The 239,397-nt window shown below is 42.8% G+C and overlaps 13 protein-coding genes, 1 long non-coding RNA gene and 1 pseudogene across 27 annotated transcripts; 9 read left to right on the top strand and 6 right to left on the bottom strand.

Moving 5' to 3' along the window:
- The first annotated feature begins 1,289 nt into the window (after nucleotides 1–1,289).
- Nucleotides 1,290–20,268, top strand: stox1 (storkhead box 1). 2 transcript variants are annotated; one of them, XM_047603997.1, is made up of 4 exons: nucleotides 1,290–1,957; nucleotides 15,818–15,970; nucleotides 16,623–19,173; nucleotides 19,725–19,860. In XM_047603997.1, exons 1-4 carry the CDS (start codon nucleotides 1,627–1,629, stop codon nucleotides 19,726–19,728), a joined length of 3,039 nt encoding a protein of 1,012 aa, XP_047459953.1. In that variant the 5' UTR covers nucleotides 1,290–1,626; the 3' UTR covers nucleotides 19,729–19,860. The 2 variants fall into 2 exon arrangements, with proteins under 2 accessions (XP_047459953.1, XP_047459952.1); XM_047603996.1 differs by having other exon boundaries at nucleotides 1,295–1,957; nucleotides 19,783–20,268.
- A 731-nt stretch (nucleotides 20,269–20,999) lies between these two features.
- On the bottom strand, nucleotides 21,000–27,315 carry si:ch211-198a12.6 (uncharacterized protein LOC563253 homolog). 5 transcript variants are annotated; one of them, XM_047602777.1, is made up of 2 exons: nucleotides 27,108–27,315; nucleotides 21,000–24,589 (listed from the first exon to the last, which is right to left on the bottom strand). In XM_047602777.1, the coding sequence occupies exon 2, from the start codon at nucleotides 24,466–24,468 to the stop codon at nucleotides 22,801–22,803; it is 1,668 nt and encodes a 555-aa protein (XP_047458733.1). In that variant the 5' UTR covers nucleotides 24,469–24,589; nucleotides 27,108–27,315; the 3' UTR covers nucleotides 21,000–22,800. The 5 variants fall into 5 exon arrangements, with proteins under 5 accessions (XP_047458733.1, XP_047458737.1, XP_047458736.1 ...); XM_047602781.1 differs by lacking the exon at nucleotides 27,108–27,315 and adding an exon at nucleotides 26,969–27,095; XM_047602780.1 differs by lacking the exon at nucleotides 27,108–27,315 and adding an exon at nucleotides 26,355–26,867.
- A 1,233-nt stretch (nucleotides 27,316–28,548) lies between these two features.
- On the top strand, nucleotides 28,549–31,645 carry ftr14l (finTRIM family, member 14-like). The gene is made up of 7 exons (XM_047602336.1): nucleotides 28,549–29,149; nucleotides 29,245–29,340; nucleotides 29,461–29,694; nucleotides 29,802–29,961; nucleotides 30,096–30,224; nucleotides 30,762–30,898; nucleotides 30,989–31,645. The coding sequence occupies exons 1-7, from the start codon at nucleotides 28,754–28,756 to the stop codon at nucleotides 31,370–31,372; spliced, it is 1,536 nt and encodes a 511-aa protein (XP_047458292.1). The 5' UTR covers nucleotides 28,549–28,753; the 3' UTR covers nucleotides 31,373–31,645.
- A 1,277-nt stretch (nucleotides 31,646–32,922) lies between these two features.
- On the top strand, nucleotides 32,923–54,293 carry zgc:154058 (Transmembrane protein 150A-like). Its single transcript, XM_047602345.1, has 8 exons — nucleotides 32,923–33,181; nucleotides 33,510–33,746; nucleotides 38,005–38,052; nucleotides 38,374–38,460; nucleotides 39,310–39,377; nucleotides 44,892–45,019; nucleotides 50,240–50,417; nucleotides 51,414–54,293. The coding sequence occupies exons 2-8, from the start codon at nucleotides 33,682–33,684 to the stop codon at nucleotides 51,674–51,676; spliced, it is 837 nt and encodes a 278-aa protein (XP_047458301.1). The 5' UTR covers nucleotides 32,923–33,181; nucleotides 33,510–33,681; the 3' UTR covers nucleotides 51,677–54,293.
- Nucleotide 54,294: 1 nt separating this feature from the next.
- Nucleotides 54,295–61,636, bottom strand: mat1a (methionine adenosyltransferase I, alpha). Its single transcript, XM_047602337.1, has 10 exons — nucleotides 61,409–61,636; nucleotides 59,542–59,619; nucleotides 59,108–59,230; nucleotides 58,904–59,016; nucleotides 58,182–58,325; nucleotides 57,671–57,796; nucleotides 57,490–57,582; nucleotides 57,217–57,399; nucleotides 56,985–57,118; nucleotides 54,295–55,850 (listed from the first exon to the last, which is right to left on the bottom strand). Exons 1-10 carry the CDS (start codon nucleotides 61,473–61,475, stop codon nucleotides 55,748–55,750), a joined length of 1,164 nt encoding a protein of 387 aa, XP_047458293.1. The 5' UTR covers nucleotides 61,476–61,636; the 3' UTR covers nucleotides 54,295–55,747.
- Nucleotides 61,637–68,376: 6,740 nt separating this feature from the next.
- On the top strand, nucleotides 68,377–70,728 carry LOC125018444 (annotated as a pseudogene).
- A 71-nt stretch (nucleotides 70,729–70,799) lies between these two features.
- Nucleotides 70,800–75,655, top strand: LOC125018442 (peroxiredoxin-like 2A). Of its 4 annotated transcripts, none has more exons than XM_047602341.1 (7): nucleotides 70,800–70,890; nucleotides 72,526–72,762; nucleotides 73,514–73,699; nucleotides 74,111–74,202; nucleotides 74,290–74,430; nucleotides 74,586–74,750; nucleotides 74,843–75,655. In XM_047602341.1, the coding sequence occupies exons 2-7, from the start codon at nucleotides 72,567–72,569 to the stop codon at nucleotides 74,936–74,938; spliced, it is 876 nt and encodes a 291-aa protein (XP_047458297.1). In that variant the 5' UTR covers nucleotides 70,800–70,890; nucleotides 72,526–72,566; the 3' UTR covers nucleotides 74,939–75,655. The 4 variants fall into 4 exon arrangements, with proteins under 4 accessions (XP_047458297.1, XP_047458300.1, XP_047458298.1 ...); XM_047602342.1 differs by lacking the exon at nucleotides 70,800–70,890 and adding an exon at nucleotides 71,965–72,068; XM_047602344.1 differs by lacking the exon at nucleotides 72,526–72,762 and having other exon boundaries at nucleotides 70,838–70,890.
- Nucleotides 75,656–76,163: 508 nt separating this feature from the next.
- sfxn3 (sideroflexin 3) lies at nucleotides 76,164–84,528 on the bottom strand. 2 transcript variants are annotated; one of them, XM_047602338.1, is made up of 11 exons: nucleotides 84,413–84,528; nucleotides 82,848–83,012; nucleotides 82,538–82,708; nucleotides 81,030–81,128; nucleotides 80,423–80,498; nucleotides 80,246–80,331; nucleotides 80,021–80,148; nucleotides 79,536–79,585; nucleotides 79,288–79,337; nucleotides 79,146–79,193; nucleotides 76,164–79,062 (listed from the first exon to the last, which is right to left on the bottom strand). In XM_047602338.1, exons 1-11 carry the CDS (start codon nucleotides 84,526–84,528, stop codon nucleotides 78,966–78,968), a joined length of 1,086 nt encoding a protein of 361 aa, XP_047458294.1. In that variant the 3' UTR covers nucleotides 76,164–78,965. The 2 variants fall into 2 exon arrangements, with proteins under 2 accessions (XP_047458294.1, XP_047458295.1); XM_047602339.1 differs by having other exon boundaries at nucleotides 82,848–83,017; nucleotides 84,413–84,500.
- A 419-nt stretch (nucleotides 84,529–84,947) lies between these two features.
- pdzd7a (PDZ domain containing 7a) lies at nucleotides 84,948–104,751 on the top strand. 2 transcript variants are annotated; one of them, XM_047602333.1, is made up of 17 exons: nucleotides 84,948–85,816; nucleotides 86,268–86,605; nucleotides 86,727–86,977; nucleotides 87,676–87,813; nucleotides 87,966–88,140; nucleotides 88,514–88,690; nucleotides 89,155–89,302; nucleotides 91,123–91,183; nucleotides 91,784–92,311; nucleotides 94,330–94,485; nucleotides 95,065–95,225; nucleotides 96,100–96,191; nucleotides 96,278–96,369; nucleotides 96,521–96,589; nucleotides 98,585–99,250; nucleotides 99,431–99,531; nucleotides 102,350–104,751. In XM_047602333.1, exons 3-17 carry the CDS (start codon nucleotides 86,785–86,787, stop codon nucleotides 102,512–102,514), a joined length of 2,922 nt encoding a protein of 973 aa, XP_047458289.1. In that variant the 5' UTR covers nucleotides 84,948–85,816; nucleotides 86,268–86,605; nucleotides 86,727–86,784; the 3' UTR covers nucleotides 102,515–104,751. The 2 variants fall into 2 exon arrangements, with proteins under 2 accessions (XP_047458289.1, XP_047458288.1); XM_047602332.1 differs by having other exon boundaries at nucleotides 86,268–86,977.
- On the bottom strand, nucleotides 103,604–139,253 carry lzts2a (leucine zipper, putative tumor suppressor 2a). 2 transcript variants are annotated; one of them, XM_047602334.1, is made up of 9 exons: nucleotides 138,943–139,253; nucleotides 123,438–123,548; nucleotides 109,728–110,384; nucleotides 108,129–108,791; nucleotides 107,903–108,025; nucleotides 107,545–107,691; nucleotides 106,950–107,459; nucleotides 106,638–106,742; nucleotides 103,604–106,519 (listed from the first exon to the last, which is right to left on the bottom strand). In XM_047602334.1, exons 3-9 carry the CDS (start codon nucleotides 110,349–110,351, stop codon nucleotides 106,337–106,339), a joined length of 2,355 nt encoding a protein of 784 aa, XP_047458290.1. In that variant the 5' UTR covers nucleotides 110,352–110,384; nucleotides 123,438–123,548; nucleotides 138,943–139,253; the 3' UTR covers nucleotides 103,604–106,336. The 2 variants fall into 2 exon arrangements, with proteins under 2 accessions (XP_047458290.1, XP_047458291.1); XM_047602335.1 differs by lacking the exons at nucleotides 123,438–123,548; nucleotides 138,943–139,253 and adding an exon at nucleotides 119,901–120,320.
- Nucleotides 139,254–158,679: 19,426 nt separating this feature from the next.
- LOC125018996 (semaphorin-4G-like) lies at nucleotides 158,680–182,387 on the bottom strand. The gene is made up of 16 exons (XM_047603495.1): nucleotides 182,021–182,387; nucleotides 177,231–177,503; nucleotides 172,374–172,522; nucleotides 171,205–171,267; nucleotides 171,001–171,099; nucleotides 170,681–170,774; nucleotides 170,484–170,597; nucleotides 168,949–169,103; nucleotides 167,548–167,723; nucleotides 166,212–166,356; nucleotides 165,258–165,480; nucleotides 164,136–164,251; nucleotides 163,897–164,051; nucleotides 163,470–163,528; nucleotides 160,639–162,996; nucleotides 158,680–159,570 (listed from the first exon to the last, which is right to left on the bottom strand). The coding sequence occupies exons 2-15, from the start codon at nucleotides 177,400–177,402 to the stop codon at nucleotides 162,005–162,007; spliced, it is 2,712 nt and encodes a 903-aa protein (XP_047459451.1). The 5' UTR covers nucleotides 177,403–177,503; nucleotides 182,021–182,387; the 3' UTR covers nucleotides 158,680–159,570; nucleotides 160,639–162,004.
- Nucleotides 182,388–188,380: 5,993 nt separating this feature from the next.
- Nucleotides 188,381–215,880, bottom strand: tp53bp2a (tumor protein p53 binding protein, 2a). 3 transcript variants are annotated; one of them, XM_047603156.1, is made up of 20 exons: nucleotides 215,753–215,880; nucleotides 215,294–215,451; nucleotides 204,989–205,136; nucleotides 203,754–203,867; nucleotides 202,331–202,401; nucleotides 201,920–202,021; nucleotides 200,645–200,819; nucleotides 200,338–200,519; nucleotides 200,096–200,260; nucleotides 198,330–198,377; nucleotides 197,151–197,334; nucleotides 193,867–193,989; nucleotides 193,557–193,663; nucleotides 193,011–193,419; nucleotides 191,480–192,327; nucleotides 190,552–190,689; nucleotides 190,252–190,385; nucleotides 189,939–190,105; nucleotides 189,646–189,845; nucleotides 188,381–189,546 (listed from the first exon to the last, which is right to left on the bottom strand). In XM_047603156.1, exons 2-20 carry the CDS (start codon nucleotides 215,318–215,320, stop codon nucleotides 189,505–189,507), a joined length of 3,384 nt encoding a protein of 1,127 aa, XP_047459112.1. In that variant the 5' UTR covers nucleotides 215,321–215,451; nucleotides 215,753–215,880; the 3' UTR covers nucleotides 188,381–189,504. The 3 variants fall into 3 exon arrangements, with proteins under 3 accessions (XP_047459112.1, XP_047459110.1, XP_047459113.1); XM_047603154.1 differs by having other exon boundaries at nucleotides 193,542–193,663; XM_047603157.1 differs by lacking the exon at nucleotides 198,330–198,377 and having other exon boundaries at nucleotides 193,542–193,663.
- A 2,035-nt stretch (nucleotides 215,881–217,915) lies between these two features.
- Nucleotides 217,916–231,856, top strand: LOC125019215 (exportin-5). Its single transcript, XM_047603791.1, has 33 exons — nucleotides 217,916–218,162; nucleotides 218,699–218,820; nucleotides 218,897–218,969; nucleotides 219,074–219,211; nucleotides 219,514–219,696; nucleotides 219,780–219,806; nucleotides 219,921–220,106; nucleotides 220,454–220,530; nucleotides 220,622–220,666; nucleotides 220,766–220,856; nucleotides 220,996–221,079; nucleotides 221,204–221,329; nucleotides 221,409–221,499; nucleotides 221,584–221,712; nucleotides 221,939–222,054; nucleotides 222,152–222,307; nucleotides 223,594–223,635; nucleotides 223,739–223,828; nucleotides 223,968–224,167; nucleotides 224,255–224,363; nucleotides 224,694–224,875; nucleotides 224,974–225,074; nucleotides 225,166–225,262; nucleotides 225,377–225,513; nucleotides 225,634–225,731; nucleotides 225,851–225,897; nucleotides 226,035–226,144; nucleotides 227,692–227,751; nucleotides 227,850–227,944; nucleotides 228,041–228,148; nucleotides 229,046–229,183; nucleotides 229,504–229,680; nucleotides 229,949–231,856. The coding sequence occupies exons 1-33, from the start codon at nucleotides 218,061–218,063 to the stop codon at nucleotides 230,093–230,095; spliced, it is 3,684 nt and encodes a 1,227-aa protein (XP_047459747.1). The 5' UTR covers nucleotides 217,916–218,060; the 3' UTR covers nucleotides 230,096–231,856.
- An 896-nt stretch (nucleotides 231,857–232,752) lies between these two features.
- LOC125019089 lies at nucleotides 232,753–235,441 on the top strand. The gene is made up of 3 exons (XR_007114016.1): nucleotides 232,753–232,809; nucleotides 234,049–234,108; nucleotides 234,352–235,441. It is a non-coding gene; the product is annotated as an uncharacterized LOC125019089 (long non-coding RNA).
- Nucleotides 235,442–235,569: 128 nt separating this feature from the next.
- LOC125019126 (cystatin-like) lies at nucleotides 235,570–236,291 on the top strand. The gene is made up of 3 exons (XM_047603654.1): nucleotides 235,570–235,903; nucleotides 235,976–236,083; nucleotides 236,183–236,291. The coding sequence occupies exons 1-3, from the start codon at nucleotides 235,691–235,693 to the stop codon at nucleotides 236,270–236,272; spliced, it is 411 nt and encodes a 136-aa protein (XP_047459610.1). The 5' UTR covers nucleotides 235,570–235,690; the 3' UTR covers nucleotides 236,273–236,291.
- Nucleotides 236,292–239,397: the final 3,106 nt, after the last annotated feature.

Genomic DNA, 239,397 nt, shown 5'->3' on the forward strand with positions numbered 1-239,397 from the left:
AAAAATACCATTTACTAAAGCAATTATTTTGCTCTCTGAGTGTAAAATTAACAATAAAAGCAGCCCAGCCCCCGCAGCTACTTTTTTAAAGTTTAATTAACTGGGTTAAAAAACTAATTTAGACAGATTTTGAAGGGAAGATTTTCCAGAAGCATATTTGGTATCAGGTGGCAGACCGAATGGCAAATGTCGTGACACTGGTTTCTTTGAGTATCCTCTAAAGATGCTTGTGGATTTTTCATGTAAATAAATACAAGTTTTGTTTGCCTCTCCGCAACAAACATGCAGATTACAGTTCATTTGTCTCCCTTCCTTCCTTTTCTTTTCATCATGTTTAAATTATTACTGGGACTTAGTAGCTGCTTACCAATTTCCTAACCAACACTGTTCAATGCCCCAGTTAGGGTTTCACTGGGAATCATCTGAACCAAAGACTTCCTGTTTTCATGGCTTTCCCCTGTAGCATTTAAATAGATGTTTAATGTGTTTTGAAATTACTATCAAACCTTCTTCACTTAAACCTCACACACAATCGCTTATTGTCTCGCCCACCCTCCTGTTTCACTACCCCTGCTTCTCCTGTGCCGACTGCACATCGTTCACACCGCGCAGGCCGAGGGGATGTGTTCTTTTCATGTACAGAGGAAGCGTAATATCCTGTTCCTGCCTGAGCTCTAATACCACACCGAGGCGGGCTGGCCCCGAAGGCCTTTCAGGGGCCTGGCCGCTCTTGACTCTGAAGCCACGGGCCCTCTGAGGTCGTGATATATGAGGTGTCTGGGCTGCAGACTCTGCCTGCTCCAGCGTCACTGAAAACCAGGCCTAATGGGCTCCCTCTTTTTGAGAGCACAGGAGGGACTGGTTCTCATTTCAGTGGCAGCGTGAGCTTTTATTGAGCATTTTCTTTCGTTAAGTCGCTGTTGTGAAATGAGAATGTTATCATTTTTCTCTTGAGATCACTCTTTGCCACATACACACACACCAGTCTAAAAATGATTTATGTGTAAGTCTTACTTGCCATGAGGATAGATATGGATATTACTGGAAAGGATTTCTGTTGTAACTATTCTAATATTTTATTTGACTATTTTATGTAAATCTTACATTTTATTTGATGACATTTGACCAAATGTGTTTCGAAATTGCCCCCGAGCAAAGTACCACCATCATAAATCGTGTTCAGTATGGCAGACGCTCATGTTTGATGTCTTTAAAGGAGTGCAAGAAAAAAAATAGACAGTAGACATGTTCCTCTTTGAACCTTCAGAGCATCCTGTCAAACTCCGATTCACTTTCAATGACGAAACACAAGCACACACCTGTGAATAGTGTGGTGGTGGTGGGAGGTCCACCTGTGTGTCCCGGCAGCAGCAGCAGACTGATGAGCCCTCCTCCTCCTCCGCTTTGCCACCGTCACTCGTCGTTTCCCTGGAAGCCGAGAGGAACCAGTCTACTGCGCCTCCGGCTCACTCGCTGCACGATTCAGACGCGCACTGGAGGAATGCGTGGCAAACCCCTGCTTCTGCTCGGAGATTTAGATGGAAGACTCGTCTTTTAACAAGTGAACGTTTTTTTTTTATTACTAGCATGACAATTCCCCCTTGGAGCCAACAAAAGGCGTAAGAAATGTCTCAGCAGCAGCGGCTCGTCCAACTCTCCGCGGCTTCGCTCGCCGTAGTCTTTGGCCCGGATGAGGAGAGTTTACGCGCCGGCGGAGGGAAACTCAACGCCAACACTGCAAGTGGCCAGGAGATTTTTGCGGACTTCAAAGCGCAAAACTTGCGCAGTTTCTGGAATAAGAGGCTCGTCAAGGCCATCGCCGAGGTGTACTTCCAGGGATGGATGGAGAACATGGTGCTTTTCATTCAAGGGAACGCGAACAACCTGGAGGTGGTGAGAGAAGCGTGGATGCGCAGGGCTCTGAGGTCTCCAAAGGGATTTACCATCAAGGCTGTCGGTATGTAGCTTTAATTTCATCAATGAGCTGTCACCGGAGATGTTAGAAACTCATATGAAGCAACTTTCTTTCTAAATACGCCTCAAGCTGGTCATAGCAGTGTGCAGCGTGATGTTTGCAATTCAAATAAGCTTTGACTACAGCCATGTAACAGCACAAAGTGTTGTTGTTGTTTCTTTTTTTTTTCTTTTGGGGGACACTATAGCGTAGTCAGCATTTGTTAGCAACACTGGGAGAAGTGTGTGAAAGCCATAAAACTTTAAAGACTTCAGCGCCCCTCTCCCCTCTCTTCCATCGGGCTGCCAACAAACTTGAGTTTAATCAGATTTCTTGAGTAATGAACAGTAGTTGCATTTTAGTAACCTGCTGCTCAAAACAGAAGCTTTTTTTTTTTTGCAGAAGAGCAAAGGTCTGACAAAGTGATATCTTTTCACATAACTAAACGCCTGGCAGGATTTTCCATGTGCACAGCCTGTCTCAACAGCTGGCACAATCTGTGAAGAAAGTGTGTTGCCGACTCTGTTTAGATGGCTTAATGTTTGTGAGGACTGCTCGACCAATCAGCCTCCCTTTGTTGCATACACACTGATATGTTTGCCTATGTTTGTTACCAAAGCTCCCAGTAATTACTTCTAATTGCTCCCCGTCTCTGGCTGCGTTTTTTTTTTAAAGCAGCACATGTGAAGCTGTGCAGGAACAATAGGGATGAAATGGCAGCCTTTTATTCAGCCTCCTATATCATGATCTCATGGGCTGTAAATGTCTGACTGCACCGGCTGCTGGGGAAAATGACAACCTTGTGTGGGCTTTGGACCTAATGACAGTATTCTTAAGGGATGCGACACATTATTCACATTTTTTCTTACTCTAAATCTGTGCTTTGTTTTAATTACAGCGCACAGTTCAGCCCAGAAACTACAGACTACATGAGTTTAAGATGTGTTTTTTTTTCTTCTCCCCAATCGTGAAGTAGCAGGTTGTTGTTTTTGCTGTTCAAACAATATCCCAGCGACACATACTTTGGCTCAGAGTTGCCATTTGGTGCGGCAGCCTTGCCTCTGTTTTGGCGGTGTCTTTCCAGCAGTTTGTTTTTGTCTGGATGCGCGCCTTGCCGACGTCTACCTGCTGTCTTTGTGTGAGTCCGTCGGCTCTGCCAGATTGAGCAGCAGCGCACAGACGAGTAAATGGAGGAATGTGGAGGAGAGGAAGAGACCACACAGAGGGAGACCCCAGGAGGGCGTGGAGTGACAGAGGTGGGTGGGTGGGGGAGGAGGTGGAGGCTGACACACCATCCTGCCGAGACAGTTTCTGGCCCTGAGCTCCCGACTCGGCGCACAAACGTACAGCATATGGGCCAAAGGTGATGCGGAGCTCGTTATTATGCATGGCGTCGGCCCGAAGGTGCACGCAGACACGTACGAGCTCACACTCGGATGCATGGGGGCCTTCAGTGTCGCAACAGACTCCTTGTGTTTGAGCTTCACACCAGAAACTTGTAAGCAAACACGTCCATATGTGGACATGTCACCTCCTTCTCCTCCTTAACAAATCCTTCACCTCTCACGGCAGCAATTTGTATGGAAATCAGCTCTGGCAGGCTGTCAGAGCCTGGTTTACTGCCTTCTCGCTGAGAACTGGTCAGCAGTGAATCACCGAGCCACTGGCTGCCGGCCGCAGACGCTTTTCTGCTTCCAGGATTAATGGCCCCCCCGTTTCACGGCCAGCGTGGGACTGAGCGAGTCAGACTCCAGGATTGATGTCAGGCGTGAGGACTTAAGGCCTTGACATTGTCCTGATGTAAAAGTGTCATCTAGAAAACAGAAATGTTATGAGTTATGGGTTACAGTGGATTTCAAACAGACCTATTTCCTTTCGCAGGTCAGAGCAAGGTTGGCTTTACTGCCGTGAGCAGTTTTTTTAAAAGAGAGTTTAAGGGCTAATTTAGTAATAGCTGAGACTAACCAGATGCGGCTAAAGTAAGTTAACAGTGTTTAATAACTGAAGAGCATTTCGTAGATGTCATAACAAAGCGTCCGCGCAAACACATTCAGCCACTTTGGTTCATTTGTGCTAACTCGTCATGACTGGGAATCGGCGCTAACAGTCTGAAGACGGATTGGTCTTGTGGGCCCGTCAGCGGTCGGAGATATGCGGGGCCGGGGGTGAGCAGGAGGCGGCTGATGGAGGAAGGGGATTGTGGTGAGGTTAGGCCGACGTAAACAGACGGAGTGAGAAGTTAATATGAACAGGCTCCGCTGTTATCATTGTGGGAATGGGCCCCTAATGGTACTGGGGCTGACCCCTGTGCTTCAACCCCTAAATGTCAGCTGGATATTTCTCATTCTTCTTCTTCTTCTACTCTGAAATTGTCTCTTCATTCGGTTGCTCTTGATTGTTTACTGTGAAACACGTCCAACCAGGACATCCTGCAGGAAGTGCAAAATGTGAGAATAAAATTGTAGTGTTTTGCTTAAATAAACGTAAGTTTCACCATTGTTAATGGTGCTGCTGTTTGCTCATAGACGCCGTACATTATATAGGCACGGACGCACCAAGCTGACATCAAAGAAGTACCAGCAACGACTGTGGTGTCGCTTCACGTAGTCTGCATCTAGGCCAAAAAGTTGCTCGTGAACACACCACTAAGACTACAATAAATAACTCTGCACAGCAGGTGGCATTAGTCTGAATTCATTATTGAAAATGGGAAACAGAGAGAGCGTCTATTAGCTGAGAGTGTACCCTTTAAACTTTTTTATTTTGTTTACTCTCGTTACTAAGCCGTTGGTAGGTGCCATCAGCTCGGGACACATCACCACTACCAGGGCCACAGACGCAGGAAAACAACCAACTGTGGGCTTGGTGTGTCACGGCCCTATCAGCTCTTTAAACTCCACGTGCAGACCTAAAACATCAATTAATCTACATGACAGACAACTAATCCTATCCTTTCAAATGGGCCAAATTTATTTCAGTTTTGTTTTACCGTTGCTGAACGGTCGACTTGCAGTAATCAGTGTGTCGTCCAAAACGAATGGGAAAGTTGTTTTATGCACTTGCTAGGTAAGAGTTAGATGATAAGATTTATACTACTCCCATGCCTCTGCGTGGAATACGTTGAACTTAGATCTGAAGAAAGACTTAAAGCAGGTCCGAATAACTCTGTCCAGAATAAACAAACAAATTTAGAGAGAAAGTTGTAAGCGTCTATATGTATTTTTTTTTTTTAAATGGGCAAGCTCACGCTAGCACCTCCTCGCTCTTCCTCCTTTTTCAGTAGACATCAAGTCTTTCTCATCTAACTCTCTACCAAAAACTGATTTCCTTTATGTGTTTCTAAATTATTTTGTATATGAAAACTGAAAAAAAGCCTCAGAATTACCTCAAATGTTGCAGAACAACCACCTATAGGCTCTTCTTTTGAAACCAGCGGCTTCATAATGACCGTTAGCTGGTTGTGCATTATTGAGTGTCACCATTGTCTCTGCAACAGGATGAGCACGCAGCAACGAGTTGAAACATTTATACGTAGCCCGCCACTGGTGTAATGAGGTGTCCCGTATCCTCCCTGCAATCGACCCCTGTAAACTGTCCTTGTCTTTTTTGAACATGGATGTGAATGAGACTCCTCACTTTCGCCATGAAAAGCACCTCTCCGGCAAACTGCGAGCCTTCGTCCGTGGGGAGCACCAGGGCATGGCTACGCTGCACTCCCTTTTAAATGGTATGTTTCATTTAGCTCGCCATACCATGAGGTGGTGAGGCATTCCTGAAATGCTTCATTTACTCTTGAGATCATTTCCTGAGCTCGCAGCGCAGCGAGCCCGCGTTTCTGCTCTTTACTCCTCACTTTGAAAGTGTCGTATTTTCACACAGGGGGTGTCTCCTTTCATGAGGGTATTTAGTCAAAGTCTCAAAGCGCTCCACTAATGGTCATAACTCTTCCAGATGTTAGCTTATTAACCGTGACACCCCCTTGCCGGGCCCTACCGGGTTTAAATGGCCCACCCTGTCCTAACTAAGCAGCGCGGGTCAAAGGTTACAACCTCCTCGCTAACAAGCCACCTTGAGGTCGTTTAGCTTCAGAGGGTTTTTAGGAGGCAAACAGGGAAACATACATCAATACAGTATCCAGGTGTTCTTCGTTCACCGGGTTTATGTTTACAAGGCTTCTTTGGTCACGTTTGCATCCAAGCTGCTCCTACTGCTACTGTTTATTCAATGCATTTTGCACTTTTAACTGTTTACTTGTGGCTGGCGACCTCAGCTGTTTTCTGTTACTTGAAGCCGTTTTTTTTATTTAAAAATGCATTATTACTTTTTGCAAACATAACTGCTAGCTGGGAAATCACTAAAGCATATTTAATTTCTGTTTAAATCTTTAAAACTTCATATTTTTGTTAAGTTAGGTCGGCTTTCCACAGCTCCTGCAGTACAACGACATGCACGCGTCTTTATGGGGGACATACGCTTGTGATTTGTGGCAGTTTTTGTCTTTAATTTATTTCTGGTTAAACAAAATGCGAAAAGGGGGGAACAGTCATAGAGGACCATTTGTGTGAGATTATCTGAGCTGCCCTCAAACAATAGGAAAAACGATGCTTCAGCTCCCTTGACATTTAGCTTTTACTCAAAATATGTGGGGTTGTTTCTCCAAGCTCTGTATCATGTCTGTGATTGTGTGTCACAAAAACAGGGGAGGAATGTTATTTAAGGGAAACTATATACTAATCGGCTCGTGCCCGGCAGTGTGGAGGTCCCCGTGTCTGACTTCAGTGTTGGTTTGGTAGATTAAAGAACCTGAATTCATTTATTTCTATAAATATACACTTGAGTGCACATTAATTAAATTGGAACATGAAAGTTTTTACTTATGGAAAGGAAAGCAGCCTCTGTGATTTATGTGCAGCTTTAGGATGTTGTCGGTATAAGATAATTAGGTTACAGTCTTATATAAGTGTCCTTAGTATCTTCTACTGTCTCAGTGCCAGGATTGAGTCTCCGCTTTTATCAGTCTTTTTTTTTTTATATCCTGTGCCTTTTAAAAAAACATCTTAACACACGGTTCAGATATGACAAAACCCTGACCCTTATTCTTGGATGTGACCCCAGACTGTGCGTGTGTGCGTGCAAGCCTCATTTGTTAGACACATCCTTTCCCATTGAGCAGGAAGCTCACCCCTGGTGTGAATCAGGCGTATCGGCCTCTGTATCGACCCAAACATTGGGCTCACACATAGCGGTGGAGTGGGCCAGCGCCAACAATAACAGTTGAGGAGTTTCCTCTTTATCCCCCAGCTTATACACCATGTCAGCGGCCTCTTGTGTTTCTCTCATGAGACTTTGTAATTCACTCTCGGACAAATGGGTTGACACAGACTTCAGACTAAATTGCATTAAATTTGGTATTACTATTACTCATTTTCCTGACAGGATGTTTTCTTTATTGCATTTAGCACTGGTAAATGCAGTTGCATGCTAATGTCGGTTCTGTGATAGCATATTTTTGTGTTATTTCAAGAGTAAAAGAGTCTTTCAAGAACCACAGCACAGCTGTATGCTGACCAGTTGTAGGGTATTAAAAAGGGATTCATCACCACGTAGCAGAGACTGGCAGGAGATCTGCGCTAAATACCCGGATAATAAACACAGGGAATCTGCTTCACCTTGAGCTCAGTTACACAGGAGGAAATGGGTTTAATCTGTAGCCATCAACTGCTATCATTCTTGATTAATGGGTGCGGATGTTAGATTGTTTTTACAGTATATATATCTTTTGCCAGTGGGGTGTCAGTGGGGGAAATGCCACATGGATGGAGAGAGATGCATGATCTTCCAACAAAGGAACTAGACTCGAGCACCTTTTTTGAACTCTGTGGTTAAAATGTTGTAGTTTCATTGTCGCTGAATGCGTGCAAAAGTGTCGTAAAGATGCACCGAAATGTTCTGTGCAAGTGTTCAAAGATGACTAGTTAAATTGAATACGTTAAATGTGACGGGCCTAAGGTTGAACCTTGGGGAACACCGTTTGCTACATATGGAAGAGAGGACACTGTTGGAAGTCAGAAAAGTAGTTGTGAAACCAACATCCATGGCTTTTTGACTGGATCAGCTGCTAGTGAAGGATTAACAAACAGAGCAGCATTATGTTGTCGTTTTTTTTTTTGCTCAACACAGACACCATATCATAAGTTAGATCCCGTATTAGTGCTTTGCTTATTTTGATCCAAATCTGATGACTGACTGACTGATTAGAGAGTAAATAGGGAACGCAAGGATCACTCACAGTACTCATGACTGTAGGAATTTTACTGGACAAAATTTTTTTGGAGACATGCCGAAGGCCTATCTGTAGGAAAACAGAGGATTTCCTGTTTTTTCTTTTTTTTTTCCAGTGGGAGAACATTTGCAGACATCCGCGTCTTTCAGTGCTGCTATAAATAATAAATAATATTATTTAATGAACTGCCATTTTACTTCCTTGTTTTATGGCCATTGATTCAGCAGACGTTTCACATTTACCGGGCTGGTATCAAGCTGAGATGAACGTGTCAAGGACTAGTTTCTATACAGTGCAGGGATTCTACTTGAAATGTTAAAAATAATTGTGATCATTAAAGAACAAAAATACCTCGGAGCATAAAATGGCACTGGCAGATTCTGGGATAGTGTTCGTGTCCATGAAAGCCGATGAGAACCAGATATGTTGGGGTGTGGTCCATTAAGTCTGAAGAAGTATGACGTAAGGAGTTAACCGATGGGAAAATGAAGTGTAGGTAGGTACATTTGCGTTTTGAATATGTCTCCTGGCATAACCATTATGTTACACTGTGGATGTCTTTGCTATGAAATTCTGTCCTGTCCACCTTCACATCGTTAGGGGCCATCTGTTGAACACCTGACCAGGTGTGTTTCCTATATCATGTTCAGTGCCAGGTCATTTAAAGACGATTAGATCACATTTTAAATTGTTTTTACAATGAATCAGATGCTAAAAACATTTAATGCCGTTTCAGCCGCTGGGTTTTGCAGCCAAGGTCTGTAGTGACCAACTATGAGAGTGTGGATGGTTTAAAGTCTGAGAAGCTTAGTCACAGTCTGTTTATGCTTTCTTGCCAACATACATTAAATGTCAAAGGGCTCTTTTTGGCAGAGCCAGTCTCAAGGCCATAGCTGGATTATAGATACCCATACTACACTTCTGGGGCTGTTTCTTCTTTTTCTTTGGCTTTGTATTGCATGTGGCAGGTCATTGCCACAGCAAAGGTTTCTATGGCGATGTGGGTCAACACAAACCCAGCCTGTGTTTCTCGTCACTGCCCACAGTTTTAGCTCATGAATGGTCTTTAGTCTCTGTGTTGTGACTTTTTGTCTCTATCGCTCTGTACTTTTGGATGCAGCATTCAAACGTCAGAGACATTTGGTTCAAATTCACATGTTGAGCTGCCAGCAAACAAATTCTGAATTGCAAAGAGGACACAGTCCAAATTTTACTCTTTTGCTCCCACCTCAACGCCTCACTTAATATTTAACACCTGCACTCTGAGATGCTGAGCCATCGGTGGGCCAGATTAAATATTTACCTGTAATGGCCAAGGTTTGGACTAAAACGCTGGTTTTATTGTTGAGAATCAGTCAATAAAGCAGTGAAAAAGACCAGATGCTCAGCTTCTGCGTTTTATTGCTTATTGACGTATTTTTAATTGGGACGACATTTTGCCAGCTACACCAAGTTGTGTTCACTAAATCTAAACTAGTCTTTGTACAAAAAGATGCTCCTTGCAAACATTTTTTCTTAATGTCATTGTTTCAGGGTACGTTTAAGGACAGGGGAGTATGGTGTGGGTCCACCGGGTAAGGATTTGTCCCTGAGACAGTTGGGCTGTGATTGCTCTGTGAAGGGATCTTTTCACTCAGTTTATTGGGCCATTTAACTGCAACGCCCACGTCGGAGTGTTCTATGGGAGTGGAAGACGCACACACATAAAGCGCCTTTAAAAGGGAGACGCGCACACAAACACACACAGGCATATACGAAGGGGAGGGCGGGGTCGTGTGAGCCACTTACAATATAAATTACAGCTGGCATCTCTTCCCATTGCACTAAATCTGACTGTATGAATGTTTGACATTGTCTCACCAGACACTTAAATCGTGCATGTACAGCCTGCAGATGCACTGAAGCGTGTCCTTCGCAAGGTCTCAGCCGTCGGGAGGCGGGGGAGGGACTTTGCAGTTTGGGCAGGCCTCAAGTTCATGTTGAATGCCATGCAGTGTGTCCTTAATGAGGGAGAGAGAAGATTAGCCTGTTTGCTCACTGGAGCCCGGAAGATTAGGCGATAGCAGGATGAGATAAAATGTGTCCGTGAGCATGGGCTTCGAGAGGGGCATGAGGGGGGTGATGTTTGGGTCAGATCTTACCTGCAATGGCATGAAGTGGAACGACACAAGTTGCGCGGCTTCCCTCATATGTTTGGTTACTGGTGTGTTCAAATGTATAAATGATGACGTGGCCTGTACGTGGTGGAATCAGTTTAGGATGACTGGTTCACAGTCTTACTGCAAGGCAGAGCACTGAGCTAACAATACTAACATGCAAACGTTTTACAGGTATCTTATATATAGTTTACAATTTATAGCTTTGGTTGGTTGGTTGTAATAGTGTAGTACTACAGCAACATTTGTTGCGGTTTAGGGAATTTAATGCAAAATATAGTTATTTATAAATTTTACTAAAAGTTTAAAATATCAGGGGACGCTTGAGGACCTGTAGGTTTTCATCTCAAATCTAATTACAATCTGCTCATGAGTTGAGAAATTGTGTGGCCCACAGCGCTGATCTAATAAACATTCCCATCTCCAGTGCCCCCACCCTCCAAACGGTGAGACTAATAAGCATGCAGCACAACAGACAACAATTTAAATTAATGTGCAGTGTGGTAAAACTTACAGGAAATTTGCTGTAATCTTTAACACACCAAATTAAGACCTGTTTTTTGTGTCACATGTTTTCTTCTATCGGCTGCTGGTAATGATTATGGATTATTGCCCTCGTGCGGAACTTGTTTGCTAAAAAACGAAAATGTTAAGAAATGCCAGCTAAATGGTTGAAATGCAAGATGATATACAAGCGCGCCTGAATACGTGTGTGGTCGCTCGTCTGAGGGCATGTTTGTGATCAGAGCAAAGCCTCGTCTCATTTATTATATACAGAACAACATATACGACGTGTTCGAACACGAGGACAAGGTCAAGTGTCGTAAAGGTTAACGGGTACGTCTGGCCTTTAAATGGCTAATGTTAGTTTAACATTATGTCCTATCCAATTAAGTCATAAAAATAGTTCCGGTCTTTGTGAAATTGCAGGAGTTAAAAAAAGAACATCTTTTTTTTTTGTTTGTGTTCAGGAAAAATCATTAAGATATAGAAAAATAGTCAGATCAGGCGGAGAAGTAAATTGATCATCTGCTGGGAAACCTTTGGACCTGACATCCGTGTGGATGTTGCTTAGACATGTACCACCCACCTAGACCAGACGAGACACCCCCACCCCATAGCGATGACACTCCTTGGTGGCAGCAGCCATCCCCAGCATGATGCAGCCTGACACAAACACGCACACACACAAAAATGATTTAGGAACAACTCAAAAAACATGGAAAAACAGCACAATGTGTCGACCTGGCCTCCAAAGCCACTAGATCCCAAACTGATCAAGTATCTGTGGGATGAACTGTAACAAGCCAGATCCACAGAGGCCCCTCCCCTCAACCCGTAGGACCCAAAGACCTCAACTAACAACATCCTGTTACCAGACACCCCCAGAAGGCCCACGTCCATCCTCTGATGAGCCACAATATTAAACAGGTGGTCATAATGTTATGCCAGAACGATGTATAGTGGTTCAACAGTCCTGTATGGTGTCATTGGTGTCAGTGACAGTTTCTTCCAGGAGACTGAAGGTAATGAAATCATGTATGAAATGGGACTCATGCGGCTCTGAGGCTTTGCTAACAACACAGCCATGTGAATACATGTGGCATTGATCAGTGTCAGCAGGCAACAGCATCTCAGAGGAGACGGAGGAGAGAAGGTCCCTGTCAGTCATCTCCGCAGTGTGAATACTCAGGCTCAGACATTTTTCATTTTATCCTCCAGGCAGCCGTTTATTCTCACATGGAAACTTTATGACACGGGAAGAAACGTGTGTTTTTTAGTTCTGCGCCGGGCGCGAAGCAAAGCATGGGCTTCACACTGTATTTAAGTGCTGTGGTGAACACTACTAAAATAATAAGATTTAGGTCATTGCTTTGCTTTATTGTTATACTTCCATATTATTCGTGGTATGCGAGAAGAAATGTGTGCAGCAGATGTGGTGATATCATGACTTTTATTCCCCGGAGCAATAAAACACTGAATCTGACACTGGCCGTAATGAAACTCAATATTATATACAGCTCAGTCTTTTGTAAAAAAAAAAAAAAAAAAAAAAAAGTTTGGGTAGGATGCGCCTTTATTTCAGAAGTCATTGCACTTAAGTGGAACTAACCTCTGTTATTCACTACAGCCTTTTTTATTGGCTTGTGTTGAACTGCTTCTCCCTCCAACTTGCCTCAACACAAGTCTCGTCTCCCGTTTGACTCTCAAGCTGCCATTTCCCTCCCCTCGTCCTTGTGGCACAGGGTTCGGTTGCCATGGCACCCAGCTGGGTATTCATGCTGTGTATGACAAAGGGTGTAATGTCGGTGGCCCGGTCTTGGATTACAGGAACACAGAGGTGCGTTTCCCTCTGGAGAGAGACCTCTGTGAGACGGTAACAACGGTGAAGCTCTCCGACGGTCACGCCTGCTAATGTTAGACTCAATAAGCACTAATCCTCACATTACACCCAAGTTTTTTCCCACAAATAAACCGCTACAGGTGTATTTTTTTTCCTTGTCTCACACCTACATTGTTAGACAGTGCCGCCGTCCAACAACAAAATTTAACCGCATGACGTGAGGGAGACGTGTTCTTGCTTGGACCTATTCATGTTTTTTTAGAGGACAGATCATGTGTCTGACAGGATATCCTGCTCTGAACCAGGACAGGGTTGGAGGATGTCGCTCGGCCTAACGAAATTACCCCCGTGCACAGGGAATCACTAGTTTATTGATTCCCAGTGCTAAATTATTTGTCTTCAGCTATATCCATGCTGACCTTTTGACTGTTGTCTGTGGTTTTAAGTGGTTGCTATGTGGCCAGCCCACCAGGCATTCCTATAGGAAGTCGACAACAATGGGGAGTTAAGTCGACGGCACTAATTCACTGCCCAGGGAGACAGCCGCTGAGATATGCACTCAGAGGTTCAGTCAGATTAACGTCTTGTCTCGACTGGGGAAAGGCAGATGTTTCATTTAAAGAAGGAATCAGCTTCCACTCACCTGACTGCAACGATAATCGTTATTTGTTCTGACGTTGCTTGACGTATAAGAATATTTACAGTTTACAGTTGCAGCTAAAGTGCAGAAAGTTACAGAATAGCAATAAACATCTTTGAGGCAACTTTTCATTTATTAGGATGAGAAAAAGGTATTTTTTTTGCAACTTTTTGTTCCATTTGAACCATTTCCAGCAATCAGACTCTGAAAGTTTGGGGTTTATTCCAGTAAATTTGTCTCTTCTTCTCTTTTTTGATCAGTCTGATCAAAATTGCCAGTTCTCTGTACATTGCACTCAACATTTTTCCACTATTTTAATCATTATCCGGTTGTGAAACAAAAGACTGAAATTCACACCTGTTGTGAAGACGTGAAACTACATTTTATATCTGTGTGCATTAATACGTTTGGACTATGCATATTTCAAACTCTGATTGGGCTGATTTTTATCAGTCAAATCTGGCAGCGCTATCCGAGGTCGCGATGCACATGTGCAGAACCAAAAAAAAAAAAAAAACGTGAGTAATTACATGTTTCTTATCAAACCCGTCCCAAACTTGCCTGGATCTGTCAGCGTGCGTGTGTGTTCTGTCATGCTTCACGCTGGCAGGTATTTGATTAGTTGTTTATTTTCCCCACCTCTGACACGAGTGGTTCAAGTGTGAGGGTTGTAAATGTTTAGTTTGCGTCGAGTGTGAGCTTGGCAGCGTTTTCGCCGAGTGCCCTCGAGCTGACGGGAGAACCACTCGCAGGCGCGCACACACGCCACATGTTCAAGCTTAAGTCTGCATTCACGGATTCATGCAGCAACTGTTGCTGTCAGCACAACTGGGAACTTGAAATCGTGTGTGTGCGGGAAAAGGGTTTCAGACTGTATCTGAATGTAATTACACGTGTATGTGTGGCAGTTTTGCGCAAGTTTGTACTCAGGTCTCGTTTCGTGATGTGTTTTTTTGTGATCTCTTCCCTTTTTTTTTTCACTCGGTACACGTCGTTGATTAATGTGGTGTAGCTGATTAACTAAAACCAATTTTCCAGCTCTGTGCGTAAGGTTGTGTTCATGCCCTTGTGTCGGCTGTTCATGGGAGTGGGGGAGTGGGGGGGTGGGGGGTGGTTGTGTTTGTGGTAACCCAGCCCAGATGCTAATCATTCATCAGCAGTGGAATCTCAGTCGTAAATGTCACTCTTTGTGCTCTTTACACGAGTGTATTCTTTTGAAGAATTAATCCAGAAAGCAGACTGTATTGTTAGTATGTCACTTTATGAGATGACCTTTGTTAAAAGTTTCTTTTAATACTCAAGGGTTCTCCGCACAGCAACAAAACCCACAATCCTTTCCTAAACTAGGCCTGACTCCAACTATCATATATATGAACTTAAATGTTTAAGCTTGAAATCAACGATCTAAAGTTCTGTGTTTGTTTTAAAATAAACATTTCCACTAATGTTGTCCATAAACACAGCCATCGGATTGTGTGGCTCCTGCCTCAGTACTCAACATTTTATATCTTTCAGTAGAGAAGAGAGGAGACATCTTTATTGAAAATTTTGCTTCTTTCCTTCCAGGGACTCTGGTTATATTGATGCTATAAATTGTCTCTTGTCTCTTGAACACATTGATCAAATTAGAGACTTTCATGTCACCCAGTGAGGTCATCAGCTATTCTGTATCCCAGTCTGCAATCAGTTTTGAAGTCCTCTTCTATTATTGTTCTTCACTATAGGCTTTGCCCCAAAAAAAAATCTGTTTGCCTGAAAGGAACTTAACCGCCGCATGTTGCTTCAATTAGGTCTCCCATGTGTGAAACTCGTGATTGTTTTTGATACTGAACTGAAATGTTTCTAAAATGTCTGGTGAGCTTAAAAAGCCGCTTCGTTTTATGATTTAAAAGCTCTGCGGCTTCTGTCTAATGGGCTCCTACAGTTTGTTTGTGTGTCAGAGGAAGACTGTCAGTCGGCGGAGTCCTGAGGATCCGTGGGACTGTCTTGCGGGGTACACGTGTACAGAATGAGATTCATGCTGTTTCTCACAGAGACAAATGTTTCCAAGAGTGTCTCTGTCCTTTATCATGGTCTCTCTCACTTTCAGTAACGTGTTTGTCTAAGGGCAGCTCTTAGACGTGTAGTGGTGTGTGATATGGGGGGCAGGATATCTGATCTGCCCAGCAGGCAGACCTGTGGTCATTTCTGTGGGAGTAATGGAATTCGGTGGTCTGTCCCTGCGCTGATGGAATTTCAAAAGCAGTCAGGCATGGTTCATATAACTCATATAAATAGACCACTTTGGTCATGATTTAGAAGGCGGTCTGGACAGGAATGTCAGCTCTACTACTATGAGATGTTTTTGTTGGCAGCATAAGTCAGGAAGAGACCTCCCTGACCCAGGTGTGTTTATATCTCCCACCTGTTTCACCCTGTCATCTTCTGCTGTGTGTTTCAGGTGACCTGTCCCCGGTGCAGATGTCCCCAGTTCCTCAGTCCCAGTTCATTCCCTTGGCTGAGGTGTTGTGCTCAGTCATCTCGGACATGAACTCCTCCCAAATCACTGTCAGCCAGGAAGCGCTTGTCAACCAAATGAGCAAAGCCCATCCAGGTAATCCATAAAATATGGCCTCGGGCTGCTTGTTAAAGGAATACCGTGACGTTTTGGCGAATGTGCTTATTGCGTTCTGGTGAGAGACTAAGTCGAAGAAGATTGATAACACTCTCACATCTGTCTGTTAAATATTAAAGGTATAGCCATCAGAAAGTTGGCTTAGCTTAGCAAAAATGGCTGGAAAACAGCTGCCCTGGCTCTATTTAAGCAATAAAATCTGCCTACCAGCACCTCTAAACCTCATTAGTTGACTTAATGTATCTCATTTGTTTAATTTGTTTAAAAACTGACATTTATTGGCCAGGCTAATTTTTGGCCAAATGCAGTAACTTCCATGAAATTCTCGGTAATATACGTACAATAATCCTCTGTAAAACTGCAAGTTCTCATTCTGAAGACTTCTTTTCCAAATTAAACAAACAAGCATGAGAAATTGTGCTATTAGGGAGGTGCTCGTTGTGGAGAGCAAGGAAAGCCGTTTCCAGTATTTGTTCTAGATCAAGCTGCTGGTAGCAGCTCCACATATGATGAGAGTTGGGGGTCTTCTTAAGTCCACAAGTCCCCATCAGAACGGAATAAGCATGTTTCCCAAAACATCCCTTTCTTTCACATTGTCTTTAACATAATTTCCCTTTTTTCTGTGCCTCAGGGATAACCATCCCCACCCAGGACATCCTTTACAATGCTCTAGGCACTCTGATCAAGGAGCGCAAGATTTACCACACAGGCGAGGGCTACTTCATCGTCACACCTCAGACCTATTTCATCACCAACAACATGGTCCGAGAGAAGAACTGGTGGGCGTCTGGTTCAGGAGATGACCCTCCTTTGCCTCCTCCCGTTACTTACCTGCTGAGCAACGACATCTGCGCCGAGACCCCTCAAACTCTCCCAGTGGCCCACTGCAAGTCGTGCAGCTGTTTCGGCCCTGTTCAAATTTCCTCCAATATCGCCTCCACCACTGCAACAGGCACCGTCCCTCCCTCCACTGTCCCAGACCAGCATTCAGTATCCGTGTCATTGAGCGAATGTACAGGAAAGAGCTTAAAGTGGCCGCGACCCTTGGACCACAAACCGACAGTGCAGCATCAGTCCACCTCTACAGCGGCGGACTGTCAGGCGAGCGAAATCAGCAAAACAACAGCCACTACGACCGCCACCGGTCGTAAAGAGAGCAAGCCAGGGAGGAAATTTGGTCTCAGTCTGTTTCGCCGGAATGCAGGTAAAAAGGAGAAGCCAAAGAAGGAGTACGTGTCATTTTCAGGCCAGTTTCCACCAGAAGAGTGGCCCGTCAGAGACGAGGACGACCTGAACAACTTGCCCCGGGATCTGGAGCACGCCATCATCAAACGCATCAACCCCGAACTGACTGTGGACAACTTGACACGGCACACCGTCCTAATGAAGAAGCTGGAGGAGAGAAAGGAAAGTAGGATAGAAAGAGTGCTGGACAAGGGTCTGGATAAAGACGATAAGGGTGTTGACAAGGGAATGTCTACTGAGATCCTAGCCTTCTCAAAACCCAGGCACCATCACTCGTCTAAGGCGATGGCCGGGAAAAAGTCTGCGCAGAAGACCTCTCGCAGCAAGCGGAGGGCCCACTCTTCCAGGGAGAAGCAGAAGGAAAGGGACAGGGTTAAGAGTAAGGCTCCCATATGTGCTGACAATTATCCAGAGGGGGAGGATTTGATCCCTACCCGGCTCAGAGGGGAAATCCCTGTTGATGAACCGGATCAAGTGGAAGAAGGTGGAACTGTTGAGGGAAAATCTCTTTATAAGAAACGCATTGAAAACCCTTTCCAGACTCATCCAATCAAAGAGGCCGAGAGCGTAATTCCCGGCACACGAGAGCATAGAAGGCGGGAGGTGAAAGAGGGCAAAGCTTCGGGGCCCGGGAGGAAGGAACGAACGAGTCACCGCTCGAAATCCTGGGACCCGCATCGAGCCAAAGTGTTGGCAGCAGATGGGGAGAATGCGGTGAAATTCCCCACATCTGAGGACAGGTATGACTGTGGCCAAGAGAGGGACTTCACTGCTGAGCATCTGCCCCAATCTGACATGAAGCCCAACAGAGAACTTCCACTGGACTACGGCTCAGCCTATCCGCAGAGCAGCACGCTCCGGATAGATGACAAGATCCGACATCAGAGGGAAGGGAAAGACGAGTACAGTGGTGTCCCGGGCCACAGTCAGAATACAGACGACAGTGCTGCTAATATCCAGCAATACTCCAATACTAATCCCATTATCTCTACTCATCCATACGAGCCTGTCATAAACAACTCAAATCTGCCCTGGCACAAGGCGCCTTTACAGCGGAAACACTCCCTCAGACTCTCTAACCCTCAAAGAGATGATGTTCAGAGGTCTGAGGACCTCTCTGACAGCACAGCCACCCTAGACCAACCGGAGAAGAGAGTTGTCACTACTAGTAACAGAGAGAAAAGGGTCACGAGGCAGGGAGAAAGGCTGGATCTGACACCCGACGGCCCTCCCTTAATAACAGACACTGACGGCTTTATAGAGGACGACTACAGGCTCTATCAGAGAGCAGCTGAGCACGAGGATGACGACGCCTGCAGCTCATTGTGCCTGAACGAGGATGAGATTATCGATGCTGCGAATGACTACCGCACAGGTGTGGCCGACTATCATTTGCACTATCAGGAGCCCCACAGCCACTACTACAAACCCAACTTTCACCAACCGCAAGTCGACTTAGTTCAAGACTCAGCGGGAAGCACTTTCAAAGATTTGAACGCCCCAGCAAACCAGAGGGAGGCGTCCGTCAGCCCCATCAAAGGAGAGACCGGCTGGAGGCTCCATCATCCCCATCCGAGCACCCAAAGTGAATCCAGCCCCAGACGAGGCACGTTGTTTCAGGGGGAGAGGCTGCGCGAGGCCAACCTCGACTGTGAAGTCGCAGACAGCAGCATCTTCGACTACTGTCAGGCCAGCGAGATAGACTCGGACACGGAGACCGTCCGGAAGTCGGCCGACGAGGGTGATGGTGAGTCCGCTCACTGGGCGGCGGAGGCGGAGGAAGCGCGAGGGGAAGAGTTCGATGGGAAGAGCGTCCCTCAGACCCACAGAGCCGTTCTGAGCATGCCCAGTGGAGGCAGAGGGGCAGAGACGGGGGAGACGGTGGAAATAGGAGAGAACCAGAGCATCACGGGAGACAGTGGCATAGATTCACCTCGGTGAGTGACTCTTGTAATCTGATTTAGAAACTGTGATATTCTGTTTTATCTTCACACACTGAGACGGCTGGTTTCTTCTCATTGCTGCTGAAGTTACTGACAGAGCTGACAGGCTAAAACAGACGAATATCTTTTATGCAGATTAAAGATGAAAGCTTGTTATCACTCAGCCGAGCTGCACTTCTTCTTACAGTCAGTGTTTTTACCAATTTACACATCTCAAGCTCATGTCTCAGCCCACACCAGACTGTTTCACCCACATATCTGGAGGGAACATAAACACTGCACTGAGGTTAGTTAACCTCTGGGTTTCATGCCTGCGGTTGGCCTTACTCCCAAGTTGTGTTTTTTTCCTTTAAGGTAAATTGCAATAAAGCTGAACAAACACCTTGTGGCCAATTATAGCATCCAGTATTTGGACAGCAGGGAGTCATTGCTAATAATTACGTGTAATTGCCGCGCAGCACTTAAGCCCTCATATTATAATCAAAGAGGAAGAAAAGACTTATTTTCTGACATTGAACTCGATGTGCACCCCGGTGTGTGTGCAGGTAAGAAGATGGAGCGAACCAACGTGTCATTCAAACGGTGTGTTTTGCCCCCCCGCAGGACCCGCGTCAGCCTGGCCTCCAGCAACACCGTCATACTGGAAGGTCTCAAGAGAAGAGGCTTTTTGCAAAACCTGGAGAAGCTGCATTCGAAGAGCAATGCCATTCGACCACAGAGCTCACTGCTGCAGCTCACTCCTGTCATGAACGTATAGCAGGCCCAGAGCTTTCTGTTGGGAGATCCAGTAATGGTTGCTTACCTCCTCATATTACAACAGGGGTCTGTGTACAGATGTACAGTGTATATTTTTCTTTTTGTAAATAAATTTAAAAGCAATATGTTGTGATTTATCCATTCATAGGTAACATTAGGTGTGTGCTGTTAAATGGTGCATGGTGTATTGACTGCCTTTTATGTGTCCATGTACAGTTTTCTTTTACTACACTAGTCAAAATGTTAATAACAGCAGTATTGCTGTATGCGATTGCATTTTTTTTCCTGTCGTGTAGCAGCTTCTACAAATAAAAGCATATGTTACCAAAGTGCCTTTCACGTCTCCGTATTGCTCTTTACAAAAGAAGCCAAAAAAAAGGACCATTTTTATCAAGAGGTACATTTATCTTCATTCTTTATCTGAGCATATTAATCAAACCAAACTCTAGGTTTCAACAAAAATATAAGCTTTTCCAGATGGGGGGGGGGGGGTTGTCTTGGTGTGAAGAACAGCCCAGTGTAAATATCAGTGATTTAAACCAGAGCTCCTCTCTGCACCAGGACGGCTGATAACCTCTTTATTTCTGAAGGTTACAGTGACAGCGGATGCCAGCCTTGAACGTCTGCCTCTACTAAATTCGACCTCCAGCTGTGGAGAAATGTAAACCGTACGCGGGGGAGACCTTATGTTGATGGTTTTGTGCAGGTCGTGGGCCATTCCCAGGAGTTTTCCCTCTTCTAGATTTAATTACAGTTTTAACGGTGCTGCTCCTACTCCTGCAGACTCGGTCAGTTTTGGTGAAGTCTAAAATGTTCCAGCTGTAGAAAGGATAAGACTCCTATTAAAACTGCAGGTAAACGCCGGAGGTAGGCAGCAGCTCCACATCGGAAATCTCCATACCTTCTTTGGTCAATGGTAGGGTGACACCATGTGGACGAACTGTGGAAGTACATGCACCAGAGATCTCACCCATCATACACCAGTCTCAAAGAATAGATCATCCTAATAAAAGTATAGGCATATCTGTGAGGTTGACTGCTTCTTCATTGACTGAACACCACAAGAGAGTCAACAACCTTTATTTATCCATATACGTGCCACTCAGAAATTGGGAAGGTGTTACAGGATTCGCCCTTAAGAGAAGTCTATATGGATCTTTTACAATTTTTCTCTCTACAATGAGGCCATTGACAAAAATAATGAAGGGGAAAAAAATAGACAATATGGTCGTAACAGTGTAAACACATGGTAATATACACGAAAGCAAAACGAAAAAAGCAACAGGAATCAGTGACATCAAATTAAAACGTAGGGTAAGTTAGTATGAATATGAACAAAAGACTCCTGAAAACCCTAACTTTTTTTTTTTCTCAAATAACAGCTCGGCATACATCTCTACATAGCATGCAATAAGGCACCTATCTAACACAAGGAAGAAACCTATGCTACAGTCTGAAGCACAATTGTTATCAAAGAAAAAGGAAAAATATTGCTCACCAAAAATGTTCACTCTCATAAAAGCTGTATCTCTCATTCCCTTTCATATAACCCAAGCCATATCTAAAAAAATACATCAGTTTGTAAAAGATATTTTACACATAACAGTAAATAGAACGCAATCCATTAGACTTCGGAAATATCTTGTAAAAGTGAGATTTCCTCATGTAGTTTTGTTTTAGTATACACAACCTTTTTTTTTTTTATTTTTAGTCCAAATTGTTTGCAGATCAAAATGAGTTACCTATATTCTATACACAGGTAATTAGTCTCCAAAGTAATAGTGTGATGTTGCATCTCGTGTACGTTTGGGTACAGAGGCGACAGCTCAGTAAATAATTAGGACACGGGTCATGTTGTAATATGCTACCCAAGTAGGTTTTTATTTCCGGTTATGCACTTCTTTATGGCTAACTTGCATGTCATAATAACCTCAGGGTGTCAGCCAGTATTGCTCTCTGTACAGTCTATGCAGCAGTACTAACCCATCGCAAGACATACAAAAGAAGAAACAACCTCAGAAATTTACAAGACAACTCATGAGTGACCGAGCCCAATTTCAAACTGCATGAGTACACCTGCAACATGTTTTTATCTCCAACACTTAAAACAAATTAAATTCAAAAGGGGGGGAGGAGGAAAATAAAAAGGTGGAGACAAAGTGGATCTTACTATCAAAAATGTAATCTTTTGGAACAGCACACTAGTCACCTATACATATATATAAAAGAAAATCAATTATTTACATTGGATTTTTTTTTTAATATTCGCTTCACATGGGTCTTGTGAGTGATAAGAAAAATAACTACAAGTTTTTGTTCACCAGTTGTGTTGGTAGCATTGAATAAAGTTGAAGCTGAAAAGCGCTTGTGCCAACCTGAAGGTACATTAACTGAATTCTTCTATCAAAAACACTAACCAGAGGGCGTAGCATATTTATCCCTCCCCAGGTAACAATTTTAGCATGTAGATCTTTAAATCACATTTTCTTTTTTTCCTTTAAAAATGTTCAAAACAGGTCCTGGAGCATGTGAAGTACAATCACAAACAAGAATAGAGACTCCTTCACAATGTATTATTAAACCCTCTTTAAACCGAGCTCTGAGTTGAACTCCGAATTATAGGTTTCACTGTCCTTCAGGCCAAGCCACTTCCTTTTTTGAAGACTTGTGTGTTACTGTCCATTCCTTCTCAGCTGCTCCGCTTCAACATGGCAAACGTCCTGACCTCTTTCCTATAGAAGCTGGCCTCATGTTTCCTGTGGTGTGGCGATATCGATGAAGGGACCGCTGATAGAACAGAAACGAGGGGGGAGCGGAGATGTGTGCGCTTGTGTGGGACCCCATGTGAGGGCGAGAGAGGGTTGCTCACTGATCCACGTGGATCCTGTGATGTCTGGAGAGGGACGACGAATGGTTAAAGCCTTTGCCGCATTGGGAGCACCTGTAGGGTTTTTCAACGGACAGGATGCGCTGTTTTGGGAAGGCGTTGTTGGGGAATCCCTTCCCTGTGGGGATGGTGGTGTACTGCTGCGGTTGCGGCTGTGGCGGCGACGACGGCTGCTGCTGCTGCTCTTGCTGCTGTTTGTTCTCCAAGTGGACTCTCTGGTGCCGGGCGAGCGAGGAGGAGTGATTGAATCGTTTGCCACAGTGGCCGCAGGTGTAGCTCTTTCCCTCCGAGTGGACTCTTTGGTGCCGCGACAGGGAAGAGGAATGATTGAAGCCCTTGTCGCAGTGGTGGCACATGTAGGGCTTGTCTCCCTGCTGGTGCACCCTCTGTTTTGGAGGAGAGCCGTAGGACAAGGTTTTCCCAGGCTGCGGTGGAGAAAACACCGGGTTCTGCAGGTGGGTCTTGTGGTGGCGGGAAAGAGAAGAGGAGTGATTGAAGCCCTTGTTGCAATGTCTGCAGGTGTAGGGCTTCCCGCCGGCGTGGACCTGCTGGTGCTTCTTCAGGTGGCGTTTGCGGACGAAGCTCTTCCTGCACATGTTGCACTTGTACGGCTTTTCGCCCGAGTGGATCCTCTGGTGTTCTCTCAGGGTGGCGGCGGCCGCAAAACACTTTCCGCACTGTGCGCATCGGTGGGGTTTGTCTCCGAGCACAACGGCAGCGTGGGTCTTCTGGTGCTGCTTCAGGTTGGAAGTTGTAGCAAAGCCTTTGCCACACTGGCCGCAGGTATATGGCTTCTCTCGTGCGTGCACCTCCTGATGCTTTTTCAGATGCCTTCTGCGGACGAAGCTCTTCCTACACTGGGTGCACTTGTAGGGCTTGTCCTCTGAATGCATCTTCATGTGTTCTCTAAGGGTGATGGCTGCTGCAAAGCTCTTGCCGCACTCCGAGCATCGGTGGGGCTTATCTGACAAATGGATCATCTGATGAGACTTAAGGCTGAAGGCATCAATAACATCTTTGCCCATGATCTCAACTCCAGGGGGAACATAGGGCTTTTCTTTCATGTGAATTTTCATGTGCTGCTTGAGACTGGCTTCTACAGCGAAGCTTTCTCCACAGTGAACGCAGATGTATGGGTTGAGGTCCTTGTGGATCTCAAAGTGTTGATGAAGATCTGCTATGCTGCCAAAAATCTCCCCGCACTCATTGCACTGCAGACCATGGGCTTCATGTATGATTACACCATTCTCAGACTCCACTGTCAACTCTCCACCGTGGTCAGACTCCACTTTAACCACGTGCTCGCTTTCCGTCTTAAGCAACACTTCTCCCAGCAGAGTCTCGGTCCCAGTCGTCTTGATTTCTGCTCCCGTGAAACAGTGCATCTCGCCGTGTTCCACCTTAATGTAATCATGGTCTGTCTCGGCTACAATCGCATCAACGCAGGCGACGGCTCCAAGCTCTGTTCCCAGTCCCTGGATCTTTAAGTCTGAGCCATGGATCTCCAGCTCTAATCCACGCTTTTCCTCTGTCATGATCTCCGTTTCTGCTCCATAGTGAAGGTCGACATGGCTGTGGGCTATGACACACTCCGACCCAAGTGTGTCAAGGCCGGGTGTGTCACATTCAGTCTCTGACTCGGCCATGAGCACACACTCCAGCCCCACGACCTCCGTTTTCTGGCCGGACGAGTACTTAATAAAGAATCGGGGTTATCGGGCTTTGTTTTGTGCGGCGTCGCGCTGGTGCTTTTGTCAGCAAGCAGACCTGCAAAAGACAGAAAGAAATTACCCTCGGCACCATATCTCATTTATTATTGTTGTGGGACAATGCCACTTAATGAATAAAGTGCAGACGCCATCCTCTTATGAATCTAATAAAATTTGATGCGAACACCTACGGCGAGTTTTGTTTTTACTACTCATTTTGTTAAGTCACACATTTTCACAGCACAACCCAGAGGTACCCGGTCATACATTACGATTCATTACCCCAGAACATAGCCAGACTTGCAAATTTCTACTGAAGCAGGCAAATAAGACAACTTTTCTATGCAGCATGTAATGATGTTGTTAGTCAAATGTCATCTGAGCAAATATTTATTACAACAATAAAGCTTGTTCAACTCAAGTTAGCCAGTGTCCCAGGAATAAATAATAATACATTTTATTTATAGGTGCATTTCAGGACATTTAAGGTCACTGTACAAAATTGTTAAAATAAAACAATTAAAATTACACACACACATATATATTATACATATAGAAAACATACAGGACAATAATCTATAATCTCCACCAACTACAAAAAGCACATGGTTGGTCTCCTATTAGTTTATTTCAACAGATTATGAGTGAAACAAAGGCAGCCCTTAATATTAGATTAGATTTAAGTTACTCTGCACACACAGACGTGTATTCATAATATCTTACACCAGTTTGCTTACACGTGTTTGCATATGCTAAGTATTCATTATTCACACCAAATAAAGTGGGACCGGGGTGACAAAGTGAACTCCTCATAACTGAACTCCATCTCTCAACATGTTTCCAGTATTACCTAGCAAGCTAAATGATCAATTTGTTAGCCAGGTTAGCACACAAGAGGAGCTTCGCTGGCTAACACGATTGATAAAATCAAAGTGAAACTCGTCCTAATCAAGCTCCCAACTCTGGCTTAATCCGCAAGTCAACCCGGGACAGGCCTACACGACTACCTCATCCGCGCACTTCGACGTATAATTATTAAACACGCATTAACGTGACTTGAGGCATTAAAGCAGCATGGTTTTGTTATTAAAACACCGCAGCGTTGATTGCTAGCCCTCCATAACAGCTACAAATAGCCGCTAGTTAGCTGGCTATGGTCGATGGGGACTGGTTAACGACAAACAGCATTGTGTTAGCCGCTAATGTGTTCACCATTTAGCCAGCTAACTAGCTTCACGGGAAAAGCAACGCCACAGTAATCGCAGTGAGGGCTTAAATCCTGTTTAGATACTTACAGCAACACCAATGGTCGAAATAAGTAATTTGGCGCAGTTTGAGACAACGACCGACGCGGAAATTGTCCTTGTGCGAGTATTAACAGGCCATCTTGTTGTGCCACACCAGCACCTCCAGCTAGCAGAGATTACGCTCTCGCCTAAGATGGCTGCCGCTGGCTAGTGTTAGCCACGTTAGCTTCCGCCATTCAAAACATGTTGAATTAAGAGCTACACCCGGAGCCACGGCCCTGTGCTCACGAAGCGTGGTCCGGTGTGCATGCGAACCCGTGGAGATGACCGTAAATTTCGCTTTAGCGCGCAGCAACGATGTCCCGCAAAACGGTGTTGCAGGCTAGCGACAGGTTTGTTAGCAAGCTAAGAGCCACATCGATACTCCCCACCAGGAGTTGGCTAGCCTGAACAAAGATGGCTAACCACGAAAGCGACGATCGCTATGCGAAAAGCCCGGGAAAGGACGCGTTTTACTCACACGGGAACACACCCAAGACACAGATCCCACTGCAGATGCTGGTTTGAATACACTACCAGAGCACAGAGATGAGTAATCGAGTTATTTATGTGCTATCTGAGAGGGCAGGACGACTGCTGGCTACAGACACAGAGCCCTCCTTTACTGCGGCAGCTCCCGACGAACCACACACACTCGACTCCAATGGCGGCCTTGCTGATGTTAGCAGCTACTCAGCCTGGACCGTATCAGCTACATAGCCACGGTGCCAAGCTAACAAGCCAGCTAATCCAGTTTGCTAGCACGGCTACAGCCAGCTCCCCAGTTTAGTAGGAGGCTGTAGATTGTAAAACATTGGAGCGGAAGCTTCCCTAAACCGCCCATCCGACCATGTTAAGACTGGTCTCGCATGCAAAGACAAACTAGATGCAAGAAACGCGGATGAGTCGATTCTACATCAAACATGATCAAAAAAAATACAAATAAACAGATATATCGCACGGATGAGTTTCAAGGCGGAGAAATACAATTTTAGTAGTGTGCTCCTGTGCTTTACTGTTTCTCCAACAGAACATAATGTGTGTGCGAGTTAGGGCCTGTATTTTTTCTCCACAAAGTTCCGAACTGAGGACACCAAATAGGAAACCCACACCACTACTGTTACAATAATAATAACTAAGATTATAGTCACCTGAACACAGACGTCCCTCTGCCTCACCGCTGCTACTATTCATGATAGAGTAAGTTGAATTTAAACGATCAAATTAATCACCGGGAGTAAAAGATCACGTCGGCTGTAAACGTATCAAACCTCGCATGCACACACCCACCTTTATGTCCTTTTACTTTTTGAAAGCTGAAGGGAGAGAGAAAGAAGAAAAAAAAGAGAGATGGTCGTTTGTATGCTTTTAAACTCCGGGTCGAGAAGGGCTTTGCAAGCTGTAGTGAGCCTCGTCAAGCTGCTGAGTGTGTCTTCCTCCCTCACTGCCTGTGTGTAGCTGGCGCCACAGCTCATCTGGCGCCAACGTTGGACGACCGACGCACTTTAGCGAAAGCAACCATTGTCATTTCAATGCAGCGCGGAAACCACTATCTCCCCCTGGAGGCTCGGAGTGAACACCGCACCACAGACACAGAAGGCCTATTGATTATGTGCACGAGTGGAAAAAAACAATGTACGCTAATGTAAGAGTCATGCACGAAAAACCCACGTCATCAGTGTTCATTTTATGTTTAAACAACGTCAAAAGCTGGTCATGGCGTGGCATGGCACGGTCACTTTGAAGGATGCTCGTGGTTCCGTTAAACTATATTGAATTAAACTAAAGTGTGTTTTTACTAAGCTTTGTCCACTGACAAGAATGGGGTTGTCAAAATAACTGTAATACCCATAAACATGGGTCTGTACACCATAATACAATTCAATAACATGATAAACCAGAACCTCATAATAAGGACTGTTATATTAGCATATTGTTGCTTTTACTAGTGTACCCAATGAACTGGCAGTTGAGTTTATTTCCGTTGTTGTCTTTGTAGTCTGCAGCCAAAATCAGTCAGTCAAATTGTGACACACTGCAAATAATTACTCAACAAAACCGTTTATTTATATCACCCACTCAAACAGGATGAATACAAATGAAGGAAAAATAAACATTCACTGTAAGTCACAATGAGCCATCAAACCCGATCCAAGGGGATTATCGGCAGGAAGATCATTCAAGGATGAATTCATTATGTTTTTAAAAACTGAATTTAAAAATGGTGCTGGTTATTTATTTATTTTTTCTCAGAATTGTATGATTACTAAAGTAGATCTGATAGTGTTCAATTAATATGAATCAGGAATCATAGCATTTATAGGTTTAGCAACTATAGCTATAAGGTGAGTTAGCAGTTTGATCCTCTGCAGTTCTTAAATATTTGAATGACAGATACAGACTTTGCAGATGGCGTAGTATTTTGTGCAGTAATGGCTTAGTCCCACAAGATGATGCTGTTTTCCAACTGTTGGTCCAGGTTAATGTCTGTCTTTCTAATGTGTGGGCAACAAATACTGTTATTTGATATGGCTAGTAAATATAGCTAGTAATACATTTGAAACTTTTGGTTATGGGCACCTTTTTTTTTTGTGGTAGTTCTGTAACCTTTTACCTTTGTTCCCACCCTCTTTGTTTCCGGCACTCACACCCATCCCTTTACTATTAAATGTCCAACCAGCAATACTGGTTCTACAGTGAGAGAGCACCACATAGCAAACATTTTGTCACACACAACGTCAGTCACACAGTTTCGCTGAAGCTGTTAACTTCAGGAACTCATTTTCTCTGTCGATCCTTCATCCTGACGATTTTAGATAAGACTTTTGTTCTCGACATATTTTACTGAGGAGTTGACACATTGACTAATAGCAGTTTTGGATTTTAATTTCGCCATTATTTCTGCTGGATATATTTTTTAATCTCCCGATAACACAATGTCCCACGCTGCCACGTTGGATTTAGACAGATACAGCACCTTGGAAAAATCTCGTCGGTCCACCAGTCGTAGCCAGCCCAGGACCCAGGCCAAGCAAGGAGAAGTCTTGTGTGACTTCTGTACAACGAAGCAGAAAGCTGAGAAGTCCTGCTTGGTATGCCTGGCATCGTACTGTGACGCTCACCTCCAGTCTCACTATGAGTACCCTGCCCTGATGAAGCACAAACTGGTCAAGGCGACGGGCCAGATGAGGGAGAAGCTCTGTGCACAGCACGACAAGCTGCTGGAGGCTTTCTGTCGCACCGATGACACACCCGTGTGTGTTTTGTGCATGATGGACGAACACAAGCACCATGACATCGTCCCAGCTGGAACGGAAAGGACAGAGAAACAAGTGAGTGGTTAAAACAATCCTTCAGTACTTTGAATATAGCAAACAACTTATCCGCAGGGTTATTAATTATAATAATGTCAACATGTCCTCTACAGAAACAACTTGGTGCTACTCTACACAAATCCCAATACAGGATTGACCAAAGAATTAAAAAGTGGCAAGATCTCCGACAAGCTGTTGAAGCAGTTAAAGTAAGTGTAAAACTCTCAAGTCACACTACAACGTAAAACATAGCTAAAGACAAGGAACTGAACCTATTTTGTGGTAGTGACTGCTTTCATTTGAACAAACTCTCTTCTTCATATCACCAGCACTCTTCTCAGACGGTCCTAGAGGAGAACGAGCGGCTCTTCACTGAGCTTCTGCGCTCCATAGAGAGGAAGTACACTGAAGTCAAGGAGATGGTTCTCTCCCATGAAAAGATGACCGTGACCCGGGCCGAGATACTCTTAGACCGCCTGGAGGAAGAGATCACGCTCCTGAGGAAGAGACACACTGACCTGGAGAAGCTCTCACGCACCGATGATCACATACACTTCCTACAGGTGAGACTGAACTACACTGAGTACCCACCATACGAGACCACGTATGGTGTAAAAGTCAAAGGTCTTCATGGGAATTTCTCTCATATTCATTTTCTTGTTTTCACCAGAGCTGGCAGTCTCTGTCAGGGCCCTCGGGATATGAAGACCTCAACAACATCAGCGTCGCTCCCTATCACTCCTTCGATTCCACCAAGAGGGCCATTGCTGCACTGAAATTACAAGTAGAAGAAATCAGCAAGATAGAAATGAGCAAAATCTCAGGAGCAGGTGAACAAATTTTTCTTTCTTCCTCTGAGGTAGCACTGAGGTCTCTCTCGCAGAGGGAGTCCTTTCAGAAATGTGTGTTTTTGTGGACTGCTGTTGCTCATGCTGCCACGTTTTTTTTGTTGTTGTTTTTATAGTGAAGGAAGTGTACATCACACAAGAAGAGACAAAGGCAAAGAGAGAATCGATTTTGAGGGAAGAGCCGAGGGTGAGAGAAGAGCCGAGGATGCGAGAAGAGCCGAGAACAAGAGAGGATTTCTTGAAATGTGAGTTATTAGACAAATTTTTCCATTAGGCACCAGCCTGGTAGAGTTATGTGGTAACAGACATTACTCATAGTCCATCCAGTAATATCAAGGCTTCAGAAGTGCAAGTCATAGGCTCACATGCAAATGACATCTCTGTGGTTAACAATGGAATGACAGTGTAGTGAAATGGCTGAAACTCACACTGAAATTATTGTTTGGCACTTGCAGAACTGGTTTGGTGAAATGTACGAAACAAACTTTTACAGTCCAGTGCTACTTAAACAAACATAGTTGTTGCTAATTTTACTTCAGTTTCAATAAGCACAATGACAAATCAAGTTTCTCTGGAGAGCTAATTTAGTAGTGCTGAGTGACTTATGTGTAAGATAATAGTGAAGAGCTTAGTTGATCAAAAAACACCTCAGCCTTGTCGAAACAGCTTATCTCATACTAGGCAAATGATGTGACAATGTTGAATTATGTAAGTAATAGATTTTAGATATTCAAATAGCACGCAGAGGGGGCATGTTTATTATTTTTTCCTGTTCTATTCAGATGCAGCCCAGTTGATTTTGGATGTCAATACTGTCCACCCCAACCTTCATCTCTCTGAGGGTAACAGAACAGCCACAATGAAGAACGACCCTAAGAACTACCCTGAACACCCAGACCGGTTTGACCACTGGCAACAGGTAAGATCTTGGAGACTTGGAGAGAGTGCATTAGTTTATGAATCACATTACTTAAACGAGCTTTGTCTTTTTGTCCCCACCCACTACCAGATACTGTGCAGGGACAGTGTGGTTGGGAGTCGCTGTTACTGGGAGGTGGAATGGAAAGGAACAGAGGTAGATGTGGGTGTTACCTACAGGGGAATCCGGCGTAAAGGAAACAGCAACGAGTGCAGCCTGGGCTGGAATGACAAGTCCTGGAGTTTGTACTGCTCTGACTCGAAATTCTCCTTCGTGCACAATAACAAAAGCAAAGACATCCCAGCTCCGCCGTCACCTCGCATTGGCGTCTACTTGGATCATGCAGCAGGAACACTTGCATTTTACAGTGTCTCTGAGGGTATGCGTCTCCTGCACAGAGTCCAAACTACTTTTACAGAGCCCCTCTACCCCGCATTCAGCGTGTGGGGCTTTGGTACGAATATAAAACTGTAGCAGAGATGCCACAGTGCTAGTGATTTGCTTCATTGGAAAACAATGCGATCAATGCTCGTTTCTTTTTTATTTTCCTACATCGTGTCCTTTTTCTTAATAAATGAAAAGTTGTATGATTCTTTTGATTACTGATTAAACTTTTGGGGTAAATTAATCTACAGTAATATAAGTCCTTTGTAAGTAATTATTAGCTTTTTTTTTAAATTACGATGTCAAAGCATGCGATATTTACATTAACACAAAGTTATGTGTAAAATAAAAGTTTCAAAAACACCCACGTTGTTGCTGATATGTTTGATATTTTTACATATGAATTTGCAAGATAGTTACTTCTAAAGTGAGTCATTGTTGTTCATAATGACATTAGTTTATTAGTCAGTTAATACTGCTTTGATCCAATATATTTTGTTTTAGTTATAAACATAACTCAGTGGTATACCGCTGCCGTATTTGTCTTTATATATTTTTATTCATATCATATCATTCATTGTGTTTTTAATATTTATACTAAGCATCTGCAGAGCTGAAAACGAAATATTGTTGCACTACAATCTATTCTATTCTATTCTATTCTATTCTATTCTATTCTATTCTATTCTATTCTATTCTATTCTATTCTATTCTATTGTAGATCTACACTTATTTCCCAGTTCATTAGTTTAATGAATGACTGCATAGTCATTTAACAGACCTAATTCCCCCTCAGGACTGTTTTAATGATCCATTTATGCTGATACAGCGTAAGAAATGTTGTAGTTCCATTTTATGTCGTTTGCAGTGCTGAAAAACTGCATTTTGTAGTAAACACTATATTGTTTCTGTTATTTAGCCTAGACCACTGACTAAACTGGGCTTAACATGTGTCTGTGTCTATAGTGCTATGAACCACAGCAACATTAAAGAAAACATAGTTTAAATCAGCACCTCTCTCATTTTTTATAATTCCCATATTAAGGAAGATTTAGTTGTGGGCTATATTAGTTTGCATTCATTTTCACTAGTGTACCTAATGAACTAGCAAGTGAGCATATATGATAAAGCAATTGGATATCATGTCTTCAAGGATGACAAACAATAATAGATGACAACTGCAGAGGGCAGCAGAAACAAGTTTAATTCTTATTACTCTCCCTCTCTCTGTCACTCACAGGCATGTATCCCTTCCCATTCACTAGAATGTGCTCAGTGTGTTTACCAAATCTTACGACACACAGTGGCAGAAGAAAACGATCATCGTGATCTCCTGAAAGAAGAAAGAATCACCGGAAGTAGTTTCAGTAACTCAAGAGTGGGCTGCTTTTCATGTTGACATTAATTAGTTGCTAGGAAACAACTACGTTTTACTGATGAGGTTCCCACATTAATAGACGTAAAAGGCGGGCTGTTTTAAAAATCTGCAACCTGTTGACCGCTTATTGTGTTTTAAACTGCAAACGTAGTTGTTTTTAATCATAAATACACGTATATTAATAAAAATACAAATCTGAGAGTAAAATGAACCCTCCCTCCGCTCCGCCCACTCTCAGAATGGGGGCGGGGCCCAACAGCTGGATACTGTTGAGTGTCTCGTGGCGGCGGATGCATGGATTCAGACCTCTGTTGGAGAAAACCTCCCCCCACTCAATTCACAGCGTCTCCAGCTAACCTGGACCACGACAGCGTTGGGGAAAAAATAATAATAATAGGAATGGTTATAGAAGTACGCGGTAGTTAACCTGAGTTGTGGAGGGACACGTCGGCGTACTCAAAGTTTCCACCAAAAAAAAAAAAAAACTGGGAAAAACTTGCTCGCTAACAGAGAGGCAGAAGGTGAGTAGACACAGATTTGCTTTTGATGCTCGTCGGTATTGCTAGCTAGAAACGTAAAGGTGAGAAGAAAAACCTGACCTACTAGTAAACTAGGAGGCAATAATTCATCTCCGCTATAATAAAATTAATTATTATCAGTCCAGTGCAGGAAAACGGCTCCAGCCTGTAGAAAAACATTAACATCAAACATTAAAGCTTAACAACACACCACAAAGTGATAGGTATGCATGATTTTATTTTCAGAGTCGCCTGAACATCCCGGAATACAGTTTGCTTTAACTGTACATGATCTTGATAATGATTACTTCCTCTCCTCCCCATTCACCAGATAAAAGGACACATCTGTCCTGTCCACGGGTCCTTCGTCTTCAAGAAAATGAATCAGTCGGTGGCAATGCATATGTCACCCACACTCAGTTAAATGTTAGTGCTACTTGAGCGGATATCGCTCGGCTGGCGAAGAGGAAGAAGAAGAAAGGGGCTGCTCAAGGTGCTGGAAGATGTCTCTGTGGATGATACTGCCCGTTAGCCTCCCAGTCCTGACCATCACTGGGATATGGGTTGTGTAAGTGAGCCTCTTCTCCTTTGACAGCAAAGACACTGTAAGATACACGGAGTAGCGCTGTATGATGTAAAATCAGACATGTCTTGAAGTCAACTCTGAAAGGTTGAAATTGTAAAATTGTGGGCAGCTTCAGCAGTGAGTTGTGATGTTCAATTTCATTGAGACGTTTATTTGGTCATTTGCAATTTTAAACATATTGCAATCATTTTCCCACGTAGAATTCATTCCATACAAAGCAGAACTGTTCTACAACAAGCTATGCAAAGCAGAACTGAAACAATATGAGATATACTCACTCGAATTAGATACACAAGGTACAACAGATGCATTATGATAAACAGTGAGGCACTAAATATGAGCTTCATGAAGATTATGGTGTTCATTAGTTTTAAAAAAACACGGAGAGCTGTAGTACTATTCATTTGTATTGTGCTGTACCAACACATGCTTCTGTTATTTGTACAGCCCCATTTTAGTCTGCAGGTTAGGCTAAAAACAGAAACACCTTGATGTTAAATCAAGTTTAATACGGTCGAATTACTGCCGTTGTTTTCAGCATTAACTGAACATTGTGACAGCCACGAAGGCAGATTTGGTGCACGACTGTTACATACACCTAATGAACCGGCAAGTTAGCGCGTGTTCTACTTGCAAAGCCACATAATCTTATTTTCAGGTGCGCTCCGTGTCGAGTGGATTTTTGCATGTTTTCTTCCAAGTTACATTTTTTTAAGTGTCTCCTAGAATACAGTCCTCGGAGTGATATTTAAACTGCATTCTAACAAACTGCAAATCCGAAAGCAAAACCCTCGGATACGTCAGGTTCTCCGGCTTTCAGTAGAGTAACGCTGCATATTTATCCTGAATTCTTGGGAGCCATGGCAATTGCATGTGGATTAACGCTCGCCAGAAAGGATCCGAAATGATCACTCCGCTCTCATGAGTGAGACATGCAGGGCAGCTTAATTACGGACAGGGCAGTATCTAAGCGGAGCAGATGTACTGTTGAGAAAAGAATGAGTTCCTCCTGGTTGTAGTTTGGTTGACAGCTCTCTTCCTTGTTCTGTTATTACTTTGGGAGGAGGAATGCAAACCCCAAGGGAAGAGAGAGACAGATGGCCCCATTTCAAATTGTCGTGTCTTGTATATAGGCTGCGTGCTACATCACTGATGAGTTCTGTGGGGACTAACCAGTCTAATCAGATGCCAAAGCTGAGACCCTGTATGCCAATTAGTGTCTGCGAACATGGCTGCTGCACAGTCCAATCAGGCGTGTTTATCCAGGTGCACAGGTTTAAAACTAGTACGGACGTATACTGATTTATACTAGTCCGAGGGAGGCACATTTCTTTGCAGTGTTGGCATTTGTTCCTGAGGTGGAAAGTTGATCTTGAGTTAGGATGCCAAACTTTGTTGACTGGAAGTCCCTTTAAACACATTTCCTTCCCGTTACCTTGACAAGGGTGCCTTGTTTCTAAGAGCAGTCAAGGGTCTTTTTCCACACCAGAAGAATGTCGAAGGATGTTCCATGTTGCATAACTCCTCCTTTCAGTGCGGGTGACTGGGTGGGACGAAGGTAAATATTGGAAGGGGCAGTAAGCAGAATTTTTCACTAAGCATCTGGTTTCCATTTACAGTGCACGATGGTTGGTGGAGCTGGACTTGTGCCCACCCGTGAGTCTTGGCTTAGGTTCTTTTCCTGGCGTTTTACGAGTTAAATGAAATATCTCTATGATACCCAGTTCTTTGTGGGTTCGTTTAGATGCGAAATAGTTTTTTAAGAACATATTTTGCTTTGAGTGCACAAATAAAACTAATTTATGTGCCTCCGTAACTACCCAGCAACTGGAGCCGAGCCCACAATGCCCAAATTCATCCAGAGCTATCGCATCTCGCCTGTGGTGGGGCTATTTTTACACAGCTGGGAATTTTTACTGTACAAACCAGGTTTTTCCATGGAAGTCTTTCCCGAACGTTCCCTGTTCATTCCTAAATTAAAGAACAAAACAAAACAACAGGGTCTGTTCCACATATACTTTGCTCATAGGCATGCTATTAAAGTTTACAGCTGCTGCCGAGCTATAGGAGGCTAATTATATAAAGAAACTTATTATTACTTAGCCTCCTCCGAAACACATAATCAACACTGGTTTAGTTTCACATGCAGCTAAAACAGTCGACTTTATTTTGAAACGTCCCAGAGCTGCACTGATTCTATTTTCGCATTGGAAGCCGACCAAATCTGCAGAACGCGCCTTAGAAGTTATGAAAATTCAACTTCGCTTAACTATTATTTCTTACCCAATGTATTTCAAAACGAGTACCTGCGGTATTACTCTGTATTTTGTGCAATATTATTTAGTTTTTGCCTTGTTGGCGTCATTTTACTAGTGTTAAAGCGTTGAAAGCTGGAGCTCTGTCAGTTTTCTACCTGAGAGTCTATTCTACTCACACCATTGGGTTTCGTCACGGCAATATGCAAGAGAGCGGCCGTCTTTACAGCAACTCAGGTGCCATCTGACTTATATGACATTCAGTGTTTGCTTATTCACAGAGCATTATCTTTGCCTTTAGTCACTGAACCAAGTGTTGTACATCATACCAATCATATATATGGTAGAAAGCCAACATAGATTTTAGTGTTAGGTGGAGAGGTTATTGTCGTAATCTTGATCGTCGTTGAGTTTGATATCCTGCGTGTAGGCATTAGTGACTGACTGTACAGCACAAACAGATGAAACAGCAAGTAACATTGTGTGGCTTCTGGGAACCAGGTGTGTGTCTTTGTGATTTACCTCTGTCCTTTTTAAAGATCAGTTTATAAGTAGGATACCGTCGGCCCTGGAAACGCACTTAATTGGTGCTTAACCTCTGACTGAACTGTAACTGTGCTCTCAGAAATTAGGACAAATAGTCTCAGGATCCGACTCTGACTGTCTTATCACGTTTGCGTTGCAGGTGTAGCGTTTTGTCACTGTGTGAATAACATGGTTATAATGTGACAAATTGAATCCCGCACGTCCCTGTTACCCTCTTGCAGTGACTGGGATGATCATGCAAAATTGAACATGCTGATTACAGTTGACTTGAGTAACATGTGTGGCTGTGGCTTTCGCTTTCGTCTACCTCATAGACTGTCAGAGTGTCACAACATTTTTTTTCCTCTGCCTTCCATCTCGAGCAGCACAGCCGACACTCAGAGTTGCAAGTGTCAGCATATTTGGCTGACTTTTGTTCATTTTTGTGTGTTGCTCTATGAGACTCTGATGTGTGTGAACAGAGCAGACGCTGTGGAGCTGCTCATGTTGATGGTGAGGAAGTGACCAAGGGCCCCACATTTACGCCCCAAGACAGAAATACCTAGAAGTGAGCTATTGACTGATGCTTCATCAGCCCAAACAACCCACTTGGTGGAAGAAGCAAATCTGTCTGTTCAGTGCAGCCACTGTATTACTGAGTTAATGAAAATTGCCTGTTTGGTTAATTGAGACATGTTTGTGGACTAGTGATCTTTGTAGCCTTATTGTAAAGTTGATGGTCTATCTCAGACAAATGACACACCTAGAGCTTTTATTTTTGTTCAGTGTTGAGTGTTTAGTTTGTTTAGTTATGTTCTCTGAAAGACCTGTCAATTAAGAGCCTGTTGAAACGAGCCTTGTGAGTCTTGGGTTTGCGGAGTGTATTCTCTATTTTTGATCATGTGGTCGTCGACCTCTCTTACATTGTGGCTGGTCAGTGACCTGACTAAATAAACTCTGCAAATACAGTCCAGTAGTAGTCATGCGAGTTACACTGATACACACACACAGCGGCATTTTCTTTTTTTGACCCTCTGAGTTCCTGAGTGATAAGAAAAGGTTAAATGATCAGATCAGTCGGTGCCACCGGTTTAACAGGCTCGGACCAGCGGGCAGACTGTCAGGATTTTATTGTGGTGGAGGTCAATGTTGACGTTTGACTCCTGGGAACAAATTCTGACGTTTTGGTTGTAAAGTTACACTTGAAGTCTTGGCGGCTGATTCTAAGCCATCACAGCACAAAAGCAGCTACACTGCAAATATAGATAATTACCATTATGCAAGACGTGATAGATAATTCTCTGCTTACGCTTGTTTTGCTTTCTTCTGTTCATGGTTGTACAGCCACAGCCAACACAGCCCCTCTTACGTGACAGCTCTGAGGTCACAGTAATATCAGGATACTGCATACCTAAACTGTTGCATTTCATTTTGGCTAATCGTACTGTGTCCATTTTTAGGTACGCCATGGCCCTCTATAACCAGCACGTCTGCCCTGTGGATAACTGGTATGTTGCTTAATATGTCCTGTAGATTTGCTTTGTCATCACACCTCTGCTAGATCTCTTAATCATTTTTTCCCACAAGCACATACAGTTACCTCTTTCACTACATCAGTTCATGGAATTTTTTTCCTTGTGAATGTAAACGAGCATCACTTACGTCAAAAAAATAAAACTTTTCTAGTTAATGTGCTGTTTATAGTGGCTGACTGTAAACAAACAAAAGAAAGTCTGGTTGTGATAAAGAACAGTGAATAAATGTGATTTTGCTCCATTACTGTATTTTTTTTAACATTTATCTTTTGCGCTGCCATGTTTGTGTGTTAGGCTCTACAACCAGTCGTGTGAAGAAGAGCTGTATCTGCAGAGCGGGCCGTCCCTGTGCTGCACGCTAGACAATGTACCTCTCATCAGGTCAGTAGCGAGAATCCCGCCCTGAACCACCCAATCCTATCTCTCCTCTGCCTCTCTGTGTCTGCCGATTTAAAAACAGGAACAGTGTCCCATTGTTTTTACGTGGCCCCTGTCGGCGCATTGTTGATAAAAAAGCGAGCGAGCGAGCTTGAAGGAGACGGCTCTCCTGCGCGCGCGCGCGTCTCCGTGCGCGGTGCGCACATTCTGAAAATAACTTGTGGCTGAAATATCCTGCCTGCCACGGTGGCAGCTCAGATCCAAAACACAACTCAAACCATGTAAACACACACACAGAGAGGAGTCGGTTTACATTTGGGAGGAAGTCAAAACACTCCTGCGTCTTTGTTTAGCTTTGCGGCCCACTGAGCTTTCAACATCAATGGCCAGTTGTCGCACATAAATACTGTTAATAGGCGGCAACAAATTCAGATACTTTGTCTGTCTTTTGCAAAAGGTAATCATAATTAATGTAGCCCCGGTAGAGCAGTTAAATCTGTTGTATATAACGAAGAACTTCAAAGTTTCATCTTTGTACTGAAGAATGCGTGTGTGACTGCAGTCAGCTGAGTAGGCAATATATGCAGGAGGAACTCGGGCACAGACAGCCAGTGTTGACTGTCTCCTGGCTTCCCCTCCTACAAACATTTCTCATTCCTAGAAGAGAGGCACTACGCAGTAGGTGAAAAGTCAACAGGACAGGATGTGAGGAGGCATCGTCCTACCACGCCTGTATTCCAAGACCAGAAACGTATCAATATTTCTGAGTGTAAAGAGTGGGAGTGGAGTTATTGGTATTGTTTTGTGTGTCCTTGATTTCTCTGGTTTATTTCTGTGTATTTCTTCTTGCAGTAAATGTGGGACTTTTCCTCCCGAGAGCTGCTTCTTCAGCCTTATCTGCAGCACGGGCTCATTCATGGGTAAGGTATCGTATGCACACACGGAGATGAAGACACACTCATCCATCACTTCGGTGGACATTACACTGACTCACACGAACACCTGTTTAGATCATACTTATCCAACCCTACTAAAAGCGCCCGTTTTACTTTATGGCCTTCATGGGAGGGTCAGAGAGGGTAATATGACTGCATATTTCTGTCCCCATAATAAGTAATACCAGTACAGTGCAGCCACATCGAATGAGACTTGGTGAAAACCCTGCATGTGGTCATTTTGGAGGGAAATAAACATCAGAGCATCGGAGTGTTCTCACACGCAGAATTATGGACGAATGTAAAGGAAAACATATGTGATATAGAAGAATAGAACGAGCTCCCATTTGCTGGTCTGCATGTCCTTTGTGAGTCTACACGTGCTGTTGCCTTGCATTCACTGGTGGTTCTGAATACCCTGATCAAGTTAATGTTTCCCAGCTGCGGGTTTAGTCTGTGGGTTGCCATGTGTGTATGTGTATGTGTGTGCACATGAAGAAAAAGGGAAAAAAGGGGGAGGTCGTTTTTTTTACCCATGCACCCACCAGCTATTTAAACTTTCCCAAATAACTTTTTTTTTTTTATTTTGCCTGTGACAAGAGTAGAAAAGTCTTTCTGCATTGTTTTAGCTGGAGAGCGATACTACACATGGTGCACTGTGCTTGAGGGTGGAAACCAGACTGTTGCATCGCGGTGTGAAGTCTGCTCAGGCGGCAGTGAAAGTCCAGCGTGTTTGACCAGCTCTGCTAACCAACCATGACCTCTGAACCGCAGTGGGTCAGTGTGTCGACACTTTGTAGGTGGAAGGGAAAGAGGGGAAGGCTGAGCGCTGGACTTTGATTTGTACTTTTAATTAAAATGCAGAACAATGCCAGCTGGCCCGTGGCTGGAAGGTTGCCCTGGGGTCACTCATTATGCTCAGGCAAAGATCTGATGGGCCAATCAGATCGTTTGGCCGGCTTTCATGTGGTGAAGCATTATCCAGTTGTGTTTTTCTTCTCCGTATTGGTTGAATCAGTTAAAAATCCAGTTTAAAAAAAAAAAAAAAAAAAAATCAGTTCAGTTATGTAGCAACCAAACAATGTAGCAACTACATTACGGGTATCACATCCTGGACGTCTCTACCACTGAATCTGTTGCTCAACTGTTTTGACTGTTTGTGTAATCCTGTTGTAACTCTCTAGTGCTAGTTGTGTTTACCTACAAAGACAACAACTCATCACACAGTTGAGTATGAAACACAGTAAAATGGTGACGTCTGGTTTAGGGTTTTGTGGCGGGACCCTTCCCTGCCTCCGTGGGGTAACTCCAGATGCTCCAGCTTTCTTGCATGTTAAGTTAATTGGTGATTCTTAATTGCACACATGTGTGCAGGTGAGTGTGAATGGTTATTAGTCTCTCTGTGATGTCCCGGTGGTGGACTGGTGACGTGTGCAGGCTGGGATAGATACTGGTAGGCAGCTATAAGCAGGTAGAAATTAATTTTCCCTCATGGCAGATGTAGTCACTTTTTGTTTGAAAGTCCAATAGTTGATGAATTTCTTTGGTCTTTTTAGATTTGCTGACTTACAGTAATTTGAATGGGAATATGTGCAACTTTAAATTTTTCGCTACTTTCAATTCATAGGCCACATAAGCCAGCGCCATATTAATCAAAAATATGTAATTATTAGCTCATCCTACAGTAAATCTTCCTATTAGATCCCCTATTTTTAAATTGTGACTTTTAGTGACAGGTGAAAAATCTACATCTCCGGTCCTCTTGGTTGGACAAATTGTGCTACAACGTCACTGTTGCGAAATTGCATTAAAGTGAAATAACTGCATCATATTTAGTGACATCCAAACCGCTTTCTGCGGCTGCAGCGCTAATCTTACTGACTTGTGTGTTTTATCCTTCACCATCCACTCAGTCTGAGCCCGTATGTGTTAATACTGGCTGTAATAAGAGCTATTATGCCTCTACAAAAGTAGGTTAAGTTGATGTGGTATGTAGCTGTACAACAGACTATTGTAAATAATCCGCGCTTAGCTTGTTAGCCTATTGATTCGTGTCTTACTTGGAAGATTGTGCCAGCTACAGTTGGCTCAGGGTGTCACTACTGACTGGGATAACATGGACTCAGTGAACTGTATATTGCCTCAGATTTCGTCTCTCTCTCTTTTTATCCCCGTCCCCACTTTTCTGCCAGTGTACACACACACTGTTTTAAAGACAACGCACATAGTCTTTCCCCGCATGCCTGCTGTGGGAGAACGTGCAGCCCCGTTGTTTGCGTTGAAACGTGTCCCCTTGTGAGGACGGCGGGGTTTGTTTTACTGGGAGGTGTGGTGCGGCTGGTGTGACTTGTTGCGGGAGTACACGCTGTTGATCCGGATCCGTTTGTGTGAATTCAAGAGCGTGCCCGCGCTTGAGGCAACAGGGTCATACGTGAATTACAGCTCGTCCACGTTGCTGCAACGTGACTTGACGGAGGAGAGTGGCTGTGGTGTGTATGCAACAGTGTGTGTGTCAACACTGTACTTCCTCCCCTGGGCTTCCTGACTTCAGGGGAAAAAAGGAGTAAAAGCTGGAAAGGGCAGCGGCGTAGAGGGCGACTGCAGCTGGGGCCGTGTTACAGACCGTGGAATGGCATGTTCATCTGAAATTATTGCTATTGTTGAGCTGTGCTGTCACACCGCAGCCCGTCCTAACCTTCAGAGGCCAGGTGGAGGTTGGCCACGCTGCTTACTCATCAACCATGATTTTGCATAACACTGCTCGCTCAGAGAAGGATGCCAGAAAATAGCCTACGTGATGCTCCATTGTGCTCAGAATGAAAGATGTGGACAAAACACAGAGAAAAAAATGTCTTTAACCTTCAGGCTTAGCTTTCATCCGTTTACGCTAACCCCTAAATGCCAGCAGGTTTAAACATGCTCGTTCTTTATGATGAAATAGTCATTTTGTCGAAACATTAAAGACGGTCACAGCCAGCCAGTCTGCAGCCGGGAGACTGGGATGCTGTAATCTAATGAAATAAACGGACAGTTCACGGTCTTGTCCCTTCATCAGCACAGTTTGTTCTCTGTTTTAAAAAGGAGCCGTAAGAAAACAACGACACGATTGTTTCCAAGCCTGGAGACACCGCTGTTAGTTTTTCCATGACTCTAACTGTAATGACTTTGCCAAGATAATTTTTTTGTGCTGAGGAAAGCAAAGGAAGTTCACACAAATACACACCCACAAGGTAGGGCCAGGGGATTTACAACTTTTTTTTTTTTTTAACATTACATTACATAATTAGAAGCTTCAACTAACTACACCCTGCATGCATGAGTGTTTCTCAGACAAAATGGATTCAGATTTCAGTTGATTCTAATATTTCCAAAAATCATATTCAGCATTAAAAAAAAAAAAAAAAAAAAATGACACATTGTGTGTCTCAAACGTATAAACTAATACCAGAGAATATTAACTCTAGGCCGATGCTGACAGAAGAAGAGCTGTGAGCTCTGTTTTCTTTACATAACGATTAGGACGGGATTAGCATTCCGGAAGAGCGGTTCTGAACTGTCGGCTAATCTGAAAACTGTGAAGAGGGGAAGAGGTGGCGTGTGAGTGGAAATGAGGCGGGCGGGCGAGTGGAAATGAGGCGGGCGGGCGGGCAACGCCTAGCAGACAGCTAGCAACCTGTGAGAGCACCTTAAATTATCAGAATCAGAAACAACTTTATTTAAAAAATAAAGAGCAAGAGAATAAAATCACAGAAGTGAGTGGGAAAAAGCAGCATATTGTGTAACAGAAGAGTGAGATGAATGGTGGTAAATATGAAATAATATAAAAAACAACAATATGTAAAAACTGTATAATAGTAGATTTGGTACGGCAATAAATAATGTGAAGCGTAAATTAAGTGAGATGTTATATTTAAATTTAAATTTAAAGGGGCAAGTTATATAAAAATATAGTTTTCGTTAATAGAGAAATTAGCTGTAGAGACCTTGTTATGTACCGGACTGTATCAATCACTTTTGTACCCAGTCTCAAGTGGTCTCAGGAACTCTGTTGAGGAACACATAAACCGATCAGGCATAACATTATGACCACCTTCCTAATACTGTGCATGTTTCTCTTGTGCCTCCAAAACAGTTGTGACTCATCAGAGAATGGACATGTGTCTTCTGAGGGTGTCCTGTGGTGTCTGGTAACAGGATGTTGTTAGTGGGGGTCTTTGGGTCCTATGGGTGGATCATCCCACAGATACTTGATCAGTTTGGGATCGAGTAAATTTGGGGGCCAGGTCAAAACCATGTGCTGTTTTTCCTAAACCGTTTTTGTGTGTTTCTGTGTCAGGCTGCATCCTGCTGGGGATGGCTGCTGCCATGAAGGAGTGTCATTGTTATATTGTGGGGCGGGAGCGCCTGGTCTGGTCTGGTGTGGCCCAAGTAATGTCCACATGAATGCCAGGTCCAAACATTTCTCTTATTATTGACATTATTTTTGTCAAATGTTGCTAGATATACATTTTGTGGAAGATATTTCCAGTTTAATATTGTTAAGATTTTGCAATTGCACTGTTGAACTTTAACTTGTTGACCTTGTGTTGTGGTGATTTATCCCAACATGGTGACATTTCCCTCTAAATTTATTATTTAGTCTTAATGTAGCTCCAGCTTATCTCAACTAATAACATTAAACCAAAGGCCTGAAGTGTTTCTATGAAAACGAGAACGTTCCTAGAGAAAAGTAACAGTTATTGCGTCGCGTTGAAGTTGTGAAACTCGGCCGTCATTGAGACGCAGACCACAGCATGCGGTCCTTGAGTGGCAGCAATGCTTTACATTGTTACATTTGTCCTTCCTCTATGTGTTTTCATTCTCATCTGGCAGCACCGAGCCTCTTACACGGAGATTAACACAACCGTTTATACTCCGAGACACTATCTGAGCTTCAGGTCGAGCCACGAGGAGCTCCTTGTCCCCTCCAATTCTCTCAGCCTCCTCTTTTCCACTCACCCCCAGTGCCTGGCTTTCACCAAACCCAGTCAACCTTCATCAAGCAGCAGCCGAGGGGAGCGAACAAAGAGAAACCAGGCGGGGGTCAGCTCCTCAGCGCATTGACAATGCACCCAGTCAGAGCCCATTAGCACATCAGCCCTCGTCTGTCTCATATACTGTACTTTGTTTCCCTTCCTTTTAATCTTATGCGAGGCCTGGACCAACCCCCACTTTCGTGTATCGTTCTCACTTTCCCGCCAGTTCCTGCCTCTCGCATGGGCACTTGTTAGAAAATCTGGGAGTTCCTGTAATTCTCAATCACCTTCCAAGACTTTCTTGTGTTTCTTGGCCAAGTGAGGCGTGTGAGTGAATCCAGGCACAGTGCGTGGTTTTCTTCCAGAGCAAGCGAAATTAAACCTCTCGCTCTTTCTTATGGCGCCCTACTGTTCCACTGGTACACTTATCATAACACAATGTTTACCTGACTAACTAACTTTCTCTCCGTCTGTTTTTCTGTAGTTATGGCGATTGTGCTGCTCCGCTACGCCCACGTCATTGAGAAGCATCAAAACTGTGTCCTCAACACGGCGAGTCTTTCCACGGGCTGGATCTGTGCCGCTGGACTCATCATGGTGGGCAACTTCCAGGTACGGTGTTTTGACTTTACTCGCTCCGGAAAGCAAACACAGTGACGGCTTATTGCATATGAGAGAGGGAGAGACCCTGACCGTGACAGTAAACCATCATTATGAACTATAAAGCTGAACTACAAAAAAGAAAAGAAAAAATTGAAAAAATCTGATTGTATTGTAGAAGAGTTTTTTTTTTTTTTTTTTTTTTTGCTTTTTATGGTCTTAAAACATATGAAGTAGAATATTTCTTGCATTTGAAAGATCTAATCTGTTTAGTAAACGAAACCTTTAATACACAGATGTATTGGTAGTGAAAGTAACTGTTAGATATGGTGCTGACTTCTGTTTTTTTTTTTTTTGCTTCTGCTTTAGTCTTCCTATAATGTCACATTTTCCTCGTACGCCTCATATTTCAGAGTAAATATACCTTGAAGTTCTCCATTCACAGACACAGTGGCGGTCAAATACAGAACCCAGCTTGAAATACTTATCTGCAGATATTTGTGCTTGAAGTTTAAATATTTGGATCTCTGGACGGACGCCTACACCGTGTGTGTGTTCAACTTGCATAACCCATGTTATGGGAATATAAATCTTTCAACACAGGCGAATTGTTGGGACCCACTTCCCATTTTGGGAAACAAAACGAGTGCCTATTTTTAGTTATTACATTTTAGTTTATCGTTAGGGGGTTGGGTTTTCCAAGCAGCGATTAGTGTACTTCTCAGGGAAATGAATGTAAGTCGTTTGCGATGTCGTCCGAGCTGATGTCTGTGTTTCTTCTTTGTTAAACTGGATACAATAGAGAGAGACAGAGTGCAGTCACAGGTCGCTTTCATGAGACGTGCTTGAGATGTTTCTAGAGAAGAAGAAGTTAGGGAGGCGGGTGATGAAAGGCTGAACACGTCTGTGAAATCCGGCAGCCGATGTGGTTTTGACCTTTCTCTTTGGAAAGACTTAGAAATAGCTGAGTGTTGGTGGGAGATAATAAAAACTCCTGAGGAAAATACTCTTTGATTCCAAGAAGAATGCCTTGGAAAAGGTTTCTATTTAGTATGAAAACATGCTTTGATATAAAGAGAACTAATGTTTCTTTGAGTCTTTCTGTTAGAGGTTCTTGGCATGAAACAGTGCAGTGGTTTTCATTAAAGCTTTAAGTATTTGGCTGGATTTTGTTTCATGTAAACATTATGGCACAATGTTTCTTCCTCTGGCCGCTGACGTTTCTCTTGTTTGCTTGTGATACATTTGTTAAAGATGTCCAAAGAAACAGGATGACCAGGAACCTTCAAAGACCTTTGTTAAAGATGTGTTGTACATCAGGATGAAGTGACTGCAGATATATTCACGGTTATATACACTAATCAGCCACAACATTAAAACCACAAATATGTGAAGTGAATACATTTTCATCACATTTCATTCATGTATGTGTTGATGTTACTTTGATATGCACCACCACCTGAACATTGTTGTAGAATAAACCCTAAACCACGGCAGCTCATCCTCCATTCCTCAGATAAGCATGGCCTTCCACATCACGTAAAAGAAAACAGGAAAAGATGAACGTGGCCTGCAACAATACTTTGTGTCAGTGTAACATTCACATGACTTGCAGAACCCAAGGTTTCCCATCAGAGCAGTGCCAGTAGCAACACCTCGTCTCCACCCTTGTCTTTCCTTCTTCCCAGAGTCAGTGAACCTTTGCAACCAAGGTTCATTTCTGTAAATGTTGACTTTCTACAGAAAGAGCTGCAGTTTTGGAGAAGTTCTAACCCAGTCATCTCGCCATCTCTATTCGTCCCTTTTCCAAAATCGCTTAAATCCTTCAACTCGCCCATTTTGTTTTTCCTCCTTCTAACAAAACATTCACTTTCTAGCTAATATATCCCACCCACTGATAGTGGCCATGATAACCAGATAATGAGTGGCTGTGACCAGGTAGTCATAATGTTGTGGCTGATCAGGAGAAGCAGTTGCTAAATGCTCTCCTTCGCGTGAGAGTGACTCAGTGTTTCAGGTGTGGTAGAGATGAGAGGGATTCTTAGCTAAACGTTGGCAGTGTGACATCTTGACTAAACTACGTATGCCTGAAGGTCACTGTGATAAATAAAGGAGAATGTGTGTGTGTGTGTGTGTGGGGGGGGGGGGGGGGATGTGGCAGTTATTGTAAGAGTGCACAAGAAGGTCGTCTTTACCCAAAGATTTAGCTCTGCAGAACTGAACTGGGAGGAATTTTACGGGAAGCGCCAGGGGGAAGTGAGTCATCAAGTCTGGCCATGCATGGAGAGGAGCCGGGCAGACAGGGTGTGTGTGGCTGAGGCCCCATCTATAACCAATCATGAGCCCGATCCCTGCAGACTGCCGTCTCTTAAAGTCGGGGAAATTCCACTGGGATGCAAAGCGGAGAAGGCGCTGTGGAGGCGACATGAAATAACGAGAAAGGAAAAAAAAAAAAAATACATGTACTCAAGATCCTCAAACTCCACGAACAAAAGCAGGAATCTGCAGGAACAGACAACGTCTGAAAAGATACACACTCATCAGCTTTAACAGCTTCAGTTCATAGTTTATAGTGTGTTACATAAGGCATTGGCAGCACAGCTGTGGCCACTGGGGCTTTTCCTGTCAGGCGGTCTGATGGTTTGGGCAGAGAAGCACATAAATAGATGATGGAGACACACGTTGCTGCTGCTCTCGGAGTATTTCACCGAAAAACTGCCTTCAGGAAGAAGACGGGAAAGACAAGAACTATCTTCTTGCTGAGTGACAGATGAGAAGATCGAGCAGAGCCCAACACAAACACTGGAAGTTAGCCAGACTCTGTTTAAAAGTAATACATATTACTTTTATTACTCCGTCTAAAAGCAATAAAGCAGCTGAAAATCTCACTAATTAAAGCGCTTCATCTAGTTTGGTTAAGCTTTGTTTAATCAGGTTTTCAGACCTTGCTGAAAGTCTGATTAAAGGGATCTTCTTGTAATTGGTTGTGGTGACGCATTGCATTACATATTTTGTCTGGTATTTTTTTTGTACAGGTGTGTTGTAATAGTTGAAATTCATGAGAGTTTCACTTTATCTCCTTTAGTGGCGCTTATACTAAATGAAAACTGAAGCTGCCAAAAAAGCTGATCGGCCTGACTTGTTGCAGCATGTACATCCTCACGGGCACATTGTGTTTCACTGGAGTATGCATCATCATTCAAATACAAAAGTAAAACTATTTATTTCACGTGGTGTACCGTCATCGTTCTGCTGTTCTCAGCATTAACACTCCGAATTATTGCCTGTGCACGTCAACACGTTACTCCGACTAAAATCAGAGTTCTCCTTAACTGATTAAGAAACCAAGATAATGCAGCTGGAAATTGCAGAAGAAGAAGAAGGTGAATAGAGGGTAAATAGAGCCAGTAGAAGAACCGTCTGAGGGATAGCGCCACCTTATCTGCACCAAAAGTAGCGCACACATTACGTACGAGATTAAAAAAGCTGAACTATTATCCATCTGGTTTTTGTTTGAAATGCCGGTCTGCTGCATGAAAGACTCTTGTTTATCATAGATATATAAGAAAGAGGGCTGTATTAACATGGTATTATCCTGCTGAAAAGACGCATATCGCCACCTAGTGTGTAGGAGGAGGACATGTTCCCATCAGTTATTTGATTTTCTCTGCTGTATGTAAACTGGGACAAGGACCGCATTCAGAAAGTCGAATTTCAACCATCACCCGATTAAGCTGTGCATGTAAACACACCGACTGAAAAGCTGAAACGAGGTGATGTTTCCTATTTTTATTTATCAGAATTAGGGCTGTCAAAGTTGACGTACTAATGCACACAGGTACAGATACGCACGTTCTTTTAAATGTGCAATTAACACACGCATGCCCGTTCTGTAATAAGGATCCTCTTCCCGACCCGTATTGTGGATGGTCGTGAATCCGTGCGGCTTCAGCAGCGTGACAAACCTCCTTGAGCAGAAATGGATACTGCCAGGTGGTTCTCTCGGCCAGACGAGTCATTTGCATTTGCTGTCGATTTGAATTGAATTACCATCTGAGTATGTTGGGTCTCAAATACCACTCTCTGATACACAGAGCTCTGCTCCCTCCAGACCAAAGGCACCAACATTCAGTACCTACAAGGTTAATCTATCAGAATAGTCAAAACATTAATTGGTTACCTGTTACATCTCTAAAAGAGAAGCTGCTCCAGGTAGAACAAAATTGAAAAACATGCCAGGAGGAGCGTGTGGTTTGTTGTTGGTTGCGCATTTGTGTGTTTTATTATTACGGACTCTAGTGAGTAACAGATTGGCAGCGCTCAGAACCCCTACTGTTCCAATATGGTGCAGTAACTACAAACAGAGGGGTGATGCAGTAAAAGAAACGGGATGTTATAACATTGTGTTTACTGTGTAAGGTTCTCACTCTAAACAAAACAGCCCCCCTTTTTTTTTTTTTTTTAATGAATACCAGGAAAATCGTGTAAGACAAAGCTTTGATTCTTTTCATGCAGCTCAGCAGATATCACATGATGATCTGAGCTGCATGTACATCTAGTTTTGAGTCTTCTAGAAATGTTACTTTGTCACTTTGAGGATTAGTCCACTGCTCAAGAATGTTCAGTATGTGCTCGGCTTAGAAGCCAAAACTAAATAACTTCTGGGCTATTGCTCTAATGATCCCTGAGAATTATGTGGAGCAGAGGGACGTTGTTGCTCTAAACAGGCTTCAACAGTTTAGCATTAGCCAGGAAACGCAACTCTTTTTCATCTGCCCAAATGAGTCTAGTCGTTAGATGTGTTTCTAGCTTCAGTTAATGCACCATTGAATGTCTTATCTGTTCAGATCAGTACATCTGAGCTGTGTGTGTGTGTGTGTGTTTGTGTTTGTGTGTCAGTGTGGACCTTTCAGTGGGAGCTCTAGTCACATGCTCCTGAGCAGCTCTTTTGTGTATTGTTTCTTCTTGTGACCAGCAGGGGAAAGGAGGCCTTTTGTTGTGTTGCCTGCTGTTGTCTCCTCTTCCCTCACTTATTCATCTTTTTTTCCTTCTTATCTAAAGAAGAGGCTTCAAACAGCGTTACACAACATTAAATGATCCAACCCAATACCTGGTTGATGGTGCCCCCTTCTGATCGTTCCCACATGGTGTCGTCCTTTTCAGTATGTGTCCCTTTGTTTCCTTCACACGTTTTAATGTTGCCCCTGTTTTTCTCCCTCTCCTCTGTGACAGGTGGATAATGCCAAAGTCCTCCACTATGTCGGAGCAGGCATCGCCTTCCCCACCAGTATGCTGTTCGTGTGTCTGCAGTCGGCGCTGACCTACCGACTGGCCAAGACCCAGGGGGAGTACTACTTGGCCCATCTCCGGCTCTTCATGACCCTGATGGCCTTGGTAGCCTTGGTGCTCAGTATCCTCTCCAGCCACTAACAGATGGCAGCCTTCGAGGCCGTCAAGTGCTTTAGACAGTGTGTTGTAATGTCAGCTTGAATAAGGGCAGAGACACACAGGAGCTATTTCTCTCCGGTGTTCAATGTCACATCTTTTCTTTTGTTTTCATAGGACTTTTTTTTTTTTAAAGCTGTACATGCTCTCAGACACTAAGATCTGTTTTACATCACTCAGTGCCGTGAAGCCTCTGATAGACACGGTTTAAAGGGTTAGTTTGACATTTGGGTCTAATGTTTAATTTTTTACGTCATTAACATTGAGGCTGAACGATATTGACACAAAAGTAGCTTTCCGCCAGATGCTGATCGCGCAACTAAAAATGAATTCATTTCCAGCTCTTTGACTAATATCTGACCTGAAAGACAAGCGTGTCAAATCTTAAAATCAGGCGACAATTTTATCTCAGTTAGATAATTATAGGTGACAAAAACCGCTGCTACATCCTGGACGCCTCCTTTCACATCACACGACGCCTTAGCAACGTGTTTCTGACCTTGACTAAAGGCCTCGAAGGATTCTTCTGCACATGACGGTGAAACAAAATATCAGACTCCTGGTATTTGACAGAAAGTTCAATTCCACTCGGTTAAGCTTCAGTCTGTTACTAGTTAACTTAGCATCAGGACTGAAAGTAGTTGGAAATAATTACACTGCGAAAAAGGAATTTCAAGAAAGCAAAAAAAATCCTTGTATGGAAGAAATACATCACCTACTAATACCTCAAACTCTCACTGATAAAAATATATGACGCTTTAGTTTACATGAGAAAAATGAGTAAGAACAAAGAAAGTATCGCAGTTTAGTGGATGTTTAATTATATCTATCTTCAGATGTTTTATCACTCAGTTCCTTTTTGTCCTTAAAATAACTGAGTTCATGTTTGAATTTTTCTTATCTATTAGTCGTGTATAGTCAGCTTGAAGTGTCGCACTGTTTTCCTTAACCCCGTTTCCAGGTGGTGTGTTTTTCTGTCAGGAGAGCTTCGTACTACAGCACGCCTCCGCCATCTTTGAATGGGTGTTCTGCGTCATCATCATGCTGTTTTACGGGACGTTTGCCTTCGAGTTTGCCAGCATGTCGGGAGACACCATGGTGGTGCTGGCCAGAGGAGGGTCCCTGGGATCCGCTGGGAGGGAGCACAAGGTGGACTCTCTGGGAACTCTGGGAGCGCTGGGAGGCTCCGGTTCACACCAACACGAAAACATGTCCCCACTGTAGCCTGCTGGTGTGTCTCGACGCCACACACGTTGCCTTGTTTATTCCTTTTCAAACTCTGGCTGTCGAACGAGTTCATTTTCAGCCACACTCGTCTGGCGATTTGAAATGATCCGGGGCCAGATCTCTCTGAGGAGAGCGGGCGTACTTTAGATCGGCTGCCACAGAGGAGAGCTCGGTTTGTGTTGTGCTCCAAAGAACTTGTTTGCATTTTGCACATCTCACGAACCCTCAGTCCTGTCGCCAGCAACCAGCGAGTGTTTTATTAATCAGATCGAGAAAATGTAGCGTCGGAGGTCCTGTGACCTGCCTCAGTGTGTGTGTGTGTGTGGCCTTGGACTGTTTCCTCTTAGGTGGCTGCCACGATGCTTTCAGTGTACGTACGGAAGAGAAGGCTGCTGGACAGCCCTGCTGACAGTATGCAGCGGTCAGGAAAGACGGAGACAAGTGTCAGAGTGGGACTAAGGTCACACCAGTGGCTCGTTTCCCACCGTCTGTCAAATAGAAATGTATAAGACAGAGCGGGGGGGAAAAAAATCTGCATTTTACAATCATTTAAACCTCCATTAAGCAACATTTCTGTTATCATAAGCTCACAAGAGACTCTGCTCTATATACGTTTCAGCTGCTTTTATCTGTTTTACTACTTAGTCTACATTCTCGACTCTTTATCACTTCCCGGCCAAAGATAAAAAAGAAAGCTGAAGACCCAGAGTTGACTGACCAGAGCTAAAACAACACAGTAGATACTTTCAGGTGGGCATTAAGAGGATACTACGTCCTGCTGTAGTCTGGGGTTAGTTTTAACAGCCTCTGTCAGTATGATTTGTGGTCAAAGACGGCTTAATACAGCTTTAAAATGTGCCACAAACCTGAGTCTGACACTGTTTTTAGAGTATCTCACAGACACACAGTCTCCTGTGTCAGGCTACTTTAGGTGATGTGTCATGTCTTTATTTTAAGCAGAACATACAGTAAACCTCATTAATTCAAATTTTATAGTGATGATTCTGGAAAATGAAAGTTTCACGTTGTCGGGCGATGTACTGAAGCTAAAGAATACGAATGAGAGGCGATGGTGCCCAGAGGCCCGACCAGCTAATGCAAGCCAGAGCTCCGGTTTATTGAGTTTAGTGACGAGGCATCGCACATGTTTTCAGGTTCTTCGGACGGAGGTCTGCGTCTTATTATTCACCATCAGTGAAGAGGAGAATGAGCTCTTGTTTCTTTTTCTCCAAAGCTCAGATCTCTACATAATGGGTGTTTTATTTTTTTGTTTTTTTGTTTTTTTTCCAGCATGTCTAGCTGCTGTTGTAGCGGGATAAAGGGAAAAGGAGGGATTTGTAATGTAAGACACGGCTGACGGACACAAAGCTCTGTCCCGTCTCCGTTACTGTACAGTATGTGCCAAATGTTAGTTAGCCTGTGACATCGGTGCTAAAAACACAAAAGGCCTTATCCTCTCGCTTTCCTCTTTTAGCTGTGATTATGACGACGTGTCATAAATGAAAGCAATAACGTGAGACATGGGGGGTCAATCACTGAGCAAGCAGACGGGTTACAACCCCACACACCACAGCCGGCTACGTGTCCGGCTGGGGGGGTTTTCTTGGTGCCAGTATTCCGGGTAAAAGTGTTTTTAATTAACAATCTGCTCCAAATGGACTGAAACGTGTCTCTATCGGACTGAATGTATACTTTTAACAAGACTGACCAGGAGAAGACTGTGGAGCGAGCTGTGAACAACACCAGCCTCACCACTGATCACTTGCTCCTCTCTGCTGGTCAGACAGCTTACTGCATCACAGCTGTGGCATTCAACTCACACACGAACATGTTTTTATTACTTGATACTTGACCAGTAATGTTCAGCTTAAGGTCAAATCTGCATTTGTTTTACTTCAAATGTTAAGCGATTTCAGTTCTACATGTACACTTCTTTTACAACACGCACTCCATACGCCGGTTGCTTGTCATGCAACAAACTAATTTCACTAAAAAAAATAATCCGTTTCCAGGTGAACACTATAAGATATTTTTTAAGTTGCCTTTTAGACATCCCTCTCTTCGATTCCCCCTCTTTCTCGTTTCTGGATCTGTCTGATCTTTGCACTCAGGAAATTGTTAAACCAGCTGCATTATTTGATTCAACGCAGACCGTTTGCTTCTGCCTCCTGTTGTCTTTGTCCCAGTGGAGTTTATATTGAGGATTTGTTGTGTATATTGGGTTTTGTGTGTAGCGTAGGCCGCATTTGCGAGTTAGCTGTGATATAAGAGAGTATTTTTGTTAATCACTTCAAAACTTAAGAACAAGCATTCCCGCGGCGTCAGCTTGTGAGAATGCTTGTGCCGTGGTTAAGTATCCGCGAGAAGATTCGAGCTCATCCATGCAATCAGTAGATCGTTGGCGAGAGCGTTCTGTCAACCAGCGCCTGGAAACCTGACGATGCCCCATTCTCAGCCGAACGGCCAAAAGAAGCTCGCTGTGCCTTATGTATTATTTTGATAAAGAAAAACCAAAGAGGTTTCGGTTGTAAATTCTATTTTGATGAAAAGTCAAATGATTGTATACATATATGCCTTAATGTACAATAAATAAAAACTGTACAAAAAAAAAAAACTTTTTTGTTTTTTAAATTGTTTAATTATTTACATCATCCAGTTTCTCTGCCAACAAAGCTGACAGAAGAAGACACCGATAGATAACAAATAGAGCAAAACCTCTATCACAAAAACATCGTCGGCTGTAGGTGAACAGCACCGGTGGCGACCACTGACCACAGGAGTCCTGAACCTCTACGGGCATCATGTTTTAACCGGTAATACTCTCTCAATCCCGTCACAAGTGTTTCAGGAAGATAAAAATTAAATACTCTGTGATTAAACCTGACGTAGAATTCAATTTTCTAAACGCCCCATGTGTATATATTTTAATAAACACTCCCTTTTTTTTTTAACTCTAAATCCATGTTTTGAAGAGTCCAAAAGATAGAGCTACAGCGTAACTAGACAATGGTCTTGAGATATTTTAATCTTTCATTTCGCGCCGGGTCAAAAAAATTAACAAATTATCTCAAAGATATAGAAAGAGCAGACTATAAAATGAGAGGAAACTAGCATCTGCAACAAGGTAGATCAGAACATGTTGATGAAACGTTGCAACTTTTAAGACATCTGTGATCCATTGAGTGCGTCTTCACTATAAGCCGAGTTTCAGATTCCTGTATTATTTGATGAACCGAGTCACATTTACAGCAGCAGGCCTGCAGGTTGAAGAAACTTAATATGTAATGAAAGGATGACAGAAAAGAAGAGCAGTATGAACACGTGAACCTGCAGGGAGTTTTACATCTGACTGTAACATTTTTTTTTTTTTGTGCCTCGTAGATCAGAACTCTCCCCGCGTTTAATGACCTGTTTTGTTTTACAATGGTGACCGTAACAGTGCAAACAGCTTCCTGTAGCACACGTTACTGAATAAGACTCGGGGGAGGAGAGGGGAGGAAAAAATGCATTTTTACAGTCATGATGAAAAGATCTCCTGAAGCCAAACCTTTTGGTTGAGTAGTAATTGTACTCCTCACATTAATAAGATGGTGAAATACTTACTGCTATCAGTAGCACTTTTACTAAATGAAGCGCTGACGTTGTTTCACGTAAAGCTACGTTAACAGCTTCGAGGTAAAACACTCCTCTCAGAGTATTTGACATGTTGTGGTGTTCCTTTTCATTACTGGTAAAGATCTTTGATTAATGTATGTACATTTTTTATAGCACCAATAATTGGACCTTTTGTGGACTGGAAAAAAAAAAAAGATTAAATACTGAGATGTCCTCTCTGCGATGTCTCTCTTCTCATTGGGACAATGTCCCGTCATATGTCCGCTGGATACAACCACTCTTGCTTATAATTATCTTGTCACCTCTTTAAAGCTGACTTATCTCTCCCTGACTTTGGCTTTAGTTCTTCCTATTAAGAATGTCCTATCAGTGGATGGAGCTGGCAGTTATTGCCCGTGAAGCGGCGTCTTGTTCGGCCTCCGGGCGGGGGTCAGGACAGGCGGGTGGGAGTATTTAGACAACAAGCTTTTTGGGGATCTCCCAAGTAAACTCTGGTCGACCGAAGTGGCCATAAGAGGCTGTCTGCTGGTAGATCGGCCTCTTCAGGTTCAGTTCCCTGAGGAGGAAACAGAAGAAATTCAACATCAGACTGGTTGTCCCTTTTTATTTGTGCACTTAGGACAGGTGTCTTCAATGTCAAGACCCCCAAACTGATGGAGAGATTAAGTAGGGACCCCCTATCTACTATATGTGTTCTATATTAAAATCGGCCTGGTGCTATTCATGAATATACATCATTATTATGATCACTTTGCATTCAGCATTGAGCTATTCAAATAATACACAGGTCCAAATATTAATTGTCTTATTCCCCTGTTGAAGACCTATGATTTAGGATATTTACATAACTGCAGAACTTAATTCTACGAACATTTATGAGCAAAAAGCACAGTTGGCATCGTCAACCAACAACAGGAAGGCTGGAGGTGGATGACACTAAATTTGTGCATGTGAATAGTTGGTGTCCATTTGTATCAGACTGACTGAAAACCTCACTTCTTTCTTGCGAGCAAAGCACAAGATTAACAGGTTTATGTATCATTCTCTTTTGACTCGATCGTTGGACCCTCCATCTTTTTTTCTCTTAGGAGACAAACTCGTGCGTGGCTCTGGTTCGTGTGATATCCCAATACGATATGTAATAGTTGATAGATGCAGTAGGTGGGACAGCATATTAAGACAATTTAATACAGGACAGCAGCGCACGTGCTCTGTAAAGAGAAGTCTGGACAGTTACACCAAAGCAGAATGGCTTGAACATGCATTATTTATAATGGCCAGCAGAGGGCGACTCCACTGATCACGTGAAGAAGTCGGTGAGAAAATATCCTTTCTTCTCACTTAGTTTATCATCTCACGTTTTCCTGGTCTCTATTGCTGGTTCTTTCAAACAGAAACACGTTCCACTTGTAAATGATGGTCCAGGTTCAGAGGTTCATAGATTCAGAGCCACCACACGGCCCCCTCCAGCGCCAACTTTTGACATGTGCTCACAACCAAGATAGCGACGGGCAAAATGCCCAAACCAGTTGGTCACATCAGTGTCGGTACATTCACTTCTTTAATGCGGTGCTTTAATGTGTTTTGCACTATTTGTCTTCTTAATCTATTTTATTAGTTTTAAGGTAACATTTTAGTTATTTTTAAACGTCCATCTGTTTCTTCACACGCATCAGATTCGTGTGTTTACCTGACAATGACTCCTGGCCGCAGATCAAAGTTCTTGTTGACAATCTGGAGCAGCTCTGACTCTGTTTTCTTTGAGGAACCATAGGTGAACAAGGAGATGGACAGAGGATAGGCCACTCCAATAGCATAAGACACCTGCAACACATCCAGACGTGGAGACCACGTGTCACCTGTGCCCACATTTAGACCATCCACACGGTTTCACAGGTTAACGCGTGAACCTAGATGCTCACCTGAACCAGAACTCTTCTGCACAGCTTAGCTTTGACCAGAGACTTGGCGACCCAGCGAGCAGCGTAGGCAGCAGAGCGGTCGACCTTTGAGAAGTCTTTGCCGGAGAAAGCTCCACCGCCGTGAGCTCCCCAACCTCCGTATGTGTCTACAATGATCTTCCTGCCCGTCACACCGGCATCACCCTGTTGGGCAAAAAAAGAGGAGAAGATGAGCAAAAAAATATATATGTTTTTTCGTCTAAATAAGGTAGCAGTTTGTTTATGACGGTTCACCTGGGGTCCTCCAATGACGAAGCGACCACTTGGCTGGAGGTGGTAGACGGTTTTGTCGTCCAGATATTTGGCCGGAACCACGGTGTCAATCACCTGATGGACAGAATTCAGCATTAACACCAAACGTCTGACTTTATTTCCCAAACAACAAGTCGGGTTGGGTGCGTTTGTGAGGCTGTACCTTCTCCTTAAGGACCTTCTGCTGCTCATCCAGAGTGATATAGTCATCGTGCTGGACAGAGATCACAATGGTGTGGACTCTCTTGGGGATCACAGCTCCATCCTTCTGCTCATAATGCACTGTCACCTGTGGGACAAACGATTCTCACTTATCACACTCTTGAACAACTTTTGGCCTCACATCTTCATGACATCTTAGAAAAAGGTGGTTGTATCTTGTGATCTATGAAGCTACTGTTGGCCGACTCTGATCTTCTCTCTCTAACAACCCAAATTTGACCCGAATCACAAAGGCATCAGGCACTTTGTATCAAAGAGCTGCATTTAGCAGCTAACTGCCTCCAAATCAGTCAAAAGTCTATTATTTCTGTTCAGACAGATTTATTTTAGCCACTGTTGATCCGATTTCGTGTGCTTGCACCGAAATAATCTCCTGGAAGACATCCAGTGTGGAAACAATCAGCTAATTCACGGGAACACTCCTGTGTGGTTCCTGTTTCGGAAATGCGCACCTGTGTTTTAGAGTCAGGACGCAGCCAGGGGATGACGCCGGTGCGTCTGAGCTCGGCCATCTTCGCGTTGAGTTTGTGAGCCAAGACGATGGTGAGAGGCATGCACTCCTCGGTCTCATCGGTGGCGTAGCCGAACATCAGACCCTGCGGAGGAAAGAGACAGAGTCAGAGAACAAGAACGTCAACGGCCGGAAAAAAGGTTTAAGTAAAACAACATCATTATTTGACGTTAGATTTAAGAAGATAGGTCCAAATCCACCAAGTGTTGTTTGATATATTAATGTTTTCATGGTGCTATTGACTGAAATGCAATGCACTTTAGTAGTCAGTCTTAAAAAATGCTATTTTCAAGATATCTTTGAGTTGTTAGCAGTCCCATCAAGGAAGGGTTTCACTTCTAAATGTCTAAAGCTCAAATATATAAAATCATTGCTGTCATCCGTTAAGGTGAATGAACCAGAGGTTGGGAACCACTGGACCAAACTAAATGCATATAAAGCAAATAAAATTTGCTCCACTTCAACAGAGCACTAACATCGATCTGATCCAATAAAGACGTGTATATTTAGTATTAACATTTATGTGAAACTGCTACGTATGATTCCAACAGTTGTTGTCTTCAGATGCTTGTTAACGTGGTCGTATTGAGTCACGCTAACTCTGGTATTTGATCTTTGTCAGTTTCGCTCAAAGGACACATTTTCCTGTTGCAAAAGACCTACCTGGTCTCCCGCTCCGATGTCCTCCTCCTGTCTGTCAACATGGACCCCCTGAGCAATGTCCGGACTCTGCTGCTCCAGAGCCACCAGCACGTTACACGTCTTGTAGTCAAAACCTGCGGGATCACGATGAAGGAGAGTCAGTAATAAGCCATGGGGGCGCATACAACCTCTGTTTCTGCTGCTCTCTGTGTGTTATGTCCTGACCTTTGTCAGAGTTGTCGTAGCCAATGTGTTTGATGGTGTCCCTCACCACCTTCTGATAGTCCACATTGGCCCGAGACGTGATCTCTCCACAGAGCAGCACCATGCCAGTCTTACACACCGTCTCTGTGAGTGAAACCCGCACATTACATTAGACGTTACGTTTCCAGTTCAATCACTAGAAAACAAGTGTTGCAAGGCCAGGATAAGGCCTGTGTGCTGTCGTCAGCCATCTCACCGGTGGTCATCTTGCGACAATCAGAAATCAATACTGTTTGTTTACACTCTTAACTAAACTGACCTCACGTTGCACTTTGTCTTACGTAATACGTTAAAAAAAAAAGAGAGAGAGAAACTGCAGATAAACTTCTTCTTCTCTGTTTCTCTGTGACTCAATAAATAAATAAATGACATGATCTGGATTCCAGTTTGCTCACCACAGGCCACTTTGGCATCAGGGTCCTGCTTCAGATGTGCGTCCAGGACGGCATCACTGATCTGGTCACAAATCTTGTCTGTGGAGAAGCAAAAGCTTTAGATTCAGAACAGAGTGGTGCATTTCCAGGATTGTTCAATAGGTAGAAATTAGCTTTTGAAGCAGTAATTCCAGTGTTTCAGTCACAGAAAAACGTTTTATGTTCCTGCTGTTTTCATAAGGGTGTTGTTTTGGGTGTCCCTGCTTCCATATGTATCTGTGAAAAGTTTCCAAGCTTACATTTTCAGCCAGAAGAATAATGGACTTAGTTCTGTACATTTGAGTGGAGCAGCAGGACAATGCCTCACAAACCACCCCATTCATCTTTCTCTGGCATACCGCCGAAGCAATGCAATACACAGGTTACATCAGACACAGCATCATCATCTGGATGCATGGAGGAGCTCACAACACTGCTGCATGGTCGAAAATAAAAAGTTTTTTAATCTGCAGCTGTAGATTAATGTATCCTGGGCACATGTCTGACTGGCAGCAAAAACTGTCCACAATCAGTGGGAACAGCCCAGACCTCGATGTGTGTTATCAAATCGAAAGGTGTGTGCTGCTGCATTCTGCCAAGGCCACAGTCACCTAAGTGGATGTGCAAAAAAGAGTGAGTACAGTTTCAGTCGAGTTGAAAACCTGGCTTCACATAGGCTGCACACGCAAATAAATAAATGGATAAACACAGGGAAACAGTGACGTGGGGAAAAAGCATCTGGAAATCACACGCCGTCGGTCATAAACAAATAAGGTGAAAGATCAAGCCGTCAGCATGGCTCTTCTCCAATGAAGTAGGAGGACACGTGTTGACAGCCGTTTGAAATGATCGTACGGGTGAGCGTCCGGATTCAGAGTGCTCCCCGCCTTTTATTATGAATGTAATTAGGAGACTTTTTAAGACGTTTTTAGTTGTCCCGATCATATGTTCCACAGAAGAAAAAAATTAAAAAAAAATACACCAAAAAAATTAAAAATCTTAAAGAAAAAAAAACTTTAATGGAAACAACAACAAGCAACATGCAAAAAGATTTAAATTCAGTTTTGCTTTTTTTTTAATAACTGAGATCATGTTCTGCCACTATCTGCGAGGCTTCACAGCCCACTCCGCTGCATTTACTGATTATCGATTCAGCGCGGGGACTTTGTAACGTTACATATTTGTGAAAGGATTGCAACACACTGACAGGGGCGGAGGGTCAAAAGGCAGCAGGGTACAGGATAGAGTACACTTTAACTTTTACCATTCGGTTACAGTTAGACAAGATTCTTCAGGTGTGTGTGCACAGAACATCTGATGCCTAGTTGCCAGTCATTTATTTTAAATAAATACAAAGATTTTATGAATGCCTTATTACATGTTATAACATAACTGCACAGTTGATAATTTAAGTGTATGTCTTAAGTTTTATTCATTCAGTATTGTATCCTATCAGCATGTCCCTATTCGAACACAAAAGCCAAAATGTTTCCCAGAAACAGCATGTCACTCTGCCCCCTCTTTTCCTTCAGAGCGCAACCTTATACCAGTCTTACACCAGCCTGTCACACACACACACACACACACTAACCTCCTGCTGTCCATAAATGAGAGTGAGGGGCAGTAAACACATGTTGCTGTGAATGGAATACCAACCACGCTCGGAGAGTAAATATGCAGCTCTGTGGAGTTATTTTTGATGTATAGTCGAACTTTCAGGCTGATTACTTGTATGCATGTTTTGTATATAGTAAGAAAAAGGTTGAATAAAGTTTAGTCATTATGTTATTTGCACATTTTTACACTTTTCAGTGTGCACACGTGTAGCTACAGTTGACTGAGGACTCACCTGGATGTCCCTCTCCCACAGACTCCGAGGTGAACATGAAAGAGCCATCCTTCAGCGTATCACTCATTTTGTCTACAGGGTCAGTTTCCTCAATTCCCAACAACAGACAGTCCAGGCAGATCTGGTGGCGGCTTTATATTCCGGCCGGTTCTTTCAGCAGGGAAATGAAGAAAGCGAGGCCAAGTGCCCTGCAAAGTCGGTCCTGCAAAACTCCACGTCTGTGTCCACATGGCTCAATATATATGGCTAAGGGAACACACACACACGCGCGCGCACACACACACACACACACACACACACACACACACACACACGTCATGTGAATCCATGGGACAGTCCATTCCAGCGGGGAGTGGATGATGGGTGGGCATTTCAGCTCCTAGAAACTGATTGTTAACCCCTTGTGTACAGCGTGATGCTTGAGTGTGTGTTTATGGTTGTCACCTGCTTTGAGCGCTCTGCTTTACGGTGTGATGTTTCCTGGGTGAGAAGTACGAGTGTGTGAAACAGGGGCTTCCCCTGCCCCCGTCACACTGGTGGGACAGCTCTGCCCGCTTGGACGGGGACAGGTTGTGGCAACCTATGAACAGAGAAAAAGAGGAAGAGGTGGTTGTTGTGAAAGGCAAAATGATGCAATTACTATTGTGGTGAAGGAAAACACAATGGCTTCAAAACAATTACAACTTGTGGTTAAATATGTAGATTTGCAACAATACTTTTTTAATTGATTAAAGGGAAATTAATCTTCACTTATTGATGAATGAACTCAAATAGTTTTTGAAGAAAAAATGCCAAACATTCGATTGTTCCAGGTTCTTTATTGTTTTTTTCTGAAGTAACCTAGTACATTTACACTAGTACAGTATTAAAGCTTAAAGTTAAATATTACGGGGCTCTAAAACTTTGGTAATCTTTTCTCTACTGGGTACTGTGATTCATTTAAGACTGTTCCCTAATGTTTCTAAATTAGATGGTTGCAGATGATTTTTTTAACAGATAATGAAAATAATGTTTAATTGCAGACCTAAGAATGTTCAGGGTAAGTGCAGATATGACATAGAAAAAAGAAAAACACCTTAACACCTCACTGGTGTCCAGTAAGTCGTCTCATGAGGGTTTTCATTGGCCATGACTGAATACATGAATCACAAAATAACTGGGCATCTCACTGTTTAATATCTGCAATTGTGTATCATGAGAGAAGCATTAGTATCCAAGTAAAACAAGTAAAAACAAATAACTTTTTTTGTTTTATGATTAGCTGATTTTAACCACGTTCTGCTTTGCAAACAGAAATTAATGTTGTAGAGAAACAGCATTTGCCTTTAGAAAATGAGACGACTTAAATTGGCAATGCATGGGAAAAAGACATTAAAATATTTCAAAGTTGTACTTCAGTACAGTTCAATATAATTAGCTACTTTGACTCTCGGCCAATAATTAAGTTTAGAGCAGACAGTCATCTGTTGTCTGAATGCTGCCTTCCATCCAAGTCCCAGCCCGAGGGTCTTGTCCCTGAACGCAACTGCAGAAAATTTCAAGCCATTTCCTGGGACAAGATCAAATAATGAAGATCTGCCTGTCAGATATCTGATGGCTTTTCAGGTGAGTCACTGTGCCTGTGTTTGTGCAGAAAATCTGGGTCTGCATAGGACTATTTGTGCAAGTGTTGGTCACAAACATAATGCACGTGCATGCGCAAACACACTCCTGGAGTAACAATGGGACAGTCAACAACACAGACACAGATCCCGTACCTTTTCATGGGTACACAAGCCCACAAGCTCTTTACTGGAGCATAAATGGTGCAGAGGGACAACCCCTTTCTCTCAATCTTTCCCTCATCTGGCTCTAATTCCAGTTGGTGTTGAGTTGGCCCCGTGAAATGAGATGAGAATTTTAACTAGTTCTCTGTAGTAAATAAAACTACTCTCTTTAAGACTGATTTAAGGTCCACTTAAAGCAGGTTTGACCAGAAGAACTAAAAGCTACATCATAGCAGTAATTGTATAACTGATTTGACTCATACCACGTTCATTTTTCCTTCTGTAGTACCTGTTAAACTACAGTTACATCTCTTTTGAGCTCAAAGTAAAATTCTGCTGTTAAAAATATACAAAAGTAATAGACTGTTGTTAGTTACGCTGAAATAATTATCCGAAGCACAAAAATGTCAAATAATGCTGAAGTTTGAAAGATAAAAGTAACCAATTGAAACAACTTGGAAAATATAATCCAGGGAAACAGTAGAAGTGAGTAATCAGTTGACATAATACTAGCTATTACTGTCAACTTCTGAAAGGCAAATACACAAATTAGTTAAAGATAGGATTTGAAACAATGCTAGCTAAAAGTACGCCCTTGAGCTAACTTTAGGGTTAAACTTTAACATTTAAACCATAGGTCTTTAACAGGGGGTCTGCGGAGGTACTACTTTAAATATAATAGATTAAAAGTTGAAATAATTATAGAAAAAAGTAACCAGTTGATAGAATGGCCACCACTAAGGTGGCAATAAGCCAAAAATAAAAATAGCATGAGATAATGGATAAACTGCTGAAATAATGCTAGCTAGGTTACAGTAACAATTTTAAATAATGTTAATTAGCTAATGATAACAAAGAGATGAAATGATGCTAGATGAAAGTAACAAGTTGACATTAAAGCTACCACTATTACCCCAAAATAATTAATTAGATTAAGATAATGGACAGCTACAGAGTTGAAACAATGCTAGCTGAAAAATAATCATATGTCCCTGCACTAACTAGCTAAAAGTAAATTACTTAAATAATGCTAGCTAGGTTAAACGACTTGAAAGGATGCTAATAAGCCAAAAGTAAGTATAAGTAATAGAATAATGCTTCCAAAAAGTAACCAATTTATTTAATAGCTTTTAGCATTAGCGGCTAGCTGAAATGAGTGCCAACCAACTACAGGTAACAACTTGAAATAATGCTGATTAAATGAAAGTAAATATAAACAATTAGCTAAGGGAAATAGTAGAAAAAATACATGTTAAAAGCAACTAGTTAACCTTATTGATGCTAACTAAAAGTAAACTATTGAATTAATATTAGCTAGATTAAAGGAATAACTTGAAATTATGCAAATTAGCTAAAAGTAAACATAAACATACACACACGTGCACATGCACACTCTTCAGACTCTTGATTCATGATTCTTGATACAAAGGTAAACTGTCAAGATAATGTATGCAGGCTAAATGTTACAGTTTGAATAAAGTCAATTCCAAGTAAACATAAATAATTAGCTAAGAACAATAAACTGTTGAAATAGATCATCTTTTAACAGATAGATGGTCCTTTAATTTTTCCCACAGTCACAGTGTTACAGCAGCAGAAAAAGTAATCATTAAATAAATAGAAAAATAGCAAAAAAATTAAAAATATTACAGTAGTTTGTGGTCTACTGGGAGCCGGCTTGGCTGTACGGCCTCGCAGCAGCTCAGTGCCATTATAGTACCATACAGAAATAATTAACCAAAAGTAATTGATTAACAGTAATAAACAGATAAAATAAGTGAATAAACTGTTTTCATTTTGTTTCTCCTCCCTTTCTTTTCCTTCATTCTGAGATGGTGACAGCACATTCGAAACACTTGAAAATCTGGCATTTATACGGAAAAGAGGCACAGGTGTCTGCAGGGAGAGAGACGGAAGAGCTTCGAGATGGTTCAATGTAACAAACATATACTAGCTTCAACTAGAGAAGGCATGAAATTCCTGCCTGATGCCAAATAGAGAGCACGGATCCAGTCTCCCGTCTGACACAGGAGGCGACCTCTGAATGTTTGTTTTGGCTTGACCAGTTTGCTGTGGTTGAAACACTTACAGGCACCGCATTTGCACACGTGAACTATGAGTTTGGCCGGTTTGCCTCTAAGCACTTGTTAATGACTGACTGGAAAAATATTTTTCAGCCCCAACGAGATTGTCCTGGTACATGTTGAAAGATAACTGCTATCGGAGATTTTGGCAGCACGTCAGCTTGAAACATGTGTTATGTTGTGTTTATATAAGAAACCCATACAAAAACATTTATATCCCAGCTTGATTAGCATCTTTCTGTGTTTAGGCAGAACATTTTTGTTTGCCGATGTAGGTCTCCTCTGTCTCTGCACCTGCTAGAAATGTGCATAGGATCCCATTGAAGAAAAGAATGCTCAGACACGATTAACAGCATCACTTTGTGATCTGTTCCCTGGGTTTCAAGCCTGACTCCAAATAAACTGCAATAAACCCGTCTAATTTACTGTTTTTTTTTTTGGGGTGAACAACACAGATTTTCTTCTAATGTGTCGAGGTCAAAACTCAACTGAAGACAGGGCTCTGTACGTCCCTTACAAGTCAGGCAGCAATAACTGAAGGAGAATAAAGAAACATGACCAATCCCAAATCAGTTTAACAAAAGCGAGCCACCTCACAGCGTATCCTCCTTCTATCTGATTGGCTGCATGAAATGTGTGTCACGCTGAATCCCCAGTGAGCTTCAATTTAAAAGTCGCGTTGAGGGTTTCTGGGTCGCTTTTAGGGTCAGTCAGACTCAAACTTGACAGAACAGGATGAGATAAATGAAGTCTGGTGGCCCCAGCGCCTGTTAACACCTGTTTGCCGTTCCCCAAGTTCAAGGACACACAGTTTACCTGTGTAGCTTTCCTCTCTGATGTCTGAGCTCGTCCGGTTTCCAACCAGTTTCATCTGGATGACAGGCAGAATTAGTTGGATCTTGCCAGACATGAACTTTTATTGCACAGCTGAAAGAGTGCGGGACGATTAGAGTGTACAACTTGTTATGTAATGAGTTACATGTCAATAAACAGTGCATAATAAATCCAGCCTGTCACCAGAAATAGTTTTATATACGTTCAAAGATATGCAGTCTTATCAGTGTTGTTCTATTGTTTTACAGTTGACTTTTACAGCCTTTGCTGTTTTCTTCTTGTTTGTATTTATCTGAATCTTAGGTCTGAAAACTGTTTGCCTCATTGTCAGGTCATTTATTTTCACAGCACTATGTTCACTCCACACAGAATCTGTGCCATCACTCTGGCATGCTTGAAACAGGTTCAACAGCAGCCCCCTCTTCTCAGATTAACCCGGTCAGTAATCACTGTCCCACTCCCTGTCCTTCTACTAATGCCCTCTTCGCTGTCTGATTGACTTCATTCGCACAATGAGAATTTGACATGTCAACCAATGTCTGTGAGCGGGAACACTACTCAGGAGGTGGGGTGAAAATCTCCAGCTGTGATTGGCTGACGGTCTCACACACTCCCCACTGGAGCAGCGTCGGTCTAAGACGAGATGGTTCTGCATTTGTGTTTGCATGTGTGCCTGTTTGCATATGAGAACACGAGCAGGAAAACAACCCCAAACCTCCACAAATATACGTTCTGTGTAATGACGCAGCGTATACTTTTGCTACGGGTGGCCACATATAAAATCCATGAATCATCTTTTATATTTCAGAGAAGAAGACTTGTAATGAACAAAGTCAAGCATCCAGGCAGGGAAGCAACCCAGCACATGGCTGAGCAGAGCAGCCAGAGGGAGAGCAGCAGCTGGGCTCGTGGAGTGTCATCTATCCCGTCTCTATTCGGGCTCATTTTGGACCCTCAGCACATTCCTCTGCGAAGCTGCCACCAATGTGTGAAATATTACCACTACATCTCCCCAGCACTGCTGTTTCCTCATGGATATTATGCAGGACCAGGACAATGACTTGCCTATTTTGTTAATGATGGGTGGGGAAAAAATATATATTAATTAAGGAACGATAAAAATCTGACAAGGAGTCTAAGGGGTAATGGACCTTTAGCTCCTGCACAAACACTCCAAATACCTTGATCCCCATTTACAGCACCAGACTGTGGTAAAGTCTGTTTTTATCAATGGCCCCTCCGATAAATCTTGCTATCTCCAATACCGGTGGTTGTAAAAATCGTCATAAAATTGAGACACAACGTTTTTTTTTTTGTTTTGTTTGTTTGTTTTTAATAAATGCTGTGACCCTAAAAAAAAAAAAAATCATACCATGACCTGGATGAATCTTCACATAATGCTACAATCTAATTTCTTTTATGCAGTCCTAATGGGGTCTTTAGAAGACTGTACAAAAAAAAAAAAAAAAAAGCATCCTGAGAGTAAAAGGTTTGAAAAAAGTAACACAACAATTCAATTAAAACATCCAATGACTAACTACACAATGGCCTTGATACCACAAAATTCAATCTCAACATAACCACACAGGTGTCAAAAAAGTAGGACTTATTTTAGGGCTGTTGCATTATTCAGTAAGAATTTAAACTGAAAACTCTCTGTGGACTGTAACACCGGGAAAGCTGTTAATGGAAACGCTGTCTTGAAGTTGTGTCACACACACTGGTTTTACTATCAGTTTCATATTATGTATTGAAAGGATTAGAAAGAAATTGATCAGCTCAAATGAATAAAATAATAAATGTGATTTTATATACAGTTACTTGCAGCCTGGAGGCCACTGTGACAACTTGGTTTGTTCTCTAATGTCACTAACCTCCTGCAGGGGTCAGTCTTGCTCTGAGCCGTGACAGCTGGAACATGATCTGAGGTCTCTTCATCTACTTTGAGGTCGTTCCTTGTCCTGCTAGCAAACAAAAAGCAACATCTTAGAAAGACACATTTATTATGAACTCCGCTGCACATTCCAGCAATTAGTATGAGATATTACAAAAGCTAGAATCAAGTTCATTACAAAGATTAGGAGAGAAAAACGTTATATGTTGATATCCATTGAGATACTATTCCTTATATTAATGGAGCTTGAATGTATTTAAGGCAACATAACTGATTAAAGAAATATCCAAGGGTGCTATTAAATAGCTGAGGTTGGGCTGCTGTTTGATGAGGAGCCGAGTCTGTACCATGCTGGACCAGGCACGGAGAATTCAGCTCAAAATGAGCCTTGTTTCTCAGCAGTCTTTGAAAAATTCCTGACATGTTTTGTTCACATAAGCAAGGCTTTCCCTGTGACTGGGCTGGCCTGAGTTTAGAGGGCTTAAAGGGCTGCTTGAAAACATCTGATTCCTCCACATTAAGCAGCGAGGCTGGTCTGGTGAGTAGGGTGTTTTTTTGTTGAGTTAAATATTGAGCCACAAAACAACAAAGTGATTTGCTTGGTATTTTCCTTTTGTTAATATGTAGAATGAATGCATGCTGTTAATCCGATCATCCTAAATAGAGAAAGAGGTCACGTGGAAGAGCGCATTCTTATGTTCTGGACATGATATAACGTTTTTATATAACATTAATGTCATATATCTTGATAATTCTGATCAGTATGCATGCAGTGTAAAAATAAACGTATAAGTTAAGGTAATGTCATGCTAACAGGAAAGATAAAAGCATCTTAATCCGGCTAAGGGCTATTTGAAACTTTATGTGTGTGCATGTTTTCTCTGGAGTTGGCCTGAGGCCTGACCATGACAACTGTGACCACGGTCCTGAAGGCAGTGAGCCTGTTTGTTGCAGAGCTCATCAGCTCCATCACAGACTGGTTCCAGACCAAACCAGCATGGGCCAACCCAGATGTGCTGGGGGAAACGGAGCTGAAGACGACTGGAGGTGGTGAGTCAGAAAACTGAAACAATCTGAACCAGTTAACTTGCAGCACGACTTTTAACCATGACGTTCTCTGGTTTGTGTTACTATGCAGCATATGAACACAGAAACACCCAAAAAGGGTGAAGTTTTTACAAAACAAACAAAAAAAAAGACTGTGACTGATTAACTCTGGGACAGATTTTTCATAGAACAATGACTGCATTTTTTGCCCACCACTTTTTGGAAGTGTATCAGGAGGAGATCTCTTAACGGCCAGAAGGAACAGGGAGAATGATTATTGAAAAATTGCAAAGTTATCCTCTAATCCATCTAAACCTCTTATAATTAAGTGAGATCAACACATAACTTTGGTTTTAACACATAACAAGCTTTAAGTGTCTGAGAGTATGTCTGACAGCACACAACTCACTTCAAACATCCAGCGTTAAATGAAGCATTTAGATAAAAGAACAGGAAACTTTTAGATTGAGTAACGCTCCACTATCGCTTCTAGTCCATGAGCAACACAAGGCCAAAACTCTGTGGGAGAAGACTGGCGCCGTGGTCATGGTTGTACGGCGACCTGGATGATTATTGTGCAGAGAGGTATGAAGTGCCATTGTGCGTGTGCTGAGAACTGTTAAACTTTTTATCCGCGCTATTTAATTTTGTGTCGTTCTTTCTATAGGAGGCCGCTGAGCTCTCCTCTCTGAAGTCCCAGCTGCAGGACCTTGAAGTGCCTCTCTTTGCAGTGGTGAAAGAAAACCTCGGCAAGGAGCTGGACGGCTTCAAGAAGTACTTCTCTGGGAAGATCTACGTGGATCAGCAGGTCCGATTTTGCAAAACTGTCCCCGACACAAGTCACTGACTGAAACACTGAGGGTTACACACAGTTCAAGCCAATTAGCTTCTTTTATGTTACAATTACAGAAAAAATTCTACGGCCCTCAACAGAGGTGGATGTTTCTCTCCATGTTTTTGCGTATCGGTGTGTGGAGGAACATTTGGAGGGCCTACCGGAGGGGCTTCGGGGGGAATATAAGAGGTGAAGGTTTTGTCCTGGGAGGAGTCTTTGTCATTGGCCCAGGAGATAAGGTAGGGTGCAAATGACAGTGTAAGTACTGTATGAAAAGCGTGTCTGGATGTTTCCATGTGTCACAGCTGAGTGTGATTTTCCACCAGGGTATTCTACTGGAACATCGTGAGATGGAGTTTGGAGATAAAGTGAATCTGTTGGCAGTACTCAGAGCAGCACGCAAAATGCGAGAAGACAGAGGAAGATAGATCCTGAAGATGAATGAAAGGGCTCCTCTTGTGTGGCCTTATGTAACAGTGGTTGCAGCATGTTTCTACGTGCATGTCTGTGGTCTATAAGCCAGGGTCCCCTCCAACATGTTACGCTCTACTCACGTTGCAACTGCATGAATTTAATTTAATTTCGGCTGCATCCACAATTTGCTTATATATGTTATGAAATATGGTTAAGATATCAACTGTTCATTGTCCTTCTGCGTGCATGTTTGTGCGATGGTTACGTTGTGTGCTTTCATGACGAATTGTTTCTAAACTCTGCTGAGAGGACAGCTCTGACGCTACACAGCACACAGATCCTAACTTTCCTAACTCTGGCATGACACGACGAAGGAGAATAAATTGTTAAAGTACTGAAACGCATTTATCGTCCATTTGCTGCTAACAATAAACCCATAAACCAGTTTTTCTTGTTTTTACCTGGCTGTGAATCTTGCTCCTTATATATTTCAGGGTAATAAGTTAAAATCAGTCTTGCTCGATTAGTTTTCCTGCGCTCGGAATCTAGTACGCATGCGCAAAACATTGACGATTTAGTTTTTTTAGTCGGAGGCGTCATTGATTGTGGTAAGTCATATTTCATTGCAAAAAGACTCTTTTTTTAAGGTACTGATCTCAGCGACCACGTCGACAACGTGAACACGTATTAAGGGTCGCTGGCTTTAGCGGTAGACTCACTAAACCAAACGTAATCTCATATACTAGGCTAATAAATGCTAATAAAACGGACTGTTTTTACGACGCAGACGTCCGTGCGGGACAAGCCACCGCAACTTTGGAGTCAACATTGAAAGTATGAGTCCATTATGTAGTTTATTATCTTATCTACAATCCTCCTAAAACTAGCTCTCAAAATTACACATCACATAATTTTTTTATGAATAGTACCAAGGTCATCATTCGTGTAATTTGCTATCACGGCTATTTGCCACCTCACCATTTGTTTCATAAATAGGTTAAATGTCAGCACAACGTTCACTTCGGTGGCAAGTGCAAAAAGGGTTGGGTATGGAAGATAATGCTTAGAAACAACAATGAGAAATGAACAGAATATGTATTATTGTAATCATCCAGTATATTTCTGCTGTATATTACAATGCAGATCGCATCCAGTTGCATGCAGCATTTCACTGTTGTAGATGGACAGACTCATTTTTACTACTTAATATTATATATCTGCATTTGTTTTGTGTCCTAATTGCGAAAGACTGTTTACTGTCAAGTAAATGTAGTGAGGCGCAAAATGTAAAGCACTAACCTCTAAAATTTAAGGTAGCTTGAAAATAAAATAAATAAATAAATACATTACACTGAAATGTACATACATTATTGATTGTAACACAACTAACTAAACGCAGTAATAATAGCAGTTAAATGAAATGATTTTGGAAATAAGTACTAAGTAACATAATTAATTAAATTCATTAAATATTGCTTTGTTGTTTGCATTTTTCGTTTGCGAGTATTGAGCAACACTACATCACATCTGATGGCTCGTTGTTGACGGCTCATGTCAGATCTTGCTTAGATGCAAGAGTCCAGACTCTTCCTGTGCTGCAGGCGTGTGTGTCAGTCTCTATTGGCTGCAGCTGTTTTCGTAGTTTTTCTTTTTCCTTTTTTTTCTGTCTTTTGTTGAGTTATAAGTTCTTGAAACGCAAAAGTGTGTGGGTGAGTCATTGTTTGAAAGCGGATGAGCTAAATCACAGGAGAGAAAGCATTTATTCACACTCGGCCGACAAAGACAAGTTAGTATATGACATTTTTACTTTGAAGGGGTGAACACAGATAAGCTAGACTACCGCGGCTTATTGTAAACTGACACATTTCTTATGTAACTTTTCAAGTTGATGTTATTATTACATACCAGAGAGCAGAAAGCACAACGATAGGAAGTGTATTTGTAAATGGGGAACAGCTGCATAGTCAGAGTAGTAAAATAAGGACCTTCTTTATTTTTATGCGTTTTTAGTTTTGATGAGCCTCACTTTCCAGTTTGCAGCATGGGAATTTTTGGGTGTAATTGTAAAACTTGGTTAACTGGTTTAACTGTAGATATAACGCTTTATTTAGAAAATGGTAAAACCAGAATCCCTGTGAAATTTTGCAGCAGAAGTGCATCGCCTTGTATTTTAACACTCGGTGGCATGGCATGGCGGCATACTTTAACGTGCTTAGAAGAGACCTGTGTTTTGTGTCTTCCAGTGAAATCTTGAGGTGTAGTCAGAGGCTGAAACTTTACTCCGATGCTGGCTGTATCTAGATGTTCGACAGCTTTGAGCTGGAGAGTTCCCCTGCGCTGCTGTGCCCTCTCTCAGGGGAGCTCTACCACGAGCAGCCAGCCCTCCACCACAGCCAAGCCACAGTTTCTAAGAACGCAGACTGCTCATTTTCACCAAAGTAAAGCCCAGTCCAGTCCGTACCCAAACAAGATCACTTCAGGCAAGGACTTAGATGACTATCTGCACGGTTAGCTGTTCCCTGTCACAACTGTTGGCAACTGTGAAATTTGTTTTGGTAACATTGTTTTGACTACCCGGTTTGTTTCTGCCCTCCGCTTGAATGACCCAGGTCTTCAGGGCATTGAGAAGAGTTATGAGATTAGAGCTCTCAATAAAGTTAGCAGCTATGTTTTAAAAATAAATCGCACAATAAATAAATTAATTAATTAATAAATAAAATAAAAAACTAAATTAGCTTTTCATGTTGGGAAATGTAGTTCTTCTACCTTTTTGGACAAATGTCCGATCAGTAAGAGAAATCAAAACATATCTTGTAACATTTTATCATCCACACAAGTAAAGAAAAGAATCACCAGATGAAATGAACAATAGTTGTTCATTTTTACTGTTAAATGATTTTCTGAAACGGAAGATAATAGAAAACACAGTAAACTATACAAACGGTAATTAACTGTCCTCATCAAGAAACGTGGCAGCTGGTCTCAGGATTAACTGACATATGTTTTTATGTGATGTATTTAATCCCATGAGTGAGGCTCATGTTAGAGTAAAGTGGGAGACTATGTTGGCAAAAAGTGGTACGCTCAAACAGTGCAAACTTAAAATGGGCATGCTGGATCCTGTTGCCCGAGATAGAGAGATGTAGTTTACTTTGAAACATGCTAACAGAATTTGCCTTTGGGTTATGTGAATGCTGTGACACTTCACGCTTTTGTGTTGTTGTGCTGCAGTGCTGTCCGCCGGGTCCGGGCTGGACGGGGAGCTGTTTGGTATGGGTTTGTGGTCCCTGGGTCTGGGGGCAGTCGGAGCTGCGCTGGCGGGGATTTTCTTGGCCAACACTGACCTGTGTCTTACTAAATCTGCCAGTGCATCGCTGGAATACCTTGAAGATGCCGACCTGCGCTCCACTACAGGAGGTAATTAGGCTCTAATAATGTCACCTGTTCATTTTAACACCAGCAACTTTTTAACACATGGAGAAAAAAATAAAGATGCATCGCCGTCAGAATCAGCCGTGGTAGCTTTTTTTTACTGATGCGTGTTTGCGTGCATTGTACACGCAGTGAATGAAATTTTGTGTAGTGTTTAAGGAAAAGCAGCTTTTGAAAATCTGCTTGAATCACAGATTATATCACTGTAAAGGGACTGAAGGTGAACTGATTTTATACAAATGTTCCACGTGACCATCAGAATCTTCAGTTTGACGGCTGTACCTTTTATCTTTCACACTTTATGTAACTCAAAAAATGTCTGCGGCTTTTATTTTATCACTTACATTTCGGTGCGGAGACTTCCTGTAGTGAGTTTTCTCCTTGTTTTGTCTGCAGACGACAAGGCCATCAAAGCAAAGAGCCTGTGGGACAAGAATGGGGCTGTGGTCATGGCCGTACGACGGCCCGGATGATTTTTGTGCAGAGAGGTGATAACAAAAATCCCTGAATATATACCTCTTAGTGCGTGTGAGTTACATTTTTTTCACTGGTGATATAATTTCCTCTCTGTGTAGGAGGCCTCTGAGCTGTCCTCTCTGAAGCCCCAGCTGGAAGAGCTCGGGGTCCCTCTGTTCGCGGTGGTGAAAGAAGACATCGGCACAGAGATCAGGGACTTCAGACCGCACTTCCATGGGGACATCTATGTAGATGAGCAGGTTAGCAGCTGTAGATTAGCATCAGATCTACCAGTGCTGCAGCTACAGCAGTGTATTAAAAAAAAAAAAAAAAACAAAGAAATATGACAGAGGTAATAATTAGGTGATACATTTCCCTTGATATGGCAGACTAAAACTAAATTGTGTGGTTGTAGAAACGCTTCTACGGCCCGATGCAGAGGAAGATGGGGGGTCTGGGCTTCATTCGCCTCGGAGTGTGGCAGAACTTCATGCGGGCCTGGAGGTCCGGGTACCAGGGCAACATGAACGGAGAGGGCTTCATCCTCGGGGGGGTGTATGTCATCGGACCAGGGGAGCAGGTAACCCAGCAAATACCGGAGTGGCACCACAAGCGCATGTGGTCCGGGGGTGGCTTTATGACACGTGTCTGATTTCTTGTTTTGTTTTGCAGGGCATTCTCCTGGAACACCGCGAGAAGGAGTTCGGCGATAAGGTGGCGACAGCTGATGTCCTCGAGGCCATTAAGAAAATCGTACCAGTGAAATAATTTTTCGTAGCATGAGACAAAAAGCAGGTACACTGTATGAGTTCAGAACTTGACACCTTGAATTGCAGTCTGTTAATGAAAAATAGCTAATATATAGATGTTTGTTTAATATCATAATATACCTCTGTCTTTTTGCACGTTACTTATTTGCTGTTAGTTATGACAGTTGAGCTGAGTTAATGTTTTTAGAGAGCATTCGTCTTGAATTATTCCTCTTTACCTCTGCAGACACCAGCCAGGTAGATATTTGACACGGGTACGAAAAAGTAAGGGACTTAAAAAGGCAGCATTTTCGTTCAGGTACATCAGCCTTTAAGCGTAGTTTCACTTGAAATGTGTCCACTAGAAAATCACGCATGTCTTCTAAAGGCTGGTTCTGACATTTGATTCCAATTATGTAGAAATATCTGTCTGTTAGAGGTACATTTTTAATAGTGTTCCATTTGCTTCAGCCACCTTGACCGGGCCTCCGACATGACAGACGAGAGTCCGCGGTCTGCATGTGTGATAATGACAACTTGACTCTAAACTCAGCGCTGAGAGGAGCAGGTTAGATGAACAAACACACGCGGCCTGGACTCCCGTCGTCACGCTGAGGCGCGTTTGCGGGTCCTCGATGCAGGTGTTGCTTGAATTTGTGTGTGTGATAGAAACTTGAATGTACCTGCGTTTCAGCTCATTAGCTGCAGATGAACAAATAAAGACCTCGTCACTATATACTCGGCCGTGCCGTCGCGTGTATTTGTCAATCCTTATCTTGGTGCTTTGAGACGAATACTAATGGAGAGTGCGAACTCATTTTAGCACCTAGAAGTGAAACCAAACGTGTTAGATGCAGATAAATTGCGTGAAAGACAGCCTGCGTTACCGCAAGTCATAGTATCAGATGACAGTAGTTTTTTTTAACATGGTAATATTTTTTTAATATAGCACCTCACATGTTATAACTGACAGAACTTATCATAGTGCATTATTATGGTCCAGATAATCACATTGTTCATCAGATGGATGGTCGGGTGCATGTATGTCACATATGGCACCAGGAAGAAAAGAACTTGGTTGTTCTTGGTCTGTAACAATGTTTGTAACATCCGACTCTTTACACAGAAATGAGATCGTCAATGTCAATCAGTTCACAGGTGGCTGGTTTTAATGTTATGGCTGATTGGTGTATATTAAATTTGGTGATAATATATAATAGTGTTTAATATTAATGCATTGAACGGACAGGAAACAGACATTTTATTCTATTGCTCTGTGTATAATACATTTCACATCGAGGAAATATATTTCAAAACAGAGGGAGAAAACACCAATACTGACAGGTCTACATGTATGTAAGTTGTATGTACATGAAATAACCAAAACATTCATGGAGTGTAACAGTAACACAGATTTGTATGCATTAGAAGAACGTCAGTACAATTCATGGCATTTAGACGAAATGTGCGTTACGATAAATGTAAAATTTTGGTGTAAAGGAGAGTGTTTAACGGAGAAGGTCGAGGACCACTTAAAAAAAAAAAAAAAAAACTAACATGTTTTTGCACGACTTAAGTCTCGCAAAGAAAAGGTCCACGCGCTAAAGCTGCAGCAAAAACAAAAAGGCTCTTTCATGTTCTCTTCAATCTTTAACATCTCTTGTCTCCCGTCTCATCTTTGGCTAGGATCTGTGTGTGCGACGCGTTGCGGTGGTACAGCACAGTCACAGGCTGCGAGTTTTGTTCGAGACGTTTCAGAGCCACAACCCCAAGAGTAGAAAAAAAATATTTTTTTAAAAAAATAAAAGAAGCGGCTTGGTTATGAATGATGACAGCTGCAGATACGTGAATGAATTGCTAAAAGAATCGCAAACAAGACACACTTAAAGCAACACAAATCAAACTAGCTCCTACAGCAGCACGGCAAAGGTTAAATAGTGCAGTTTCACCCTCACAAAGGAAAACACTCCAAACACAATAAGTATCATCAGCACAAATAATCTCTTCACTGACCACTGCAAGCACTTCATACACTGGTACACGGCAGAGACACTGTCCTGCAGTGAATGAGATCACACGTCGGGATCTGATAACGTGACTGAGACGTACAGGGGTTAAATCTCTTTATAATAAGACGGAGTGAAGGAGCAGGCGAAGGTAAAGAAATCCACATTCTTATGTACTTCAGGTGGTGATATTTTCCAAACGTCCTCTTGAATGAAACCAACAGAATTTAGGACCACGCACAGTCATCGTGTACTTCTGTCTGTGCAGACTCATTCATGAAAACGCGCCACGCTCCCTTAGATCCCACGGTCGGTTCACTTAAAATGCATTAACGCACGTATCACTGTCGCCTATACAATCTTACTGTGGAGTATTAACCAGCGAACACAAAACATCACTTCACACAAACACTGAGTCTTTGTCGGTGAATCTGCCCTCTGCGTGGAGATAGGTCTGACTAAAGGAGCACGCCTTTATTCTGGGGAACTTATTAGCCCTGAGGCAAGAGGAGCACTTACTCTTTTGCAATAAATCACACTCCCGCAACACGGGCGGCTTTTCCTGTGCATATATGGGGCCATCTGGTGGAATCACACACACCGAGGCACAAACTAAAATATTTAAAATCCCTCATGCATATGTGCTCCATATAATATATATATATATATATAAATATATGCAAGAAAAATATACTTGCTTTTACATGATTCTGACAGATGACATGAGATAAATGTAACCGATACTTCCTCACTGTCCAACCACACTGGACAGTTTAGAGAGCGCGGTCGACAATGTGAATTTATTTGATCAGCGGTGCTCACACTATCCATCTTAACAAAGCAGCAACGACCATGATCTACACACACCTGAACTGTACACCTATAGTATTTGGACTTTGTTGCACGACATGTAAAATCAAAGGCTCGAGCACTTTTTTTTTTTTTTGCAACTGAACACCCTGTATCTCCAACTCTAAGGAACAGAAAGCAGACAATCCCACTTTGTTTTGACCATCCAGCAGTTCACTCAGATCAGAATTTAACATCAGATAACAGCGTTTGTTTTCCTCGCCTCCCTCCTCTTAGCAACACACAACATGTCCCTCTCCACCAGACGCAGCCACCAAACGACCACCTAAAACCACTGAACAGTCGATTAAAAGCAAGATGCCACACTACATTTGTGCCGATTAGTGTTCACTCACTCACTTATTAACAATGTGCTTTTTCAGTATAGTTTAAACACACGTATTCCTCCTATTGTCCCTAGCACCTTTTTAGCTGGTCTAAGAATACGAAGGGGCACTTAAAGGAGAGTCGAAGAGAGTAAGAAGCTGCACCGCATGAGAAGAGTACAACAAAACGGGAACTTATTCATCACAAGTTATGCTATTTAGAGCTACTTAACATCCTTTTTTTTTTTTTTTTTGGTGTAACTGCATGGTAGATGAATGTTAAGTGGTGGCAATAGTTTTAATGTGACTGAGCTGACTAAGCGGGAGAGAAAGAGCAAAAAAAAACAAAACAGATTAAATAACATTCAGAAGAATTCACGCCCATTTACAAGCGCTCGTTTTGAACTGGAACAGCAAATACTTTGTCGGGATGTGAATGCAACAAGAAATGTAAGGTCGAACACAAATCAGTAACTTTCCTGAACTGTTTGAAGACGCAGCGTCGACCGGTGGAAGACATAAAATACACCACAACACAATAATAATCATAAAACTAGTAGTAGTCAGTTTTCCTTCGCTAAGTTGTGTCATCTATGTAGAGAGAGAGACCTGCCAGTTATCTTCCTTCAAAGTGAATCCTCTTTTCAAATAATCTCCAGCTTCGTCCAGTCAAATTCCAGATAACTATCACAGCAGTGCCCCCCCCCCCCCCCCGAAAAAAAAATAAAATAATAATAAATGCATAAATATATTCCACTTTTACCTTCCCACTTGTGCCCACAGGATAACAAACCTGTGTGTTTATATGTATGTGTGTGTCTGTGCGAGTGTTTTGTGCGCAGCCATGGAGACGTGTCGGCCGCTCCTACAGGCCCTTGTTGAAGTAAACGGTGGTGGTGTGAGGACTGCTCTGTCGTATCCTCTCCTGCAGATCCGCCTCCAGCCCGCTCACACTCATTGAGCTGCAGAGAGATGGTTGAGCATGACTGAAAGGCTGTTATGTAACACTCGCTGCATAATGCATGGTTCAGGTGAAAGCTTGTACCTTTTCTGAGGGAACAGGGCACAGCACAGGGGAGTGGCAAACACCAGGCTGGAAACAAGACATTTGTTTAGGTTAGGCGCTTGTTTTTTTTTTTAACGTGCTCAGTAGAATTTCACAAACCGTGACATTGTGCTTCGCTTACCACAGGCCGACGAGTCCCACCTGGACCGGAGCGTTTAGAATCGGGAACCGCTACAGCGCAAAAAAAAGAAAAAAAGAAAAAAAGAAAGTCAGATAAGACACAACTACAATGACGGTTACACAAACAGCATGTCTATACAAACAATGAATGCAATTATGGAATGCGGCAGGTCTTCTCAGACTCCACACCCAGTGAGGATGAGGACTGATGGGGAAAACAAGCGCTCCTGAATGCAGCAGTCTGCCTACCTTCATAAAAGCTCTTTTCTCCAGAGCGTTCATTATAACAGGGGGGATGGCTGTAGAAAAAAAAAAAAAGACAAGTCAGAGGAGGTCTTCTACTTCATTAGCAACAAAAAAAAAAATGGTTCACACTTCAGAGGTGAGAGATAAGCAGTGGAGAATTTATCTCGTCTTTCGTACCATCACCATCACGAGATGAGTCAGAATCGTTCTTTCATTTAGGTGCTGATGGTAAACCTGTTTTTACCCTATGCCAATTTCTAAGAAAGACTGTTTCAGGTGTTAAATACTGCATTACGTTTCAGAGTAAGTCGCTAACAGACTGAACCAGCAGCTCAACCTGCCTATAAGGCTTCATAAAGCTGAGAGGAGCTGCAGGTTTAGGTGAAAAATCGCTGTAGGTTAATCACCACTCTTTCTTTATATATATATAAAAAAAATTTAATAAGCGATTAGCATTAATAAAGCAGCAGATACAAAGCTGACTTTACCCATTGCAGGCACGGCCATGCCGATCCTGGACACCACCACCTGCACGATGGCCTGTTTGGCAGCACTGACAGACTCTCCTAACCTGTTTCCATTCTCATCCGTCACAGGGATGCCGTACTTGAGCTCCCTGGCAGAATGAAAGACAAAAAGTCGTGTGAGGAATCCGTGGCTGTTGCCAGTGTTTTTAAAAGCACCCGAGTGCTAAATATTACAGTGGCCCAGACCTCTGCCTCATGAAGGGAATGTTGATACAGTTGGCAGCAGCCACAGCAGCGAAGGGGACAAACCGGCTGACGATGGGAGGGAGACGCTGCAAAGACACATTCAGAGAGCATTGGCGGCGAGTCTCAGATTAGTGTGTCTGCAGTGTTCAGAGTTCTGTACGAGCCGCGGGTATTTACCGAAGCTAGAGACTTGAGTCCCAGCGCGGTGACTACGGCTCCAGTAGTAGCACTAACGTAGGCTGCACCCAGCTGGCTGTAGGGGAAGACAGATGTTTTAGACACATATCACATATTTACCCACTTCCCTTTTCAGCATTTCCTCCATTTAAAAATACAGATGAGACGTGAAGACTGCAGCAGAGAGTCTATCAGACAGAATAAGATGAAAAACAAGTTGCACAGGTTAACACTGTGTTATGAATGAATATGCGCAAAAGGATCATCCTCACAAATAATAAAAAATAAAGCAGAAGAAGAGGCTGTAACAAGCAGATCTGGAATGCAATCCTTCCTTCCCTCATAAATGCATGCATGTGGTGCATTTCTGCAGCATCTCAAAGATGCATTTTGTGACACGATCAAAACGAATGCATGTCGACCTGATATTAACTGGGAGCATAGAATCTGTGTCAGCATGAGTTCATGGTGACGTGAGGCCGAACGTGCTTAAAAGTGGAATGTAATACCGCTGCGAGGGAGAGGGGAGCCGCTCCTTACAGACACTAGTTTAGAGGGAGGACAGGAATGATCTAGAGAGGAGGTGGAAGTGAGAAGTCTTCCCTACTTCACGGTCATGGGGGCGTCTCCGCTGCGGTTGGTGTAGTTGACCACAGCGTTGAAGGACTGGTTAACCCACTGCCAGAACACGACTGCCGGAGTAGTCCTGCAAACATGAAGGAACAGCGACAGTGGGTTTTTGAGGAAGTGAGGTCTCACGTTGTGTACGCTGCACTATTCGTAACACAGCAAAAGAGTCTAATGATAACGCAGACACAGCTACAGCAAACCATTTCTAGAAATACCGACGGGTGCATTCGCTCAAAACTGTGCACAGATTGGACGTTTATGTGCACTTTGCCTGTACCTTCAAATCACTTAATGCGGCCACCAATGATTTACATAACCAGTCACCCCATCCGTTCAGTTCTGATTAAAGTTCACACGCGTAAGATAAAAAAAAGAGACATCTGTGTGACTCATCAGTTATACTTAACCAGTCAATTGTAACACTTTTAATACAGGATGTTGAGTACACAGGTATTAGACGTATTATCTGCACACCCGCGACATTCTTTCATTAAATAAATCCTCTGACATCTAATCTAATCTACGTTCACTGAGGCGGTTTAAATCGACGAGTTTGAAATTTCAGACTTTGATGCCATCAAGTGGTGGTGTTAAAAAAAAAAAAAAATAAATGAATAAAACGTCACTGTGATGGATCGTCCACTGTAATAAAATACGATGCTAAATACAGACAAATAAGAGTTAAATATTAAATAAAAGAATTATGAAGTAATGCACAAATGTACAAACAGATATATGCATAAATATCCCACAGACTAATGCATCCTTGCTGATGATACACTAGGTCCTAGATTTTATTTTACAATCTCTTTTAGTCAGTTGATATGCATGTGCTGTTCATATAGCTTCAAACGTATCTTCATTTTGTAAATTGAATTTATTTATTTTATAATTCATTAATGGACCTTATCTGAATTAAAAGTGAAATAAAAGTGCAATATATAGTTCTGTCATTTCACCCTGATTATTTATGGAGCAACAACTGCAGGTCACTTTCATTTAATTTAGTTTTATTTCAGATTGCATATCTCATAGTTCCGCTTTTCATCATGTGACTGGCTGTTACAAAATGAAAGAGACTGAGTCATTTCTTAATTATTCATTTACCAAATTCTACTTAAAATCTGTGACCTTGTTTTAATATCAGATAAAATGTAAATTCAATCAGTTTACCTTTTTGGTGCTGATCAATTTGCTTATTCATAAGCTTCTCAAACGGTCACAGTATAGTGATTTATCAGTATCCAGCAGAGAGAGTGACGTTTTTTTTTATTTTTTAAGAGGATTTTCACTCTGCAGGGATTAAATGTTCTATTTTTACACAGGGCTGCATTAAGGCTGACTTTATAGCCACATAGAAACTGCATCAAACTCATTCATCACTTTGTCAGATCACATATTTATATTTCATCTATTTCATTTTGAAATGTTGTTAATTGTGCTGTTTAGAAAGACGTGAATCATGTTTTCAAACCTCCGCTGTACCTGTAGAAGGTGAGCATGCAGCCTGTGATGGACATGTTCATTGGCACCTGAGCAGACATCCGACCAATCACAAACATCTTCTCCCCGGTGTCGGGGTGGAAGGCAGAGTCGTAGACGTACTTCGCCCTCCAGAGCTCATCCTCCGTCAGGCCTGGTTTCACAACCCCAGCTCTGAAACAGTCAGATAGGCAGACACGTGTTGTATTTAAGAATCACAGGGCAAACTGAACACCTGTCCACATCATCGATGCCAATTTCTATTCATGCTTGGTTGTTATGATAATTTATATCCCTACTTCATCCACTCTACCTGTAGTTCTCTACGGTTACTCTGGCCTCCTCTAGAGTCTCCGACGACAGCAGGACATTCCTGGGATCTGTGACCATGAAGAAGTGCTGGGCGCGTCCCATGAACGTGCCTTGGTCCCATCTTGGCTCCTTGATATTTATGCTGAGGGGCAGCTCTCCAGACATCCTGGCCTTTCAGTAGTTTCAATAGGAAAGTTTATGGTTAGTACACACCGAGAAATACGTAGACAGAAGAGAAACAATGACACAGAATGTTTTTAGTACTCTTTTCTATTTACATGAAGGAGATGTTCAGATTCCCAGATATAGAGGTAAAACCACTATATTAAAACCATTAAAGCCACGTGGTGAGGACCCAGTCTACCTGGTACAACCAGTGCAACGGCACCGTTTGACCAGGTTTAGATCCTGCTCCGCCTTACTTCTAAAACTACGATGACTCAGGTTATATTTTGTAATAGTCCGAGTGGGTTTTCCCGCCAGACCAAATCGTGTTTTCGGTCCAAGAAAACAGATGCCACATGTCAGAACATCAAGATAAAGTAAAATAAAACTGTCCGACCAGTCTCTGTGGTGCCATAACAGTTACATGCACCAGTATTTTGGGGCTAAAATTGAAGATGATGTTAACAAACAATTCATCTGCCAAATATTCTGTTTAGTGAGTATGACTACAAATGTGGAAATTGTTACATCACAGATTCCCAATAACTACAGTGTCTTAAACGTTCAGTTGTGCAAGACTGTTATCGTCAAACCTGTTTTATAATGGTCACGTAATTAATTATCAACTAATAGTTTGTGTTTTAATGCGTCATTCCCATAATGTTTGCTGGGATACGTCCTCCAGTGACTTAGGCCATAAATAAATGAAACCGCGTGGAAGCACAACAGTGTACAGACCAATGTCTTTGTCGCTGGGCCAAGGTCGTAACGGTCTCTGGTAAAATATGAATGCTGCAAATAGATAAAGAAAATAACTCCAGTGCCTACAACATCGAGATAACAGCTGATATCGTAGATTCAAGGACACACCTTGGATACTTGGCTAAACACATGCACATGGTAGCTGCTGTAATGTCGCTGTAACGCGAGAGGCAAAGTGTCTAATTAGACAGGAAACATGAGTCACTTTTTAAGTAGATGATGAGAAATAGCGTGGCAGTGGCAGATGGGGCGGGATGTGGTAGTCACGACACGCTGCCACCAAGCAGGTGGCTAGCCGATGTAGCCAATGAGCTAGCCAGCAAGTTAGCCGATAACAGCATTGGGACTCGCACAATGAAGTTTAGAGATGGTCACACATAACTTTAAACGCAACCCAATTTCTCGGGAATGCAATTGTTAACACTGACAATATCATAATCAGTGTTTGCGTTATGTAAACAAACCACCTTGTAAACTATCGTCAGTCAGTCGGCTAGCCAGGTAGTTTAGAAGCTAACGATGATGCTAGCGCCTCTGTTAGCGATGCAAGGGAACAAACAAAACGGAGCAAACCAAAACTTTGTCGGGTCGTGATTTAAATAAAGGAAACGAGAGAGATCACTCGGAACCAAAACGTACCTGCTCTGATTTCTGTGTTTTTGGAAAATGTATGACCTCTCAATATCACAGCGCCACCGGGTGGAACTAATGCTGCCTTCTCGTGGTCTTTGGAGTGTCGTAAAATACAACTTCATGGTATTTCAAATAGAAAGGAAATGAGAATCACTTTCTCGTATATGCTATTATAAAAAATCAGAGTGGATTACTAAAACATAAAATAATTCATTAAACAATTCTCTGCCAAACGATGTGATGAGTCGATTACAAATACGGTCAAATCGGTGGCAATAATGTTGGGGGAAAAATAACGGAGCTCTTGGAGGTCTGTGAAAGCAGCACCGTCATAGAGACCATGCATTCATCTGAAAAGCCTTGGGCGGTGGAGTCTCGCTGCACATGATTGGTTAAGAAACAGCTGACTTTCTCAAATATGCTTTGTGTTTTTAAGCACTTCTACGTTATAAAGTAGTTCAGCAGTTCTAATAACTAATAAAAGTTTTGATGAATATTTGTAGTTTGGGTTTAAAGTTTACATGGACTAAAAAATATTATCGTTGTATGTAAGTAGCTAATACATTCTGAAGTGTGTTTATGCAAATATGCAGCAGTCATTAAAGATGTTAGAAGAACCAGAAATAACCCAGCTTTGCAGCAATTTAATTTCATTTACCTATTTTCTGTACTATTTTTTAACTATTGATTGCACTTATATTACCTTGCATTAATTAATAATAATAATAAAGTTGTCATAAATAATCTGAAAACTGTAATACATACAGTGCTGTACAGCGTTCAGTACACAGTATGACAGACTGATATTTTCTGCCTGCTGACATGCCCTCAACCTGACACAGGGAAGACAATATATAGTCCTATACTCGAACAAAATTCAAACCCCTCGGCTAAGACAAAATCCAAGGAAAACATGCAGCAAAGCTACTGCACAAATAAGGTCACTGGTTCCTGTTCAGCTGCAGTGTGTTGACTGTGATTAATATGACTGATCAATAGGGATTAAGTCAGATCTGCATGAACGCTGTGATGTGACGACTCTGGCCACCGGGTGGGGTTATTTACCCATCTCACCGGCTCAGTGAATGCAGGCAGGCAGATCCGCGCTTCAGTTTTTTGGCCATCTTCGCAGCTTAACCTGAGAAATATGGATTTTATTAACTCATTAATAACAATGTTTACGCTAGGATGATGTACAAAACACTCGGGCGACTCTTACCTAACGTTTGTGTAATTAGTGTGCTTAATCATTAGTAATGGATGCACAGCTGCGGGGGCTTATGTAAAAGGCTTAAGACAATAGTGGTCACCTGGAGAACAAATGAGGTGGCACTAATACTCCGGATGTGTCCGTTAATGCGTCAGCGAGGTGGACTGGTGAGCTCATCCAGCACAACATGGACACAGCAGGTAATTCTTTGTTATTTTAAACACAATGCCACGATGATACAATTACCTGAGGGCAACACGTCAGGGAATCAACAGGTATAAGTTTAGATTAAGTTCACGGGAAAACTGCTATACTTGCAAATGTCGCTGTTATTTATAGCAAGGTAATGAAAAAAAAATAGTCAAAAAGTTTAGTTTGTGAGGAATTGAATGGAATATAACGTATACCCGGAATTAATTAGAGCAAATGCTTGTGTACAGAACACGATCTTATTGTCGCTGTCCATGGTGCTGTTTAATAGAAAAACACTGACCTTCAATGAGCGACGTATGTTTACACAAGTCAAAGTGAGATACGTGTTTTGTTGTATTTTAATCCGATGCTGTGGAGCAGTTTTTTTTTTTTTTATCATCTTTCATCTGCGGACTCTGAGTCCACATTACTCATCACAGCATATTCTTCCCAAAACAGATATCCGTTTAATTAAACATGACCCGAGGGGAATCACCATGCACTGCTGACTTCTCGGCAGACAGACACAGCCTCTCAGTTGAAGCAGGAGAAAACAGGCGCCATGGACTCCATCAACGTGGATTCAGAGGCTGCGGGGGAAGTCACTGGATTACATCAATTTCTTTAACCTACACATTTTTTTGGATCATGGGACCATGGCAGTTAGAAAATCTGCTATACAGTCATGGAGCACTATTTTTGTCACATTTTGTTAATGAGTAGTTATTTATCTGTGTGGCTCCAGCTTACAAAGTATAGGGATGCTACTGTAACAGCGGTGTAACTTGACTGTTCCGGTGAGGACTAACATCAGTATTTTGTCATGCAGTTTGGGCGAGCGAAGCTAAAATAGTCTGGTCCTCCACCATACTTTCAACTCTCCCCAAATCCCCTGCTGCTCCTCTTCCACCCTGACAGCCGACTCCAGATATCCTCCTGCCTGGATGACTGTGGGAAGAGTTTCCAGACACACACCATGGCTCACTCCTCTCACTCCCTTGCCTGGAGGGAGATGACAAATGGAGGAGGGCACCCCCACTTTAACAGCGGAGGCCATAATGGGGGTTCCCACAGCACCACGCGCTACATGCTGAAGAAACAGCAGCGCCACAGACGCAGGTCCTCATCACCAATGGGGAGGGTCATTCTCATCAATGCACCCGTTGATGGTGAGGACTGGACACAATGACAGTACTATGTTACTATGGTAACGGAGACAGTTTTTCTTTTCACAGCATAGCCAAAAATATAGTCACTTGTTTTAGTTTGGGCAATAGATGTTTTTTTTATTTTCTCCTCTGATAATAAACTCAATATAATTTAAGTTCCATTGATCACAGACAAACAAAGGGAAGATGTCTCTCTCTCTGTCTCTCTTGACTGGGGCCGTGTCATTTTCTGTGTTTTTTTTCTCTCGACATTTTATGCACTAAACAGTTCATTAATATACTGATATAATATTCAGCAGATCAGTCAAAACTAAAAAACAAAACAAAAAACACCATCATATAGTTTATGCTTATGTGACGCATTATGTTTCATTGTTTTTACTCAAGGTGTGGAATAGTTTGGGAACCAATTACATACAGTTTGAAGAAATAGATTAGATTTCAAATTTTGAAAAGGTGTTGTGTTGTTGGCTGTGTTTATTAGATATTTGTGCAAAATATCTGAAAACCCACTAATGTTTCAGTGCGTAACTGAAATAAGGACATATGTTGTACATATGTTTCTTAATTTGGTTTTAATTCAGGTTTGAATTTCCAAACCAAAGTATTTTCTTGTGCACGCTGCAACCCTTGTCAACAGTTGGCTGTCAGACTGTGCCGACCTTTCATGTCACAGAGTTGTGTGGTCGTGTTTGCAGGAGGAGATGACTGTGAAGACATTCACACAGTGACTGTAGATAAGAGTCCGGATGGGCGTTTGGGTTTCAGTGTGCGCGGGGGCTCTGAACACGGCCTCGGTATCTTCGTCAGCAAGGTGGAAGATGACAGCTCTGCAGGTTAGGAGGAAGTGTTTGTGTTTCGTCATCCTGTCTATAATTTTTTTTTTTTTTTAATTTATTTTAATATGCTTAAATCTGGGCATGTGGTCTTTTGTCTGCATGTGATATTGACGCTTGTTTACTGTGCTGAGTTCCACCTGTGTCTGCAGCGCAGGCTGGGCTGACTGTGGGCGATAAGGTGGTGGAGGTGAATGGTGTCAGCCTGGAGAGCATCACCATGAGCAGTGCTGTGAAGGTCCTGACAGGCAACAACAGGCTGAGGATGGTGGTGAGAAGGGTGGGCAAGATTCCTGGCATCCGCTACTCCAAGGAGAAGACCACATGGTGAGACCAATCAACTAAATGAAGCTGAAATATAACCAAAATTATATCCCATATCTGTAGTTAAATATTGATACTCTATATTAACTCCATAGTTAATTAAACACCTTTACCTTTAACTGTGTAGTTTACTATGACCATTTCTATGTAAAATAGAAACTATAACATTGTTATCACCCACTGACCTTTGTATGACTGTCTTTCTTTTGGGATATACTGTGTCTTGGTTTCATGTGGCAGCAGTGGATGGATTACCGCTATGACCTTTATTGCTATTTGATTAAAAGATACTGACAGGCTTGACTTCTGCAGGGAAAGTGAAAGCATTGTGCATTCACTTCTGTATGTGTTGCCTCTTTTGTCCATGTGTGAGAAGGGTGGATCTGATTCACCGGCGGATGGTCGTGGAGGAGAGCGGTCGCACACCGTCAGAGGCCAGTTCAGACAGCGCTCTCCGCAGGATTGTACATCTCTTCACAACATCTGATGACTACTGTCTGGGATTCAACATCAGAGGAGGCAAAGAGTTCGGACTGGGGATTTATGTTTCTAAGTATGAACGCGAAACTTGAGATTGAAACACATTTAGTTAATGCTTGTTTTGGCCCAAAGAGACCATCAGCTCACATAAACAATCTTATTTAGGTTTTGTAAACTAATTTGAGCAGCAGTGTGCTGTAGTTTGTGCTTTCAATAGAACCCGATATTAACAGACTCTGCTAAAGTGTCCTTGTGCTAGAAAGAGGTAGCGATACCACATTAATTAAACATCTCATCATAATCTCATTTCAAGTTATATTTTTTTCTGTTTCTGTATTAGATCAAAGCAGCCAGGCCTTAATTAAACAACTCTGTTGTTGTGATTTCAGTGGGAATAAGACAAACATGGAAACAATTAAAACATACACAATAATGAGTTTGACACAAGTACCAATAAAAGAATTCAGGCATAACCTTAAGCTGTGAAAGTGACCTGAGTTTGCTCATTCACACCTCTGAGTTTGCATTTGTCTCTAGGCTGGACCCAGGTGGGCTTGCCGAACAGCATGGCATCAAAATGGGCGATCAGATCCTCGCTGCCAACGGGGTGAGCTTTGATGACATCACCCATAGCAACGCGGTCGAGGTACTGAAGAGCCACACCCACATCATGCTGACCATCAGGGTGAGAGACACGTTTTACGTTACCTGATTTCATCGTTTTTATGACCAGCAATTTTAGTTTTCAACAAAAAAAAAGTTTAGCGGCTAAGGAGACAAAAATTTCCTTTAGTAGTTGGATGAGAACAAATCAGAGCTAAAAACAGTGTTCGTTTTGGGCTTTTTTGAGAAAGAAATCACCTCCAAATAAATTCTGGCACTGCTCAATGTCTTCTGGGAGGCTAAATCTAAACACAGCGTGTTGTATAACTAGAAATTAGTTACTTATGGTTGGATTTCAAAAAAGATTCCCTTATTCCGTTGTGCATTTGAAGTGGCGTTTTTAGCTTTTGTGCAGCGTTACATGTAACAGCTGATTTGAGCTTCAGGTGCTGACAAAACAACACCAGCTCTTCTGGCAGCTGCCTTTCAGCCCTTGAATTTCTCATGTCTATCCATGTGTGCATACATGTGTACAAGGCTGCAGCCACTTAATCTGTCGTTTTTCTAAAGGAATAGTGTGTATGTGCGTATGAATGGGAGCGTGTGTGTCATGGCGTACCCGAGTGGGCATATGTGCGCTCTCTTAGTTCGCCAGCTTTGCTGCATGCTCATTTTACTCCTCTGATCTCAGGTTCCACGTGTGAAAAACCGCCAGGGACGACGTTCATTATTCAAAGGCAGTCTGGGATCAGGTTATAATCAACAGAAAGCCCAATTTCATGCCTTCCTTCTGTCCTGTATTAGACCCAGTTATGGATCAGAGACTCACATAGTGGAGCGAGGATTAATATTAGTTCTTAAACAGACATCTGGGAATCAAAGGCTTTTGTGGAACTAAATCTTGAGTCTTATCCCTTTGACCTCAAGCTGTGTGTCAGTGAGACAATATCTTAGTGATTTCTCCCTTATGACTTTTCTAAACCTTTGTAAACCATCGGCAGTGTTGCTACAGTTACCTTGAAAAAGTAATCTGATTACTGATTACCCTTAGTTACTTTACTGATTACTTGATTTTAAAAGTAAAAAAAGTTAGATTAAAAGTTGCTTTAAGAAAATAAATAAAATACATGTTTTTATAAAAGAGGTAGCATTTCTTCAACAACTTATTGGTTTTGCGCCCGGGAGCAAACTGGTGAGGCGAACCTGTGACCCTTTGGACTCCAAGCTGCACCTCCAATAGTGGTGGTATTTCCAGTTGTGTGCAATCGTTGCGTGGTATTACATGTGGGCTGTCCTCATGCTGGGAACATGACTTCTCGTATAGTGACGTCACTCCCCGAGAGAAGAAGAAAGAAAAAATATTTTTTTTTCGTCAGGAAAATGGGAAAAATAGTAACACACAGTCACTTGGATAAGTAACTTTAATCTGGTTACTGGTTTGGAAAGTGTAACACATTAGATTCCTTAGAGTTAGATTAGAGTAATGCGTTACCAGCATCACTGACCATAGTAAAACAATAGAGGCTGGACAGTCCTGATTTAAATCTCTCTCTCTGATTATTGCAAGTATTGTGATTCACTTGGAATATTTCCCAGAAAATAAATCGTAAAGAAGTTTAGGACTTAAATAAAATTTAAACCACAGATTCAGTCACCCTGTAGGTAACCGACACATTTCCACTACACAACCAGTTCCTCTTGCAACTCACGTCTCCATTTTACTAGTTTGTTTTCACCGGTTCAGGACATGCCCACTCATGACACTGATTTTGTCAAAGGTGCTCTCTTTGTCAAAAAGACCCTTTACATGATACCCTTGTTTGGAGGAAATGATCTCAAATGAGTATTAATCATTGTCATGTCAAAAGTCAATACGGTGAATATTTTTCTGCACTTCAACAGGAAGCTGGAAGATACCCCGCTTTTAAGGAGATGGTGGCAGAATATGGTTGGCTGGACAAACGTAAGTTGATTCCATGATCAAATAAAGAAAGAAATAATGATGAGTTGATCTGTTCATTTGTCTCATCTCCGTTTTTCTAAAGCCACATGTTGGACGTTACTTGGAAACCTTCAAAAAGTGGATTATCGGGCATGTGTAGTCTGCTCACAGTAAATCCCCGTCATTCAGTTTCTAAGCAGAACTCCAATTCTCTGTTTTTTTTCCAGTTTGATATGTGTACTTTTGAAATCAGCCAGGGATTAATTCAGCTCAAAGGGAGCTCAGTCGTCTGGAAGAGAGCATGACCTGACATCTGGGTCAAGATGCAGAGTTATTTTGGAGTTTCTTTAGAAAAACAGAAACAGAAGAACTCCTGCTTCATGTTCGGTCTCTCTAATGCTTATAGGATTATTAGGATCTGAGGGCAGACGAGTTTTCATGGAAACAAAGCAGACTGTGGAAAATAAGGAATTGAAGCTTCCCATGCAAATGTTATTCACAGTGTAGGAAAGCACATGTGCGTGTTGTGATTATATATATCACAGTTGGAACCTTGCATGAGGTGCTGCACCTTGAGAGTACTGATTTAAACGTTCACTAATTATACATTGTTTTCTACAGTAGCAAACGGGATCCCTGCACCATCCTCACAGGGTTCGGACTCCAACTCCTCTGCCTCCTCGTTGTCCTCCAGCACCCCTCTCAGCTCCCTCAGTGGCCTCTCCCAGGTCCTTTTCCCTCCTGTCTTCGGCTCTGAGATGGTGGACATCGCCATCTCCACAGAGGACCTCTCCCGACGTCCAAGAAGCTCTGAGAGAACCGCTGACACGGCCATGCAGACTGACCCGCAAGCACCTAACTATCAAGACCACCCGTCACCTAACGCGTCACACCCTGAGAGGCAGGTGACCGCAGAGACCAGCCGGACTTTTGGTGCCACAGTGCTGCTGAAGGACACAGTCATACACGGGAAAGGGGAAGGGCAGAGGGAGATGGGGGGAGCCAGAGAGGGAGGACGCGGGCGGACGAGGACACTGTCATCTGGAGAACAGGAAGTGGAGAAACACTCACCTAAGACGGCGGCACTTATGGCCCTGAGCAAACCACGCAAGCCAATCAGACGTTCCCAGAGCCACATCACTGTGTCAGGTGAGATCTGCCCCGATGAGTTAAACTATAGATTTAAGGCATAATGTCCAGGAAATATTACATTTATTTTTAATTCATATTTTTAATTAGATTTTAAATCACATGTAAGTAGCATATAAGGGAACAAAAAATAGCCTGAGAGAGTTAAGAAATCACATTTTTTGATATTTATTCCTGAACTAGTGAGAGTTCGCTACATCTGTTTTCAGTTCTGTACAGTCTAAACATAACAAGTGAGGCTGGAAACATATGGTCCAAAAAAGATAGATGAATCTATCTAGTTTGATGAATAAAGAAACGCTCCTCGGTCAGCCTCTGTTTTGTTGAATCTATTTATTCTGGGCCCAGGAAACAGACATCAAATAACAGACAGAATACATTCTCCTCCACTATTCCCTCTTCTATCAGCCGGTTTGCTCAGGAAAATTGCAACGAGGACAAGGTCATGGTTAATATCATCTATCTGAATCATACATTTCAGTAACAGCTTACAAAAAAAGCATATTAGACACAAACACAACAATCCTACCGACTGGAGTGCAGCATATAGTTAAATTATTTAACTATATGCAAATATACACTGATCAACCACAATATTATGACCCCCTTCCTAATATTGTGCAGGTCTCCCATGTGCCTCCAAAACTGTTGTGACTCATCAAAGAATGGATAGGGGCCTTCTTAGGGTGTCCTATGGCGTCTGGAAACCGGATGTTGCTAGTGGGGGGTCTTTGGGTCCCATGGGTTGAGTTGAGGGGACTCTGTGGATCAGGCTTGTTCCAGTGCATCCGACAGATACTTAATCAGTTTGAGAAATATGGAAGTTGGAGGCCAGGTCAACACCTCGTGCTGTTTTTCATGTTTCTTGAGTTGTTCCCAAGGCGTTTTCATATGTGTATCTGTGTCAGGCTGCATCCTGCTGTGGATGGCTGCTGCCATCAAGTAGTGTCAGGTCCAAAAGTTTCCCAGCAGAACACTGAATTGTCACAAGATGGTCAATGTTATTCACTTCTCCTGTCAGTGGTCATAATGTTAAGGCTGATCAGTGTACAGACCAGATATATCACAACCAGTTGTTGTATCAGTATCAAATTCAAAACTGGCCTCATAAATCCGGTGGGGCTGTACTCTGTATTGTGGTTGTTGATCATAGTGTCAGTATCATCCGTCTCAGTGGAGGAATCAACCTTTCCAAAATCATGACACGGTTAGTAGCATGGCAACAATCAGGCGGTGACCTCACTGTAATGAGATCCACTCTCAAACCTCTCCAGGGCTCTTTCTGCAGGGGATGCTTCATTTTAATGACCCCCTCATCTCTCTATCAGTCTAGGAGGCAAACAGGAACATCCACACGGCTGACTTAAGCTCCAGACAGAATTTGTGCACAAGCACAACATTGACACAGACTCATGATTAATTACTGCCCTTTACTTTCCACTTGTTGCACCTCTGTGGGAAATGAATCAGAACAAGCATATGGAGAAATATCCATCCGAGCTTTGCCTCCACTATTGAGTTATTATCCTCTCCTTTCCAATTTGTCCAGATCACTCATTCCTCCAGGAGCCGGCAGGGGTGCTCGGGGCAAAGCTTAGGGCTGATTGGACATTTGTTATATAAGCAAGGACACTTCAGTGTAATGCTCTCAATTGATGGGGGTGTGTTCAGGATGGTGTAGCTGCAATTCATCAGTACTACTGGGTTACTTTCCACCGTGGCAGATTTACTGCGGTGAACAGAGGAGCTGACTGGAAGAGAAATGAGCAGTCTGTGCTCATAGCGAGGAGTGTGTATCACACAGTGTCATTGGTTAATAGTTAAACATGGGGCAGAACAAAGGCTAATGAATCAGGGTTTCAACACCACGCGGAGACGTTTCAGCACGACTTGTGAAAGATTTTTGCACAAACAAGAAGTAACTGCTGCAAACATTACACGCCACTGCTTCTTTGTTGGTGAGCTCTGATTAAAGTAATTGAGAGAGATCATTTTCCCCCCTCTCCTTTCATCTTTAGAGGACAGACAGAAGAAGAAGAGGCAACAGAGTGAGAAGAGATCGTCGGAGGGAAAAAACAACCTGCAGCGCTCCAAAACCTTTGTTAACCTGTTGTTTAGGAAAGACCGTAAAGAGAAGAGCCGCTCCAAGTCAGAATCCCGCCATGCTGACAAAGGTGAGGGTCACAGAAACAGGATGTAGCCTACAGGCTGTGACCACACGTTGTTTCACCCCATGTAATGATGATGAATCTGAGATTTACATAAATACTTGATATACACATTGTCCTGTTTTTAGATTATACTTGTGGTGAAGTTGTGAAAGAATTTGCTCTTCTCTGGGGATTCATACGTTGGTTTGTTTATGAATGGCAATACTAAATAGGGTCTGGTTAAATAGCAGACAGCTATGTGAGAGGATTCAGCTTTGGCACAAAGACTATGAGAAATATTGCTCAGACATCAATGGCTTAGTGCGGTGATCTATGTCCCATTTTATTTCACAAAACAGGATAAACTAACAGCTAAATAAACAGTAAATCCTAATTCATTACCCTCACAGGCCTCTCAACAGTGATTATTAAAAACCTTGGCTGCAGAAAGAGATTTTCTTTTTCATAGATTTTGTAATAAAAGGCGACAGGCGACACTTCACCTCTCCTAAGCACATGTACACAACAAACTAACTACACTAATTTCAAAAACTCATCTGCACGTTTTCTTCTTCATATTTTCACTTTTCTGTCACTCCCCAGATAAAGAGAGGGGTCGTCCGTTCCAGCTCTTGACCTCCCCGAAGGAGTCCCGCGCTGGCGGCCCACTGCCCCGACTCGAGGCCCTGCAGCATGTGGAGGACATGGCGAAGAGACTCCTCAGCCAGGACGAGGTGGCAGCCGTGATGAGACACTGTCGGCGGGTGAGTCCTTTGATCTGAAAAGACTTTAAGCAGCACCTCAGACGCGCTTTGTTGAGGTGCAGGCTTAAGTGCACAGTATTGCTCCCCGTGTCCCTTTGTGATAGATGTGTCTGGCAGCAGCTGTGACAAAAGACGGATTTGGCCTGTCATTTACGATTAGGGTCAAATATCAGCCGTTGTCTCATCCGTTGGTCTGACTTGGTCCATGTTACAGTCAGACGATTCCCTGCCCTTTGTCTCACTCCTGTGGATTTTGGAGTTAACCTAGAGCACAGTGTGACTTACTCGTTAATACAGTAATTAAACACCAAGGACAGACAGACTGGAGTGGATAAGTGAATAATTAATATAAATGCAGCGTATCAAGGACCCAAGTCCCATTCTTGGAAGTCTTCATCTTCTGGAAGACATTTACTCATAGCTACAAAATATTAAATCCTGCACTTCCCTCAGTGTGTCCGCATGCTGTCTTTTGTTAGATTGAGTTCCTTTAACTATAAATGCTCACTTCTGCAATCAAAAACTTTAAAACTCACCCCAGTAATGTCATAAATAACATTATTATTTTTCCGTATGAGAATCAGAATCAGAAAAAACTTTATTTATCCCTGAAGGGCAATTAGGAGGGCGAAGAGCAGCGCATAAAATTAAAGAGCGTGAGAAGAAACACACAAAGGTGGGTGGGCAAAAGCAGCATATTGTGTTTAATGGCAGGCCTGCTGCCAGTAACAGAAAGAGTTGAGATGAATCGTGGTAAATATGAAATGGATGATACTGCACAGGAGAGAGTGGCAAGTAAATGGTCCTTCATGTGTAAAATAAGGAGAAATATCCTTCTCTTCTCATTTGTGCACCTGTCAAATCTCTCCCTCAGTTTTTATCTGACACTGGCGTTGAGGATTTAGTGCGTCCCCTTCTGGCAATCTTGGACAGGCCAGAGAAACTGCTACTTCTCAGAGAAATAAGGTGAGAAAGATAGATTACAATTCTGTTTTTTTGTGCATATGACCATTTGGATGTGAGAAGATCTGCCTGATTACATCCCTCTACAGGATGCTGATACCTACCACCGAGCTGGCCCGCTTTGACAGCATGGTAATGCCTTTTGAGCTGGAGGCGTATGATATTCTCAAGAGTCGCTCTAGTAAGTGGAGGGCTGGATCCCTTTTTAAGAATTCTTATTCTATTCATCTTTGCATAAGTACGCTTTACAAGTATGGCAGCGTAAAAAGATGCTTGGAAAAGTGGGAAAGATAATGTTTAGCAAATTGTTTTTTTTTGTTTTTTTTTTTCAGTGCGTTCTCCAGCTCTGCGTTCCCCTCGCAGTGGAACGCCCCGACGTCACCTCATCACCCCCATCCCTGGTACATGGATCCTTTTATGACTTTTCTTTTATTTCACTGTACTATTAAACGTTCCACTTTCCTTCCCCCACCTCATATTTCATATCTATAATGTCAAAATGAAACACACAGCACGCACTCGCCATATCCTGTCCTTGGCCTACCATTCACACACGCCAGCTCACCGCCCACCCTCATCTAAAGCACACACACGGTCACACACACACACACACTACCGTGCACAAAATGTCTCAGGTTTCCTGCGCCTGTGCTGAAGCAGAAGTTTGAGTTACGTCTCTGGGGCGTACAGAAAAGACTGAGACGTGTGTGACACTCAGACAATATGAAGCCGCTTTGGGCATTGGCCTCATTCAAGACTCATCGAGACACGATCAATACAGTCTCACTTCAGACGTCTCACTTTCTGAGGTGACGGGTCAAGGGGTCAAAGGGTCAATGTTATGAAAGCAGAAGGAAGCTGACAGGCCATCACTCAAGGCTGCTGCTGCATGAACAGATCCAAATCTCTGACAAACTCGAGGATAGTAAAGGTTTTGATATATGGAATAAAACCAGTGTAACATTGCAATAATAAGGCACATCTAAACTGGTGGAGGACCCCTCATATCACTGCATTTACTCTATACAGTGGGGGAAATAAGTATTTGATCCCCTGCTGAATTTGTAAGTTTGCCCACTTCCATAGAAATGATCAGACTCTGGTTTTTATGGTTGTTTACTGGTTATGGGTATAGACAGAATATCAATCGAAAATGCATAAAAAACACACAATCTAAAAGTTATAAATTGTTATGTATTCTATTAAGGGAAATAAGTATTTGATCCCCAACAATTCACTTAGAATTCAGGCTCCTACAGATTGGCTGGTGCGCATGTGGCACACAGCTGTGCTCAGTCAACTAATTACCAATACTCCTGATCTTAACTCGTCATGTATATAAAGCACACCTGCTCTAAGAATCAGTTTCTTACATTCCAACTTCTACAGCACCATGGGCAAGACCAAAGAGCTGTCAAAAGATGTCAGGGACAAGATTGTAGACCTGCACAAGGCTGGTATAGGTTACAAAACCATCAGCAAAAGGCTTGGTGAGAAGGTGACAACTATTGGTGCCATTATTCGCAAGTGGAAGACCCATAAAAGGACCATCAACTGTCCTCGGTCTGGAGCTCCCCGCAAAATCTCGCCTCATGGAGTGAGGATGATGATAGGGTACACCGTACCCACGGTTAAGCATGGAGGTGGAAACATCATGTTTTGGGGCTGTTTTTCAGCAAAGGGTACAGGGCAACTTCACCGCATTATGGGGCCAATGAATGCAGCCATGTACTGTAACATCTTGGACAAAAACCTTCTTTCCTCAGCAAGAACACTGAAGATGCCTCGTGGGTGGGTTTTCCAACATGACAATGACCCAAAACATACTGCCAGGACAACAAAGGAGTGGCTCAAGAAGAAGCATATTAAGGTCATGGAGTGGCCTAGTCAGTCTCCAGACCTTAACCCGATCGAAAACCTGTGGAGGGAGCTGAAGCTCCGAGTTTCCAAGAGGCAGCCAAGAAACTTGAAGGATTTAGAGACTGCCTGTAAAGATGAATGGGCCAAAATCCCTCCTGCGCTGTGTGCAAACCTGGTGACCAACTACAAGAAACGTCTCATCGCTGTGCTTGCCAACAAAGGTTTCTCTACAAAGTACTGACTTGTGTTGTGCTTGGGGATCAAATACTTATTTCCCTTAATAAAATACATAACAATTTATAACTTTTAGATTGTGTGTTTTTTATGCATTTTCGACTGATATTCTGTCTATACCCATAACCAGTAAACAACCATAAAAACCAGAGTCTGATCATTTCTATGGAAGTGGGCAAACTTACAAATTCAGCAGGGGATCAAATACTTATTTCCCCCACTGTATATAATGAAACTAGTACTTTTATTACCTGTAACCTGCAGGGTTAAAGCTAAACTTTTTATCTCTGTACTCTGTCTAGACTACAGGGGCGGATTCCACCTCCAGCCGGTCAACGACACAATGCGCGAGCATCAATTGATTGAGGAGTTGTACAGACTCCGTGTGTCCGGCCACCAGTCAGGCCATCTGCCGCCATCCCGTGCCTTCACCCCTCTCCTGGATGTACCCGTGGACAACTACGCCTCCTCCGCTGTGCGCTCCCGTTCTCCAAGCCCCTCGCCCACACACAGCTTCCTCCTCACAGAATCCCCACACAGCACCCAGCGTGGGCGCCAACCACATCGCTCCCCGAACGCCAGGGAGAACAGCGCGCCTCGTTATGACGAGGTCTCTCTGTTGTCTGTGTCTGACCGAGGGGATGCAGCTCCTGAGCGAGGGAGGTCGCCCGTGAGGAACGGCCACGGGAGAGGAAGAAGGGAGGGGAGCCCTGACAGCGTCTACAGCAGACCGAGCAGGAAAGAGGGCTACACAGAGGTCAGCGTACGTGTTCCTTCACAGCGGAGAGGGAGAACACCTCTGGCTGATGTTTTTGACCCTCAAAAGGAGAGGAGCCCGTCAACAGGTAGAGGGAGGAGTCAGCACGTCAATGGACATTCACAAAATGAAGTGAGAAGAAAAGAAACTCTGCCACCTGAGGAGTATGAAATCACCACGTTGACCATCTCCAAGGCCAAGCAGTCGCTAGGTAAACCTTCCCACTTAGTGCCTCAATTGAAATACTTTTTATTTTTTCTTACTAGTAGAAAGCAAACTTCTCACTGACTATTGTAAAGTGGTCCACCAGTAGAGGTCAGGGCATCACTTAAACTAAAAACCAGTTGAACGCTCTCGTGTTAAAATGTGTTATTTCCCTCTGCGTCTACAGGTATTAGTATCTCTGGAGGTATGGAGTCAAGGGTTCAGCCCATGATAAAAATTGAGAAAATCTTCCCAGGAGGAGCTGCATCTACAAATGAGGCTCTGAAGGTGAGCACCCAAAAACACATCAATGTTTTAGCGGGCATAAAAAAAAAAAAGTCTGAGAAAAAGAACAAACATCAGTCAATCATAAATACGGAGGAGGAACTTTATCATGCCCCGATTCTAAAGCAGACGTCCATCATGTCTGTATTGTAAGTACCTGTCAGGCCGCTGTCCTGTGCTTATGAGTTGTTGTTGCTATTAGTGAGCGTGTCTGTGACGGAGAGTTTGAAGCTGTGCAGCGAGGAGTGGAGAAGAGATGAGTGGAGAGCCATCTCAAGTAGCTCATCCCCTCCATTATTGATGAGGTACATGGGTGCTGGTCTGCTAATGTATTGCTAATATATTACACAGGACCTTAACAGTCGGTCTGCGGCCCGGTCCACTTAAACTCACATGATACACAGAGTCATTCACTAGCGTCAACCACAGGCTAATTCCAGTAACACCACTCACATTAGGACAAATGAATAGAAGTCTGCGTGTTAGCCAGAAGCTGAAAGTTAAGGAAGATGGACATATATAAAACATACGCGCAACAGTTGGTTTCTAATTGATAAGTGTGTGTTAGTGGGACAGTTTGTGTTTCCCAATGGTGAGATATCAACTGACAATACTAGTACTACTACGTTCCCTCCTTGTGTACAGGTTTACAGAGATATTAGCAGCTCTGTGAAGCTACACTCTGGCTGTACCCTGATAATAAAAATGCTGACACGTGGGTCTATGTTAGTCTGCTGATAAATTAGCAAAACAGAAAGTGTAAGTCTTTATTTTGGACAAATTAAGGATCAGACCTAATGGTGGTGACAAAAATATGACGATCATCAAAATACAAATTAAATGTTTCAGGATGAGTAAAGCTTATTGAGACAATTTGTGTCATTATTGACGGTATATAAATAAAATTAAATAAAAGTTTAATGAGATTTCATGGCAATCCATGCAAAAGATGTGAAGACATTTTTACTAAAAATCATAAATATCAACCACATGGAGGTGCTAGAAGAAAAGCCAGGGGATCACCAAAGTTTGGAGGATTTTTCTTCACGGATCCATGTGTGACACATCTGATCTTCTACTACTGCCGCTTATCCATGCTAGGGTCACGGGGGTTGCTGGAGCCTATCCCAGCTGACATCGGGCAAGAGGCGGGGTACACCCTGGACGATATCTCCAGGCTCACACATAGACAAAAAAATCTAGGGTCACACCTAGGGTCAACTTAGGGTCACCAATTAGTCTAACGAGCGTCTTTGGAGGTGGGAGATAACTAGAGATCCTGGAGAAAAGAAATATTTCAGCATGGAGCAGCTCAGTGACACTGCCATTCCTTTTCGTGCTGTTGCTGTGCATCCTTCTGAACAGTTGGCTCAGACATAGATATATGAATACTTGCTTGCACCTTAGTGCTATCTGTTGTTTCTACCTCACAGCTGACAACCAGGCATGTCAGCTTTCCCATATCAGCTCCATAGCTCAGTGCTATCTCTCCGCTACTACTCAGCAGAGGGAAGTGATACCAGGGCAGCTCAACATGCATCCTGTGTCCTTAGGCCCACATGATAACTACTGAGGAATGTGGCTTTGTGTGTATGTCACGTTTGTAGGTCATGCGTACAGATAGTTTGTCAGAGCCTGTTTGCGTTTAACTGGCTGTCTAGCTGGGCAAAGTAAATATGCGTGACGGCTTAATTAATAAGGATATTCACTTCAGCTGTATTTCATGATTAGTGCTAATTAGCAAAAGTTAACACATTAACAGAGCACAGAGCAGAACAACTCATCTTGTTGGGACGCTGATGGTTTAAATGAGCATGCATGTTTTATAATAACTAACAGAGGGGCAGTAGCTCTCTCTCCATCTGCTACATTCTGCCTGGATTTATTTGGCCACACATCCTCCCATGCAAGCGGTACTAATCTTTACAGGCCATGTTAATTTTGGGCCATGATGTCCACTGGAGAGAGAAGAGGGAACCTTGTAAACGCTCTCCATAAATGGCTGTGAAGAGGATGGGACAGATTAGGGTGCGATCTATTTAATTCAGATAAATTACTTTTGGAAAATGAAAAGCAGTTTTTAATCTCCTCTTTGGTTAAATGGATCTAAATCTTTTGATACTGTTCGCACGGAAGGCTTTAAGGTCACCGGTGAATATCACTGACTGTTTAGTGAGCCATAGGAAAACCTAAGAGGACATATGCTACATAGGTTGGTAAAGAATGAAGGGGAACATAGTCTATTTGTGTCGAATGACTGGAAAGGAAAAGGGATAGGGGAAAAAAAGACGCGGTAGGTGGAGATACAACAATGGCCCATCGGCCTTGTGCATTTCTGTGTTATGTGTTTCTAACCTTCGCTGAGGCTGAGCACATTAGGCAGGTGCATCCTCAGCGAATGCACATGACATCAGAGGAAGTTCCTCTCCTCGGGGCTCCAAAGATTTGCCACTCTCTTGTTCGCATCCTGCAGGAAACGGCAAGCAAACGGCCCTAGCTGTGTGTGTATGCGGTTGTTTCGGTGCATGTTCTATTTTTTTTTCAGTAACCTTGCGCTGAAGGGGAAACTTTACATGTGCACCAGTGACAGCCTTCCGTGTTAATATAATAAAGTAATGGGAGAGCCCCAATTTAATGTGGCATAAATTATGTTCTCACTAAAGGACACCATCACTGCAGATTTATGGGAACTGTCTGTACTAACTGCTACAGAGGGATGAAAACATGCGAAAACAAAAAAATATCATTCAATATAAACAATATTAAATCTTAGTCTGTGGGTTTTTGTGTTCATATTACCCATTTACATGTGTCTTTGCAGGCAGGATATGAACTGTTGTCCGTCGACGGAGAATCTCTGCACGGAGTGACTCATCTACACGCCGTGGACGTGATTCGCCGCGCGTTCAGCAACAAAGCCAAAGACCCGATGGTTTTTGTGGTCAAGGTCCCCAAGGTCCCCTCCACCTCCACCAGCCCCAACTGAACCGCTGACTAAACTTTGTGTGCCTCACAGCAAGATCGCTGCTCGGGCATGAAGGACAACGAAACCTCCCGTGGGGCTGAATAAACTACAGGATTCACCCAAGAAGAAGAAACATGGGACAGGAAGAGCTCCATTCATAGGAGAGAGGAGATTTATGATTAAATGCGTCCGACACTTTTTTTTTTAGACGTTCACTATCAGTCAAAAGTTTGGACACACATGAGAAGCCGTGTCCAAACTTTTTAGTGTATATATTTTACTATTATGAATACTCTTATAAATCTCTTTTGCTACAGTGAAATGTAGGATGAAGCCCAGACATTCCAAGTGTATAACTTTTATAACATTCTCGTTTTATTTATGAACACGTTGCACATTAACTCCACAAAAAAAACATTGTTTTCTAAAAGGTGTTTTATGATGAGATTATATGCTTCATGAACTTGGTTAAAATTGTGCCACTGTTTCAACACGTGGCAACCTCACAGTGACCTGCGATCACTGCCCGACAGTGGTCCGCACATTTTACTTGGAGCATCCCGGCCCCACAGCCCCACCAGAGGGAGATTACCCCAGCCCGCGCTATGAGGTTTATAGATTTATACCCAGATTAAACCCCTGTATTATGTCAAAACTGATAGTTTGGGTTTAGAGGATGTCAGCAGGGATTATTACAATTTGCTGGTCAGTATTTTTGTGCTGTGTTTTTCTGGCAGAAGTGCTTGTGCTCTGGAGCAATCCGCCACTTTAGAGGCTTAATTACACCATGCTATAGACGGAGCTTATGCAGACATGTGGAGGAGCTGGAAAAACATGTCAGTGAGCAACGCGGGACATGGATGCCAGTGGCACAGTTTGAATCAAAGCAGGGCAGGGGAGATATATGGAGGAAGTAGCGTGCATAGTGCCTTACTTCTGCAGACCACGATGAAATGTTACTAAATCGTGGTTTAACAAGCACTAAAAAAGCTCAAGGTGAATAGTTTCCTGGCATGCTATTAAATTTTAAAGATGAAAGGGAATGAGTGCATGCCTCTGGTATTACCAACGACTTCAGACACATGACTCAGGTAAACACTCAACAGCCACTTTAAGGTGTGACAACTTGTTCTTTAATTAAAAACACAGTAATTTGTACAAGAAATGTACACATACAAATATACACGGACAACTACATACAACATGAGTTAATGAAGACACAACGTAAACAAACAAAAAGGATGAAAAAAAGAATGCCACAAAAAAAAAACAAGAAATGTGCTACGTTGCTTTGGTCTAGTCACAGTGGCTACATTTGAAATAGATATTTTTTGTCTAAATAAAAGACAATGTCACTCTGTTATACTATTTAGTGTTTTACATATTTACAAAGAAAACGGTTATGTAACAATGAAGAGAACTGAGATATGACAAGAGTAATGGAAGTCCAAGATGCACACCATCGGTGAGAGAGTTGGTTTGTTTCGCAAGACCTGTGCTTGTGGTTAATATGTGGTGAGTAAGTAACAGTCTATGTCTGGTTAGCAGAGTGAGTGTTCCACTTCAAGTCCCTTCCCGTGGCTTTACTGTAACAGTCGATGCACATTTCAAACTTTCATTATCTCACAAACCACAGCTAATGTGGTGCTGTCACACAAAATATTGCTCCATCCAGCTCGGCTGAGTTTTCCAAGTATGGGAAACGTAACACTTTCTTGGCTTGCAACAAATCTCTCAAATTGGTATATATCTCATGCATTTATAAATGAAAGGCAAAACCCAACGATGACGACATGAATCGGTGTGATAGTATGATACTGACAATCAAGTGAAAGATCAATTGAAATGGAGAGACAACAGGTCGAAACTGAGGCCAAAATAAAAAAAACATAATAAAAAAACGCTTCCCTTCAGTATTCATCACCTGCAAAGTTTGGTCATTAGAACGTTTTCCACACACAGATTATATGTAAACATTAAATTTTTCATGCATTACAGTATTAGGTGCACTCCTTCTAAGCTGCTGCCTCCATTTGTAATTGATCCATCATTTGAAATATATCGGTATGCGATAACACATTAACTCACAGTTATACCAGTACTACCACAAAATATCTTCGGGTGCTATATATAGAAAAATATACAACATCTCCTCCTTTATATAGATTTCCATTTGACTATTATTCCTCGATATAGACTCTTTTGCAAAATAAAAGTTCTCAGCAGCCCATTACCGCCATGCTCAGTGTCATACACAGCCCTGCATATGCCGTTAAGAAAACCCCACGGCTTCAAATGTTGACATGCTCCTCACTGGTTTATATTTGGTGCCTCGACCTGCCCCAGAGGACACTCAGTGCAGGAGCTACTGCATCTTCTCATCTCACCGTTACCTGAACCAGCTCATTCTGAAATCTCATTCAACACAGACATGCAGACATGCCAGTCACACTACCTGTAAAGCAGTCAGTGAAGGTTAAAGTCTCTGTGGGAGGGGGGATATGGGGTGGGAGGGGGGCTAGGAAGACTTTGAAAGTGTTATTTGGCTTTGGTTTGCCAAGAGCTACAAAAAGAGTGGGAGTGGGGGGAATAAACGGAAACTCTGAACAAGCATGCCTACAGTTCAAACACTGGCTTAAATCTCCAAAACAAACTGTAATACTGAAAATATGTTCTATTTTTAGTTGACCAACCGCTGAGGTGCTATAAAAATAGTTGAGTAAGAAGCAGAAAGAAAGCAGAAAGAGGGGGAATCAGCAGTCTCCTGGTAATATCTGCCATGCTACAGTCCGCTACCTAGTGCTAAATAATATAAATGTTTATGTCAGAGCCCGCCACATTGTCTGAGCGATTTGACACAATGATCGAGTGAAATGGCGGGGCTGTTGGTGGTCTGGAAAACATGAGCGGAGTTCAAATAAAGCATTTCCTTTAGAGCGATTGGTTTCTGTGTGTGTCCTCCGCAGCCCGGGAAACGGCAGAGTAGGATGTCCACATGTAGGCAAGCCAAGAATCAAAATGAGTCTGTGTGAGATTAATGATTTAAAAAAAAAAAGAAAACTGCTGTGTCCAAGACAAAAAACAGATCGAAAAGTTGTGCAAAAATTATTCCATGTTTCCCACGGCGAGCAGATTCTTTCGTTGCCATTTATACTGCATGTCTGTGGAGTGACTTCTCACAATACATTCCTCTGCACGCCGCTGAGACCTCTGCAATGAAGCCTCGACAATCTGAACTATAAAACAGCAGATGTTAATAGTGATATTTGGAGATGGAGGAGCGCTCCAGTGGTTTGTTTGAGTCGCCAATGAACAGAGTCCGGATGAGGGTCGAGGTCAATATTAACAGCCAGTGTTGGTGATGATCAATTAGTCTGCTGTCTTGCTGGTGGCTGGGTGTTTAACCTTGTGTGCTACCAATAAAAAGTTGTGACTGTGATTTTACCAGATTGCTCTGCATGTGATAAAGATTTTTTTTTGCATTAAGTTCCAATCGATTTTCAATACCCTGATTTCAGTGTGGTCTGAGAAGGAAACACTTTTTCTTGCTGCTTTTGCTTCTGCAAAAGAAGAGAAGTCTTTGTGCTGGCTTTGTGGTGGAATAAGTCCCATTAAGGATGCCATGGGAGACATCTTTTAAGGATTTATTGGAGTACATCTCTGTTAACAGGAAGTAACATTGCACCTTTGGGAGATCTCCTCTTTTGACAGTGACGAGTGAGTGCTTGCTCCGTGGTCCAGGTAAAGCCATTTTTGAAGATAGTGCAGTATTTGGCCCGCAGTTCAAAGTTTGGTTTCTGTTTTTTCGTGTTTGTGTGCACGTGATTATTGTTGCGTGTGTGTTTAGATTTCCGTGGCAGTGATTTCCTCAAAGTGGATGTCATTGCTGCCACTGTGGACCTCGTAGTCCTCCATGTCCCTGTTCTCCAGCTCCAGACTCAGCTCCCTCATGACTCGCTCCAAATCGCGGTTGCGTCTGTACATCAGGATGTAGTTCTGCTGCAGCTGCTTCTGGTAGCGGATTACCTGAGTTGAGGGTAGAACGGTATGGAATTAATTAGGAAGGATAATCAGAATAAGTTTTCAAACACATCTCAGCAATGAATGAAACCAATGAAAAGTCAGTCGCCAAGATGGTTTTTACCTTCTCCTTCTCCTCCTGCCACACCATCCGCTCATCCTCGAACCGTGACAGTTGCTCCTCACTAGTCCTCCTCTCGTACATGAGCTCAGCCTTCAGCCTATCCACCTAAGAAAAAGAGAAATTGTACCAGTTAAGTTGTAAAAGATGTCTTGCAAACATACTCCACTGAACAACCTCCGTTAACGGACCAGTGTGTAGAATTTAGAGGGATGTGTTATCAGGAACCTTACCACTAGATGTCACTAAATTCTGCACATTGGTCCTTTAAAGCGTTTTAAAACAACAAAAGACAACGTAAGAAAAACTTTGTACCTGTTGTCTAAGTCCCAACAATGTTTCTGCATTCTGCCTCTGCGCCTTAGCTTCGTCGCTCTCTCCCCCCCAGACCAGGTGAGTCTCCTCTCCATCGCGGTACATGGAGGGGCTGGGGCCGCCCCTTACTGCCACACCTCTCCCCTGCTGGATGGCAAGGCTCATGCATTGCCCCTTCATGGTTGAATTCAGAGAGGATCCGCTGTGATTGGAAAGAGTGTCACGGAGCCGAGAGGACTCCTCTTCCAAGCGGCCCATTTTCTCCCGAAGCAGCTCGGCTTCACTTTTGCGCCTCTGAAGTTCGTTCTCGCAGACTTCCAGCTCCAGAGATCGCGTGCGCAGGGCAGTCTGGGCCTCCTGGGATCGCACCTGGCTCGCTTGCAGCTCAGAGCGTGCTTCTCTCAGCTGTGCCTTCAAGACTACAATGTCTCCTGCTTTCTGGCTGAGCTCTGACTGGAGCTCCTTCAGCTGCTGCTTCAGGAGGGAGATTTCTCCTGACTTCTGACACACCTGAAGGACAAAAGACATTGAGTTACAGTCAGTACACATAATCATTACACTGCACTCTAACCTTCAAAGCTTAACTCTCACTTACCTCCCACTTTGTCTCTTCCAGACGTGGCCCCAGCTGAGTCTGCTCCCTCTGGATGGTGGCACACCTCCTTTCCAGTGTCTCTCTGTCCTGCAGCAGGGAGGCGAAGTCCTCCTGCAGCTTCTTCTTCTCTTGCTGTAGTTGAAATACCTGATAACACGCAGAGATGCCATGACTTATTTTACGTACTAAAAGAGATATGTCAATCTAAAATAAGACACAGATGCTTAAAGAGAGAACTGGTAGACACATTAATAGCAAGTGGAACAAAAAGGAGTGTTCGTTTTATATGTTACCTTGAAATTTGGAATATAATATGGCATTACGGAACAACACTTGCTTTCCTAAATATGTTGCATACCTGTAACTGTAGCACTTGCTGTGCTCTTTGAGCTTTCTGAGAAGTCTGCTTCATCTTCGTGGCACAGCTCTGTCTCAGCTCCTCCATCTCTCGTTCACAGCGACGCTGCTTTTCTTCGTACACCTTTCAAACCACATGCGAGAGGTTAATCCTTCATCTCTATTAACGTCACACACAAAGTTGTTTATTTGGCATTTCGTCTGTGTGATGGGTTGACCTCTCTCACCTGGCAGATGGCAGCTTCGTTCTCATCCAGATTTTCTCTGAGCTGCTGGAGCTCGAGGTCTCGTTCCCTCAGCTTCTCCTCCAGCTCCCTCACCACAGTTTCGTAGCCCTCCACAGGTGGCGGCGAATGGCCACAGGACCCGCTGTCCGACAGGGGCTGCCCGCGCCCGCTTATCGACCCCGAGCCTGTGCTCTTGCTGGATGAGGATCGGCCACTGTCTGAGTTACTGTGACCGTGGCTCCCACTTACACCGGTGGTGGATCGACCCAGGCCTGACACAGGCTCCAGCTGGCCCCCGGAACCAGACCCAGAGCTGGAGCCCTCACTGGGGGCTAAACTGTAGCCCGTGCTGCTATGAGTAGGGAGGCTGGAGAGGGAGTTCCTCCCTGAATCTGACATGGAGCAGGACTGACTGCTCCGGGCGTTTCGACCACTGCTGTAGGAGTTGCGCTTCACTTCAGAGCCAGAACTGCTGCATCCACCGTTAACGTTTGTGCCGTTAGCACAATTGGATCCTCCAAGAGGCAGCAGGAGGTTAAGGCTGGCCTGGCTCTCTGACAGGCCACCGCCCCCTGGCCGTGGCGACAGGTACTGCACAGAGTGGCGGTTCTTGGGCACAACAGGTTTGAACGCCGTAGGACGGATCAGCACTTTCTCCATGTTCTGAAAGTACAAAATAATAATTAAAAAAAGTCAAGCTGTGCTAATTAAGAACTGCTGGATAAAACTCATTAGGCAGGGGTGAGTGAAATGCTGGCCGGTCACCCCACAAGGCTGTGATAAATCTGATTTGGTTTAATTGATATTCATGGGCTTCATTAAGCAATTTTTTTAATGATGCTCCTATTGTATAAGACAGACAGGCAAGAGAAGGAAGGTGACAGAGGAGAGGACAGAAAATCTGATTAAGGGCACAAAAACAAAGAGGAGAGAGGAGAGTGGAGGAGGAGACAAAGACATGGGAGGGTGAAAGCTACTTTTGTACTGTAAGCACTTTGTTAATGATCTTCCTCATGGTTCACTAAATACGTCACTGGACGTAAGTGAGCACTGACACTGATCATGATGTGCCTGCAAGGTGAGAAGGCGTCAAATGATCCATCCGAGCCTGTCAGGCCAGTGATTAAGCTTCCCTCTGGATCGATGGAAATAAATACCCAATTAGACAGCTCAGATAATCTGCGGTAAAAAAAACGTAACACACAGGTCGCAGAAAAGCTTCGGTATGTATCCAAGGGAGAGCAGAAAAAAAGTTTGAATAAAGATATGTAATCTAATCTTTAAGCTGTAAATGTAGAGGGAATTATACTATAATATATATACAGAGCCGGGAGGGATTCTGTGGCATGCTGAAAGATTTCCAGTGAGGTAGTATTTCTGCTTTCATCAACACATTGCATGTCATGTACAAAATATTAAAATAAAATGAATCATAATCAAGATCCAAAGCTCTCAGGTAAAACAATCACAATGAATTCAAAGAAAGTTCAAGGATAGAACTTTGCTGTAAACACATTTTTGGCATTTAGCACAAGCCAGTTTTCTGCAAACATAATATCTGCACCAAACTTTTTTAAACCTCTGTACTCTTCTCCTTACCTTCTCTAACTGTCCGGACACTGGGACCAGTTTGGGAGGAGGCCCACCGATGTTTCCGTTCTGAGTCCTGTTGTCCCTTTGCTCCTCCGAGTCACTGCAGGGACTTGCAGCTGTCAGCACCAGGTTGTCGTTCCAGTCTCCGACCACCAGCTCATCACTCACATACCCAAGGTTCCCATTAGCGGCGCCGCCTGCTGCCCCGGCAGCCGATCCACACCCAGCTGTTCCAGACGACTTTCCAGGCCGGGGTTGCTTCTTGGTGGGCAGTGGTGGAGGCAGAACTTGGGCCTGAGGCTGCGTTTGGTTGCTGATAACCAGCAGCTGCTCAAGGGAGCTCCCACTGCGGAGGGTATTATCCTGGAGCCGGAAGCAGCTGGTGGCTGGCGTGGAGCGCCGTGGCTTGGTGGTGTATTCGCTGGCAGCCTTGCAGTGTCTCTCCTGGTAGGTCCGACCCGATATGAGGCTGCTGACTGAACCCATGGCTGTGTCAGAGCTACAGGGCCCGCAGGGGAGAGAGCAAGGAGCGGAGGGCGAGTGGGATGATAGCGGTCGGCACTGCTGGACGTCGAGACCTGGGTTGGTGTGGTCACTCACGGTCACAGGTAGTGCCTGAACCAAAGCCATGGCAGCCTGACGGCGTCAGACACACCACACACTCTGATGAGAGAGGAAATAAAGACAAAATTATTAATTCATACTCTAGATGTGACTAGTTCTATTGGAGAGTTGTATACAAGGATTTTCATTCAACATTCAAGACACAGTATATTAGGAATCCTCCGAGCTGCCGATGACACTACCATAAAAAATACAGTAGAAAAAAATAACTTATTGCGCTTTATAACGAAATACACTTAGCATGAAATCCCACGATGCTCCGAGCCAGCTGGCACTGGAACACAACAAAAACTGACGCATTGAGTTGCACTGTAGGGAAACCAATGAAACTACAGCAGGATGGACTGAAGCCACACAGACGCACATAAAGAGGCGATATGATGGAAACTGACAACCTCTGGAAAGTAAATTCTAAACATCTTAAATATTACATGGAGAGAAGTCACTTGACTGAAACGTCGGGGGATCGACTTGGAGATCAAAACCCGGAAGTGTGCACATTCTGAGCAGAACTGGTATTTCCCTCCGTTGTTAGAAAGGATATTCTGTTTAATTATTTCGGGAGGGGGATACAGCCTGGACAGTGAGCAAAGTGAGATGCTTCAGTAGGTCCTGGTTAGTATTTTTGGTTAATATTTTAACATAAGTGCTTTTTGTAAAGATGGTGCGTTTCTGTACTTTCCCTCTGTTTCAAAATATCTGCTGCTTTAAAATTAAGCTTTAACTAAGTAGCAGTGACTGCAGTAATTCAGAATAATTTAAATATAAATGGTAAGTAGAGGGATTGGTTCAGTTTACTTTACTTTATTGCTTGTCATTTGTTAATAATGTAGACTATCCACTATCCTCAAATTTACATACAAACGTATTAAGATTAATCCTCTTTTCAACTATGAAGCCAAATAAATAAATAGGACAAATAAGGTTTTAGGTCTGGTGTCATTCACAAAGCTTTATAAGCCTCATACAGTTTACAGTATATCTCTCTGTTGATCAGTGATGTCATAAACAAAACAAGAAGAGGAAAAAAAAAAAGAGGATGGATTTAGTCAAGACTGAGGACATTACAGACAAAGGGAGAGGGGTTGAGTCACAGTCATCGCCATCTGCAGCCGGAGCGATTTTCCCGAACGTCCTCGTTTGAACCTGTAAACCCCTCGTTACTTCTCCAGGGGTTTGAACAGTAGGCGTTTTTCTGGTTCCTCGTCACAGCGCTCACACCTATTAAAACGCCTCACTCGGTGGCTGCACTATTTTTAGGCAGAGAACCGTATTATTAACACCATACGTGGCAGCAGATTAAGTCTCCCGTTTGCAGATAGTATTATCAGTGTTAGCTGCTCAGGGGACACGGAGGGGACACGTATCCTCAGCCTGTCGTGCCAGACTCAAACCCGTCTGGCCAAGTCGAATAATCCTGCGGTGCTGCGGCGGACACAGTCTGCCAGGACTAACACAATCATGCAGACTGACAATCACAGACATGTGGGGCCTCTGCTCAAACCTAAATTCACACAAAATGGATGCATCATGGTGCACATCAGTACTTTTTTTTTATTTTGCTGGAGTCCTCTAAAATACATCTCCAAAGCAAACGCTTTAGATATTAAAACAGAACTTTAAAGGGCCTTTTCTGAAACGGGAATGATTTCAGGGGAGGATGTTTCGCATGCTGTCTGACAATATGACAAGCAGTTTGTTTGTTTGAAGAAGGCTGACTCATGGTCTCCTTAAAAATAATAATAACAATCCAGCGACCAATGAGAGATATTTTTTATGCCTTTAAAGGAGACTGCAGTTTGCACGCATGCATGGGATGTACGGGTCAAAATGAATCTCTACGTGCCCCAGCTACATCCAGACTGATAATCATGAGCCGCCTGGAGCGATTAGACGTCACGCGCTGATATATTACGAACCGTATCTTGTTCGAGACAATTATTTGTTAATGATCAGTCAGGAGGGTGAATCACTTTCTACAGTGAGTTCTTTCCACACTGACTAAACTGTGAACTTGTCTGCAGGGAGTGACGGGGAGTGAACGAAAGGAGACAGACTTTGTGAGTACACATGAGTCAAGGAGATGAAGATATGCGTGGTATGCGATCACTTCCCAAGCCAAAATAATCACGCCTCACAACCTCCTTTCACCTTTTATCCGGCCACCCCCTTCCCCCTCCTCCTCCTCCTCCTCCTCGCCCCCCAGCCCTGACAAGGACCTCTCAGGCAGGGATAATAGAATTAACAACCCTCTGCGACCATCAACCGTGACCCCCCAAGCCCTTACCCTGCGACCCCCTGATGAGTGGAGGGGAGCAGGTCTGATTCTATCCTCCCACCCCTGTGACCTCTGAGGGAGGGGTTTTGTTCTGGCTACTCAGGCAACAAATCTCAAAAGCTAATTTCCTCCTCTGATGTTGCTCGCCGGCTGTTTCGAAAAAGGCACCGAGGCCCTCTTCAGCTCCTCTTCTTGATTGCATTCCTCCGAGGAAAGTGAAAATAGTTCTAGTATCCCTCCACGCGCCCTCACCGCTTCCTCCACCTTCCTCATTACACGCATCCTCCTCTGCTGTCAGCAGCACAAGACAGGCAGAGAAAAAACAAAACAAAAAAAACAGTCGTCGCCACTAAAAATAGAAAACATCTCAAGTGCCTGAAATCATTCTGATAGTCTTTCATGAGGCGTTTCTCTCGGTGAGGCTTTTGATTCGATGTTCAAAAATAAACTGCAATAGTGTTGTTGCCAGCTATTATGGGGTCAACACGGGGGCACTTCACACCGCATCCTGGCACTCGAAAACTATTAAATGATGCTGAATAGCTTAAAGGCAGCTTCACTGCTTCCGACGGGGACTGGAAACGCAGCCGAGTGGTTTTGAGAGTTTACCCTTCACACGGTACCGACTGCCCCGAGATGAGCAAGAACAAGACTGACAGAAGAAAGAAGTTCCCAGGTAGCTTTCTAACAAGATCCAGACGTGGGTTCGGTGACTGGGAAATAATCCCGTTATGATAAGTCTGTTAAAAGCGCCTGTGTTACCCAGGAGAGGAAGCCCATTATTCTGCAGCAGCAAGTCGTCCCTCGCAATCACACGCAACCTCTGAGCTGTTCCGGAGACTCTGCTGGGCTCAGGGCAGAAAAGTGAGAGCAAGGAAGAAAAGAAGCGGGTTTAGGGGGCGAAGAGACAAAGGCAGGCAGAGGTGGGGGTGAAAGACTGGGTTTTAGGGGATTTTCCAATAACAGGTAGGGCAAAAAGAGGCGACAACGAGGCCTGAGCTCTGGGTAAAACCAAGCATCTATAATCCTGTTTGACCATTATTTGGCAAGCACAGACACATAGAGGCCCCTATAGATATCATAACCACATCAAATGCCAGCTTAAAGGAGTTTTTCTCTTACATATTTATGTCTCTTTAAAAGATAAAGGATATGACTTAAATGAAGTGAAATCTGCACACTGACCATTTGACTATGGTTGCATTTGCAGGAGTTTTGGTTGATGTGAGATATCGTGGTGAAAACGAACCAAGCTGTGCGCTAACCAGGTTAGTATATGGGTGCATGTTGTTGGCAAAAAGGCAAAAAGACAAAAATGTAATTTATATTGACTGTGATTTAATCAACCTGATGGACTTCTCCTGAAGAACATAGACGACACATTCCTTATTCAGCTCCCTTTACCCTCGACCCCACCAACTACTGAGCTAAATATTTGCTAAACTCTAAACTAGTTTCTCCAGCTGGTCATTAAATTGATCTGTCTGCTGTGAGCTCTTTCACTGATGACAGCTGTGGTGTGACAAGAAGTTTAATCTGTTGTTAATGAAAAAAAAAACAAAAAAACAAACAAAACAGAAACGACTGTTAAACCGCTGGTAAATATGGCACCTCCCTATTTCCTGGTCTTCCACCTCCTTCCTCTACTTTCATCCTCTTTCCCGTTCCTCCTCATCCTTTTCCCTCCCCATATCCTCCTTTCCTCCTTTCCTGTGTTGGATCCCCCCCCCGCCACTGCTCTCCTGTCACTCTTTCTTTGCCACCCTCCCCCTTTCATTCAACCTGCTGCTAGTCGGCCTACGCGTCTAGATTTTCCTCTGCCCGCTACTTAAGAGCGACACCACAGCGTGACTAACCAAAAGCAAAGCCAGTGTGAAGATGGGAGCAACAGGTGGAAAGAATAAAACTGTACAGACGAGGGCAGAAGTATCAGTATGCAAGTGGTAATAAGAACCATTCCTAAAAATGCCTCTGTATAATGTTTCCTCTGCTTTGATGGGTGGTCACTGCACAGTGGAGTTTCGGCAAATACTTTCTGAAATACTGAAGAGTATAACGTTAAGAGCTTGTCCAAACCCGTGGAAAATGTGCCACTTTCGTATACACAGCCTGGGTGGCCGCAATTAATCCCGAAACGAGTGATCCAGAGTGGATGGAGAGTAAATCAACAGGCAAGGTGAGTCATAATAATCCTCGATGGCTGCTAACAAAAGCGAATCCGCAAGTACGGACAAGGCAGCAACACACTGACAGCGAGGCAATCGGTCCACACCTAATCTACTCACACGTTTATTTGTCACGCATCCACTCAGAGAAACTCTGCAATAAAACTTCAAACAGCCACGAAAATGGTATTGTAATGAAGTCAGCCGACTCCACTGTAAAATGAGAGCAGTCTTTTAATGTTTTGCCAGAAGACCTGAGGGTTATTTTCTGCCTCCATTCCTGCACAATGACTGTCTGTCTGAGTGGTCGCTCACTGTCACCTTCCCCCACATGGCTTGGCTTTAACGTCTTTCAGTGTGTGTTGGAGATTGCTGAAAGCATGCAAACGTTCTCGGCTCTCATTAACCCATTGCCTCGGTGCCAAATCTCTTTTCACTCAAGCCAGGGAGATATTGTCCTCTTTGGCAAAGCAACATGGTTGACATTGTATCTTTGGACAGGCTGCTGCAGAGCTCTGACTTCATTAAATCAGTTTTTTTTTTTTGTTTTTTTTTTTCATGTGGTGAAACAAACGGAGAAATAAAGTTTCTAAAAAATGTCTGTGCAGGAGTAATTGGCAACAGGTCCTTCCTTAATCCAGTTTTTTCCCTTTTCTCTTCTTTTACAACCAACTTGTTGCTGTTGCAGACTTTCGCCTCTCCCTCTGTTTGGAGGCGTTTCCATGGCAGCGGAGGCCCACATTTTTCATGCGCGGGGCAAAATGAGACAGAAAGACAGGAGGAGTGGGCAAAGGAGGGAAGAAAGAGGGGGAGTGAAAAGGTGAATGAGCCGGTGTGTGTGTGTGTGTGTGTGTGTGTGTGTGTGTGTGTGTGTGTGTGTGTGTGTGTGTGTGTGTGTGTGTGTGTGTGTGGGTGTGACAGTCTGACAGCGGACAGGTTGGCTCTTTAGCATCTCAAAGCATCTGGCATCAATTCGGAACGTGAGAGTCTGAAGTCCAGATGCTAACAAAACTTTAGTTTTGTCAAAGTAGACCTAACAAAATGTCGAGCTTCGCCACAGTGTCTGACTAAATAACTGCATACATTAAAAGTAAAGCTGGCACATGAATGCTCTTTGGTGTTACACTTGATGACAAAACAAACTTTTTGCTACTTTACTTTCCAAGTAAGTTAACCCTTTGACTTCCACACTAAGAAATACGATTAAATATCATTAATTTATAATCTATGTTAACAGCATGCACTGAAAACTGAGTATTTTGACATATCATAATTAAGATGTTTATATTTTCATGCTATGTTCGTCTGTTCAAAAGTGTTACATCTCAAAAAGTTTAAAAGCCACAGCTTAGATATTTGTATATATAATGTGTTCACACATGGGCAAATTTGTGTATCTTACAAACTGAATGACTAGCAATGGTTAGAAAACGGGTATAAAATGAGAAATTAAGCATTTTATTGTCTACTACTACACAAAAGATCAAACATGAGGTTACAACGCCAGTGTTAAATCAACAGACTTCTCATTGTGAACAAAAGTGGCCAAATTTCTGAAACACAGACACAACAGAATTTAAAGGAAGCTGTGAATTATGTAGAGAAGAAAAGGTCTAAGAACAAGTTTGATTGTCTGACTGCCAGCAGAGGGTTGGGGTTAGCTTAGCTTAGCTTAGCATAATGACAGGAAATAGATAGAAACATCTCTGTGCTACTGTTCATTCCTCATAACTAAATAAATAATAAATTCACACACTATAACCACTAAGCTTTACTACTATTAATTCTGTGAATCATGGCTCTATCTATAAGCAGTCTCTTGTGCATCATGCAACACCAAGTAGTTTGCATCATGTTTATATGCAGCATGTGTGCTTTACATGGATGCGCGTGTACATTCGTTCACTTCCTCCACTCCTCCAGTCTCTTATCTCTCTTTTTCTGACTAATTATTCAGTCCACCAGCACTTCTATGACAGTTTCCGGTTACGTCAGGAGCAAACACTACGTCAATGAATTCCTCGTGCTGTCGGCTGTATGGACACGTTTCAGTTGGCATCAAAAACCACTGAGGAGCCTTTAACAGCGCTGCAGTCAGCTGGCACTGGAGGAAACTGAGGTATGTGAGAAAAAGGCAAAGATGGCTCCAATTGTTGAATTTTCCAGGAGGTTTTCCAGCCACTGAAAGTTATCCAGCAGTGGTCAGTGGTCAGATTCACAGACACTGGAAATACCAAGAATGCCGGCGGTAGAGACAGAGGGATTAGTCTGGCCAGTGGACTACTGTTTGTCAGGATCAATGACAGGATCAGGCTTAACTCTCTTACTTGGAATTAAAATAGAACTCGGTGGATTTCTTATTCAACTATTATGTTTAATTGTGCACATTTTGGGTAAATCCTAGAGCTACGACTGCTCTGACATCTCATTGTCCCAACAGAAGAGAGAAGAGTTAAGTTTTCCCTCCTAAACTTTCCTTCCTTCCCCTCCTGCTGCTTTGGCTGTATGAACAGCGGAGGGCCATTGTTTCAGTTTAACAGAGGGCAGAGAGCAGAGAGAAAAGGCCTGTTATCTTGAGCTGAAAGCAGCCGCACTTTAACTGACAATGTGACCCTTCATGTGAGGCAGAGTCAAGACGGAGCAGTGACTTTTTAACTGAAGAAGAGCGGTTTAGGTACCGACATCGGAGGAAAAAGTAAGGACGCAACACCTGGAATTGCTCACCTGCTTTTTAACAAAGTTGTCACAGCTTTTGTGTGTCAGAATGATGATGGCTGAAGCGGAATAGAAAATGCACACATTTCAGCCTCTACACACGCACACTGTGCTACTAAAACCATCCAGGCAAATGAGTTCCACAGCAGCTATTACATAAGCAGCAACGCCTCAGTTTCACTGTGCCAGCCTCAATGGAGAACTCACTTCCACTCATCTGAGAAAATATCTGACATGGCAAAGAAGCACATGTGCAGACGTATTCAGACAGAGTGTCCGTGCCGCTGTAAACTCAAGAAAGATGGAAGGGGGAGGTGGGGGGACAGACTGGCGTGGAAAATACCCATTCAGCAAACTGAAGAGAAGCCAGGCCGACTTCTAATCTCTCGCCGTCTCTCTGCTTTTCCTGCGTTTCTGTCTTTCGCAGCCTCCCTTCTTCACAGTTCCACCATTCTGCTAAACTAGAGGCTTTACGTAAACACCTGGAATGAGATTCAGCTCAACGAGGCAGCGGGAAAAGAATGGGATTGAGGATAGGCGGCAGGAATGCATATCTGAATCTGAATTTGGGAGTCTTTATCTAATCTTTTTTGATGGAGATGCTACCACCGTCGGCCAATCACTCGGCATCACACCTACACCGCTGAGACTTTCACCACATATTCTGTCACACTGCTGCAAGGGAAAACAACCGCTCACTGGAGGGCTCTGCTACAGCTGCAGAAATAAAAATAGCACGTTGGAAATAATATTAATTCTGCTGTCATTCAGGAAACATCTATGGTAGATTGTTCCCCATGCACAATGCGCCCAATCCTTTCATAGCACTGCTGCAGGTCACAGAATTGCAGAACAAGTTGCCACCTCTATTTTTAGTCAAGTTAATGGTTGTATCGGGTTTTGACTGAAGAGACTACCCTAGAGTTTGTGAATGATGAATTAGCCACGTTGTTCTAAGCGTTTTATCAAACTGAAACTGGATCCAGAAGAAAACAACTATCTGAATCTGAAATGTGATAGAAAGAAGATCAAAAAAAGACATGCCGTCACCCTTCCTACCTTTTGACACAGAATGTACACACACAGGAAGCATGAGTCAACACCGCTGGAAAGGGTTACGTATGTAACCTGCAACATGTGACACACATTTACCTCATTTGTTTTGTTCAGAGCAGATGAGGTAACCCCATCTCCTCCATCCCTCTCCCCCCACTCTCACTCCCCTCTCCTCCTCACTATTCACGCTAAACGTCAACGTTTGTGCATTTATAGAGTGAAACGTCACTCGACCAAACGCTGCCAAAATCCAGCCTGGGTAATTACAGCCTTCTCCTGCGTGCTCTCAAATGAAACCCTAACTTGACGTGGTCAAACAGACAGATACTACAAAGAGTAGAGTGAACAGACGGCCCTTTGAGTGCTGTCTATAAACATATCTGCTGACACATCACTCTCGGGCCAAAACAAACTTGATGAGAAACTACAATATGTGGCCCCGGGTGCACAAGCAGACTTGTAATTACATGCGCAGGGAAGACGTAAGAGGAACATGATCAGCCTCTGTTTCCCGGAGTGCTTCATCATCAAAAGAAACACAAAGATTCCCTCGGAGTTCACTGGAAAGAAACGTGTTTTGTGCGGGTCACGCTTCTGAGATGCAGCCTTATTGTGTGCTTTGGTAGGAGCCTATACGCAGTCTTTCTTATCTTCTGTGTGTGTTCAGACAGATTGAATAACACCCTCCTCCTCCTCCTCCTTCCTTTTCCAACTGTCCTGAGGGTGGAACAGCTTTTCTAAAGGCTGAAATTTCAAATCAATACCCCAACAGTCTTTAATGAGCAGATTACTCGGGGTCGGGATTAGGAAATCTGGGCTCAGACACCACCAGAAACTCATCATCATCCCACCTCAACAAATCCAGACTACTGGTTCCATTTCCCTGGTACAGATGACTTTTAGAGCAGCTAACAAAACAAACCCAGGCTAGTGCCAGTCAGCTGACTCTGAATCCCCCAGTTGCCTTAAATCGTCCTTTGTGACTGAGGTGCTAGAAGTCATCATCAACTTTTGTTTTACTAAACTACTTTCCAGTCGCGTGAACGTCAGCGTTTCTGCGTGAATGAGCCAGCCAAGCAACTTTTAAAAGTAATTTCCTCAATTGACACCCCTCATAAATGTTTTCAGACTGACTCAAGGTGCTCTCGCATACAAGGTTTTTCCTCCTCAAAGCAAATTTGCATACATGTAAACAAAGCCAAGCTGGAAGAGAAAGCGGGGTAGAAAAAAAAAAAAGGCTGAGTTTGAAAAATTTAAGACAAACGCGCATTCATGTTTCACACATACTTGTGCAGACACATGCAGCAGCACACGCTCTCCTCCTTCTCCCTCCACACTCACCCCAACGAGAGCCCTGCATCGCTGCCTCCACTTGTCTCTTGTGGAAAAAAGAAATTTGTAAAAAAAAAAAAAGAGAAAGAAATCACTCCGCTCTGTGTCGGCTCAGGTTGTCCTTTTTTCTCCGGCTTCTTCCCGTTGTCTACCTCTTCTCTCTAGTGCTTCCTTCTGCTCTGCTACAGGACTTCATATCCTGACAAGAGGATTTTCAAATGAAAGTCCCCCTATTTTCCTGTCCTGTCCTGTCCTCCTCTCTCTTCTCACTTCCCTCCACTGTTCCTCTTCTCGGCTTTCCTTCCCCGCTGCCTGCCTTAGCACCGCCTCCTCCTCCTCCTCATTCCTCCCTCCCTTCTCCCACTTTTGTCTGCCAGCCCCTCTGCCTCTAGTTTCCCTCTTTTAACACACGCACACACACGCACGCACACACACACTCCTCTCCTCCCCCTTCTCTGTTTTAGCCTGAGCTCCATCCACCCCTTCCCCTTCACACATACTCTTCTGCATCAACAAAATCCTGCATCAGATGAACGTTTTTAGGAAACACTATCCGGTGGATGTGCAAGCAGAATGACCCACAAGCATCAAAGGGAACGGCTCGGGTTTCGGGCATCAGACCCCGGCTAAGTAACAATGCAGTTACACACAATTGTGCAATTATCAGACAGCACTGACTACATCAAGGGCAGCTGCTACAGAGAGGGAGGAACTCAGATGGGGTAAATTACATAACATGTTTCTGCACATCAGTGTGGTGGCACACTCGTCACGATCTATTGTGCACATGAAAGCCAGCGTGGGTATTATTCTGCAGGTAATATAAAGGAGGGGGGGTATGGGGAGCGGAAAGTCACATGGGATAAGTGATGTTTTTGGAGGTGAGGGGATGGTGGGTGGTGGAAAAACCAGCAAATGAGGATTATTTTTTAACATGCATGAACCTGCTGGTTATGTGATGGATATAGATATAATCCAGAGATGGTCAAACCTTCGGACTCATCATCTCGAGGCGAAATTTCATGAGAGGTTTTAGCTAATTAACATGCCAAACTAAGGTGGCGACCGCGATGACTTGTCACACTTGAGTGTGTCAGCGTGTTGACGCCATCATCGGTAAATAAGTCAAGCATCACTAGCGTCTGTGAGAAATTAATCGATCACGACAGTTCATTAGTTACATTATATTTCCATCAACTCATAATTAAACAGATCAATAATTCTGTTTCAGCGCTTAATTTGCTTACAGCTCACACAAACTGCTCTATTGTGTGGTACACAGCACTTACAGCACTCGGTTTATTGTTATGTGCTGCCATGGAAAAGCAGTAGGAGGACTGAGTAATGCTGGATAGTCTTTGTGTGCGTGTTTGTGTCCTCCCTCTCTCTTTACTGGAACTTCCCTGTGCCTCCCTATGAGTCCCACGGTGGTTTAACAAGAGAGGGGAGAGTTCACTTCTGCTCTCTGACTTGGTGCTTTACTGCCATTAACGCGGCCCACCTCTCCCGGCTGAAAATACAACACCAGAAAGCTTTTCGGTCGTGTGAGTCAGCAGGGTTTTCCGTTTCGCCCTCTGAACAGGTAATAATAATAACCTGCGGACGGAGTGCATCGACATGTCAGACCTCTGTGAGTCTGCACAGAGACGGGGGCCCTTGGGTAATCTAAGAAAGGCTGAAACTACAAAATAATTTTAGCTACTAAAAATACCTGCCTATTTATGCTTTAACTACCAATCACTGCCAGTACAGACATGATATTTAACTCACGGCTTTAAAAGAGAAAAGGTGTTTAACTTAAATAACTGTTAAGTCATTATCCAACACTGTAAGGGTAGGATTAAATAAGCATTGCATCATCCTTTTCAAGCTTTGAGTCATTTGTTTTGTTGATGAATTGTGCGTGATTATTTTGTGAATCATGATTGAAATAAACTTCTCTAATCTCTGAATGAGTTAACGCAATGATCACCGAGCCTGTTGCCAAGTGATGTAATATTTAGATATTTGCATTGCTATGAACTTATATTTAAACCCAATATATATCTGAAAACGTTAAATCATCATCAGACAGTACAGTAATTCCTTCTGCTGCATTAAATGCATTTAAAAGGCTAAACAAGTTTGATTACGACGTACTAACAGGAAAAACGACATGATGTCAGTGAGCTTAACACTTACCACTACCGTTAGTCAAAAATGCTTCTGCCTTTTTTGGCATTTCTTTTAACAGCAGATCAGTTTGAAACACTGCAAGGATTAATGCAAAGAGAGCGGCGGGCAACAGGCTGCACACGTCCAACTTCTCCCGGTCCCTTTCGTGGTGCCCTGCTGTTCACAGGCTCTCATGACCAGCGCGGCACAAAATCAGATCACGGTTGCTCACAGAATGATGGAAAAGGCCAATTATTACCCTGCTCCTGTAATAAAAAACAACAACAACAGCAGCTTGTGCTTATTTTCCGTGCTCACAAATCTGTGAGCTGTTACCACCGGTAACCACAGATGTTGCCAGATCAACCAGAACTGAAATGTTTGAGTCTGAAACTTTTAAAACGAAACAAATGGAATGAAAATGAACGTTTATTACATCGATTACATCGACTCATTCGTTTCGATTAAGATGCAGATTAGTGCAGCTTTAACTTGTGCAAAAACTTATAACAAAAACGCTGTAGTTTGAAAGTGACCTTCTGACACAGGTGGTGAGTATCATTGCGGGACAGATAATGAAGGAAGGGGACAGCTGGGCAGGGACGGACAAAGCTGGACTGGAGGAAAGACAGAAAGGCAGCAGATCTGTAATGGATCCGGTGGAAAGAGGAGAGGAAGACAGCTGCTGCTATGTTGACCACACATTATTATCACAGCACATATCTTACCAACACTGCCCTTTACTGCGAGGCCTTGAGCCGATGGTAAAGATAAGGTGTTCTTGTCAGGATTCAGTGTTATGTGACCGCACTTGGCCGGAAAATAACACAAACAAAAAAAGGATGCAGACTTGTGTAACAGACTTTTGCATATTTGCATTTAAGAGTGTAAAAATAAATAAAAACGTGCAGCGTGACGAAAATTGTGTTTGCTGGGTAAGAAAATCTAATTTAAAATCCAACAGACTCATCTTTCCTGCCTTATGCGAAGCACTCAGCCGCCGTATGGAACAACAACGACGCAAATTTCTGACCCCTCGACCCCTGGCCCCCTCCCCCAGTTACGCCTCACACTCCAACTGCTATCCATCTCCAAAACTAATCCCTAACCGGACGCTTCAAAGAGGCTGAGAGCCCCGTTTCCATAAATGTGCGCATGTCTGTGTGACAAAGTGGTCACAGCAGGTCAGTCTAAACTGAGCCCACACCAAGTCAGTCCATTGATCAGCGGCGCAGGATGCGAGGGAGGGTGAGGAAGAGAGAAGGAACGAGGAGCGGTAGGAGGAGTGGGGGGGGGGTTGCCTGAGTCAGCAAATATTGAAGGTCAGCGTCATCAGAGAAGGGTTTTGTCTGCAGAGAGGGGTTTTATTTTGTTCTTTGTGCGCTTCTTTACCTCAGTGTGTTGCCCAGTGTACTCCTCCTGGAGGCCTGGGGGAGACAGGGAAGTGGCCTCTCATCCCAGGACCTCGCTCCTCTCAGAGATTTTTGTTCCTTGCGCGTCGGCCTGAGGGAAAACACACAAGCATTAAGCAGTTCAGCGTAAATTCCACCAGTTTTAAAGCACTTATATTTGCCATCATTTGCAATGAAGGGCTATAAACCAGTCACCAACTGCGACACTCCACCATCTGAGGCTTGTGCTCGGTGGGTCTTTCTTCAGCTCAGCACCGGCATGCTGCTGGAGACGTCACGATAAGAGTGATGAGACTGAACTGAAGCACTAAAGTTAAACTGTGAGCTGAAACCTGCTATAAAGCCCTTTGGAGTCCAAGCATCGGGATTTGTGCTCCGTTCTGAATTCACCCAGTAAAATATCCTCGTAAAAGGCTGAATTCTCCCAAAAAGGCCCTTTCCTCTCTAACAGAGGGAAATGCAGCTGAGTGATTTGGTATGGATACTTGATGAGTTCTCCTTAATACAGTCAAGACTGCAGGCTTGTGCATGTGTGGGATACATAATCTAAAGGCTAATTATCACATTATTACAGAGGTCTTTGAATAAAAACTGCCTCTGAACAAGAATTCATGTGCAAACTAAACAAAAACTATGAAATGAAACAATGAAGTGTTTGATACAAACTCTAATCTGAAGGAAATGAACACATACGAACAGGAGATTGTGTTTTTGTGCTCACTGCTTTGAAATAAGGTTAAAATTGTGCAGAATAAACAACTTCACTGCAGCTCATAAAACCAAGGCAAGAGAAAGCGAGTAAATTATATTAAAAGAAAAAAAACAGATCCTTGCAACATATTGGTTTTAGTACTTTATCAAAACTTATTTGACTTATTCAGGTGGGTGAAGTAAGCAGTCAATGCCTCCATGCGTTTTCTGCACATTCTGTAAATACTGTGGTCCCAAAAGATTTGGTGAAGACTTGGTTGCATCTGTACTGCCTCCCCCTGGTGTCCAATAACAAAACCATCAGCTCTATTGTTTGCCCACTGGGCGGTTTTATCATCCTTTCGCAAACTGTTAATACATTTCCCATAACTTCCTTTCCTTTGTGCTTTTTAAATCTTGCGATCCAGCTCCTTCTTTATCTTAGATTCCTCTCTTCCACTCAGACGCAGCCGGCCGATGAGGTAATCAGCCAGTTAGTTACAGCCTGATAAGTGATACGATACAGCTATTGATTTTGGCCCCTGTGTCCCAGTGCAGAGGTCAGTCCTGCCACATCACCCGGCTGCCAGGCTGAGCTCCAGAGCTGCTTTCAGGAACCAGAAACTGATGCTGACCGTGCTCTTTCACAGCGATTGTCGCGAATGGACGGACTGTAAGAATGCGGTTGGTGAAACCGACGGATTGTCCTACTTTTAACAAAGTACATTGTGTCAGCTGGAGTTTTACACTGATCAGCCACTGACAGGAGAAGTAAATGACATTGACCATCTTGTGACAGTTCAATGTTCTACTGGGAAACAGCCCACTTAGACCAGACCAGACCAGACCAGACACCGCCACCCCAGAGTTGTGACAATTCTTCTTTGTGGCAGCAGCCGTCCCCAGCAGGATGCAGCAACAACTAAAAATAAACAAACATGAAAAACAGCACAAGGTGTTGACCTGGCCTCCAAATTCCCTAGATCCCAAACTGATCAAGTATCTGTGGGATGAACTGGAACAACCCTGACCCCCAGAGGCCCCTCCCCTTAACCCATAGGACCCGAAGACCCCCCTACTAACAATAGACACCACAGGACTGTTTGGAGACCTACACAATATTAGATTGATCATATTGATCATAATGCTATGCCTGATCAGTTTACATTTTTTGTAGGGGACGAAGAAAATCAACTATTGTATTTGGATCAACAATGTAAGAAAATTTCAGTTTTAACCTTCTAAATCAACATGATAATCTCACAAAAACTAAAGAATTAAAATAAGTATTGATGAACGTTTAAGTTTCTTTATGGCCCGATGCAGCTGAAGCTCCAACAGCATCAGCACCGTGGGACAAACATGAAATGAATGGATTTTCATGCAACCTGGAGGTCAGTTAGGCTTTGGGCAGAGAGGTACGGCTGATTAAAGTGCCAATCAGGATGTGGGATTTTTGCCATCAGATGATTACTGTGCCGTTTGAGTCCTGCTTTGATGGCCACGTGCCCTGCGGCTGTTACTATGAGCACCGCGGAGAATAAAGTGGGTGGGGGGGCTGCGGGGGAGCAGGGAGGTCTGTCCTAACAGGGAGTCAAGGCCTTCCCAGAGGGACACAAAGGTCAGGCTGGGGGGTGAAATTGGTCAGATAACAGGGCGGAGGTTATGTTTATTCAGATGCTCCACCCGCTGCTTCTTTTTCTTGCAGACATGTACGTCACAGATGTGAAAGATATGGAGGTTAACATACGACGATGATGGCTAACGTAGCTAGCGTGTCTAAAATAACAGGGAAGGAGTTAATGCATGTGTACTGGACCCTATGTACATCAGAATCTGACCCAGCCCGACTTTTAATTTCCATAAAACCTAATGCAAAGCGAACATGCACAAAGTCCCACATGCAGAAACACACATACATCAAGCCTCCCCTCCATGCACTCTTTAATCAGGAGATGAGATCTCACGATGGGCTGATGGAGACCCATGGGTGCAGATTAAATAGAGATTATAAAACCTTTAGATCACTGGTAGATAGATTACACTGGAATAGCAGCATATGCCCTCACTGCAGGGAAGACACATTATGTCAGGACAATGACACTATGATTCAGGGTTGAAGTCCCAAAGGGTGCCGCCGTATTAGGTCCAGCTGAGGGTGTTATTAAGGCTATGCAGCTTGTGTTTCTGGGTGCTCTGGGCTCATTTCGTTAATCACAGGGCTTTTAACGTCGCATTTATTGGGTTACTTCGGGTCTCTGCCGTGCCTCCTCATTTAGGAGAGCTGTGCCGCTGAAGGGAAAGTAAAGGAGGGTGCAGGGAGAAGAAGGTGCCATCACACTAAATCTGTACCAAGGTGACTCTCGTAGAACAGAACACGGATGTGAAGCGTTGAACTCAGTCCTCAAACACACACTTTAAACATATGTTCGGGCGGCAATGGAGACCAAACTTCAGAAGTATCAAAGTATAAGAAAAGTTAGTTGTTATGTTGCAGTACCAACACTACAGCTGTAAAGTTTTTGATCTGATTTTTTTCACCAACTTATTTATTGAAAGTGAAGAAGCACACGTCACATTAATCATGTCGCCAACTTCATCACACTGATGCAAACGCTCATTAAATGCAAATCCAACATAATGCAAGTACTTTTCCAAAAAAGCATGAACCAAGTCATTAATCAACATAAATGAAAATATTTCTTGAAACTAACTGAAATAATTGTGACCAGAGGTTCAGGTTTGTACCAGGAAAATAATTTCTGATAAGGTGTATATGCCTCAAAACATAAATTGAGGTAGGACTTTGTTGAGGTGTGCACAACCCTAACGCTAACCCTGAATCTGGGAAGTTTTTTTCCCCCCAACTTTATTGACAACTAAAGTTAGAAGAACACGTATGAGATAGAAAATACATTTTTAACGGCGCTATCCGCCTCATTCTAGCTTTGTTCATATTTTCAAACACATTATTTTTGCCATTTTCATACTTCTGTGCTTTCTGGAAACATCCTACTAACTATCAAAGGTTTACACCACCCCTCTCAATCATAAAAGGACCAAAATGCCTCAGATTTATGTCATTACATGAGCCATTTCTTTTATTTTAATGGGATACTAGTATCCCTGTAAACGCAGCCAATAATAGCCAGACGAGAAAGAAAATAAACAATAGTTACAGCCCTTGTCTGATGTAATAAAAAACATTTAAAATGTAGTCCTGCTTTGATAAGGCCTGAAAAGTGCTGTCATATTAATCACACTCCAGTGTTTGCATTAAATAATGGAGGTGACAAGTCAACAGCAGAGTTTCTACACCAGAATAGAATCAATGAGAATAATAAATCACTTCCCAGGAATAAAGCAGTCAGTGAATGCAATTTCTATGTATCCGTCTTTCTATTTTCTCCATCATTAGCCAGACGCTCGTATCATAGTCTGCGCCCGGCACGTTGGCGGCTGCCACTTTCGTTTTTCCGAGAAAGTGGAAAGCTGCTTTGTTACCATAATATGCCCTGTGTGGTGCTTGGCCCACTTTCTAGCCTCCTTTCATTGTGTAAGCACACATACATAAAACATGATTTGCTGCTTCAATTTCTGACTTTTATTCAGCTGGGATTTGGTGGCAGACAACATCAGAGCCACGAAAAAAGCCGAGCAGAGCAGCGACGAAATGCAACCCTCCCTCTCTGATCCTCTGAGTGAGGGAGGAGAAGAGAGAGGGAGAGAGCTGGCTTCGTTACAGAGAACAAGGTTTAATCACTGACCTCTAGACTTACAACTGAAGACAAATGGCCATGATTAATGAGGGACATTCATCTTATAGGTTAAGAAAAAAAACAATTGGGACTGTGCTCGCTCGTTCTGATGTGATAGATCTATCTGCTGCATATATTAAACTCCAGTCCTGTTAGTTTTCACTTCTGAGCAGGGAGTTCAGGCAGACCCAGTGTAGAGCTGATACTGTCCACTAGAGGGCAGCCTCTGGAAACATGGCTTTTCTCCTTGAAACTCTGAAGACTGCAGAGAAACACCTGCACCAAACCGGGACCTCTCTACTTTGTCTTACGTAATTCAATCATCAGATTCTCCTTCATCCAACCATGGACGCCTTGAAGAAAAAAAAAAAAAAAAAGAAAACCAGGAGACAGCTGTGGAAGAACTACAGAAAACTTATGGTACATATACCTGATTTTCCCCAGAAGAATGTATAGTGAGATTACCTCATTTATTATTATTATTAGTAGTAGTAGAGGTGGTTTTAAAGGCCAAATATGTCAGGTTGCAAGATGATAAAGAAAACTCAAAAATCTTCTTAACACCTTTATTAATTCTTTGGCCCGTTCTCCGATATTTGCTGCTACTCTGGAAAAATGTACAGTTAATCACTTTTGCAAACCATGTCCAGACTCTTCAACTAGTCACCGTTTTTAAAGCACCAATTCTTGTAAAGTTCACGAGCCAAAACAGTTAGAAAGCAACATCAGAATTTATCAGCGTTTTTTAAATTTTACTCTGAAAAGTAACTATGAGGTCAGTAAATGTACAATTACTTCTGAAATGTAAGGGAGTAGAAGAACAAAATGTTCCAAATACCTCAGAATAATTATATTATTTTGACAATAGTGCTTATTCAGTTTCCAGAGAAGAGTGACTTCATCAAGTCCTCCCTGAACTGAAACAGCTGACCGATGCTCTCTCACTATTTTTCTCAATCTCTCTCTAAAAGGCTGTGATGTTCCTCTATAAGATCCGTGCTCCTCTGTGGCTGGACTAGATTAGATGACATGTGATTAGTAGATGTGAAAGAATGAAGTGGAATCTCTGTAACGGACCTAAGAGCAGCAGCTGACGCTCGGGCCACAGCAGCACGCAATCAACCTCTGCTATGAAAATCTTATGTCGAAAAAATGGTGAGCTTGCATGTCCGCAGACAGCTGGTGACTAATGAGGGTCTTCAGCGGGGAAACAGTGGGACGTGAGCGGGAGGAGCAAAAGGTGACTACACAGAGGAAATAAAGTGAGCGTGGGGAAAATTAACAAAGAATGCAGGAACAATTCCCTTTTCGGCGCTTAAACCTCGGCCGGAGTCAAAAGCTTTGTCTTGGCTTTTGTCTGTTTCCAGGTCTATCAGCGTGCCGCGGCTGCTGCAACAATTTGTCTGTCTGGAGGATGTGGATCATCTCTTTCATTCACATACTTTGTCTCCTCTCCTATTATCCTCGGCCTCCTTGTCTCTGGCTTTCCTGGCGTTATTTCAGACACATATCTCTGCTCAGATTTCCTCCTCCTTACAGCTCAAAGCAGGGGAAACATAAGGAGCATGCTAAAGCTGCTGCTGCTGAGGGGAGGGGGTGCAGACAGGAGATCTGCACATATTTCTCAGAAACACACTCAAGCACCTGTCAGCGTCTGACTGCACTTTAACCGTGGCTTGAACTGAAACGCAGAGTCTGCTGAAATGCAAATAGCACAACTGCTAAGGCTGTCAGGCTTCAAGTCATCTACAGGAGTCTGATAGATATTAATCTCTGTAATGTTTGACTATCTGTCCGTTACTGAACAAAAATACATTTCCAAGGAAAAGATAATATTTGGCACAGTCGCTACCGTGCGCAGAAGGAGCGAAAGTGCAAGAGTGACGCCGTGTTCACATGTTGTGAATGCGTGCATTTATGTGAGTCCACTGCCACGGTAAGTGTGTTATTGTTGCGTGGGAAACCAGGCGCAGACGCAGCAGAAACAAACGAGGTCCTGTGCAACCCAGAGACTGTCTTATGATTCATCAAGGAGCTTATACAGTAGTCGGCCAGTTCTAGTTGACCTAATGTTGGAAAATAAATCTTGTTTGGTGGAGCAGAGCGGATTCATCAAAATGAATCCAGCACTGAGTCCGCAAATAAAGTTGTATTTGCAGAGACACTGGACGTCTATATATAGTTTACATCTAAATACTGGAAGGCTGCGAGTCATGTAAATGTGAGCTTGTGTGTGCATTTGCCGGCAGCTGGTACAACAAACAAGTGCGCTGGTGTTGTTCGAGTCAGCCAGAAGGGGAACCCACGGTTAGACGGAGGTGAGCGAACCTGCTTCTCTGTGAAACAAATGCATCGTTTCACCTGCACATGTGGCTGCAGCTGCACGTATGAGGGAGGGTGAAAGAAGGAAGCGGCACACAGTTTTTAACCCTTTATGTTTACGTAAGATACCTCGATCACCTCAAACGCACACACGGCAAGATCTGTCTTTGTGTGTAATTTTCTTTTACTCTTGGTCCAGTGGCAAAGGTCGTGTGTGTGTGTGTATGGAGCTAATGGAAACTGACATGAGGACTGACATGGATGCTGAGCTGTGCTGCACAGGGCCAGCCGATCTAACCCAACAGCAGGGATAAACTATAAATAGACCATCTCATCCACCCCCCCATCCTTTTTTTTTCTCCCCTCCTATTTCCTATTTTTTTTCTTTTGATTTATCTGCAGGCCTTTATTACCACAGATGCTTTTTTTTCCTTTTCCATTTTCCTTTATTCCTCTCTTCATCATCTCCCCACCTTGTGACCTCACTATTTTCATCTTCCTTCTGTCTCCATTTTTTTGTCTTGATGAGACAAAAAAAAAAAAAAAAAAATCAATTGAATAACAAATAGGCCAACACCACTCTTGTGATCTCAGAATAGAGGGGGGAGTAGGGGGGAGATAGGCTAGTTAAGAGGGAGATGGGGGAGACTGAGTTATGTAAGTGAGGCTAATCCCCTCCCAACCCTGCATAGTAAATGAGACAGGATGACACTGGCCTCATTTCATCCGTTCATCCCTGCATCTGCCGCCGCTCCCCGTCCAAACCGCCCCGTCTCCACCTTAATCTACCCGTTTGATCTTTGATAGCGAAGCCGAGCTCCATTTTAAACTCCACACACCAGCGAATCCCGGCTATATGCTGACAATGAGTATGAGTTTGAGACACAGACGATAAGCTGTTATATGATTCATGGTTTAACTGCGGAGATGCTACCAGAAAAAAAAAAAAACTCCTCATTCCTCCCTCCTCCTTTATTAATAACCCATAACAGTGATAACATCAAATTTTCAAAACCTCTCACATGATATAGTTCATGACAATAACTGGAAACATTAAAGATGCCAGAAACGTGCATCTTAAGGCCTAAAGCTCTCCTCTCCAGCTTAACTCTACCCCAACCTTCTGACCTTTCCTCAGCCACCCAGACACCCTAATCTGTAGAGGTATGCTTCGCTCACAAGCACAGTCAGCTTATTAATGCCAGACTTCACATCAGTAATAAAGCACATAAATCAGACACAAGGAAATATAAGTTTAACTTTACATTAATGGCTTCAGTACTATACGCTGTGCACTGCACACAGCTTCTCATTGAGCTGAATGAATGAGTGGGCAGTGCTGTGCAGCACATTAAACCTCCCGGTGTGACAAATGAACTAGAGCTCTCTGCTGCTAGTACTATTTTGACAGAATGTTTTTGAACATTTACAACCCCTACCTCACACAGAGAAACTGTGCATCGCATTGCATTTTTTTACAGTGCACTAGCTACTGTTTGCTTTAGTGTTAGAAAATGTCTTTCTTTATCCGTACCTCTTCACCGTGGGATGGAAGGATCGTTTTGCACGTCTGATACATGTGAAGAAATTGACAATAAAGCTGACTTTGACTTTTGACTCTGACTGTGATCCACCTATTTTAGGAGTTAGGTGGGATGAGGCACCGGAAAGATGGCGATGACTGGGGGCACCACACTGAGCTTTGGAAAAATAATCAGGAAAATATGCAAATATGTCCAGCTTTGCATCTTCATTTATATGCTTTCTTGATTATTTTTTTCCCACACCTAGCAGTCCGGTCCAAGTTGGTGTAAGTAGTGAAGCTGCAACTTTTTTTTTTGTTTTGATACTAAACAGAGAGGCCCTCAGTCTGCAGGAAGGAGGTCCTTGGTACCAGCAGTGGCCTTTAACCCCCCTCTACCTCCCCAATCCATGCTCAGACAGGACGCTCCACTAAACTTTGACCTACTTCTGTCCGCCATCAGTCTGGGACGTGGGACGGACGGAGGGAGGGGGAGTCACCGAGACCCCAAACACAGCGAGCTCCACACTGATCCAGCCTGTTAATAATAATAATATGAATATCAAAGGCTCACTTGAACAATACATCTTTTGAATGTCAGATCGCAGAGGGAAGCCGAGGGAGGCTTGAGGACGCGTGCACATGAAAGACAGAAAGACTGGACTCATTGTTTCATACACTACGTTTAAAATTCAACTTGACACACACACACACACACACACACACACACACACACACACGCCGAGGACTTGGCTTTTACTTCATTGCTGATCAGCCACAAGAAAAACCCCGTCCTTATTCTTCTTTTTTTTTTCTTTTTTTTATCCGTCTCGTTTCCAAGAAATCTCATTTAGCAGATGGACACAATCCTCCATAACCAACGCTCAGCAGGATAATGAAGAGCGGACAAAGACGCCGTGACACAAAGGCAGGCGACACCACCAGGTTTCAGCTCAGCCCGGCCGTGATGAAACTGATCCGGAACAAACCAACGGCATCGCTCCACGGACCCCGAGTATGTTTAAAACCTGCCAAACGTTTCATAAGTGCCGGAGAACTTCCAGGCCAGCTGAGTCCTGGCAATTCACTTGTGGCGGGACAGCTTCATAAACTGAGGGATGAGCGCTGGCTCCGACCGGAGGGCGGTGGGAGTTGTGTTACTGAGATTTGGGACAACGTCCCAGAGGTTCCCGGAAGAATTGTGGGAACACGAGGGCTCAACGTGTGAGAAAGAAAGAGATGGAAGCCTGGGGGAGAGACAGCTGTCACCAATTAATACAAAGAGGCATTGATCCCAAGGCTACACCGAAGAGATACAGTATGTACTCTGGGGTCATGGCACTCTTCTCATGGTTAATACTTCCCAGCCACCCCCCTCAACTTCCTCTCCACTCCAATGCAACGAGACAAGCCAACCACAGTTTACTCGATCTACTCAGCTGATGCAGGCAGGGGGTGGGGTGCAGAGAGGGAGGGGGGTCATCTGGCAGATGCATCCTCCAAGCTGGCTTCACTCTGCCGAGCAAAAACACAAACACACAGGGGGGAGAAGCTGGCCAAGAGCTTGGGAGGAAATCTAATCTATAAATCCAACACATGTCCAAACAACTGGGTGTCAACGGATCTCCGCTTATGTTATTAGCTCAGAGGTGTCTCGCTGTAACGCAATCAAAAGCACAATGATTCAGTTCGACAGAAACGGTTCTGAGGGAAGGGAACATGGTGCAGTGTTTGCAATGACAAAAATCACATCATCGTCTAAAACTCATACAGCTGAACCGCACCTGCAGGGACTGATGAGCCTTTATTCCAGATCAATAATTCATTGTTGCACTTGCTTGCACAAATCAGCTTTCCAATAGAGGCAAATTAACCGACGGCTTAATCAATGGCCTCGGACTTGTAAAGTCGTGGACCTTTGTTAGTCACGTAAGCAGCTCAGCACTGACAGAGGGATTTCTTTAGTGGCTTCAAGACAGAAGACATCTTTTGACTCGACAACTTTAAGTAACCAGAATGTGTTGTCTCACAGACACGAGATTGCTACCAATAAAAACATGTAATTGTCGCAGGTGGAGGTCATCACCTCCCAGCTACCGAAATCTGCCACCGGGCAACGAGCCTCCGCTCTGGACCTAATACTTGTGTCATCCATCAATCCTGTGTTTGTGTGTTTCTCTGCGTCTGTGTGTGTGTGTGGTCTGCTGTTTCAGCACTGGCCATTTTGGGCCTCATGCATCAACCTCCTGACAGCAGTGAAGTGACACCTCAAGACGTATGAGGCCACTTTGCCTTTTCTTCGGAAAGAGAGAGGGAGAGCGTTGTGCTCAGTGTGTTCCAGTGTGTGATGATGGCACGCAGGACAGCCGCCGCATTTACGCTTGATATCAACAGAGACTTTTCGTGCGCTGCAACATAATGAGGACATCAAACTGAAAATTCAGTGACTAACAGAGGCATCTTCACCGCGTCTTCGGAGCGGTTTGAACATAGACATGAGTGTTGAGCAAACACAGTTTGATTGGTCTGCTAATGGATGTTTGGGTCACTTGGCAGACTTCAGCACTCCCGGTTCTAATGTGATCTGTGCCAGAGCTCTGCCCTCTAATGTCCATTACACCCAGACTTACTCCACTACACATTGATTCCGTCTCTCCTTACAGACTGCGAGGGCTTTCAGAGCCCATCTCCGCTTGGCATCTCGGATTCCAATTTAATTGAACGGCAATCTACTTACACACAAAAAACACATTTTGGGTCTCCTTCCACGCCGAAAACGTTTCTTTACGAGCATGATAATAGACGGGCGGTGTGCAAGTTTTTGGGGGCATTTCATGGTAACTTCTGGGTAAGGTAATGACGAGCTGAGGCCGAGGGCTGTTTGACAATGACAGGGCCACAGCGGGAGTGGTCCATCCCAGCCTGTGAAAGCCACAGATGTCTCTGCGAGCTCCCGCAACTCCTCAGTTGACGCAACCATATTCTCAAACTTAAAGTGGCGAAAGGTCAGTTTACTCATTCACTGCGCTTGTGGAAACATTTGTCTTCTGCCGAAGGGAGCGCTCTCTGGTCCACAAAAATAACCTGAGTAATGTCATCACGGTTATCTCGAACTGGGCCCGAGCGCGTGGCCTTTACTAGGCAGAAAGGGTCTAATTAAATGACACCTGCAAAAGCAGGAAGGAGGAGGGGAGTTCAAGGATCTACTGTTTCTGTACGTGACCTATACCAGAGACTATACGTCAGCATAAGACTGCCGCTTCAGTTTTCACCATTATCTTTTGTAAACAAGCCCCACGGTGTTAGAAGGGCGTCAGATACTTGAAGTTAATTATTATTACACAGAGCTTCATAACACTAAATCGCCTGTTCACCCTGCCTGCTGCAGCTTCGATGAATAAGGCGTCTGCAAATACTCATGATAAATGTCAGCTATGTGGAGCTAGAGGAGACGAGTTTAAGAAAAGACTCATGTGTACACACGTTTTTCTTTTTATTTTTCGCTTTATTAAATCCTTTCTTCCAGCATCCTTGCTTATTGACTTCCATCCTTTTTTTCTTTGTCTAGTATATCTGAGTCAGATTGCACTGAATAGATCTAGTAATTATACTTAATAATGGCCTCTGACGCAATCACTCACCTAATGAAACGTTCTCTGTTCATAATTATATAGTCTGAAAAGCGTTAAGTGGGGGAAAAAAAGGAACAGAAAACTGCAGTATGCATAGGAGATGCAAAGATCTGCTTCCTTTCTTTGTCATCATATACATGCTTAGAAATGCAAAAGCTCCTCTATTCATTTATTTTAAGGCTGAGTTTGTTTTTGCACCAAAAGACAAAAAAATAAAAAAAATAGCTAAAACATGAACGGATTTGCAGAAAGAGGGATTAAAAGGCTGAGAATCTCTGCACTGTTTACATGAAACAGCCACCACATGATTTTCTGATCCAAAGTCAGTTGTTAAAACATTTCACAGTGCACTGCTACTGTAAGGATTAATGTTTGACTGGGACTGAACTCAAAAGTTCCCAAAACCAAATTAAACAGCGAGGAGAAAAAAAAAAAAATACTCAGATGTGCTTAAATATTTAATGAGGAAATGGAATTATATTATGGATTTATAGTTGGCCATTTATTTATTTATTTAAAAAAAAAAAAAAAAAAATCTGCACTTGATATGTGATGCAACAAGGAGAACAAACTCAAATGAAGACACGACGCCAGGACTAAAACAGCATCACTGAAAAGTACTTAAGATTAAATTAAAAATAAATGTGGTTTAATTACAGATTCCCGGCTTATGAAGTGTATAAAACAGTACAGTGTTTATGATCAATGGTGCCTGTGCTCTGCAAAATCTGTTTTGGACAAAGAAGAAACTATGAAGCGCTAAAATCTGAAAGCAGTCTGCATGACACAGATGATTGATCGCTGGAAATAAACTTGAAGAAGCCTCTCCTCCTCTCGTCTCAGTGTTTTCTACATGAGGAATCTTCCATGCTGCTTTGCTTATTTCTGACCACAGTAAAATCTCTGGAATGCAAGTTGGTGAGAGGCATTTACAAACGGACCACATGAGCGCTTCATTTCAAACGACCCTTGAGAACTCCTTTCGTTTTCCAGCTTCTCGTTTTTTTTTTTTTGTGTGTGAGTCCACTACATCCACAACAAGGACTTCAAAATGTTGCAAATAATTAACCTGATGATCAAGATCTCAGGAAGTGATTTTAAAAGTGCATGAGCAGTCTGTGTAAGCAGAGCCATTACTGATGTTGCTGCACTTACAGTCCCGAATAGACCTTTCAAAGCAGAAAGGAAAGGTCACTGCAGACCCAGGCAGCTACTAATTACACTTTCACACAAGGGCAGTCTTTGTGTTCGTGCATGCGGTGTTGTGTGTATCTGCGAGTCTGACTGACAGCTTGTCCGTCCCCTGCTGTGCTCCCGCTCCCGTCTCGTTTTAATGGGCTGACAGTGAGAAACTATGGCGGAAAAAATCTCAACGACGCTGCTGGCACGTCACAGCTGAGAGGAATCAGGATCTTTGAGACAACATTACTCCCGCAAACCAAACTGAGAAAACAAAACGACACGCACTAGGCTCTGAACTACAGTGTAACATCAAACAGCCTCTGACATGTAATTTAAGACTTGAAATGGGTTACGGGGGGGGTGAGAAGAAAAACAAAAAAACAAGAATCCGTTGAGCTCTTCTGAGTGCACGAAGGAATTCCATCCAGACTTTTCTCATGAAAGCTGAGTGGAGGAAGGTGAAGACACTTCCTGTTTTCTCTCAGACACAGCTCAGTAATAAGAGCAGGACTGTGCGGTTTCCGTTGTGTGAGGCTTTTGGGGTCTACGTTACATCATGATGGATGACGGCGAATGTAATGCGCCGACAGGCCGCTTGCATGTTTTTAATCACTCTCCATGATATCACCATCACTGCAGCGAACATAAATAATGTCACGTCATCGTCGAACTCCCGTGTGGCTTCGGAGGTTTTGTCACTAATTGAGCCTCACAGGTGCGGATCAAATTTCTCTCTCTCAGTGTTTTAATGCGGGACATAATGTATGCTGCATCGCGGGGGATTTTCCTGCTCTCGTTATGTAAGAGTGCTCCTGGGGGCACAGATGTGTGGCCCGCGTGCGCCACATGTACGCGTTCTTCTCCGAGTCTTTTCGCGTTTCAGCATCTTCGAGGGCTGGCAGCTGTGCGTCAGCTTCAGCTTTGCACCCAGCTCCGCTCCACTGTTGTTTTGTTCACACTTATTTGTTAACTTAATGCACACAAAATGGAGAAACGCACTGATCACGTGTGGAAAAAACAGGGAAGGGAACATGGTGTTCACCGACCGTGACTTTGGCCATGTTCTCGCTTAGCTCATACATCACACCCCCTCAGGGCCTCTCGTCCTGTGAAGATGTCATGTGATAAAAATGATCCCTCAGCATCATGCGTCCCCCCCTCCCCTACCTGCACTCTGTGCGCCTCTGTTACTGCTCCAATCCTGATGGCGCGACAGCTTGGTTATCACCTCCCTCCACCACCACCACTAACCTCCCCCTCTCCCTTTTCCATAAGCCTATGCCGTGGTTGTGGTGACAGCCCAGGATGATAGAGGGTCTCCCTGTGAGATGACACGACGCCTGAGCACTGACATCATGGAGCTGGCATGTTAATACGTCCTTACGTGGGCAGAGGTGGACGGAGCGTTTTACAAATTCACATCTGCAGCATGCATTCGAGCGCCTTAAATGTTTGCATTCAGCTTACGTCTTACAGCTGTGACAGCGTGACATCCAACCCATCAATCATCCGTGGGAAGGAAGGGAGTTGACCACAGATGAGAAAGAGATGGAGAGAATCGGCGGCGTGCTGCTCCTTCAGCATTTATTTCTGCCCCGGTGGGGATTATTTATAGTCCAATCAGACCCTGGGTGTTTCCAGTTCGACTCAAAACCAATCCATAAATTAAAGGAGGCTTTGGGAGCATAAAACAAATGGACATTAGGTCTCTTTCCCTCTTCCGGTGACCTTTTCATCTTATTCCCTTCATCCTCTCACATCCGCTTATTTCTCCGTTTCATACAAACAAGTTGATAATATCAAAAGAGAGACAACAACAACAACAAGAAAAGTCGTTTACAAATGCAGTTGTGTGCCAGCTGCTAGTGCCCCATTCACTGCAACAGCTGGATGGAGATAACAGAGCAATGCTTGTTCTCTGGGGTCTCATATCCATTCACTCACAAAAAACAAAAAAAAATCATAACACACACACACACACACACACACACACACACACACACACACACACACAAATCTGCAGAAACTCACATGAAACTGGTTTCAAACACTGAAATCAATAAGTTAAACAAACCACCGATTGGGCTCAATTACTTTAATCCCTCAGACCAATCAACAACTAATCATCAATTAATCACGCACTGAAGAGTAAGCCATGTGCACTCAAACGCAACTCTCAATCAACCACGCAACTTCGCACTGTCGAACATTTTGACATATAAAAAGCTATTTATGAAGGAAAAACGCTTATTCCATCAAATCGATTTACTGTTGTTCTTGACCAGAACGCGACGAGAAAGCTTTACAAAGTTCCCTCTTGTTAAAATACTGCGAGAAACGTGCAGTAAATCACTGTTGCGCGCTGCGTTATCCACTCACCTTAAACAACGAGCCTGTACAGCAGTGTTTTCTCCACCAGTAAATGTCTCGAGTGTATCCGGTCGCCTTTTAAGAGCACGCACAACTTTTCAGAAACGTCGACAACAACAACAAAACAAAAAAAAAAAACAAAAACGACTCTTCTTGTCTCTGTGTGGTTAAGCTCCGCTCCTTTTCCCAAACCCGTCCAGTCAACAGCAGCTCTGCATGTCTGTCTGCTGATGATCCGCGGCTGCTTCTCTCTCTTAGTGTGTGTTTGGTACTGTCACCGGCAGAGCCCGGTCTGCTGCTCTGAGAGGCGGACTCACTCTGTGCTCCAGCAGGGGCTCGACTACTGATCCACAACAGAAAAAAGGTTCAGGACAGGGGAGGGAAGGGCAGGGGCTCCGTAAGGGGGGGCTGTGACAACCGATGAGGTCATTTCTCACAAGATGGTTTGTGTTGAGAGTGCACGTTATGCGTTTACGCATCCTGTTCAGGCCACTTGGGTCTTTTAAGAGGGTTCATTTTCTGACTCTCAGGGCAAATCACCAAGGAGAGAAGTGGATTTAATGGTAGGCGTTTAGAGTTTAGCAGAGCACACATGGGTGCACTTTTTCTGTCTATGTATATATGAGTGTAAGTTTTGCAAAATGTTAAAGGGGGTTCTGTCTTATTTTATGTTTTGCAGCAGCTGCATTACTTTTCCAGTAGAGTTTTAAAACTACATTTACAACACTCCTTTATACGCTCTTCTTTATAAACAAAATGAATTAGAAAATATTCTAAACATATCTAAACAAACATCTAACTTTGAAGATAAAATTAATTTAATTGTAACTATATTTAACCCTCTGGAGTCTAGAGTGTAATTGGCCACTTTTGGTTTTGGTTTTGCTTTTATATTTCATCTTAATGACAAAATGCTATATGCATGCAAATCCGTAAGTTATGGATGAGAATTTGAAAAGCTAAATTTAGAGAAAGCTTAACTTGTTCTCATTCTCTAAGTTGGAAGCACAGTCTTAACTTGTTGTGCATGAAAGCCTGAAGTGTTTGCAGATTGTTCCTACATTCACCTGGTTTCTCTTTGTCATCCTTGCACGGTCCATTCGCATGCAAACTGGAATTTATTACTGGAATTTTAACATCCATGAGATCAATGACACTGAGCATCGAAAACATGTCAGCCAGGTGGTTACAGGTGAGCTCCAGCTTTGAACCTTTGGGTACAGAGATTCCCGCCCATTTCCCTCTGTCCACCCACACACCCTGGAAACACAATCTAGGGTCTTCTCTTCTCATCACAATGGTCCGCCACCTGCCTGATTCATTCATGAAAGAGGAGCTGCAGCAACGCCTGAATGACCTAATTTGTTGGGAGAACATATAGATTGATGTCCACGAGGTCTGTAAAAAAACATCTCTGTTTGAGCGTCTGCCTCAGACACGTATTCTCGCGTTTTGCTTATATGAGGTCATTTCCAGGGAAATTTATTCTGTAATAAGAATTGAATTTCTATTATCAAGAAAATGAGGCGTCTTTTCAGCCCAGAGGCATTAATGCACCAAAAATGTATTGTAATGTCCTTGGCTCTCAATCTGTCCTCATTTACTGTGAGGTGTGTTGTGCTGGTTCCCTTATTAAGTCGGAGAGTGCAACTAAAATACAGGAAAGGTGTTTTATGTTATGTCTTTTTCTTTTTTGGAGAATACTTCATGAGTCTCTGTGGCATTAAAGAGCTCGTTAATGTGGATTCTTCTGCAGTGGAGCTGCATATTCTTATGTGGCATCACTATTTATTTACAGTATTGTTGCAAAAAGAAACTAAAAAAAGAACAAGTGAACACAAATCTGCACAATATTTCATATTTTTATCATAGAAACCTTTATTTTCAACATGTTTTATTGCACTGCAGTCTGCAAAATGTTTCTGATGTTCGGCCAGAGCTCCTGCCTGGGTATAAAAATATTCAGGGACTTGTCACTGCTGAACTCCAATTGACCTCTTCTTTGCGAACAACGTACCAATTTATTTCCTGTACCTACGCCAAGTACATATCCCCCACTTCAGCTCCTCCTTCTCCTTTGCCTCATCTGCCCCGATTCTCCTCCTCCTGCTCATCTTTTCCTTCTCCGATTGTCATCCACCCTTTAATCCCAAATCCGTCCAGCAGCCTCCCTTCCTCATCCCCTCTTGTATCCGACCCACTTTATTAGCTCCATCTCAACCCCCACAGACCCCATTCGCCATCAAAGCCCTTCTTTTCCTCAGTCCCTTTCTCCTTTAAATCGTCTCCATGGTTCGATTCAACTTCAGGCCTCTGCAGCCTGCGATGCTAATATTATTTCCAGCTGAAATGAAACGTGCAAATGTGCTGCAGGCTCTCTTTATCCCCACTGGGTTCTCATTTTGAGTCCACTTCATTAGACTGGGGTGCACTGAGATTTTTATTCTTTATACATCTATATATATATATATATATTTTTTTTTTTTTTTCGAGTTTAACTGCAGAAAATTATGTTTGTTATATCAATTATTTTTTTAAACACATATTGGTATTGTTATTTAATGCACGTGGGTACATTTGCAGCAGCATGCGTGAATGTTTGTGCTTTGTATACAAAAAAAAGTCCACGCCCTTGGCAGCCAGTGAGGGTTGTGCACATTTGTTTATTTCACTTGGAGGTGGATGTTGCTCAGGCACTCTAAGAAAACACCTGTTTGTGCTATTTTTTCTTCTACACATGGATGATAGTCATTCAGTCCACCACATTCATTGTGAATCCAGAATGAAATAGATATAACAGTTTCTTTTTTGGATGCGTGTGGCCTCAACTTTGTTTGCACATTTACGCTCCCCCGAGGTTTACAGGAGAGCACTTAGTACTGGACAGACATCAACAATCTGTCTTTTCCCAGTGTCACCCTGAAATGTGCCTTTTCTTGTAAGTGAAACTCCTTAATAACAATCCCATTTATACCTCTATTCACTGTCTCCATAGGATAACTCCCAAAAACGTCCCTAAAGGGCAATAAGTGGATGTAAAACCATGCTGTTTAATTCACTGAACTATTGGATGAACTGCACTGTTTTACTTTCCCGCTGATGTACAACGTCACGACACGTCACGTCAAGACACATCTGTCTTTTAGACCAGCTTCACTGAAGCCTGGTTTGACGCTTTCTGACCTCTGAGCAAAGTCAGCAGTGAATGAGGAGGAAGAAGGAGAGAGACACTGTCAAGCAGGCCTTTTATTTCGTGACTCAGAACAATAAACCGGTCCCCTGGATCTGGTTAGCTGCTTAACATTAATAAAAGGAGCCAGACACTTTCTCGCATGTAAACACTCCCCGTGGAGATAAATCACAGTGAATGCAGCCTCATGCTTCTGGCTCTCGCACACTTCCCTGCGAGATGAAGTGTATGTTATGGGAAATAGCATACATCCAGGAGCTTACATATTACCCCACTGCCTTCCTATAGGATAAAGGCCCGAGGGGATCACATGATAAAATTCATGTCAGGATGAATTAACCACTAGAACTAACAATGATATTCTGGTCAGTCTCAGGTCTATATGCTGATGCTCACTAAACAAAGACAGCAAACATCACATATTGACATTGTACGTTCCCTTAGACATTTCTTCTTGTTGAGATCAATTATGAGTTGAAGCAGACATGAAATAATATATTCATTCATGCTGTCTTGAAGTGCACTATGCCTCTGAGCCCCTCTGATATGTTGAGAACAGACACGGGGGTCCCAGTGGGGGGGACTCTGACAAACAACCGACACGTCGCACACATGGTTTGGCGCAGCAGCTTCATGAAACAAGATGAAACAGATTAAAGTGAGAATTCCTCACAGTCATGCCTCAGCAGAAATGATACACTGCGAGCCTTTGTTTCCAGGACACTTTGGTGTGAAGGCCGAGAGCTGAAGATCATATGACTCACACGTGCTCTGTCCCCCGGGGGTCTTCATCCTACAGCAGACACCTGACGAGAGGCTCCACACTCGAAATATCAAAGAGTTTCCAGTAGTGCTCCTAAAATTATTCACGTGAAAAAAAACCTGAAAACACTCGTCTTTCTCTTTCCTTCAATTTCAGCATAAAGCGCAGTTTACTTGTCTCAGCTTTTTGAGTAATGACTCATAAATTCTTTATCAGTCAATTGCCAAGTGGATGAATTTTTAGCTGTTCAATAAACAATGAGGCTCAGAAGTGCATCCAAGGCCAATCTGCCAAACAAAACAAAAAAACAACTACATCAAACTACCGAACAACGGGGGGTTTTGAATGATGCCATTGTCTTTTGTTTTGGCCTTTTAAAGATTCATCAAGCGCTGTCACATCTTTGTCATGTTCCTAATTATAATGAGTTTTGCTGCACGGCCAGCGCTGTTGTACGCGGGGGTTTATTTACATATTTCTATAATGGCCGAAGCAGGAGAGAAGCAGTGTAGCATGAAACACTTTCTTCCTTCAGATTCCAGTCTCTGGTCTGAGCCTGCGAGCTCATCCAATTTTGAATTCTTTGTCTACAAGCCGAATCTGTGCGTCTGGGAAGCAGAGAACTGGGGCAGAAAACAGCTTCATCTCTGTTTTGATACCGCTGCCTGTTCAGAGCCTCTCATCTCTTTGCTGTCAAGGTTGGTCTTGTAAACCGTCACGACAGCTCCGTTTCTGTCTAATTCTGTGAAATACTTTGGCGCTGCCGCTCCGCGTAGGGCCCCGGCACTGAAAGCTCACTCAAGGCACGCTCCGAAAATGATTTTTTAATGCCGTTATTCCACTCATTAGGATTATGTCTGTGCAACAAAACCCCCTCATTGGCAATTTATTCAGTGGCCAGCCACCGCTTTGATCTTCTTTTGATTCCCCGTCCTGATGCGCTTTCGTACACTCTAATTACTGTCCCATATGTTCAGCCATCGCCTGCTTCACTGGCACTGTAGCTGAACCCTGACCTCCATGAAACCTCTGCACGCAGGAAATATATAATTATACTCATGAAAACATGGTATGTAATAACACGCTTTACGAATGACTGCACGAATGGCAATCTGACTTTTTACAGCCTGTTTTGTGCACCCTAGATATGTGAACATACGTCTGAATTTTGTGTTTCTGATCAGAAAAGCACCACTGTGTCTTGAGTAAAAGATTTAAAATGAATCTTAGGAAATATTCTCTATGTAGCTTCACAGGTAACAAAGGTAAAAAAAATAATTAAATAAACTATTACGTAATCAAGGATTTGTGTTCGTTTTATCTTTTTCGCAGGGTTGAATTGGAATCCCAGATAAGTGGCTCACAATGTTACTTTAAACCACTAAATAATTAAGGAAGGTGCTCTGCTTCCTATTTAAAATGATCCCATCTAAAGTATGTCTTATGAAAACAGCTCCCGCTGTAAAGTATCTTACATGTCATCATCTGTTTTGTTGTTGGCTTGTTGGTTAACCATAAATGATGTGAAGTGTAATGTTGACAGGACAGAAAACCATCAGTTACAATCAGTTCACAAGGATTTCTTTCAACATTTACACGTTTAAAAATCAAAAAGGCGACTCGAGTCTCGTATCGCTGTCGACAGAAACTTGTAAAAGCGGCAAGAGACTCTGACATGTGGACGCCACAACTCATAAATGACAACGCAAAGAGCACATCACAGATCCATAAACTAACATTCATTTTATGGCATACTCCCTCAAAAAATCCTCTCCATTCTGAATCCCCCTCGCGATGTGAACACACTAATCACTCCGGAGCAGGTCTTCCAGGGAGCAAGATTAAAGCTAACTACCTCCAGTAGCTTCACACTTCTCAGCTTCAACCTCCAGATTCAGGATTTTTTTTTTTTTTTTTTCTCTTTTCACTTTTTTTTCTTGCTGAGCTGAAAATGGGATGCCAGGAGCAATCCTCCCTGGATTATTTAAACAGCCACATCAAAGGGGAGCAATTATAATCCTGCATTATTGATATGGGATAAACCAGTGAGCACATGTCAAAGGAACTGTCACAGACACATATGGAAGGGGCTGAATTTGAGTGAGAAAAAGGGGTTTTTAGTTTGCAGGTTAAACATCTTTGCTGTGTGTGAAATGCAGGTTTGAGGTTTAGTAGAATTATTTATATCCTTTTCACATACACAACACTACGAGCGTAAGATCGTGGATGCAAGAGACATAGTTGCATTTAGGAGTCCATGTATATTTATATATATATGAGCCCCAAAGTTGCTGCAGTGTCTCACACAACAGCATCCTAATCTCTGATGCTTATGCAAGATTTATTCTCCTCCCACACCTCTGCGTGCACTGTGTCCTCTCAGATACACAATGCAGCACCACGCACACGGTAGAGTGCTGCTTAGGGAGTTTCAGCCTTCTGGATGTGTTTGTTCTCATCTCACATAGATGGTGGGCAAACGGAGGATGAATAACCTAACCTTTCCTTATGGAGTGTTCATAAATGTCACCGGTGTCACAAGTGCTCATTCACATAGATGCATTCACAACAACGTGCAAACGCGCGAGCCGACGAGGCCGGACACTTACACGCAAACACGGAAAGTGTTGCTTCCTGTGAAATGAAACAATGATGTGGCTCTCGTAGTACAGTGAGAGTGCTGACCCAGATTACAGCGTGCATGTGTCTCCGTTCGTAGTTAGTAGTGAGCGCCTGTGAACTATGCTGCACGTGTCCCAGAGACCTCAGCGCGGATGGTTATTTTAGTCAGGCAAAGGCTGCAGGCAGGCTACACTGTCATGTTGTGTAAATCTGCTCCATCCCTTCAGGTTAATGATGAGATTACTGCACATTTGTGAACTGATGAATGAGAGCGCTGAAGAAAACGGCCAGTGTTGCACAACACTCAGCCAGGCGGTTGTGCTCTTACACTCTGACTGCCTTGTAATAACTTTCTGTTCATCGCCGACGGCAACTTCACGACCAAAAACATTTTGTGGCTCAGTGACCTTGTTGGACTCCATGTCCACTGACCTTTAAAATGCCTGAATAAGCACCAAATGCATTCAACTTCAGACCTTTAACTTCTTCATTCACCTGCAGCTTATTATAAATCCATCCATTTCAGTACATTTTCAGCTCGTTGAAAACAAGGACAAAAAACAGAGCAATGCAGTCTCTGTGGCTGAATGCAGCGAGGAATGCACGGACACTGTAGAAATAAAACAAGCACAAACACACTGATCACCACAGGAGAGTCGGTTCATCAGTTCAGGACTCAACGGTCCACCTGTGTCTGAGGAGAAGGGACTGTCTTTGGAGGATGAGAAAGTCCACGTTTCTACACAGAGAAGAAAAAATGTTTTGTAAGAGGAGTAAATTGAGTCATCTGTTTCAAATTAGAAAACTCCTCCATCATCAGGTAAGATGGACAGAGGCGTAATGTACCATCTTTGCAGTCTTAATATCTGTCCCAAAAAGTTTTATCAACTCTTGAGTCTGGATGTCACGATGTTGTGTTTTGGTACCTTTTCGTTTTCCAGTTTTCACTTCGTACCTTCGTCTCTTCACACCCCTGTGATCGCTCTCATCTGTCTTGCTTGTGTCTTTTTTTTTCTCCAGCCTTTTAGACCTGCTGGGTTATACATTGTGTAGCCCTGTCTTTCACCTCGTCCCTTCTCAGGTCGTTGTTTAAGTACCCTCCCTGTTTTCCCTGATTCTGTGTACCTCTGGATAATCCTTTTTCCCTTTTGATGGGATTCCACCTTTTGTTGGATTTGGATTACCCGCTTACCTCTGAAGTACCTCTCGTTCTACATTTTACTCATCAGTAAATCGACTGAGTGGCTCCTCCCGCCTCTGCTGAATGTGTCTTGCACTCAGGTCCTCCCTTTCCTTGCAGTACCTGTGGCACTGGATGTAACCACTAATAGGGAAAAGAGGATAGCACCAGGTTAATCTGAGTATCATCATGGCAAATTGTGTCTATAAGACACCAGAGACATGTGAGATATGTTCCTATTGAAACTCTCCACCAGTCATTTAAAACTGAACTCTGGAATGAGTGGTCCGGCTGCCTCTGAATATTTCTTTGTTTTAGATGCACAGTCTCATGACCTGATTACATAGATGCACTTGAATGTGTACGTGAGAATACTGAAAGTTCAGCAGTGGCATGTTAAGAGCGGGTGACATACTGCTTCCTGCCGTGACATCAAGCGTGCTTCCAATATCGAAACAGGTCAAGGACCTTGCTTCGGGCCGACACGACTCTTGAATAATCGCCCCGCCTTTTTTTTCCTCAGTGATGCGTGAGAGCAACAACACACAAATATGACCTGGAAGGGGGGTTTGTGTTCAGTTTGTGGAAAAACAGCTTACGGGGGTCTTGGTTTAAAACAGCGGCTGTAAAAATGTTTGCGGCCGAGGTGGCGCTAACGGCGTCCCAGGGTCCTCTGCAGATGTGCATGAACATGCGCGGCAGACAGCCGTCTGTACGGTGTCTGCCCTGCTAATGCTACAGTGTGTCAGAGCTGGAGCTGTAAATGTTGTTTGTGCAGAATCCTTGAACTCCAAACAACACCTTGTGAGTCATGTGCGTCTTCTTTGCTTGTCACGGTAAAAAGGGTGAGCACAATGCATCTTAATACGTGTTCGTGCCGTGATGATAGGGAATGGAGAAAGGAGGAATGAAGCATACACCCTTCTTTTTTATCAAACAAGAAGCATCATACCGCACCATGGGTGTCACAAATGTATTCTGTCTATAATTAATGACGTAGATAGAATCAGTGGACAACATTTCAACATCCAGATTACTGATATCCTTCAAATGTTTCAGGATGACTTTGCGCAAAAAGAAAGCAGCACCAGAGAGATGAAAAGGCGCTGATAGATTCCTTTTAAGTGAAGAGGTACATGTGAGAGGCCAGTGGAGAGAGAGAGAGGATGGAAGAGGAGGGAGGAGAGTGCACTTCACTAATGTGGGGAGACGGGACCAGTCAAGGGAGCATCTGTTTTTAGAGTTTATAGACCCGGCTCCCCATCCATCGTCTTCTCGCTGACCCCATCCTTTTTTTTTTGTTTTCTAGCAACTCAGTTTTTCTCCTTTTAGTTTGTGCAAATGGCATGTTCCAAACAGCCAGAATTTTGCCACTGAAAAGCAAAAGATCAGGAGTTTGTCCCAGAGGCTTCGGACAAGAGCAAGTGAAGACACAGAGGCCGCCGCTATTTTTCTAAACTTCGGGGTCAATCAGGGCTGCTCTATTTAATCGCAGAAGGCTATAATAACACTGAATTGTTATTACAGTGGGGGCCTTAGATATAATTCAAAGCATGTGTGTGCGTGTGTGTGTGTGTGTATGAACCTTTACATAAGAGATTAGCATTTGCAAAGGAAGGAGTGGGGTGGGTCGGGATGCAGAAACAAGGGTTGGAAAGGAATGAAGGGAGGTTTTAGTCTTCTGTCCTCAATTATTTCTTATTGGCATCCAAAAGGGAAATCTGGATATAATTTGAGGTCAATCAACCTCAATCACACAACATCGTTCAATAATTTAAGGATTATTTGATTTCGGTTGGAATTCAGCCACTTGATGTCTGATCTTTGTCAAAAAAGAAAAGAAAAGAAATGAAGAAAATCCCTCCTCTTGTTGAGTTCTGCATGTTTCCTTTGCTGAGAATTTGCTGAAAACAAGCTTGTTGTGCTCCTCCCATGTCCTTCACTGAACCCCCCAACCTTACAACAATTTTCCTCTGCTGTAGGCTCCAAGTGGCCTCTCTGGATGACTGCATCATTTCATCTTCAATGTGTTTCATATTCCACACGGGGACTCGCGAGAGAAACACTGGGAGTGTAAAAAAAACTATATACTTGTACTTTTATTGGAGCCCCTGGGTCGACCCTGGGCTCATAACAAACACTAAACACCATTAAAACGTACACCGGCCTTAATCAGGAAGGAAGGAGAGAAAGAAGGGAATACAGGAAGGAAAGAGAAGAAAAAGTCCTTGTTGTGCTGTAAAGTCCAGAGCTGCACTAATATCAGCCCTCGAGACGGTCCGACCTTCACTTTCAGAGCAACAACAAACACGCGGGCAGAGCCTGTGGCTTTTAGAGCAGTTTCCCGACATTTTTTTGACAAGCTGCTTGTTTGCGCTTTCCTCCCTCGGTGTTTAATCTGAGCCGCGTTACGTGAGACCTCCCCGCAGATCCAGGTGATTAGAGCTGATAGCGCCTCGCTTCCCTTTCTCATAAAAACGGACGGATCTCCAGTGAAGCGCGATGGTTGTTCCCATTAGCCAGCTCACTAACTGCATCAGCGGCTATTCAACCAGGTATCGATGATGATGATGAAGAGGGGTGGAGGGCGGGACGCGACTGCTGCAATGCAGAATGTTCACGGGAGCATGCACCACTGAGCCTGAAGTGAAGGTAACAAGGCATCAAGAGTTCCCTGCTGACTGGACACCTGCCACTGTTGTTTCTGTTAATCAGTCATCATATTTGAAGCAGCGACACCCAGGCAGGTTACCTCATTGTTTTTAATGCGCCAATTTTGTGTACTTTTGTCTGTACGATGTTGTGTTGTGTGAGTGTAAATGGGTCAAACCCCTCGGTTGCCACTCAGATAGTCCATTGGGATATTAATCCAGGATTGGAGCGGGATCCTCTTACTCAATTAAACATCTCTGTCTTACAAAGGATGCGCACACACACGCAAAATTGGGTTTCTATCTTTGAAAGGACTTTCCGTAGACATTATGCACTCCCTAGCAACTCAACATAATCCGGACCATCTCAGATAAGTGCCTGACCTCTACCTAATTGTAACTTTTAGTCTAAATGCAACTCTTAACAGGTTTTAGCCCTCAAACAGTTGTTTAACTATAATGCATGCGTGCACAAAGCTAACACAAATGTAATGATTTATTTTACAAAAACTTGCATTTGGTTCCCCACAAAGGTGAACAAATCCAACACAGGGTGACTCTGTAGTACATGACATCGCTGTCCTACTGCCTTTAATGTGTGTGTGTTGCTAGTGTCAGGAAGACACTGATAGTGTTTTACATGTTTCTATCTAATTCTCTGTGATATTAAAACAAAAATAGTGATTACATGAGCCAGGCTGACTGCCAACTCAGCTTACTTGTTTGGTCTGCAGCCCGTGACCACATCACACAGCTCATGTCAGCAGACTTAGTTCACTCTTTACCTAATTCTGTAATTTAACCACCACTGAATACTGTTCAGATTTTACCACATCTGTAGTCACTGCATTGCACTTCACGTTGAAACCTATCTGAGTCTAAATTTGCAGAATCTGAATCTTGGAAAACATCCATTTAATCAAATAGGCCTGAGTAAACTGGGTACAACTGCAAAAAGTTTCAATCTTACTTTGCGATTATTGTTTCCCTCCTGTATTGCACCATCACACCGCCGGTCGGGTCCTTCCCGCTGCCGTCCTGACACACAATGTGACAACTTCACTGTTTTCGAATAGTTTGTGACCCGAGCTGGATTAACCTCTTGCTCCGTCTGCTACTTCAAGCTGAAGAAGTCATTTTATTGTGACAAACGGCAACGAAAAATAACCTTGCTCTGTCAGCTTTGGCTACTGTCTGCTCTCATCTCCTCTTTCTTCTACTTCAGAAAGTAAATTTGCATGACTGTCTGACAAAAAAAACAACAAAAAAACATAATGCCTACACTTGATTATCCAAAAACAAGAGCAGAAACAACAGGATTGTCTTTCTACAGATTAGTAATACATCATTCAGGAATGTGATGAATCACATTAATCAGTACCTTTCACAACAAACAGGTAAAATACAAATCTCATGATATTATATACAGTTTGCCACCTGTAGTAAATCACTTCAGTGTTTTTTTTAACTTCACAATGCTACAGGAATCTGTTCTGATCTGAATGAAGATTGGAGTTGCAGGATTTGAGAGGGTGTGGGTGCTGAGCGCCATGTGGACCGGGTGCTTTCCTGGTTTTGTGTATCTGGGAGAGCCAGCTCCCGTCTTTTTTTTTTCTTTTTTTTTTTTTATTAAGCGAGTCCATTCTTGTAACATGATGTCATCCACGGCAACAGTCGACCATCATCCGCCCATCTCGAAGCTACACAAGTTCTTTGTTTCCAGAAGTAGTTCTCTGTCACTTTGTGAAATGCTCTCGAGCGGAAACTCGTAGTTCTGACCTTTTAGTGCCATTTAGGATCTAAAGATCCTTCATGGGTACAGCCCCGGCTTTAAAGAACAATCTAAACAGCCTTGAGTATAAATCACATTGCATTCATTACAGTTTGATTCAGGATGTATTATGATTGAATATATTGTGAAATGTCAATGCTCCACTAGAGCACATGATGAACTAAACGGTCATTTCAGTTCACAGCCTGTATATTCTTAAAATAGTTAAGTTGTCTTACAAAATCTTAAAGATCCCCTCCAAATGCCTTTGTAGTTATATGGCTAAATGGCTCTCAGGGCTAAATGTAATCATTTTTGCAAGGTGTTTTACAGTAAGCCTCATAAACTTCTTATTTTTCACTGGAATGGGTTTCAATTGTCTGAATATCACATAAACTCTGAGGGTGCATTCACGCTGCTGGAAGCTTTATAGTAATTGAATAGATGGATCAAGCACCAAATGAAGAATCTTCACTTTTGAAGAATTAATACTGTCACTAGTTTTCACTCTTTTGCAATGAAATTCTATTTTTTCCCCCCATTTTTCTTATATGTTTGGTACAAGTTTCACCAAGTTCAGTGAAAAATAAAGTATTGATGAGACTTGGAAATTAAAGATTTTTTTTATTTTTTATAAGGGAGTAAATTTAAGTCTCTTCCTAGGAGTTTATACATGAATACTTTCAAGGAAAGAAAATGGTGACTTAAATAAATAAAGTAATCATCCAGTCTTAAGTCTCCATTGACTTATATTTGGAGTTAGTACGGCTAATGCATTATTAATATTCTTCTTGCCAATCAAGGTAATTTAAAAAGTAAATTAATAAATGAGTTCTTCCAATGTGGCTCCTGAAGGAGAAACTATCAGGTCAGCGCGCCCTCCACCCGCCGCCAGAGTTATGCAAAAGCAGCAGTAACTGTCAGCAGCAAAGATTGCTCCAGAGAAATAATTTGACAGCGTATCGATGCACAGACAGCGGAGGCAACATGTGTTCCCAATAAATGGACGCACAAATTGACAGGAAGACGTAGGAAATGGTGTAAGTCAGCAGAAATGAGACACAAACGCACGCACACACACACACACACACACACACAGACACACACGTCTGACTCCTCCATCCCCCCTAAACGAGAATGACACTGAAATACAGACAAGTGTTCTCGTCGCTGAAGCCTGAAATTGCCTTTCCTTCCTGCTGTTGATTGTGTTTCACACACAGTGAAACAGGAGCCGGGACCTCAAGACACATTCAATGTGTGTCTAGTTTAAGTCATTTGTGTTATACTGACATCAGTTTTGAAGGTTATTTAATATTCTGGTTGTGATGTTGTATTTATGCATAGAAGGTGCTGTATTCAACGAGGGAGCGTTGCGGTTAGTTAACCAGCCGGCAGTCTAACTTCTACAGGTACTGAGGCCTGACTGTGGCTGTGCAAGGCTGCAAATGAGGTTAAACTTTATTGCTAATTAATTCATCTACAACGCCTCTTCCTCACAGCCTCCCATTCTGCACGTAAGAACTTCTGTGTGCAGCTCTCCTATTTGCTGTACTCTACTGACAGGGCCGTCAGCCAACACACACAATCGAATGAGCTCTATCTTTTAAAAGTGGAAATTAAGCAGCCTTCCTCTTACAAATTACCGTTCAACGTTGAATTTACAAGCAGTTAAACAAACTCTCGCTCTGATCAAAACACTCCGTCGGGCCTCATGTGACCTGTAGCTGATGTTGGCTGATGCTTTTATGGATATTGTTGAAACAGATGTTCAGTTTGCTGACTTCACATGTGCTTCTCAGCGCTGGAAGAAAACCAAGGACATTTACTCTACTAATACTGAGGGGCCATTTTTAGATAGGTGATTCTTCAACTTGAACACATGTCAAAGGAAAAACGCTGGGGTTTCTTGCATCACACATTTGACAACTGAAGGCAGTAGCAGATTCTAATTTTACACGTCATGTTATAAGTTCATATATCATTTGAAATACAGACGATAAATACTCTTAGAACATCTGATAGTTTTCTGAAGGGTCCATTACTAAGATAAGATATGTCTTCACTTGATTTATACATGTATCTAGTGGAGGAGTCTTCATCGTATTTCAGGACAAGGACCCCCAAACTGATTTAGAGATTAAGTAGGAACCCCCTACCTACTACATGTGTTCTTTATTAAACTCGGCATAGTGCTATTTATAAATATACATTATTATTATTATCATTTTGCATTTAGTATTGAGCTATTCATAAAATACACAGGCTCAAATATTTATTTATTTTTTTAAAATTTCAGACTCAGTGTGTAATATGCGGCCTTGTGATTGGCTCAGAAGCGATAGGGGTGGGGCCTACTCTTTACAGGAAGCTTAGATTGACAGGTCTGGGCTAGTGTGGCCATTCATCCCTTTACTAAAATATGTTGGATTCATGTTAATGTTTATTTAAAGAAATTTAAATTTGTATATATATATAACGTCTAATCAACCAAAGATTTTATGACCCCCTTGCAGTACCTCCCCCTGTTGAAGACCTTATATCTGCTGTATTTTTGGTCATGAAGCTACATCACCTGTGGCATTTGTATACAAATAAATATAATAAGACACTAGGGAAATTGGTGAAGGGATGAGAGGGGTTGAAGGGAAGTGATGGGTGAGGTTGAATGCAGAGTTGGGGCAGTAGTTATTCTAAGGAAGATCTGGCTCCTTGTCCCCCTGGTAACTTCTACTTTTACAGGACTGCTGCTGAGCGTTGTAGTATCTGAACTATTCTTCCAGCACTTGTGTCACCATTTTACTGTGAATTCATTTTTTATAATACAATTGTCATGTAACAGCACTCCAAACTCCCATAGTTTCAGCTGTAAAGGTAGCATACAGTATTTGGGCTATAATCAAAATTTCTTAGCTGCTGGTGTACGTGATTCTTTATAGACTGAGGGAGTTCTGTGTTGTTGTGGTGTGTGAGTGAAATCTGTTCAAATCTAAGTGTACCACTGGGACAGTAATCTGTTGAAATTTGTTTGGATTTGATCAGGGGATCTTTGTTCCTGCACAGGAACGTCGGAGGTCATGGTCAGCTATGGAACAGTGCCTCTGGAGCTGGCAGGAGTCCGGCCTTGCTCTTGTTCAGTGACACATTCATCAGGTTCGGGCGCTCGCTGACATGAAGGATTGATGCCAGGTTTTCAGGGTCGAGGTCAACCTTCCACTCGCTACTCCCTCGCAAGCTGTGTTTGTTCTAAAGGGCAGTACAATGGGAGTCAGTCAGAGAAAAACTGCATCTGTGACGCTCTGAAACCTTTCAGTGTCCATTTAAGTTAAGAAAAAGATCGATTCCTAAAGGTTACCTGTGCATCAAACATAGAGAGGGTTCATCCCACTGCTGCAGTCACCAGTCACCAGTGGGCAGGAAGTGGAAGATTCACAGTTAGAAAATGTTCATTGTTAATATCCAAAAATTAAACTAAAAAGGCATTTATTAGTTTTCTTGAAAGTGTTAATTAAATTGATGGTGAATTTAAATCAGTCCAGGTTATATACTTGAAACTCATGTGACTGGGGTGTATTTAGTGGTAATCCTGTGCTTTCCCAGGCAATGGGCAGTCCAAACTAGAGTATTTTGTTACAAGGGCCTTCATGGTTTAAGGCAAAGGTTATGCACCTGGAGAATCCCCATTCTCTGACCTACAGTCAGAGGAATTTGTTTCAGATTAACCTGGGTGTTGTCCTGTCCCATCCATTATGATCTGGATGACTCACAGACACATTGTTAATACTAATCCACATGTAATATTTGTCATTTGTTATTTAATCTGTTATTGTAGATTGTTTATTTCTATTATCTTTTTTTTTTTTTTTTTTGTATATAGCTGCTGGAAAGACAATTTCCCTGAGATAGTCATCCCAAAGGGATCAATGAAATTGAGTCTAAGTATTATAGTATGTGGCGTAGCTCCAGCCATCAGGAAAATACAACTATGTGTGGTGGTGGTGGTTTTATAGAGATTTTCTCTCAGCAGACTGTCTGTGACCTCCAGTGGTAAACAGCTCACAGTGCAGTCGGCATAACTGAGAGGAGAAAATCACTAGGTGGCGCCACATGAGTGAGAGTAAAACGCACCAGCCGGTGAGCTCAGAGTCCAAAGAGTAGGACGGTCCAGAGTCCCTGAGCAGTACACACAAAGGGAGCACACTCATTACATACATGTGGGGTATGCTTCACATTACACATGTGACATAAAATACATTTTCTTTGCACATGTTTTAAACAGGCAGTGTCTTCTGTCGGTCTAGTTTTAAACATCAAAGGCACGGCTCAGATGTATCCTGAGCTAGTTTACACACTGTCAATATTTCAAAAGTCCAAAGGGTAGAGATCAGACATTTAGTCTACGCTGCCCCAGGATATTTGTCCCATCAGCTGACAGTGTGGATCCTCTTCACATCGACATAAGCACACATCACCTGGCTGCGCAGCAGTCTTCGTGTTTGTTTAAATCTGTATTTCTATTACATAATGAAGAGAGGACGACAACAACATCATATGTAAGATTCAGTTCTGGTGATCAGACGTAAAGTTTCGAGTGAAACTCAAAGAGAGCTGCAGTGAAAACATCCAGCTGGGGTGACAACGCATTCTCAGAAGTAATTGCAACACTCAGATGTGTGTGGGTGAGAATGCGGCGTGACTGTGCGAGAGGCTGATCGTCCAGGTGACGTGTCATTTGGGACAGAGTCACCTGGGTGTGTCTGAAGTCCTACCTGGTGGCTGCAACTTGATTTTCCATCTTTTGCTTCCTCCTCTCCCGCGGCTAAAACAACAAGGCATCTGTAAACGCTTTCAGAAGGCTCCCTCGGTGTTGATTTTCTTATTTTTGGCTGCTGTCAAGAAAAAAATCACCAAATTAGCAGCTATTTAACTGAATTAAAAGCCAGAAGTGGTTTAGTCAGCACAGTTCACATTTCAGTATACTCAATAAGCTTTTAATGCCAGTTTGTAATTGAGCAATCATTTTAATCTCCTGTTATTAACCCAGTTTGTCACGGGGCTTTCACATTAAGAATTCGTCAACTCTCTTCAGGTTTATCAAGTATGTCTGCCAACGTCAGCCGGCCCGACTTTGATGGGCATGTGTCTCTGTTTGTAGAACCTGTGACAGGCAGGCAACGAGCCAGCCGGGTGAAGTGGAGGAAGCAGATAAAGAGCTGATTGATATGTGAGTGTGGAGTGTGTGACAGCAGAGACGCGTGGCTTTTCTGGTGTCAAACCGGTCCGGGAGGAGGAGGAGGAGGCCATAGAGGAGTTGCTTGTTGGCGTAAACCAGCAACAGTATCTGTTTGTTTTGGTGAAGAAAAGTGCAGCATGACACGCTTCCCATTGTCAACTGAAAGACTTTTTATAAATGTGAGACCCACAAAAAACATTTCAGAGTGGAGGAAAAAAGGCATTATTAGGGGCGTGTTTATGTGGATTATTGTAAGCTGTACAGGGACTAAACAGAGGAATAACAGTTTACTCTGAGCACCACCAGTGTTTTCCTTAAATCCATGAAATGAGGAGACTTAATATTCAGTTTTGTGGATGTAGTGAAGTATTTATTTGACACACACAGCAGCGTTTGTGCATCACGAGGCTCCAGAGCCTCTCAATTCATCCTGATCGCCGAAACCCCTGATATAATGTAACTCTATCTGTCTTCCAATACCACAAGGGCGGCAAATAATCAGAACGAATAGAGAGAGGTGGAACCTTTAGAGGTGGGTCGATGAGTAGAGGAGAAAAGGCTAAATCCTTGAAGAATGTTTCATAGTTTTGTCATTGCAAAGAAATGAGTATTAAAAAAACAATAATCTTGTAAAAGCATGTGTCCTCTTCTCTGATTCAGCTGTGATTCCTATGGGTGTGTCTCTCTTGTCTATCCAACCCTCTCAGACAAAACACAAAAGCCCTGCTGCTCACATCCAGATGACAATTTAGAACGAATAAATAAACTAAGACGAAGGGAAACCAAAAAAAAAGTAGAACGAGAACAGTGGGAATAATCAACCGCCCCGATACGATTCCTCCACCTTTGCACGCGTTCTGCTCTCACGGTTACCTTGATACATGATTGATGTCTTCAAGCAAAAAAATCTATTTTTTGTCCTCGTCTATCACTGGAAGCCCTTCCCTGCTCTCTCCCAGGGTGATATTTATCAAAATCTACAGCTTTCAAAGAAAAAAATAACACAGATCTTTTGAAATTGTGTCCTTTGAGGTGCAAATCAGTCCAGGAATAGAATCGATGTTTTAATCTCAGATTAAGGTATCTGACGGGGTTATTTCTAAGAGATGAAGCGTGTTACAGAGAGCGGCGAAATCACAGTCCGTGTGTCTGAATAACAGCAAAACAGCTCAGCTGTCTCTCTCAGTGTGGCAGACATCTCAGTCTTTGTGTGTACTTTATGTTGAAAGTTATTGGCTGATTCATTAACTAGTTGATGAAATACTTCGGTCTGGATGAGCGCTATCATTCCTAGTACTGTGCAAAAAGCAACAAACCAAACCAAATATTTTCAAAGGTAAATTAACCTAATTGCGTCAGAAAAATATTTAGTCTGATTCACTTTCTCATGGTCATTTCATGTCGCCTCAGTTTTATCACACGACCTCACATGTTCATCTGACCCAGAGGTTGGCAAATCACTTTCTCTGAAGATCCACCTCTCCCATTTAGCCTGTTCGCGTTGAGACGACAACAAAAGCTGCATTACACCTAAAATGTAATTTATGTTGTCTGTCACTTCCCAAATCTCAACAGAGTTGCTCCGTTTTAATCAACCTGCACACACTGGGCGAGTGAAATGAAAATGTACCAGGCCTTCAACAGCAGAACAGGCTCTTCCTGTTGATTAATCCATGGCAGCGTTACACACCAACCATTTGTTAATCATATGTCAAGCTGTACGCACCGCATGTACTTGGCACTCTTACAGAAGGCACAGCGCGAGTGACACGGTCGACCTATTGAAGGTTGTTTTGTTGAGTCGCTGGTTAAGATACAATAACAACAGAGTGATTATCTGAAAGCTGGGCGTTGCCCTCTCACTCTGAAACATGACAAAAGGTTATGTGGATGGTGGAAAAATCTGTGTGTGGCACTTGTCGACTGTGGCATTTCTGAAGTTCAAAAGGTTTAAATTGAACATAAGAGCCGCTGCTCTTCTTTAACGAAAGAAATCCTGCATCCACTGAGGTCACATTTTCTCCTTTAACGTGTTCACGGGATGCAGGACGTGCACAGTATGTTAGGGATTTGTCGTCAATGCTGTCTTCTTGGCCCTGAACCAGCCCTGGGACGTCAAAATTTTCCATACCAGTCTGCGCCGTGCTGCAGGAACTCGGGCCTCCTTCCAGTTACAAAGCAGACGCCCTATTTTTCCCTGCAGTGACAATATTTACCCTCTGCTTCCTCTTTCATATCAAATAAGAGGGCTCTTTTCCAATTCTTTGGAAGAGCTTTGATGGGGTGAAGATTTGTTTCATCTTGCTGTAGACACACAAACATAAGGAGGCGAAGCGTTTAAAGTACAAAGTTTTATTTGAATTCATCATGACTGAAATGTGAAGGAATCCAGTGCTCTATTTCCTTTAGTGTTAGTTTAGTAAAAGCATTTTATTTGCTGTGTACAAAAGCATGATATGACATGCAAACAGAGACTTATTATGTGAACATTACAGTTACAAAAAAGCCAACAATCCCTAATTGGAACACAGTGAGGGTTATGTGTAATTTAGTGTATTTTCCCTCTCATTAGTGGGTTAGAAAGATTCATTTCTGTGGTGCTGGTGCAGCCTCTACATGCTTTTTGGCTACCCTGCTTCTACTTATCACATTTTGTGCAACACAGGCAAATTCTGACCCTCCGTTTATCAGAGTGTCTAAAAGATACAATGTACAAAATTATAAAATAAATACGCCTCGATTTCCCTTCATCCAGGAAAATCCTTCTTGGATTTGCAATAAAATTGGCTCAAAAAGCATTTTTCTTTTTTTTTTAAAACATCAGCCATAGCACTTTTTCATTAACATTAAATTGAGCTGTCCTTTCGTTGACTGAAACAGTTGAAACACAATTCATGCAGCAAACAGGGGGGAAACAAAATGTCTATACGCGTCGTTAGGTTTGCATCAAACAGACGTGAGGACGCTCCCCGAGCGCGAGGAGAGCCGCCGTCTGAAAAACAAACGTCACAGGGTGAGATGCTGCAGCCACTAATTTTCATTCCAGTTGTGGCGAAGCAGAGCTGGTGCTGCAGAGAGTCACTTCTGGCTCCGCCGTCCACTAACGAGGGCGAGTTTTATTTCGCCGCTCATTAAAAGAACATCTTCGCAGACAGCCTTCTGGTCGGAGGATGGTGCGGCCGGGAATGAAATTAAGATGGATTCAGACTGACCCGAGCTCATCCGACCTGCAAATAGTGGAGAGAGACAGAGACAAATATTCAGGTGTCAGCAATGTGTCCCCATTAGAGCCAGGCTGAATTTTACGCATCTGCAAAGAAAACCGCACGTAACTGGTGTTGTGTTCACCTTGTGTTTTAAAATAGGTCAAAAGGCTTTAATGAAGGCTTTTAATATGTGAAGTGAGCAGCTAGATCCGTCTCCTTTCATGTCTTTGATCAGTGCCACTGACTGGAAAGCTTGGCTCTTGGAGCTTTGTGAAGCACACACTGAATCTCACACCCTGACATTGCAGGCTTGCAGAATTCAAATGTGCGATCACACAAGGCATAGTCCATGAGCGATCGCTATGCATAATGTTTGTCACGGTTTTGTGTATACTGTGCGCGTCCGGTGCCGTAAACCCGAGAGCATGAAGAAAATAATTGGTAGCTTGGAATGTACCCGCGGGGGGATTTCTAACTCGCTCTCCTTCTCCAGTGAGGTCAACCTTGTCATAAGATGAGTGTTTAATTACTGCTGCGCTCTGACAGAAGAACAACAGTGTGATGCAGGAGTGAGCAGATTAATGTGGAACATAAAACAGATGGAGTGTCAGGCGCGATAATGCCAAAATATGTGATGCAAGTTAAAACCACAGCGCTGCAACAAATAATTTCCCCATTAGCAGATTGAAAAAAAAACTGTCATGTTTTTTTTAGTAAAACTGTGATTTCTAGAGATTAGGCCCCGGCGTTTGTTTTAATATCTCCCTCGGCTGGTTCGTCTAATGAATGAATCATTCTGTCAGACTGTGAATGGGCCTGAGGTGACACAGTGTATGTGTGAATGAGACTGAACCAGATGTTTTCACTTAGAAATCTCTGAACCTAAACCTTTCCACAAATTATTAACAACCCCGCTGTCAGATCAACAAGCTGTTAGCATACAAGTGGATACAGAATCAGTAGATTCTAAGAAAACACTGTACCCTCAGTCAAGCAGCAGACTCTAACTCCATGATCCATATCTTTGAGTGCTTGTTTGGCAAACTGCCTGTGTAGGAGATGCATTGGTAAGATATAAAAACTATTAACCTTGAAATCTTTTGCCCAACGCTGCGCTCCACAGTCGGTTGCTCCGTGCTATGGTCTCATGGAGGGCGTCGCTCAGCGGTGGAATCAGGCTCGGCTCAGACGCAGTTAGTGTTTTTCCTCTGATCCGCCTTGTCAAACATGGTCCAGCAGGCACAGCTGTGGCCTCCGCTGCTGCAGCTCTTCACACTGTGAAACGGCCAAAAACTTCCTCTGGTCTGCTGATTGCACAGATCCATTAACTTTCCCAAAGCGCTTTAAAACTGCTATTTAAAGTGCATCATAATCAATAATACTGTCAAATATCCCACATTTGTCTGTTGAGACCTGGTGAAATAATCAATATTTAACATCTGTTTTGCTTTATATAATATTTTTTCCCTTTTAATTAGATTTTTAATATCCTACGTCATGTGAACGTGTACGTAAATTTATGTTCAGTGCCTAATTATGTTCCATTTATAGGAATTAGTAGACACAGGTTGAATATAATAATAAAAGCCAACGTGTGGCTTCAATATCAGGCAGTTCATTAAGACTTTAAGTTTATGATTGACTCCCATTCTCAGCTTTAATTAGCTTTTAGTATAGTAATGCATATTTGTGCTTACCAACCAAGTGTAACATATATAAATGACTTATCATTATAACTTAATAACTTATTAATATGTTAATTCAATAAAGTAAACTAATATAATAGTAAACTGAGTTATTTTAGGATTCATAGTCATATTAAATAATGATTAGTTCACCATGTCCCACCAATGGCTACTCTAAAGTGTTTTGTACCATCATGAGTTTCTGTTTATTATGTCGTGTCGGGTATTGCATCGGTTAAGCTAGTTTCAAAACGAAAACGTTGCGAACCACATTCCCTCGCTCGCCACGTCCACCTCTCTCCATATTTATAACGAGAGAATGTCATGTTTTAAAAATGCATAGGCCATCTGCGCACTTGTCAGTGCAAACAAACTTTGGCTAGCTGCCCTCCAGTCTGAATCGCCTCTTCACACGTATTTATATTATCATGCAGCTCCACTCCTCGTTCAAGTCTGCTTTGTGCTTTGTGGGTCAGAGAACTCTCTGCAGCCGTGACACTCGGACCAGACCGCAGTCTGACTGTCCGACTGGGCAGTATCGAGGTGAGGTAGATTTAACTTCTCTCGGATTTGTGTTGGGGAATTTGGGAAATCGTGTTGAAAAAAAGTTACAGAAAGCAGGAATGTCTGAGAGTGGACTTAAATACCACAGAATCCAAAGTATATCATGATAAGACTCTTTCATTGCTTTAGTCCACAACAATGATGAGTCATGTGACAGGCACCAGGTAAGAGGAGACTCCGCCCACTACAGGGGGAGCTGCATCTCTCTACACAGAGCTCTCGTCAGGAATGGGCAGGAACAGAGTGTGTTTCCTCTTCTCCAGCATCTTGTTAAGCTCGTCTGCGAAGGAGTAGCAGTTTGGTGACGTGTTCACGGAATCACTCTGCCTCAGCAGCACGTAGCTGTTTCCGTTCATCCTCCTCAGGACGCTGGGCAGCGTGGCCGAGAGACCGTTGGGGAAGTCGCACTCCGGAGAGGAAAGCTGAGGGGTGGGAGGGAGCGGTGGGGCTGGAGGTGGAGGTTCTTTGTTGTGGGAAGTGTGACCCTCACCGGGGACTATTTGGAGGAAGCCTCCGTCCTGGACTTCACCGTTGTGCAGTTTTGAAACTCCATTACAGACGCCATTGCCGTTACAGTGGCTGGAGATCGTCTTGAGCTCCATGTGGGAGGAGTTTCTGTGCTTCCTGTTCTTGTTTGGCCTCTTGCTGCTTGGATAGGCGGCAGCTGCGGCACGCACTGAGTACTTCCCCCTGTTTCCCACTCGCAAACAGAAGCCGACGTAGACGAGCACGACGGCGAGGACCACACACAGGCCTCCGAGGATGGTGATGAGGGACAGGTACATGGCCTCCATGTTCCTGGGGGAGAGTAGCTCCAAGTAGGGGGGGAGAGAAGGCTGCACTGGTGGAAGGGTCTTCTCAGAGGGTGCTGCCAAGGTGGTGAAGAAACCGTGAGGATTACTAGTTGGCTGAACCGGCGGGGGAAGAGGCAGGTCCAGACGGATGGTTACGTTGTAGGTAACCACGGCAACCTTGATACTGTTCTCAACTGAGTGGCAGGTGTACAGGCCGCTCTGGTCCTCGCGGGCCTCGATGATCAACAGGCCGTCGGTGCCGGTCCTGAAGCCAGAGTTGAGGTCGTATCCCTGCACCTCGCGGCCGTCCAGGGTCCAGAGGGGCGACGCCAGGTTGGAGCTGAGCTCACACTGCAGCAGCACATCATCACCCACCCGTACGGAGCGGCTCCGCTGGGTAACATCTGAAACAGGACGACGAGCACAAGTTCAGATTCATGTGACCACTCTCAGCTCCGCCTCTGACTCATCTCACATGTTAATATTAAATGTTTATCAGGGGCAGGGCAATGTTATTGAGCCTTGACCTACGATTACGAATCTTTTAATTCCTGCCTTCACGTTGCCTTGCACGGAGGTAGAGCGAAGAGGCAGAAGATGCTACATTTTATCAGACTGAATTTGAGAAGCGAGAGAAGGCATTTGCCTGCCTTGAATATCAAACAGATTCCTCTCCAGAGATGAAAAAAATGTGATTAAAGAAGGGAGGAGAGGATTTTGCCAACACAGTGCGCATAATCAACTTTCAAAGAGGCCTTCATGGCATCAGACGACAACTATGCATCTTTCGAGTTCTTCCTAGCATTCTCTATTTTTAATCTCCCTTTCATGCGTTAAAAGAAACTTTCTTTAAGCAGCAGATGAGGAATCCGCGTACCGTTTTGTGTGTTCTCGCATCCCATGCTGCCGCGCTGGATGTCCTGGATTAAAGTGGATCTGTAGAGGAAGGAAAAGACATAATAGTCGCGTAAGTGCGAAGAATAAACACTTTGTGGAACAAAAAAAGATTATACATAGAGTTAGATTTCTATTACTTCCTGTTTCTAACTCGCTGTATTCTGGTCTCTTTATATCTCGCAGATAAGTGTATCTCTTCACATTAATCAGTGCACTTAAATTAAACAGCTGTGTGCATGTGTACTATCACAGCCAGCATCAAGTTTCTGCCAGCACGGTGATTACACAACGGTCCTGTGGGCTGACACAGTGACAGGGCACAGTGATACTCAAATCAAACACACAAAAGGGCACCTGGAGCTCTTTGATAGCCCGATCCAAACACACAGACACAGCTCAACACCCACCTGTCTGCATGTGTCATTACATCCACACACTCAGCCCCGCTCCAGGCGCAGTGAGGGTCCCTGGCAAAGATGCAGTCATAGCAGGAGGTGTATCTGCCACAGGCGGAGAGCGGCAGCTGAACCATGCCCGACCGAGAGCCCACGTACACACTCATCTGAAGGACAAGGGAAGGTCTCAGCCCTGCAGCACGGAGCTGAAATGAACGTCGGTGCGTGTGCATGACTGTGAGACATGTTACCTGCTTGTCAGATATCTGCAGGCTGTTAACAGGCTGCGGTTCCTCAAACAGTTGAAGCTCCTCAATGATGTGCAGCTGACCTTTGACATCTACGGCCTTGTGCAACCAGCCTTCATCTGGGTGATGAATAAAAACCTTTTTAGTGTGCAACATTTGAAAATAAAAAAAGTCCACTTCTTTGCCTCTGTTTCTTATTAAAAGAGTGAATTCAAAGATATAGTTCTCTTGGCAACAGCAGTTAAATATAACAAAGAAATCAAAATGTGTTATTCATAAATATCAGAGAAATGCATTATACATACGTGTACAAGAGCAACTTAAGTATCTGTCTTTTAAGTCTTTTAAGATATAATTTAAGCACATGCAGTTTGAATGAACCTTGGCTGCCTCTGTCTCTATGTGGTTTGGGCATGCCAAAAATTTACATTTGCATTAGAAGCAGATGGTTGAAATAATTTAAGAGGAAAATTAGAGCAAATTCTATCAAATTAGAGATGTCAGCGCGCCCTGTGTTCAGGCTACTTTCGCTTTAAACTAAATTTTATTTATTTAAAAACCAGGCTCTTTCAGAGTGTTATCATTCCCGATGCTTCCACATATCCAACCATGAGAAATAATGATAATGTGTGGTCATGTAGGTGAAAATAATGTGTTTGGGTGGGTTTCAAATGAATAATTTTGTGGATGGTGTCAGGGGGGGTCAATGTGCGCATTAGATGATTTGTTGTTTCTTTTGTTGAGTGTGCCGTAGGCAGGTTTTTAGTGTGCACAGGAGCAACACTTCGGTAGCGACGTGCAGCAATGTGCGCACTGAACAACGTGTCATTAGCATAATGTGAAGCAGAAATCCAACATATAGATGAGATGTTACGGAATCACTAATGAGAGCTATCCCTGTTTCATGGGAAGCAAATGTCAGCAAATGGTGGAACACTGTAAAGATGAACAAAACAAAACTCTTGGATTTTCATTATAGTGAAACAAATAGAAAAGCTGCCTTTATGTCTAAAATGATACACAACTAGTAAGTGATGCAGCTGGACAGGAAACAGGTCAGACATTTACTAAAATCATTCATTTAACAAGTTGCACGGTTAATGCCTGATGTGAATTGATACACACCTGTGCCCATGTATAATACATGGTATATTTGTCCATCTAATCCCTCCATCATGTGTACGCCCATGTGTGTATAGTCTGTGGTCCTCCTGAACAAAAGGGGCCGTCTGTCTAAAGGTTGGACCTGCTGGGACATCAGAGGATGTCTCCTGACAAAGTCCAGTGCATCGTCAGGCAAGGAGGTGGAGACGTTTATGCCCCTGGCCCTCAGAGCATCAGTTATACACTGTAGGAGAAAAAAAAAAAAGAGGATGATGAGCAAGTAAGAAGGCATTTCTGGCTCTTCTTCTTTGTAAATAGAGGCCAATACTCATGGAGGACGTCATGGGAGGCTTAGAGAGGCGATGCACTGGGAAAATCAAGGGATACGAGGAAAATGCAAGGCTAGGGAAAGGGAAATGCAACTTGTCACTTAGATCACAATGAGCCAGTGTGAGTTCAGCAGCTGGCTTGTGCTGACACGCAGGCGACTCAGCTCCCTCTTCACCTGACTGAGGCGACGACTTTCCTCCCGTCTTTGTCCTTTTCCAATGACTTCAGCCAACTCCTCTAAGAGGCTTTCACGCTCTCCAAGTTAAAACCCTTGACCGTTTCTCCTTTCAGTTGAATAGTTAGTTAAAATTAGGTACTGCGAAGCGTTGACGTGACACTGCGGTGGTTGGTGTCTGGTCCTCCTAACGAGGCCTCGGCCTCGGCTGCTGCTCTAAGCCACTATCGCAAAAGCTACGGGCTGGAGTTAATCACCATGGAAATGGGTTTCAGTGACATAAGCTGGTTGCGTCTTGAGCCTCATCCTTGAAGCTGCCGCTCATCCTCTCTGTTGTTTCCCCCAATATCTCCTCTTGCACTTCCTCTTTTTTATGCATCGTCATTTTGAATCAGCTTTTTTTTTTTTTTTTTTGCGCCTCATTTTATGTTAGAGTGAGCAGTGCTGCCTCTGCGCTAATGTGTGTTTACCGTTCCAGGTCGTGGGTCAGGGATCTTTCCAGTGTATGCCTTCCACTTAGAGCCAGAGTCCTGGTTCTCCATGTAGGGTCCTTGAAAGGCCTCTTGGACTTCAGACAGAGAGAACCGACACACTGCAGATGCCTTCACGTTTTTCCTAAAGACATCAACGCACACAGTGAGAAAGACCAGGACGCAAACCACGAACAATAACAGCAGTAAACCCGGGGTTGCCATGGCGACAGCAGCAGAAGTACAGTAGATCAGTAGCTCACCTAGTCGAAACGATGGAAAGAGATAAATGGGAGGAATGTGCAGGAGAGTGTAGAGACAGTATGAAGCTGATTAAAAGGAGGAGAGACGTATACGGTTTCAGGGAAGTGTGGTAGGAACTGATGAGAAGAGAAGCTGGAGAGAAGCATCCCAACATAACAAAAAAAAATACCAAAGACAATCATTTCTGTAGGATTTCTCCAACACAAAACATTTCACATTCACTTCTGTTGATGCATTCTTGTGGTGAATACGAAAAGTACATTTTCACTATGACTAATCCAAGTCTTTCTGGAATACTCATCTATTTTATTTACATTCAGGCGTTGTTTTTCTGCGCAGCGATGCCAAATACCAGCAGCACCGTACACAATCCAGATTGCCATCTGAAGCACAAGGGGCTCCATGCACGTAATCCTGTGTGATTTTATCTCGCTGATAACAGCCTCAGTGTTTGCCATCTTTACAGCGTGCGGCGAGGGTCGATCTGGGCTACTGGTTATGCACGTCCAACGTTTTCCCCAGCGCGGTTTTTATTGAGAAGCAGCTTCAGGGGATAAGTTGTGCGTCGTCCCTGACTTTAGCAAATCACGGCTGTTTGATCAAAGTATGAGGTAATGGAGCACTTCTCTGGATTTTCCTTCAATTGACCATTTTAAATTATTTTCAGCTCCCAGCTCGTTGGAGAGTCACAGGTTGAAGGCTGAACACATTCAGCCACAAAGAATCCAACTGCACTGTGCCAATGGTTATTATTCATCAACTTACATTACACCACTTGCTGTTACCATGACAGTAATCACAGGTTTTGCTATATCAGCAAGGACTTTTAATTTGTATTCTCCCCTCGAATCTCTGCTAAACTCCTCCAGCCAACGTTTTTCCACATCATATGGATAAGAGGGGGTGCTTTGTTTCTCCCCCCTCTTTCATCTAACCCCTTCCCGTCTCCTTCGATTGTCTCAATCTATCGATCGCCGCCTTTCTTCTTGGCTTCATTCATTTGTATTTGCATCCTCAAACCCGCCCATCAGCCCGGGAGATCTCGACAACACACAAATTTGTCTCCACTCACCACTCCAGGCCAAAGATGCCGTAGAAGAGCGCGCCCTGCGGCGCGTGGCCAGGCATGACGAACACGCTGCGCAGCACGTTGAAGTGGAAGTCGTACTCGGGCAGAGAACAGGTCAGCCTGGTCTTGAGGAAGGACGTCCACCGTTTCTGGAGAGTTAAGTGGCCTCCTCTGTCCCCCTGAGGGAGGCCAGGTGGAGGAGCGAGGACAGAAAGAGGGGGGGAGGAAGGAGAAGACAGGGTCATACGAGGTGAGGGCCTGAATAAAATGGCAAACGCATTAAACACTCAGCTCAGTGTGGATGCAAACCTCCTGAAGAGCACAACAGATGGCAAGGGGTAGTAATAATGACGTATTCGATAAGGTTGATGTTTTAGGTGATCTGCAGGTTTGTGTGTGCGTCCATCCTGTGTAAACAGAAAGTTTCTAACTAGATGTGACAGCACAGCCCATGCACACACATCTCAAATCCCATTTGTGATAGCAGGGTTCCGACAAGTTCACAGTGGAAAAGGACACAGGTAACACAGCAGAATGCCTTTTGATTTTAACTTTCAAATGTATTCAGCTTGTGGCGAACGCCTTTGCCGCCTCGAGGCATTTCGATTAGGGTGAAAAAACAATACGCTGACATGCTTTCGTCTTCATTTTTAGGGAGGAGTGTGTTGTAAGGCCGTACAGCTGGCTGAGGCCATCCTTCACTCTTTTCTGAGCAGTGTGACATGTAAATCTTTCACATTTTAGGCAGATGAGGACACTGAGCAGTCCGTGTCTCACCTGCAGTCATCCATCCCCCTCACTCTGAGCTACACTGATGCTTCAACCAATTCATCAGCTACACAGTCTGCTCCTCTAATTACACCGGGGCCTTGTTCCAAATGCATTCCCCGTCCATTCCCTCATCTATTACAGTACCCTCTCCTATCATCAACTCAGGCTTCACTCGGGTTAGCCTGATACGAGCTTTCACTCCCAGCTGCAAAACATGTCGGTCAGCCACAACATTAAAACCAGTGCCAGGAGAAGTAAATAACACTAACCATCTTGTGACAATCCATTGTTCTGTTCTGATGTGACTTAGATATGTACCATCCACCTAGACCAGACCAGGCACTCCCACCCCACAGCAATGACACTCCTTGATGGCAGACAACTCAAAAATCATGACAAACGGCACAAAGTGTTGACCTGGCCTCCAAATTCACTAGATCCTAACTGATCCCCTCAACCCACAGGACTCAAACTCCCCCACTCTTTTACTAGACACCAAAGTGACCTTTCTCTGTTGAATCACAACTGTTTTGAAGGCACAAGAGAGACCTACACACTATTAAGAAGGTGGTCATAATGTTGTGCCATGTTGTGTATCTCCTGCATCTCTTTTTTTTTTTAATCTGCACTCACCTTACAAACCCGAGCTACTCGTGCCACCCTGCTGTGGCTGTAGGTCGTCGTCTGTTCCTCGCTCCTCTCCGTGAAGAAGAAATAGATCTTATCGTCATCGCCGGTGCTGCTTCCCGGACTCTCCTTCACGAGAGCCGAACCCACAAAGTTGGCCTCTGCAAAGGGAAGAAAGACATGAAGCAACCTCGCTGATACTGTGCTTTTTTTTTTCTCGTTGTGTGAAACCACCTTTTCACCTTGTCTGAAGCACTTAACTACTGACAGTGTTTACGTTCATGTAATCCCCTGGCATGAACCTTAAACACCATGAAAGATGGTATTGTATATGCTCTTATCTGCTATTATCCTGCTCGTTGACCTGTTGCCAGTTTTTAATTGACTGAACACAAAGAGGATCTGCAAGAGTCTGCAGATCTATGCGTGGTTCTGTCTGGTTAATTAAGTGCTAATGTGAGCACGCTAACAACAGGCTTATTGCTTCACATGGATACAAGGCTGTGAAATGCTTTGGAATTTCAACACAAAACCTTCTTGCTTATCATGTAGAGGGGTCCAAGGGGGGGCTGGAGCCTCTATCAGCAAGCATTGGGTGATAGGTGAGGTTCACCCTGGAGATGCTCTCAGTCAATCACAGAACTATCAAACACCCCTTTGGCACTCACATGCACACCCGCAGTCAATTTAGAAACTTGCATGCATGTCTTGGTAATGAGGGAGAGAAAAACCCACACAGACAAAGGCAGAACATCCAAACTCCACACAGAGAGAGAGAGAGGCCCCAGCTGGCCGGCAGGTTTGAACCTGCTGTGAGGCAGCAGTGTTAACCACTGAACCATCTGGCTCCATCATATGAAATGGGAAATTAAGTTTTTGACAAATAAAGAGTTCGTTTACGCCAAGCTGAGGCGTTGAGGTGTTCGGTCATGCCAACAGCCGTCAGACTGTAGTACCTCCAACTTCTAATGTGACTCAACACCACTCACGGTCTAATCGTCTTACCACAGATATTATGGCATGACCCATATACACAGAGATTTCTACGTTTTAGTGTTTATTTAACATTATTTCTTTTATTCTGTTTATATTACTCTAGTTCTTATCATGTTAATTCATTCTGACGTACAGGTATGTGTTTAGATAAATGTCTGCCTTACGTTAACTCTGTGCCGTTGTGTCTTTAAAAGTCAGGGGATTTCAGGAAACATTAATATCTAAACCGAACTTTATGACAATCAATGCATTTTCATACAAATACACATCAATTCATTTGTGGAAAACTTAGTACATGAACAAAGTGATTAAGTTCTTGGAACTCTGTAACAGTCTGTATCGAAGTGCAGATGCTGTGATAATGCATTATTGATCCGGTGGAGCTGAGGCAATAACATACAGAGTACCGTTCAGCAAAGCAGATGTTTGTTGATAAAGAAGCTTGACCTAATGTTTCGTGGTTGTCAGAGCAAACCTCTGTCCACTCGCACCGTCCGACCACCTGAACGCGCTGTAAGAGAGATCATCCCAGAAGATTAACTCACCATTCAGCCAGCGCGTGGGAGCATCTTCTGTCTTCAGCGTGGGAGACGGAGAGTTGCGGCGTATATCTGGGAAGCTCCTAAACTCGTACTGGGTAGCCGTATACATCTGCTGGTCTGGACGAGAAGCAATTTATAAAGTTATCCAGTTGCCAAATAAAACTCTGGAAGTGACATGGTGATTGTTTTCACAGACTTACCTATGATAAGGGCAGTGTAGCCCGTTGTTGGGCCATAGGGACATTTGTCTTTGCCTTCTTCAGGCTGAGACGACATCACAAAAGTCTTTTCATGCTATAAAGGGAAAGGGCATTTGAGTAAAAAGGTGAAAGTATTTATCTTTAATGCCAGATAATATTTATCTGGGAAAGTTACTAAAACAGTGAAATAAAGAGCCTGAAGAATAACAGCTACGTTCAAATCTCCAGATTTTAAATTGTTTTCAGTACACGCAACAAGCAAACAAACTGGACTTGCAATACCATTGAAAAAAAAATGTATGTGTTGTGCATGGACATACTATATATGCACAGAGCGGCTTGAAGGCGTGAGTACCACACATGTAGAGATGAGTGGAGTTGAACCTCTGGAGGAAGCGTATGTGATTAAAGCACTCCGTCTGAAAGTCGAAGAGAAAGAGGGAAAAATAAATCCTCTGAGGGAGTCCAACACATAGGAGAGAAGCACGAAAAGATAAAACGAAAGTGAACAACTAAATGCCTACCTTATTGTCTTTTCCCTTGAGCAGGCACTGACGTTTTTGCTCGGAGGAGGCTTCCCACTCAATCTATAACACGGCAAACAACATACAGCAAGATATAAAGAGCTTCATATCACTGACCCACGTAAATCCAACGATCTGAGAGCAGACAGACGGACGGTTCTGTCTGTTCCTTCCTTCAACAGTTCACATATTAGGAACTTCGTCATGTCAACATCTGAATTTATTGTGTTACAGGACGTCGGCACGTGTCTTTTCAAAATCTTACGTAACAAAGAACACACACCAGCAGCAACGCCATATGACGCTCAGCACTGTTGTATTGTACAACAGTTGTACATAAGCGGCAGGTTGGGTTGGTGACAAACAAAGCGGCATCACAGGTGAAAGATGCTTTTCTGTTTGATCTTCATTTTTTTTTTAAAACAGAATGACCAGGCTTTAGCTGAGGTAGTCGATAGCTGCGGACAAGTCATAGTCTTTTTGATTTTAGCAGCTGTTGCCATGACATCAACTATAGCCGAGGAACATGTTATCAGAGTTACACTTCTTTCTTCTTCTATTTCATCTCTTTTTGCAGCTTTGCCTCCAGCAATACAAGAATACCATAAGGAACATTCTAGGTCTGGGCAAAATACTTTACGAGTCAAACTGTGGCCTCAGAATGAAAAAGTGGGTCACAAACTTGCACGATAAGGACAGTCTGCACCCTAAAGAAAAGTGTAAAATAACGAGCATCTAGAATTTTACACTTGGCAAGTCTGAGTTTAATGAGTATGGTAAATACTTGTAACGCTCGACTGAGGAGAACTTTATGAAGCCTTCTGCATTAATAACCTATTTCAACATTAACATATGCTGACGATGCTAATATGAAGTCTGTACATATTTAAAGTCAGGGTGGTCCCTAACTTTTTTTTTTCTCACTCATACATTAATTCATGCAGCTCGATGCTCCTGTGGTGTAACTGTGAGCTACCGTGTTAAAAATAATACAACCGCGAAAACACACAAATACACAAAGACTGACAGGGGAATATATTCTTTTGCCTCAAAATGAAATGCTGTTGCCTCAAAAGGTTCCTGTAATGCAAATGAAGCCGTGGTTGATTTAAAGACGTGGCGGCGGAGGCACACGCAACATGCGGCAGCACAGAAACAAACAAACTCACAGTGAGAGGGGAGCTGGCTGAGATGTCAGAGGCGTTGAGAGCGAACGCAGCCCCCCGGGCCCCGACGTAGAGACGCTCACTGTCAGCCTCCAGATACATGGTGCTGTAGTCGACTGCAGAGGAACGGAAGCGCCTGCAGCCCTGAAGAGCTAGGAGAGGAGAGGAGAGGAGAGGAGAGGAGAGGAGAGGAGAGGAGAGGAGAGGAGAGGAGAGGAGAGGAGAGGAGAGGAGAGGAGAGGAGAGGAGAGGAGAGGAGAGGAGAGGAGAGGAGAGGAGAGGAGAATGGTTAATAATGTACGTGACCCTTTGTAACACTCTGACACTGCCTAGCTGCTACTGATCTTCATGCAAAAAAAGCTCCTAATGACCGTAAACATACGTTGCAGACAGTGGTATGCACTGCATGCTCTTTGCCAGTACAAAATACTCTACATCCAGCATAATTTCCTGTACAATGGATGACAAACTTAAAATTCATGGGAGACAACAAAAAAACTCAATGACGACAACCCAGGATCGTTCTTTCCACCTTGTACATCCACTCCTAATTTCAGTACCAATGGTTAAAACAGACAGATTCTCCTTCATATGCATTCATCACCACTTGGTCATATCTCAGCAGAAAGACCATCTCCAGTTGCTTTTGATTATGGTTGCCATGGGAACAGTTCATAAATAACACTTCTTAAAAAAACAAAAAACAAGGCATAGTATTTTCTCAAATACTCCAGTAAAGCAACTGTATCAATTTTAAGTCTGAACATAGCGTGTACATCTAATGAACGAAAAAAGAACTGAAATATATAAATAAAAATAAGATAAATAAATAAATATACCAGTGGATATTCGTAGAGGAAAACACCTCCCTAAATGCTTTTAGAAAGTCGGAGGCATCGGACTGGGGTGTGTTAAAAGCTCCAGACTGAGAGCTTTTTGAATCAAATCTGACAGCATGACAATAAAGGACGAAACAGAATTTCATCTTCTGTGATGGATTTCTAACTGCACGACTTTCGAAAGGTTGGTGCAAAGTGGCGAGAATGCCTCGTTCTTTGATTCAGAAGGACTTCCTTTCAAATGTGAGATTCTGTTTTTAGGCTGCGAGGAGGCAAATTTGTTCTTCTTCACTATTGTGTTGTGGCGGAGCAGAAAATCTCTTTACAGGGACTCACAGCTCCCTGTGTTGATCCAGAAACAAAGATGAAAACACAAAGAACAATAGGAATATTGTTTCTGCTTTTCATTTCCTTTATTCTCGCCGCACAAATGATTGATTAATTCCATTCTCATGACTGATGAAATGTTTTCTCCTTTTTTGTGTTAATATATCATGGTAAATTGAGTTCACACCCAACCGATGACTTTATCCGACACCAGTGTGTTCTTGATTGATCAATTGTTTTGCCCATAAAACGTCAGAGAACAGTGAACAAGGTAAAAAGGCTACAGATATGCACGTGTCTTCATTAAGCACAACTTTGTTTTGAGCTGAATGCCACAGCTGACAATCAACATGCTGACATGATGTTCACCCAAGGGCTGAATAGAAAGTGAGACATGAGACATGAGATTTAAAAAGAGCTCTTTTGAAGCTCAGTGTGGCTGGGAGCACCGCCATCTTGTCAGTGCCCGAACCTGCTTAACTCTTAAGGGTAATTGAAAGTGCACAGAGGTGAAGGAGACTTATAACAGCCTGAGACAGCCCCTTTTATCGTACAAGACTTGGCGCAATTTTCCAAATTCAGTTTTATAAAAGTCATAAATGGAGAATCAGCTACGAAGAACCAGCCTGTAAAGATCTTATTTTCGGCTGTAAAGCGTGGCATTTTAAGAGGGCGGTCTACAAGGGACTGACTCATGTTTGGAGCCTGTTAATGTTTCAGTCCCACAGGTTACTGTTGTGTTTACTGTGGCTATCAGCTTAGGTTATTGCCTTACTAGCAGTAACTGCAATAGTTGTAATGTGAAAATAACACAGAACACTAGTTGGGATAGTTAGAGGTCACTAAATTTCAGAAGTTATTTCACCTAACCCTAGCATCATGACTGTATTTGCAACAAGAAAGTTAAAATCAAAGATATTTCACTTTGGAGCAACGCAACACAAACTGACCAACACACTCGTACCACTACTGTGCCTAAACACACAAGATTTGCACTGATCAGACCATAAACCGTAAGAGCACTGCAGACAACACAAGTGATTCTTCTTATCCTACACGGCTCTGCTGAGAAGGCGGAGGTCATAAAACGCACAAGGCGAGATTTAAGACCTTCACTGCTTTCCGTCGATTTCTGTGGTTCAGGGTTTCTTTGCTTTATATGTCCACCAGCCAGTTTTCCAAGCTATATTGGGATGTATCTGTTTGACAGGACGAGATACTAATGAGGTTCAGTCACACAAACACTCTGCGTAGAGACATACTGTACGTCGCCCGCGCACACGCTAACAAAACATGTTATAAAGCCGCTCTCAGCAGTCATGCAATGCTGGAGAGTTATGTAAGTTCTAGGCATACAATCTATCAAGAGTCCACTCAGCTGTTGGGTAAACATGACGTGTGTGTGTGTGTGTGTGTATGTGTGTATGTACCGGTATGTGTATTTCAACCACAACATTGTAACTTAATGTCTAATTAAAATATCTGCGGTGTCTGAGCAGCTTTTACTATCAGCCGCGGTGGAGTTTTGACAGCAATTAGGCCGCAACGCCACAGCAAGCCAATTATCATGAATATCAACGAGCCCGGGACACGAGCGCAGAGGTGTCAGGCTTCCTGCGTCCTCAGCCAATCCGCATCCGCCCGAAAACTGCACGGTTATCAAGTAAGCTGTCATTAAGATTCCTATCAGCTTCTGCGAAAACACAATCCACTCTGCTCACTTCTGCAGCTGCAGTCAGTTCAATCCCTAGCTGCCCCCGTGTGATCGCATGTCTACTTGTTCCTTTCATTCAATGAGAGAGGAAAAAAGGTGTCTTACCTGTGGGGGATTTTTAGGAACAATAACTTTTCCTAGGTGAGATGAGTGTGTCATTGTGGGTGAACACAATGCAGAGAGGATGCCTAGATTTCCTCGGTGTAATCTAAGCATTAGGACGTACAATACCCTCTGTGTGTGTGTGTGTGTGTGTGTGTGTGTGTGTGTCAGAGGACCTGACAGCTGGAGTTAGGTAACACAAAACAGCCTATCTGAAAGAGTGACGCAACACAGGGACATTTATCTGGGCTATATTACAGTGAAATAACATCCCAAAGCACATTTTAGCCTCATCTTACAAGATCGTGTCTGAAAAGATCGAGATTGTCCATAGGGATAGGAAAGGTGTGAGCGAGGTAGCGAGAGGAGCCCAGATGATACTATTTACTGAGCAAACACTCTAAGAGACCTCAGCTGATCAGCACAGTACACTGTGTACAAGGACACACACACACCAGCATGTACCAACACTCATTGAACCTCGAGGCACTGGACTGTGACGTGACAGCCTTACATACAAACCCAAGCGTCAGTCCGTGTTTACGGTTCAGAGTATTCTGACGTGCAAATGCTACCCAATACAAAAAAAAAAAAAAAAAGACTGCAGACTGTTGACATGCTCTCCAAACATCTGACAGCGTGTTTTCGGTTTGTGTTGGTTTTAACAAGCGGCGCCTTTCCTTTGAATTCAGCCCGCTCTGAGTTAAAGATCATCAAAATTAACAATCTTTAACAGCCATGCTGCCCTTAAAATTGTTGTCAATGCGGGGAAATAAAGCAAAGTGAACCCCCCAATTAAACCCATGTGTTTGACTGCGTGTGCGCGAGCACATGCAATTTCTCTACGCGACACAGGTTTGGAGGCTTAGCCTTGAGGTTGCTAAGGAACACAGAGATTACACAGGTTAGAGGTACATTTACATAACGAAGCCGTCTCATCTGGAAGAGGCGAGCAAAAGAAACAAAGACAAGAGGTAAAGGGAAACAAAGTGAGGGCAGCACGATTGTGTCCAGGTGCAAAACGGCGAAGAAAAACAGGGTCGAGGAGACGGCGCTTACATGCAAAGGCAGAGAGATGGAAAGTTAGAGGTGGAAGGGAGAGTGATGGGATGGCAGACAAGGAGGTGAGCTGTGTGGGAGGAACTGTGGGCTGGATCGAGCACTAACTCATGACTTACAGAAACTGAGATAAAGGTATGAAGGGAGCTCTATAGGGGAAACAGAAAAATGGACAATCAGTGTAAGAAGAAAAGACAACAGTAGATGAAGAAGCAGATTGAAGAGGCATCGGAAAATGTCTCTTACGCGCCTGCAAGCGAAGTCCGGGCTGAGATAGCAGAGCGGCTAAACGGATGCACACTTCCACGCACGCATTAAAGAAAAATACTGTATACGACCGCCTTGCGCCATAGTACAACAGTTGTCATGGTTACCATGCTTTTCAACTACCTACAGTGGTGTCAGACTCAGAGGACGCTCCGTAGGGATCCAAGTGTAAGCACTTCACTCATCTGCCTCTTTCTCTGCAGCACCTCAGGCTGCATGCCATCACTCACAAGGCAGGTAAATAATAATGCTTCCATAAAAAAAGCTGTGGTTAATGGAAGAGGAGAGCCAGCTAGTATTAAATATCAGCATGCTCACACCGGTAGGAGTGGAAAGTGAGAAGTGTTTCAGAAGATAATGAAGGATGAGTTTAGGTGATTGATGAAAGACATAGAAGATACGGAAAGAAGATAGTGGCTAAAGTATTACAGATAGAGAAAGAGAGAAAAACACTACATAAATACTGACTTATGAGTCATCTTCGGACATTTAAACAAGACATACGTTGAGTCCCAGATTTGTGAACATTTTGAAAAAAATGTGCGTCCTTACCGCTGCTCAACACGGTCACGCGTGGAGTCACGTCCAGGTCCAGGGGCGTTCTGAACGGATAGCCGACCGCCGCCACGCACAGGCAGAGCAGCACCGGCAGCCGCACCGCAAAGGATCGAGCTCCTGGCATCATGGGACAAACACTCTCCGACCAGGGTGTACGCAAAGGCATTCACGCTGACATATTCACCCTGTGACTCACGCACACCTCTGCACACACACACACACACACCCACACGCGCTGACAGACAAACTGCGACGACTTGAAGAAACCTGAAAGCACAAAACACAGAAAGGCGGCAGTGTTATTAATCACATCTGCAGTGGGACACCACACAAAGTGACAAACACGTCAGGGAAGAAGTTGGAAGAGAAGGTTAACTTGAGCTGCCGAGTTCAAACACACTAAACCAGCTGATGTGGAGGTTTTCACGAGGATGACGACACAGATGTGAAAGAGACACGAAGTGCACACACTCAATGAAATATTGGAGGGCTCTCGTAGATCGGCGAGGACGGGGCTGACTCTACGCGTCTGACAGTCCGCAGTGTGCGAGCAGCAGCTGCCCAGTCTAAACACCAGACCGAAAATATCATTAACCAAACAATGACTGTCAAACAGAGCTACGTGCCGATACACCGAGCAAACACTTGAGGAATTAAGCTGCGCTGTGGGGCAATCCAGATCGATAAGGTGTGAAACCAGTTCAAACAGCGCAGACGTACCTGAAAGGAGCCAGATCCACGTGTGGAAAGAAACTCGATCATACGAGAAACGCGTGTTGTGATGTGAACGCCAATGTTGCACCAGCAGAATAAGACCCTCTTTTGGAGGATCGAAAGGGGAGATGGCGAGGTGCACCGGTGCGCACACGGACTCTGTGGTGTGGAGCGTCACCCAACCTTATTCAGTTTTATTTGGAGGAATGTTGACATCTCTCTCTTTCTCCTGACACACACACACACACACACACACATGCGCGTGCTCTCGAGCTGCTTTCCCAGATCCAAATGTAAACAGTCACACACTTTAGTGCTTTCCATCAAACAAAGCATGCCTGCAGCACTCTAAAGAGCTCGGCTTGTCCCTCCTATAACGAGCACACACGCGCGCAAATCTATTTACGCACAAAGGTCTACAAAAAATAAAAAATAAAAATAATTTAAAAAAAAAACAGAAGGCAGAAAGGTGAAACCATTAGCACAAGTGTCCGCGACTGCACTCTCCGAGACAGCAGTCCCTCAGGGTTGGCACCATGACAACGGCTAGCTTGAGTGTTGCGTAGTGTCACGGACGAAAGCAGCAGCATGCAGGTGTGGACAAGAGAGAGACTGTGATTGTAGCTGTAGTGATGAGACAGGAGACCACAGGCTCGAGTTACACACTGAGACTCACAGTACACAGTGTGGTGTTACACCCACGGGACATTAGGGCCTTATAGGAATCTAAAACTTTAAATTATAGCGTGCTAAGGCGTGCTTCTCTACTCTTTTTCTTCTTCTTGAATATTTAAAAAGTGCTATTGAATGTTTTACCCTTTCATAAATCACATTTACTTATTACATTAATGGACACCATCCAAAGTAAACAGCGGGTTTTGGTTGGCTTCCCAGAGACATGAACTCAGCGATGGGAAACCTATGGGAGATGTACAGTAGGTTAAGTAACAGGAGACAGTTAATACCTTAGATTGAACATTTATTACTTTTTATTTATTTTAATAAAACTGAAAGCGTAACGGCCGCCTGAGTCGCGGATGTTTTAAAAACAAATCGGCGTTGGGAGAGACGCCAGAAAGTGTTGTAGTTACAGGTTATGTATGAGTAAACTGAACTGAAGAACAGTTATTTCTTGCTTCTTTTTTTGTTTAACTGTAATACAGTTGTGTTGACCATTATTTATCTGATGAAATGCAAAAATAAGAAACAGCTAGGCCGACTTAGGTAAAGTGATTCATTCCCGGCAGCTGGCTCTCGAGTCTTATATGTCAAACTTTCCCAGAATATACTAGAAATTAAAGATATTAAACACAGCGCCTGACGGGAGATTCATTACTTTGACAAGAAGAAAGTTTGACTTAAAAGTTAAACTAAATCTTCACAGTGATGGATTCCAAGTATCTGGAAGGCGATACATCTACTGCAGTGGAGTAAATTTAAACCAGAGGCTAATGGCTTGGAAATGTAAAGTGTATGTGATTTAAAAATAATCTTTTATGAGGTCAGAAATGTGCTCGCCCTTTATTAAACGCCACATTTTCACGAACCTGTCATACGGTTTTATGACCCTATCATGCACCAATTATGTCAGCTGCATATTCCCTTTGAGGCTGTGCTGCCTCTCGTAGGGCCGGTTGAACTCTTTAAAGGTGTGTCAGCCGCACGCCCACTCTCGCCTAACGCCACTTTAAAGGTGCCAGAGGCTTTTTATTAGTCATGTATCTTATTCACGCACAGCGAATCAGAACTCAAAGGCGCTGTCATGGTCTAAATCCTCTCTGTCAGCCAGCCAGCCAGCCACAGTGGTCTTGATGTGCTCTTTTAATCTTAAGAGGAAGAGGGGAGGGTCTATTCACATGGAAATGAAACTGCGAGATGACAATAAAGAAAAAAAAAATGAAAGAGAAGGCACCAAGCGAGGAGGTACAATACAGACCGAGGGTCCAGCAGAGCAGAGAAAGAGCCAGTGATTGACACATTCCCAAATCATCTAAAATCAATTATTCCCGAACTTGAACTGAGTACCTTTGAACCGTCTGAACGCAGAAGCTTTCAGTTGTTAATTGGTCACTGAGCACCCCAGTCAAAACTCTGACAAAATGTAGAAAGAGAGACACTGAAAGTAACATGAGACAGACCCAGAGGAAATCACAGAGACTCTCCCACTCACGACCTAACCTTTCCAATCTGTCTTCCCCCTGATCTCAATGCCGGCTCTTTGTCCCATGACATTCATTCACAGAAATGGATTCTATCAGGCAATTATAAAGCGTCTATGAACCTGCCTCAATAGAGGAGACTGGAGCACGGCGGTGACAGCTCCATCAACACACAACACTCGTCCCCGAAAGGCTCGCAACTCTCTCTGTTTTTTTGAGTTTGATATCTATAAATGGTAGAAAGAATTACAGTCGAAGCCATTGAACTGCGCTTCAACTAAAAGACAGAGCTCTTTAAAAACACTCTTGTTTCATGGACGGACAAAGAGGAGCCAAGTGAACTGAACTGTGTTTGTTGGCAGGATTGTAGCTTTACACTTTGTGCAGGCGCTTTGTGAATGGAACAGTGGGCTCTTTAACAACTTTTCACACTGACATTATTCGCACAATGCAACAGATATAAAGCGGCGCATTCTGTTTGCTGTGATTTATGATTGCAGAGCTTATTTGCGGGAATCTCTAGGTTCAGTTTTAGCATTCAGGCTGAAGTGGAAGCCCAAACACTCTCACAATTAAGGATATGAAGTCTGCAATCATTTCTGAGCCTCTAGAATGACTCCTACAACCAAATTAGATGGGTTTTTAACACAGAATCTCTTCATTCAAGTTTATTTTTCTCACAGTTTATACATCAAAATGGCAGTGAAACTCTCAATTTTATGAAAAAGGCCCCCTTTTCTAAAAGTTGAGAAGAATCACCCCTCCAGGACTGACAGGCATGAAATAAATGAACAAACAGGCCTATTGATAGTAAAATTACACCTCAAAGGAACTGAAGCACATGCAGACATATATTACACATGCACAGAACATGCAGTATATTTGCAGTGTTTGTGAGTAAATGGAGCCAGGACGCGAAACACTAATAGAAACCGGTGGTCTTGTTATGGATAAGAGCCTTGGTGTCTTCTCTCCACACTTCCGGTTTTCATAAAGCTTTCTCACAGCTTGCCCTTTTGGACTGTGCTGAATCAGAAACCGAGAGTCGACAGCAGAATACCGAGTTACTTCATTTAGAGTCTAGATGAAAAGCTGAGGTCACCGTTCAAGTGTGATAATAAATGACCGAAAAACACGTGAGTCACCAGATAAGCTGGGTTCTGATGAAATAATAACACCAAACACAATATCTACATAAAAGCTACACAGTTTGTGTCACATTACCACATCTTTGCCAATTTTACAGGTGCCTCTGAATTTGTGTAGATAAGCAGGGTTGACTGTATGTGTCTCTCCACGGGCCTGGTGATTAGATCACATCCTCATTGACTGGGGCTGGCTAGTGGCTCCTCTTTTTAAAGATCAGTCAAGCTCTTCCAGCGGCTCCAACATGATCTGTGCGCAGTTACACTTCATTCACTCTAATCAAGTGCTGGGATATTGCCACGCAATTTCCATATGAATTGAAGGCTTCCTCTTCATCTCTCCTGATACCGAAAGTCACGCCACCGGTGCAGCCCGAGATCAGTTACAACGAATCAGGGCAATAACGACGAAGACATTCAATCTGACACTGTGTGATCTCAGTACAGAAACTATCCCAATTTACGCACACTTATTAGGCTGTCAGTAATCACAGCTGGCGATCTCTCACACCTGTCCGAACTGGACAGGTAAACAGCTCAGGAAATGTTTGCCTTTTTGTGAGACGTGATTTTCTTGAATTATAAAGAGAACATTACACAGATACAAAAAGAAAACCTTATACAATCATTATTAATTAGTAATAGTGTGCGAGATTGAGACCCAGGTTATTACACACTTTAACAAAGTAAAAATCCTCATATGTCAATTCTGTTGTAGATATCGTAGTTTCCAAGCAGAAGTCGTGTGGTGTGTTTAGTCACTTACCTGAATTATCGGACAAATTCCTGGAAGAAAAACACGTTTCCGTGTGCTCGAGATAATCCAGCTGGACTTTAAACGCCCTCAAACATACAAACACCCACAGACCGAGAGGCACACACAGTACTAACAGTGGCAAAGGAGCTCTTCCACTCCTCTGCTGTCACAGGTGGCCCGCCCTCCCACGACGATCACTTTTCTCTCTCTCTCTCTCTCTCTCTCTCTCTCTCACTCTCTCTCTCTCTCTCTCTCTCTCTCTGTGTCTCTCTCTTCTCCACCAATCTCTGAATGAAGCAGTCTTCTTTCCTTTTCATTTCCCTCACCGGCTTATCATTATTTCACGACCACGCTCCTCTTGGTTCGTGGTCTCAGAGCTTTTCCACGGATGTGCTGGATGAGGCGCTGCATGCGGGAGGAGTTGCAGTGAAGAGGTGAAGAAGGTGGGCACCATAAAGCAACCTGTCCCATTCAGTGTTGCAGGGTGGCGTAACACTGGCACCTAGCGTTCACAAAAGGAATTACAGGCAGGCAACCTATGATAACAAAACAAATATATGAATACTTTACAATTAGTAAAATACCTTAAACAAAACTCTGAATTAAATTGAATTGAATTGAACTGAATTACAATGAGTATTTCCATAATATTCAGTATCAGTCTTTAATCTGGCTCTCGATTAATGACAGAAACCAGGTTTTGGTTTAAAGAGAAAAAGATTAAATCAATTAAACACTCAGCATTTCAGTGGTGTTTATTCTACTTTGTAATTCAATTAAAAATATTGCCTCAAAGCTTTAAAACTTCGGTTTTCAATGGGCTTTTCTTGATAACCCTGGATTAAAAATGAGGAGAAACTCATTTGATGAACACACGAATGTACCAGAAATCAATGCAAGACAAAGAAAGGTCAGATCCTTCTTACACTGAACGTACGTAATACACTAAAATGCAAATAGATGTTTTTAATTTTTTCACACCCTCCTAAGCTGATGGCAAATACAATATTGCTATTTATCTGGAGCTCTTTCTTGTTTCAGGTCTTTCTGTGAATAAATGCAGCACTTTTTTTTAGCTCCATCTTATTAGACTTGGTCTCTCGTGGCAAAAGAAAAATGATTCAATCGAGTTAACACTGTGCATTTTAATGGTACTTATTCTTCTCTGAAATCCAATTAAAGGATATTAATTTAAAGCTCTGAAACACTGGTTTTCAGCGGGCTTTAATCAGTGCAATAATGAGGTAAAGTCTGGAGATGAAATATTTTGCTCATATCACTTAAATCAGTTTTTGAGGATGATCCCCTGTGGGTGCATCCGAAGTGACCCAAACAAAAATCTGAATGTTTAGAAACAGTAGAGTCATGTAGATTAAAATATTGCAAGATTTTGAGTTACTTTTATCTCTGTTTTTGTCCAGTTTTTGGTCTCTACTTAGGAAGGGACATTAATTTAGAAGTAAGGAAAAAAGTATTATCCATAAGATAGATAGATAACGAAAGATGAACAAATAAACCTTCCAACAATAAAATTAAAACAGAAGACTTAATCGAAAACTGTGCATGTCTTTCATTTACTTTTAGATAACCTCGATGAGCAATTAAATCTGAATGAAACTAAGTTTATGTTATTAGGAAACTGTAAAATACTCACAGACACACAAGCACAAACAAAGATCAATAACATATACATTGAAAGAGTGTTCGAAATAAATCTTCTGGGTGCGATACTAGACTTCAAAATTTGCTGGAAACCTCACGTACGGCATGTAAAAGCAAAGCCGGCAAAGACTGTAGCAGTTCTGGGGAAAACAAGAGACATAATAGACAAAATAAAGCACTACACATACTGTATTTTTCACTTGTATTACCACACCTGGATTATTGTGCCGAAGTTTGGGGTGATAATTACAGAAGTGACTTATAACCATTATACATGCTACAAAAGAGAGCTACTAGGATAATAAATAATGTTGGATATAGGGAGCACACGGACATGCTCTTCTTAAAGTCATATGCACATGAAATTAAGTGATGTGGTCAAACTGCAGTAGTTATATGTGTAAAGCAAGATACAACTGATCTACTCTAATATTCAAAAAAGGTTCAATGACAGGGAACGGGATTATAATTTAAGGGGAGAACTTAAAAAAAATCTGTGAGGTGTGGAATGGGTTAGGTGATGGATTGAAACAAAGCACAAATTTAAATCATTTTTTAAAAAGAAAATTAAAAAAAAAGGTCTTCGGGAGACACATGGAAGAAGACAAGTTGTTTTAAATAGTGGGGTTGTAAATATAGTCAGGATAGGGGTGCGGACACTTATATTTGGTTGTAATTGAATTTTTCTCAGTTTCTCATCTGACTCATTTGAAACTGTTAGTTTTTGTCTTTAAGATAAGTGAGAAAGTGGTAGGGATATGTAAGGTTTAATTCTACCTACTTCTTTTCGGACACCAACTTTTGGTTATTTTCTTTCTGCTTTTAACTCTATTTCTTTAACGTCCAAAATAAAAACAAATAAAATAAATTCATTCATTCATTCAGTTAGCATCTAGTACACTCTATCACCTGCTGCAGCACAGGTGAAAATGGAATCGTATTTCTGGCCCAACTTCACATACTGATGTGTTTCTTGTCGTTCTCATCAGGGTCAATAAACATCAGAAAACAAGGGCTGAGAGAAAAGACACAAATATATGGACATTTGAAAACTCTTGATCTAGTGGTATGAGAGTGATGCGAACACTGGGCTGAAAGATGATACAAAAGCTCTGTGGAGCTTCAGAGTTTATCCCTGGGAACAAGTCTTTTCATCTGTAAGCAGTAATTTGTTCAGCTGTTAAAATAAAAACACTGATCATAGCTGCTTTACATAAAATCTTAAAACTGTATGTAACTCAGAAGGCTCAAGAAGACAGACCACCTACTAGCTGAGATCAGATATTTTAATTTATGCTGTCTACTGGTATACTTTGCTGGCATAATTAACTTTTCCAATTGCACAAGCTCTTGAATAATTAAGTCAGTACACACTTAAAGATCTGTACCAACTGATTTGCTGCAGGTTTATAGAATTCAGCAGAAAGATAAACCGAAGATGTCACTGCAGTCTGCATTCAAGCATGCAGACATGATCACGCACGCAGCCCCTCATCCGTTTCTTCGCCTCCTCCTTGTGTCTCTTGTTCAGATTATTGAGCGAAAAAAAAAAAAGATTTTTGCATTCTAAGATGCGCTTCATGGCATCTCTCAGATCAGTAAATATGGATGTCGTGCACACAGAAGCTTAACTCCTAATGAAGGAGCTGGTTCACTCTCCCATGTTCCCATCCCCAGAGGGGATGCAGGACATGTGACTTTAGTTATTACACTGCACAAGGCAACAGTAAACAGATCAGACCTTGATCTGTGCGCATGCACCCTGCAGGAGGTACACAGCGCTCATAAAAACAGAAAGTGTACCGCGGAGATCAGCGCTGATTATGAAAGGAGACAACAGCAGTCCCGCTACGAGTCACCGTCTCCCTCATTCAATCCATTATGAATGTAGACATTAATTATGAATGCAGGTAGTCATGTTCAGTGGGCAGTGTTGGCGTTGAATTCGTCTTTTAATTTCAACTCCTTATTATGGATGGGCACGATAGATGGGCAAATTGCACGGCACGCGGGTTGTGTCTTCGACATTCAGCCACATTTACCCAGTAGAGCTCACCAAAGAACACCACGGAGGAACTTCGCTGAAGCTCATGGAGGAGGAAGGAGAGCCATTATTGCCGGTTTCCCTGGCAACAGCAGCACCCAGAGAAACTGTGCTATGGGTTTTCCTGACTCACCTGCTCTCCCATTCCACCAGAGAGAGGCCTGTGGACGACACACAACAGTAGATGTTTTTGTTCGCCGGGCATCTTCGTCTGTGTGTAAGTTGTGTTCCTCTTTGAGGGCGTTGATGTAGTTCAGTGTGATGTGGTGAACACGCATCATATTACACTTCTGCAAAAGCAAGGAATCCTGCAGTTGAATTCTACCTCATTTATTTACTTGGTTTTCCTCTAGTACCACTGAGAAGTGACATTTGTAGCTAAGACTGAATTGGCCTCTGGGGAGAGGCCCTTGTACTCGAGATATTACTCAAGATCTTTAAGTACACATCACGTCAGCCTCATGTGTACTTTAGTTGCGCAGATGTCAACATGCAAACACTCTAAATTAAGACAAGGGCATGATAAACAAAAGTCAACATGATTAGCAGTTATATAAAAAAAATTATATAATGGCGGATGCAAGGGTGAGCTAGCCAAAGTTAGCTTAGCATTTAGCTGCTAGGATGGCTGTGAACTCTTCACTTCATGCAGCGGTGCACTTCCTGTATCACTGAATACAGTCACATTGTATATGAAGGTGTTAATCATAAACAGAGTTATTTCAGCCTATATGGGCAGTAACATCAGCTAACACACACTTTGTGGCCAACACACACCAACAACAATCAATACACCCTTGTAATACACATTTGTCACAGTTATGTGCAGTGGAAAGGACGCCTGTTTGAATGATGACTCAGTTCCATAAGTGTCATAAGAAGCCAGGACGGTGAAGCAAGTCCTTCCAAGAGTGGAGTCCAGCTGCAAAGAACACGCCAATGCTTTCCCCGCTGCAGCAAGCCGTGGTTTTGTTTACCCTGCAGATGATGGAAAATATCCGCCATGATGGATGAATGAAGATAAACACATGCGGGTAAACAGATTACAGTGTCGTTCCCCACTATTTCCCACTATGCCGGGGCCACGCTCTGCACTCTAATTTTTGATTATGAGGACATGTTTTGTAATATTCAAAAATAACTTAACCTGGGGCACTAAAGTGAAATAAAATGAAAATAGTCTCTAATTCTGCTGCACTATAAATACTATTTGTTTGGCTTTGACGGTAAAGTAAGTAATGCTGTACGGAGCACCTGTGTAATTACAAACATGTCAGACATGGATTTATATCCAAGTTTATTTAGCATCAGAAGAAGTCCTGCTCTCACTCCTTCAGTTCACTGAGTCTGTGCTGTGACACAAACACGCCTCCTGCCTCTTGATGTTTGCATCTTAGCCCAACTGTAACACACATTTTTTTTATTATTTTCCTGTTCCAAGGAGAAAATAAAATCAACTTCTTTCACAAATGACACACATTTAACAGTGATCTAATAAAACGAGCCAACAACGTCTTTCAGTTATTGCACAAACAGGAAGCTGCAGCCTGCAGCAATAGACAATACTTGAATGTACTTGTAATAATACATTATATATATATATATATATTATTATAATACTTACAACCTGGTCGCACTACACAGCATACTGTACACTCTCTGGTCAGTTGATTAGGTACTACAGCGCAATAGTGTTGCACTAGATCTCCCTTTGTGATTGTTAGTGTTCAGTTCACTTTAGAAATGATGATTCTGTCTGTGATCTTCCGATCCACTATTGCCGTATTCTATTAGCTGGCAGCACTGCTGCTAAGAAACTAGAGGCAACTCGATGTGGAAGCAACCCCAACATGGTACAGTGCTATTTGTAGAGTTCTATAGGTAAAATACACGGTGCCAAACAGGATAGTGCAAATTTGTTAGAGGAAATGAGATTATAAATAAATAAGTTAAAAATCTGGTTTAATCTGTTGGTGAAGTGGGAATGTTTTTTTTTTTTTTTTTTGCATTTTGTTTTTTATATGGGATAATGGAGTCAGTGTCAGGTTGAGAGGGTGGGGGGTATACTATAGTGTTGTAGTGTATATTATTGTCCTAATATGTCGGTCATTGTCCTGTCCTTTGTTGTCTTTGTTTTCGGTTTGTGCCGCATGCATTTTTTGTTCTATACATTAGCCTTGGATATAAAAAATATTAATATATTTTTATAAAAAAAAAAGTGCAGTTCACACTGAAACAGCACCAAAAAGCTGTGGTTTCAACTGTATGATGATTTTATAGTTGATCATACATAACATACTGGTAAACTGTGAGATTTGATGCTGTAAAAATAATACAAACTTAATACAGCTGAATACAATTTAACAGAACAGACTCCAACATAAAAACACAGCTCTCTCAGCTACTTTAGACAAATACTGAAAACCATAATATTAATAAAGAGTTAATGCATCTTTTTTTTTTTTTACTAGTGTACCCAATGAACTGACCAGTGAGTGTACGTTTGTGTTCCAGCAGCATAAACACTCACCTTCTGTCCAGCAGAGAGCAGCAAACACACTGAAAAACAACTGAATAAATGATTTTTGGCCTCGAGTTGAACCCAGGGGTAATTAAAACATTTGACATTATGAAGTACTGTGGAACAACAAGAATAGATAAACTCTGTAAAAAGTATTTTATTGTAAATGTTTGAAATACTACAGTACATTGGTTATAGTTCTGACACAAGGGCTAAAGAAAAAAGTAACAAAAATAAATACATTTGCAGTGACAGATATGTGATGAGTTTTGGGTTCCATCTTTTTTGATTTATATGTTTTTTTTTTTTAAATTTTTGCTTTGAAGACACAATATGACAACATAGTGGGTTATCTCTAAGTGATTACTACAAAAAAGTCAAGGTTTCTAGTATTGCTTTCTTACATTGCTGCACTGTCATGGAATATTAAAATATAATCAAATATTGAAATTCATACTGCATGGCATCTCTCTCCTGGTGGGAGGGCCTCTTCAAGAGTTTGAAAGTTGGTTTATAAGTCCTACGGTCGCATTACACTAGATTTTGTGACAGAAATACACGTATACACATTATCTATGGTATCTCAACCACATGCCAGTGCGAGAAAGGAGCCTGGCACTGCGGGTATCATTGACCACAGAATGATAGATCTATCGAAAGCTTCTTCACCATTATTACCGCCGGTCATTTCATTTTGTTTATCCGGAACAGTGATGGTCACTGAGACTTTACACCTGTAGTGCAGCTGTAATGAGGCACCTGTCACTCAGCAAGGACGATGAGAAACGAGCCCCCAAAGATTGTCATGGAAACAGCATTTCATGCGATCTAGATGTAGTGTTTTAGCAAATAACCAACTTCCCAGACGACAATGTCTTAAACGACTACTCAAAAGTGTAAAAATCAGGGATAAAAAAATACTGCTTGTTCCATTTACATCCCACCATTAGAGCCTCTGTCACTTTAGAAATAGTTACAGACACTAATTAGAAAAACAATAAACACAATGGAGAAGTAAAGGAAAACAAGGCCATTAGTGTCTCAAGTACACAGTACACAGTGTGGCCAAGAAAAATAAGTGAGGGAGAATCCTTCTGATGTTTACAGAAAAGTGCCAGAAGTAGTTAGTCCTTCATATTGTTTGGTCTGTCTGTTTGTCTCTTCATTTCAGCAATGTCCTTTTCTACCCCCGTCTGTCAAAGCCTGCGTGCGGTTTCCTGTGTTTGAGTCCCGCCGGACTGGAAATGTGGAAGGATCTTTGCGTTTTTAAGCCAGGGTTCTCTGTCTTGGTTTTATTCTGGGGTAGAGCTGTTAGACAGAACAAGAGCACACGTCAATATTGCACATTTACACGTGACGGCTTCTACATAAAACAAATCGTTACAGTCGCTATGACTCATAACTTACCCCTAACAAGTTGCGGGGGATGTAACCCTCGGCGTCACCCATGCGTGCCCACCACCATTCCACCTCATCTTCGTCTTCTCTTCGGACGATGGTCATGCAGTCTCCCTCGCGGAACGACAGTTCGTCGGGGTTTTCGCCGGGGTAGTCCCACAGACCGTAGACCACGCCCCTGTTCATGATGCCCATCTTCTCTTGCACGCCTGAGGGAAGACGCCCCACAGAAGATAATTACGTCACTGACACAACAAATGCAAACAGATAACAAAAAAAATTACGCATGAGCGTTTACTGACCATAAAGGAACTGAGAGCACTGGGTGTAGCCCTCTTCCATCTCTTCACATTTATCTGCTGCTGTCTGCATGTCGCTGTAAGTCATGGCAAACACTGCTGCACCAGACTCCACCAGGAACTTGCACACTTGAACATTGTTGCAGGATGCAGCACAGTGAAGAGGCGTCCTGAATTAAACCAACCAGAGGAAAATATTAAGTGAAGCCAAGCAAACTCTGAAAATGATGAACTCGAGTAGATGCCGATCAGAGTCGAGTATTTCTCGCACAGCCGAAATGATTCAAGTTGAAAACCGAGTCAGCAGTGAACTTACCAGCCGTCACTGTCGGCAGCATTGACGTTGACGCCGAACTGAACCAAAAACTTCACAATGTCCGTGTGCCCGGCACAGACGGCGTTGTGTAGGGCGGTGATGCCTTCATCGTTGGGCAGACTGGGATCCTCCACCTGTGATTGAAAAACAAGTGGTGAAGAGACTTCAGTTTAATGTTAGTACTTTTAAACACTTTTAACGGGAACGTCTATGACAGCGCAGCACATTATTTACACAAAAGAACAGATGACAAAGAAACCAAATAAGAGCAAATGAGATAATAGATAGCAAATGTCTTACTTCATAGATGATCCTCTGGACGAGGTCGAACTCTCCCTCCAGAGACGAGTCCAGCAGTAGAGCCAGTGGGTTGAACTTCACTCTCATGCTGTGATCGATGCGTTCAGAGCCTGGCTTGCGCAAATTGGTCCTCTTTCCCTGAAGACACAATTATAATCGCACATCACTAAACTGATCTTAAACTTCCACCGTAATGGAGAAGCCTTGTACATCGGCTCGAGTCTCTTCCTAAAGTCTGTCCTGCTGAAGCCTCTACTCTCGACTGTGCTCCGTCTAGACTTGGAGCAGAGGACTTGTTTTTCCAACCTCTTAGTACCTCTCTAATCCAGTTTGTGAGCATAAACTCTCAGAAAGTTCTCTAAAACCGCAATTACGCAACCTGATTAGGAGCAACTACTGTCCAGTGAAGTAAAAGAGAGGTCTTTAGTTTCTAAATAAAGGCGACAAAAGGGGGGAGGCCAGGGGGGAAAATGGGTCATAACACCGATTTCCCACTGGTTTATTCTTATAGGGTAAAACCTGCTACCAAACCATGAAAACCGCTTAAGGAGTTTCACTAAGAGCTTAGGAACAACAAAATGGTGTTTCTTTTCAATGCGCCTAAGTAAAGGGGGGGTTAAGGCCCATTTTCTCCAGAAACAATAGTCGTGCTTGACAGGGATTATTCATTTATATAACGTCACACCAGGTCATTAGTGCGGACGGAGGTTGTTAAGAAGTACAATGTGCACAAACTGTAACTCATGACCTGCTCCTGTGAAACTAACAAACAAACATGTGAGAGGATTTTAAAATGCACGTAGCACAAAGCACATGAAAATAATGTTTATGGTGAACCGTGGTCACACAGCTCATTTAAATGAGACTTAATAACAGCTTATAGTCACATGATGACTGGAATTGAGATATTTAGGATGGGGTTTCATACCGGTGGAAGTGTGACCTGTCCAGTGATCTCAGGTGCCTTCATGTTGAAGGTGTCTTCTCCTAAACTGTCCTGCTCAGCTCCACTGGGGTACGGAGGTGGTGGGTAGGGGGGGAACTCTTCCAGGAAGCCCTCTGGGGGTGGGGGAGGCAGGTTGGGCATTGTGTCCTCCGGGCCAGCAGGGGGCGGCGGTGGGAAAATGACATCTTCAGGTCTGGGGGCTGGGTGGGATGGCGGAGGAGGGGGCACAATTTCCTCGCTCTCCGGAAAGGATGAAGGTGGTTTGGGCATTTCAGTAGAGGCTGAAACAGGGACGTTAGGACCTGGGATGTGGGACGGGAGCTGTCCTCCCTCCAGAGTTTGTCCCGTCTCAGATGCATGGTTATCTGAACCACTGAGAGGGCTTGGACCGCCTGGACCATCTGTCGGTTTTTCTACTTCTCCAGTAAAGGTGGGAGTGGTTGGTGTGGTCACAGTGGTTTCCATAGCTGCCAGCGTGGTTTTCTGATAGAGGAGTTTCTGGATGTTGGGCCCTGCGGGGCCCTCGGGTTCAGTGATGGAGCTGCGTTTCTTCAGTGGTCTCGGGGCATTGTAGAGCTTCTTCCTTAGCGCCTCCAGGTCTCCATCACTCTGATGCCTGTAGGGGTTGGAAATGAAGGGGAGCAGCTTGGTAGGGCTGAGGGGTCGGGGGATACGCTCCGTTTCAGGGTGGGGACCCTCAGATGGACCGGGGCCCACGTTGTTGGCTCCGCTGTGGTCAGTTTCATATTCTGGGCCAGGGGAGCGGCGCTCCAGGTACGGGTTCTCTGGGTATTGGGAGCCTCCACTGGGTATGACTGGTTTACCATACACTGTAACAAAAAACAGGAAACAAGAATAAAGACTAAGAAAAAGAGTTTCTTATGTAGAATTTCAGTGCTCTTCTCCCTGCTGCCGTTGATTTGGCAGTGTAATGAAGAGGATTTGTAAAACCTGCACAACTAATTACGACTGACAACACAAAGCATCATGGTGTGATAATTAGAAGATGGAGCCTTATTACCGCAGCTCTTAACAAGACAATGAAATGAAAATCACAAAGCTAATTAAGCATTGAAGATTGTATTTAACCCTTTCACTTGACTGAAGCCACCTGGGAGTTTCATCAGTTACAGCTGTAAATAAAGCCTCTAGTATCACTTTCTAAACCCTTTTCTATTAATTAATAATTACTGCTGCAAACGAACGTTGATATATTTGTATATTTACCACTATGCTAGTTTTGGATGGAGTTGGGAAAATATACAGATAATTTATTTTTGAATCTAAACTCAGATAAATCAAAACAAAACCAACTACAGGAGAAAAAAATGAAATTATTTTGTTTGTACAGATGTTGGTTAGAGTCAGTGAGCTTACACACAATCACAGACAGGGTGTGTTTATGAATGACAGACGGTTACTATGGAACCTACTTTAGACGAACCTAAACAAGAATTCAATTGTCAGCATTATTCGAGCACTAAATTAAAAAAGTTAACAGTGATATTCTTACCACTGACAAATCCATTGTTGCGGGTTTGAGCCCTGTGGAGAGCGCTCTGTGGACCAGGCTGGAAGGGCTTCGCTGAGCCAGGCTGCTGCGTGTACATGGAGTAAATGGAGCTGGCGGCTACGGTCTGTGGTTTAGTCAGGTTGGCGTCTTTGGAGGCGGGCAGCTCCGGGGTGAAGGGTCGTACCGTAGCTGCAGGTGGAGTGTCCTGTTTGGAGGGTAGCGGGAGTGTCTGGCTCTGTGAGGGTGTGAGAGGGCTGCGGCCCTGGGCAGGTGGGGGCTGCTGACCGTGGGGCTTGGCTTTAGGGAAGGTGCCCGTGTTGAAGCCAGGTTTGCCGTAGGGCACAACACCTGGGCCTTTGGGTTTGGTGGGAACAGGGGGGGGCACCTTGACAGGAGGCTTGGGAGCAGACTGAGTCAAGAAAGGAGAAAAAAACGGACAATTATAAGCTGGGGTTCATTCCTCCTGGCAATAAACAAATCACCAGACAATTTCTTTTCACGTGATGATGTCGTGTTTTCATTCCCTCTCACCTGAGCATCCCTTACCAGGTCATCACTGCTCTGGTTTTTGCGGAGGGAGGTAGCAGGAACCTCGGTTGGCTCAAACATGGAAAATGGACGCACTTTCCTGTCCCTCTTCAGTTCTGACTCATCTAACCCCAGAGGACAAGCAGAGGCAAAAAATCAGTTTCGTCTCATTTTTAGATACAGTTTGACTCAGAACGAAAGCTCTTTTGGAGCCCTTGTTCTACCTTATATACAGCTAGAGCTCTCAGAGTATAAGGAGGGGATTGCAGTTCAGTTTCTATGGAAAGGCTGTATGTGCATGTGTTTGTTGTTTGTGAGTGTATCTTACCTTGTTCTGTGTTGGAGTTGGATTGAGAGGACATTCGTGGCAGAGTTGAGGCTGGACCATGGCCGTTGGTGTTAGATTCTGGACCTGAAGAGCTCCAGTCTGCCAGCTTGGATGGCTGAAGGCCTGAGGGACCAGCAGGGTAAAAACAGAAGCAGAGGCTGTTTAAATGTCGGTGAACCATAAGCATTTTAAAAGAAAAGAAGATAAAACAAAGCATCAACACACAGCGTGGGAGCCAGCTTTAGTCTGATTTTGCACAGACACGTCACACAGAACAGACCATTAAGAATATTTGAGAAAAATGTAGATTGTGCGGCATTTTATTTCATCGTCGTTCGTCATTTGTTTTTCTGGTTGACTGACTAAGATCCAGCCAGTGGCCATGCATGTCTGCTGACGTCCACAGTCAGATGAGCCACAAAAAGCATGTGTCTTTTGCAACTAGCGAAATTAGCTTCACATCAAAGACGGGGGAAAACATGATTTTCACCCCAGTGACTGCAGAGTGTAGTTAAATGTACAAAACCCACAACAAACACATGTTTTACAGAAAAAAATCAGATTGCGCTGGTCGCAGTGTGTACAGCACGTCAGTTCAACTAAAGGTTATGTGTTTGTTCCAACTGACCCACTTAGAGCTGCAGAAACAGAAGTGAGGAGGACGCTTTAGCAAACAGCAGGAAAACAAGCAAACAGGAAAAAAATTCCCCGCTGAATGATAAAAACTGATCTTTTCACATCTTTCAGCGAAGACAACTGTCATGGAAAATGAATCCAAGCGACCGAGAAGCACACACACACACACACACACACACAAACAACAGTGTGTACCTTTTCTCTTAGCCCGCAGCTCTTTCAGAGGCTTAAACAAGAACATGGCTTCTGAGGAAGATGCATTCGAAAGACAAGAAAAACAAAGTAGCCTTAAAGCTCCGGATCTCTCTAGACATGATGTCGGCTGGGCCCATGCAGGGCCCTACCCGAGGGGCCATGCAGAGACACGCACAATCCCAAAGAGCCTGACTGATCCCATGCACAACGTTGCTGATGGAGAGGAACTGGGGATGGGTGTAGTTAGAGCAGATTCCTCTGATCCCCCGCCCATCCCTGCCTCTCTTCTTTCCATACTGCAATCAACTCAGCAGAAATAATTGCATGCAACATCGTGACAGACTGGAGAAAACCTGTTACTTTTACTTCCTGTACTGCGGTCTACAGAGAGTCCATGCAACAAGACCTTACTCTGTACCATGTGTAAGACTAAAACCTGAACCCTATATTTCTTGGTACCCTTACGTTAAAGAAAGAAAAACACACGGCGGTCACAGCGATAACTTAAAAACTGACAAAAGTAACAATAAATAAAAATCAACAGTATCAGTTCAAAAATAATGAAACTGGCCTTAACGAAAATGATTTCACCCCCAGAAAAGACTGAAAATAACTTGACCAAAGGGTCACGTTACACTAAGGTGCGTCCTATAATTAGCTTCACAAATGTGAAGTTTGGTATCGTGATTTGTAGCACACTGAACATAGACCACAGAAAGCTAAGGATTGAGTTGTCTCAGGAGATAAGAAACAAAATTATAGACAAGTGAAATAGAGATAACTGTGAATACAGTTCTCATTACAATTACAATTTCATTTAATTATCCAATCGACATCATTATTGAGAGTTATAGCATGGACAATACAAATAGTAACCAAAGAGCCCAAAACTACTTCCAAAGAGATTATGGGTGAACTCCAAGGTCAAGGTACATCAGTGTCAGATTGCACCACGCGTCGCTGTGAGCCAAAGTGAACTTAATGTAAGTCGACAGAGGAGGACTCCACTGTTGGGTCGGCATTCACCTAAATGCATATTGACAAGGCACAACACTTCTGTGAGAATGTCCTTTGGAGAGACAAGACACAACTGGAACTTTTTGGAAAGTCACATCAAATATATATTCGCAGATGCAAAAATGAAACATCCAAAGAAAAGAACACGGTGCCTGCTGTGAAATATGGAGGAGGCTCGGTTATGTTGTGGGGCTGCTTTGCTGCATCAGGTACAGGAGGTTTTCAATCTGTGCAGTTCACAACAAAAACAAAAGACCATCAAGGCATTCTGGAGCTAAATGTGCTACCCACAGTGTCAGAAAGCTTGGTCTCAGCCGTACAGCACAGCTCCTCCAACAGGATAATGACCCAACACAAACAGCTAAGAACAAAACACTGGACTATTCTGCAGTGGCCTTACATGAACCCTGATCTAAATCCTATTGGACGTCATGGAAGGAGCCTAAACATGCAGGCTGGAGAAGGCACCCTTCAAACCTGAGACAACTAGAGCAGTTTGCTCACAAAGAGTGGGCCAAAATACAAGTCAACAGGCCCAGGAGTCTCACTGAGAGTCGCAGAAATTGCTTGATTTCAGTGATTGCTTCACTAAAGGTTGTACAACACAATGTTAAGTTTGGGCTACCATCATTTTTGTCCAGGCCAGTTTGATTTTTAAAATGATTCTGTTGAACCCCAATTCAAAAGCAATGTCAGATATCATCAGTTCATTTTCAGTATGTTTTTCTTATTTATTACTTTTGTCTGTTTTAATTCATCTCAGTGAGTTTTTCTGTCTTAAACATAAGGGTACCACCAATTAAGTCCACATGTGTATGTGGTTTTTAGAGGAAGCATTATTTAATCTCCTTATTTAGTTGGGTTTAAATAACTGTCTTCAAACACAGTAAAGTGTGAGCTCATATGAAGAAAGGCACTCAGAGACACACAACAGCAATAAAATATAGATTTCACTGCAAACTTTTTTTTTTTTTTTTTTGCAGAAAATATCAGAAGACTGGAAAAAAGACGTGTGATATTCAGACTCAGCAATGCTGGTGCACAACACACCACCCAGGGGGTAACTAGCTACCTTCTGAGCTCAATGTGACATCGCAAGCAGCAGGTGTCCCAGACTCAGCTGCTCCTGCTGGAGGCAGGACAGTGTTGTAATATTTAAAGTAGACAAACAAACCCAGCTGAATGACAAAACACACAATAAACACAACAGCGCTTTCATTACATTTGTGACACGAAAATTTAGGTTTAACGTCTGTACTTTTATTGCCGAGTGAGCTGTTTCAGATTCAGCAATTGATTAAATTATACGTGAAACGATACAAGAGACGTGGCGCTGCAGAGTCAACGCCAGCAGAGATCTGAGTCATATTCAGATATATTCAGGCCTGATTTAAGAGGTGAAAGGCTGCAGACGGGTGCTGTCTCCATTAGCTCACCTGTGCCGGCCTTGCTCTGTGGATCGTGGGCTGGTAGAGTGGCAGTGCCGTCTGGGTATGCAGGTTTCACGAGCAGATCATGCCTCACTTGGCCCCGGGGCATCGTGGACGACTGGATGTATGGGCCGACCGCTGCCACACGAGACGGACCAGACTGCTGTCCAGCTTGGCCATCAGAGGGCAGCTGTGCAGTGACAAAGAAGGAGAGAGAAAGAACAAGGCTGTTAGGGCAGCGAGGACAACATACAGAGGCCAACAGTAATGGTGGAGTTGGAGAGAATGCTATTAATATTAACAGTGAGGAACTGATAAACAAAACATCTAAGATTTCACAAAAAAACTAAATATAGACAATTTCTTCTAGAAGGGTAATTTATAAACTTCGGCCAGCGGGTGGCTCCGTTATCTCATTTTACATGGAAAGGATGGAAGTGTGGAAAGATTTGCAAAGCTGTCTTCTTCGTTTTTATCCTGTGGGTGGTGCTAGAAGAATAGTTATTTCAGTGAGACGATCGTTCACGTTTTTGAAGTGTACTGTCATAACGTGGAAGCTATGTACCCGCTAGTCGTCCTTGATGACAGAAAAAGGAATCCAAGCATTTAGGATTTGTTCTGTTAGAGCAATAACTGTCTTTAAAATGACGCAAATACACAACTACCCACATAAATATGGTATTTTACTCTGGGCCTAAATGTTGCCAGAGTCCAGACTAAAAATATTCACAGTGGTATTTGGTCACTTTCTTAGGAATCACCGTTTAATTCCTACACTGCAAAACCATTGGTGATTTGAGATTTAACTAATATTTATACATTCTTATTTTATTTTGTTTGTATGAAACTGCACATTTTGATGGATAAATGTACAGGCAACCTAACATCCCCACAGACAATAAGACAAAAAGAGTTGAAGGTCGAAGACGCTACATTCAACTCATTTTCTCCAAGTCTAGACTAACTTTTACTATAAACTCGCCTTAAATTCTTACAATTTAACACTTTTACTCAGCTAATGACAACAATATAACAACCTGCCATTTAATCGAAAATAAACATGGTACACTTTGCAAAAACGGCAAAAAAACAAAAACACAAATGGAATCTGAAGTTCAAGTTATGACAGGTATGATTAGAAAACAAACAGATGCATATGTCCACTTCCAATACTAGTTTAGTTACCTGAAGATGAGTGTCTTTTGATGCCCTCTCTTTAACAGGATAGCCATTCTTGAGAAAACAAAAGCACAGACATGCAACAGCAGTTCAAAATACCAAATAATCCGCCCCTTTTCCAATCTAGTATCAGCCTTTTCTCAGTGCTTCCAGAAAATGTGACTAAGATGGTGTGGGGTGACTCTCTGCTGGCATCTCTCAGACTACCTCTCTTCAGTCAATATGGTTATACGTGTTTGTTGGGTGATGTCAGCCAGACACTTGCTGTTTGGTTGAAGGAGAGAGCAGCTTGGATGGAGTGTGTCTTTGTACTGGAGTGAAAAAGGCTCACTCATTATGATTCTAGGCAGGATGTGGGTAAATCACCTCCTCACTGAGGCCTATTCAGAGCTTCATCTCTAAAACACACACACGCAAACACCTTTCTGTGCACTACTTTAGTATATATCAGAGGGAAATGTTGGGGGGCTTTAAATTAGGGGGCAAGTTGCTCATTTATCTAAAAAGACTTATTGAAGAGCTTCAGAAGAACATGTTCAATCATTATTATTTATGTCCTAACATACAGGCCACTTTAGAGCTTGTGCATTGTGTTTCCTTAGTAAATCCTACATGTTCTCGTGAAGTTATTTTTCTATCAAGAACGCTGAAACATTTCCAAGTGTTATTATGGAAAAAGTTTTTGCGGACCGCATTAGGAAATTAAATGTCTCGTGTTATTTCAGGAGATTAAAGCATAAAATGATATTTCATCTAATCAGGATGATGAGGTAATATGTTAGGCCAGCCTCACGGCCTTATTCTAGCTGCCAAACATGTAACCTCAAGCAGTGAACATGTTAATTTGTCCTTCTCGTGTTTCATATGCTTGTCTGTTGACGCTTATTTACAGTCCCATGGCAACATCGGTACAAAACAAATCCTGGAAACGGGTGAGGACCAGAGAGAGAGAGAGAGAGCGAGCTCAGATTTAAAACCATAACACTTTACTTTTCTTTTTTTTAAATGTTTACCTTTCTGTATTCAGTTATATCTAGCTTTACGGTATTTTAACTGTACTCACTTTGGATTCCTTTCCACAGTTTTAACCTAACAGTTCTCAGATTTTCTGTGTATACTGTATCTGTTCCAGTCGTTTAAACCATAAATAAATAATTAATGCCAAAGAGTAAATTCATGAGGCTATTAAGTTCTGGTATTAGTCAAATTCTGTCACTTGTTCTGTCAATTGTTTATTATAAACTGTGTAAAGCTGAGAATTTTAGTAACATGGTTGGTTGCCAAACAAAAATGGCAAAAACTTGTTATTCTACTTTTGTTTCTGTCAAGCATGCGAGCAGACAAGATAACATCGCTGCTGACATTCCTGTCCGTCTCTGATATCTGTCTGCACTCATTACTCCTCTGTCATCTTCAGGACTTGTTTCTGCCAAATGGGACTGAAAACGCAGCGGAGCAAAGAGGTGGGAGTGTAAACTCAGATGTAGCTCTGCTATTTCCACTACCCATCTGAGAAAGAAGATGACAGAATGGAAAAAGACAGAATTCCTTAGAAATGGGGACAGCAAGTTTGAATGAATGCCAAGGGACGTGAAACCTACCTACATGAAGAAAAACACATACAGCCATCACTATATGGCCACTAGGGGGAGATCTGATCAAAAGCATGCCTAAATATTGGTATGTTTAAATGTCGGTATCCTGACAGACTGTGAGAGTTGAAATGCCAAATGTTTACTTTGTTTATTTTGCTGCGGTGTGATTATACTCACAGGCAAGTTTTCTTTCTGATGCAGGGCTGCCTTCTTCTTCCACAGCCGATCTCGGAGCTCACTGATCCGTTTGTCCATTGCAGCCACCTCAAGGTTGCGCTTATTTAGACTCTCCCTCTGCTGCTGTAACTTTGAGTTTTGATCCTGATTGAGCTTGTTCCTCACCTGACCAAAGACGAAAAAGTTATTTTTTTGTGCACATTTAAAATATTATCTTTGGACTTCAGTTCACTTCTGCACACCTGTAGCTCCTTGTAGAGGCGGTCGAGTTCAGCCACTGAGCTCTGGTTGTCATGGAAATTGTCCATTTTGCCATTTTTGAGCAATTCCAGCTGTCGGCTGAGCTCCTCCACCTTGGAAGCAGCCATAACTAGTTCTCTCTGCTTCTGCTGGAAGAGGTTATTCATTTGTTCTATCTCTTCCACTGAAAACGAGAGAAAAGATTCAACAATAACAATGAGGCGTGTGAGAAAAAAAAATACTGAAGAAATAAAGTCATGCATCGGTGGGGAGCATTATTTCAGGAATTCGCAAAGTCAATGAGCTCACCCAGTTTGCCATTACTGAGCCGTTTCTGCTCCACTTGGCCCTTGAGGGCCCGGACCTTCTTGAGCCGAGCTTCCTGGTTTTCGATGTTTTCTCTGAGGCGTTGGAGCTTCTCCTGCTCAGACGCTTGCTGCTGCTGACGCTGCTCCTGCTGCTTCAAGTAGCGCAGCCGTTGCTCCTGTAGACAAAGAGGGGAGAATGGAAGCATAAAGTAAAATAAAGTCACACAATTAAACAAAGTCAAACTTGTTCATTTCTATTCATGAATAATCTATGGCTGAGTAAGAATTTTCTCAATAGCCAACATCCAGTCGTGAGACGTTTGGGTACATGGGCTGTTACCTATTTTAAGAATTTCTTCCTTTCCTGTTTCTTTGAGCATGAATACATTTTATGCAAACATGGGTTGGTTAAACAAGAACTGAAATAACAGTGTGGGGACTTAGCATTGTTTAACTTGCAAAATCATTCATCACCCTTGAATTATGGCATGGTGTGTCATAAAGAGTGCTCCAAAACAAGCCCAAAGATGAGCACAACACAGCCTGGGGTGGATCTATTCAGGTTCAGGTGATGTGTGCTGAAGGTAATTCCAGCTTGTTTACTTGATGTATAAGCAAGTGTACCTGAGTGCTTAGAAGTCACATTCCTTGACTTGCCGTGTCCTCGGGCATACACGTGTTTAAAGCTGAATGCTAAAGAAGCTCAGGGACATATATCGTAGCGAACAAAGATAAAGTCCCCAGTTTGGGTTCTGAAGTTATCTTAATACAGTATATAGCTCTAGATCAGCAGAACGGAAACGTTTTAAGAAGCCTCAGCAAAAGCAAAAACATACATAGGAAGGAAAATGCTCGCTCAAGTATTTCATTTTATCACCCCTGTTTTCTGTGAAATGTCTCTCACTGTCATCAGTAAATTCCAGGTTAAGTGAGAAACAAATCCCGAGCAAGGAAAAAGCAATCTTCAAATACCATATGAGCTCTGCACAGTGAGAACCCAAGGCAGTAAGCTGTCTCAGGCTTATCAAATTATAAACACTACACCTGCAGCAATTCACTACTCATCTTCCTGTCTGTCACGGCTTTCACGTACACCATCAGTCTCGTCTTTTCTGCAAGGGCACAGGAGTTCTACCTTTTCCTTTGTCTATGATCTCCCCATGTTCTTATAACAATCCCTTTGAAGTCTTATGCATTATTTTACTTTCATTTCCACCACTTGACCCCCTTCGCTGAACCTCATCTAGTCTTTCATCTTGCATTTTTTTTTATGTACCTTAGAAGCGAGGAGTTGCTGTTGAGCTTCTATCTGTTGCTGCTGTCTGGCAGCCATCTCTTGAAGCTCGGCCAGCGTCATGTCCATCCGCGGCGTCGCCACCTGTGCAGGAATAAAAAGAGGAACAAGAGACAAAAGCTTTGTCACTGTGTTCAGCTTTGGGCATTTTCTTCAGTCAAAGTCTAATCAAAGACTGTTTACCTTCCTACTCAAACCTCCAAAGAGGACCAATGTGATTTAAGAAATCACAAAACAATACTTTTCCCAGAAGGTGACATTTGCAGCTTAATGATATAACAGTCATGTTCATGTTACAATGCACTGATTAATTTTTACTTTGCATCTATGCACGGCAGGGTATCTGCATGTATGTAAAATATTTTAAATAGAGAGTAGCAGAGTAGAACTTACCCCGTTCTCCATCCTTCTGTCTGGGGGACCTTTTACTCCGTTTCTCTTCGACTCGGGGATTCTTGAGCCCGCTGAGTGAACAACATGAATGAAGAATTCATCAGACATCGCAACAGAAGAAGAGCAGAAGGTGATGTTTTAGCCCAATTTAGAGCAAACCAAGTTACAGCAAATTATTGACCTTCCCAGGCAGCTGTAAGAGATGACAGGCTGACAGGGATTTGTGACAGTGTTTCTGACAACGTACACGCTTAGGTGCACAGGTTTCTCTGGACTTTCTGCAGTAGAAAGTCCAGAGATGTCACTATGAACAGTAGAAAGCGAAAAAGAAAACCAGACTGGTTAGTGCTGAATGATCTTTGCTCCTATGGGAAACAAATGGGATCAGAGCTCTTTGTGACTTGCAATAATCTCTGGATTTAACGTAATGCATAATCGTTTGTGGGTGTGTCCACAACTGTGTGTCTGCTTCTCTGTGCACATGAACTAATGTCCAGCCTTGGATCTGACATTTACAAGGGAGGGGGTGTCTGACAATCCAGACCCCTATACTTAAAACACTTGCCCTAGACCAAAGCTCTTTAGCTTTCATAATGGTGTTAGATACCCTTTGACATACAGCATGCATGTCAAATATACACTGGATAAGTGTAGTGTGAACATAACACTATGCTAAGCTTAATAGCTAACATTAAGTGAGAGGTTACCTCATTAAAAATGCCTAGGACTGAGTAAAATTATAAATAATATATATTTATAATTATAGTAAAATATATTATAATTATTCCCATGACTAATGTGACCACCACAGAAGTAGAAAACTAAATGAGTCTGCCTTTAACAGTCATAAAGTCATAGAAAAATAAGTAATAGAGAACAGTGTTGCAAAGTGTGAGCAGAGCTAAGCTAACAGTGTGGGAAAACAACAGCAGGCTAAGATAACAGGAAAGGAAAACAGCCATCTAATCCCTGGGCCAGACTCAAGCTGAGAGGGGTAAAATGGCTTAGTTACACAACTGGGGGCTGAGAGGATAGCACATGACCAAAATACTCGACTTTTCTGTGTTCCTATGAAAACAGAAAAGTAACAGGCTTATGACGACGTGACTGGGACACCTTGCCTTCAGCCCGGCCTGCGACAGCACAGCTAAATAAAGACAGTCTTAAGAGAACCAAACTGTGTAGGTAAGACAAGAGAGGTGGTCTAGCTCAGTAACGGGCTGTTAATGTAAATTGCCTTTAATGGTGTGGACGTGTACATATTCAAAGGCTGAGGGGAATCTCTGGAGTTAACCATGCTGGTGTCAAATGTCTTTTCTCTGAGGACAGTCAGGACCCAATCATGTGAGTCAAGTGACCATAGAAACCCATGCTCCATTGCACTAATGTTTGACTGGGCTATGTATTGTACACAGACACTCACCTGGTTCTCTGTTAGGGGCTCGGTTGTGACGCAAAAAGAAGCGCACTTCTGCCCTGTGCTGTCCCCATCGTTGGAGCACATCCAGCATTCTCTCCCCGTCACCTACAGCTCTCTCTGCGGACGGAGTATAAAATAAGATATCCGCGCTCCGGGGTGACGTTGAAACACACCCATAAACTCAATATTGAAACATCTTAATATACTGGCTTGGCAAGGTTGAAACATGTGACTGCACCAATGTCAGTCAAGTGCGCATGTACTGTTTTCTTTGGAATCCTGTTGAGCCTCTAGTGATTAATGTGGCAGATCTTTCTAAACATTAACTACAATGTATTTCAATTATTGCGGCTGGCACCAAGCAGAAGAACTCAACTATTCTTCAGACATTTTCTCTTCAACAGACATAAAACTATTTTGTTTTCTTTATACATTTTTTCTATAAAACCATTTAAGTACATTACACAAATTAGCGGACACGTTAATGTCACGTAGAGGTAAATAAAACTGTTCTCTTCAAATTGGCAGAATTACAAAATACATCTGTATGTACAATAACAAAGATTATTAGACTCAGACAGACTTTAATGATCCACAAAAGAAATTAACTGACCACAGTAGCTTAGTTGTTACAAAAAGATGAGCTGGGATAGAGCAGGGTATAAAAGATAAAACTCTACATCTAATTTTGTCATAAGACGTCACTGTTTTGTATTCAAGGAGAGTCAAAAGTGGCCTGTGGTGTACAGCTGCCAAATGAGACAATCTTTTCAGTATTTAGCAATCTTTTCTCAGACTACTTGTGGAAGTACTCAAACACAATAATTGGCACTTCCATCACCCTTACGGCAGCATCACCATGGAAACAGCTATGAAGCCTGACTCCTTGAGTTCTGATTTTGAATGCTTCTCGACTCTTACAAAATGGGGAAAAAATAAAGCAGACACGAAATCTCAATCCCCACTTCCCCAACCTCGCACCTGAAAGATGGTAAAGGGATTATGGGATCAACTTCATTTGCATTGCAGACTCAAAAGAGATAAGTCCTTCAAACAGAAATCACCAAGCAGATGACCACACAGCTAATCTCCGCATATGGTCTACTTCAGAAAACTGATTTCTTTCTAAATAAAGGAGGAAGCCACACACTGACTTCCATCCCTCATGATATTTTGACAAGACAGCATCTATGGTATGTACATGGAAAAAGATAACACCTGGTACATTGGTAACTCACCAGATCCACGCCACATCTCAGACAGATGGCAATCCGTTTCCCCGGGCTCCTTGCACAGCTCCACCACATCCCGGCACAGCGTCTCTGGGGTAACGGGAACCTCAGTAAAATGCTGGTCATTGTTACTGAGGTACACAGTCAGGAACATCTGCAGAACACAGGAGGAAATAACCGACTAGATTAGATAGATCAAAGTTAAACAAGACCACAAGGTACATTTTCCTGGTGGAGCTGCAGCACGAACGCCATAATTCTCTGTAATTGGTGTCTCATTTCCCTATGGTTCAGCGTGTTCCGTGTATATGTACGCTTCACTGTATCTGTTTCCCAGGCCTCATTCCTCTGTGTCAACAGACAAATCAGGCCAGCTCCAAGAATCTCATTTCATCCAACACCATATATCTGCTAACTGGTGCTGTCACCACTGTGAGAAATCCCTCTATCCAAACACATACTCACTAAATACCCCTGCCACCACTCCAAAGGAGCGGACCACTGAGGACTCGCGGATTCATATGTCAGAGTGTGACTGACAGATATTAGAGACTGACCCACAACAGCCTGAGAAGAAATGTGCAATCTCAAAGACGCTGCCACTGATAGAGACGGAATGTGAAAGCCTCCAGCTTATCAGGGAAAAAAACAACATGGAAGCTAAGCAGAAAATTGAGCTGTCTATCAGACAGGAACCCAAATGCAAACATTGCCATCACATGATTGCCTAACTACTGCATCAATATTTATACAGTATATTATTTGTCTTACCTGTCTCCAACAGGCACAAGACATGCAATGTAATTAAATAATTAAATTGACCCAGTTTTGACAGTCAAATTAAAAAATACACATCAGAAACTCTTAAAACTTAGACATATTAAGCAGCAGACATGAAAATAACCGCGTCTATGTGTAGTCATAAAAATATATGTGGATTAGGGGCTTATGGGGCCGAGTTGAAACATGCCCCTCATCTGTAATCTGATAACAGAACATGAGTAAGAGCTTGGATAAGGCTGTAATAAAACCAGTGTTATAACCAAAGGGCCCTAGGGCTTGACGCGATTTAAACTTATTGAGTTTATTACAACGGCAGGTTTTGGCAGAGCGTAATGCCTTCATAGTGACATCAACGATGGAAAAACTAATAAGCAGCACTCCAAGACCTAGAATAACCAGAGTATGTATAATAATCAGAATAGTACTAATGTACATGCCCTGAACCTCAGAGTCAGACAGTCTGGTTTTTCTATTCAGAGCTACCGTGAAAGGCCGTGGCTACAGGATCCACAGTGGGAACATCAGGTCATTAGGGTCACGAGCACAAAGAGCTTGAGGAGGTTGAGCAGCTGCAGCCATGGTGCAGAAACAAAGGTATCTCAGTTGCTTTTTCACTGAGTCGTGCACTGAGCAAAAGTGCAACAGCCTTAAGATAAGTGGCTTTATCCCCCCTTTCTTCTTCGAATGAAGCTTTCTGTGTGAGTGGGCAGGTGACATGGTCCCTTTGAATATCTTCTTATATAGAACCAGAGAGGTTTGGTTATTTCACGGTGATGAAGTGAGGATGGAAGGTAGGGGTAGTGGTCTGACTCAGAGGACCTTACTCAACGGGGTTTGTTCCATTGGGATGTAAATGAATATTCCCATCAACAGAGCAAATCAGCAGTGAGTCATCCTTGTCAGTAATCTACAGCACAGTTAGCTGTAAACAGACATTGCCCTTGTTTCCTAATCTAACAGCTCTGTGGAGGCAGACCACCCTGTAGAACAAAGCTGAAATCAAGACCTCTCTCTCCCTCACGCCGGTAGTTTTTAGTTTGTCTCGTTGTTGCCAACCTGACCGAAGCCACTTACCATAACAAATGACACTGCCTTTACTGGTAATTAAAAGAAAAACCTAACTGGCATTGCTTTCATGTAGTCTGCCGTTAGCAGAGCCAGAAAAGCCATTCAGAGATCAGCACACAGTAGCTGACATCATCACATCTGCCAAAAAATGTCGGACATTCAAATGACCCTGTTAATATTTGGAGGGTCGAAGAGAGGACGGAAAGAAAAGGGAATCATTGATGGAGGTGAATACAGTCTTGGGGGTGGCGATGCCTACACTAAAAGCCAATTCTCTTCAGCACTAAAGTTAATGATCCAAGGCCACCGGTACCCAGCCCTAGCAGCCATCTAGATGAGTTAGCAGTTTGCTGCTGACCTTCATACACCTAGTGCATATGGTCACTGCTTTTGGCTTACGGTATCGCACACACGTGCTTTATACACATTATTGATTTTATGAGTTTCATTTTCATATTGCTTAGGGAACTTAAAAATAGAAGATACGGGAATATATTTAACGTAGACATATATGTGAAAAATCCCTTCTAACATTATAATATGTTGTTTACTCCATGACGCACAACCATACTGCAGACTGAGCCGCTGCTAGTTGGATGAGATGCCCCTAGACTGTCAGGTGAGAAGTGTGCCCAACTCCCTGTTTTAACAGAGAAAGACAAATTGTAAGTCTGTTAAATATTCAGAGTCAACAGCAGCTCTAAAAAAAGAGACTGATGGGTCCATTGTAAAAAGACAAACAGGAACTTAACGGGTACCTAGAAAGCATTGACTGTAGGTAGTCATATACAATCAAGGAGCCGAGTACCAGTTTATACTGTATATGACGAAAGTAATGTGCTGCACTTCTCCTGCCTATCACACACAGAGGGATGGGAAAAGCAAGTGCTGAATTGCACTTCTTTCCTACTTGAGACTGGGCAAAGAGATCGCCCTGGGGAAGGAGAAGGGACAAGCTGCCTCTACCGCTGTGGTTCACTATAACACCCATAGACTTCTAATTCCATCACAGCATCAGACATATCAGACTCGCAGCATTTGGGGCTGGTGTGACAGCTCTGAACTGCAAATTGACATTTATAGCAAACGCAAAGAAATGTGGTTGCTAATACTGTCGTCTGCACTGAAAATATTCTCAAAGCAGAGCAGCTATAAGGCTAGGTCACTGGGGCCATATTTCAGGGATTAAATTAATCCGCTATATAAAAAAATATAGCCTTTTAACAGGCTCAGTATTACACAATAGTAAGCTTGAACCCAATAGCATGCAGTGCCGCTACAGAATAGTAAAACAGTACAGAGGTCCTTGTCAGTTAGCCTACATGGGGTCAGTTTTATATATATATACACACACATACACACAATGTACATTAAGACAGTCTGTCTGAGACACTATAATGCAAACTACCGACTGTGTGTCTGTCAGAGATGAAAGGCGGCAACATCAAAACCTTAAACAAACCCCACTGTAACAAGAACGTAAGAGTAGGAGAGTGACTGCAGCTGGCAGCGCTTGACCTGCCCTGTTGAAAAAGCCTGAGAGACTTGATAAAACAAGGAGACATGTGGTAACAGTCCTGATCTGGGTTAGTGTATAGAAACTGGCTTCTTTGTCGGCACGACGTTAAATACGCTTCAGGGAGGTGGAGGTGCCAAGCTATTCTTCGTAATACTGTATACTGAAGACGTCAGCTATAAAGTCTAGAGATGCTGATTTTGCCCAATGCTGTATAATTTGGATCGCTTCTCCCATTAAAGCCAGAGGGGCAATAAGGGAGATGCCAATGACTGCAGACGTGAACAGGCTCTTGAAGCTCCTCTAGTTGTTTACACAGAGGGCTCTGACTTGAGTTTAAATATCAGCACTGTACCCGCAGTCAATTACAGAAAGGAATGTTGTGCTGGTGTGTGCGGCACTCCCACTCATGAGATGTTCAGATTACGTACGCATGTAGCATCCAGCAACAGATCGGTGCACAGAGTTGTTGGGAGGCATTTGTTGTTTTGATACAAATGTGTTCGGACAGGCTGAAGAAAAATCAAGTTAGAAGAAGGATCATCTGATAAGGTTCCTTCAAAAAAAAGTCCTAAAAGCATCAATCCTTGCGTCTCGCCCTGAATTATTACCGTCTCCTCTAGTGCACCGCTCTCTCAAGATCATTGTCCAAATGCAATTGGCCACATATTGAATTAAGAGCGATCAAAAGTGTATACCACTGCAGTTTCCCATTTCCAGGAATAGACAAATCACAAAGGATTTGCTATAACAGAATTACTCCACAATGTCAGAATAATTACTAAATGAAAGTCCACCTTGTCAAAGACGATTCATATCAGCGCAAGTAAAAATACCTTCAGCAACAACGGAGATAATTCATTATCTTAGTTTGGTTCAGTGAAATGTCTTTGCTGATGTCCTCTGTGGCAATAACATGTAGCCCTGACATGTAACGGCAGGTCTGCAAGTACTCTTCTATTTTGATCATTTAACATGGTGACTTTTGTAAGATATAAATGCTCATTTAGTTTCCTCAAATCCGAATACTAATTTTGGTTTCATAATATGGTTTGAAGTTCTTTACAGATAATTTAACAGGTGACTTATTGTTAAGGATATAAATACGCTCAAATATATATAAATTTCTCCTTCAAATTAAATTTAAAATCATGTTCCTGGTAGATAATCAGAAGCTTGATGTGTTGAAAATGAAGTACACACTCCAATTTGTATCGTTATTGGTGTTATATAAATAAAATTGAATTGAACTGAATTGAATTAAGTCAAAACCAGCTTGATATTTTTCCCCCGCATAAAATTAGTTGTCAGAATCAAATGTTTCACCCCATTCAGTAAATATTTTAATACCACAGCAAAAAGGCTGAAACTGTTGAGAAAGGCTGAGAAGGATTAGCTGCCGAGGATGTGGATCAGCCAATATAAAAGCTGACACATGGCGTTTCTTACTTCAAGGTTAACTATACGGAGAAAAAGTAACTTTTCTCTGTGGCAAGTAGTAGGAAACACATTCAGTGACAAAAGAGAAAATACCATAAATGTTAAAAATCACAAAAATTTCAGGAAACCTATTACCCAAAGATAAACAAGCACAAGGCTCTTGGAGGCGGATGAATATTGCCAGAACAAATAAGGTTCAACGTTAGACAGGCTTGATATAACACACTGAAGTTGACTACCACTTGTGCATGACATGTTTTCTAAAGCCTGGGGGAAAGGAATAACTGGGGAAGTGGACAGTGTGGGTCAGGGTGACGGCAGCAGAAGATAACAGGGTCTGGATCTTCAACCGTGCCTGAGGGGTCTTTACCTGGACTTTCTGTCCACACACACACTTTCAATTAAGATATTGCTGTCGTAAGCGAATGAGTCAACTAGGTCCTGTTTACAGAGTCACCTCTGAATCTAATTACAACAGGTTTGTAAGACACTGCAGCAGCATCTTCCTGGTTGTGCTCCTTAGGTCTACGTAGCACAGCTTCAAGAGTTGACACGGTTCCAGCACAGCAGCCCTTCAAAAAGGCAAAGCAGCAGAAACTCCCTGTTGGCTTTATATAATATTTCCCTACGTCTCTCTTTAACTCTCTTCCTCTTTTTCTGTGCTGCATTTGGGGGATGAGGGGTGAGGGAGAAAAGGTCAGGGGCAACAAACAGCTTAACGCGTGGGGAATGGAAACACACGGTTACTTCACTCAGCTGCAACACTGACAGAAAAAACAAAAAAACAGCAGCTTTTACAACACATTGAAGCTGCAGCAGTCTGCGACTCCTCAATAAGGACATCCTCTTCTCTCTGTCTGCACTGCAGTACTTAGCCTATCACTTCATCATCTGCTCTCTTACGATACTTTTCCATTCCCGGCCTACGTAATGAGACAGTTCCTACTTTGTGCTTATCTGTGAGATAAAGGAAATGAGAGTCAAAATTAACCAGAAGGCAAAGGATGTATCCCCCTTTTTTTACGAGTCCATTTTACTGCCAGATGACGTTTTCAGACAGGAGCTTGGCATTTCTACTTGCTGCCTTTACACAAAATATACGTAGCCTTCAATTACTAAAAGAGCTAGATAAACAAAACAAAAAAACAGCAGCAGTGTGGGAATGTATGCAAAATCCTCTTATATCCCCTTATTACATGTGGGAAACTAATAAGCGAGAGGTAGCGCTTCAAAATGTGGCACACTAATTGGCTTCCTAAAAAATGTCCACTGAATGACGTCTTTGTGTTGTTTAATCTGTCATATGCAAAAGAGACCTCGGATAAGCAGGAGACTGAATGACTGTAGGAGGCACAGTACAAAAGCCCTTTTCCATGGCAGGACTGGGCTGTAAAACTTGTTCCTGTCCTCAGAAAAGCCATTTAAATACTACATCTGCAGAGCAATAAATGATAAAGTTTGTAACAACTGTCTTTGTCTATTAAGTCATCTAATCTTTGCTTCCTTCTAATTACATATATTTGTGGCTGTTAAATGTTTTATTTGAAATGACTGAATTGTAATTCTTTAAAGTTTAACAGATCAGTGATATGAAATACAGTCCAAACATCAATGTTCATTAGGCTTGTAAGCTCTATTATATTACGTAAATGAACAACCCATTGCCACACACTCATTCGACCGACTCACCAGGTGAGTAAAATATTACCAAACATCACAATATACAAGATGTTATCAGAGCTTTAAAATGATTATGGTTATATAATTCAATTTTACCTGCCAATATGTGCAAATGGTATTGAATTAAACCCACTGTTTCTGTTGTACAGCCTAAAAAACAATAGACATAGGATGTCTTTACAACATAATACAATTCAATGACAAATAACCAAACATGGTTAAATAAACACCTGTCTCTGTTATTTTAAACAAATGCTGAATACCACAACCTCTATCAAGGTAAGATTTTTACATTATAGTTATATTATTGTATATGTAGCATTGGTTTTTCACTAGTGTACCTAATAAACTGACATGAGAGGTTACATTATGCACCACTCAACATTGTCCACTGACATGCAAATATTAAAAAAAAATTTGCTACCATGTTGTCAGACTAATTTTCCTTATCACTACGGCTCTTGAGATGTGGTGGAGCTGCAACCAGGACTGCACAGAAGGAACTTTTGATTCCTGACTTAACCTTAATCTCACATGGCCTCTGTGCCCCTTGTGACCAACAGACTAGTAGCTCAACCTTAAACAATGCTGACACAATGTCTTCACTGTGTGAAAGGGGGTCTTTCAGGAATTGCATCACTTTAATTCTTCTTTTCTTGTGGATTTCTAACTGATGTAAACCACTCAATATTTCAGGGTTGTACGTGTATGGCAGCTCGGATGGCTCTAGTGTAATTCCTATCAGATACCAGACTGAACAAGTGTTGCCACTGCGACCACAATGCGCGCTGGTATATATAAAAAAAAAAGCTAATAGAAAATTATTCAGGCACTTATTACATTAGATTATTGATAGTGTATACGCCTGCTGTAGTTTTCTTATACTGCAGTCAATACAGCCATCCTGATAACTCCTTTTCTTGAAATAAAAGTCAAAACATGGCACTTGAATGCCCTTGTCCATCTTGTGTACTTGTGTAACCACCCCAACTCCCACAGAGTAAACACAAACCCTGTGATGGTCACTGAGAAAGCCGACTCAAGTTTCTGTTGACACACAGCAAAAATCAAGCTTCCCATTGCATCACTTCATTTTCCCACCATCATAATACCAACAAAAGGTCCTGAAACAATACGATTTGCTGTGGCGTGACTAAGACCTGGTACAAATGTGTGCGGTGAGAAAATGCAAAACTAAATGATGCAGGTCACAAAAGACCGATACACCTGCCTGCAAAACTACATCGCAAGCAGCATGTGTCATGGGAGAAGAATGAGGAAGTGATGTGGAATGTGTGGCTGCGACATTTGAAAACCAAAATCACGGTGAAACCATTCCCCTGGCACGTTTTCTCCAGAGTGGTTTCGGCTGTCTTTGTGCTGCCAGAATAACCCTAGTGAATACAGTTTATCTTGACAAAAAAATACAATTAAATTATATATGGCCTCTAATGAAACCCAGTCAGGATTGAAACATTAATGTGCCATTAATACGTGTCTACAGAACAAAGACTGGGTTCAGTAGAAATAATAGTAAATCAGGAGTAAATGAGTTATACAACGCTATGGTTCAATAAAGGGTGAGCATCCCTTATCAGGCGGCTGCCACGGCACAGGCACACACAATGTGCTGTCCACGACACGCTGCTAAAGAGTCCCTGCAGCTCATTGTGTTCAGGAAACAGTGAGCCCCTATTTACAATCCCAGCCAGCAATTATGACACCACATTCTGACTACCCCCCAGCTTCCTGGCCTGGACAAGTAGGGTCACGAGCTATTGGTGTAATTTATAAGACAATACCTCTCATCAGACGTGGCTACACAGAGGCCACATTGTGTTTATCGGGCGAACACCGGGAGTTGTATCTCATTCGAACACATTTAAAGATATATATTATTCTGAGGTGACAGAAATAGAGTGAAGAGGACAATTACTCAAAGCACATGTGGCCAGTAAAGATTCTGTACAAGAACCAAGGTTGATGATAACAAATGACTAGGTGGCAGTAACTAGACCGAGGTCATGCACCAGACAGAAGTCATCCAAATGTGACTCTGTCTGAACTGATAAGAGATTAATTACCTGATCAGGCTGTTTAACTAGAAGTACAGATATGAAGACAGACAGGCAATATTAGCTTATGTATACAGAGCATTTCACTGAACTCAGCTATAAATATATATTAGCTATGAATGTAAAACAAATTGTAACTTTGTGCAGTAGACTGTGTGGCCCCATATAATTTTCTGCTGAAGACACAAATGAGCCAAATTAAATAGAGACGATAGAGAGAAAATAAATATTACAGCAATAAAATTACAGGAACATTTGTCCTTTATTGCTGCTAAAAGGCTCTAATTCAGAGACAGTGGTCTATTATTACGATTAGATGAGCAGTCCAAAATTAACAAGCTATTTTGATACCAGATTAGTCTTTTCAGCTACATTATCAACCCAAAATACTCTCTAGCTTCTAAAATATGATGACTTGGTGCTTTTCCCTGCTGTACATAATTGTGGAGCCATCATCACCACGAGCATCATAAATCTGGTAAATTATGAAGAGTACTTTTCAGTATACACTCATTTGACAAAATGATAGATGCACAAGTGAAAAATAAAACAATCCTGCACTAAATCGCCTTTTGTGAAGGTCATAATGTTCAGTTTATGCTGAAAATAACTCAACTGTACGATGATTTTGAAGGATGTGGTGTGCGGTGCTATTAAACTGTATTTAACACAAATACGTTTCCATTATTTAGCCATGTCCACTTAACAATATGAGAACAGAAACATAGAAAATAGCATAATAGAAATGTGTATGGGTAGAACGCAATACAATTCAACTGTACGACAAACAGCAATTTTAGAAATAGAAAAAAAACAACTCTTTGTTATTTTAAACGAACACTGAATAACCTTCATGAAGCTGAGACTTAGTGCATGACTGTCGGAATGATTTAATTTTCACCGGTGTCCCTAATGAACTGGAAATTGAGTGTAGTAGTCTATTGCAACCCTATTCAACACTTTCAAGGAATTAAATTTCAGAAAACGAAGCTGGTTAACTAATCTCCTATTTAGCCACGACTTCTTTAAATGTCACTCTTTCACCGGCAGTCAAAGTCAAAACGGCAGAGTGAAACTGCATTAGTCACTGCTTCTGTTTGTTGGGAAGGTTATTTCTCCGCACATGCAGACACGCCACTGCCCACCGGACTCTCTACGACACTCATCAAAGAAGTGCTGAGAGATAGAGCATTGCACTGCAGCAAAAGCAATAGACCTCTGATGATGATGATGAAGATGATGGTGATGACATGGCAGGAATCCAGAGCTGAGGTTAGCCCACTGCCAGCAAGATTTGGCAGGTGCCTCCTGCTTGTTGTGTACACTGAGCAGTATGGATGTGCATAAGCTAACAACGTGCACAACTGAGTAAAGGGAACAAATGGATACTGTTAAGTTAATGGGCATGTTTACATGTCCCTCACTGGATATTTACATACAACAAGGCATTTTGACGTATGCAACTCCTTGTTTATACGTAAAACAAGGTGCGTAATGCCCCGTAAAGCCCCGGACAGATTACAGCACAACCACGAGCACCGATCACACTTAACTATTAAACTTCACAACTGCAGCCTGTGTTGACATAGTAATGGTAACCGCATCAAGTTGCCACGTCAATTTAAATGCCCTCCCAATTCACAATGGTGGCATTGCGGGGTGAGTGCGGCGGTGAAACGTCGACAACAGACATATTACGCTACTAGAAAGCGTTAAAACTTGGACCCGTGCGGGTAAAACAAAACTCACCGGCATCATTTTAGCTTCGTACCGCATTTAGCTAACCCAACACAGCATGAATCCCCGCTGGCAGTTTCGACGAAAGCGGTGGGACGGGCGATCACTTTAATCCCAGAGCCTAAACCCACGAAAGGCAAGGCTACTTTCTCCTGCTTCGGGCTCCCGTCCTGCATAACAAAAACAAACACAAAAAATACACAGCGCGTCTTTATTTTTTGGAAACTCGACTAAAACACATCCATATTAACACCAGACTAATATTAATCATACAAAAAGCCGTGCTGCCGTGGACCTGTTGCTACAAATAACAAGGCCTTCACGACAAAAGTTTCCGTGGTAGTTGTGTGAGCATCGCTTTTGAACTTTATAACGGCTACACAAACTATCGAGTTAGGCGAGTAAGAGGTTAACAAAAAAATTCTATCCAATGTGTGGGTTATTTTAGGTTGTTTTCGGTGGTTTACTTACCGGAGGAAGCGTAGGTAATGAGCTCGAAACCCCGTTGACTGACAGCGTTGTTCGTTAGCTCGCTGCTGCCGATCCCGGAGTGACGTAGCGGGAGGAAACTCATTCCTCTTTGGAATTCAGGCCCCGCCTCCTCCTGGAATACAAAGCCAAAAGCCACGCCCACTGGACGGACCTGTCCGGTGTAAATCTTCAAACAGCACCCCTCCGAGTTATTTAAAAGCTTATTAGCTCACCTCTCTAAATCAAAATAATGAAACTTGACAACTAATCTAATCTAATATAAAAGCTGTAATTAAATTGGAGTCAAATCAGAGAAAAGTAAGACGTCTTACAGGTAAAAGTGCGTTATGTAATGGCAAGCAGTCTTCTCATAAACAGTAACTGATTGACAAGATTCACAATTCACGTATGACTTTTCAAAAAATAATTGACTTCCCCCACTTTGGAAGCAAGGGTTTTGAGTGTGGCATCTAAATATATACATTATTGTGGAAAAGTTTTGGGAAGGTGTGGAAAATGCAGTAAACTAAGAATATTTACAAAATTTGAAGTGTTAATAGTTATTTTTAACAATTAACAAAAATCAGTGAATGAACAGAAGAGAAAAATAAATCAAATCAATATTTGATGTGCCCTCCCTTTGCCTTCAAGACAACATTGATTCTTCTAGGGATGCTGGCACACAGTATTTGAAGGAACTCGGCTGGTAGGTTTTCCCAAACATCTTGGAGAACTAACCACAGATCTTCTGTGGATACAAGCTTCCTCAAATCCTTCTGTCTCTTCATGTAATCCCAGACGTATTCAATGATGTCAAGATCAGGTCTCTGTGAGGGCCATGCCATTACTTCCAGGACTTCTTGGTCTTGTTTTCGCTGAAGACGCTTCTTAATGACCTTGGTTGTTTGGGGTCTTTGTCATGCTGCAGACTAAATATGTGGCAATCATATGCATCCCTGATTATATTACATGATGAATAAGTATCTGCTTGTATTTCTCAGCATGGCGGACACCATTAATCCTGGCAAATTTCCCAACTCCATTTGCAGAAATGCAGCCCCACACGTGCAAGGAACCTCCACCATGCTTCACTCATTATTGTACCACTCTCCAGCTCTTTGGTGAACAAACTGCTTTCTGCTACAGCCAAATTATCAGAATTTTGACTCATCAGTCCAGAGCACCTGTTGCCATTTCTCTGCATTCCAGTTCCTATGTTTTCATGCATAGTTGAATTGCCTGGCCTTGTTTCCATGTCAGAGGTATGGATTTTTCCGTCTGCAACTCTTCCCTGACGGCCAAATTCTCTGGACTGTCGATGGATGTATCTGGGACGACCCACTGGTTTCTACAAGTTATGAGCTGATGGCACTGCTGGACTACTGGTCTACGATCCTACAAAATCCCTGACTTTGTGCAAGTGCCTATAAGGACTGATGCTGGTTTGAATGCAAAGGGTAGTAACACCAAATATGTGATTTAGCTTTTTCTTTTGTTCACTCACTTTGCTTTTTGTAAATTGATAAGAAAAAAAAAAGATCGTTATTTATATTTTTGAAAACATTCTTAGTTTACAGCATTTTTTCCACACTTGCCTAAAACTGTAGCACAGTACTGTAGTTACTACAGCACTTGCAATGCCTGCAACATTTTTATGAATATATAGTAATAGTATAGTATTTTCACTGTATGTGTTGGTGGACACAATCCAGAGTCTTCTTTTAGTGCAAAACTAGGTAAATGTCCCTTTCTTTTCTTCACAAAACGTTACAGTTGCATTGTTTACATTCATGTGATGTTCATTGAATTCACAGTGGAAATAATATTGGTTCTTTGTAGTTCCCAGCCTCCGTAAGTCAATTTTATACTCAGAAATTATGTATATTCCAACACAGACGATGTTTTAAGAAAACTACTAATAGACTACAACTACCAGGATTCCCACTAGAGCGGAATTCAGTTGTATCGTTTACCTTTTAATGTGATGTTAATGCAATTCGCACCGGAAACAACATTGCGTCTTCACAGTTACCAGCCCCCTTACGTCATTCTTAAAATCAGAAGTGATGTACAATTCAACACAAAGACGATTTTTAAAGAAAACTACTAATCGACTACAGCTCCCAGAATTCCCAGTCGACGGCGAGCCGCAGGTTGCCAGCTTCAGCAGCAGCACGTTCTGGTACACGTTGAAACGGTTGAAAGCGGTACCTCCCTGCGCGTACGTAGCTCGCTGTCGTGCAGGTGCTTTGCATAAGGGGAGCTAGTCGCTTTCTTCCTAACTGTGTGCCAGAAGCTACCTGAAGTCATGGCCGACCAGGTGGCTGCCATGTGTGATCAGCTTGTGAAAGCTGTGAATGTGATCATGGATGCAGAAACAAGCCAAATGTACCGACTGGAGGCCCTAAAGGTAGCATCGTTATGGGCTGCTAGCTAGCTGCTAGTTAGCCCAGCTTCACATGTACTGGTGCTGTTGTGAAATAATAATGTGTATGTGTCGCCGTATAAATAATAATCATCAATCAGTTGTGAATTGGCGACGATTCGTTGACGTTAGCTGAATGTGCAGTTGTGTTGGACTTGTGTTTTGAGAGCTAGCCGGGTGTTCATGATGGTCATCTCATGTGTACATCCACTGTCGACTCGCGTTCATCCATTCATACAAAAGTTAACATCTGGTTCAGTACTGTTAGTCCGGTGGAGGGTTGTGGAAGATAAAAATCGATTTAATGAGGCCAACTGACGATACGTTGCTAAGGGCAACTAGCTAATTAACGTTCGCTTTATGCTATTCCAGTATTTATTGTAATTTTTCTGAGTTAGCTGTTGGACATATTATATGTATACGGAAATATTTATAGTTGTTTGTTTGTTTGTTTTAATCTCCTATGACGTTTAGTCGCTCAATTCGTGTGTGAAATAACAGTGTTTGTGTTCACACAACAGTTTTGTGAAGAGTTTAAAGAGACGAGCTCCTTGTGCGTCCCATGTGGCTTACAACTAGCAGACAAAGCCCAGCCAGCTGTAGTGAGACACTTTGGTTTGCAAATCCTGGAGCAGGTCATAAAGTGAGTAGCTACATTTAAATAAAAATGTACATGATAAAAGATGAACATTTGACAGAAAACGTATTTTTCCCCGCAGGTTTCGATGGAACAACATGCAACAACAAGAGAAAGTCCAGCTGAAGGAGTGCTCCATGCAGCTGTTGTCCAATGTAAGTGTGGCAGTAAATAGGTGGTTATGGTTTTACGTTGAAGCCCTGATTTGATGTCAGAGTCAGATACACTTATCTGACAACTGCTACTGCTGATTTTTCAGGGTACTCATTCTATCCTGGAGGAGGAGAGCCACATCAAAGACGTCCTGTCACGAATTGTAGTAGAAATGATAAAGAGAGAATGGCCCCAAAATTGGCCAGATATGCTGAAAGAGATGGAGGCACTCACTGGCCAAGGGGTGAGTGACTTGTATGTGGCTGGATGTCAATTTTTTCTCAGCGACATGCAAATAGGTACTAGCGAAGCATCATTCATTGCCATGTGACTTCATCATGTAAATCTGACCACTGCTTGATGTTGTCATCTTTGAACTATTGACCTGAACGTGTTTTCTGCTTTATTACTTTATCAGTACAAACAAAGTTCTTTATTTTTCCAGGCATTTTTTATTAGATAAAAGGTGTGACACCCATTTAAAACTTGTGTTGTAGACTTTTTAATCAGTTTAAGCAGACTGAAATTCACTTGTCCGTGTGATAGGAGGCACAGACTGAGCTGGTCATGTTGATCCTTTTGCGGCTGGCGGAGGACGTGATCACCTTCCAGACGCTGCCCACTCAGCGACGCAGAGACATCCAGCAGACACTCACACAGAACATGGACAGCATCTTCAGTTTCATGATGGCCATACTGCAAATTAACGTGGAGGACTATCGTAAACTGGTCAGTGGGGTCTTAACTTTTATCAGTTATGTTGCTAAAAGTGGTAATTGGCTAATTTGTGTGTACTTTTTCTTTTAATCCAGAAAGGGTTACCTGGACGTGAATGTCAGGTAAGAGAATAATACTGCATCTCTGCTCTTAAAATAACTTATAATGAGTCACTTTGACTACTCCTCCATCATCACAGACTCCTCAGTCTTTTTGTCATTTTTCCGCACGCGCAGGCCAGAGCTCACTGTCGGGTCGCTGTGGTTACTCTAAACACACTCGCAGGCTACATCGACTGGGTGACTCTTGTGCACATTACCTCCGGAAACTGTCATCTGCTGGAGATGTTGTGTCTGCTGCTGAGTGAACCGGAGCTGCAGCTGGAGGCAGCGGAGTGTCTGCTTATTGCTCTGAGCCGGAAGGTGAGTTGCAGGGGAAAGCTGAAAGACTTGATAGCTGCAAATGTCCACTTAATTGTACAGTGTTCCAGAAGCACCACATCCAGTGTTAATTTTTTTAGATTTAGATGACATGGGGGAAATTGGTGCAGCCCGAGTAGTGATCTAGAACTAGAGCGCCACCATCTGGCCACTTACTTTAGGTCATTATTGCCTGGGACATATGCAGGAACAGTTCTTTTTCCTCACAGATACACTCTTCTTGTAGCTATGGCTTAGTTGTCATTGGTTGGTGTTAAATGCATTGCACATTTGTGACCATGTTTAGTTGTCGTGACCTTGACAGATTGTTTTTGCTCATTCTGCCACAGGGCAAGCTGGAGGAGAGGAAGCCGTTCATGCTGCTGTTTGACGACGTGGCCATCGAGTACATCCTTTCCGCAGCCCAGTGAGTGCAACCAGTTCTCACCTTCGCCACTCTATACAGTACAAACCTCCAACTACCATATCTATTAAAGTGGTCCGTGTGTCTTTTGCAGGTCAGCTGACGGACTGGCGATATGTAAGAAATCCTCTGACTCACAGTAAGTAGTGTGGTACGTGTATAATTTAGGAACTCAGAGACAGATGTTTATTTAGTACACCTGGCTGTGAATCATGTCTCCTCTGCGTTACACCTTCAGAGAGGTGGAGGTGGTGGAGCGCCGTTACGTCTTCCTGAAAAGGCTCTGTCAGGTCTTGTGCGCTCTTGGAGGGCAACTCTGCTCATTAGTGGTGAGTTTGTCCCACTTTGACCACACATGAATGCCTGTATTCGCATGTTTGTCCACATATGAATGCTATATAAAATCACAGCAGCAATTTCTAACAGTCCAGACTCGATCAGTGGTGACGTAAAACTGTCTTTCCACAGGGTTCAGACGTAGAGGTTGAGGTACCTGCAAATCTCAGCAAGTACATGGCAGCATTTTTAGCTTTCACTACACATTCCAGTCAGGTGAGGTGACAATAATTTCTTGGGGGAGTCAACTCCAAGCTGTGTCCTCCAAATTCCTTTGTCTGTGAGTCATATATGAGGAAGACAAATCCTTCTCTTGTGGTTTCCCTCCTCTTTCCTTCAGTTTTTAAAGTCATCCACGCAGGCAACGTGGGGAGCTTTGTTCAGACACGAGATCCTGTCAAAAGACATGGTCGTTGTGGAGATGGCCGTCAAATACATCAGGACGAGCATGATCAATCTAGTCAAGGTGAGGCGGTGGTGTCGCTGACGCATTTCAGAGCGGATGAAAGCCAGTCGGGGTGTTAATTAATGTTTTCGCTCTCCAGGCTGGGTTTCCATCCAGAGACGATAACCCAAGTTGTCAGTACTCGCGTGTGGACTTTGACAGTGATGAGGACTTCAACTCTTTCTTTAACGGTAAGCGTCACAGATTCAGAGTCACTTCGGTCGCGTACGGTGCTTTATTCGTATGCCTTCACAGTGTGTTTTCATGCTCCACAGCTTTTCGAGCACAGCAGGGAGAAGTTTTGAGGCACGCTTGTCGCCTCGTTCCTCTAGAGGCTTTTCAGATAGCAGCAGAATGGTTACAGTATCAGATTGCCAGCCCGATTGATCCTGGTGATGCAGCACGTAAGTATTTGTGTGTAGTCCTCCGAGTGAATAATTGATCTTAAGATGTTTCGGTGTTCTGCTTGATTCGTGCAAATGTGTGGCGTGTGTGGTTAACCTAACATGTAACCTATGCTGAATTGTGGAAATTATTTAGATTTTGGTCTAAAGTTTCATTAACATATTGATTGTTGTGAATATTTATATGCAATGAATGACCTTCACTTCTTACTTGGCTCCTCTCTAGCTAAGTCAGCAGAGGGATTTTGCTCCATGCTGTCTCCCTCAGTGGTCAAATGGGATGCAATGACAGTCTTCATGGAGTGTATGACCTCGCAGATCTTCAAAAGTCTGGGGGAGGAGGTAAGGGAGTCCGTTTTTAGTTACAGATCAAAAAAGCTTGCACGCCAATCTCATACTAACCCAAAGGTTGACCCTTCCTCTGCTTCGAATCATATAGAAGCTGCCCATAGATCAGAGCATGGAGCTGCTGCAGGCCGTCCTGAACTACGAAACCAAAGATCCGCTCATCTTGTCCTGCGTGCTCACCAACATCTCTGCCCTCTTCCCTTTTGTCACACACAGACCGCACTTCCTGCCACGGGTCCTCTACAAGGTCAGTGTTAGTCAGTGTTTCTGTATCTGCCACAGAAGGCGGAGGGGAAAAGCATAATGTGAATATTAAGCTTGATTAAGTTTCATGATGGTTTGATGTTGTCATTTTGTTGTGCACACGGTTCTTATGGTTGCAAACCTTGAATAACAGTGGCTGTGTTTACATGGACAATTAAAATAAACTGTTTACATGGCCTCTAAATAGTGACAAGTGGCGACCTGCTGTTGAGCATTGAATCTGCGGGAAATATAATAATTTTTTTCCTTAACTTTTACAACACGGACTTCAATAGCAAAAGATGAACTTTTCAGTGGCACTGCCAATATCGATTCCTGCTTCATTCATCCTTTCAAGCACTTGTTTGAACAAGTTGTTGTATTACTACCTCCACATTTCTTTCCCTCCTAGCAACTTGCAACTTCGCCAGGGGCATCATTTATCAACCGTGCATACGCACAGATGTGTGGATAAAGAGAGCGTAAGCACATTCTGATGCAAAGTATTGAATTTATCAATTTGTACTTGTGCTTAGGATGCACTCTGACCGTGCATCCACATAAAATCTAGTGGAACTGGTAGAACAGTGGAACTACACATAGAACCCATTAAGAAAAGCACAAGTACCATTGTTTATCTTGTGCTATTGGAGGATTTTGAGAACCGTGCATTTTCAGAGAGTGTTAATCTGATCTGTTCAACTCTGCTTCCCCAAAACATACTGATGGATTTATGCCATGATTTAGTTTCCGAATGCAAATGACCCGACCCGTGCACGGGCATGGTAGTTTAGAACAGGTGGGAATTTATCATCACAGAGTTACTTATTAGTGTGCGTAGGATCAGTGTCCACACGTTTGATCACTCTGGATTTTTTTCTACTTGCACACGTTCTAAATTTCATTCCTACGTCACAATTTAGAATCTTTTCCACACACGGTTTGATAAACGAGGCCCCAGGTGTTCACTGATAACGTACACAGGAAGAATGTGTTTATTCCATCCAGAAGTGATCGGCTCAGGCGTTTCCATGGTTATTAAGCTTCAATATTTTTCTACTCGGCAGATAAAAGGTTTACACCTTTCCTCTCATTGAAAGCTCCTTCCGCTCAAGTCACTCGGTTCCAATTGAGGTTGATACATGAGACATTCTTTGTTCTGAGTGAAATATTATCATAGTTACTCGTGTAACTAGTGTAAACATATCTACTGCCTCCTGTTCCACTTTTCTGAACGCAGAACGGTTTCATTTAGTCGGCATTTTGTGATTTGTTGTTTTGTCCCCACAGCTGTTCAAAGACATCACATATGAAATCAATCCAGAAAACAAGGTAACGTGCCTCCACAGAACCAACTAGTGCCTTTTTTTTTCTTTTTTTTTCCAGCCTTCATGATCAGGATTAAAACATGAAATTGTCCGACTGATGTTTACAGGTCCCTCGGACTCGAGCTGTAAAGAACGTGAGGAGGCACGCCTGTTCTTCTCTCATTAAAATTTGCCGGGATTACCCAGAGTTCATCTTGGTAATGGTCTTTTTCTCTATAGTTACAGTGCTAAATGATCACATAACGGTGCAAAACGTCTACCTGAAGTGCACCATGCTGATGAGAGGCATCGGTGCATTTATTTATTTTTCATTATCATCTGTTTTTTCCTCCGCAGCCTTGCTTTGACATGTTTTACAACCACGTGAAGAAGATGTTATCGAGCGAAGCCACGCTGACCCTCATGGAAAAATGTTCCCTGATAGAAGCTCTGGTTCTCATCAGTAACCAGTTCAAAGACTTTGAGAAGCAGAAGGCTTTTCTGGACGAACTGATGGCGTCTGTGATCGCAGACTGGACCTCAGACGAGATGCGGCGGTGAGTTTGAATTATTTCCCTCAAACTGGACATGGTGTGTTTTAAAGTCTTGACAAATAATTGTATTCTCTCTTGTTTGCGGTTCAGTGTGTTGTCAGACCCTGCCACGTTCCTGTCTTTCGTTGGAGCTGATCAGGTGGCCAGTGAGCAAATTAAAGACATGGAAGCAGATACAGCAGGCCTAAACAGGGGTCGAGTAAGTTTATATGTGCAAAATGAATTAGAATAGGAGCTCTAAGGGTAAGAAAGATGGCATTTTCTGTGAACATACATCCAGCATTAGTTTGTAAATTAATATGTATTGTCCGACTAGACAGAATATGCCTGTTTTTGCTAAAGCTCACATGTTAAGTTCATCTCTGAAGTGAATTTGTGGCACTGAACCCACCGGCCAATCTGCTGATTAGTTTTTGAGCAATTGCACTATTCATCAAAATAGATGATTGACGAACAGAGCAGGTACAAATTGCTTGTCATCAGCTACAACATTGCTACATTTAACTCTTTACGTCTTTTCTTCGTCCAGCTGAGCTTCGGTATGTTTACCATATTGGCGGTGGTGAAGCGGACACGCTGGCCTGCGGACCTGGAAGAAGCTAAGGCTGGCGCCTTTGTGGTGGGCTACACTCCTGCTGGAGCTCCCATCTACAGAAACCCCTGCAGTGCCCAGTTTCTGGTCCTGCTGCCCAACCTTCTGGCACTAATCAGGTACAGGGATGACATTATACCTATTCTTGTATTCTTCTATTTTACCATACTAATGTACAGATTTAAGGTCATGTGTCTTTTGATTTTTTTCCCCGCAGGACTCACAACAGTCTATTCTTGCCGGAGAACATGGCTCGTCTCAGTGAGACCTTCTCCAGAGCCCACGATATGATGGATGCAGAAAAAAAAAATGTTCTCGGTAAGAGGAGTTATCCGCACACGCTCTCTGGTCACATTGGGCACTAATCTGAAAAAGAATGGTTAACCTTTTCACTATGTCCCTCATCCAGGTCTGTCTCAGCCTGTTCTGGATATTTATGACTTACCTGTGTATAGAAGCAACCCTGAGCGCATGCAGGGTTTTTTCTCCACGTTATTTGACAACTGGTGAGAACTATTATGTCGTTGCTGATCATTTTTTCCATTCTTTTTTTGGTTGTTGTTGTTGTTTAGACGCCACATGCTGATTTGCCTCCACGTCTGCTCTCTTTACTTCTGTAGCTTCCATATCTTGGGAAATGCAGCTGTGTCCCTGCAGCACGAATTCTACAGCATTGAGAGATTGGCTGATGGAATAGCGGGCTCTGCCTTTGTCTCCCTCGACCATATGCCCGACTACAGACTTCGCCCAATCATTCATATCCTTATCTACCTTTGCTTCGTTTGATTAACCTGGCGTGCTTCAGTCCGCAATGAAATGATTTGTCTTCAAGATCTTCTTCCCGTACCCGTTTGATTTATTCCCTTGACAATTGCACGTTTGTTTCTGAAGCCGCTGGCGCTGTCGTGTCCTCAGGAGTTCTACGACAGTCAACTCTGCCCTCTGCTGGGCCCTATGTTTGCCTACATGCTGCAGGTCAGGGTCTCCACACACCCTGATGTCTAAAAAAAAAATTAGATAATCTCTTTTCACAATAATAATGCCACAACTGTTTTTGTTCACGATGGCCGTTCGTTTTCTGCTCCACACTACAGAGACTCAACGTCAAGTGGCAGGTCATCAACCAGAGGACGTCTATCAAGTAAGTTTAGTGTAGTGTTTGTGTCGTTCTGTGTGTATCGTATTGATTGAACGATTATGCATATCCCACATGACGCCAGTCGTAACGTACAAACTAGATATGTGGACTTACTGGGGACTTGTTTGTTGTGTTTTTAGTGGTGAAGAGGAGGAGGAGGAGGTCATCTGTCAGGAGAGCCAGGTGACGGAGGAGATGTTGGAGGAGCAGCTAGTGCGGCTGTTGACCAGGGAGGTGCTGGACCTTCTCAGTACGTACCAACTGCTTACACTTCCCTTCATATACAACATACTATGTTTAGGTGTATTACGACATCAGATGAATACACACTAGCTGGGTTTACATGGAGCCATGTTTTCTGATTACAATCTGTTTAGAAGCCCAAACCAAATGGAAATGCTCCATATAAACACCTCAATCAGCATAAACAGGCCCAGAACAAATGAAATTTCATTTGGTTTCACAGGGGTAGAACATTCGTACTCGAAAGTCATGTAAATGGTGAATCGGAATGAAGTCGGGCTCCGTTCTGTGTTCACATGCTCTGTTTTGACGTAAACACACAGTGACATGACGCAGTGACAAGTGATGTTTCCTGGACTGGTTCACGGTGCCATGGAGAGCAACAACTCTTTCTTTTAATAACAACTAGACATTATCGCACACTTAGACCGGCTATTGTAAGGCTAACACATGAGCAAAAGTGGATATAACCCCACAAACTTTCAGAATCAAGATACAGCTTTAACGATAAAACTCTAAAACCAATAGCAACTACTGCTAATTAGACGAGAGACCTCCATTTTTAATCAGTCACATGATGTTTTCAATGATCTGCGCATGTCACACGTCTGTAAAACGGCCGTTCCGATTAAAAGTAGAGGTACATGTGAACATAAGATCTGAATAGAGCACCTCACATGTAAATAGTTGACCGAAAACCTTCAATCCGAATGACAAAGAAGTCTCTAAGCCTGGCTACTGATGTGATTTAAAAGTCATACATTAGCCACCGGTTGTTGTCCTGTTAAGTAGCATCGCAGTGAATACCGTGTGACTGCTAATTTGTTGGCTTACGTACTGATCAGAGATGAAATATTTATTGCAAATATAATTTCAAACGATGTTTCAGCTGTTTTACGACTGCAATATTAATGTCCCTGTTTAAACTCAACGTAGAGGGAAACTAAGGACTTATTAATCCAGCTAATGCACTTTAGTCACATGGTTCCATCTGCACAAGCTAAAAACACTTAGGAAAGAGTTATTCCTAGATATGCCATGTTCCTTGTAGTAGGGTTTGTAATGGGTGATTGGCCCCACCAGAGGTCTGGTAAAATTATAAAAATACTATAAATTAACCTGAACCCAGGAATTTACAAAGTGTTCAGCTGTGACCTGTGTAAGCTTAACTTTATTTACACAGTCGGGCTACATGCACTCTGTCTATAAAGCACAGTTTTAAAATGAAAACCACCTCTGTCCAGATGTGCTTTACATCACTCTTTCAAGAACAAAAAAAAATGTTACAAAGGACTCAAATAACAGCTTGGCTCCTGTGTGTGTACGCTGTAGTCTCACAGCTGCTATAATAGACAACATGGTCGGCCCTTATCTGTGTTGAGTTAACATCTGATCCGCTCCAGTCACAGCTGTTGTTTGTTTCTATTGTTCTGTTTTGAGAAGCTACTAAAAAAAAATCAGGATGTGTGTAGCACACAAGTGCACCATCAGCTTTTCCTCCATTGCTCCAGTTATTATAGGATCCTAACTCTTCTCGTCTTCCTTCATTTTTAGCTGTTAGTTGCATCTCCAGAAAAGTGCCGGAACCTGCAGCGAATAAAGAGGAAAATGACGGTAAGAGTCGAATTAGAGAATGCGAGTCAGCGTTGTAATCGCCTGTTTGGTTAAAACCTAATAAGAGTGTTGTTGTCGTTTTGTTTTAAATGTCTCAGAGGAAGACATGATGATGGATTCAGTGCAGACGCCGTCTCCTTCACAGCCCACAGAGGAGCTGACCGAGCTTGGAAAATGCCTGATGAAACATGAGGTCAGCCCGAGAAGCATCACCATAACCTGTAACAGGCGTCACATTAAAGGCTGTATATGAACCTTACGGTCCTCTTTTTCTTTTTTCTCTCCCCAGAGCATCTACATGTCTCTTCTGACCCTATCGTACACGTCGTTGTCGTGGAAGGACACCACTAACTGTCACCGCACTGCTTCCATGGTCTGCTGGACGCTTCTGCGGCAGGTACTGCAACGCATTCATACAAGTCTGGATTCTTTTTCTCTACTTTCAACTCACAAGATCAACTTTTCCGTCGGCGCCACAGACATTTGCTCGTACTGACAATGAAAATCCCTTACTGAAATTTTTCTTGAAAGTTCATTGTTTGTCTCCATTGTCTCCAAAAAAGCCCCTTCACTGCTGTCATTTGCTCTGCTTTAAATGGTTGTGGGGCAACAATGGAGCTGCTTCAGGAAAGACACACAGGAAATACTTGTTGGCAACGATGAGCTCGTTGTTAATGTTCATCGTTTAATGGGCTTCGTTGACATTAAGAAAGTGTGAATCACCACCACTGGCCATGTTTTTGTGGATGTAGTCTCGGAATCTTGCAAGTTCATAAAGCAGTGAAGTTCATAAATACACTTAGGTTAATGACAATACTACAGTATTTATAGTTGCTATAACTGTTGGAGGAGCTACTGCCTGGTTTTGTGTCCACACTACAGGAAGTGAGAATAACTGTAGATCTTACAACAGAGTTTTTAGAGTCTGTTTAACTGTCAGGATACGTAGTTTCGCAGTAAAAGGGGAGTGATTGGTCCAAATATGAGAGTATGTATTGATTGGTCGAACACGTAAATGCTGCATCAGACATTTTAAAAGACTTGGGAACTATATAAACTCGTGGAGTCTGCATCCATGTTCACTTCCTGTTCATGCTACAAATGCAAAGCCATAATCTGTAGTATGTACAAACATATTCTCCTGTAATTTAATTTAAAACTTCAGTACTATTCCCATCTCTAATGTCTTTGTGACCATCTTTAACGTACGTTGCCTTGCCTTGCTTGAAAGCTTATCTTTAAAAGGTGTTTCCACATATTTCTAAAGTTTCTCTTGTGTTCTCTGTTTCTCCAGGTCGTGGGAGGTAATCTCCTTCCCGAAGCCGTTACGTGGTTCTACACCAGTGTTCTTAGGGGCCTTCAGGTTCACGGCCAGCACGAGGTCTGCAACTCCACGCTCTCTCAACTGGCGATGCTCATCTACGAAAACTTGGTGAGCATTACGGCAGTTACACTTGCCATATTTGTTCTTTCATTTTGTCAGTTTTCCATCTTTAGAAGAAGAGAAGTCTCTTTGGGCAACTGCTTTTGTTAATGATTAGGCAGATTGCAATTATTATTCAATTTAGAGACCAAGTTGATTTTACAATTATCTCCATAAATACTGTAATTGTTGCATTAATCAATATTTGAGGTTTTTGGTATGAAATATAACTCATCAGCTAATAAAGGAGTTTGAATTTGTTTTATCTTTCGTGCTCCAATCTGTTCCTGACCTATGTGCATCTACCTTTGTGTCCGTCTGTGTTATAGCGACCTCGCTACATGGAGCTAAAAACGGTGATGACCCAGATCCCGAACATCAACATGGAGGCTCTAGACCAGTATGATCGCAGGCTCGTGGACCCCAGCTCCCAGAAGGGTTCTCAAAAGATCGGAGAAAAGAAGAGGAAAGAGCAGTTCAAGAGGCTCATCGCAGGAACAGTTGGGGTAATGCCACATTTAAGCCACTAGGGGGCAGTGCTTCTCTACCGTGTCTCACTGCCGACAGCTCATTAGAAGTGACCAGGCACACTGGCCTAAATCATTACTCAGCAGTGTGATTCTGACTGTCTTGTAAATCTCTGTCCTGGGCAGCAAAAAAAAAAAAAAGAAGCGCAGCGGCCCTATGGGACTGTACGGTCTAATAAAATTCTTTTTCGTAGGCCTTGAATCGCCCTGTTTAACCTCTCCTGCTCTCTCTGTCTCCTGCCAACAGAAAGCTCTGTGCCAGCAGTTCAGGAAAGAAGTTCATATCCGGAATCTTCCATCGCTCTTTAAAAAGCCGAAGCAAGACAAGGATATACAGGACAGTGAGGCGCTGGGCCTGGCAGCTCTCTTCGTCCCGGACAATAATACCTTGTAGGGACACACAATAGTTTGTACTGATTGAATACGGAGTCATGTGTACAAAGCAGTGGTTTCCCTTCACCACGCTCCAGCTGGAGCAGTCTGGCGATACCGAACATATCTGTCAACGTTGCTCTTTTCTAAAAGTTTCCCTTTATTCCACCAGAGCACGGTTCACACTCATGCTTAATATATTTTTCCCGCATTTGTGCAGGCAGGTATGTACACTAAATACTTTAAATCTTGTCGCACACATCTCCTCAATTCCCTTGTGAATGCAAACGAAGCAGATAAGCTATGGAAATTTTCAAGAAATATTTTTTTAGTGGTCTTTTTTTCCCCACTACTGTTTGAAGATTTTATCTTAACACAACCTGACAGAGTGGCATTATTATCTCTTCTGCCGCAGAAACTGTATTGAGCAACAAACTACCTTAAAATAGGACGATTCTACATTCTGTTTTCACTTTTTCGTTTTTAAGGGCCTGTATTTGCCATTTGCCCGACATCCTGCACACAGAGGATGCCACAGATTTGCAGAACAAGGGAATCAAACCGGGAGTCCGGCTGTGGGTTTCTATTCGGCATAACAATTGAGGTCTAATGATATCCAAATAACAGAAGCCAGCGTAGTTGTAGAGGTAGCCTGTTAGTATATTATGAAGGAAGAAGATCATTTATCCCACAGACCTTAAAGCAAAAGAGAAGTATCAGAGGTTTCGGATATTTCAGAGGTTGGCAGATATGTCGTGTGGCCACGCTGCTGTCGAGGCTGTAAGATCAAAAAGAAGGGAAGAAAAATTTAGGACTGATCCAGTTGCACATTTCTCTTTTTACTGAATGAGCTTGAATGATTCTGAAGGATATGCTAATTGGTACCTCAGGTGTGACGATCCTTACGAAGGAGTGAAGATACTTTAACTAACCTAAGATAAAAAAAAAACAAAACAGCTGGATTGTGTTTTTTTTTTCACGAATGGCGATGATAGATGTATATTTTGCAAATATGACACAGCTGATTACAGCGATGGCAGTTTGCATTTTGCAAATTTTTCATATCCGCACAACTCACACGGCCTAAGTACTGTTTGGACTTGCTTATTTAATGCAGAGCACATATCATACTACAAATAATACAGAAAGAGTTTGTGCCAAAACACTCGCTGTAGGTTCGTGAGCAGATGGTCGTGTCTGAGAAGATTAACGTGTAAGTTAAATAAAGACAAATTAAGTATGAGTTCAGAAAGTAATGTGTAGCTTAATCCAAGTCTTTCAGTTCTGGATGATATTGTTTTTTATGTATCAGCTTTGGCATCTGGGGAGAAAAAAGAAAAGAAACCAGCACTACATTCCTTCATTATCCAAGGGATTGGTTTTAAGCATAATTTGTTGGATGTGTTTTGCTCTTATGGAGCCGTCATCGTGATGAGTTATTTTGTTTTTCAAACTGTTTTTTTTTTGTGTGTGGATTCAGACCAAAACTGAGCTCTTTTTAGTATATAAAAGGATATTATCAAATGCATATCAAATGTTTGCCCAGGAACAGAAACAATTGCGAAACCTGATTTTTTTTTTTTTTTTTTTTTGTCATTTGATTGATTTCCCTGTGTTTGTGATGATTGTTTGTTCACATGTGGCCATTTAAAAAGAAAAAAAGGAAAAAAAAGAAAAGCCTGTTCAACACTAAAAGGATCTGTACAAAGGAGAAAATAGGCTTTTTAAAAGTGTAGTGTGGTTTATATTTTTGTTGTTTTTAAATAAAAATATATTATTTCCATTTGCTAAATGTTTTGGATTTTCTGTTTGAATTACAGAGAACAATAGTAGAGGGTATTATTAGATCTACGATAGATTACATTACAATACAATACAAATGCACTTTTCTCACCTTACAATCAAGGTTTCATTTTATTTTGCATATGAAACATTAGGCAGAAAGAACAACACTGGGATAAATGTGTAAGTTTTGAAATGCTTACTGCTGCCAGGACAAACACTGAGAACTGCTAAGTCTGTAGAAATACCTTTTATTGACAGTGCACAATGCTTTTACTGCATGGTGTTGTGTGCTCTTGTGTGGAATTGTTCAATTTCTTAATTCAGACATAGTATTTTTTTTAAAAAATACTAAAAAAAAAAGTTCATATTTCCGACACAAGTTTTCCTTTTCCCCCTTATATTTTAATCATATGGTGGATGTTTTTCCAACCTTGACATAAGCAACAGCCATTGTTATCAAACATTACTACTAATATGATAATTAAATATTTTTTGCCGGGACGTCACATCACTCTCACTGGCACTCTAAAGTCAATTTTGCATAAATACACCAAAATATATCATCATTATTAGTAGTAGTAGTAGTAGTAATATATCAATAGTAATAAAGACATTAATGCATTTCCATATATATTGCATTTCAGAATGGGTCGAATGGCTCTGTTGTGTGTTGCTGCTGATTAGGCTCTTATTATGGTAATAAAAAGTTTATTTTAAGTATGCCAGTAATTGTGCATTTTTTTAATCATAAAGAAAAAAAAATCTGAGGAGAGATTTCGGAATCATGTCCATTCACAGCAGCACGTGGGTTTGAAGGAAACGCTGTTCACACTCCGGGCCTATAGAGGGCGATACTGCAGCATTTGCTGTTTGTCGACTGCCGTCAAATAGTGTAAATAAACAGCTAAGCTCAATAAAGAAGAATGTAGCTGCCGGTGTGTCGTCCGTCATGTGAGTATTGAGTTTTCTTATAATAAGAAATGACACTTTTGAAAGTTTTGTTATCTCAACAGAGTCGTTAAATAAAGCGGTGGCTGCATTTGTAGCTTGTTTGGTTCAGTAAAACAATGAAACTCGTTGTGCCACACTACTGTTTTTAATCTTTTACATTTCAAAAGCAAATAGTGTTGCGATATTTTACTCTGCTTTCAATTTTATGACAGATTTTGCATAAAACCTCACAATCGCTTGGCACTGTCAGTGTATTATAATGCATTATTAAACCAGCTAGAAATATATACCAAGGGCTTAAGATTTATGGTAACTGTCTGCAAAAATACATAAAACTAAAAATCACTTACATATCAATGCATCAAGAGTATTGCTTCAGTATTATGAGATGATACACTCACAGGGATCATTCTTCCTGCTGAGCACTGTTACTTATGCTGGCTTTAATACACTGTGCTGATAATACATGCACTCTTAAATATAAATAAATAAACATATATTTCTGTATAGACAGTATTAACTTACTACTTTTCCTTAAATATATGATCTTTTGCATTTTCCTTAAAGCCTGAATCAAGAAGCAGATTCTCCTATTTATTTGACCCTGTGAAACCTTCTCCCCCTTCACTCGTCATGTTCATACTCTCACTGCTGTAAGAAACATAATATTAGCCAAAAACCCACATATGTACAGTACAGTACATTCTGCATGTACCATTATTGAATGGAGCTGAGTTGTTATTAGAAAATCCAATGGCAACATCCTTAAAATAAATAGACGTGTTAACCACCTACACTATATGGTGCATCAACTGATACTTCCCTGTGATTCAGAATGACATTGTATTTCTGGAGACTAATTTCAGGTTGTAAATGCTTCAATTAAGCTTAGCTGTATACGTTGTAATTGGTTGTTTCTGGAGGATTAGACAATTTTGCATGCAATATGATGAGTAAATAATTGTCTCTGCCATTTAACAAGCTTGCATAATAGCGTTCTTGCTATATGAAAGTAAACATAATATCTTTGAAATGTTACACTTAATAAGAAATTCAAACATGTTATGTAAACCTGTGGGAGCATGTGATGAATCTTTTGCCAATTTTCTGGTATGAGACAGATGAAATGATAAAATAAATGATAATGAAATTAAGAAGAATATTATAAAAATACTTAATAATATTCAGTTGCAACACTAATACTGTCTGTCATTCCTCCTGTCCATGCTGGCCTTGAAGAGATTCGTTCCAACTGTGAAAGAAAAAAAAAAAGAAAACAAAGACCTGCACCCACCTTCAGTATGCTGCCTTCCACCCACATTACACACTGTCTTGAGAGTTTGGATTACTGATGCTTTATAGGCGGTTTTCCACGACAGTACAACAAAGAATTACCTTTAATGTCATGCATTTAAATGCGGATTCAACTTTGGCAGTATCTCCAATGTAACGGGGTTCTTCTTGCCAAAAAAAATATTTAAAAATACATACTCTGCACTTGCTTTCTTTGCACTAATCCCCATTTTCCTCCATATCTTCAAGGGATCATTTTCTCATCTAGCACCACAATGCTTTTCCCATCACTGCTACCTGGAGGAAATGTTCTCTCATCAGTACGACTCGAAGACATCGCCATTTGTCTGCATCAACCCATAATATATTATACAATGTGCTTACAAAGACACGGTATCTGCAGTTCAAAGCCAGTGTATAGCACGAATGAATAAAAACATATCATACCATAATAATAACCACACATAAATGTTAAAATCTTAGATGTGTATTCTAAATAAAATATGGTACACTCTTTGATTCAGTGGTGTTTTTCACTAACCCAGTAGACATATATTTTAATAAATGCTAAAGGCTGTAGTCTTTAATGTCTAATATATACAAAAAGTTAAATACAGAGTAGAAGTAGAAGTAGAAAAAAAAAAGCAATAAAAGAATTGATGTAATATTAGGAAGAGGCCCTACTGCAAATTTGCAAGACTGCTTTCATGTGTCTTCATGTTTGGATTTGAAAAAAGTATTTTCCAAACGGCTGTTTTGCAGACTGACGTTATAATATCCTACGTTTCTTATCTCAGATACGGCATTCAGTATAATAACCTTGAAAATCATTTAAATTCTTCTTATCCCTTTAAATGGCCTCATGCATTTGTGCTTTACAGCAGTGCTCTTCAATATTACTTTTTTCAGGGCACATTTAACATTGTTTTTGACTAGTATTATCCTGCAATGGCTTAGAATACTACTTTGACTTCATGAAGCAATTTCTTTTTAACATGATTGTAATTCAGACAAAATCAGTTGCCACACCCTCATTGTATACTCTTAGGTTACCTCCATTCGGCTTTGTTGTGCCTGTGACTCATGTCAATAATTATTTTCCAGAATAGACACCTGTGATTTTTTTTCCCTCTTGTTTATTTACAGCTATGCTTAGATAGTTATGTATTTTTTGTGTGATGATCAATGCGGTGAAAGTGAGTAAAGTAACAATGAAATATGTTTGTTTTTTAATTCAAAATGGATTTCTGTTCATGTATGCCCAGATATGTCACTGTGGAGTGGACTAGTTTCTGTAATTGTCTTCATTAATAAATACGCGTCAGTCCCATACTTTTAATGTTGTGTATTTCGTCAATAATGGACTGTTTTCCGCCAGCGGCACCAGCTTCACGGCAGCCTAGCAACGCGGTTGCTGTGCAACGCTGAAGTTTCTGGTCGAAGTGTTCTTCTTCGAGCCTTCATATTGTAACAGGACACAGGTGTGCGTGTGCCTACCTACCTGTGCTTAACCCCGTGCTCAGAATTAGCTCTTAATAACCGACAGCTGCCTTTGCCTTCTTAGAAACAACTTGTTGTTGGGTTCGGGATGTTTGTCTGGTTGTGTTTAATTGTCGGAGCTTCGGCCGCCGGTCGCTTTCTAACCGACGGACCGGTGATGACTGGCCAGCCGCTGGACGTGCCCGTGAACAGCAGTCGTGTTTTAACAGCAGCACGGTTTGCTGTGGTTGAGTTCAACAGAGCCAACGCAGAGGAGCAGTTTGCTTACAAAGTTATGAAAATAACATCGGCCAAAATACAGGTAAAGCTTAACACGCGGGTGACAAACGTCAGCAACTGATCGGTGCTAAGAAGTGCTGATATTTGTCCGCAGATAGTCGCTGGAATAAACTACATCCTGGAGGTGCAGTTGGGGCGTACAGTGTGCAAGAAAAGCCACATGGCAGTCAGTGAGACATGTGCTCTCCACCCTGAACCCAAGGCAAGTTCAAGACCGTGTGTGAAGTGGTGCGTGCAAACGCCCCGTGAAGTGCATCTTTTCATTTCGCTAAATAATGTGCTAATTAACTTATTATTTCAGGGGCGTCAGTGTCACTTCATCGTTACAGAAATCCCCTGGGAAAATTCAACTATACTCACTAAAAACGAATGTCACCCGAATAAAATCTAATACTCTTGATGCTTTCCCCTACGGTGTTTCGAAGTTGTTTGCAGTGAGCTTGGGTGTGGTGTGTGTTCATCTCGTATTAAAAGTGAGTCCTTTCTGGCAAACTGTGCAGCCTTAGATACACTCTCAGTGTGTGAATGAATGGGTAGGTGTGTCATCGTGACTGTAAAGTGCTTTGCGTACCATTAGGTAAAAAGTGCCGTATAAATACAAGACCATTTTCTTGAATTTGTAATGGCATGGTCACAAACAAGTGATTTCATTGGCTTGCGTCTATTCCACTTGTTCACAACACTGGGCTGAATAAGTTCAATGACCTGCACTCACTCTGCATTGTATAGGGCAAAAAAATGGCATAATTATTCCAGTGAGTGACCAGGGCAGCTTTACTGTGCCTCATCTCTCAGTGTGTGTCCTGGCAGCTGTAAGGCTCTGGTTGCGTGTCAGGATTGGTCAGACACATGGCTGCTAAACTGAGACTAGGCTACACCTCTCCACGCTGCAACGCCGGTCTCCAGAAGGGCTCTGTATGGAGGATTACAGGCATTTTCAGATTACTGCTCAGCAAGACCAAACTGTCTACTGCTCTGACCCCCTTTTTTTTTTTCAAATGGGGGGAAATAAACAGCTCACTCAGATTGTGGGTGAATAAAAGCAAACTGCACTGGGGGGAATTGTTAAATGTGGCATGACAAAGTAGGAATGGGTGCAGCTAGTTTGGGCTATCGTCGGTGTGTGTCTGCAGTTGCCGGGGCATTTCCAGTTTCAGCTGTGTTTTTAACAAAAGTGTCTTCAATGTTAGAAAAGGAGTTGCCGCAAAATGGCGTGAGGGCAAAGGGGACCGCGTCTGTTTGGCGTTAATTACAGTAAACAGCCACATGGATAAGCGGTTCACGCACTCCCTCTCACCCTGCTCAACATATCTCTAATCGTGGACGTCTTAATCAAACTGAGCAAAACATAAAGAATTGGCTGGCACTGGGCATTAGGTAGTGGGGGACAGGAATGTGGGGGGAGGGGGGATACTCCTTAACTAACATTGAAGCTTCGGTGCCAGGAGTATGCCCTGTCCATCTGCCATTCCACTCACCCACCCACCCACTGACACTAACAGGTGCGTGCACACAGATACACGTGTATTCTCCGTGCACGCGCTCAAACACTCCTCCCCGCACTCTGGCCCTACCCCTGTCCTCACTTAGCCTGGGCAGCAGATGGTGAGGGGTAAGGCTTGTAGCCCCCTCCCAACTCCAAGCCACCAGCCCCGTCTCCCCCCATTTTTTTTTTTCCCCCCCACGAGCATCACCACCACCCCTCTTTGTGTTGTTGAAGAGCCTGAGTGTTGAAAGGCGAGCCCCAGCTTCTCTCTCCCCCCTACAAATCCTTGGCTGGCTGCCATTGGCGGGACTCAGTCAGGTGTCCTAATGCTTCAGTTAGGGGAGGAAACGCTGGTTAATCTGCCCATCGCGTGCCACCGGCCATGGCCTGGCCTCTTTGTGTCTGGCACCCCTCTGATCAGTCCCTCCACCCCTTCATCTGTCTTTTCCCCCTTCTCTTCCAACCCAGTTTCTCTACCCAAACACGGTGTCATCCTTCCTTAAACATCAACCCCCCCTGTCTCTCAAGATGTGTTGTTAACTACGTTTCTTCATGGAAAAATCCAGTAGTTTCAGCACTTGCTCTACATCACTACTGATGGATGTGACCCTTTTATCGTAAGCATCTGTCATTACCCCAATATTTTGTGCTGACTCATCCCTGGCATGCAGTATACCTGCCAATGCACCTTACAGTAAAAATACTGGCAGTAAATATTAAACTGCTTCTGGCACACAGTACATACGCGGGCTTTGCAGTGAATGCCATAAGTTGAGGTGTGTAATGTCAGACGTTATTACATTTCAATGCTCATATTCCCACTGAAAACAAGAGTCATGCTCACCGACCTCTTTGCCAATTCCAAGTTATAGCGTATTGTTGTAAAATAATGAAGGAGAATTAGGAGCAATATGTCCTGAAATTGAAGTTCGATATTAATACATTCTTGTAATGTACTGTAATTATTGCAGGTTTATATTCTGCTCTTTGTCTCCCATGCATGATCACATGTACTTTAAGCAGTCTGGTGATACGTGGCCAGCATCCTGTACCTCTGCAAGGTGCGGTCTTCTGATTAGGATGAAAAATTACTCGGATGCTTTTTGGAGGTGGTTGATACGGTGCGGTTGCGTAACCAGAGAGGAGTCATTACCATTTGACCCCTGCTGACCTGCTTTTTGATTGACCCTTGGGTTGGTCACCGCTTCAGAGCACAGGCAGGAGTATAAGGTCACAGTTCAAAGTATCCTCAGCTGTGCTGCCATGGAAACGGCAGCGTTTGCTCCTCTGATGGTCAGTTTTAATCTAAAGACAGCAGCTCATTTAAAACAACGGGTTTCATTCATATTCACTTTTGAATGGTTTGGTTGTGACTCTTGTTTTAATCCAGCTCCAGCTAAACTTGATCTCTTGTGAACCGATATCCAGTTTGCATATGTTAAAATACAGATGTACATAATAGTTTCTACTGACGTGGTTGTTTTGATGATAATGTGGCTGCACATTGTTTTGAACTTCTTGCTACATTTTACTGATTATATCCTTGTGTTTTACCAAAATGTTAATACAGACCTTTGTATTCTATTTGCCACCTTTACACTGCCCTTATGTGTGCCCTGTGCAGAAAAGCCTGTTTTCCCCTTTTTAGCGTTGTGACCAAAGCGTGGAGTCCGCCATTGTGGTCAATCGAAACACACCCGTGGTTTGTTTTTCCACTTCCTGTTTGTGACCAGTGTGCAGGGTTTCCTTACAATCAGTGCTGCAGCAGGGGGGAGAAAATCAATACTTTGAATGTAATGTGTGGCCAATGGAATAAGAGAATGATTTATGTAGGGACGGCTACTCCCTGAATCAGAAGGGGTTTTATGTTTGGTGGCCGGATGAATGAAGGGGGCGATGGCACCGAGAACTAGAAGACGTAGAACTATAAAGGCTTTAAAAAGTGTGCTTTTCTGCCGTCCCTCTTCTCTTTTTCATCTCTCCAATACACCATGCTCTCTGACTGTCCCGCTTAATCTTAACACCGTAGT

Source organism: Mugil cephalus, chromosome 13 (genome assembly GCF_022458985.1).
Source record: "Mugil cephalus isolate CIBA_MC_2020 chromosome 13, CIBA_Mcephalus_1.1, whole genome shotgun sequence".
Taxonomy (NCBI): Eukaryota; Metazoa; Chordata; class Actinopteri; order Mugiliformes; family Mugilidae; genus Mugil; species Mugil cephalus.

Coding starts and splice junctions, on each gene's coding strand:
- LOC125019215 (XM_047603791.1), top strand. CDS start 218,061: ATGGCCGACCAGGTGGCTGCCATGTGTGATCAGCTTGTGAAAGCTGTG. Junction 221,330..221,408: donor GCATGATCAATCTAGTCAAG/GTGAGGCGGTGG, acceptor TTCGCTCTCCAG/GCTGGGTTTCCATCCAGAGA. Junction 225,898..226,034: donor AACCAGAGGACGTCTATCAA/GTAAGTTTAGTG, acceptor TTGTGTTTTTAG/TGGTGAAGAGGAGGAGGAGG.
- lzts2a (XM_047602334.1), bottom strand. CDS start 110,351: ATGGCTTTGGTTCAGGCACTACCTGTGACCGTGAGTGACCACACCAAC. Junction 107,692..107,902: donor AGCAAGTGCTACAGTTACAG/GTATGCAACATA, acceptor GCGTGTTATCAG/GTATTTCAACTACAGCAAGA. Junction 106,520..106,637: donor GGCAGGAGGAGAAGGAGAAG/GTAAAAACCATC, acceptor CCCTCAACTCAG/GTAATCCGCTACCAGAAGCA.
- LOC125019126 (XM_047603654.1), top strand. CDS start 235,691: ATGTTTGTCTGGTTGTGTTTAATTGTCGGAGCTTCGGCCGCCGGTCGC. Junction 235,904..235,975: donor TAACATCGGCCAAAATACAG/GTAAAGCTTAAC, acceptor ATTTGTCCGCAG/ATAGTCGCTGGAATAAACTA. Junction 236,084..236,182: donor CTCTCCACCCTGAACCCAAG/GCAAGTTCAAGA, acceptor TTATTATTTCAG/GGGCGTCAGTGTCACTTCAT.
- si:ch211-198a12.6 (XM_047602777.1), bottom strand. CDS start 24,468: ATGGCCGAGTCAGAGACTGAATGTGACACACCCGGCCTTGACACACTT.
- sfxn3 (XM_047602338.1), bottom strand. CDS start 84,528: ATGAAGTTGTATTTTACGACACTCCAAAGACCACGAGAAGGCAGCATT. Junction 81,129..82,537: donor TGCATGCTCACCTTCTACAG/GTACAGCGGAGG, acceptor TCATGTTTGCAG/GACTACTCCGGCAGTCGTGT. Junction 80,499..81,029: donor GACGCCCCCATGACCGTGAA/GTAGGGAAGACT, acceptor CTTCCCCTACAG/CCAGCTGGGTGCAGCCTACG.
- zgc:154058 (XM_047602345.1), top strand. CDS start 33,682: ATGTCTCTGTGGATGATACTGCCCGTTAGCCTCCCAGTCCTGACCATC. Junction 45,020..50,239: donor TCATGGTGGGCAACTTCCAG/GTACGGTGTTTT, acceptor CCTCTGTGACAG/GTGGATAATGCCAAAGTCCT. Junction 50,418..51,413: donor CTTGGTAGCCTTGGTGCTCA/GTATCCTCTCCA, acceptor CCCCGTTTCCAG/GTGGTGTGTTTTTCTGTCAG.
- tp53bp2a (XM_047603154.1), bottom strand. CDS start 215,320: ATGCGGTACGAAGCTAAAATGATGCCG. Junction 202,402..203,753: donor AGCCCCTAACAGAGAACCAG/GTGAGTGTCTGT, acceptor TTGTTCACTCAG/CGGGCTCAAGAATCCCCGAG. Junction 200,520..200,644: donor GCTCAGTAATGGCAAACTGG/GTGAGCTCATTG, acceptor TCTCGTTTTCAG/TGGAAGAGATAGAACAAATG.
- ftr14l (XM_047602336.1), top strand. CDS start 28,754: ATGTCCCACGCTGCCACGTTGGATTTAGACAGATACAGCACCTTGGAA. Junction 29,150..29,244: donor CGGAAAGGACAGAGAAACAA/GTGAGTGGTTAA, acceptor TGTCCTCTACAG/AAACAACTTGGTGCTACTCT. Junction 29,341..29,460: donor AAGCTGTTGAAGCAGTTAAA/GTAAGTGTAAAA, acceptor TCATATCACCAG/CACTCTTCTCAGACGGTCCT.
- mat1a (XM_047602337.1), bottom strand. CDS start 61,475: ATGAGTGATACGCTGAAGGATGGCTCTTTCATGTTCACCTCGGAGTCT. Junction 59,620..61,408: donor TGTGGGAGAGGGACATCCAG/GTGAGTCCTCAG, acceptor GCTTCTCCACAG/ACAAGATTTGTGACCAGATC. Junction 55,851..56,984: donor CGGCCAGGAGTCATTGTCAG/GTAAACACACGA, acceptor TTTCCTCCTCAG/GGAACTGAACCTGAAGAGGC.
- stox1 (XM_047603996.1), top strand. CDS start 1,627: ATGTCTCAGCAGCAGCGGCTCGTCCAACTCTCCGCGGCTTCGCTCGCC. Junction 1,958..15,817: donor ATTTACCATCAAGGCTGTCG/GTATGTAGCTTT, acceptor TGTGTGTTTCAG/GTGACCTGTCCCCGGTGCAG. Junction 19,174..19,782: donor AGTGGCATAGATTCACCTCG/GTGAGTGACTCT, acceptor GCCCCCCCGCAG/GACCCGCGTCAGCCTGGCCT.
- pdzd7a (XM_047602332.1), top strand. CDS start 86,785: ATGGCTCACTCCTCTCACTCCCTTGCCTGGAGGGAGATGACAAATGGA. Junction 99,251..99,430: donor CAAGGCCAAGCAGTCGCTAG/GTAAACCTTCCC, acceptor CTGCGTCTACAG/GTATTAGTATCTCTGGAGGT. Junction 99,532..102,349: donor CTACAAATGAGGCTCTGAAG/GTGAGCACCCAA, acceptor GTGTCTTTGCAG/GCAGGATATGAACTGTTGTC.
- LOC125018996 (XM_047603495.1), bottom strand. CDS start 177,402: ATGCCTTTGCGTACACCCTGGTCGGAGAGTGTTTGTCCCATGATGCCA. Junction 164,252..165,257: donor TGTATTATACATGGGCACAG/GTGTGTATCAAT, acceptor TTCATCACCCAG/ATGAAGGCTGGTTGCACAAG. Junction 164,052..164,135: donor TGCAGATATCTGACAAGCAG/GTAACATGTCTC, acceptor CTTGTCCTTCAG/ATGAGTGTGTACGTGGGCTC.